At 29.9% G+C, this 207,946-nt stretch overlaps 7 protein-coding genes across 15 annotated transcripts in view; 2 read left to right on the top strand and 5 right to left on the bottom strand.

Moving 5' to 3' along the window:
- LOC142228745 (protein MAK16 homolog) overlaps positions 1-3,975 on the bottom strand; it is an 11,935-nt gene extending 7,960 nt beyond the window's left edge. The window contains exons 1-3 of the mRNA XM_075299251.1: positions 3,852-3,975; positions 3,743-3,789; positions 2,881-3,658 (exon numbers count right to left, since the gene is read on the bottom strand). Of these exons, the coding sequence (XP_075155366.1) occupies positions 2,881-3,658; positions 3,743-3,789; positions 3,852-3,866 (840 nt within the window). The 5' untranslated portion in view covers positions 3,867-3,975. The remainder of the gene's footprint in view (positions 1-2,880; positions 3,659-3,742; positions 3,790-3,851) is intronic.
- A 4,693-nt stretch (positions 3,976-8,668) lies between these two features.
- LOC142228744 (uncharacterized) lies at positions 8,669-22,547 on the top strand. The gene is made up of 4 exons (XM_075299250.1): positions 8,669-8,897; positions 9,075-9,410; positions 20,147-20,792; positions 20,852-22,547. Exons 1-4 carry the CDS (start codon positions 8,794-8,796, stop codon positions 22,163-22,165), a joined length of 2,400 nt encoding a protein of 799 aa, XP_075155365.1. The 5' UTR covers positions 8,669-8,793; the 3' UTR covers positions 22,166-22,547.
- A 2,764-nt stretch (positions 22,548-25,311) lies between these two features.
- Uros1 (Uroporphyrinogen III synthase 1) lies at positions 25,312-26,742 on the bottom strand. The gene is made up of 3 exons (XM_075299249.1): positions 26,592-26,742; positions 26,380-26,511; positions 25,312-26,318 (listed from the first exon to the last, which is right to left on the bottom strand). Exon 3 carries the CDS (start codon positions 26,307-26,309, stop codon positions 25,497-25,499), a length of 813 nt encoding a protein of 270 aa, XP_075155364.1. The 5' UTR covers positions 26,310-26,318; positions 26,380-26,511; positions 26,592-26,742; the 3' UTR covers positions 25,312-25,496.
- An 8,277-nt stretch (positions 26,743-35,019) lies between these two features.
- On the bottom strand, positions 35,020-160,425 carry Moe (moesin). Of its 3 annotated transcripts, XM_075299244.1 has the most exons (9): positions 160,290-160,425; positions 85,464-85,618; positions 53,017-53,196; positions 46,855-46,980; positions 46,507-46,533; positions 42,194-42,960; positions 41,746-42,133; positions 38,253-38,471; positions 35,020-36,088 (listed from the first exon to the last, which is right to left on the bottom strand). In XM_075299244.1, the coding sequence occupies exons 2-9, from the start codon at positions 85,476-85,478 to the stop codon at positions 35,924-35,926; spliced, it is 1,887 nt and encodes a 628-aa protein (XP_075155359.1). In that variant the 5' UTR covers positions 85,479-85,618; positions 160,290-160,425; the 3' UTR covers positions 35,020-35,923. The 3 variants fall into 3 exon arrangements, with proteins under 3 accessions (XP_075155359.1, XP_075155358.1, XP_075155361.1); XM_075299243.1 differs by lacking the exons at positions 85,464-85,618; positions 160,290-160,425 and adding an exon at positions 65,570-65,840; XM_075299246.1 differs by lacking the exons at positions 46,507-46,533; positions 46,855-46,980; positions 85,464-85,618; positions 160,290-160,425 and adding an exon at positions 65,570-65,837.
- Positions 132,422-188,111, bottom strand: vtd (RAD21 cohesin complex component verthandi). Of its 7 annotated transcripts, none has more exons than XM_075299238.1 (3): positions 187,798-188,111; positions 187,055-187,245; positions 132,422-135,074 (listed from the first exon to the last, which is right to left on the bottom strand). In XM_075299238.1, exon 3 carries the CDS (start codon positions 134,937-134,939, stop codon positions 132,657-132,659), a length of 2,283 nt encoding a protein of 760 aa, XP_075155353.1. In that variant the 5' UTR covers positions 134,940-135,074; positions 187,055-187,245; positions 187,798-188,111; the 3' UTR covers positions 132,422-132,656. The 7 variants fall into 7 exon arrangements, 6 of the variants coding, with proteins under 6 accessions (XP_075155353.1, XP_075155352.1, XP_075155355.1 ...); XM_075299237.1 differs by having other exon boundaries at positions 187,831-188,111; XM_075299240.1 differs by having other exon boundaries at positions 187,962-188,109.
- A 3,576-nt stretch (positions 188,112-191,687) lies between these two features.
- On the top strand, positions 191,688-192,450 carry fh (frataxin). The gene is made up of 2 exons (XM_075299248.1): positions 191,688-192,051; positions 192,109-192,450. Exons 1-2 carry the CDS (start codon positions 191,743-191,745, stop codon positions 192,367-192,369), a joined length of 570 nt encoding a protein of 189 aa, XP_075155363.1. The 5' UTR covers positions 191,688-191,742; the 3' UTR covers positions 192,370-192,450.
- Positions 192,413-193,772, bottom strand: LOC142228741 (uncharacterized). The gene is made up of 2 exons (XM_075299247.1): positions 193,590-193,772; positions 192,413-193,530 (listed from the first exon to the last, which is right to left on the bottom strand). Exons 1-2 carry the CDS (start codon positions 193,624-193,626, stop codon positions 192,422-192,424), a joined length of 1,146 nt encoding a protein of 381 aa, XP_075155362.1. The 5' UTR covers positions 193,627-193,772; the 3' UTR covers positions 192,413-192,421.
- Between the last annotated feature and the right edge of the window lie 14,174 nt (positions 193,773-207,946).

The raw sequence follows: 207,946 nt of genomic DNA, 5'->3' as shown, positions 1-207,946 counted from the left end.
TTAAAACTTTGAACAAATTTCCTACAGAAATTTTTTATAGAAATAAAATTTTGAGAAAATTTTCTATAGAAATAAAAATTTTAAAAAATTTTCTATAGAAATAAAATTTTTAGAAAATATTCTATAGAAATAAAATTTTTAGAAAATATTCTATAGAAATAAAATTTTGAGAAAATTTCCATAGAAATAAAAATTTGACAACATTTTCAACAGAAATAAAATTTTGACAAAATTTTCTATAGAAATAAAAATTTGACAAAATTTTCTAGAGAATTAAAATTTTGACAAAATTTTCTATACAAATACAATTTTGGCAAAATTTATTAGAGAATTAAAATTTTGACAAAATTTTCTATAGTAATTTTTTATAGAAATAAAATTTTTATAAAATTTTCTATGTAAATACAAAATTTGACAAAACTTTGTATAGAAATAAAATTTTGACAAAATTTTCTATAGAATTAAAAGTTTGAAAAAAATTTCTATAGAAATAAATAGAAATAAAATTTTGATAAAATTTCTATAGAATAATGAATAAATAAAAATGAATGAATAAATAAAAAAATTAACAAAATACAATTTTGGGAAAATTTTCGATAGAAATAAAATTTTGACAAGATTGTCTAAGAAATAAAGTTTTTAAAAAAATATCTATAGAAAAAATTTTGACAAAATTGTCTATAGAAATAAAATTTTCACAAAATTATCTATAGAAATAAAATTTTGAGAAAATTTTCTATAGAAACAAAATTTTTAGAAAATATTCTATAGAAATAAAATTTTGGCAAAATTTTCTATAGAAATAACATTTTGACAAAATTTTCTACAGAATTACAATTTTGACAAAATTTTCTAGAGAATTACAATTTTGACAAAATTTTCTATAGAAATACAATTTTGACAAAATGTTTTAGCGAATTAAAATTTTGAAAAAATTTCCTATAGAAATAAAATTTTGATAAAATATTCTATGTAAATAAAAATTTGACTAAATTTTCTATAGAAGTAAAATTTAGAGAAAATTTTCTATAGAAACAAAATTTGGACAATATTTTCTATGGAAAAAATTTTTACAAAATAAAGTTTTTTTGTTTTGTATTTTTTTTTATATTAGTAGATCATTTTAGAGTCGATAGGCAACCGTGATACCCACACGGATGTCTTAATGATAGTGAACAAGAGACAGGGATAGTGGACATGAGACAGGAAAAACTAAAACTGAAATTTGTTTTTAACTAACCTAACTTGGACTCTGCAAGGAGTTCAACCATCTTTATGGGGAAAGATTATATTACAAATCCAAAAATTAAAAATTGGCTTTTATTTGTAAAAAAAAAAAATAAAAAAAATCGATTTGTAAAAAAAAAAAAAAAAAAATCGATATCAGCTTTTTGTAATGTTCAAAATCGACTTCTGACGTTTTTAAATTTTTTATGTTGACCAAACTCGATAACACGACTTAAGGGATTTTCATAGTTTAGTTCCATAGGATGAATAATTTAATATGGATCCTGTTAATATCCACTCCGCGTGTGTTTACACGTCACCTGTATCTCTCAATTTGGATTTTAGTTTTTGTTTTTAATCCTATTACTGTTCCGGTTCAAACATGCATTGCTTTCGTGAGGTCACACTTAAGAGGTGTTCCGGACTACACTTCACCCCGTCACAGACTTTAAAAATGTACACCAACATTTTTCCTGTGTTAAGTAGTTTCCAAAGTTAAGCAAAGATTTTTAACACAAATAAATAACAGATTCTGAAATTATAATGGTTTTTTTGCTCATTTTATTGAGCTATATCACTTGCACATACCACGAAATACGATTTTAAAAAAATATATAAAATTTGAACAAAAATTTCTTCTGACTGGTTTATATGTTAAGGGCTTGTTCTTACGATTTATTCCATTCTACTGTAATTGTACCGACAAAATAGGTATTTTATAGTTTTTGTCTTGAAATTAAATGGATTGCAGAAAAAATCGATCAGAAGTGTTCTCACGTGTGACTCAGACCAACTAACTTTTTGAGAATGTGTATGGTGTGGTATACAGTGCGGTGAGACCCAGAACACGTGATAGTTATCAGGATTTAAAAGTGAACTTTTAGATTTTTTTCTTTTTTTTAACAACTTTTATACAATTTAAAGTCACTTAGCAACCATGAAGTTATTTTTTTTTAACTTTTTAAAAATTTGAAAAAACCGACTTTCGAGTTTTTCAAACGTTGGCTTTTTAACCTTTAGACTTTTTCACAAGAAATCGGCTTTTTGACTTATGTGATGATTTTGAATGCGATTGTTGGAAAGATGACTTTTTATATTTTGAATTTTTATTGATTTCTCTTATCTACTGATCAATGGGTGTAACTTGTCTTTCTTAAGGCCGGTTTCTCAATATCTTCGTATTATTTATCGTGTCTGTAAAACAGCTTATCACATAAAAAAATATTACCAAATCGGTGATTTATCCTCCGTTCAGGTATTAATCGGAGGACGAGAAACGGGCCATTGCACAATGTGTAATACACATGGGAACAACATAACAATACTGACCGGATAAGATCTTACTTAAAAAAAAAATAAAATTCGAAATCTTTTAGTTTTCCAAATCTACGAATATGCGATGGCCAAATCGATTTTTGTTATTGGCCAAATTCAATGAATTAAATTCCTTTTTGGTCAAAATCGACAAATTGACATCAATTTAAAGGCAAACAAAAAAATAAAATTTTTTGAGCAAGTCTACCATTTTTGCCATAGCATTGAGCTAGATGTCCCAATTGGAAATCAACATTTTTATACCGAACCGATTAGTTTTGCATTGAAGATTTTTGTCATTTTAATCACTTTTGACAATTATCTTAGAGCAATACTTACCTCAATGTCGGAGCCAACATCATCATCGTCGGAATCCTCAAAATCACTATCAACCTCCACTTCTTCCTTCTCACCAGATTCACTAATGGCATCCTCGTCATCACTATATTCATCGTCATCATCATCGTCGTCAATTTCTTCTTCCGAATCAGCCTCAACAAACTCTTCATCGAGTAGATTTTTCCTGACCTCACTATCCATTTCATGTTCCAGTTCTTGTTCTTCTTCCATATCCTCCTCAACTTCTTCGTCATCTTCAACTTCTTCGGCTGCCAAAGCCTTATTAAAAGCAGCCTGAGAGAAGTTGTAGATATCTTGGTATGTGCCACGTTTTAAACGTTCCATCAATTCCTTTTCTATGTGATTTTCTATTTTAGCTGCAATCAAAGCCTTTTGTTCACGGCGAGTCTCACGCCTCTCGATCTTTGTTGACAATGGTACTATAAGTTTTTGCCTTCTCAGTTTCAGTTTACGCATTCGTATTAAATATTGTGTAATTTTTAAAAATCTTTGCTTATTTTTGGCAATCATATACTTGGGCCAAAATACTAAATTTTCATTGATTTGTTGGATAGCCTTTTCAAAGTTTCGCGAAAGTTTTACACGTTCCCACAACTTGCTAGGCATGTGGGCTCTTTCCGCTGTCTTCATATACAGGTATATGATACCTTTTTCCTCACGCACAGTGGCATATTGTGAATTGGCCAAGGGACACGTTCGTCGGGTACACAAACCTGTAAGATTATATTCATGGCGGCAGAATGTACGGGTGTCTGTTCTATTGGTTTACGATTGAAGGAAAGGTTTTCAGAACATGAGTACAGGTCAATAACAACAAACATGTATGAATCGTAAAACTTACTTGACTTTGTGCGAGCAGAACGATTTGTTAATGATGCTCCATACCACCTGCCAATGTAAAACCAAAAAGTTATTTGTTTGTTGTAGTTTTTAAACTTATTTCTACTCACATCATCGTGTTGCATCTTTAATTTATATTTATTGAAAAACTATTCTCGAAACGTAGAAGAAAACAATTGAATCGGCAACAACCCAACACGTGCAGGTTCTCCGCTCTTTTGAATGGTTTCTCTCTTCAAATATGACAGCTGGGTAGGAAACCGTAGTTGTATTTTTTAGTAGGAAATATTGCACAGTGGGAACGATTCACTTAAAATGCTTTTCTATAAATGTAGGTTCCTGTTCCACAATGAAACTCGTTCACGATACCCTTTTTAATTCACTCTCTAATTCCGGTATTAAGTTCGTGTTTCACAAGTGAAAAATCCACGGTTGCTTTTCTTTACGAGCTTATTTTAGGGATGGGAATATTTTTAAATTGATAATTTTGGGCCATTCCCTCTTACACTTTAAAATAAAGCAAATTCTTTATCTGCTATATATTGAAACGTTTTAATAAAGTAAGCGCGAACAGCGAACATAGTACTGAACTTATGAAATATAAAAAAAAAATCGAAAGTATTTTGCCATCACTACCCTGCCAAAATTTCAAAGTTCCATTTCATCCTCATCGCTACCACAGACTCGTAAATGTCACCACAACCATCGCGAACTGTGATGGGGGAAGCATATCAAAAAGTACAAAATGTACATGAAAGTATTTTGCCATCACTACTGTTAGAAGAGCCATTTTATTTTTTGTGAAACGCCAAGCGCAACCAGCTTGTTATATTTTATTTAAATAAAAACGAAAATAAAGTTCTGAAAACATAGATATTACGCTTAAAATTGTGAAAGGTATATGGTGAACAATTTTCGACTTTCCAAATAGAATAAAGTGATCGTTTTTCAAATATTTTTTCCAGGCACGCTGTCTCCATCGAAAATAAGCAAACTGGCTGATAGACGCTGCAATATGTAACTTGCTACTTAAAACTCAACATCATTCTTTTATTAATGCAAAAAATTATGTTAAATGTGATGAGATAAACCGAAAAATGTTATATTTATAAGAAATTATAAATGTTTAATCAAATCAATAAACATCTACACAATCGTGTTTTACTTGACCACAATGATTCTTCTACAATTACCTTAAAATGCACTTTTTCTGATAGTTTGCAGGGGTTCTTATTGGCGTCCTTGAAATTGATCTAAATAGGCACCTAATAATTGCACTGATGAGAAACTTTTTCGTAGTAACTTGGCGTGGTACAACTTCTCAATAGTGACGGCGCTTTTTCGACGAGTTTTTGATGTCGTATACGATTGTTTTCGACGTGATGGGGATTCTCAGTAGTGCCGTCAAATTCAAAAAATGTTGGCATCCAATACGATATCCAAAACTCCTCGGAAAAGCGCCGTCACTATTGAGAAGTTGTGCCACGCCAAGTTACTACAAAAAAGTATCGCATGAGTGCAATTATTAGGTGTCCTTCTGGATACATTTAGAAAGACGCCAATAAGAACCCCTTCAATCAATCAGAGATAGTTGTAAAAGAATCATTGTGGTCAAATAAAACACGATTGTTTAGATGATTATTAATTTTATTAAATATTTATAAATTCTCATAAATATAACATTTATACGACTATCACATCACACTTAACATATTTTTATGCATTAATAAAAGATTGAAGTTGAGTTTCAAGTTGCAAGTTACATGTTGTAGCGTCTATCAGCCAGTGCTTTTATTCCCAATGGAGGCAGCCTGTCTGGAAATATATTTGAAAAACTATCACTTTATTCCATTTGGAAAGTCAAAAATTGTTCACCAATATACATTTCACAATTTTAAGTGAAATAACTATGTTTTCAGCACTTCACTATCGTTTTTATTTAAATAAATTATAAGAAGCTAGTTGTGCTTGGTGTTTCACAAAATATAAAATGGCTCTTGTAACAATAGCGATGGCAAAATACGTTCATGCGAATAGTGATGGCAAAACACTATCACAGTTGGCGATTGTTGCAGTGTCACATACGAGTCTGTGGTAGCGATGAGGATGAAATGGAACTTTGAAATGCTGGCAGGGTACACTTAAAGACCGGTACTATGTTCGGTTTTCACGTTGAAATTTTTGCGGTCACTTTCTTCAAACAATTCGATTCAAAGCAACCCAACAAACACAAGGATGAGCATTTTTCATAGGTAACGCCATATCAATTTGATAGCGAATCCCATCTTCAACATTAATTCAAAAAGCCTAGCAAATTGCTTGCTTTCAACAAATTTTCCAATAGGTTTGAAGTATTAAAATGAAATTTAGTTTGAAAAGTTGTTGCTAATATGTTGAGAAATTGTTGCTATCGTGTTGTATTCTACTGTTGAGGGTAATGTCTGTTTTTTGTTGAGAACGCGATTTTCTCAACAATTTCTCAAATTGAATTCTAATCTAATTCTTTGAAAAAATGTTTGAAAGCGTATTGAATATAAACATTTCTCCAATGCTTGTGTTTATTGGGAAATAATTTAACTCACTCATATATCGATTTTCATATCATTATTTTTGAAAAAGTAATCGCGAAAATAATGTGATTTTCAACTTGAAAACCGAACATAGTATCGGCCCCAAAATTCTAAAAGGTATATTGCTGAAGTTGCCGATATTTCAAATAGAGTAAAGTGATATTATTCCAGAATTTTCCCAAACATTCGATCAAGGATAGAAACAATGGTTGATATATGCTACTTCATCAGAAGAATATAGCTGAATTGCAACTTGTTACTCAACATCATTACTTTATTATTGTAAAACATTATGTTCAATGTAATATTATTCATATAAATGTTATACATGGAAGAATTTATATATTTTTATTCAATCTTATAAACTTCTAAACAATCGTGCTTTACTTGACCACAATGATTCTTTTATAATTCACAAAATCCACTTTGTCTCACGACTGCTTTCGACGTGGTGAACATTCTCAGAAGTTCCGTTAAATTAAACAAATTGCCGGTAGGAAATTTTCATTACCAGGAGCAGTGTGGCCATTTTTGGGATTTTTCAGCTAGATTTAGCATTTATTTTTTGTATTTAGTAAGAATTTAGCATTTTTTAGTTTTTTCTCATTTATTAACTTAGCATTTTTAGCATTATTTGAAGCACAAAATTTCAAATAAGTAATACTTGTTAGAGTAATAAGTTTTGCATTTGCAACACAGAAGTGAATTTAGACATACCGATGTCCGTCAGTATGTCTGCCCAAGTGTTCTTGAAAGTATAGGTCGTAATATAAGTCCAATCATCCTCTCCAAGTTTCGTACTTGAATCTGGCTAACACTTTGTGTATTTATTAACCGCTCTTCCTCCAATTTTGCAAATTATATTTTATGAATTTATTGCATGGAAATAGTTAGTCAAATCAGAACAATTTAGATAAATAACTCCCATATATATGTACTGATCTTTGGCGCAAACCTACTGCAACTTCAAAAAGTCAGCAAGATTTTTTCGGATGTTGCTCTCATATATATGTGTCCCGATCCTTCCATAAAATGGCGATATTGTCATTTATTTTTACATTTTAGTGAATGATTATCCACTGTGAAGGTTTTTAACCCTGTGAAAAACCAACCTAATCGATTCAGTTTTATTATATAGCTTATATACATAAATCTCGCCAGATTTTTTTTCTAAACATCCTGAAAAGTGTTAGCGTTTGGAATTAAAAAGAAGATGCCTTTGCAGTGTGGTATAATATAGTAGCCTCAGACTTTCTTTACTTATTTATTCAATAAATAGTCTTTCCATGCCTCCTTCAATTTTGCAAATGATATTTTATGAATTTATTTCTTGGAAATAATTAGTCAAATCAGAACAATTTAGATAAATAACTCCCATATATATATGTACTGATCTTTGGCGCAAACCTACTGCAACTTCAAAAAGTCAGCAAGATTTTTTCGGATATTGCTCTCATATATATGTGTCCCGATCCTTCCATAAAATGGCGATATTGTCATTTATTTTTACATTTTAGTGAATGATTATCCACTGTGAAGGTTTTTAACCCTGTGAAATGCCAACCTAATCGATTCAGTTTTATTACATAGCTTATTTTTATTTTTTTTTATTTTGTTTTATATATAGTAGCCTCAGACTTTCTTTACTTATTTATTCAATAAATAGTTTTTTTCGTTTGCCATGCCTCAACAATACATGGTCGAATTTTATATGACATTCTTTAATTATAATGAAATATATTTCTAAGGCAAAATAGTGATTATTTCACCACTAAAAAACTTTTTTTTAATTTAGCATTATTTTTTGGTATTTTAATATTGTTTTTAGCAATATTTTAATGCTGATTTAGTTCAACATTTTTTTTAGACCTGGTCACACTGACCAGGAGGTTTTACTTATAATAAAGGCCGGTACTAGCTCGTGTTTCACATTTACATATGTATATAAACATTGAATTGAAGTTACAAAATAAGAATAGAGATACGGCTATTCTCAGCAAATCCTAACATAGCTTGGAGGGAATGACCAAACTTAGCAATTCCAAAAGTTCTTTACTTAATAATATTGAAACCAAATAATATTTCAAACGGTATTTTTTAAATATTTCCGTGAATTGATTTGTTTTAAAATTTTTTGTTAATCTATGTCAAACAAAGGAAAACATAATTCACTAAAAAATTTCTTTAGTGAAAAAAGTTCTGTTTTACCTGACCTCGTATCTGATTTAAAATTTACCTAATAAATACAACTCTGTACAGCACGTTATTTTACTTCATGCTACATAAACACTAGCAGAGCTGCGTTAACTGTCAATTCGTAATTGTCATTCAGCGTGCTTCTGTGTTTGATGGGAGCAGCGCTGTCAAGGCGGCATTTAGTTTTCTTTTCGGATAAATAAAAAGTTAATATTTATATTAAAAGTGTAATATAAGTGTGAAGTGTAAATTAGATTGAAAAAGACAATTCGGTCACGAAATTATAATGTATAACAATGTGTTACTCTCATTGGCCATGAGCTCATTACCAGTGCTGGCCATTGGTTTTGTTGTATTTTTAGTGATCTATAAAATTTACATAAAAATCCGGTAAGTACTTCGAATAATTAAATGGATAACTGTCGTTTCTGATATGTTGGTTATGTTGGCGGCAGTCAACGTTTCATTGGAATAATTTCAATTATATACGCGCCTTTTTGCAAGCGACATCATTCTTGACATTTTTTTAAATGTTCGATCTCTGTTGTTTGTCTGGTCTATTTTTAGTTCACGATTTAACACAACCGTCAACTGTTGGTTTTGCAATCAAAATACAAAGGTGCCATATTTGGAGGCTAATAGTTGGGTATGCCCATCCTGTGAACAGTATAATGGATTTGATAAAAATGGAGACTATAATCGTGAGATCTATGAACAGCTGGATTGCAGTGGAATATCAGAGAAGCGTTTCAATGTTAGCCAACAATCAATGCTTCCACCAAGCCAGATGACAAATGGATTCTGTGACATTTGCAATGAGGCCCAAAGATTAAAAGTTGAGAAATTGGCACAGTTCGAACCAAAAAATGAATCCCGATTTGATGAGGAATTAAAAGTATATCAGTAAGTATATATATTTACATTTGGCAAAAATATGTACATATAATTTTTTCCAAAATAGAGATTAAATACTTTGAGGGATTTTGCTAGTATCTTATTCTCATGTAGAACATCTGTTTGGTTTGTTTTTGTCTTCCTTTTTTACCTGTGAGTCCTCTACCTGCATTAAAATGTATTGTCACATGTTTACATCTGTCCACAACAAAACAAAGGTTTGAAGAATTTTCCTAAGAGGACAACAATAGAATGATGTAAAAGTCTTAAGCATGAGTGAACACACATTTACCAATAAGCAAAGTAAGATAAGCATTTATGCGGCAACAGGTAATAGGAAATACGATATCTTCGTATAGACATGAAAAATGTAGTTATGATTATGGCATAATATGAATTTTTTACAACCTCCGAGAATGTTTCTATCTCAGTAAGAAGGATATATAGGCTCAAAAGCACCTAAGGGTAATGTCACACTGGGCAAAGGTTTAACCAAAATGATTATCAAACTTCTTTTCTGGGAGCATTTTCGATGTTGATGAATTCTTTTTCGATTTCTGTTATATTGACTACAGTTGGGGCTAATATGTGAAATATTTTTTCCACTTTATTCAAATTAAATATAGGAATTTATTATTTATTTATTTATTCAAAAATTCTGTTAAACAAAAAATGTTTCTTTTTGAAATTTATTCAAATCGATTCATTCCAGGGATGTTAAAGTTGTTACAATTCTGCTAAATTTGATACAGCCCACGTCTAAAAGTACAATTGTACTACAATAACCTATTTGGTACAATTTTAAATATTCATGCTCTGATCCAGTGTTTCGAACGAAACCTCATTCGGAAGGAGGGTTGCCATTTTGGTCCGATCGGACCAAAATTGGTCCAAAAAATTATTAATGTATAAATTTGGTCCAAGGGTCGGACCAAATGGGATTTGGTTGATTTTGGTCCATTTTCGTGAAATCGGTAATTTTTTCAAAATTCTCTATAGAAATAAATAGAAATAAAATTTTGACAAAATATTGTACAGAAATTAACTTTAAAAGAATTTTGTATAGATACAAAATTATGCGAAAATTTTGTAAAAATTTTATATAGAAATAAAATTTTGCGTTATCTTTGTATAGAACTAACAATTTGAGAAATTTTCTATAGAAATAAAATTATGACAAAATACTCTATAGAAATAAAATTTTCGCAAAATTTTCTATAGAAATAAAATTTTAACACAATTTTCTATAGAAATAAAATTTTGACAAAATTTTCTATAGAAATAAAGTTTGACAAAATTTTCTATAGAAATAAAATTTTGACAATTTTTGACAAAATTTTCTTAGAAATAATATTTTGACCAAATTTTCTATAGAAATAACATTTTGACAACATTTTCTATAGAACTAAAATTTTCTATAGGAATAAAATTTTGACAAAATTTTCTATAGAAATAAAATTTCGACAAAATTTTCTATCGACGTAGAATTTTGGAAATTTGGAAAATGGTATACCACCATTTTTAAAATAAAATAAATAAAATAATAAATAAAGTTTTGCAAAAATTTCTATGGAAATAAAATATTGACTAAATTTTCTATAGAAATAAATTTGTGACAAAATATTCTATAGAAATAAAATTTTCGCAAAATTTTCTATAGACATAAAATTTTAACACAATTTTCTATAGAAATAAAATGTTGACAAATTTGTCTATAGAAATAAAGTTTTGACAAAATTTTCTATAGAAATAAAATTTTGACAAAAATTTCTATAGAAATAAAGATTTGTAAAAATGTATTTATTTATTTATTCATTATAATACAAAAGCCTATTGGTCAATAACGTATTACAAAGCAACTATATACCTAAGTAATATAAAATAACAATTCCTTGTATAACAAAAAAAAAATATATATAAATATATCAATTTACATATAAATAAATCAATAAGTGATGAATTCAGTTTTGGTTCCCCAACCAACAACAAACAAGTAACAGCACCTAAAATTTCTAGATATAAATCTACAAGAACTAATAATAAAAAATAATAAAAATTTCTATAGAAATAAAATATTCGCTAAATTTTCTATAGAAATAAAATTTTGACAAAATTTTCTATAGAAATAAAATTTTGACAAAATTTTCTATAGAAATAAAAATTTGACAAAATTTTCTATCGACGTAGAATTTTGGAAATTTGGAAAATGGTCCGCCGGTACACATTTTTAAAATAAAATAAATAAAATAATAAGAAAAAATTGCAAAAATTTCTATAGAAATAAAATTCTGACAATTTTTAACAAAATTTCTTAGAAATGAAATGTTGACAAAATTTTCTATAGAAATAAATAGAAATAAAATTTTCGCAAAATTTTCTACAGACATAAAATTTAACACAATTTTCTATAGAAATAAAATGTTGACAAAATTTTCTATAGAAAAAATTAACAAAATTTTCTATAGGGTATGTGCAGCAAATGTGGTATAGGCTGGTAATGTGGTATAGTAGCTTCTTTCTCTATCTAACAACATACGAAGAACTAAACCAAGCTGAATAGATTGTGGCTGTCAGAAAATGAAGCTATCAAAGATCAATTTGATTTTTGCAACTCTTTCTTTGTGCCAGTTGAAAGAATTCACATTTACCCGTGCTCGAAGGTTTTTTTTTTTGGTTCTTAATCATTTCGTTTTGTGTGAAGATATATTTTAAATTTATTAATTTTCGGATGTAAATAACTGACGAGTACTAAATAAGCAAAAAATGTATGCAATTGCGATACACATATTGCATTTATTTTTTTTACAAAAAAAATCTACATTATGGTGTACCACATTACCTGCACATTATATGAATCCGTGCTTAATGTGTTTTTTAATAAATTCGCAGATATATCCGAAATTATGGGTTTCTAATTTTTCGCTCATAGTTGCGTGGATGGCTAACACTAGTAAAATGAATGTGGTAAAATTTTAGCATCGTCGAAGAAAAACAAAAAATTTGGCTTTCGCAAAACAAATGGGTATACCACATTTGCTGCTCTTACCCTAGAGATAAATTTTTGACAAAATTTTCTATCGACGTAGAATTTTGGAAAAATGGCCCGCTGGTACGAATTTTGGTCCAATCTTGGAAAAATGTTGGTCCAAAATAAAAATGCATTGTGGCAACGCTGTTCGGAAGAAAACCAGTCGCTGCAATTTAAAACTACTTGGATTTTTCTATTTTCGAAGGTTCGATTATGAAAAATGAGTATTTTCATAATTTCGGACTTCATCAAAATTTGAGCAATGATTTAAATTATTTCTTGACATATATATGTTCGTTTCTCACTTGATGATGGTTAGTTAGGTGCCTTTCGAAATAGAAAAAAAAAATTATTAAAAAATTATTATTAAGAATTATTTTTCTTTGATTTGGAATACGGAAAAAACTTTCGTTCGATATACAGGAAAAGGGCATCAGTTCGTCTTCCAAATGTTCTTGAAGAATGGGGTACATTTTTCCATTTAAAACCTGGAGTTGGGTGTGTTGGCCACCCATCGACAAAATTGTCTAATATCCGCAATCTGACAATAAAATACAACATTTCGGAAGATTAAATGCATATTAAAAAATTTTAAGACATCAAATATGGAACCCACATAGACCATATTTGCTATATCCTAAAATGGATTAAGCGAAAAAAAAATGCGCCAAAATTGCAATTATTATGATATAATAGTTCGTGTTCAAATAAAAGGATCATGCCAAATTATAAAACGATATTAGCAAATAACTACTAGATGCCAAATATCAGGCAAATGAAAATTGACACTAGTATGAGCTTAAAAATTAATATTGAAAAATCGATCCATATGGGAATTACTTCTACAAAATTTGGACTGATATGAACTAAAAATGACACATATCTTTATAAAGACAAAATAACAAAATGTTCCCAACTTCAAGTCGAATGCAAATTTAGGTCCACATGTTCCCAAAAACGAATATCGGTAGAACGGTATGTATTGGAAATCGGTGATTTTGTTATAATCTAATTGAAAATACTTCTTCCAGGCATCCAAGAAACCTAATAACACAGTAACAAATATCTCCAATTAAAAATATGATTGATACTATTATTGAAGGCATTGCAATTAAAAAAAATAATTTCGTGATTAAATCAGAAAAAACAAGTATATACAGCAGTAAGTTCGGCCGGGCCGAATCTTAAATACCCACCACCATGAACCAAATATTAGGATTTCCTTTGAAATTTCAGGAGGGCTTGAGGACTTGAGGACACTTCCCGAAGATACATTTAAAGATTTCACCTATGAGGACTATATCAGATTCTGGATTTATAAGAACCATTTTTGTTTGAGTTTTAGAGGAATCATTAACATCTCTTGTAAGTGTGCAAGATTTGGATTTTGGCAACTCTGATGGCTTGCGAGTAAATTAAAGCCAGCTCTCGGGAAAATTGTAAAAATAATTATTTAACTGGATTATAGTAGTTGAAACCAATATTTATCGTCGCTATATTGCTTATTGAGTGATGTAGAATTGGAGTTTTGCGGCATTTACATCAAAATTCGTTATTTGGATGATTGAAGTATATAAAAATATTGGGCATTTTTGTTGGTGTGTGCACAAATACATTATTGAGTTGTTACTGTTGTTGCTTTGTTTTGGAGTTTGTTTGTCGCCTTGTTATTGTTGACAACCACGATTGAGGTTAATGCAAAGTACTGCTGAATTGTTGCTGTTTTTGATTTGGAGTTTGTTTTGCCCGCCTTGTAAATTGTTGACAAACACCTATAATTGATATGGCTCCTAAGAAGAATGTGTATAAATGTCCAACATGTACTTTAAAGGTAACTGGATGTAGCATTGGATGCAGAAATTGTGGAGAATTCTTTCACATTGCATGTTTGAATGTTACTAAGGAGCAACATTCTTTCCTGTACAAAAATAAGAATTTCTCCTATCAATGTACTAATTGTTCAAATTGTGAAGCTGTTGCAGACCCTGTTGGGTATGATGATGCCTCATTCTCGAATCCCATGGATAAAAGCAGTAATGGGGGGTTACCTGACTTGAATTCTGGTTTCCAAAAATGCTGTGCTGAGTTCAGTAAAAGCTTAGAGCAGCAGCATTTGAGATATAAACTTGAGCTTCATGAGCAAGTGAAAACATTTCAAGACAACATGGCTGAAGTTCTGGATGAATACAGGAAAGAATTTAATAGGAGATTGGATTCTTTGGAAAAAGAAGTAAAAAATATAAATGATTTGGTTATGAAATTAGACAGTGAAAATAAAAAAGAATTTCGTGATATTCGAACGCACTCTGATATAGTACAGCGGAGAATGAATAGAACAAATATTATAATAAATGGATTGCCTAAAGGGATAAAAGAATTGAGACAACCTGTTATGAAGATTGCAGATATGTGCAGCGTTAAACTAAGTCCAAATGACATTCAGCACTGTTGCTACATATTTAAGGGCAAGTCGGTGCTAGTAAAATTCAATTCTGTCTATATTCGTGACCTTATTATGCGAAATTACTACAAACGCAGTCAAATCCTTCTAAATGATGTTACCGGTGCTGATTCAAGAAATCAAATATTCCTAAATGATCACTTACATGCGACTGCTTCACGGCTGATATTTACCTGCAAAAAGCTTAAAACAGTAAAATAAAAAGTTTTAAGTTGGTTAATGGTGATAAACCGAAAGTAGATGTTGTAATGCTGGATGACCAGTACAGATGTATGGATAGTGTGGATTGTGAGCGTCTTTTGGAAGGAATCAGTGATGAGGTAGTCACGTAAATTGTTTATATTATAGTAGGATAATAATTATATATGTATATGTACCTTGTTAATATTATTATTATTACAATTTTTACTCTCGATAGCTCTTATGATTATATTATGGAAAATTTTGCTGCGAATAGTGCTAGTGATAACACCTTTTTGTTTTCAAAATTGGCTGATAGTAAAAACAGTCTGAACATTGGTCATTTTAATTGTCAAAGTTTTGCTTTAAATCGAGGTTCAGCAAAGCTAAGTGAAATTAGAAATATTTTAGAAGGGAACATGTTAGACGTTGTTGGTGTAAGTGAGACATGGCTCAAGCCCTATATATCGCGAGATGTAATTGATGTTGTAGGATACAATTTTTATAGAAATGATCGGCCTAATAGTAGAGGTGGAGGGGTTGGGATCTATGTGTCCAAGGGAATTAAAAGCAAGGTTGTTTGTGTTAGTGACATGTATGGTGAGGTAGAATTTATATTTTTAGAGCTGTTCGTCAATCAAAGTAGAATTTTAGTTGGTACTGTATATTTACCGCATGGTGATGTTTGTAGACTTGAGGAGCAGGTGTCTGATTTAGTTATGAGATACGAGAAAGTTGTGATAATGGGCGATTTCAATAATAACTTGTTCGACTTACGTAAATCGGCGCTTATCAGGGGGGTTTGCAATAATTTAAATTTAGCAATTGTTCATAATGGTATCCCTACTCATTTTGATGCGCACCATAATTCCACGTCATTAATTGACTATTTTTTAGTTTCTTTGCCAGAAAAAGTGCATTTATCTAACCAATTCCAAATACCGGGTATATCTCACCATTCATTTATTTTTTTATCATTGGACATACCACTACGGTCGTTTTTTGAATATTATGACTATGTTGATTATAACATTGATTTGGAGCGTGTACGACAGGCTTTTGATGAGTGCGAATTTTCTAGGATGTACGATACGAATAATGTGGATGAGCAGTTGACTATATTGCAGAACAATATAATTGCGGTTCATGGCATTTTTCCTGTTAAGAGGCGCAGATGCTCCAATAGGAGGAAGGACGCATGGTTCAGGGATCCTGCGATAACATATCATGTTTCCTTACGTGATCTGGCTTGGGGTGCCTTTGTGCGTGATCCATCCACTGAAAACAGGAAGGCGTATTGCAGATGTAGGAATAAGGCTAAACGTGTTATACGTAGGACAAGGTCCAAGGTACATGCCAGTCTTTTCGAGGGCAAGTCTAGTAGGGATATTTGGGTAACTTTAAACGGTTATGGGGTTGGTAAGTCCAAGGATGTATTGGACGTTGATGTAAATGTCTTGAACAGCATATTTTCGTCCTCCCAAGATAATGGTGATGATGTGAGTTTTGGTCTCGTACATGGGGATGATGGTTTTTCATTTCATGCTATTGACCGTGGTGAGTTACTTGAGGCTTTCTCTCGCATTAAATCTAAGGCTGTAGGTTCCGATGGTTTGACGCTTAAGTATGTTTCGATGATAATGGCTTGTATTAGTGATAAGATCCTGCATCTTGTTAACACAATTTTAATGACATCGTCTTTTCCATCCGAGTGGAAAATTGGCAAAATTATACCCATTAGGAAATCTGATGCGGTAGATAGCTATAGACCCATCTCGATAATGCCTATATTATCTAAAGTTGTTGAACACATAATTAAGACTCAGATTATGGATCATGTGCATGCCTCTTCGATGTTACATGATGCTCAATCAGGATTCAGACAGAATAGAAGCACAGCTTCATTACTACTGGGCCTTACGGATACCATTAGACAGTCTGTGAGCAACCATTGTTACTGCATTTTGCTATCGCTGGATTTAGAAAAGGCCTTCGATAAGTTGAATCATGTTATGCTTATTGAAAAGTTGCATCGGAATTGGGTTTTCGCGTTCGGCATGTGCTCTGTTAAGGTCATATCTAACTGGCCGATATCAATATGTCTTTAGTGGTGGTATTAGTTCGGATCTTTTGCCTGTGACCAGTGGCGTCCCGCAGGGATCTGTGCTGGGTCCCCTACTTTTTATCATGTATATGAATGATTTCTTTGGTGAGATTTCGAGCTCAAACTGTTTGCCATTTGCATTTGCGGATGACATACAGATTTTGTTCAGATGTGATATGCAATTTTCAGATGTCTTGCAGAGTATCATTGATTACAGCTGTATGTACTTGGATGACTGGATGCATGTGAATAAGCTTGTAATTAACACTAGGAAGACAAAGGCTATGTGTTTTGGTAATGCCCCTATTGGTATTTCTGTCAGAGTAGGTAATGATGATATTGAGTTTGTGAATCACATTAAATGTCTTGGGGTGTCATTTGATTATGAATTGAATTTTGAATTACATATAAATTCTATTAATACCAAGGTAAATTTTATTTTAAGGAAATTGTATAATTTAGAGTTATGTATTCCATTGGAAATGAGAAAAAGAATAGTTCATGCGCTAATTATGCCAATTTTCTTATATTGTTTGGAGGTGTACTCTGGAGTTCCTATGGTTCTGGTACAGAAATTAAGAACAATTTTCAACAGAGTAATTCGTTTTGTCTACTCACTTAATGTACGACAACATGTAACCCCATATGTAATGGACTTTTTGGGGTGTACCTTTTTTGATTTTATAAAGATTCGCGTCCTTATGCATTTCTATACCGCATATAGAGCTAGAACTCCTACATTTTTGATTGATTTATTTAAGTTTACAAGATCTACTAGGAATCCTCAGATGTTTATCCCAAAGTTAACTTCTATATTAGAGCGATCATTCCACGTTAGGACTGCCCGACTATACAATGTCTTGCCTCTTCCTTTAAGAAGTTTTGAATGTACTAAACGTTCTTTTCGTCAGAAATTGATGGCTCACTATAATATAAGTAATGATTAATGATTCCCTGGTGTTTTAACAAATTCCTACATAAAAAACATATATAGAATAATTAAAAAAAAAAAAAAAAAAAAAATATAAATAATTATATTAATAAATGAACCAAAATATGAACTGGTTCTCATGCCTATTTTTACTAATAGACAATGATGAACGCTAATATGAAGTAGATATAATTCTATAATTCTTTAGTTCTTTTCTGTATTATACATTTTTGTAAGTAATTTCTCAGTATTAGTTTTCCTATTATTTATTTAATGCTCATTTACACAAATTTATAATCATTTAGTCCTATATTCTCATTTCTAGACCATAAGCTAGGTAATGTTGAATGGTTATTAATGTCATTATTATATATTTTTTTTTTTTATATCATTGTAATTCCATTTATATTCTATTATTTTAGTAAAATTGTTGTAATATCAATTAATCGAGACTAGAGTAGCCGGTGATTCTTTTTTATTATATTTTTATTCTAATTAATGTTATAAATTAAGTCAATTATTCAAAGAATTGTGTAGTTTTTGGGTCATATATGGTCTAGCGACTTGACTCTTTATGAAATAAATAAATAAATAAATAAATAAATAAATAAAATTATAAAATAACGTCTTGATTTGAAATCTTAAATCTGTAGATTTTCACCCGAGAAATAAAATCTGGAAATTTTACATTGAGTTTCAAGCAATTGTCATGATCAGTGCGCCTTCTATACTCTCAAGAAGTGAAATCGGTCTATATGGAGGCATTACCAAATGGACCGATAAAAACTTAATCCGATACACGTTTTTGTGAGCCTTAAATACGAGAATATTTACAATTTCAGGCAAATCGGATAAAAACTACGGTTTCTAGAAACCTAAGGAGTTAAATCGGGAAATCGTTCTTATGGGGGCTATACTAAAATACCGACCGATACTAACCGTTTTCGGCACACCTCTTTATGGCCCAAAAATACCTCTAGATTTCCAATTTCAGGCAAATTGGATAAAAACTACGGTTTCTATAAGCCCAAGAAGTAAAATCGGGAGGTCGGTTTATATGGGGGCTATACCAAAACATGGACCGACACTCACCATTTTTGGCACACCTCTTCAAGGTCCCAAAATATCTCTAGATTTTCAATTTCGCCCAAATTGGATGAAAACTGCGGTTTCTATAAGCGAAAGACCCCAAATCGGGAGGTCGGTTTATATGGGGGCTATACCAAACCATGGACCGACACTCACCATTTTTGGCACACCTCTTCAAGGTCCCAAAATACCTCTAGATTTTCAATTTCGCGCAAATTGGATGAAAACTACGGTTTCTATAAGCGAAAGACCCCAAATCGGGAGGTCGGTTTATATGGGGGCTATACCAAAACATGGACCGACACTCACCATTTTTGGCACACCTCTTCAAGGTCCCAAAATATCTCTAGATTTTCAATTTCGCGCAAATTGGATGAAAACTACGGTTTCTATAAGCGAAAGACCCCAAATCAGGAGGTCGGTTTATATGGGGGCTATACCAAAACATGGCCCGATATAGCCCATCTTCGAACTTGACCTGCGCGCAGACAAAAGACGATTCTGTGCCAAATTTCAGGACGATAGCTCCATTATTGAATGCTGTAGCGTGATTACAACAGACAGACAGACAGACGGACAGACGGACATGCTTATATCGTCTTAAAATTTCTCCCTGATCAAGAATATATATACTTTATATAGTCGGAAATCGATATTTCGATGCGTTACAAACGGAATGACAAACTTATTATACCCCGTCACCATTCTATGGTGGTGGGTATAAAAACTGTGAGGGATATGGGTTACATGGGGGGTTATATCACATAATAGTCAGATGTTGGAACTTAATTAACCGGAGACAAAAAAATCTGTTTGTCAGATTATTATTGAATGCTGTGTTTAACAAAGTTTCAACGTTTACCCGTTTTGTGGAATCAGTTCAGTGACTAATTATTCTCCTTATGCTATCTTCTTTTGGTTAACAAATTATTATTCTTTTGTTTTTTTTTAGAGCAAAACTGGAGGTGCAATATCGTCTATGTTCAACATGTGATCGTCATTTAAACAAAGTTCTACGTGAGAAAAAGAAAATGGTTTTGGGATCGAAATTCTTGGATTTCATCATTAAAGGAGCTGACACATTTAAACAACCACAGTTAAAACACATCGACCATGTTATGCAACAGAAGAGAAAACAGAAGATACGCCACTGCATTCTTGTACTGACTTCCATAAATATGTTTTGTCTGCTAAATACTATGCCAATTACATTGAAGAAAGAACATATAATAGATGTGTTGGGCGATAGACTTGGCGGACCCATATTTCTATTATTTTCACATATTTTGGCATTGGCAAAAGTTTTTGGTTCTTATTTCCAGATGATAGGTCAGCATGAATTTTTGATGAAAGTTACACTATTTTCCAGAACCATTTTTATGATGCTAATGTATTCGTTGGGCTTAAAAGTGAATCATCTTAATTTTACATCGTTGTTTGTGAATGCATATCCTTTCATTGTCTTGACACTCGCGTTTATACATAACATAACGGACAACTTTCATTTGAGTAGGCACACAAGTTTACTGATTATATGGAGCATATTTGCAGGTGGTTTTGCTGATCGTGTCTTAGTGGCATCACCTGAAATTTTAATGGTATGTTTGTACTAAATTTCATTTAAAAAAATGTTTTTCTAATGTATGATCTTTTTCAGTTCCTCGCTTCCTTGACAACATTTATTATGACTATCACCTCCAAACCTGATCCATCGCCCAAACTTCATGACAACACTGCCAACAGTTTCCATAAAATTTATTCCGAAGAATATTTGAGTGATGATGAAACAATAAGTATGTTAAGCCAACAACTCAATGGTAGTTGCGTATCGATGCGTAGTGTGAAATCAAACAAATCATTTCGGGCTCCCTCACCACCTATGAGTCAACAGTTTTCGAGCAATACATCACCACGTTTGACCAAGTCGCCTTTGACGTCATCGGCATTCTCTTTGAATCAATTGCCCAGAAAACAAATTTCACCCAATTCGAGTTTTAGAAGTTATGCCGGAGAAGAGAATCAAACTCTAAGGCCCGTATTTGCAACACCTATGCCTATGCCACATTCTCGCCAAGGATTATTTGCATCTGATTTGCAATTGAATAGTAGACCGCTTCGTACAGGTTCGACATTTGGTTTGAATACATCCATGCATAATGGAAGTGTTCTCAATAGCTCGTTTGTAGAACCTCGACAGCAATCCAGGTTTGCTAACCAAACTCGAGATCATGAAGCCTCCTTCTTTACTGCTGCAAATGCAACATCATCGTTTACTGGGGATCAAACATTTGTTCAACCAACATCACATACTAGTTCTGGTATATTTTCTCCCTTTTCAGCTTCGACAAGCGCTGTCTATCATCAAACCACAAACACAACGGGTCGGCCTGCTCGTTTACTCTCACCTACTAGATTTAGTACCACAAATTTAGCTAGTAATTCTTCCAATGCTTCATGGCTTTCCGGAGGCTATTTCAATCAAAGACAATCAATGACGGAAATTCCTAGGAATACAGGACTACTAATACAAACTACTACTGACCCCTTGACACCTATGGACGAAGGACTCTCCCGAGCCTCTTCCCATTCATCGGGGTTTGAATCCCAAAACGGGGGACGCCATATATCACGAGAGAATTCTCTGTGTCCCGATCAGCTTAGTGACTATAGTAATCAACGGACCCTAACTATGGACAATATCAATGGTTTTCAACCAATAGACTCTCCAAATATCGGGGCTTTATCGCCTCGCCCTTCTGTTTTCTCAAACCCTTCCCTAGAGATAGGTTCACAAATGAACAATGGTAGCATTTGGCAACATTCGGCTTTCTCACGTCGGCCAATTAACAGTGCCAATTCCATGTTTGCATCACGTGATTCTTTTAACTTGCGTAAAATTAATGAAGAATTGCCATCCATAAAAAGAGGAGACTTATTCCAACAATGGAAAGAAGGTCAAACAATATCTTGATAATGGCCGATGTAAGATAAACATCAGCTGCCATTCTATCCCTTTTAGAATATACTCTCTAACTAAAGTCTCGCATAGTGCATAGGAAATTTAGTTTTAATTTTTAGCCATTATTTTTTTAAGTTTAAAACATAAAAAAGATGGTAGTTGAGTTTTGTACAGCAGACTTTTTTTACATTTTTTGGACTTTTACTTTAACCCAAATATTTTACTTAGTCATTAGGTTATGAATGTATTATTTTTAAATTATATAAAATTTTTACTATTCTGAACTCTTTTTTTAGTTGAATTATTGTTAAAGTTATTGTAAAAAGCAAGACAATTATTATTTTTTGTTTTTATATATTGAAGCATGAAGAATAAATAATTGATAAAGAAACAACATGCGATTAAAAAGTCATTTATATAGAAAAAGAACACTGCCGTGGTTTGCAAAAGACTAATATTTTTGTAGGAAAAAATAAAAGAATATAAAAAAATATTTTTAAGAAATTTTTAATTCTAGTAATATATTTTGCCATTAATAAATTTTGTTTTCAACAAATATTAAAAAACAATATAATCGTATGTGGGTGTGTTTCATTTGTTTGTTTTTTTTTTTATGGGAGGAATGAGTCTTACTTTCTGTGGTGGTAGAAGAATTATTTTTCATTTCAAATGAAACCGTTTTAAACCCAAATGAAGTACTTTTCAAATTAAATGAAACCTTTTTTTCGTTGAAAAGGGTTTTCGTTGATTTGAGATTTGAAAATAGTTTCATTTAATTTGAAAAAGGTTTCATCTGTAGAGAAAATACGATATAGGTCGTGGGACCTCTTAACCATAATTTCAAGTATTCTATCTCTATCTTAGCTCTAATTGGCCAAAAAATGTCTTCTGCATTAATCAGAGGTTTTATCCAAGCTAAAAACTTGGCAATGTGCCAAACCAAATGAGGATCAAAAAGTAGATTTTTTTCAAAAATTGAAAAAGTCGACTTTGCAAATTTTCGAAATATGGAAAAGACTATACCCTCCACCATAGGATGAGGCATATAACTTTGTCATTCCGTTTGTAACACATCGAAGGAAGGGAGCCACCGCGGTGCAATGGTTAGCATGCCCGCCTTGCATACACAAGGTCACGGTTTCGATTCCTGCTTCGACCGAACACCAAAAAGTTTTTCAGCGGTGGATTATCCCACCTCAGTAATGCTGGTGGAATTTCTGAGGGTTTCAAAGCTTCTCTAAGTGGTTTCACTGCAATGTGGAACGCCGTTCGGACTCGGCTATAAAAACGAGGTCCCTTGTCATTGAGCTTAACATGGAATCGGGCAGCACACAGTGATAAGAGAGAAGTTCACCAATGTGGTATCACAATGGACTGAATAGTCTAAGTGAGCCTGATACATCGGGCTGCCACCTAACCTAACCTAACACATCGAAATATTGATCTCAGATCCCATAACGTATACATATTCTGTGTAGTGGTGAAATTCTCAGACGATCTACCGATGTCCGTCTGTCTGTTGCTTAGGTTAGGATGGTATTGTATATGGGCCATATTGGACTAATTGTATAGCCTCCATATAAACCGACCCCCAGATTTGTCTTGAAAGAGCAAATTTCATCCGATGCGCTTGAAATAGGCTGCGTGATGTTAGTTTATGCCCTCTAACACCCATACAAAAATTGGTCTATATAGGTCCATAATTATACCAGGAATACCGGTATGAAGTGAGCGTCAAAATACAAATGTCTCGATAGGAAACATTTGTTGTGAACGAGCCCTTCTTTTTTTGTTTGTTTGCTATAACATCTGTGAAAAATATTTAGTCCAATTTTGTACCAAAAAATGATTTGAGGGAAGTATTATTTTTTTGTTTTCATTTGAAGAAAAGTGCTACTGAGTCGCATCGATTGCTTGTCGAAACATATTGTGATCATGCTCCATCAGAAGAAACATTCAAAAGCTGGTTTCAACGGTTCAGAAATAATGATTTTGATGTGACAAATGAATAACGTGGAAAACTACCAAAACGATTGAAGACACCGAATTGCAAACGATTTTGGATGGAGATGACACTTTGAGTCAAAGGTAAATGTTAGCAACGATAAATGTTGCTCAACAAACAATTTCTGACCAGTTAAAAGCTATGGGATCCAAAATTGTGGTAAATGGGTGCCACATGAAAAAAAAACTATACCGGTATATATACCTGGTATATAGCCTCCCATATAAACCGATCCCCAGATTTGCCTTACGGAGCCCCTTGGAAGAGCAAATCTCATCCGACCTAGTTGAAATTTCTTTAAAAACCGTGCAAAATTTTTCCATATCGGTCCATAATTGAAGGAAATTTTTCATCTGATTCATTTGAAATTTGTTCATCTATTAGCATGCGAACATTGGTTCATACCGGTTCATAATTATTTATAGACTCATCTACACAAAACGATCAAGAACTAAAGAAGTGTATCAAGATATTTTTCTGCCTCCATATAGAGTAACATACAATTTAGAAGACAATGTTTAGAATGTTTTATATACGATGCCACCGGTAACTGCTGCAACAACCCAAGTAATTCGATTGTGGATGTCCGTCTTTAGTAGCAATTTGTACGCAATCTATGGTGGAGTGTACATAAGATAAGCCTGGTCGAGCTTTCGTCCGTATTTAGGTTAGGTGGCAAACCGATGTATCAGGCTCACTTAGACTAGTCAGTCCATTGTGATACCACAGTGGTGAACTTCTCTCTTATCACTGAGTGCTGCCCGATTCCATGTTAAGCTCAATGACAAGCGACGTACCACATTGCAGTGAAACCATTTAGAGAAGCTTTGAAACACTCAGAAATGTCATCGGCCGTATTTACTTGTTAAAAATTTAAAAGTCAACTTTTGATGAATTTTCAGCATAAAAGGAGCTTAACCCCGTTCTTCTTTCAATTCAAATTAGACTTTTTCCTTAAAGTTAGATTAGTCGATTATCGTCATTATGAAAAGGCGATCGGACCAATTTTTACACATATCAAAAGTCGATTTGACACAATTTTCAATAGATTCAAAAGTGGATTTTGGACCTTCGCACAGATTTACTGGTTTTCTTTTAGGGAAATATTCAAAGGTTACTAGGATATGTGGGGACTTCTTAGATAAATAAAAAATTTTTGTTTTATTTAAAATTATTATTTTTTATTTAAAATTTGTATAAATAATTTAGTGTGTATTTTTATATTCTATACACAAAATTTTGTCGTATCACTAGAAAATATATTATATATGTCTTTTGTTTCAAAAGTTTTGTTTTTTTTTATAAACCCAATTCTAATATATTATTACTGCTGTCTTCTTAGTCGTGTAGTGAATGTTGTGTCTCCTTTAGAAGATTTTCTCTACTCTCTTGTGGATTAATAAGAACTTTTATCAAATGCTCAACTGTAGGTCTCTCAGCAGTACAATAGACTTTCAGTCCTTTATTCTCAAGGGCACGACGTGTGCTTGGTCCTATGGCCACTAAACGATATTTGTCCATTTGAATCATTTTCGTTTTGAAATATTCATAGGCACAATTCACACCAGACGGTGAAAAGAAAGCCAAAAATTCAATATTATCAGCCTTCAAGGCAGCTTCCATTTTTTCCGATAGATCTGGACTGCATTTTGTTTCGTATACTTCACAGGGATCTATGCGAAAGCCCTGCTCCTTAAGCATAACACCCAAGGTATCTTGGGCCAAATTACTGCATGGTATCAACAAGGCCTTTTCTTTGTCTCCTTCAAATGTATCAATGATGAATTCCGCTAGGGCCCGGGCATTACCTGTCTGCTTGCCATGGGTGAACAATTGTTGCAAATGATCATGAACCATATTGTGTGTCACTTCACCAACAGCATAATTACGCAACATTTTCCAACCTCCTGGCATCTCCTGTTTGTCCAATGCCTTGCACACAGCCTCCACACAGCGGGGGCTGGTGAATATTATACCCTCATAATCATCGGGATGTTGGAGTTTGGCCCTTAGCTTATCAAGATTCTTAAAGCCAAAACTCAACGTAGGCACAAATATTGGATGAAAGAAATGATGCTGTAGTTCTGCAGCATAGACATCGGTACTTTCCGATTCTGATTTGAAAATAATGACAGTACGTTGGCGACTCATCCTATAATACTACACAACACAACGAGGAAGAATCCAATAACAAGAGAGATTCAACGTTTATGTTACTTACAATTTGTTGTGGGATGATTGACGACAGTATAGGTACTTACACACACCCCCTCACCCTTCTTCTTTCTCTTGGACCTTGTAAAAGCAATCGATCATCAAATTAGCTCGTACATAGATTTAGTTAGGTGATCATCTATTACTTGGCCGTCGTTTGGATTGTCGAAATGCGGACAGTGAATAATATAGAAAAAAGAGGTGCAATAAAATTCATACAAACAGATGTTTTCCGAATTATTGTAAACGGTAGTTGGACGATGGATGGTTGGTTTATTTGGCTTTGACCGTGTGTTCTACGGTTCTATTTACATATTTCCTTTGGTCTGTCCGATTTGTTTGTAATGTTTATTTTTGGGACACAGTATTTGTTAGTGGTGCTAATGGTGATGTCGAAAAGAAACAGCCAATTTAATCGAATAGGAACGAAAAACAGCTGATTTATAATGGGCAGAATTAGCTGCTTTATGCAAAAAAGCAATATTTGTTTTTGTACAAAAAAAGCAATATTTGTTTCCCGGAAAAGGTAACCACCTTGGCTCAATGACTATAAAAAAGAGGTCCCTTCTCATGGAGCCAAACATAACATAGAATTGTGCATAGATATGAGAGAAGTCTAAGTGAGTCAGAAATAAAGGTCTACCACTAAACTTAACCAAACCTCTCCCGGAAGATAAGCAATTTATATAGTAAACTGCACAATAGGTTGTGGGTTATACATTAGATAGCGGATATAATAGATTAAGAAAAACCAAAAATGTTTTTTATACCCTCCACTATAGAATGGGAGTATACTAACTTTGTCATTCCGTTTGTAACACATCAAAATATTGGTCTTAGACCGCATAATGTATACATATATACTCTGGGTCGCGTTGAAAGTCTAAGTCGATCTAGCGAAGTACGTCAGTACGGCTGTCCTTCTGTTGAAATCACACTAACTTTCAATCGAGTAACATAACATAGTCTCCATATGGACTAACATACAATTTTAAATGCTACCAGTAATCCATGTAATTCGATTGTGGATGACAGTTTTTAAAAGAGCTTTGAACGCAATGCATGCTGGGGAGGGTACATAAAATTCGGTCTGGCCCAACTTTCGGCCGTATTTATTTTTATACCCCGCACCACACCGTAGAACAGAGTATTATAAGTTAGTGCATATGTTTTGGGAGCCACCGTGGTGCAATGGTTAGCATGCCTGCCAAGGTCGTGGGTTCGATTCCTGCTTCGACCGAACACCAAAAAGTTTTTCAGCGGTGGATTATCCCACCTCAGTAATGCCGGTGACATTTCTGAGGGTTTCAAAGCTTCTCTAAGTGGTTTCACTGCAATGAGAAACGCCGTTCGGACTCGGCTATAAAAAGGAGGTCCCTTGTCATTCAGCTTAACATGGAATCGGGCAGCACTCAGTGATAAGAGAGAAGTTCACCACAGAAGTTCATCACAATGGACTGAATAGTCTAAGTAGGCCTGATACATTGGGCTGCCACCTAACCTAACCTAGTGCATATGTTTGCAACAGCCAGAAGGAGACGAGATAGACATATAGTGTCTTTGGCAATATAGGTCAGAGCCGGCTCCTGAGCCGATCTAGCCGTGTCCGTCCGTTTGTCTGGTCGCAATTTTAGTCCAATCGACTCAATCAAATTTGGCACAAGTATGTGTTATGGGTCAGAATAGAACCCTATTGATTTTGGAAGAAATCGGTTTAGATTTTGATGTAGCTCCCATATACAGAGAAACATCTCAAACTCGGACACTCTGAAAATCGGACACTCCCCCAAACATGGACAGTTGTCTGGGGATTTTGCTATATTAACACAATAAAATTAACCTCTCATACCTGGGCACCTCTAAAATGTGGACAAAATTGAGCCGACTGTGGGTGTCCATCTTTCAGAGGTTTCACTGTATATCTTTCGCCCGATATACACTCATATGACCCCAGTGGTTAACTTTGTATTCCGATGTAAGTGAGCTTTTGTACAGGGAGTAGAATAAACGTTATAGCTATACATGCCATATTTGGTTGAAATCGGTGCAGATTTAGATATAACTCCCATATATATCTTCACCCGATATACACTTATATGGCCCCAGAAGCCATAGTTTTACCCTGATATGCTTTAAATTTTGTACAGAGAGTAGAATTAGAGTTTTCCATATACATGACAATTTTGGTTGAAATCGGTTCAGATTTAGATATTGCTCCCATATATATCTTTCGTCCGATTTACACTCATATGACCCCAGAGGTCAAATTTGTAATCCAATTTAGGTGAAATTTTGCAAAGAGAGTAGAATTAACATAGTAACTATTAATGTCAAATTTGTTTGAAATCGGTTCCGATTTAGATATAGCTCTCATATATATGTTTTTCTGATTCCGGCAAAACTGGCCAAAATTCTGTGTCGTTCTGATAATGTCCGTCCATCCGTCTGTTGAAATCACGCTAACTTCCGAACGAAACAAACTATCAACTTGAAACTTGGCACAAGTATTTGTTATTGATGTAGGTCGGATGGTATTGCAAATGGGCCATATCGGTCCACTTTTACGTATAGCCCCCATATAAACGGATCCCCCGATTTGGCTTGCGGAGCCTCTAAGAGAAGCAAATTTCATCCGATCCGGCTGAAATTTGGTACATGGTGTAAGAATATGGTCTCTAACAATTATGCAAAAATCGGTCTACATCGCTCAATAATTATATATAGCCCCCATATAAACCGATCCCCCGAATTAGCTTGCGTAGCCTCTAACAGAAGCAAATTTGATCCGATCCGGCTGAAATTTGGTACATGGTGTTAGTATATGGTCTCTAATGACCATGCAAAAAATGTTCCACATAGGTCCTTAATTATATATAGCCCCCATATAAACCGATCACCAGATTTGAATTCCGGAGCCTCTTGGAAGACCAACATTCATCTGATTCAGTTGAAATTTAGTACGTGGTGTTAATACATGGCCTCAAACACCCATGCAAAAATTGGTCGAAATGGGTCCATAATTATATATAGCCCCCATATAAACCGATCCCCAGATTTGACCTCCGGAGCCCCTTGGAAGAGCAAAATTCATCCGAATCGGTTGAAATTTGGTACGTGATGTTAGTATATGGTATCCAACAACCATGCAGGAATTGGTTCATATCAGTCCACAATTATATATAGCCCCCATAAAAACCGATCCCCAGATTTGACCTCCGGTACCTTTTGGAGAAGCAAAATTCATCCGATCTGGTTGAAATTTGGTACGTGGTGGTAGTGTATGATATTTAAAAGCCATGCCAAAAGTGGTCTTTCGTAGAAGTTTATACGCAATCCATGGTGGAGGGTACATAAGATTCGGCCTGGCCGAACTTACGGCCGTATATATATGGTGTAAGTATATGGTCTCTAACAACTATGCAAAAATTGGACTGAATAGTCTAAGCGAACTTACGGCCGTATATACTTGTTTTTATCACAATGGACTGAATAGTCTAAGTGAGCCTAAATCTTAATCGGGCTGCCACTTTAACCTATATACTTGTTTTACTAACATTTTGTTCGGCATTAGCCGACTTCAATTTTAAGTCTAACAAATTTTGTCCAAATTTTGGTAGAGTCAGATTTAAGTGTTGTATATGGTAACAAAGACCTTTATATATAGCACCCAACACATTTGACGGATTTGATATGGTATTTAAAATGTGGATTCAGATAGTGGTACAGGGTATAATATAGTCGGCTCCATCCGAATTAAGACTTTCCTTACTTGTTTTATTACAAAATAGGGCAAATAATTTCATGTACACCCATGTTCAGATATCCACTTCAATTCCACCTCCAACGTGGCAATATGGTGTTCTTAATACCACGTTCTTTTTTCAACTTTTCTGTGGCCAGCTGGGTTGCACAAATCACCCAAAAATGCACTAATAAAAATAAGTGGAATCAATAGACTTATTTTAATTTATTATTTTTTTAATTAAAAACGATACAGTTTTAATAAAACTCATGTATTGAATATAAATTATACACGAGTACTTTTTTTAACCGGAAATACATCAATCTTGGACATAATTCAATTTTCACCAAGACTTTAGCAAGTGAATTGATTTCACTAAAATTATGGTGAAAGTGGATTGTAGGACACCAAAATCGTGGAATACATTCACATTCACCTGAAAGTGGATTTGCGAACATGGGCAATAGTCCACAAATCAACCGACGTCTAGTGTTTACTTCTTCGTTATCTATCTGTATTTGTACATTTAAATCCAAACCAAATGCACAATGGTTAGCATGTCCGCTTTGCATACAAATGGTCGTGGGTTCGATTTCTGTTTCGAGCGAACACCAAAAAGGTTTTCAGCGGTAGATTATCCCACCCTCAGTAATGCTGGTGACATTTCTGTGTGTATCAAAGCTTCTCTAAGCGGTTTCACAGCCATGTGTAAAGCCGTTCGGACTCGCCTATAAAAAGTAGGTCCCTTGTCATTAAGCTAAATATGGAATCGGGCAGCACTCGATGATAAGAGAGAAGTTCACCACTGTGGTATCACAATGGACTGAACAGTCTAAGTGAGCCTGAAATATCGGGCTGCGACCTAATCTAACCTAAGAGCACATATAAACCCAAAAGACTAAATTTAGCAATCTTTTCGATACATTTCCATATTAGTTCTTCGTAATATTGAGTAGAAAAGGGCGACGATATAAAAAAAGACTTTCAAAAATGATTTGACAGTCCGCCTATATGAGGTTCAGATTTTTGTGTAGCCGACGTATACAAAGACGTTAGGACCCAGCTACTCCCGGAAGAAAGTTAAAGCTGGAATACAAATAAATTCAAAATCACTTACCAATTATTTAAATATTTGTATTGTATTATTTGCAATTTGTGTACTACACTTATAATTTTTCTATTTGTTTTGTTGTAGAGTTGTGTAGTTCGCGAACAAATAAGTTCAATTGAACAGATCACTGAAATTAACTAGCTCGTATTAATTGTTCTTTTCATGTCAGTTTAACTCACTAAGCATATTGTTTTTTACAGTTATTTTCGTTTATTATTCATCTTTCCGTTCATATCTTTCTTTTGTACACTTTAGTTATTTGCGATTCGTTTCCTTATGCACCAAAGCTAATACTTATCATATGCGAAACAACAAACGATGTTGAAGTTAACAGGTTAATGACCGACAGTTAACTGACCGAACTAGTTCACTGATTGAAAAATAACTAAAGTGAGCGATCATTTCACTGAACTACAATGTCCAACACTATTTTTTTTATTAAACCACTTTGACATCACTGTTGTTTATTGTGAATGACAGTGTTATAAAGCGTTTGCATGTGAAAAATAAGTTGCGCTCACACTAGACGTTACAAAATAGGAGTATTCAGACACAAAGAATTTTCGTACAATAAACCCGTTCTTATCGTAATGAAAATTTACTGCAAATACTCCTGTACTATGCTCAGAGAATGAAGCCGCCGAGTCGCGCCGCCGATTTTAGCCGCCGCCGACCAGTTTCTTCCAGCCGAAGCCGCCGCCGAATATATCGACTCATCTCGACTCATAATTAGCCGCCAAGTAATCAAAAATATTGATTTAAATCAGAAAATTTTATTAATAATTGTTGTATTTTTTGTTAAAATGTTTAACTTTCAACCCAAAATCCATCAGTATCATGTTTCTATAATAGCTTTGCAACCATTTAGCTCAGAAAATTTAAATGAAATGAAAATTTGATTGTAAGTTTGGTTGTACAACTAATCTCATTACCGTTCGGATTACTTCAAATCGATTTTATAATGGATAATTGTCCGCCGCCGAATAGACGAATTTATATCGGCTTAGCCATCAAGCCGCCGCCGCCGGAGGCAAAAAATTAGTGTCAGCCGCCGCCGGCAAAAATGGGTCGGCTTCATTCTCTGACTATGTTCCCAATGAATCGTTTTCTTTATTCGTTTTTCCAAAATATTTCACCGTTCACCCCGAGTTGAGATGTTTTAATTTGGCAGTTGCCATGGACACTACAAATTCCCATTTACTCTAAATTCAAATACATGCAATGTTTGTTCAAATAAATACCACGACCGCAAAGGAAAAAATGCGGGATGCGCATGTTCTCCAAAGCCTTTGTTTATTCGTTTTTTTCTATGAAATTTATTTCAATAATTGGACATATATTTTGTAAAGAGTATGTTTAGTCAGAGCATATTCAAAATTAGGGGTTTTCACATTCTAATATTGACGTGTTTTTGAGAAAAACTTGTGTTTTGAATTTGATTTTTGGTATAAATCAAATAACTAAAAAAATGCTAACTAAAGTATTCGTAGCTGCAGTAATTACATTCTATGAGACAGTATTTTGTTCCACTTAGTATTTGTTATGGTACCCTTTGTTAGCGCAAATGATTTTCAGTCGTCTTGGCATCGACTCTGTTCGACGCTGTTCTTGAGAGATTTTGCCCCATTCTTCCTGTAACCTGTTCTGAAAAAAGTGCTTTGCCTTCATTTTGTCTGTACAGAATGCGCATTTTTTAAATGTTGCCAGCAACCCAAAAAAATGCTGTCGTTTCAGCGGACAGAAAAGAATTCAAAGAAGGAAACAGGGCAATCGCAGCACTCTCGGTTGTCGGCGGTGCTGAAAATGCCCGCAATTTGTCTCTATGCGTGGCGCTATTTTAACAAAAGAATTCGAAGCCTTTTCGCACTTTTGCTTGTTTTTTTTTTAGAAAAGATCCTAAAAAGTACATGCGCAAAAAAAGTGCGCATTTTATACAAGAAAAGAAAACGCCATTAGATGAAATTTTGTTGTTGTCTGATCGTCGATAGGTTTTGTGTGTGCATCTGGGCTTTGCGTTTTGAGTTCTTTGGTGTTGTGAAAGATCCACATTTTCACATCCCAAGTCGTGTGGTCGTTTTCTTGTTGGAGCAAGAAGGTGTACCGTAAATGCGAGCTATATAAAGGTTTAAATTCCCATATGCATGAATTTGAACCTGAACCGATATAGACAAAATTATATACACTTGAATAAAATCTATGTACTTAAAATTTAAATCTAACGTTATGGTACGAAACACCAGGGTTGGTCTGTCGCAAACTGTGACTTTTGCGACATACGTTTACGACGGTATAATACGTATGTCGCAAAAGTCGTAAACCTAGTGTAGAAAACCTAATTTTGAATTAAAGAAATTGTGAATATGTTTTAATTTAATTTAGTTAAGCGGTGTGTTTCGCAGAGATACAGACCATCTCTGCGAAACACAATTTTAGTAAAAAACAAATAAGAAAGCCTGAAGTTGGACGGCCGACTATATACTCTGCACAACTTAGTATTTAGATCTACATTTCGATAAAATCTCAAATACTTCAAATTTTGAGAAAATTTGATATAGAAATAAAACTTAGAGAAAATTTTTTGTAGAAAAAAAAAAATTTTGACCAAAATATCTATAGAAATACAATTTTGACAAATTTTTTATAGAAATAAAATTTTAACAAAATTTTCCATCGACATAAAATTTTAACAAAATTTTCTATAGAAATAATATTTTGCTATATTCTTTATAGAAATAAAATTTTGACAAATTTTTTTATAGAAATAAAACTTTGACAAAATTTTCTATAGAAATCAAACTTTGCAAACTTTTCTATAGAAATAAAATTTTGACAAAATTTTCTACAGAAATTACTTTTTTTAAAAAATTATCAATAGAAATAAAATTTTGCAAAATTTTCTATAGAAATAAAATTTTGCAATATTCTATATAGAAATAAAATTTTGTAAAATTTTCTATAGAAATAAAATTTTGCAATATTCTATATAGAAATAAAATTTTGCAAAATTTTCTATAGAAATAAAATGTTGACAAATTTTCTATAGAAAAAAAATTTTGAAAAAAAACTTTCTATAGAAATAAAATTTTGAAAAAAGTTTCTATAGAAATAACATTTTGACAAAATTTTCTATAAAAAAAAATTTGACAAAATTTTCTATAGAAATAAAATTTTGATAAAATTTTCTTTAGAAATAAAATTTTGAAAAAAATTTCCACAGAAATAAAATTTTGACAAAATTTTCTATAGAAATAAAATTTTGATAAAATTTTCTTTAGAAATAAAATTTTGAAAAATTTTTCTACAGAAATAAAATTTTGACAAAATTTTCTATAGAAATAAAATTTTGAAACAATTTTCTTTCAATATTCGACATATGTATATAGGTATATGATCTTAAAATAAAATTAAAAAAATAAAATCGATTGAAATATTTCAAATAAATTGTTATGGTGGTGGGCATTAAAATGGATCGATTCAGCCCATCCGCTATTGTAACATTCTAGGAAGCATAATTTGTACGACTCCGACTCCAGAAAAATCTTCAGACTCCGACTCCACAGCCCTGGTCACGATATGCAGATTTGAATTTTTGAGCATTTAGAATCGATCTCATATTGTCACGATATGCAGATTACACATCAATAATATCTAGACCTCTCAATATGTTTCATTATATCGTATATATTTCAAAATTTAAACAATTCGGAGAATCTATTTTTTTGATTCCAATTACAATCCCTGGTTTTATACTTACATGTGAAAGACCGCTAATAGAAAAAAAAACACAAAACGTCTTTATTGTTTAAAAAACTTTAATATTTTCTCTTTAAAATAATGAATAAAGTTGTTTTGCTTCTTTAGGTTTTTATATATATACTACATATAAAAAACTTAAAAAACAAATGGAAATGCAAAACAAACAAAAAATTAATATTTACTTTAAAAACAAAAAAATGTTCAATATTTTTCTCTTTCTCTCATAAGCGTTTAGTTTTGTTTGCGACATTTTATTTTTGAAGACATACTTTTCCTTTGTTACTTTAAATATAATTTATGTATATATTTTAAAAATTTAAGTTTTTCATTACTAAATTTTGTGTGTGTATTTTTGTTTTTAATTTTTGTTTTAAGTATAGTTTATTATATTTTTAATTTTAAATTGTTGGAAAAATGAATGGTCTTTTTGATTGATGTTTGTAGTTATTGTTGGAGTTTTCTTTTGTTTTTTCGTTTAAATTTAAATGTAAATTTTGTTGCTTTTCATATACGAGTGTTATTCATGTAGATAATTTATGAATAAGATTAGAATTCATATTCACATATACATAAGGAGGGGTATGATCAACGCAGAAAAAAATTATTATAAAGGAATTAATTATTATCTAAAGAAATAATAATAATATAATATAATAAAACATGGTAGTGTTTGTTGGGTAATGTTTTCTGTTCTGTTTTCCTTCTTTTTTTTAGAGATAGCTTGTTTTAGCTCGATACTTTAAAGGGTTTTCTAAGATGTTATAGAAATACAAAGTTTACTTTGTTTTAGTTTATCCCGTGGAAAAACAAGCTGTGAAATTTTAATGCATGGTTAATAGTTTTGAATGTTTTTGGGTAGTTGTTTTTTGTTGTAATTAACAAAAATGTAAACGAAAAAGAAAAACAAGTTAGGAGGAGGTGGAGGGGAAAAAAGTATACTTTTTACATATTTTCAAATTGGTCAACACGACGTTTTGTATTGCCTTTACGGATTTCACGTAATGTCTTGTATTTGTCACGTCCTTGGCGAACATTTTCACGATGAATCTTATCGTTCGGGGTTTCTTTTGTATCATCCCGTGATTGGGCCAAGTCTTGTTTCAAGGCCTAAAAAAGAAAAGAAAAAAAATATTTAATTAGAATTTAATAAAAAAAAATACTATTTATCTAAAAAAGTTTATTTTACAAAATTTCTAAAATTTCTAATTTCCTAAATTTTGGAGAACATTTTACCAAAACCCAAAATCAAATTTAGCACAATTTTATTTCTATAGAAAATTTTGTCAAAAATTTTTTTCTATGGAAAATTTTGTTAAAATTTTATTTCTAAAAAAATTGTCAAAATTTTATTTCTATAGAAAAATTTGTCAACATGTTATTTCTATAGAAAATTTTATTTACCAAATAAAAACAAAATGAAATTTTGGGCAATTTTGTTTTTATAGAAAATTTTTTATTTATAAAATTTTTTCAAAACTTTATATCTATAGAAAATTTGAATAAAATGTTATTTCTATAGCAAATTTGGACAAAATTTTATTTCTATATTTTTTTTTTACAATTTTATTTCTATCAAAATTTTATTTCTATAGAAAATATTGTCAAAATTTTATTTCTATAGAAAATTTTGTCAACATTTTATTTCTATAGAAAATTTTGGTAAATTATTTCTGTAGAAAATGTGAATGAAATTTTATTTCTATAATTTTTTTTACAATTTTATTTCTATAGAAACCTTTATCAAAATTTTATTTCTATAGAAAATGTTGTCAAACTTTTATTTCTACAGACAATTTTATCAGAATTTTATTTCTATAGAAATTTTTGTCCAAATATTATTTCTATAGAAAATTTTGTCAAAATTTTATTTACCAAACAAAATCAAATTTTGCGCAATTTTATATCTATAGAATTTTTTTCAAAGCATAATTTCTATAGAATATTTTGTCAAAATTGTTTTTCTATAGAAAATTTGGTCAACATTTTATGTCGATAGAAAATATTGTCCAAATTTTATTTCTATAGAAAATTGTGTCAGTTTTATTTCAAAATTTAATTTCTATAGAAAATTTTATCAAAATTGTATGTCAAAATTTTATTTCTATAGAAAATTTAGTCAAAATTTTATTTCAATCGAAAAATTTTGCCAAAATTTTATTTCTATAGAAATTGTTGTCAAAATTTTATTTCTATAAAAATTTTTGTCAACATTTTATTTCAATCGAAAAATTTTGTCAAAATGTTATTTCTATGAAAATTTTGTCAAATTTTATTTTATAGAAAATTTTGTGAAAATTGTATTTTATAGAAAATTTTGTAAAAATTTTATTTTATAGAAAATTTTGTAAAAATTTTATTTCTATAGTAAATTTTGTCAAAATTGTATTTCTATAAAAACGTTGTCAACATTTTATTTCTATAGAAAATTTTGTCAAAATTGTATTTCTATAGAAAATTTTGTCAAAAATTTATTTCAATCGGAAAAATTTGTCAAAATTTTATTTCTATAGAAAATTTTGTCAAAATTTTATTTCTAGAGAAAATTTTGTCAATATTTTACTTCTATAGAAAATTTTGTCAACATTTTATTTCTATAGAAAATTTTATCATTTTATTTCTATCGAAAATTTTGTCAAAATTTTGTTTCGATAGAAAATTTGTTAAAATTTTATTTCTATAGAAAATTTTGTCAAAATTTTATTCCTATAGAAAATTTCTGTAGAAAATTTTGTCAAAATTTTATTTCTGTAGAAAATGTGAATAAAATTTTAATTCTATAATTTTTTTTACAATTTTATTTCTATAGAAAATTTGTCAAATTTTTATTTCTATAGAAAATATTGTCAAAATTTTATTTGTATAAAAAATTGTATCAAAATTTTATTTCTATAGAAATGTTTGTCAAAATTTTATTTCTATAGAAAATTTTGTCAAAATTTTATTTACCAAACAAAATTTGGTCAAAATTTTATTTCTATAGAAAATTTTGAAAAAATTGTATTTCTATAGAAAATTTTGTCAAAATTTTATTTCTATAGAAAATTTTGTCAAAATTTTATTTCTATAGCCAATTTTGTCAAAATTGTCTATGCTCAGTTCTTGCAGCTCAAGCGACTTAACCCCATATGTCTCTCATAGTAGTCTGCACGCGAACTTAATAAAACTCTTTGCATCCTTACAACAATAACTAAGTTGGGTTTTGTTCTTTCTAGTGTCAAATCTTAAGAATTATAGCAAAGCATCATTAAATATATTCCAAAATTTACTATACCTTCAATTGATCATGCAAACGCTCATTACGTTCGGCCAATGTACGTCTATCCTCAATAGGATCTTTGATATGTTCATCTGTATCCAAATCACGAGATACATCACCGCCAGCATCACCATTGGTGAGTTCTTCTTCATTTTCATTTTCGTTTTCATCTTCAGCCACATGATGATGTTGTGGTGTGGTGGAAGCAGCCAATAAAGCAGCAGCAGCTTCAGCCTAAAATTAAAGAAAAGAAAAATTATTGTTTTAAATAAAAACATAAATGTTGTTACGAAATTAAATGTAAAGTAATGGGGAGTTATATAATTCTCAAATAAAAAAAAAGAAACTGAATTATCTTTAAGAAATACCAATGTGTCACAGAAAATAGATTTCAATGAATATTTAGAAAACATTTTCTATGTGGCTCTCTTTTCGATAGAAAGCTAATAGCAAATTTTAGAGTCATTTGAAAATAAACCTTAACTGAATCCAAGTCATTCGAAGAATGAATCAAGTAAGTTTTTGAAAAATATATTTTTAATTTTAGATATTCCACTAACGATATAGTACAGGGTGATGAATGATATGACTCATGTGAAACTAGAATGTATACCATACATTTCGAATATGCTACCAAATGGAAACGATACTTTGGAGAATAAAACATTGTATATTTGAAAGCATTATTATTTGAATCATTGCGATAGGGAGGCCTTCAAATGATTTTTGAAGTTATAACAAAAAGTTTTTTCCAAGTAATTTAATTTGTTTAGAAAGCTCTCCACATAAAAGAAAAACAAACATTGCCTGGAGTAAAATCTTCAAAGGAATGCAAATCCTCACAGTTAAAGAAATTTAATGAAATTTTATTTTCTACTACAATGGTCGCGAATCTGGATTTTCAGTTAAAAATTGAAGAAAGACCGAAGACAAAATGGTCTCGTCAATTTGAAAACAGCAAAACCAAAAAATAAAAATTGATATGGAGATATATCCATATATCAGTTAGACCTCCAATACCATATAGGACGGACAGTGGTCCAAGAAGTATTTATCCACACCGCCTGCTGCAGTTGTATGCACATACTTTCTCGTGAATGACAACTGTGTATATTGCAAGCAGATAGGATTCGCAGAAATAATTCACTGCTGAATATTTTTTCGATATTCGGCCGAATCTAGGATTGTGCATGGCGGGCATCCTAATTATTACATAACGGGTTCCAAGGAGTCTGGAAAATATAGATTGCTCCCAACGAAAGTGCTCCGAATGATAATCTTAATGACCACCGTTGCCTGAGATTTACAAGACAACTTCAGGGCTTTGTTATTCGACGCTGAATTGTAGCAACAGCCATCCTAGACATACAAAGGACTGTGAATTCTCCCAGTTAAAGCAAATTAATGAAATTTTATTTTGTATTACACTGAAAGAGAATCTGGTTTTTCACTTCAAAATTGAAAAAAAACGAAGGCACAACGATCTCGAAACAAAAAAAAAATGACACAGCACCATATAGTGCTATATGACGATGGTCCAAGATAAACTTCTCGTGAACAACAACTGTGGAAATTTCAGCCAGGCAGGACTCGCACAAATAAATCGTCTCTGAAAAATTGTCGATGTTCGTTTGAAACTTATTTTTCACCTATGACTACGGTTGCCACTCGTGCCAAAAATAATCTACCAAAATTTTAAAAAAATTACCAAAAATCTACCAAACAAAAAAATTTCAAATTTCAAAATTTCATTTTTATAAAAAATTTTGTCAAAATTTTATTTCTAGAGAAAATTTAGTCAAAATTTTATTTTTATATACAATTTTATCAAAATTTTATTTCTAGAGAAAATTTTGTCAAAACTTTATTTCTATGAAAAATTTTGTCATCATTTTATTTCTATCGAAAATTTTATCAAAATTTTATTTCTATAGGAAATTTTCTCAAAATTTTATTTCTACAGAGAATTTTGTCAACATTTTATTTCTAGAGAAAATTTTGTCAAAATTTTATTTCTATGGAAAATTTTGTCAACATTTTATTTCTATAGAAAATTTTCTCAAATTTTTTTTTTCTATAGAAAATTTTTTCAAAATTTTATTTCTATAGAGAATTTTGTCAAAATTTTATTTCTATAGAGAATTTTGTCAAAATTTTATTGTATAGAAAATTTTGTCAAAATTTTATTTCTATAGAAAATTATGTCAAAATTTTATTTTTATAGAAAATTTGGTGAAAAATTTATTTCTATAGCAAATTTTGTTTCTATGGAAAATTTTGTCAAAATTTTATTTCTAGGAAAATTTTTCTCACATTTTCTCAAATTTTTATTTCTAAAGAAAATTTTCTCAAAATTTTATTTCTATAGAAAATTTAGTCAAAATTTTATTTCTATAGAAAATTTTGTCAAAATTTTATTTCTATGGAAAATTTCTAAAAATTTTTATTTCTATTGAAAATTTTCTAAAAATTTTAATTTAGTTTACTTTAAAATTTTATTTTTGTAAAAAAATTTCTCAAAATTTTATTTCTATAGAAAATTTTCACGAATTTTTATTTCTATACAAAATTTTATTTCTATAGAACAGTTTATCAATGTTTTATTTCTATAGAAAAAAATTGTAAAAATTTATTTCTATTGAAAATTTTGTCAAAATTTCATTTTTATAGAAAATTGGTCAAAATTGTATTCCTATAGAAAATTGATGGACCTCTTATTTGGGGAGGTAAATTTTGCAAAATCTACCAAAACTCAAGAATTTTACCAATCTACCAAACAGTAAAACCAACTGTGGCAACCGTGCCTATGGCCCTTGTATTGCATGGAGAGCTTGCTAATCATTGCAGCACGGGGAGTCTCTGGAAGCGCTGAGTAATTCAATATTCGGGAAAAAGTAAATAAGTTGGCAACGCTAGGATGCCCGAAATGGTTCTTGGCATTGCGATAGACAGATGTATGATCCGAATTCACAAGACCGTTATCAAAACTGCTAACATCTAAGGTTGCCTGATAGGGAATATGGAGAATTATGTTGTAACTCCCAGAGGCTAATATCACCTGGCATTGCCAAGCGAAGGACATACGGGAGGCTTATAGCAAGATTCCAAGCCAGAGGAGATCTCTCTTTCCTTCCTTGAGAGGTATAATGAAGTTTCGATCATTTACGCAGTTGACCACTTCTTTACGAGGTTAAAAGCTCATTGGATTTTCAGAAAAATGTTTAAAGTCTAAAATATCATTTTCAAATGGTTCCACTCTAAATTAGAGTGATGAAAAAAACTGGGATTTTTGAAGGTAAGGTTTTCTCGTATACTAGTTTTACTAGTCCATCAAAATGAGATTTTCATAAAAATCGAAAATCGGTGTAAGTAACCGATCCAACGGGTTTAATTACCCTACTCTAAATGCTCGCCATTAGAATTGATTTTGACAAAATGTCAATCCCGTTAGACATGGTTCCGATTTTATTCCCTGGTCAAAGAATTAGAAATTTAACGTTATTTTTACCTGCTTGCGTCTGGCTTCTTCGACTTCGTCTTGTAGACGTTTGGTTTCTTCATCCTTTTGATTGACTTCTTCTTGGATGCGTTGAACTTCCATTTGTTTAGCCATAATTTCTTCTTCCAATTTGGCTTTTTCGGCAGCTTCCATATGCTTGGCCTCTTCGAGACGAGTCAACATGGCTTGCAATTCCTTCTGGCGCAATTCCAATTCATCCTTGGAGGCTTGCAATTGTTTCAATTGCTCTTCCAAACGACGAATCATTTCTTGGGCTTCCATTAAGTCCTTTTGTGAACGTTCCATGTCTTCTTGCATTTGCTTGAGACGATCTTCGTATTCTTGTTGTTTCTTTTCGGCACGTTCGCGGGCAGCCAAAGCCAATTGGAGTTTTTCACTAAGGCGAGTGGAAAAGATAATTAGTAATGTAATTTTTAAAGCATTCCACAAAACTTACCGTTCCTGTTGTTTGGCATTCTTCTCCTCTCTGGCTTGGGCCTTCATTTGTTGTACATCAATGGTATCGGGTTTGCGGCGACGCATATACAACTCATGATTACCCATGCACAAGGCCAAAATACGCTTATTGATCCTCACACGGGGAGCAAAGAATACAAAGTCGGGCGCCTTCTTATCGATGGGCTTAATAATGAATTTCTTATCCGAGAAGGAAATATTACGAATTTCCGACCAGGGGAAACCAATTTTCGGTGTCAATTTATCCTCTTGCTCGTAGATGTTCAAACCCAAAGCATCGACACCCAACCATAGATCGGTGCCCTTTTTGTTTTTAATTTCGAAATAGTTCACACCGTACATTTCCAAATCCTGAGCAATTTTCAAATATTCCATCATGGCATCTTCACGCAACATACCACGGTGTTCCTGCCACCAGGTCATTATGGATTGTTCCCATTCCTCCTTGGACATTTTGTGCTGATCGATAACACGTTGAGGCAATAGACGATCATTGGCCAAAAAGCCGGGTGAATGCAGGTTCTTGTTGTGATCACCATGGCGTGCTTGCACAGCATACGAGGCCAAAAGGACCGAAGTTTCCGGGGGACAATAGATTTCATCCGATAATATGGCATTCTTAACTTGTAAATAGAAAAGGCGTAGGGTAATGTCCTGAATCAATTCTTCGGCAACATCTTCAGGATAGAATTTAGCACGGAAGCGGAATTGTAGAGGATTCTCCTTTTTGACATCTTGGTTCATAACCTAATTAAAGGGAAAAAGATGATAGGAATTAGTGGGTAACCTCAATACTAAGTTAGATGGGAAAAATTTTTTAAATTGTAAAACTTAACCCTTTAGAGATTTTTGTTTGATTTATTTTTATGGTGATTTTGCTCAAGTGCAAAAGCTTGCTAAAACTTGAAAGGGTTAAGTGTTGGAAACAAACAAATTAAAATAAAAGAATCTAAAAACTGATAAAATTAAATAATATTTTCTACAATATTTATACGAATAAATCGGACAATAAATATACGCTCACCTAAAAACGAAATAAATTAAAAAAAAAAAAAATAAATAAATAAAAAACTACTACATTTATTTTATAGTATTTATTAAACAAACTTTTATGTTATTTAAGTTAATTTTTTTCGAATTAACTTAAATAATTTAGTTTCGATTTAATTATATTCATTTGTATTTCTTTATTATTTATTTTAATTTTGTATAATATAAGCTTATTTAAAAGTAATAACCGTATTAAAATTTAGATTCATTTCATTTCATTTCATGTTGTTTGATTTGATTTTTTTTTTGCACGGACGGACATGTTTTTCATTCGATTTACGATGGTTGCCTTTTATATTCCGGGATTGGACAGCCCTAGTGTTGCAATCTGCTAACTGACATTTGAAGTAATACCTTTTTGAGGTTATAACATTTTTGAAGTTATACGTTCTAAGAACGTTTTGACATACGAACGCTATCTGTGCTATTTACATATTTTCTTCAAGAAACCATTGATGCTGCGTCAACTGATATTGCAAGATCTTCCTATGACCTATCGTGATACTCAGACAAACTTAGGGACCAGCATACATTCAATGTTGCATAAATATTTGTCAATCGCCCAACAAAGGTCGAAAGAAGGTGATAGGTGAACTCGGTTGCCACTCGACCCAAAAATAATCTACCAAAATTTGGAGAAAATTTTACCAAAAAACTACCAAACAAAAAAATGTTATTATGCAAAATTCTATTTCTATAGAAAACTTTCTCAAAATTCTATTTCTATAGAAAATTTTCTCAAAATTCTATTTCTATAGAAAATTTTCTAAATATTTGATTTCTATAGAAAATTTTTTAAAAATTTTATTTTTATAGAAAATTTTCTCAAAATTTTATTTCTATAGAAAATTTTCTCAAAATTTTATTCCTATGGAAAATTTTGTCAAAATTTTATTTCTATTAAAATTCTCCAAATTTTATTACTATAAAAATTTTTCTCAAAATTTTAATTCTACAGAAATTTTTGTCAAAGATGAGCCAAATCCAACAAAAAATTGCTCGCGCTCGAAGGTCGCTGAAAATGTGCCCAGGAAAATGAGCCCAAAACCAAAATGACACAGGGCCACAAATGTGGGGCAACGTTTCATATTGAATATGAGCCCAAACAAAACGTAATTGAAGCATGAATGCTCCAAAATACGATCGTGGTATTTCGAAACACGTGATGACTCGTAGATTTACGCATTTCAACCCGAAAATAAATAGAAATCAAAATGAGCCAAATCCAAAAAAAGTTGCTCGCCCTCGAAACGCGCTATGGAAATGGGCCCCAGAAAATGAGTCCCAAAATCACGGTTGCCACTTGACCCAAAAATTATCTACGAAAAGTTTATTTTGCAAAATTTTATTTCCTTAGAAAATTTTGTCAAAATTTTATTTCTATCGAATATTTGGTCAATATTTTATTTCTATAGAAAATTTTGTCAAAATTTTATTTCTATAGAAAATTTTGTCCAAATTTTATTTCTACACAAAATTTTGTCAAAATGTTATTTCTATAGTAAATTTTGTCAAAATTTTATTTCTATAGAAAATTTTGTCAAAATTTTATATCTATAGAAAATTTTGTCAAAATTTTATTTCTATAGAAAATTTTGTCAAAATTTTATTTCTATAAAAGATTTTTTAAAAATTTTATTTCTATAGAATATTTGTTCAATATTTTATTTCTATTGACAATTTTGTTAAAATTTTATTTCTATAGAAATTTTTGTCAAAATTTTATTTTTATAGAAAATTTTGTCAAAATTTTATTTCTATAGAAAATTTTGTCGAAATTTTATTTCTACAGAAAATTTTGTTAAAATTTCATTTCTATAGAAAATTTTGTCAAAATTTTATTTCTATAGAAAATTTTGTCAAAATTTTATTTCTATAGAAAATTTTGTCAAAATTTTATTTCTCTAGAAAATTTTGTCAAACTTTTATTTTATAGAAAATTTTGACAAAATTTTATTTCTATAGAAAATGTGGTCAAAATTTTAATTCTATAGAAAATGTGGTCAAAATTTTAATTCTATAGAAAATTTTGTCAAAATTTTATTTCTATAGAATATTTGGTTAATATTTTATTTCTATAGAAAATTTTGTTAAGATTTTATTTCTATAGAAAATTTTGTTAAAATTTTATTTCTATAGAAATTTTTGTCCAATTTTTTTTTCTACAGAAAATTTTGTCAAAATGTTATTTATATAGAATATTTGGTGAACATTTTATTTCTATAGAAAATTTTGTCAAAATGTTATTTCTATAGAACATTTTGTCAAAATTTTATTTCTATAGAAAATTTTGTCAAACTTTTATTTCTATAGAAAATTTTGTCAAAATTTTACTTCTATAAAAAATTTTGTCAAAATTTTATTTCTATATTTTTTTAATTTTTATAATTGTGTCAAAATTTTATTTCTATAAAAAAGTTTGTCAAAATTGTATTTCTATAAAAAAGTCTGTCAAAATTTTATTTCTATAGAAAATTTTGTCAAAATTTTATTTCTATAAAAAGTTTTGTCAAAAATTTTATTTCTATAGAAAATTTTGTCAAAATTTTATTTCTATAGAATATTTGGTCAAAATTTTATTTCTATAGAAAATTTTGTCAAAATTTTATTTCTATAGAAAAGTTTAACATTTTATTTCTATAGAATATTTGGTCAAAATTTTATTTCTATTGAAACTTCTCCCGAAATTTTATATCTATGGAAAATTTTGCCAAAATTGTATTTCTATAGAAAAGTTTGACAACATTTTATTTCTATAGAATATTTGGTCAAAATTTTATTTCTATTGAAACTTCTCCCCAAATTTTATTTCTATAGAAAATTTTGCCAAAATTTTATTTTTATAAAAAAAATTTGTGAAAGCGTTTGTTTCTATATAAAATTTTTTAAAAATTGTAGTTTTATAGACAATTTGTGAAGTACCTCATTCTACTATTTTTGGTAGAATTCTACCAACTTGTCAACTTGTCTTTTAACCCGGTAAAATTCAGGAAATTTAAATTTGTTTAAAAATAACTTCTTGTCCAATGAATATTTACATCCCTAGAATAGCATTTTTGGATTTATATTGAACGTGATGGCTTAGGAATAACTTCCATTTGCTTTTTGTTTTTATTTTTATTTTTAGGTTTTCAAACATAAATACTTAAAAAAATAATTCTAATTCTACTAAAAATTTAAATATAAATGGAAATTAAAAAAAAAAACTATATTAAATATTGAATGATATTTTTTGTATGTTACCCATGTTGAAAAAGGCATTGATCCAGTCTGTGTGCGTGCATATAAATGATTTTTTGATTGTAATAAAATGTGATTATTAAAACAAAGTCTTAAAATATATTATTATAACGTATCTAAAATATGAATCCTACACAAAAAGCTCTCTCTTACATTGGTATGGAGGATAACAAAAATGTATTTATGACAGTTTGGGATTTTTTTCAAGTCTAGCATATAATTGAAGTATGGGAATATGAACACAACTATGAACATTTTCTAAAGGTAAAATTCGGTTGAAATTCTTTTACAGCAAGGGGGGTTTTATAGTGTTTAGCTTAGTTGTTGTTGTTTTATTTTTGGACCACCCACCATATCTTCTCCATCACTATCATCGGTTTCATCATTGGTATTTTGATTACCATCAGCTGTACGTTTGTCCACGTATTTTTTAACTTTTTTTAAATATTTAATTGTTTTTAGGGCCGGTGATTCAGGCTATTATAATAGTGAGTATACACAAAATGTGTTTAACGAAAATAACAAACATTGTGAAACATAGAAATAAATGTGTTTGGTGGTAAATTAAATTTAAAAATAACAAATTCAGAAAGTTTTTGTTTTGTGGTAAATAAAATATCTGTAGATTATGGTGTAAATATACAGAAAATTATTATTATTATTTTTTTTTTTTGATAAATGATAAATAAATATCTACACATAGAGAAAATAATCTTTACTTCGGAACGACATATTAGCAGGGTTAGCCTGTCGCAAACAGTGACTCTTGCGACATACATTTACGACAGTATAATACGTATGTCACAAAAGTCGTAAACCTAATGTAGAAAGCCTAATTTTGAACAAAAGAATTTATAAATATTTTCTAATTTAATTTACTTTGGCTCCTCGATAAAATCGATGCAAAAAATATGTTGCTATTTACATTGGATTTGTTGAAAAGTCAACTAGTTCTACATCTCTCATTCGCAACTGCAAACAATTCTGGGTTTGCATGGTCAATAATGTTCATCCAAGCTTTTGTTGTATCAGCGAATGACTGGCTAGAGTTTTGACAATTTTTAATTAGCATGGAAATTGATTCTGATAAGTCAAAAAGTAAGTTATAAAATTCTTTGTAAACAGCAATTCGCTTATGCTTTATGCTTCGCTGTAAATTTTTACAGAAATTTGTGAAAGGTTAATTATGAGCGTGAACAGATCGTCACCTTTACCGCATCATCGAGTGGGACATAGTAATTTTGGCTTGAAGGTTTCCATTGAAATAAGACTATTCTCTAGTCTACTTTTTAAAAATCGCTTACTAATTTTAAAAACATTCCTGAGAATAGAAACCATTGAAATAAGACTGTTCTCTAGTCTACTTTTCAAAAATCGCTTAATAATTTTATGAACATTCCTGAGAATAGAAACTTTTTCGAACATATCATCATCTTGGATATCATCGAATTCGCTGCCCAGCTGACGCGGCTGAAGTATTTTGAGTTTGCGACGTTTGTTACACTTTTTACATTTACGACGGGTATGTGACGTTTATAACTTTGCGACAGTCGCAAACCTAAAAAAGTTTGATACAGACCATCTCTGCATATTAGACAAACAAAATTCCTGTTTAATGGAAACTATTGTATGTTAAGCAGAATTTTGGCAAACGATGCCACGATTGTCTCTAATATTTTTTTTTTTTTGCTTTTATAGATTTGTTTTTGCTGCAGTTTTTCTGTTTGTCTATAATCTAATCTAATCTAAAAGGTTGGCTGATAAGTCCCCGGTCTGACACATAGATGGCGTGCTAGTATTAAATGCATATTCTTTTTATATAGTACCACCCTTCAAATGATTCGTGTTAAAATTTGACGTCTGTTAGTCAATTAGTTTGTGAGATAGAGCGTCTTTTGTGAAGCAACTTTTGTTATTGTGAAAAAAAAAAAATGGAAAAAAAGGAATTTCGTGTTTTGATAAAATACTGTTTTCTGAAGGGAAAAAATACAGTGGAAGCAAAAACTTGGCTTGATAATGAGTTTCCCGAGTCTGCCCCAGGGAAATCAACAATAATTGATTGGTATGCAAAATTCAAGCGTGATGAAATGAGCACGGAGGACGGTGAACGCAGTGGATGCCCGAAAGAGGTGGTTACCGACGAAAACATCAAAAAAAATTAACAAAATGATTTTGAATGACCATAAAATGACGTTGATCGAGATAGCAGAGACCTTAAAGATATCAAAGGAATGTGTTGGTCATATCATTCATCAATATTTGGATATGCGGAAGCTCTGTGCAAAATGGGTACCGCGCGAGCTCACATTTGACTAAAAACAACTACGTGTTGATGATTCTGAGCGGTGTCTGCAGCTGTTAACTCGTAATACACCCGAGTTTTTCCGTCGATATGTGACAATGGATGGAACATGGCTCCATCACTACACTCCAGAGTCTAATCGACAGTCGGCTGAGTGGACAGCGACCGGTGAACCGTCTCCGAAGTAATGGCCTCTGTTTTTTGGGATGCGCATGGAATAATTTTTATCGATTATCTTGAGAAGGGAAAAACCATCAACAGTGACTATTATATGGCGTTATTGGAGCGTTTGAAGGTCGAAATCGCGGCAAAACGGCCCCATATGATGAAGAAAAAAGTGTTGTTCCACCAAGACAACGCACCGAGCCACAAGTCTTTGAGAACGATGGCGGCAAAAATTCATGAATTGGCCTTCGAATTGCTTCCCCACCCACCGTATACTCCAGATCTGGCCCCCAGCAACTTTTTCTTGTTATCAGACCTCAAAAGGATGCTCGCAGGGAAAAAATTTGGCTGCAATGAAGAGGTGATCGCAGAAACTGAGGCCTATTTTTAGGCAAAACCGAAGGAGTACTACCAAAATGGTATCAAAAAATTGGAAGGTCATTATAATCGATGTATCGCTCTTGAAGGGAACTATGTTGAATAATAAAAACGAATTTTGACAAAAAAATGTGTTTTTCTTTGTTAGACCGGGGACTTATCAGCCAACCTGTTAGGTTATTGATTTTTGTTTTAATTAAAAACTTTTTGAATAAACTAAAGTTTTAATTGGAAAATTTAAAGTTTAATTGAAGAAGTATTGGTTATATATTTTTCTGTGTATAGAGGGAAAAAATGTGTGAATTGTCTTAATTCTATTTTTTTTTTATTATTTTAATATAAAAAAAATCGCAAAACTGAAAAATTGTCAGGCTTAATATAATAAAATATAATATATCGGCCTTGGCTTAGAAAAAGGCCGATAATATAAACACTCTTCAGCACATCTGCAAAATTAGATAAATATTGAGTAGTCAAAAAATTCTTTTCGTATATCTTGTCAAAACTCTTCCTTTTTATATTTATAATGAACTTTATTTTATTCAAAGATACACTTCAAGCAATTTTCCATCAATTTAAACTATTTGGAATGATTCAAAAGCAAGGAAATTGGGTACCGTAAGTGTTGAAGCCGAGAGATTTCGAAAGGCGAACAACTGCACCAAAGGAAAGGTTTTTTGCATCGCATCGTTACTGATAATGAAATGTGGATCCATACTACGACAAATCCAGGCGAAAAAAAATAATATATTTACTCCGGTCATATCACAACACTGACGACAAAGCCGAATATCCATGAAAAGAAGATTATGACGTGTATTTGGTGGGACCAGTTGGTTGAGACGTACTAAAGGGTGATTTGTTAAGAGCTTGATAACTTTTTTTTTAAAAAAAACGCATAAAATTTGCAAAATCTCATCGGTTCTTTATTTGAAACGTTAGATTGGTCCATGACATTTACTTTTTGAAGATAATTTCATTTAAATGTTGACCGCGGCTGCGTCTTAGGTGGTCCATTCGGAAAGTCCAATTTTGGGCAACTTTTTCGAGCATTTCGGCCGGAATAGCCCGAATTTCTTCGGAAATGTTGTCTTCCAAAGCTGGAATAGTTGCTGGCTTATTTCTGTAGACTTTAGACTTGACGTAGCCCCACAAAAAATAGTCTAAAGGCGTCAAATCGCATGATCTTGGTGGCCAACTTACCGGTCCATTTCTTGAGATGAATTGTTCTCCGAAGTTTTCCCTCAAAATGGCCATAGAATCGCGAGCTGTGTGGCATGTAGCGCCATCTTGTTGAAACCACATGTCAACCAAGTTCAGTTCTTCCATTTTTGGCAACAAAAAGTTTGTTAGCATCGAACGATAGCGATCGCCATTCACCGTAACGTTGCGTCCAACAGCATCTTTGAAAAAATACGGTCCAATGATTCCACCAGCGTACAAACCACACCAAACAGTGCATTTTTCGGGATGCATGGGCAGTTCTTGAACGGCTTCTGGTTGCTCTTCACTCCAAATGCGGCAATTTTGCTTATTTACGTAGCCATTCAACCAGAAATGAGCCTCATCGCTGAACAAAATTTGTCGATAAAAAAGCGGATTTTCTGCCAACTTTTCTAGGGCCCATTCACTGAAAATTCGACGTTGTGGCAGATCGTAAGTCTATTCATGATGAAATGTCAAAGCATACTGAGCATCTTTCTCTTTGACACCATGTCTGAAATCCCACGTGATCTGTCAAATACTAATGCATGAAAATCCTAACCTCAAAATATTCACCCTTTATAAGCTGCTGCAACTGAGTGAAACGATCACAGGAGATTTTTTGTCGAGCTCTATTGATGCGTTTGATGCGCATATACGGCCACACTGAAAAAAATATTGTCGTGAGACCAAAGATTTCGTGTCCTTAATGCAAATTTTGCTTAGCGTAGGAGACGCATTTCTCCAATATAAAGTTTTTTTCCTTGTCCGAAAGTCGATAAACTTTTCAATGAAGTCGTGTTGTCCTTATAATTAAGTGATTGGATTTAAAAATGGGTATCATAACATGAAAGAAAATTTTTTTGGGCTAAAGTCAACTTGACTTTAATAATTCAGAAAAATTCTTTAAAATTAATGAAATTGTCTTTAAATTTGTTGTCCCAATAATTTAAGTAAAGACAACAATTTTCGAGCTGAGCTTTTTCCAGTGTAATGTTATTCTGAAGATGCCGGGTCAGGGTTATATGGTGGATGCATCAAATCTTCCCAGTTAAGGTCTCCCAGCTTTTAAAAGTATTCAACTATGTATGTGTTGTGCTGATGGAAGACAAAGCTCCTTCTGCTGATCAGTTTTGTTGTCGATTGTGTGCTTTCTCATCTTATCAGTTGTTGTGTTAACAGCAAAGAGCATAATCAATCGTTCGACTAAGCGGGAGCAGTTCATAGTGGATTATTCCGACCTAATCCCACACAATACTCGGTATAACCTTTCGAGGCGAATAATACCGGCTTAACGTCTGTTTGTTGGATTTCACCATAATCGTTTTCGTCATATTTGTGGAACTTCACCTCTCCTCACGCAGAGAAGGAATATGATCACCTCAAACATGTTTCAAGAGCAAAATTTTATTTTCGTATGGCGACCATGTAACATGTTTGTCACTAAAATGTTATTTTCTCGTCAAATATAACCTGCTTGCCGAAATCAGAAACATGATTTCCGAGAAAATAACATGGTTGCGAAAACCATGTTACATGGTCACCACCCAAAAATAACATTTTGCTCTTAAAACATGTTTTATGTGATCATATTCCTTCTCTGGGTGCTGTTTCCATGCGCTTCAAAATTACTTCTATATCATTTCGCTTCGTAAAAGAATAGCAGATGTTAATTTGGTCAATTAAATTTTTTATGTGATACCCAAATATCGAGCTTCTCTTTGTGCGAAATCGTTTGATTAATATTTAGATCCTGGGCTATATTATGGTTGCTTATGTAATGGTTCTGGTTTCAACGATAGGTCGATTAGAGCGAGGTACACCTTTCACATCGATATTTCCAGAATGGAAGCGAGCGAACCATTGCTGTGGTAAACCAACTGGTACCGTTTCGGTAAACTTTAGAAATTTCATTGGGAAAAAAATCAAAATATACCGGAGTTCTTCATTATTTCGCTGATTAAAAAAAAAAAAAAACTATAAACTTTTTGTAATTTCTCATATTTTTTTTATTAAATGAAGGTTAAAATATCGTCATATGGTATGGCACAATGTGATTGGTAGAACTGGAGATAGATGACTCCAACGACAAAAAAACGAAGAGATTTTTAGACTACTCAATATATAAACCCTATTCTAACTTAACTGCCATCTGAAAAATTTATTTCTGCAAAATTTCAAATTGATATAAAAAATTGTACTTGTATCACAAAGACAGTTAAATTTATTGCAAAGTAGTGTAGGACAAAACCTTTTTTTTCTGGAATATCGTTGAGTTTTTTCTGTGTACATTGTTGTCGTAGGCTATAAAAAATATCTATCTATAATCGTATAATTATCTTGTTATAAATATATAATGCTCTATATCATTTATCTTATAAATCTTTCATAGTGTCTTGAATTTCAAATCCCAGCTTAATGTGTAAAATGTATTCCCTATCATGAAATTGAAAGTGTACACATACCTTTTTGTATAATTTAATCCATGTTGAATCACCCTTGGAGTCGGTATATTGAAGACCAAAGAACCATACTTCACGTAAACCGATTGTTTTGACAACTTGATCGAAGAGCTGTTTGCCGGTTGTCGTTTGCTGGATGGCAAACTCCAACTCGGCATCCATAGTGGTAACACGGACATTTAGCTGTAAGGGAAAAATTAAAATATTTTAATAACAATTCAAAAAAATACTAGAAATTTATATTAAATTAGGTAATTGATATTATGATGAATATTTTAAATCTTCAAAATATGTGACGTAAATATAAGAGCGTCCCAATTAACTTTTTTATTCAAGTTAAAAAATTAAGTCAGTTACGAAAATTATGGCTAATTGTTACATTAGTAATTAAACTATTAATTATCCCATTTAACATTTGAATAGAATAAAATAAAAAATAATTCCAATCAAAAATATAATTTTACTCATTGCCTCATTAAATTTTTACTTAAATGTATGCAATAACTCTAATTATAGTCGAAAAACACACAAAAAATATTTTTTCTGATTCAATCTTCGTGATTTGAATTGTTCCAATTAATTTTTTTAGTTGAAATGTCTTCAATCACAAAAATTAAATTAAAATTTAAAAAATTATTGATACTACAATTTTGTGATTGATTTTTGTTTCAATTAAAAAAAGTCGGAGGTAAAGTATGAAGTCTGACTCTAAAAAATAATTGAGTTTTGCGATCAAAATCGATAAAATTTTTAATTGAGAAATGGTGTTTATTGATGTCGATAAATACGAAATTGAATATTTTCTAGACAGCCTCTAAAGGGACATACACTAAAGAGGAATACTCTCATCTTTACCTAGGAATGCTGCTCTATTATAAATCGTATTTTGCAGTCCTTAAAAGAAGCAGTGGAAATTGAGAAAAAGCCGAATTAGTACGCTTTAAAAGTTAACTAGTCATAATTCATGAAAAACGTGATAGGAAAGTGAAAGTTGCTATGCCACTCGTGCAGAAAGGCAATAACGAAAAAGAGGGAGTTTAAGCCAATAGTTATTCAGGAGTTATACACAGGGTTAGGTTAGGTGGCAGCCCGATGTATCAGGCTCACTTAGACTATTCAGTCCATTGTGTTACCACATTGGTGAACTTCTCTCTTATCACTGAGTGCTTCCTGTAATGAACAAGACGGCCGTCGAGTACGAACTGAACTTTATTGTTATGAAAAGTACAATGATGAGTTATAGAGAGTAATTCATATGTAAAAGAGAGTACAATAATATATAAGTACATATGCTATGCTGTAGCAATAACATTTATATATGTTATAAGTAAAAGAATATACAGGGTGTTGACACAATGCTGACACCCCCAATGTTAACAAAAAAATTAAATCCATGTAATTTTAGTAACAAGTTTATCATTTAAATATTTGAAAGAAAAATTATGGTTTATACCATTCAGGTTGTTTGATAGGTCTGCCATATCTTGACACCTTAATCGGTGGTTGATTGATTTCTATATTGCGTTTGGGCTCCATTATTGAGTTATTAATTTCAGTTGAACAATCAGGGTCTTCTGACGGAAGGTTTGCCACAATGTTTCGGTGTATTGGTATAGTCGATTTAGTAGGTTGTACCTGTATAGAGTTTCTTCTTAACAATTTCCCATCGTCAGTTCTAATATAAACAGAACGGGGAGCGTTTTCAGACTTATTTTCCACTGTTCCGCTCACCCAATTACGATGTCCCTGTTGAACTCTTACGCGATCACCAATTTGAGCAGGCTGCGAGTCTTTGGAGTTTTTATCAAATTGTTGTTTGTAACCTTCTCTGATTTTTGCAATATTAGATTGTACGTTAGTTGTAATTTTAGGTTGTAAAACCTTGTTTGAAGTTGGAACCATGCTTTTTGTTAATCTGCTCATAAGTCGTTGATTTGGAGATTGTAACTCTTCAGATCTCGGCGTATTCCTATAGTTTAGGAGGGCAAGATAAATGTCGCTATTGTCCTTTGAGCACTTTTTCAACATACTTTTGGCGGTTTGCACATATCTTTCGGCTAAGCCATTAGATCTTGGATAATAGGGGCTCGAAGTTTGGTGATTGATTTCCCAAGCTTTTGTGAAATCAAAAAACTCTTTTGAAGTAAATTGTGGTCCATTATCAGACTCAAGTATCAAGGGTATGCCATGAGTGGCGAACCAAATTTTTAAATTTTTTATGACCTCGTTCGATGTAGCATGCTCTAATTGGGTGAAATCCATGAATCCTGAATAGCTGTCAACTATTAATAAATATGTTTTGTTTTGAAAGTGAAATAAGTCGGTTGCAACTATTTCCCATGGCAATGATGGTATGCGCTTTATAATCAAGGGTTCCTTAGGCTTTGCTGGTTGGTATGACTGACAAATAGAACATTTTTCGACGAAATCTTTTATATCACTGTGCATTCCGACCCAAAATACAACTGCTCTTGCTCGATTTAAACATCTTTGAATGCCAAGATGGCCGGTGTGGATTTTTGAAATTATTTCTCTTTGCAGACTGTTCGGTATTAATGTTTTGGTGGATTTATATATAATACCATCTTCGTAGGAGAGCTCATCACGAAAATTCCAATATTTTCTAGTTTCGGAGGGCAGTTCTGTTATGGACGATGGCCACCCATTAAGTATGAATGTTTGTAGAGTTCGAAGATTTGTGTCATTTGCAGTTTCACGTTTGATTCGTTCTTTAGTTGTTGTTGTAAAATTTGAAACAACATGCACTTCAACTAGTTTCTCTTCTGCGTGTGTTTGTTTGTTTAAGCAGTCCCTACTTAGTGTGTCTGCTAGTTTTATTTCAGAGCCTTTTCTGTAAACAACATGGGGAGAGTATGGCATAACATAAAGTAGTATGGATTGTAATCTTTGAGGAGCTGAATAGAGAGGTTTTTTAAATATTGTTTCTAAGGGTTTGTGGTCGGTTTCAATTGTAAGTTTTTTCCCGTAAATATATTCATGAAACTTTTCGCAGGCAAAGCGGATGGCAGTAGCTTCTTTTTCTATTTGTGCGTAGTTCTGTTGTGCTTTTGTTAGAGCTTTTGATGCGTATGCGACTGGTTGATCATTCTGTAGCAATGCTGCGCCTACACTATATTTGCTTGCATCCACTTGAAGCTTAACATCTAAATTAGGGTCGTAATAGCGAAGCAATGGCGTTGAGGAAAAAGCATCTTTTAGTTTTTTGAATGCTGATTCATGTTGTGGCAACCAGCACCATTCTACGTCTTTTTTCAAAAGATGTCTAAGTGGTGCCGTAATTTCAGAAAAATTTGTGATAAATTTGGAAAGGTATGTTGCCATGCCCAATATTCTTTGAAGTTCCACTTTGTTTTCGGGTATTTTAAGTTGATTAATTGCAGATACCTTTTGGGGGTCTGGGGCTATTCCATCCGACGTCAATATATGCCCTAAAAATTTCACTTTGTTTACGTTAAATATACATTTTTCTTTATTTAACTTCAAACCTGATTTAGATAAAATATCCATTACTTCTGCGGTTTGACGTTCAAGCTGTTCTTTGGTAACTGCATGGATCAAAATATCGTCCATCGATACTTCGGTGTTTGGCATGTGTTCCAATAGCTGTGACATCAAGTTTTGATAAACTTCTGGAGCTGAGGCCAATCCAAAAGGCAATCGTCTGAATGAGTAACGACCCCATGGTGTCGCCATTGTTAAATATTTCTGCGTACGCTCACTAACCTCGATCTGCCAAAAGCCTTTTTTACAATCTAACAAAGTGAACCATTTAGAATTTTTAATATTCGCTGTTATTTCATCTATCGTGTTTAGTGGATGGTAACGCCTTTGTATGTTTTTATTTATATCGGTAGGGTCAATGCATAACCGAATCTTACCTTTTTGTTTAACGATGACCATTGGTGATACAGCCGGTGTAATTTCATCTGTTTTTACTAAAACTCCAAGTTTTACCATGTTGTCAATCTCTTTTTTAACAGCCTCTTTTAATGCATGAGGAATTCTTCGTGGAGCATAGTGTTCGAATGATGGGTTTTCTACTAAATCAATGTCGTATATGAAGTTTTTTACTTTTCCCAAACCATCAAAAATTTGCTTGTCGAACATCACTTCGTTAACTCTAAGTATTAATGAAAACCGTTCACAATCATTTTTACCCAGAAGAGGTTCTAGATTAGGAAAATCTTTCACAACAAAAAATGATGCATTATATTTTTTATTGCGAACTATACAAGTCAAAAAGATTTCCCCATGAACATCAATTTTCGCGCCACCAAATGCTATTAATTTGTTATTCACAGATTGAATATATTTTTGTTGACCTTTATCTAAAACACTCAGTGGAATAACGTTGCATTGTGCAGCAGTATCAAGCTTAAATTTAATTTTTTTATTATCGATTGTTATTTCTTCATACCAATTGTCTTTTTCGTCTTTGTTTGTTTCGGATGTTCTGACAGTTAGAACGAGCAAGTCGCTGTCGCTGTCCGATTCGGCGCTCATGTTCTGCTGCAGAGAATTAACCAGCTTCGTACCATTGCGTTTATTCTGAAAACAAAATTTTGCATAATGCCCTCTTCGTTGACAATTTCGGCATTTGCTGTTGAATGCTGGACAGTTACGACTCTCATGCTGTCTTCCACATCGTTTGCAGTCATATGTTATTGCCGTCTGTTCATTGCTGCTTGTTTTCTTAAAACTTTTGGGTTTTGCATATTTCCTTATGGCATCGACTTTCATGTCGTCGTTTTTATGTAGCTCTTTTAACTGTTGCGTAGCCATTTCACTTGCTCTGCATATTTTAATTGCTTTTGCCAGATCGATATCCTCTTCAGATAACAGTTTCTCTCTCACAGAATCATTACCAATACCGACGACTATTTTATCACGGAGCAGGGAATCTTCTATTTGACCAAATTCACATTTTTTCGCTTGATTTTTTATTTTAGTAAAAAATTCTTCGAATGTTTCTCCTTCATTTTGGTAGAGAGTATTAAATTTATACCTCTCAAATGTTACACTAATTCTTGGGGCGAAGTAATCTTCGAACCTTTGTTCTATTATTTTAATATCTTTTTTTCTTCGGGTCCCAATGAAAAGGAATTGAAAACATTAACAGCATCTGCTCCAATCGATGACATAAATGTAGCGACTTGAATTTGGGCTGATTTCGTCTCTAATTCCGCCGCAGTTGCAAACCATCTATACTGCTGAATCCAACTTTTCCAAGAAGTAGACACATTATTACCCGTTATTTGCAGGGGTTTTGGAGGCTTAACGAAAGCCGCTGTAGTTTGCGAAATTAGTGGTTCGTTTGGCATAATTGAACCACTTCTGACACCATGTAATGAACAAGACGGCCGTCGAGTACGAACTGAACTTTATTGTTATGAAAAGTACAATGATGAGTTATAGAGAGTAATTCATATGTAAAAGAGAGTACAATAATATATAAGTACATATGCTATGCTGTAGCAATAACATTTATATATGTTATAAGTAAAAGAATATACAGGGTGTTGACACAATGCTGACACTTCCCGATTCCATGTTAAGCTCAATGACAAGGGATCTCCTTTTTATAGCCAAGTCCGAACGGCGTTCTACATTGCAGTGAAACCACTTAGAGACGCTTTGAAACCCTCAGAAATGTCACCAGAGGTGGGATAATCCACCGCTGAAAAACTTTTTGGTGTTCGGTCGAAGCAGGAATCGAACCCATGACCTTGTGTATGCAAGGCAGGCATGCTAACCATTGCACCACGGTGGCTCCTATACACAGGGTTGGTTGAACATTCGAGCTCGACCGAAGCATCGGCTTCGGTATTCGGCCAAAAATCGATAATCGGCCACGAATCGGCCTTCGACATCAAGAGGCCGATTAACCGAAGCCGAAGCTTTTTGAATAATTTATTTCATATTGAATTGTCCCAGTGTTGAATTTGTCTCAGTCAAAATACCCAGTACAAATAAAACGTAAACAAATTTGTAAAAATCCTTTTTGGCATTATAATATCAAACTATTGAATTTTGAATACTATAAAGTCTGTTAGTTCTAAAAGAATATTATAAGACATGGACAACATTATCTTTTATTGTTGTTTATATGCCTTTGGAAAAATATGCTAATATTGGCACGCCAAATTTCTTTAATTACAAATTTGAGGAAAATAATCGGCTTCGATTGATTATTGCTTTTATGCCGAACATCGGCTTAGGCCAAAAAAAAACCCGCTTCGGTCGAACTCTATTGGACATACAATCATTAGCGTAGCTAGACAATTTTCCTAGGGGGGGGGGGCTATAGCCCCCCTAGCTAAAAATGTATAGACTGAACTTATAGGTTCAATTAATGTTTTATTTCATAAAATTGAATAAAAAATTAGACATCAAAATAACTCGACAATTAATTTATAATAAAGCAACTAAAAGTAGTTCCACACTTTTCCCAGCAAAAAAATTGTGAGTTGTTCTAAAGGCACAACTTTAAAAGTACTTCCAAAAATGTCCTCAATTATTTTAACTACACAGGACGTTTTTTTACTTCATTTTTTTTTTTCATATTTTAATGTGTAATTTTTGTTTTCTTTTTTTTCAAATAGTTTAAAAAAAGAGTACGAATAAATAAATTGGTACAAATTATTCACATTTTGGCACAAAACTGCTAAATCTATTATAGAAAAATCGATAATTTTGGAAATTATTCGAGGAAAAACGTTTTAGACAAGCGTCAGAATGCATTAAAAATCATAAAAACAATATAAAAATTATTTATTTGGGAAAATATCACAAAATTTTTGAATTCACATTCAAAACACTGAATCTCATCTTAAGAAGTGATGCAAATTCATTGCAACGTCTGTTGAAACGGTGGACATTTGTTCTATGACAAGCTCATATTACATTCATTGCTTCTCCGCCAATTTTGCACCATTTTCACTACTTTTTTGGCAACGCTTTTTCGCAGCATTATTAAGATATTAATTTATGAAAGAATAGTTTTAATATCAATTACTATTTTTTTAATTAAATTAAACTAAATCATAAGTTCAACCACAGCTTTATTTCATAAATATCTGACTTCAAACATTGCCATCGGCAACTGCTACCACAACCCAAGTAATTCGATTGTTAATGAAAGTCTTTAGCGGAACTTTGTGCGATTGTATATTCTTGTTTAATTTTTATAAAAATTAAAAAAACTATTGACATTTATTGAAAAATGGAAAATCATAAATATAGTTTCAAATTCTGGGGGGGGCTAAAATTTTTCTGGGGGGGTCTAAGCCCCCTCCCCAGAGGCCTTCCTACGCTTATGCATACAATTCTTTATGGCATTCTGGTCTGGTGTCCTGTATTTTAGCAATGGGGCTTCCAAGGTATTTATATTTCAGAAACAAATTCCCTTAATGTCATATTGCATCAACTACATTTAGATATATTTACCAAATAGTTTGTTGCAAAAACGACATTAATTAATTAAAAACACGGGCCTAGTACGATAGGGATGCCAATCACAATAGACGAAGCACAGATTCTGAGTTGAAAATATAGCCTTGTGTCGTTCCAGAACGAACTAGTTCAAATGAACGGTTCACTAAAAGGAACAAATGCCACTAGTTCCATCTGTTTCGCTCTTAACGTTCCTTTTGTCATTTATTTTTAATTTACGCTCCATCGTTCCGCGGATCGCAGTTTGATTTGTGGACTTTTGTTTGACAGTAGCTATTAACCAATTCAATCATTTAAAGCATTGATTGATACATACAAAAAAATTTCACGAAAATTTTTCCAATTAAAATTTTAATTGAATTTTAAAAAATATTCAATTAAAAATTTAATTGATTCAACAAATTTTTTAATTGAAACAAAAATCAATCACAAAAATAATAGTATCAATTAATTTTTTAATTGGATCAATTAACTTTTTAATTGACCTTCAATTAATTTTTTAATTGATACTATCATTTCTGTGATTGAAGACATTTCAATTAAAAATTAATTGGATCAATTAATTTCATGATTGAATCAGAAAAAAATTTTTTGTGTGTACGCTGCTATTTAATATAATCATTAGTTCCATCTCAGGTTCTTCACAAAACACAAAAATTAGGATACAGTCATTGCAATGAATAATTTTACACGGAGTGTAGCATTATTAAATCCATCAGAATTTAGCTTCTTCCTTAAATTTATTCATTATTGTTTCTTACTATGTTACTATAAACTATTTGAAGTAATTTCACTCAATTTTCTATATTTTTTGTATGAATTGACCACGGACTTCGTTACACAAAGTAAACAAACAATGCCATGTCTGTCTTCAGTAGATGACAGTGATGGTAAATTTAAAAAAGCCGGAACGAAAAGGAACGATTTGAAGAAATAGTTCCTTTGTACAAAAGGAACGATGAGTCCGAATCACTACGGTGAACGAGTTTGCCCAGACTAATTGGAATGTTATCTTCCAAACCAAGTAAATTTACTCAAAAGATCTGGAACTTAACATCTCGAATGTATAGCCTGATCATTGAGTAATTTTCTGACTGAAAAATCGACAGTAGTAGCTGCGACAGATAATAATATTGCATCAAATGTTGGCATATTAGTAAGACATTCATGTTACAAACAAATCGCTTGACTCGACAGCCATATAATGGCATATATCTCTCAGTGACCAAAAATAGAAACTACGTGGCATATTTCAGAATACAGGGACCCATATGAAACTCGAATTGCATGTTGAACTATTATTATTATTTTTTTTTTCGGAAAAAAGTTTTTTGGAGTTTGAACTGTTTCCCTTGGAGTTTTCACATCTCTTTCACAATTACTGTTCCACTTGATTTACTAATTGTAGAGGAAAGTGCAACAATTAATATTAGAAAGTTGTCAATTGTCATGCTTATCTTCACGTTCTGCTGTTGCAGCAATTGCTATGGAAGGTAGTGTCCAAAGTAATTACTGAACCTTGTTGAGCAACTAGAATTGATCAACCCTCGTACTTATGAGTCAATAGGAGTTTGATATTTTCCTTTGTTATTGTTATTGAATAAACAACCATACACCGATAGAAAAAGTTGTGTAATACATATTAACAAAATTAGCCATTATGAATGGGGAAATGAAACAGTTTCGTAAATCTAAGCAAAATTTCCTTTTAAACAACGAAATATTTCGTAAATCTAACGAAAATGTTCATTATTTTACGTCCACTTTTATATATCTACGTTAGGAGAAAGTAAATAAAAAAATTTAGCAGTCATTGAAAAAATTTCCAAATTCAATTAAAAAATTAATTGGATCACAATTACATTAGTGATTAAATCAGAAAGAAAATTATTTTCTGGATATATGGTATCTTAATATACATTTCTCCAAAGAATATGATCACATTTAAAAATCTCCAATTCGACATACGTCGACTTAGTCGCTTGGTTTTATTTTTAGACAATCCATAGACGCATGAGGTCAATGACTTGAAAATAAATTGTGATTTTATGTGCATTGATTTGAAAATTAATAACAAATTTATTATCATTTTAATTTTAGCAATATTCCCAACTTGGCTATAGCTGATTTTATTAATGGCCATAAATGCCAAGAAGAAGAAAAAAATAACTAAAAACATTGTGAAATTGACATATTGCTACTTTCAAGTCACAAAACGTTTATTTAATGCCAACAAAATAGGCATTGATAAGCAACAAACAATCTGCTGTTGTTCGAGCCTCGACTAAATGAAGCGGGAGAGAGAGAGAAAAAAAGAAAGGAAATCCAATTAACATTTTTTAGGTTAAATGCAGAAGAAAACAGTAAACAAAATGACAAACAAGTGTCGTATGCATATCCAAATGAAATAAAATATTGCATGCTATAAATATTTTTGTATACACCACACAGATATATCATGTGTGATACATCATGCGGGTACGGTAAAAAGGTGTGAGAAATAACAAAATTGAATTCTTTCATGGATTAAATGGTAAGAGTGACGTCAAACCGATTCTATCATTCAGAAGTAAATACTAAAACAAAATAAAATAAAATCAATAAATCCCAGTCAAATCGACCTCCACTATTTCTCTTCACGCTTTCCCCCATCCTCATCTACATTATCTCTTCATTACCACTAACAACTAAAAATAACCGGTATTAAAGAGTCTAAGCTATAACAAACACAAATGAAGCCATAGTTAATTTACAACTGTCAAAACAGAAAGTATGGCCTGCAGTTAGAATAGATTAGATGAGAGTGAGAAATACATACACAGAGAGAGAGAAAGTAATAGACGAAAGCATGACATTTTTGATTTAATGAAAGCAAAAATTTTATTGTTTTCTAATGCCCAGTTATAAGATTAAGAATTTTATTGGTGACGAATCTAAATATCGCTATTCCCCAGCCCAACGAGTTTTTTTTTGTTCCAAGTACACCGAAAAAAAAAGTAAACTGTTTTATAGGAAGAATGAACTACCTCGCACGAAAATTGAACTAAATTTTACTCCACATTTTGAGATTTCCACAAAGCGTTTTTAAAACCAGGAAAATTTAATGCCCTTTTGTACTTTTTAACTGCAGTTCACGAAATTACATCATCTCATAGTAGAAAAAATTAACTAAAATTAAAGAAGAAAATCATTGGCGCCAAATCATGACCATTTTAACCATACAATAGTTCATTCTTACTATTTTTGGGAATCGTACGAAAATTTTCATTTGTTTTAGTTCATATTGAACTTATGTGTACGGTCATTGAACTTTATACCCACATTTAGTTCATAAAATTTCTGAGACATACTTAAAAAAAAAAGTAAAATTTCATTAAGTTGTGGAAAATTTCAGAAAAAATAATAAAATTTAACTTCTAGCAAATAATTTTTTTCCAATAAAAATAAGTTAAATTTAGCGTTAGTTTAACTACGGAAATTTTATGTCTCAACATTTTTATGAACTAAATGGCAGTAAAATTTCAATGATCATACAGAAAAGTTCAATGTTAACTAAAGCAGAAGAATTTTTCGTACACTTGAAGAAGAATGAACCACAGGGTGGTTAAAATAGTAAAGATTTGGCGCCTATGATTAGTTTCATTATTTTTAGTTCGTTTTTGCTTTTTTTTTAATTTTAATTTTTAATTCATTTTTGCTTACCGAGAAGTAAATTCGTAAATGGTAGTGAAAAATCCAAAAATTTCAGTAAATGTTCGTTAATTTAATTAATTCCAAAATTTGAAATACAATTTAGTTAAATTTTTAGACGAGGTAGGTCATTTTCCCAATAATAAAGTTTTCTGTGTAGACGCAGTTTTGGTCATTTTTACAAATTTTAGAATATCAACTACATTGTACAAAATTCAAATTTAGCAACAATTTTATAATTATTTTATATGTACACAGAAAAAAGTCTGTTGTAAAACTGATGTTAAAATGATCTAATATTTATTGCAAACATTTTATTTTGTTTTAGTTCACTTTGTACAAAATTCAAATTTAGCAACAATTTTATAATTAATTTATATTTACACAGAAAAAAATCTGTTGTAAAACGGATGATAAAATGAACTAATATTTATAGCAAACATTTTGTTTTGTTTTAGTTCATTTTTAAAATTTTGTAAGAAATTTTCCCCAGTCCAACGATTTTTTCTTTATTCCAAGTATGTCTCAAAAAATTTATGAACTAAATGGCAGTAAAATTTTAATCGCATACAAATTAATTCAATTCTAACTAAAACAGAAGAAGTTTTTCGTACACTTCTCAAAAATAGTAAGAATGAACTACAGAGTGGTTAAAATGGGAATGATCTGGCGCTAAAGATTTTTTCTTTATTTTTAGTTCATTTTTTCTTTTCGAGGAAGATGAATTTCGTAAATGGTAATTAAAAATCCAAAAATATCGGAAAATGTTTGTTAGTTTAATGAATCTCAAAATTTGGAATACAATTTAGTTCAATTTTCGCACGAGATAGTTCATTTTTCCCATAATGTAGTTTACTTATTTTTCTGTGTAATTAATTAAGTTACGTATATGTTGTGATCTCCTTTTTTAGTTCATGTCACATAATGATTTCCATGAACTTAAACTAATTTAAAAGTTCAATAAATTCTTTAATAAAGACGGTGATTGATGTTATAAATCTTTAATTGAAACAAATTCAATTAAAAAATTATTTAGCATTTGTATCCAAATTGTGTTTTTTTGTACTAATAGCAATGTCGGAGGTTTTGATATTTTGACGGAGTCAGGAATGGAAGCTTTTGGACACCTTACCATTACCCAAAGAATATTTCTAAGAATTGGGGTATTTCGTTTATATAATAAAACGTTATCATTAGATTTGTGAATGTATTAGTTTATTGTTTCATTTAATTTATTTTTTATTCGTTAATAGTATGAACAGATTCTTTGAAAAGAATACAAAACAATCAATTTTTTTGTTGGTTTAAATTTGTTAAAATTACAATTTTTTTGTCATCTTAAATATATAGAGAAATTTATGAATTTGCATTTTTTTTTAATTTCACAACTAACCGTTTTTGTTTTTAAACTTGCACTATAACGCCGTAGGCGTATTCGGTTATCGGAGACAACCATTTGGTCAAAATGATTTTTAAACAAATGCAAAATTTTCACAATGTTTTCGTACGATACACGTTTTCACAACTTAGTGTTAATCCACCAAAAATTTCCGTACTAAGCCCAAACGGCAGGGGGATAGGGTTTAAATTATTTTCAATTGATAGCTTTTTTTTTATTTTCCAATCTCTCTATAGCCAAAATGCAATAGCGGTTGGTTATGGTCATACAAAATGGATTTTCCGGTAAAATTCACACTTTATTGTTAAACGAGAGCTGAATGGTAACTAAAACCAAACAAGTCACCGACCGACGACAGTGATTGTTTATTACAAAAAAAGGAAAAAACAATAACAACAACAACAATAAAACTAGTAAAGAAATGAAAAACTGAAATAAAAACAACGAAATAGAATTTTCTCCATTTTCACCATTCCTGTGCGTTTTTCCTCACTTCGGTGTTTAATTTCACCGTGGATGTTTTTTTTTTTGCTTTTGGGACGAATTTCTAAAATGGAAAATAACTGGAATACACTCCAACTACCAGTGTACACCACACCTACAATTATTTGTTCCATTATAGAAAAAAAAAACTGAAGCAAATCAAATATAAAACAAAGTAAAGCAACAACAAAAAATGAAATTGTCTATTATAGGTGGCAGAAGCATTTGTTGATATTACCGCCACCATCACTAACTACTATTGGGATGGTAGACAATGGCGATGGTGGTGGCGGTGGATGATGATGGTGGTCTAGAATAAAACATATATGTATGGTATGTCTAAACTAAAGCAAAAGTGACAAGAGGAAAGTCTAAATCATACTAATGGTTATACGTAAACAGGTAATACAGGTGATTGAGAACGACTTTTAATGTGATCTACTATTCGGTTACATTGCCGCAGGATAAATTGGAAAATTTTTATTGAAAATCTATTCACACACCGTGTGATTAATCCCCATGTATTTATTAATGATGGTAAAAATCAAGTTTAAAATTTTCAATATTTTTTTATCTCAGGGTCTCTTAAGATAGAGTTGAATTTAAAATTACAAACTTCTAAGGTTTCCAGAATTTTTAATAGGGACTTTAATAGAATCATTAAAAAAATGAATGTTGTAATAATCCATGGGAATGTTATATCGTTTAATATACACAGAAAAAAAAATGTTTTTTAATTAAGTTCACAAAAATGAAAAATTAAATCGTACTAACGAGAATTAAAAAAGTTTACTTTTTGGGTTCAAGTTGTAACAAATCTTAAAAATAATGGATTCGAATAAAATAACCGAAGTTTTGTGCTCAAAGGAAACTGACAGAAAACAAAAACCCATCGTAGAATTACCTTTAGTAATACTTACTGCCAGGGTTGCCATTTTGGTCCGATCGGACCAAAATTGACCTAAAAAATTATTAATTTTTAAATTTGGTCCTATGGTCGGACCAAATGGAATTTGGTTGATTTTGGTCCATTTTCGTCAAATCTGTATATTTGTCAAAATTTTCTATAGACATCAAATTTTAACGAAATTTTCTGTAGAAATAAAATTTTGACAAAAATTTCTATAGAAATAAAATTTTGACAAAAATGTCTATAGAAATAAAATTTTAACAAAATTTTCTATAGAAATAAATTTTGAACACAATTATCTATAGAAATAAATTTTGAACACAATTATCTATAGAAATGAACTTTAAAAAAATTTGTATAGATACAAAATTTTTTATAGGAAGAAATATTGTAAAAGTTTTGGATGGGAAGAAAATTTTTGTATAACTTTCTATAGAAATAAAATGTTGACAAAATTTTCTATAGAAATAAAATTTTGACAAAATTTACTATAGAAATAAAATTTTGACGACATTTTCTATAAAAATAAAATTTTGACAAAATTTTCTATAGAAATAAAATTTTGATAAAATTTTCTTTAGAAATAAAATTTTGACGACATTTTCTATAGAAATAATATTTTATAGAAATAAAATGTTGAAAAAAAATTTGTATTGAAAACAAATGTTGAAAAATTTTTATACAGAAATAAAATTTTTACAAAATTTTCTATAGACATAAAATCTTGACAAAATTTTCTATAGAAAAAAATTGACAAATTCATCTATAGAAATAAAATTTTGACGACTTCTATAGAAAGTAAAATTTTGACGACTTTTTCTATAGAAGTAAAGTTGTGACAATAGAAAATAAAAATTTTCTAAAGAAATAAAATTTTGACAAATTTTTCGGTAGAAATAAAAATTTGACGACATTTTCTATAGAAATAAAATTTTGACAAAATTTTCTAAAGAAATAAAATTTTGACAAAATGTTCTATAGAAATAAAATTTAGACAAATTTTTCTGTAGAAATAAAAATTTGACGACATTTTCTATAGAAATAAAATGTTGACAAAATTTTCTATAGAAATAAAATTTTGACAAAATTTTCTACCGAAATAAAGTTTTGACAAAATTTTTTATAGAAATAACATTTTGACGAAATTTTCGATGGAAATAAAATTTTGACAAAATTTTCTATAGAAATAAAATTTTGAAGAAAAACTTCTATAGAAATAAAATTTTGACAAAATTTTCTATAGGAATAATTTTTTATAGAAATAAAATGTTGAAAAAATTTTCTATTGAAAACAAATGTTGAAAAGTTTTTTATATAGAAATAAAATTTTTACAAAATTTTCTATAGACATAAAATCTTGATAAAATGTTCTATAAAAAAATTGACAAAATTATCTATAGAAGTAAAATTTTGACGAAAATTTTTTTTCTATAGAAGTAAAATTTTGACAAAATTATCTATGGAAATAAAATTTTGACAAATTTTTCTGTAGAAGTAAAATTTTGACGACTTTTTCCATAGAAGTAAAGTTGTGACAATAGAAAATAAAAATTTTGACAAAATGTTCTAAAGAAATAAAATTTTGACAAAATGTTCTATAGAAATAAAATTTTTCTGTATAAATAAAGAACCCAAAATTGAGTTATCTCTCCCAGCCAGATCTATACTAAAGGCTGTGGAAAGATTCATTCGCCCGAATCGAAACATGTACAGTCCAGTATAGATTTGTAGCTGGCGTTATCTTTTCAATGACTCTATTAATCATGTTCCTTAATCTAAATCTGTCCATAAAGCTCGATTAATAATTGTAAAATTAAATTTGGAAGACTATGTTAAAGGCACAACTTTAAAAGCACTTCCAAAAAATGCCCTCCCAAAGATGTTCTTTATTTTAACAGCACAGGAACTTCTTTTAATTCCATTTTTTTATAACTTGCTTGTTTTCATATTTTTAATGGTAATTTTTTACTTTTTTTTTTGTTTCAAATAGATTAAAAACAGAGTAAGAATTAATAAAATGGCACAAATTATTCAAATTTTGTCGATAAAAATGCCAAATCCATTCTAGAAAAATTGCGAATTTTTGAAAATATTTGAGGTCAAACGTTTCAAACAAGCGTTAGAGTGCATTGGAAATCATAAAAAATTGTAAAAATTATTTATTCAAGAAAATATCACAAAATTTTTTAATTCACATCCAAAACACTGAATTCAGATCACACCCTAAAAAGTGATTCAAATTCAGTGCAAATGCTGTTGAAATGGTGGACATCCACGCTATGGCAAGACCATGTTAAATTCATCGCTTTTTTATTTTGATTTTTGAATTGATTAAGTTTCAACTACTATCAACTTTTTAATTGGAAATTGTCTGTGTGTTGTAATCACGCTACAGCCTTCTATAATTCGGTTCGGGCTCGGCTATAAAAAAGAGATTCCTTGTCATTGGGCTTAATATAGTATCGGGCAGCACTCAGTGATAAGAGAGAAGTTCACCACTGTAGTATCACAATGGACTGAATAGACTAGTGAGCCTAAAATATCGGGCTGTCACTATACCTAACCTAGATTAATGTGGCAGTCCGATTTGACTTCTACTCTAGAAATTGATATTTTATAGGATTTGGAAATCCAGAGGTTTAGGCTTAGGTGCGTATTGGTCTATATTTTGGTATAACCTTTTATAGAGTGATCTTCATATTTTATATTTTAGGATTTTAGGCACCACAATTTTTACCCAATTTATTTAAAATTGGTAAATATTAGGTCCAGCGCAATGTTTACCCGATTTGTCTGAAATTGGAAAACTAGAGGTATTTTAGGTGTGTATGGGTCCACTTTTGGTATATCAACAATTAATTTCTAAAATTCGACTAAGTCCTATGTAGGGCACACCTAAAGAAAAAGTAAAGTCAAAAAGAAAATATAATGGACGCCTGACGGGCAATTATAAATAAAAGAAAAAAACTATATAGAAGCCAGAATAATAGTCAATAGCATTTAATAGACTTAACTGTGTGCGAGTATTGGAAAAGAAAAAAAAAACTATGGAAAACAATGTTTGTGTAGATTGGCGGAAAAGCGAAAGCAGATAAGAGGGCAAGGACAGCGTCAAAGGAAACCACCGCCCTCTTATAAAATGTTTCGGGGTATGAAACCAAACAATGTTACAAAAATATTACACAATTTAACTAACATTTATACGAATAGTGGACATTACATAAAATTCCCAAAAAGAAAGAAATCTAAACAAATTTCTTGACATTTAAATAGTTGCCGTTTTTTTTTTGTTTCTTTATCTTTAGGTCGGTTAGTAGGTCAAAACCATATTGATTAAGAACCGTTAGATCTTTTTCCCCCTGATTAATAGATGGCTTTGGCAGATTGTTTTTCTTCATTTGAATTTATTTGTTTACATTACGATGTGTACAACGCTACCTAAAACCTCCCACATTTAATTGGAGAAACATGGATGGACCGAGGGACGGACGAATAATAGACTGAGAAGCATTTGAAATATATCCCTCCTTCATGTTTACAATTAACAGTCTACTACTCGGAATAATAAACTATCAGAAAATATTGAATAATGATGACGTTGATGATGTTGATGATGACAATGACTAAGTTAGCTCATTGGGTTTTGTGCACCCATTAACATTTGAATGGGAAACTCGTGGCTTCATCATATCACGTGGGAGACACATCGAGTGCTTCGCAAATAAATACACCGAATAGTTAAACAGAAGGATGTCATGGAGGTTTTTTGCGGTTGTTTACTTAATTAGTCATGGTACGAAATTGAATGAAGACACACAATTTGACAGTGTTGTTTTTAATTTCAAAATGCAAAAAAAAAAAAAAATCTAAAACGAATTAGTTAAAAAAAAACTTTCAGGTTGGAATAGAGAAAATGTTAATTTTTTTCCATCATACTAAGGTTGGCATGACTATTTAGTAATATTTACAGGGTAGCTGACACGATGTGGTAGCAAGCAATATCTCTTATTACTCAGCAAAAACTCCTATCACCAAATTCTTGTGGAGGTAAATTAGTTTAAAATTGGTAAGATATTCTATACGGACAAACAAATAGGTTTTAATATGTTCAGCTATAAAATATATATGGCGCTAACGTTTTTAACACAATATTTTTAAGTGCAAGCATATAATGTTTATAAAATAGTACAGAATGTTTAGGACATATATGAAAATATATATTAGAACATATTATGTTTGGGACATAAAATGTTCATAAATAGAAAATTCGTTGAACATGTATATGCTCTCTGATCAGTGAGAAAAAAGAGAGATCGAGAGAGTACACAGAAAAAAATTCACGAAAATTTTTCCAATTAAAATTTTAATTAGTCATGGTACGGAATTGAATGAAGACACACAATTTGACAGTATTGTTTTTAATTTCAAAATGCAAAAAAAAAAAAAATATCTAAAACGAATTAGTTAAAAAAAGCTTCCAGGTTGGAATAGAGAAAATGTTAATTTTTTTTCCATCATACTAAGGTTGGCATGACTATTTAGTAATATTGTATATGCTCTCTGATCAGTGAGAAAAAAGAGAGATCGAGAGAGTACACAGAAAAAAAAAATTCACGAAAATTTTTCCAATTAAAATTTTAATGGAGTTTTAAAAAATATTCAATTAAAAAATTTTTAATTGAAACAAAAATCAATCACAAACATTAATAGTATCAATTAATTTTTTAATTGGATCAATTAATTTTTTAATTGATACTATCATTTCTGTGATTGAAGATATTTCAATTAAAACATTATTTGGATCAATTAATTTCGTGATTGAATCAGAACACTGAATTCGGATCACACCTTACGAAGTGAAGCAAATTGAGTGCATCGGCTGTGGAAATGGTGGACATCCGTCCTATGACAAGCCCATGTTAAATTCATTGCTTCTGCGCCAATTTTGCACCACTTCCAGGTCCATAAAGCACATTTTCATTACTATTTTGGCGACGCTTTTTTGCTGGGAAGTAAATCTTCAAAATAAAGAAAATTTCCCTCCTCTTTATTCTACGGTATTTGTTTGGGGCCCATATTGATCGATCACCCAACTACATTCTTCTTGACTAATTGGCAAAATTTTGGCTTATAAATACACATATTGACCTAATTCCCACTTTTATTTCTCGAGCTTTTAGACGATTTGCATAAGTTGAAAATTCGATGGCTCTCTATACCTATAATTAATTCTGATGAGGGATTTTACCAGATGATAAATTGAACATCCGCCTCCTGATTTTACGTTTTGAAATTTTCATTTTATTGAAACTGTATTGTAAACAAGCGTAACAAAAATTGCATATTACGGATTTTCTAAAGCAGAGCCTATTATTTTTATTTTTTCAAAAAACTTGCCAACAATGTATTAGGAATTTTTGTGGGAAATTTTAATTTAAATTGAGGATTTTTGGGGCAAAGCCCCCCAAAGCTAAGAAAATACTGGCAACAATGCCAAAGAAAATAACATGACACAGCGAGAGAATCAAATGAGAGCAAATGGTTGTTGCTCTCTCCGAGAGAATTATTTTTTTTGCGTATAACTGTCCTTCTATGAGTGAACATATATTTTGGCTATGCCCTTAATTAGACTCCTTCAAACGGCTGTTATTGCTTTGAGTTGGGGACTTAGGAATTTAATGGTGAATTTCCATAATTTTTAGAAATCTGTTCGGTATAATTAGGTTTACACGAAATTCTGTTTATTTCTAGATTATTAAAAAAAAGCACAACGAATAATCGTCAAAATTTAAAAAAAGTACACCCTGCCCCCCTTTATTATTTTATTACTTGAATATTTAGAAGTAAATTTTCCTTTATAAATACATGGTGATCGAAGTCCCAATTTCATTTTACGAGTATTTGAAAGACGATCTCCGCTTTCCTGGTTTTGTGTTTCAAAAATCTTGATTGCTGCTCGCAAGTTGATATGACAATAATTTTATATATATTTTTTAACTTATTATTGATTTTCTACAGCGCAGCCTATTTCTTTATTATTATTATTATTTTTTTTCATAAAATCGTGTCCAAATTTTTTTTGGGGATTTTTGTGAGGGGATTTTTTGTGATTGAGGATTTTTGGTAACCAAAGCGTTCCAATTTGGAGATAAGAATTAGAAAACTACTGGCGACACTGGTTTTAAGCAGCATTACCAAGTGCAAAATTATAAGCGTGGACGGAATATGAGCACAAAATTTAATTTGTGAGAAATAAACAACAAATTTATGTGCTACATCCCTGCCAGCATTTCAAAGTTCCATTTCATCCTCATCGCTACCACAGACTCGTAAGTGACACTGCAACAATAGCCAACTGTAATGGGGGAAGCGTATGAAAAAGTAGGAAATGTACATGAAAGTATTTATATTTTGTGAAACACCAAGCGCAACTAGCTTACTATAATTTATTTAAATAAAATCGATAATGAAGTGCTGAAAACATAGTTATTTCGCTTAAAATTGTAAAAGGTATATTGGTGAACAATTTTGAAATGGAATAAAGTGATTGTTTTTCAGATATTTTACAGACGCGCTGCCTACATCGCGAATAAAAACACTGGTTGATAGACGCTGCAACATGTAACTTGCCACTTGTAAATCAACATGATTCTATTATTGATGAAAAAATTATGTTAAATGTGTTGTGATAGTGGTATAAATGTTATATTTATAATAATTTATAAATATTTAATCAAATTAATAAACATCTAAACAATCGTGTTTTACTTGACCACAATCATTCTTTTACAACTATCTTAAAATTTACTTTTTCGGAATTTAATTTTATTAAAAAAGGCACCTAATAATTGCACTCATGCGATACTTTTTTGTAGTAACTTGGCGTGGTACAACTTCTCAATAGTGACGGTGCTTTTCCGACGAGTTTTTGATGTCGTATACGATTGTTTTCGACGTGGTGGGGATTGTCAGAAGTGCCGCCAAATTCAAAAAATGTTGGCAGGGATGGTAGTACTCATGAAAATCTGATGTATTGTAACCAGGGATCCGGAGCGGAGCGGAGCAAGCCCTTTTTTTGCCGGAGCGGGAGCGGCATTTCTAAAATCCGGAGCGGAGCGGTTTCCAAATGAAAAACCGCTCCGCTCCGAATAAAATATTACTTGAATGAAATGTGTAACTTTGAAATTACACTGTGTAGGTAATTTCAAATTTAGCTAGTACTTAGCGTAGTGTGAGTAAACGTTTAAAATGTACGATATGTATTTTTGTACGTACGTACATTGGGGAAAACACAACGTGTTTTTTAGTAATTGTTTTCAAAAACGGCAAATGTCAAAATATATATCTAGTATGTGTTGTAAAAGTAACAACAGTACTTTCGATCAATTTCATCCCGTATTACTACAAAGATGTTTGTAATGAACGTCAAATAAATGCAATTAAACGATCTTATTTATATTTAATTTTTTAGTTTTCTACACTGAAAAAAATATTGTAGTGAAGTCAAAGATTCCATGTCCTTAGAATAAGAATGCAAATTTTGCTTAACATGGATGACGCATTTCTCTAAAATAAAGTTTTTTTTTTCTTGTCCAAAAGGCAATAAACTTTTGAATGAAGTTGTAATGTCCTTATAATTAAGTGATTTTACTTAAAAATGTGTATCATAACATGAAAGATAAAATTTTTGAGGTAAGGTCAACGTGACTTTAATAATTAAGAAAAATTCTTTAAAATTAATAAAATTGTCTTTAAATTTGTTTCCTTTTTGTATCTTGCCTACAAAGCAAAAAATCGTTAAAAAATAAGACATGTTTTTCAACACTTTATTTTAAAGACGCTTTTTACTTGAAACATAGCATAATTTCTACTGGAAGTCGAGTCTTAATATGGAAAAAAAATAACTCGTTAACTCGTTTTTAAAGGATTTTGATAACAACTGACGAAAAAAAATCTAAAAAAATTAAAAATTAACATTTGCTTCCTAGAAGCAAGTACATAACCCCCAAATTTAAAAGAGAATTACATCTTTAAAGTATCCTTACTTGTATTCTCCGCTTCTTTGGCTCGGAATTAATACCCAAACTGTTAAAGTAAAGACAAAATCTCTGGAACCGGGCATGCTTTTTTTCATTCACATTTGCTTTACTATTGTACTATATCCTAGCATTCTCTTATTTCTGATATTAGTTCTCGAAAATTTAATTAAAATTATGGATAGTTTCAATTTGGTTGAAAAATGTGCGCATATACATTTACTATACAATAAAGGGGAAAAAAGCGAAATTAGGTAACACTAGATCTGAGTAAGAATATTCGTAGGTATACCACGGACTGATGTCGATGGAGGTTGTTGCAAACATAAACATACACACACACATTACAAATATAACAAAACCTCTTCTCTACGTCTGTTGCAAAAAAAAAAAAACTTTCGGAGAGTAGTTACTTCTACTCTGTGTATAGACTTTCAATTCCAATCAGCGTTGCCGTTTTGGTCCGATCGGACCAAAATTGGTCCAAAAGATTTCTAATTTTTAAATTTGGTCCGATGGTCAGACCAAACAGAATTTGGTCCATTTTCATAAATTTGGTTTCTATCACATATTAAATAGTAGATGGTGCACCGCAAAGAATATTGTCGGGAGGCCAAATATTTCACATGCTTAAAATACGAATACGAATTTTTCTTAGAATAGAAGACGTATTTCTCTGAAAAAAAGTTTTTCCTTGTCTAAAAGTCTCTAAACTTTTCAATGAAGTCTGTTTGTCCTCATAGCTAAGTGATTCGACATAAAAATGTGTATCCTAACATGAATGCAAATTTCGTTTTAATGAAGTCAAAATGGATTTAATATTTCTGAAAAAAATCTTCAAAATTTATAAAATATTTCAACGCATTGTTTTAAAGTCATTATACCCTAAACCACATAGTGGTTAGGGTATAATAAGTTTGATCTGCCAAAAAATGTGCCTACCAGAAATATTGATTTTAGACCCCATAAAATATATACTGATCGACTCAGAATCACCTCCTGAGTCGATCTAGCGCTTGGCGTCCGTCCGTCCATCCGTCCGTCTGTCCATGTATTTGTTGTTCACAGGATTTCGGTCGCAATTATTAACCGATTTTGATGAAATTTGGTACAGGGAGTTTTTTTTTTGGGAACAAGGACGAACGTTATTGAATTTGGAAGAAATCGGATCAAATTTAGATATAGCTCCCATATATATGTATTGCCCGATTTCGACAAATGGGGTCACGTTGCACTTTTTTTACTAACCGATCGTCGTCAAATTTAGCACAAAATAATCTTCTGTATCACCCTTTAAGTCTGAAAATTTCATCGAAATCGGTTCAGATTTAGATATAGGTCCCATATATATGTATCGCCCGATTTTGTCAAATTAGGTCATAAAACCCTTATTTATCAACCGATCTTACTCAAAGTTGGCGAAATGTAATCTTTTATAGCACTAACTATATGTGCAAAAAATCATCGAAATCGGTTCAGATTTAGCTATAGCTCCCATATATGTACCGCCCGATTTTTCTAAATAAAATAAAACTCAATTGAACAAATAATACAATGTTTGTACTATAATTTTCTCGAAGAGGAGCGGAGCGGAGCGATTTTTTTTTTCTCGGAGCGGAGCGGTTTTTTTTTCTCCGGAGCGGGAGCGGAGCGGAGCGAAAAAAAATGGACCGCTCCGGATCCCTGATTGTAACCGAAACTCTCCAGTGATGGAAAGTCATTATTTCCAAGCGAACGGCAATGCTGGGGTTATGGCTTAAATATTCTTGGAAAATTGGAAATTTTGCACTCCTATTACTTATCCAGTTTTTACCGGGTAGTGCACTTGCTATGTGTGTGAGTTTTTTGTCTTAAAATAGCTTTTAAAATATGATATCATCTCATATTTTCATAGCTACATATTTGTACAAGTGAAAATTAATAATTATAAAAATGTATTAAATTGTAAACCATAAATAATATAACTTCAATCAATATTAATGGAAATTACCCATAAATTGTTATGCGTCAGCAGGGAAGGTGTGCGTCATTCAATAGCTTCAATAGCTAAGTTATAAAATCTAATGTAATGAATGATATAGGTTAAAACATAAATAACACTAGGATACAGTAAGGTGGGGCGACATATGATGCCGCTTCAGAACGTAGCAAACACAAGAAAAAGTTTGGAAGTATGAAGGATTGTGTTGTATCTTACGATTAATACAAGACTTCTTTAAATTGAAGATATTTAAAGATGCAAAAAAGATTTATCTACACATATCTTTTTTTATTCAATCACAAAATTAATTGATTCAATTAATAATGATGCGTATAATAATGATGCGTATTATTTATATTAATTAAAATCCCTAAATATTAATTCATATAAAGTATACGTTGGGTGGCCGAAAACGATGAAACTAATTTAAATCAAATGAAAAATGGAGAGAGGTGCGGGCTATTATTGATGACCATATCAATGTTGCCAGAAATAGGGGAAATTCCCTACATCTAGGTTTTTTCTAATATTTTGCGTCTTTTTTTAATAATAATTTTAATAATTTTTATATTTTGGTGGTTCTACAGGAGGAAGTTAGGAGCCGACAAGACCTGATCTTTAACAACGTTTGGTAACGACGGTTACCGCTCGTGGCACAAAAAATTTACCAAAATTTTAAGAAAATCTTATCACAAATCTATCACACAAATATTTCTATAGAAAAGTTTGTCAAAATTTTATTTCTATAGAAAATTTGGTCAAAATTTTATTTCTATAGAAAATTTTGTCAAAATTTTATTTATTTAGAAAATTTTATTAAAATATTATTTCTATAGAAAATTTTATTAAAATATTATTTCTATAGAAAATTTTGTCAAAATTTTATTACTATAGAAAATTTTGTCAAAATTTTATTTCTATAGAAAATTTTGTCAAAATTTTATTTGTATAGAAAATTTTGTAAAAATTTTATTACTATAGAAAATTTGGTCAAAATTTTATTTCTATAGAAAATTTTTTCAAAATTTTATTACTACAGAAAATTTGGTCAAAATTTTATTTCAATAGAAAATTTGGTCAAAATTGTATTTCTATAGAAAATTTGGTCAAAATTTTATTTCTATAAAAACTTTTGTCAAAATTTTATTATTATAGAAAATTTTGTCAAATTTTTATTTCTATAGAAAATTTGGTCAACATTTTATTTCAATAGAAATTTGGTCAAAATTTTATTTCTATAGAAAATTTTGTCAAAATTTTATTTCCGTAGAAAATTTGGTCGACATTTTATTTCAATAGAAAATGTTGTCTAAATTGTATTTCTATAGAAAATTTTGTCAAAATTTTATTTCTATAGAAAATTTTGTCAAAATTTTATTTCTATAGAAAATTTTGTAAAAATTTTATTTCTATAGAAAATTTTATTACTATAGAAAATTTTGTCAAAATTTTATTTCTATACAAAATTTTGGCAAAATTTTATTTCTATAGAAAATTTGTTCAAAATTTTATTTCTATAGAAAATTTTGGCAAAATTTTATTTCTATACAAAATTTTGGCAAAATTTTATTTCTATAGAAAATTTGTTCAAAATTTTATTTCTATAGAAAATTTTGTCACAATTTTATATCTATAGAAAATTTCAAAATTTTATTTCCATAGAAAATTTGGTCAAAATTTTATTTCCATAGAAAATTTGGTCAAAATTTTATTGGTATAGAAAATTTTGTCAAAATTTTATTATTATAGAAAGTTTGGTCAAAATTTTATTATTATAGAAAATTTGGTCAAAACTTTATTTCTATAGAAAATTTTATCAAAATTATATTTCTATAGAAAATTGTATTTCTATTTTATTTCCACAGAAAATTTTGTCAAAATGTTATTTCTATAGAAAATTTTGTCAAAATTTTATTTCTATAGAAAAATTTGTCAAAATTTTATTTCTCTAGCAATTTTCTCAAAGCTTTATTACTATAGAAAATTTTGTTAAAATGTTATTATCATAGAAAATTTGGTCAACATTTTATTTCTATAGAAAATTTTGTCAAAATTTTATTTCCATAGAAAATTTTGTCAAAGGTTTATTTCCGTAGAATATTTGGTAAAAATTTTATTTCTATAGAAAATTTTATTAAAATTTTATTTCTATAGGAAATTTTGTCAAAATTTTATTTCTATAGAAAATTTTGTCAAAATTTTATTTCTATAGAAAAATTTGTCAAAATTTTATTTCTCTAGCAATTTTCTCAAAGCTTTATTACTATAGAAAATTTTGTTAAAATGTTATTATCATAGAAAATTTGGTCAACATTTTATTTCTATAGAAAATTTTGTCAAAATTTTATTTCCATAGAAAATTTTGTCAAAGGTTTATTTCCGTAGAATATTTGGTAAAAATTTTATTTCTATAGAAAATTTTATTAAAATTTTATTTCTACAGGAAATTTTTGCCATAATTTTATTTCTATAGAATATTTTGTCAAAATTTTATTTCTATAGAAAATTTTGTCAAAACTTTATTTCTATAGAAAATGTTGTCCAAATTTTATTGTTATAGAAAATTTTGTCAAAATGTTGTTATTATAGAAAATTTGGTCAAAATGTAATTTCTATAGAAAATTTGGTCAACATTTTATTTCTATAGAAAATTTTGTCAAAATTATATTTCTATAGAAAATTTTGTCAAAATTTTATTTCTATAGAAAATTTTGTCAAAATTGCATTTCCATAAAAAATTTCACATTTTATTTATTTAGAAAATTTTGTCAAAATTTTATTATCATAGAACATGTGGTCAAAATTTTATTTATATAGAAAATTTGGTCAAAATTTAATTTCTATAGTAAATTTGGTCAAAATTTTATTTCTATAGAAAATTTGGTCAAAATTTTATATCTATAGAAAGTTTTGTCAAAATTTTATGTCCATAGAAAATTTTGTCAAAATTTTATTTCTATAGAAAATTTTGTCAAAAATTTTATTTCTATAGACAATTTTTTCAAAATTTTATTTCTATAGAAAATTTTTTCAAAATTTTATTTCTATAGAAAATTTTTTCAAAATTTTATTTCTATAGAAAATTTTGTCAAAATTTTATTTTATGGAGAATTTTGTAAAAATTTTATTTCTATAGAAAACTTTGTTAATTTTTTTTTATAGAGAATTTTGTCAAAATTTTTGTTTAAATTTAACGAACAATTTTGTAGGGGAAATTGTAGGGAACTTTTGTTGGGAATGTAGGGGAAAGTAGGAAACTTTGTTTGTCCTTGTAGGTTCCCTGGACTGGACCATATACCTGAGTCATATCGCGAAAGAAATTGTTTTTATTTTTTTTTTTGAAGCAATAAAATAAGCACACGTTCAAAAATATATCTTACTCTTTATGTGAATTTGAAATAATGTACGTCATAAATTATGCTCTCAATACATCAAAATTTGATATAAAAATATACCATGGAAAAAAGTTTTGTTTTAAATTGACGTCATTTCAACGTCATATCATTTATAACAAATAGAATAGAAGCAATATCGAACACATATATGTACATATATACTAAAAACCACATCATAAACTTTATATACATACGTAATAGTATTATTAATTTTTTATTTTTATAATTTTGTACATATGTATATGTACATATAAAAGTTTTATTGAGTTGAATAATTTATACTAGAATTATGTAATTTATTTGAATGGTCACATTTCATACAAAAAAAAACCGTTTAAAATAAAATACAAACGCGAAATGGCGCGTGACTTCTTTCTTCTATGAACTCGTTGAAAATACAAAAAACTTTTGTGGTGATTACACATAATAAACAACTACTTTTTTTGGCATACTATTGTAAAGTAAAAACTCAAATGGTCAGGTATTCCGTTAATGGTCTCAATTTTGATACTGTGTCACACTTGCCAAATAATACCAGAAATGGAATTTTAATGTTGATATTTTTTTTTTTTTCAAATTACTTTTTGCATCTATATATGCATATACATTACGTCATGGATGTTTTTTTTTTTCAGAACATGTACCACTCACAAAAAATATACCATTTGTTATTATTCTGTATGAATGAAATTAATTTGATGAATATGCCAAAGAAATGTGAAATTTGCAATTATGTTAGGGGGTTTTCTAGATTCGTACATTTTTGTACAAATGGTATAAAAACGTACCAAAGGGTATCTTTCAATACTATCCCACAAATTTGAAATAAAAGTTTGCCATATCAAGTTTGTATATATAGTAACATTTTTGTAAACTAATACGTATAAATACTCGATAAGGAGCAGAGAGACTATTCCCCCATGTTCTGATATTTGGAATAGCAAATCGCAAGAATTTATAAAATTAATATAGGGCAGGGATGGAAAATGCAGTACTATAGTACTATTTTCAATACTTTTTCACCCTGACCAGGGTAGTACTCCCGCGAATGATTTAGTACCTTTTGTGGAGACATTTTTGAGCCGATATCAGGTTTATGGTACAATAGGTTTGACAAAATATTTTAATATTTTGAGAAAGTCTTTAACAAACTTATTTGCTAATAGTCTCTTACAAATTTGACACAACAGACAAATTCATGCGGAAAGAAAATCTCGATTTTAGAAACGCCATAGAACAATATTTCTTAAATTTGAAGAAGGTTTTAGTAGAAAATAGCATGTGATTCTATATTACACTTCCACACGAACACTTTCTAGATAAGACGTTATCGATCGCGTACTAAAATAATGCAAACCATTACAGTCACGGTCGAAACTTGAGCCAAAAATAATCTACCAACACTTGGAGAAAATCTTATCAAAGACTACCAAAAAAGTATTATTTTCCAAAAATATATTTCTTCAGAAAGTTGTATAAAAATTTTATTTCTGTGGAAAATTTTGTCAAACTTTTATTTTTATTGATAATTTTGTCAAAATTTATTTCTGTGGAAAATTTTGTCAAAATTTTATATCTATCGAAAATTTTGTCAAAATTTATTTCTGTGGAAAATTTTGTCAAAATTTAGTCCTATAGAAATTTTTTTTGTCAAAATTTTATTTTTATTGAAAATTTTGTAAAAAAAAAAAATAAAATTATAGAAAATTTTTTCAAAGTTTTATTTTTATTGAAAATTTTGTCAACATTTTATATCTATAAAATTTTTGTAAAAATTTTATATCTATAATTTTTTTTTCAAAATTTTATTTCGGTAGAAAATTTTGTCAAAATTTTATTTCTATAGAAAATTTTGTCAAAATTTTATTTCTATTGAAAATTTTGTCAAAATTTTATTTCTATAGAAATTTTGTCAAAATTTTATTTCTATAGAATTTTTTTTTCAAAATTTTATTTCGGTAGAAAAATTTTGTCAAAATTTTATTTCTATAGAAAGTTTCATCAAAATTTTATTTCGGTAGAAAAATTTTGTCAAAATTTTATTTCTATCGAAAGTTTCATCAAAATTTTATTTCTACAGAACATTTTATCAAAATTTTATTTCTATCGAAAATTTTGTCAAAATTTATTTCTGTGGAAAATTTTGTCAAGATTTTATTTCTATAGAAAATTTTGTCAAAATACACGCAGAGAAGGAATATGATCACCTCAAACATGTTTCAAGAGCAAAATGTTATTTTTGTATGGTGACCATGTAACTTGTTTGTCACTAAAATGTTATTTTCTCGTCAAATATAACCTGCTTGCAGAAATCAGATACATGATTTCCGAGAAAATAACATCGTTGCGAAAACCATGTTACGTGGTCACCAAAAATAACATTTTGCTTTTAAAACATGTTTGAGGTGATCATATTCCTTCTCTGGGTGTATAGTTCTATAGAAAATTTTTTGTTAAAATTTTATTTTTATTGAAAATTTTGTCAAAATTGTACTTCTATAAAAAAATTTCTCAAAAGTTTATTTCTATAGAAATAAAATTTCTACCAATCTACCAAACAGTAGAATTCTACCAACTGTAGTGACCGTGATTACAATGCTACGGTAGTCTTTGTAGGCGGATATAAAACTAAACACAAAAAAATATTTAAAATTAAGGTCAACTCAACAAAATTTTATTTTCTTTAAAATTCAGTCTAATGGAGCTCTTGTCAATAATCTTCCAATGGAATTTTTGTTGATTTAGGTGAAAAGTACTTTTTCGATCTAAAAATACCTTTTTTGTACTTTCTTAAACATCAGGTACCCTATATCCATCCCTGATATAGGGTACCTGATGTTTGCATATGTGTGAAGAGGAGAGCGACCTCTTCCTTGCCCGACGTTTTCAAACTTCGTGAAAAGTTCCTCGATTTTTTTTTTAATTTTTAAGGAGGTTGGGGTGGGTCTCTACAAACAAAAAAATGCCCTACCTTTTTTGGCGATATTTGACCAGGAATCGATATATCGATATTTGATCGGGGAAGGGGGATTATCCTTTTCAAACTTCGTGAAAAGTTCCTCGTTTTTTTTTTAATTTTTAACGAGGTTGGGGTGGGTCTCTACAAACATAAAAAATGCCCTGCCCTTTTTGGCGATATTTGACCAGGAAGGGGATATCGATATTTGATCGGGGAAGGGGGGATTATCCTTTTCTAAAAGAATAGTGAATATTCTAAACTTCTTCGATTTAGTTGGCATTTATAGGAAAAGTAGGAAAAGTTATGAAATGAATATATATAGTATGAGCGTTTTGGATATCTGGTCGTCGAAGAGCACCTCTTCCTTGCGCGATTAAAAAAATAGTCTGAAAGGAAGTACTATTCCATAGACGAAATGAATAAATAAATAAAGTAAATAAAATAGATTTTTTCCGATTTTCTTGAAATTTGTTGAGTGCAAAGTAGAGGTTTAAGCCCCATCGTCCTCAAATTTGCCATAGGGTATTGTTTCCGGACAAAGACAATCGCTATTGATTTTGGAAAAAATCGGTTCTGATTTAGTTATAGCTGTCATATATATTTAACATCGATGTGCTTATAATTGGCGTGTTTATCAACCGATCTTCTTCAAATTCTGTACATCCGAATATTTTATGAGTTTCGAAAAACTTGCAGCCAAATCGTTTCAGATTTAGATATAGCTCTCATATATATCTTTCGCCAAAAATGACTAGGGTATAAACATCTAGTTTTTTCCTTTATGACATCGAGCTGGACTATAACCCTAAAAAATATAACCTAAACCTAAAAAAACCTAAAAAATATGGTAAAACAATAATATAATAAAATTTTGACAACATTTTCTTTAGAAATAAAACTTTGAGAAAATTTTCTATAGAAATAAAATTTTGACAAAATTTTCTATAAAATGAAATTGTAACGAAATTTTCTACAGAAATAAAATTTTGACGAAATTTTGTATTATAATAAAATTCTGTAAAAATTTTTCTATATAATTAAAATTTTAACAAAACTTTCTATAGAAATAAAATTTTGGCAAATTTTTCTATAGAAATAAAATATTGACACAATTGTCTATAAAAATAAAATTTTAGCAAAATTTTCTATGGAAATAAAATTTTGACAAAATTTTCTATAGAAATAAAAATTTCACAAAATTTTTTATAGAAGTAAAATTTTGACAAAAATTTCTATGGATATAAAATTTTGACAAAATTTTCTATAGATATAAAATTTTGACAAAATTTTCTATAGATATAAAATTTTGACAAAATTTTCTATAGAAATAAAATTTTAGCAAAATTTTCTATAGAAATAAAATTTTGACAACATTTTCTATAGAAATAAAATTTTAACAAAATTTTCTAGAGAAATAAAATTTTAACAAAATTTTCTATAGAAATAAAAATTTGACAAAATTTTCAATAGAAATAAAATTTTAGCAAACTTTTCTATAGAAATAAAATTTTAGCAAAATTTTGTATAGAAATAAAATTTTGACATTTTCTATAGAAATAAAATTTTGACAAAATTTTCTATAGAAATAAATTTTTGACAAAAATTTCTATGAATATACAATTTTGACAAAATTTTCTATAGAAATAAAATTTTAGCAAAATTTTCTATAGTAATAAAATTTTAAGAAAATTTTTGATAAAACTAAAATGTTGGCAAAATTTTCTATGGAAATAAAATTGACAAAATTTTTATATAGAAATAAAATTTTAACAAAATTTTCTATAGAAATAAAATTTTGACAAAATTTTCTATAGAAATAAAATTTTTTTAATTGTATCAATTAATCTTTGAATTGGAGTCGGTGATTGATATTATAAAATAAAATATTCAAATAAAAATTTATTGGTTCAATTAATTTTGAGATTCAAACCAAACAAAAAATTTTCTATGTGTGGTTGGCATTAAACAATTTTATTTGACTCTTAACACCTAAAAAGAAATTTGTCTCAATTTCGTTTGAAAGCTATATATTATTTTTACCATGTAGATGGAACAGGTATGTATAGATATTAGTAATAATTAAAATGATAAATCATAAAATTAAAAAATTAATAGGTAACTTACCGCTTTGCGTGACATGTTGCTTTATTTGAAAAATTTCCTTTACTATTTAAAAATTATTTATAAAAAACCAATTAAAATTATGTTTTTTTTTGTATATACACTACTATAGTTGATATTGATTTAATATTTTAGGAAGAATCGGGACGAAATGTGATCTGTAAAGAAAGAATAAAAGAAATTTTATGAATATTGAAAATATACAATAAAATTTAATTCAGTTTAGAAATTGCAAAAAAAAATACAGTAAATCCAAATATTTTGCGCCCTTGTGGATAATTGAAAAATAAATATAAAACTGGTTATTGTTTTCTTTTTGAATGATTCATTATTGACAATTGAATAGGCACTGAAGTAAGAGTAGGTAGATACCAGGTTTCAGACCTCAACAACACATTCATCATGCACAATTCGCAATTTAAGGTTATTTGTGTGTTTTGCACTTGAAAATTAACCCCTTCCGTACCTACCTCCCTCGCCAAACCCATAATATAGTGATGAGAAATCTTATTTGAACTGACAGTTAAACATTTTTGTTTTTTATTGTTGGCAATTCATCTGTTTATTAAATTATAATTACCATGAATAGAAAAAAAAACATCCAGTTTATTATCGTGTGTTAAAAATTTCATTGATGTTTTTTTTTACCAGCCATATATGGGGATGGCTGATATGAAAGCAAAATCTTTTATTTAATAAACTTGAAAAATTAACAAAAACAAATTGAAGCACGTACTTGCATTAGGAGTTATATTCATACATGCATATATGTATACCATATATAAAAAAATTTGTAAAAATTGCTTAGCATATTTGGAATAGAGTTAAATAAAAATACATTCAAATTTATTTTCTTAAATTTAAGTTAATTTCTACGAAATTTGATGACTTCATTTCCATCGCTATCAATTGGCCGCCAAGATCATGTGATTTGACACCGTTGGACTTTTTTCTTTGGGGTTATTTGAAAGAAAAGGTGTACGTCGATAAGCCAGCAACAATTCAAGAGCTAAAGGATGAGATAATTCGGCACATTAACGGCGTAGAACCTCCATTATGCCGTCATCGAAAATTTGGACCATGGGATGAAGGTGTGCCACCGAGGTCGCGGCGCCCATTTGGCCGATATTTTGTTCCATACGTAATTGAGTAATACCAATATATCATAATAAAATAAAATTACAATAATTTCCTAAAAGTTTGTGTTTTATTCAAAATCAACATCGGCCCTTGAAATTTAACCCACCCTTTACTTTGACCGGTAGAACGTATTCTCAATATGTCGACGAATTGGATAACTTATACGACACTATGTACATAAATTGATATTACTTATACGATCTATGGTAATAAATTTGAATAAAAGTGAAAACTTAAGAAAAATAATTTAACAAATTCACTGAGTTTATCAAATATTTCAAATTAACCCTCTAATGCCCCCATTTTTTTGCCAGCTGATTAAATTTTCAATGTTAACGACACAAAAGCAAGAAAACTAACCAAAAAATGTATACGGTAAAATGCAGTATATGCAGCAAAGCCTCTTGAACAGTTTAAACTAAGTTTTCTTTTTATTTTACCCTTAAAGTGCGTTTTACTAAAAGATTCCTTATTAAATGAAGCCCGCCTAAAGGCGGGATTGGGCATTAGAGGGTTAACTTCAAATAATTTTAGCTGCATTAATTATAACTCAATTCATTTTTGTGCCGATTTAAGTTATGTAAGGTTAGGTTGGAAAGAGGATACAGACTTCCTTGCCTCATATTGACTAGTAATCGGTTTTATACCCCTAATTTCTTCTTTGTTTGTACCAATTTATATCCAATGTGCTTCAATCATATTTTCTTGAAAGCATAATAGATAGGTTGGAAAGAGGATACAGACTTCCTTGCCTCATATTGACTAGTAATCGGTTTTATACCCCTAATTTCTTCTTTGTTTGTACCAATTTATATCCAATGTGCTTCAATCATATTTTCTTGAAAGCATAATAGATAGTCTCCACAGCATATATATAACGTCAGCAATTCCTATTCGACACAGATGTGCCATCAACGCTAGAATCCCGGTCACGATTTTCACGGACGCCCAACTCTCTTTCGGTATTTCCCAAGAATTTTCCTTGTTTTTGAGTTGCCGAATAGTGTTCGTAACGACTTTCCCACCGTTGAACTGTTTTACATCGCTCTATACACTGAACAAAATATTGTCGTGAGGCCAACGATTTCATATCCTTAATATACGATTTTTTCTTAGCATAAAAGAAGATTTTCTCTGACATAAAGTTTTTTTCCTTGTCCAAAAGTCATAAACTTTTCAATAAAGTCCGTTTGTCCTTATAGTTAGGTGATTCGACTTAAAAATGTGTATCCTTACATGAAAGAAAATTTTGTTTGACTAAGGTCAACTTGGCTTTAATAATTTCGAAAAATTCGTCAATAAAAAAGCAGAAAACACGAATAAATTAGAATCGGATTTCTAGAATCAAGTACGCAAGACTTAAATTTAATTCTCAACTCTTCAATTCTCCTCTTCTCGGAATCAATACCAAAATCATTAGTGTAAAGACAACATCTTTGGAACCGGACATGCTTTTTTTCAGTGTGCGCGCCCATATTGGGAGCCACCATGGTGCAATGGTTAGCATGCCCGCCTTGCATTCAAAGGGTAATAAATTCAATCTAAGTTTCGACCAAACACTAAAATTTATCAGTGGTGGAATATCCCTTCTCAATAATGCTGGTGGCATTTTTGAATGGCTCAAAACTTCTCCAAGAGGTTTCACCGCAATGTGGAACGCCGTTCGGATATGCTATAAAAAGGAGGGTCCTTGAGCTAAACATAGAATCGGCAACACTTCTATGAGCCCTTCTCTCAGTCCAGTTCTTGTATCGTAGATTTGTATATGCCCAAGGTTAGCAATATGTCCAAGCACTTATATGATGACGATCCTACACTGAAAAATATATTGATCTAATATGTAAGATTATGCAACTAAATTTTAGGATCCGCAATTTACATAATATTTAAGACAAATTTCTTTAAAATAATGAAATTTTAAAGATTATGCTTCAAAGCACATTTTTTTCATAAAATTTGTGCCACTAATCAAAGAAATTTGCTTTCCTTCGTTAAAGTCGTATGTCTTTGAACTAAGAAAAACTTTCTTAAAGAAAAACATTTTTGATTTATAGAAATAAAGTCCTAGATGTAAGCAAGATAGTTTCGTAAAAATGTCTTTATTTTAAAGAAGCCACATCTTTGGTTCGGAATCAATATAAAAAACCATAAGGGAGGTTCAAAATCTTTGGATCCAAGAAAACTTTTTAGTGTACTGTATTCTGAGCAGTCATTTGCATTTGAATACCTTTCGTCTGTCACTGCTTTCGTTGTTTTTCGGAATCCGTTCACGTTCCCTGTCCATTCTGTGAATCCTGTGACATTCAAAAAATTCTCTTATCGACCTCACTTTTGTTTGCAGGATATAGTGCTAAGGTTCGCTAATGGGAATAAGATATCGTTGTATCCTCCACCACCTCTCCTGGTCCACCTCTAATGCGATCAGTCTCGTTCTATTCGAAACATCGGTGTAGCACATATTTTCCTCTGATGCCTGTTCTGGAATCTTAAACTCCAAAAATCGTCTTTTTGATATCAGGATCTCATAATCAGCGTTCATAGCCACCACCTTGGGTTACTGTTGCAATCATTATATTTCGATGATTCGCCCATTCTCCCAACTTCGTTAATCTTATCGCTGACATAACGTTACCGCTCTGTATCTCTACAAGTCTAAGTTCAGTAATAAAAAGTCTTATTTTACTTTTTATCTATAGGTTTTAATTTTTAAATCTAAAAGTTTTCGATAACTTACATTCGATTTCAATCTAAATGGCAATTTCTGAATTGTTGATTTAAGAAAAGGTTTCATTAAAAGGAAGAACGTATACGTTATGTCAAATTAAATATCTTATACGACCCTATGAATACGAATTAATATTACTTATACGAACTACGATATTAATTTCAATAAACGTGAAACCAGGAGAAAATCTCAAAAATCTAAAAAAAAAAATACGGAACGTTAACTTTCATGTTTTACGCAAATTTATTTCTCATAATTAATTTAAGAAATAAATTTGCTGAAAATAAAATTATTAACGTAAAATTTCGAATTAACAAAAACAAAGTTACTGTGTATACCCAGCAAAAAATTTAGAAGTTATTCTAAAGGCATGCCTTTAAAAGCACTTCCAAATATTTCCTCCCAAAAATGTTCTTTATTTAAACTCGTTTTATTCATACTTTTAATAAGTAATTTTAACTTTTTTGTTTCCAATAGATTAAAAGCAGAGTAAGAATTAATAAAATTAAACAAATTATTTAAATTTTGTCGATAAAAATGCTAAATCCATTCTAGACAAATTGCGAATTTTTGAAAATATTTATTTGAGTTCAACCGTTTCATACAAGCGTTAGAATAACATACACTGAAAAAAATATTGTCGTGAGGTCAAAGATTTCATGTCTTTAAAATACGAATGCAAATTTTGCTTAGCATAGAAGACGCATTTCTATAATATAAAGGTTTTTTCTTGTCCAAAAGTCGATAAACTTTTCAATGAAGTCATATTGTCCTTATAATTAAGTGATTTCATTTCAAAAATGGATATCATAACATGAAAGAAAAAATGTTTGGGCTAAGGTCAACTTGACTTTAATAATTCAGAAAAATTCTTTAAAATTAATGAAATTGTCTTTAAATTTGTTGTCTTTTTGCATCTTGACTACAAAGCAACAAATCGTTCAAATATATGACATGTTTTTCAACACTTTATTTTAAAGACGTTTTTTACTTGAAACATAGCATATTTCTACTGGAAGTCGAGTCTTAATTTGAAAAATAAAGTTGTCGTTAACTCGGTTTTAAAGGCTTTTAATAGCGTATGAAGAAAAAAAGATGAAAAAGCGAAAAATTAAAATTTGCTTCCTAGAAGCAAGTACACTAAACCCAGAATTGTGTCTTAAAAGTATCCTTACTTGTATTCTCCGCTTCTTTGGCTCGGAATCAATACCAAAATTTTTAAAGTAAAGACAAAATCTTTGGAACCGGGTATGCTTTTTTTTCAGTGTACATTAAAAATCACAAAAAAATTGTGAAAATTATTTATTTGGCAAAATATCACAAAATGTATTAATTCACATCCAAAACACTGGCTGTTGAAATTATGAACATCCGTCCTATGACAAGCCCATGCTAAATTCATCGCTTCTGCGCCAATTTTGCACCACGTCCGGATCCAAAAAGAAAATTTTCACTACTTTTTTGGCCACGCTTTTTTTGCTGGGTAGTAGATTTTAAAAAGGAAGGAAAAGAAAGCAACAAAAGTTCTATGAATGATGTCCTAATTCCAGGAGAACAAAATTGCCTCTACCATTAGCACACTTCAATATTAATTCCTTTAAAATAAATTTTCTATACGAAAAAGGAAACAAAATCATAGTTAGCATAGAGAAAATATTATAGTATCTTTAAATGCAGCCCAATAATCTTTGTTAAATGAATGTACAGCAATATCGTATTTCATTTGTTCGAAATGCATTCCATTTTTGATGGTCAGTCATTGATGTCAAAACAATTTTAGCATATTAATTTAATTATCAATGTGAAGAAAAAATATCTTCAAATTGCAATCGATTTCTAAATAAACCATATTTAAATTTAACCGCCACGAATTGAGATCAATGATTAAAATAAAATCAAAAATACCTTTCAAACCTCATATTTAACCTAAAGACCTAATCACAAGTATTTATGGATCAAAGAACGACCCACAAAAGTTATAATTTTATGCTCTATTCGCTAAAAAAAAAAAACTGCATCAAACCAAAGATCCACATATTGTATTTGTTTTTAAATCAGTGGTAATTAAAAAAATGCATAAAAGAAGATGAAAAAAAGTACACATTAACATTTATAATAATATATTAAGAAACATCACGTATTCATAAATATCAACGAAATGTAATTTGCCTTGAACTTGATTTTTCTTTGCAAAAAATTTACACAAACACTCACATTTATATATAAATTCGGCACACAAAAATGTAAAAGAAAAAAACAAATATAACTTCATGAGATTATCATTTTGGGCCGGCATCTGTCCGTCCGTCTGTCCATACATCGTCTGGTGGTTGAGCACCCCATCATTAACGTTCGGGGTAGAGGGACGGACGAACGATGTTTTTTTGTGCTTCATAATATTTATGAGCATTTTCTGAAAACACGAATACGAAATATACAAAAAAAAACACCATTGTGTAGATAAAAAGAAAATAAAAGTATTTTTTTTAATAGCAACAAATAGGGTTGCCATCACTAGAGTGAAAGAGATTTTTTGAGGAAATGCCATTTTTCTTGGATTTTATTTTAATTTTTTGTATTTTATATTTGGGAATTGGGCAATCTGCCTATTGTTGCAATCTGCCAACTGACAGCTCTATTCTAAAGCCTAACTTTTTTGAGGTTATACGTACTTATAACGTCATTTCGAGATGATTTTCGGCATGCAAATCATGATAAAAAATTAGGAAACATTGGATCATAGACAATAGACGTGGTGTCATATTAGGTTCATCAGTGTCAAACTATGTTTGACAGTTCCGAAGATTAAGAATAAACGAAGAAAATAAGAACACGCTTATATTCTCTTTCATTTTCGTTTTTGTAGTTTTCCAATTTTGCACAAAATTAGAACATTTTTGATGCACCAGATGATTTTTAAATAAATTAATACGAAAAAATCAAAACGAAATGTCAGAAAATTATCGTTAGGAACTGAAACATTTTTCCCCGGAGCGAAGAGAATCATCTATTTCTATTGTCTCAGCGCTGGATTCATATAAGACTCTCTCCCCATATCTCTCTCCAGTAATAAATCGGCGCTGCTTCGGTCGTTTTGTAAGCAGCTGCCTCTCTCCTTTACAATTCGGCTATAGTAGTGCTCCAATTTTTCGCTGAAATGGCAACCCTAAAAAGCAAAAAAAACACTGCAACACAAACACCGAACAAGCAGCAAATGAGAGAAGGATTTTTTTTTTGACGAACTACAGATGATGATCATCTTCATTATGCATGTAGAAACGAATTATAGCAGCAGCAAAAGCGGCCAATGCCGATCAAAAAGCAATAAAAACTAACAAAAGAAAACAGACAAGTAGAAACAAAAACACTGCAATACAAAAAATAACAAAATTTCCAAAGGAGAGAAGTAGAAGCAAAAGATAAAACAACGATCAATGCGAAAGAAAACAAACAAAAGAATGGGCACTCGGACAGATATTTTGCAAAAAATAAAAAACAACATGTTGAGGTTAATCATATGCAGCAGCTCCAGCAAAAGAACCAGCTTTGTAGTTGTTGGAATGTACGCCGTCATTGCCGACCATCTGAATATTGCAGAATATTTGAAAGCAATCTTGATGGATTGAAGAATTCCATTATACGAATTTGGAGAGGAAAAACATGAAACCAAAGAGAGAGAGAGAGAGAGAGAGAGAGAATAAGCGAACAAATGTCAAGGTGTAGTGGGCTATGAGAAGATATGGCTTTTATTGTCAATTTTTTCCCCAGGAAAAAAAAAACTTAAAAAGTCAATATGGTTAAAAAGTCATACTAAATATTCACTTTGACCAAAAAACTTTCTATTTTAATATTCTATCACTAGAGTCAAGCTCGCTTCAATTGACGCATTGGAAGACAATATTGAATAATTTTTTCTTGAGATAGCGGTCGAAATGTTGCAAAGAGTTTGTCAAAATTGGACTAAGCGGATGGTCCATTTGTGGTGAAGTCGCGGTTAACATTTGCATGAACTAATCCATATAAAGGGTGATTCTTTTGAGGTTAGGATTTTCATGCATTAGTATTTGACAGATCACGTGGGATTTCAGACATGGTGTCAAAGAGAAAGATGCTCAGTATGCTTTGACATTTCATCATGAATAGCCGAACGATCTGCCACAACGTCGAATTTTCAGTGAATGGGCCCTAGAAAAGTTGGCAGAAAATCCGCTTTTTTATCGACAAATTTTGTTCAGCGATGAGGCTCATTTCTGGTTGAATGGCTACGTAAATAAGCAAAATTGCCGCATTTGGAGTGAAGAGCAACCAGAAGCCGTTCAAGAACTGCCCATGCATCCCGAAAAATGCACTGTTTGGTGTGGTTTGTACGCTGGTGGAATCATTGGACCGTATTTTTTCAAAGATGCTGTTGGACGCAACGTTACGGTGAATGGCGATCGCTATCGTTCGATGCTAACAAACTTTTTGTTGCCAAAAATGGAAGAACTGAACTTGGTTGACATGTGGTTTCAACAAGATGGCGCTACATGCCACACAGCTCGCGATTCTATGGCCATTTTGAGGTAAAACTTCGGAGAACAATTCATCTCAAGAAATGGACCGGTAAGTTGGACACCAAGATCATGCGATTTGACGCCTTTAGACTATTTTTTGTGGGGCTACGTCAAGTCTAAAGTCTACAGAAATAAGCCAGCAACTATTCCAGCTTTGGAAGACAACATTTCCGAAGAAATTCGGGCTATTCCGGCCGAAATGCTCGAAAAAGTTGCCCAAAATTGGACTTTCCGAATGGACCACCTAAGACGCAGCCGCGGTCAACATTTAAATGAAATTATCTTCAAAAAGTAAATGTCATGGACCAATCTAACGTTTCAAATAAAGAACCGATGAGATTTTGCAAATTTTGTTTTTTTTTTTTAAAAAAAGTTATCAAGCTCTTAACAAATCACCCTTTATATTTTAATGTATGAAACATTAAATTATATAGACCGTACTATCGGTTCAAATAAAGAATTCATGCATTTTTCGGAATTTTATGTGTTTTAGCTGATAGCCTAAGTAGCTTAAGCTAGATTATTTCTCTATTATTCTTATAATTAAATACTATAAATAAATGTGTGTGTGTTTTTTTTTTAATTTCTCCAAAAATCATTGAATTTTTGTCATTTATTTTTACGAGAATAGCTTTGCTAATACATCGATAAATGAGATCTATATTCTAATTTTAATTTTATTGGTCCTAGAGTTAAAGCCAGATATATATTTTTGGCTTGAAACCAATACCAAAATCCTTAAGTGAAGGTCGTTGCACCCATGTAAACTTTTTTTTAGTTTACTTTTTCTGATTCAATCCCGAAATTAATTGATCCAATTAATTTTTTAATTGAACAAATAAATGTGGCATGAAAATCCTAATTGTATTTGCCTTACTTGAAAGGCATACGACTTTAACGGAGGGAAACAAATTTCATAGTTGAGTGATCTAAACGTAAAGAAGAAGCATATTAAAACTTATATAACTTTGTTTCATTTTAAATTTCTTTAGTTTAGAAAATTGTGTCAAAATTTTATTTATTTAAAAAATTTTGTCAAAATTTTATTTCTATAGAAAATTTTGTCAAAATTTTGTTTCTATAGAAAATTTTGTCAAAATTTTATTTCTATAGAAAATTTTGTCAAAATTTTATTTCTATAGAAAATTTTGTCAAAATTTTTATTTCTATAGAAAATTTTGTCACAATTTTATTTCTATAGAAAATTTTGTCAAAATTTTATTTCTATAGAAAATGTTGGCAAAATTATATTTATATAGAAACATTTTGTCAAAATTTTAATTATTAAAATTTATTTTGTCAAAATTTTATTTCTATAGAAAATTTTGTCAAAATTTTATTTCTATAGAGAATTTTATCAACATTTTATTTCTATAGAAAATTTTGTAAAAATTTTATTTCTATAGAAACATTTTGTCAACATTTTATTTCTATAGAAAATTTTGTCAAAATTTTATTTCTATAGAAAATTTTGTCAAAATTTTATTTCTATAGAAAAATTTTGTCAAAATTTTATTTCTATAGAATCATTTTCTCGAAATTGTATTTCTATAGAAAATTTTGTCCAAATTTTATTTCTATAGAAAATTTTGCCAAAATTATATTTCTATAGAAAATTTTGTCAAAATTTTATTTCTATAGAAAATTTTGTCAAAATTTTATTTCTATAGAAAATTTTGTCAAAATTTTATTTTTATAGAAAATTTTGTCAAAATTTTATTTCTATAGAAAATGTGAAAATTTTATTTCTATAGAAAATGTTGCCAAAATTTTATTTCTATAATAAATTTTGACAAAATTTTATTTCTATAGTACATTTTGTCAAAATTTTATTTTTATAGAAAATTTTGTCAAAATTTTATTTTTATAGAAATGTTTCTCAAAAATTTATTTCCATAAGAAATTTTGTCAAAATTTTATTTCAATTTTTATGATTTTTTATCGAAATAAAAAGGTCAACAATATCAACAACAAACACAAAATTTTATTTCTATAGAAAATTTCCTCAAAAATTTATTTCTATAGAAAAATTTCTCAAAATTTTCTATAGAAAATTTTGTCAAAATTTTATTTCTAAAGAAAATTTTGTTAAAATTTTATTTCCATAGAAAATTTTTTGACAATTTTATTTCTATAGATTAGTTTGTAAAAATTTTATTTCTAAAGAAAATTTTATTTCTATAGAAAATTTTGTGAAAAATTTATTTTTATAGAAATTTTTGTGAAAATTGTATGTCTATACGAAATTTTATGAAAATGTTATTTCTGTAGAAAATTTTGTCAAAATTTTATTTCTAAGAAGGGCCCCCCTAGCCGCTGTTGGTATGGCCATGAGAAATATTTGCTCAAATGTTAATTTGATATTAGTATTAATTATTTTCATTTCATCTGCTAGATATTTCACATTTCAAGTGGTATTAAATGTCATGAAATTTCCAATAAAAAATTACGAATTACAAAAGTAATTTCTTTTCAAGTGGGATTTTTTAAGCAAATAAATCACGTGTTTAACCAGTTTTATTATTAATGAATAATCAATGCGTCAGATAGAATCAGCCATGATAAGATGAATAAATTTATTCATTGAATTATTCCTCAGTCTGAGAGAAAAAAATATGTGGTACACGCAACAAAATGTCCCGAAATTAAAATTATGACAGAGATCCTATTTAGGAACAATTTTTTGGGGGTAAATCCCATGAATTTGTATATTGGCATTTATTATTTTTAAATTTATTTTTAATTTTATTAACACCATATACATACTTTGTCTAAAATATCATTTCCGAAAAAATGATTAATTTTTTGTTTTTGTGGTGTAGTATGCAATTGAAATGTAAATTAAAACGAAAAGAGAAGGTGGAATTTTAATCCGAAATTGCATGATATGTTTGTTTTCTCCATGTTTGCAACAGATTAATTGATGTCAATTTTAAAAATAACGAATAACGTTTGCGAATATCAATGTTGTTTTAGCAGCATTCAACGCCATATAAACACAAAAACATACACCTACGTACATACATACACACACACAGAGAAATTTTTCAAGAAGACGAAATTTTAACAACGCTGAGTAAATGGATGTTTGGGTGCAAAACGGAAATGACGTATTCACTCACTCACTCATTCATTCATTCGTACTGTAAAGTCAATCGTTTGTTCATCATCCCAATCACATTTATTCGGTCTTCAATGAATGTTTTTGTTCATGTTGTTTTTTATTGTTGCTACATACATACATAGTGGCCCGTATCGGGCGGTTATTTTCTTTTCGTTGTTCTTTCTTACAAGTGATCTGCTATTGATGCGTTACATTTTATTTTTTGTTTGTCTAGATTTTGAAAAAGAAAATACGTAGGAAATAGTAGAGTTACACAGACAAAATATTTATGTAATAAGAAAAACATATGTTAAATACATTTTTGATTCTTTAGTATAGAGAAAGGTTAGGGGTGATGTCTAGACAAAGACCCGCTACTTTATTTTTCGATATTTGGTCGCGGAGGTGGATCACCCCTTTATACGATTTTTGTTTAAAATACAGGAAAAAAACAAAAATTCTCTGATTTACTGGAGATTTGCAGAGAACAGGCCGTGAGGTTATGAATTTATTGTGGGGTACCTAATTTTTTGATGTACAGTGAAAAAACTAAAATTTGTCGACTTGCTGAAATTTTACGGAGAATTTGGGGGAGATTATGAAATTTATATGAGGTATATGATTTTTTTAATATTTGCTCGGGGAAAAATAAAAGGGAGATCTCATTTGTCCTCAAGTACATACCGTGAAACAATTAAACTTTCCAATTTACTTGAAATTTACACAGGATCTGGGGTAGGTTATATTATTATAATCGATATCTGATTTTGTTATATTCGGAAGGCAAGAGGGGCCTTCCGTTGCCCTGCTGTTTAAAAATTGGGCTTATAATTTGCTTGAGATTTTCTGGGACGTCTACACAATATACGCTATATCATTTTTCGATATTTGGACGGGGAGGAAGACCTCCTCTAAAAGTGAAAAAAAACTAGAATTCTCAAGTTAACTTGAAATTTACAAAGGCCGTAGGGGAAGGTTATGAAATCAATATGGAGTAGTTGATTTTTGGGTATTTTGACGGGAACCTTCTCCCTTCCACACACTATGAAACTTGAAGGAAAGTTTACAGATTTTCTTGCAATTTGCAGAGAAAAATAGATAAAATCTAACCTTCTCCGATTTTCTTGAAATTGGGAGAATGTGATTAAATTTATACAGGGTACATGATTTTTCGATGTCTGGTTGGGGAAGGGGAATAGTGAAGTTGGGTAGTTTGTGAAATGAATACAGGGTATGTGAATTTACGATATCTCGTCGGGGAGGAGCGAAGGAGGGGGGTTCCCTTTTGTCCTTTTTTAAACTAGAAAGTAGAGGATTGTCGATTCGTTATATGTTTGGGAAAGGCACACGGATGAAAAAGACTGTTTTTCATATGTTTGGCTATAAACATTATATGTTTGGAACACAAATTTTTAAACACAATATTTTTGAGTGCAAGCATATAATGTTCATAAACTAGCATAACATGTTTGGAACATATATGTTAATATGTTAGAACATATTATGTTTGGGACATAAAATGGTTGTAAATATAATATGCTTGGATGCAAACATATATTAATTTAGAAATAGCCTATAAACATATATGTGTTTAGTAGCTTGGAGCGCTATTTAACAGGGAGCGATATTGAATTAAGTTGGTGGTTGTTGCTTGTTATTACAAAATTAACATTTTATTTTTCCTTGGGCAATTGATCAGCTACTTCTTTGATCCTTACAAACTGTGTGGTCCGCTGTTCGAATCCCCGTCCGGCAAAAGGTAAAATTAAAATAAAAAAATCATACAATTGAATAATTTCTTCTACAATATTTGTATTACAGAAAAAGGTGCTAAGAACTAAAAAATCTCGTGGAAGTGAGAAAGATGTGGGGGAATATACAATTGGGCAGAAACAAAATTTTGAGCATTCAGGTCGAAAACCTATGTTGTTAGCACCTATATTACCTGTTTATTTTCATAATTCATTATGATTGTAAATATATAAATAAATAAATAAAATTTTGAGCACAATATTGTTTGGGAGAATTTTTTTTAAGCATATAATATTTTTGGGTGCAAAATGCTTCCAAACATATTATATGTTCACATAATAACATATTGTTTTTTGGAAGACAACATTATTGAATTTGGATGCAAAAATACAAAATGGTTGGAACTTAGACTACCCAAACATATATTGTTTAGACCAATATGCTTTCAAACATATTATATATTGGAAGAGATCAAACATATAAATGTTTGGGCAATACCCAAAAATGTATATGCTTGAAGCAAAATATGTTTGGGAGTATATGTTACAGAAGCGATTTTTTGTGAGCGTGCATGTTCTCCGTGTCCAACACTTTAACAAATTTTAATAGTTATGATCAATTTTGAAGTACTTTTTCCGATTTATTGGACCACGCTTGAAATGGACAGGAAATGTAGAGGATTGTCCAACGATTTGAATACAGAAAACAAAAATTGGTTGAAAGGGACACCCTATTTCTGAATATAAACGAAAAAACTAGTGATCCGATTTTTTGGAAATGTACGGGACACATGTGTGGAAACCATGGAGTGATTAATCAGTACTTCAGTTTTTGTGCCAGACTTCCCCTGACCCTACTCTTTAAAGAGTCAAATCGTTTCGAATTTGTTTTCAGATCGAGTGATATGGTTGACTAAGTTAACGAAAACATGCTTCGGGAGGCGCAGCGAAGAGGGAGGGCTAGGTTACGCTAGTTTTAAAGTAAATACTAGAATGTTATTCGGTGTTGTTGTAGAATGGCTGACCCTGCATACAAAAGTCAAAATTTACCTTCTCAACAATCCGACTTTTTGTATAATCATCCAATAATTTTTAAATTCAAAAGTTTTCTTCGATTTTGAACAAGATCAAAAAGTGGACTTTTGGGAAATTGCCACTTAAAAAAAACAAAAGGAGTTTTATCTGTTGTAAAGGGTGATTCTTTTGAGGTTAGGATTTTCATGCATTAGTATTTGACAGATCACGTGGGATTTCAGACATGGTGTCAAAGAGAAAGATGCTCAGTATGCTTTGACATTTCATCATGAATAGACTTACTAACGAGCCACAACGTCGAATTTTCAGTGAATGGGCCCTAGAAAAGTTGGCAGAAAATCCGCTTTTTTATCGACAAATTTTGTTCAGCGATGAGGCTCATTTCTGGTTGAATGGCTACGTAAATAAGCAAAATTGCCGCATTTGGAGTGAAGAGCAACCAGAAGCCGTTCAAGAACTGCCCATGCATCCCGAAAAATGCACTGTTTGGTGTGGTTTGTACGCTGGTGGAATCATTGGACCGTATTTTTTCAAAGATGCTGTTGGACGCAACGTAACGGTGAATGGCGATCGCTATCGTTCGATGCTAACAAACTTTTTGTTGCCAAAAATGGAAGAACTGAACTTGGTTGACATGTGGTTTCAACAAGATGGCGCTACATGCCACACAGCTCGCGATTCTATGGCCATTTTGAGGGAAAACTTCGGAGAACAATTCATCTCAAGAAATGGACCGGTAAGTTGGCCACCAAGATCATGCGATTTGACGCCTTTAGACTATTTTTTGTGGGGCTACGTCAAGTCTAAAGTCTACAGAAATAAGCCAGCAACTATTCCAGCTTTGGAAGACAACATTTCCGAAGAAATTCGGGCTATTCCGGCCGAAATGCTCGAAAAAGTTGCCCAAAATTGGACTTTCCGAATGGACCACCTAAGACGCAGCCGCGGTCAACATTTAAATGAAATTATCTTCAAAAAGTAAATGTCATGGACCAATCTAACGTTTCAAATAAAGAACCGATGAGATTTTGCAAATTTTATGCGTTTTTTTTGTTTTTAAAAGTTATCAAGCTCTTAACAAATAACCCTTTATTTAGGAAAACAGGTCCAAATGTCCTTAATGTCATATTACATATATTGCCTTTAAGATATTTCGACAAAAACGGTGGCCCATCCAAAAATTACATTTTGCTCTTGAAACATGTTTGAGGTGATCATATTCCTTGAGATGATTTGAGAAGAGCAGTAGCAAGCTAATGTTGGGAATAATATATTCCTAGACCGGCTAGGAATATGTTGTTTTGGAGCCTACAAGATTCCCAGACATTGTCATATCAGTCTCTCCGATTCATTTAGACTACAGAGCTCTATTGATCTCGCTACTGTCTTTGACCCAACTTGGCATAATTTCGAATGTGATGCGATAACAGACATTGTAATCTGTTTGCATCGTCAAAGGGTCTTGAACTTAATTTTGCACTATGAGTAATTGATCACTGTTCTTCAGGATAGTTTGCAGATTGATAGATATATAATTCAACTCGAAATAGGCCCCCAAACTGCGGAAATCTCTTAATTAGATCGAGCAGATCACTGATAGCAAAATTCATTATATTCACTATGCTGTCATTCACTTTTAGCCAACGAAACAAATTCGAATATATAATGATAATTTTCGTTATTATACCGAACTTCAACGAAACGTTTAGTACTTTTAACGAACATTTTCAATGGTGTAGTGACAAGCTTTTGTTATATCAATGAAAAATGTAGTTCTAAATTGTTCTCAATTTTAGGTTAGGACGGCTACAAACTATCTTAAAAGTTAAAAAAAACCTTAAACATTTTTAAACCCATCACGTTAAATGTTTTTAGGTCCGAATAATTTCCGTTCAGTGTAAGATTTTTTTTTATCCCACAAGATTTTATTTACTTTTTGTTGATTGCAAAACAGGATAAATAAATCTTTCACCCAGACGGCGCGACATGACGTTATAAATTGTTCAATCATGTCAAGTTGAAGAGATTTTATGTTGAAGATATTGTCATGGTCAATTGACTAAGTTCGTCATCAGTTTATCAGTCCTTTCAGAAGCTTCTGTGGTTGACATACAAACCAATTCACAAAAATATAATATCGCAGACATGGGATAGACTGCAACAGATATCATGCAATCTCGAAATGCAAGCTGTTTGTTCCATTGCAATGATACAAAAGTGACAAAACCACCTTTGTATCATTGCGATAGAACAGAAGGTGGGCGTTATTGCTTGGATTATCTCTTTATTATTATTATTTTTTATTGAAAATTATACTATTTAACTTTCACATAAAGAGAAATATGTAGGGAAATTCAATTTATGGAAAAATTCGTTAATTTTAGGAAATGTTTCTTTATGGCTAGGAAGCTTTATTGGAATAAAGAACCATTTCATTATATTTAAGAAAATGTTTCATACAATGACAAATTTTATTAAAATTACAAGGACTTTTCTATCAGCACGATAACCGGACCTTATACGCCATTCCCAACTTTATTTCAAGGATTTCGTAATTAGACATCGGCAAAATATGGTATTCGAAATATTAAATTGAAATGAGTTTTGTTTTTGCTTATATGCAAGATAAAATTTTTATCTGTATTAGCTTTTTTATGTGGACACAAAAAATTTAATTTAAATGACACTGATGATGAAACAGACATTCAGGACAGACGACGAATTTAAAAAATTATAAACACTTGAGGGAGTCATCATTAATTTCTTTTATCATACGATATGAATATAGATTATGATTTCATTATTTATTTTTGACATTTTTTTAGCATTACTCTTTTATGGTTTTCGTAGAAGTTGGTGATTGATAAAAACTTTTTTTTGAGGAATTTTTAATTAAAAAACAATTGTTAATTAAGATATCTAACTTGCAAAAAGGCATGTTTTTCGTTTTCAGCAGCATGTATCATAGTAATATTTGCAAGCATTTAATTAGAGCAGATAAATAAAACAGGCATTCATATTTGTAAATAGGAAACTAAATATTTTGTTTCTTCATTATCGTAGAAATAAATAGAGGTATGACGACAAGGAAAATTACAAAGAATTTAAAAGAAACTTATGGATGGCACTTTAGTCATTTCTTTTTTTCTATAGAAAATTTTGTTAAAATTTTATTTCTATAGAAAATTTTGTCAACACTTTATTTCTGTAGAAAATTTTGTTAAAATTTTATTAAAAAAAAAAAAAAAAAATATTAAAATTTTTTTCAAAAAAAAAAAAATTATTAAAATTTTATTTCTAAATAAAATTTTGTCAAAATTTTATTTCTATAGAAAATTCTGTCAATATTTTATATCTATCGAAAATTCTGCCAAAATTTTGATTAGAAAATTTTCTCAAAATTTGTCATAATTTTGTTTTATAGAAAATTTTGTTTTATAAAAAATTTTGTCAAAATTTTATTTTTTTAGAAAATTCTGTCAAAATTTTGTTTCTTTAGAAAATTTTTCTCAAAATTTTGTTTCTATAGAAAATTTTGTAAAAATTTTGTTTCTATAGAAAATTTTATTTCTATAGAAAATTTTAACAACATTTTATTTCTATAGAAAATTTTGTTTCAATAGAGAATTTTGTCAAAATTTTGTTTCTATAGAAAATTTTGTCAAAATTTTGTTCTATAGAAATTTTTGTTTCTTTAGAAAATTTTGTCAAAATTTTGTTTTTATAGAAAAGTTTATAAAAATTTTGTTTCTATAGAAAATTTTGTCAAAATTTTGTTTCTATAGAACATTTTGTCATAATTTTGTTTCTATAGAGCATTTTGTCAACATTTTGTTTCTATAGAAAATTTTGTCAAAATTTTGTTTCTATAGAAATTTTTATCTATAGAAATAATTTTTTAAAATCTTATTTCTATAGAAAATTTTGTCAAAATTTTATTACTATAAAAAATGTTGTCAAAATTTTGTTTCTATAGAAAATGTTGCCAAAATTTTATTTTTTTTAGAAAATTTTGTCATAATTTTTTTTTTATAGAAATTTTTGTCAAAATTTTATTACTACAAAAAATTTTGTCAAAATTTTGTTTCTATAGAAAATGTTGCCAAAATTTTATTTCTGTGGAAAATTTTGTTTCGATAGAAAATTATGTAAAAATTTTGTTTCTAGGAAAAATTTTGTCAAAATTTTGTTTCTATAAACAATTTTCTCAAAAATTTTGTTTCTATAGAAAATTTTGACAAAATTTTATTTCTATAGAAACTTTTGTTTCTACTAAAAATTTTGTCAAAAGTTTGTTTCTATTGAAAATTTTTTTCAAAAGTTTGTTTCTATAGAAAATTTTGTCAAAATTTTGTTTCTATAGAAAATTTTGTCAAAATTTTGTTTCTATTGAAAATTTTGTCAAAATTTTGTTTCTATTGAAAATTTTGTCAAAAATTTGTTTCTATAGAAAATTTTGTTTCTATAGAAAATTTTGTCAAAATATTGTTTCTATAGAAAATTTTGTCAAACGTTTGTTTCTGTAGAAAATTGTGTTTCTTTAAAATTTTTGTTTCTATAGAAAATTTTGTCAAAATTTTGTTTCTATAGAACATTTTTTCATAATTTTGTTTCTATAGAAAATTTTGTCAAAATTTTGTTTCTATTAAAAATTTTGTCAAAAGTTTGTTTCTATAGAAAATTTTGTTTCTATAGAAAATTTTATCAAAAGTTTGTTTCTTTAGAAAATTTTGTTTCTATAAAAATTTTGTTTCTATAGAAAATTTTGTCAAAATTTTGTTTCTATAGAACATTTTGTCATAATTTTGTTTCTACACAAAATTTTGTCAAAATTTTGTTCCTATAGAAAATTTTGTCAAAATTTTTTTTCTATAGAAAATGTTGTCAAAAGTTTGTTTCTTTAGAAAATGTTGTTTCTATAAAAAATTTTGTCAAAATTTTGTTTCTATAGAAAATTTTGTAAAAATTTTGTTTCTATAGAACATTTTGTCATAATTTTGTTTCTATAGAAAATTTGGTCAAAATTTTGTTTCTATAAAAATTTTGTCAAAATTTTGTTTCTATAGAAAATTTTGTCAAAATTTTGTTTTTGTCAATTTTTTATAGGAAATTTTGTCAAAATTTTGTTTCTGTAGAAAATTTTGTCATTTTTTTTCTATAGAAAATGTTGTCAACATTTTGTTTCTATAGAAAATTTTGTCAAAATTTTGTTTCTATAGAAAATTTTGTCAAAATTTTGTTTCTCTAGAACATTTTGTCATAATTTTGTTTCTTTAGAAAATTTTGTTTCTATAAAAATTTTGTTTCTATAGAAAATTTTGTCAAAATTTTGTTTCTATTAAAAATTTTGTCAAAATTTTGTTTTTGTCAATTTTTGATAGGAAATTTTGTAAAAATTTTTTTTCTATAGAAAATTTTGTCATTTTTTTTCTATAGAAAATTTTGTCAAAATTTTGTTTCTATTAAAAATTTTGTCAAAAGTTTGTTTCTATAGAAAATATTGTCAACATTTTGTTTCTATAGAAAATTTTGTCAAAAGTTTGTTTCTTTAGAAAATTTTGTTTCTATAAAAATTTTGTTTCTATAGAAAATTTTGTCAAAATTTTGTTTCTATAGAACATTTTGTCATAATTTTGTTTCTATACAAAATTTTGTCAAAATTTTGTTCCTATAGAAAATTTTGTCAAAATTTTTTTTTATAGAAAATGTTGTCAAAAGTTTGTTTCTTTAGAAAATGTTGTTTCTATAAAAAATTTTGTCAAAATTTTGTTTCTATAGAAAATTTTGTAAAAATTTTGTTTCTATAGAACATTTTGTCATAATTTTGTTTCTATAGAAAATTTGGTCAAAATTTTGTTTCTATAAAAAATTTTGTCAAAATTTTGTTTCTATAGAAAATTTTATCAAAATTTTGTTTCTATAGAAAATTTTGTCAAAATTTTGTTTCTATAGAAAATTTTGTCAAAATTTTGTTTTTGTAGAACATTTTGTTTCTAAAGAATATTTTGTCAATTTTTTATAGGAAATTTTGTCAAAATATTGTTTCTATAGAAAATTTTGTCAATTTTTTTTCCATAGAAAATGTTGTCAACATTTTGTTTCTATAGAAAATTTTGTCAAAATTTTGTTTCAATAGAAAATTTTGTCAAAATTTTGTTTCTTTAGAAAAATTTGTCATAAATTTGTTTCTATAGAAAATTTTGTCATAATTTTGTTTCTAAAGAATATTTTGTCAAAATTTTGTTTCTTTAGAAAAATTTGTCATAAATTTGTTTCTATAGAAAATTTTGTCATAATTTTGTTTCTAAAGAATATTTTGTCAATTTATTTTATAGGAAATTTTGTTTCTATAGAGGTAATGTATGATCATCTTCCTGAAAACAAGTCATGAAGAATTCTTTGAGGATAATTAGACAAGTTAATTTTTGTACCTACCACTATGGGCGAAATCGAGGTTAGTACGGAAAAAAATACTTCCCAACAAGTGACCTTCACAATGTTTGGTGAGTAGACTTGTAGTTGTAAAAGAAAAGTAAGCCTTTTACTTGAATTAGGACATATTCCCAAGCATAAAGTACTGCTGGAGGTACGTTAAGCACTTTTTCACCTCAACTACTTATCCAGTTTTTCCTTGAATCAATAATAAGACAAAGTTAAGTGGAAGTTAAAAAAAAAAACAAACATAAAACCTAAAGTCCATGGTAATTGTTTCTAAAAATAAATCTCCTTGTTGAAGATTAGTGAAAATATTCCCCAGAAGAATGCAAAATTGTATTGAAGGTGTAATTTCAATTTTTTTTTCTTAAACAATGTCTATTTTCAGACATTTGCTAATTGCAAGTGCAAAGAGAAAAATCCAAGATGTTTTTAATTGTCTGTACGAGAAATATTAAAAAACAAGAATTTGTCAAAAACACATACATGCTGGCAAGACACGTACAATTTATTTGCAATCCAATGCAAAAGAAAAAAAAAATTGGCCCATACAACTGTGGCTTTATGCTTTGAATCAGTGTAGGATTATTTTTATAAAACAAAAAATTACGAATTAATAGAGCATTTATTCAATGGTATTTGTTGTTTTTTTTTTCTTGTTTACATGATGCATATTTTATACACCTTCAACCTATGGGAATATTTCTCATTATAGAAATGAACAACCCATTTGGTCACACTAAGAGAAACATTAAATAATTTTGCATATGCAAAACTTTGTAATCTGTGTCATGCCACGAGGGTAATTAGGTAATTATGGACATAAGAATGGCAGTGTGAGAATTTCACAGATGATAAACAATTGTATCTATGATTTTTTTTAGCAAAAAAAAAAAATAAAATAAAATAAAAAACTCTGGTAGTGTTTTGGATTGAGGGAATGCAAACTCTTGAGATCTATCCAAAAATGCCTTAACCGCATTAAATTCAAATGATATGGTATTATTCCAAGAACCTTTTCTTAGTATTGCCAGAAGCGGTTACGTATTGGCAGATCGTCGATTGAAGGTGGTTGAAAGTCTGCATTACAAAAGATGGCGTTTATCTTACACATTAAGAAGGTGTCAACGTGATGGGTGCACGGCTGTCACAGCTTGTTAACATAATTTTCTATCGAAATAAAATTTTGACAAAATTTTCTATAGAAATAAAATTTTGACAAAATTTTCTATAGACATAAAATTTTGGCAAAATTTTCTATAGAAATAAAATTTTGACAAAATTTTCTATAGAAATAAAATTTTGGCAATATTTTTTACAAAATTAAAATTTTGCAAAAATTTTCTATAGAAATAAAATTTTGACAAAATTTTCTCTAACAATCTTGACGCAAATTTCTCTAGACATAAAAGTTTGAAAAAAGTTTCTATAGAAATAAAATTTTGACAAAATTTTCTATCGAAATAAAATTTTACAAAATTTTCTATAGAAATAAAATTTTGACAAAATTTTCTATCGAAATAAAATTTTACAAAATTTTCTATAGAAATAAAATTTTGACAAAATTCTCTATAGAAATAAAATTTCTATAGAAACAAATTTTTGACAAAATTTTCTATAGAAATAAAATTTTGACAAAATTTTCTATAGAAACAAAATTTTGACAAAATTTTCTATAGAAATAAAATTTTGACAAAATTTTCTATAGAAATAAAATTTTGACAAAATTTTCTATAGAAATAAAATTTGACAAAATTTTCTATAGAAATAAAATTTTGACAAAATTTTCTCTAGCAATCTTGACGCAAATTTCTCTAGGCATAAAAGTTTGATAAAATTTTCTATAGAAATAAAATTTTGACAAAATTTTCTATAAAAATAACATTTTGACAAAATTTTCTACAGAAATAAAATTTTGGCAAAATTTTCTATAGAAATACAATTTTTACAAAATTTTCTATAGAAATAACATTTTGACAAAATTTTCTATAGAAATAAAATTTTGACAAAATTTTCTATAGAAATAAAATTTTGACAAAATTTTCTATAGAAATAAAATTTTGACAAAATTTTCTATAAAAATAACATTTTGACAAAATTTTCTATAGAAATACAATTTTGACAAAATTTTCTATAGAAATACAATTTTTACAAAATTTTCTATAGAAATAGAATTTTGACAAAATTTTCGATAGAAATAACATTTTGGCAAAATTTTCTATAGAAATAAAATTTTGACGCAATTTTCTATAGAAATAAAATTTTGGCAAAATTTTCTATAGAAATAAAATTTTGACGCAATTTTCTATAGAAATAAAATTTTGACAAAATTTTCTATAGAAATAAAATTTTGACAAAATTTTCTATAGAAATAAAATTTTGACAAAATTTTCTATAAAAATAAAATTTTGATAAAATTTTCTATAGAAATAAAATTTTGACAAAATTTTCTATAGAAATAAAACTTTTGCAAAATTTTCGATAGAAATAAAATTTTGACAAAATTTTCCATAGAAAAAAAATTTAGACAAAATTTTCCATAGAAATAAAATTTTTACAAAATTTTCTATAAAAACTAAATTTTGACAAAATTTTTTATAGAAATAAAATTTTGGCAAAATTTTCTATAGAAATAAAATTTTGACAAAATTTTCTATAGAAATAAAATTTTGACAAAATTTTCTATAGAAATAAAATTTTGACAAAATTTTCTATAGAAATAAAATTGTGACAAAATTTTCTATAGAAATAAAATTTTGACGCAATTTTCTATAGAAATAAAATTTTCTATAGAAATAAAATTTTGGCAAAATTTTCTATAGAAATAAAATGTTGGCAACATTTTCTACAGAAATAAAATTTTGACAAATTTTTTTAAAGAAATAAAATTTTGACAAAATTTTCTATAGAAATAAAATTTTCACAAAATTTTCTACAGAAATAAAATTTTCTATAGAAATAAAATTTTTACAAAATTTTCTATAGCAATAAAATTTTGACAAAATTTTCTATAGAAATAAAATTTTGACAAAATTTTCTATAGAAATAAAATTTTGACAAAATTTTCTATAGAAATAAAATGTTGACAAAATTTTCTGTAGAAATAAAATTTTGGCAAAATTCTCTATAGAAATAAAATTTTGACAAAATTTTCTGTAGAAATAAAATTTTGGCAAAATTTTCTTTAGAAATAAAATGTTGGTAAAATTTTCTATAGAAGTAAAATTTTTCCTTCTTTATTTTATTTGGTAGTTTTTTGGAAAAATTTTGGTAGATTATTTTTGGATCGAGTGGCAAACGTGGATGGGTGTCAAAATAACCGATTTTTTTTGAAAAGTCGGTTTTCGGTTTATCCAAAAATACCGAGTATTTAAAAACAGGGTTGGGCTCTTTATTTTGCTCAAAACCGAAAAAATGAAAATTTGTAAAAATTATTCTTGTAAATACTCATTTTATTCTAAAAAATAAAGACTTATAAATTCATTCTAATAAAACTTTTTAAAACAAACTAATGATTAATCCATGCTGTACTTCCAGGCTCATGGGAAAATTGATTCTAGTTAAAATGCCCCATTTGCAAAATATGTCGTCGTTTATTGTTTATCAAATGCTGAAAATACTCGTTTAATGATGGAAGATGTCAGATTATATGTCTTCAGTGCATTGAATATGCTGAAAGAAAAATTGTTTCTTTTTTTCTCAGGAGCAAAATTTTAGACAGACGACATTTTCGTTCGACTCACATTTACAAACAAATAACAGATTTGAGCTAATCGTCAAAATGTTTCTAATAAATTGGGATTTATTTTCTCTTTGACAAAAATTTCAACCTGGAGGAAAATATTATTTCTTTAAATGCAAGACCACAATTTATCTCTTAAGATTTATCGGAGAATACAAAAGCGTCATATAGAGAGTAGTGTTGTTCATTTTCATTTTTAGTACCTCTCTACAAAAACTTCCACTTTCCGAAGAAAAATATGACAAAGTAGATAGAAATTCCATTGAAATACAGAAAACCGGTTAACCGAGGGTCAGTAACCGGGTTTCGCGATTAACTGAAAATGCCAAATTTTCACTATCCGGTTTTGGGTTGTGTTATTGAATTCGGTTAACCGGTATCGGTTTTTAACAATCTAGATGGGTGTAGTAACCGCAACCATTTTGGAGAACTGAACTAAGAGGAACAAACTGAAATATGGATCCACTGATATATCAGAGATGTAAATGTTGGTACAATTGTACTAAATTTCGAACAGTCCACATGCAGAAAGTACAACAGTACTACAATGACATATTTGGTAGAATTTTGGGGACAAGAGCCAGAAAAATACTGGTAACACTGCTCTCAGTTGCACGGTACACTACAAGGAGAACTTTAAGGTCCATAATGTCAAAATACAGAAAAAATTGCAAAGTTATCGGGGTAAAATTCTATTCTATTTTATTTTTTCGCCTTTTAAAGTCTACTAATTCTAGTGAAATTATCCCAATACTTTTATAGTGGCCCTCCCATTTTTGTTATCGTAAAACATATTTTTTTACTTTTTTAACTAAGGTCTCTGAAATTAAACGGAAAATGTATTTTTAGTTAACCAGATGTTGTAAACCTATTTTTTGGTTTTATTTCATTCATGGTTCTTGTACTGTGCTAGTGGTCATTGCCATAATTCATTGTTGGGGGATTTTAATTTTTTGCTCATTACCGCTTTGGGACCCCAATCGCAATTATTATGCCCAGCACAGCAACAGCAATAATTTGCTGTGAGAAAATTCATCTAAATAGGTTGTGTTTTTTGTAATGTTAAAAATAAAAGTACATAATTTCCATAGTTCCGGGTAGGTAGCAACCGGTCTCCAAATTTGTCATACATTAAACATTGTTAAATCGTTGTATTAGTTTGTACACTAAAAAAAATCGTGAGCCCTACATGGCACTAAAGCCAATTTATTAGTATTTTAGTTCATGGAAAGTTTCCTTGAGTTTAATAATTTTTTGCGTTCGTAGGGGTACGGGCAAATGAATTCGTCGCCACAATCAAACCAGCAAACATTTTTAGCTCATATTAGATATATTACATTACGATAAGATCAAAACATCTTCCGGAAACGGTATCCAACTGTTTCGAAATCGCTCCTGAAAACAAGTTTGACAGTCATTTTGAGCAAATATTTGCCTAGTGTGATCATACGCTTAGTTAAATTAACAAAAAAAATGGGAAAACATTATACAGATAAAGATTTAATAAATTCGTGTCTCCCACAAGATAGTTCAGAATTTCTTAAAATTTGTAAATTTTTTCAATAATGGGACCATATTGGACTTCGTATGGTACCAAAGACCAGGATTGCCAGTATTGGGGATTTCCCCCCAAATTGGGGATATTTTTCCGTGAATGGGGACGAAATTCCTGAGTTGGGGACTTGGGGATTTGGTGGGAAATTTCCATAAATTTTTTATTTGTATTGGAAATTTTGTAAAAAAATTCTATTTCTATAGAAAGTTTAGTCAAAATTTTATTTCAATACAAAATTTTGTCAAATTATTTTTACTATAGAAAATTTTGTCAAAACTTTATTGCTATATAGAAAATTTTGTCAAAATTTTATTTCTATAGAAAATTTTGCCAAATTTTATTTCTATATAAAAAATTTTGTCAACATTTTATTTCTATAGAACATTTTGTAAAAAAAATAGAAAATTTTGTTAAAATTTTATTTCTATAGAAAATGTTGTTAAAATTTTATTTCTATAGAACATTTTGTCAAAAAAAATTATTTCTACATAGAAAATTTTGTCATAATTTTATTTCTATAGAAAATTTTGTCAAAATGTTATTTCTATATAGAAAATTTTGTCAAAATGTTATTTTTATAGAAAATTTTGGCAAAAATTTATTTCTATAGAAAATTTTGTAAAAATTTTATTTCTATAGAAAATTTTGTCAAAATTTTATTTCTATAGAAAATTTTGTCAAAATTTTATTTCTATAGAAAATTTTGTCAAAATTTTATTTCTATAGAAAATTTTGTCAAAATTTTATTTCTGTAGAAAATTTTTGTCAAAATTTTATTTCTATAGAACATTTTGTCAAAATTTTATTTCTATAGAAAATTTTGTCAAAATTTTATTTCTATAGAAAATTTTGTCAACATTTTATTTCTATAGAAAATTTTGTCAAAATTTTATTTCTACAGAAAATTTTTCAAAATTTTATTTCTATAGGACATTTTGTCAAAATTTTATTTCTATAGAAAATTTTGCTAAAATTTTATTTCTATAGAAAATTTTGTCAAAATTTTATTTCTATATAGAAAATTTTGTCAAAATGTTATTTTTATAGAAAATTTTGGCAAAATTTTATTTCTATAGAAAATGTTGGCAAAATTTTATTTCTATAGAAAATTTATGAGGTACCACTGCAAAATTCACCAAAATATCAAAAATTCTACCAATCTACCAAACAATAAAAAATCTACAATTTCTGGTAGAATTCTACCAACTTTGGCAACGTGTCTACCATCCAATTTTACTACTTACATTTTCGGCCCCATTTTCATATCGCCAGCATTTCAATGACGATCACCAGTCTCTTGGTGTTCTTTTAGGATCTCTAACAATCATGCAAGAATTGGTCCACATCGGTCCATAATTATATATATAGCCCACATATAAACCGATCCCCAGATTTGGCTTGCGGAGCCTCTAAGAGAAGCAAATTTCATCCGATCCGGCTGAAATTTGGTACATGCTATTAGTATATGGTCTTTAACAACCATGCAAAAATTGGTCCACATAGGTCCATAGTTATATATAGCCCCCATATAAACCGGTCCTCATATTTGACCTCCGGAGCCTCGTGGATGTGCAAAATTCATCCGATTCGGTTGAAATTTGGTACATGGTATTAGTATATGGTCTGAAACAATCATACAAAAATTGGTCCACATCGGTCCATAATTATATATAGCCCCCATATAAACCGATCCCCAGATTTAGCTTGAGGAGCCTCTAAAAGAAGCAAATTTCATCCGATTCGGTTGAAATTTGGTACGTGGTGTTAGTATATGGTCTCTAACAACCATGCAAAAATTGGTCCATATCGGTCAATAATTCTATGTAGCCCCCATTTAAACCGATCCCCAGATTTGACCTTCGGAGCTCTTGGAGGAGCAAAATTCATCCGATCCGGTTGAAATTTGGTACGTTGTGAAATTTGGTACATTGCGCTAGTATATGGCCGCTAGCAACCATGCCAAACTTGGTCCATATCGGTCTATAGTTATATATAGCCGATCCCCAAAAAAAATCTACCAAAATTTTATTCCTGTAGAAAATTTTGTCAAAATTTTATTACTATACAAAATTTTGTCAAGGTTTTATTTCTATAGAAAATTTTGTCAAAATTTTATTTCTATAAAAATTTTGTCAAAATTTTTGTTACAATTCAAAATTTTGTCAAGATTTTATTTCTATAAAAATTTTGTCAAAATTTTTGTTATAATACAAAATTTTGTCAAGATTTTATTTCTACAGAAAATTTTGTCAAAATTCTATTTCTATAGAAAATTTTGTCAAAATTTTATTTTCAAGATTTTATTTCTATAGAAAATTTTGTAAAAATTTTATTTCTATAGAAAATTTTGTCAAAATTTTATTTCTATATAAAATTTTGTCAAAAATTTTATTTCTATAGAAAATTTTGTCAAACTGAATTATATACGTATTTAATCGGCCTTTTTATGTAATATATACCCCGTATATACTAACTTATAATTGAGAAGACGGTGTTAAGAAGTTTTAAGATACCTTGCCACAGGCAAGTGTTATCGCAACACAAGTAATTCGATTGTGTATGACAGTCTTTAGTACAAGTTTCTATGCAATCCACGGTTGAGGGTACATAAGATTCGGACTGGCAGAACTTACGGCCGTATATACTTGTTATTTTTTTGGTATTCTCATCATTCGATTTTAAATCAAACTCACCCATATGGAATGGAGTATAACTTACATCTGAAAAAAGTAAAAAAATAAATTTTATTACTATATAGTTTAATACAAAATACTTTTAAATGTAAATATGTATCTAGAATGAAAACAAAAATGCTAGCACACATTTTCTTAATGCCCGCATCAAAAAGCATGACACTATAAAAAAAAGAAACACAAAGGAAGTTTCACCTTTTATTAGTTCCTCCCATTGTTAATAATGACATCATTTTACCCAGATACGTGATTTTTTAGATTTCTCACACATTTTCAATTTCATAGAAATTTTTGACACATTATCCTTCTTAAGAAAATATGAGCAAATAAAATAGAACATTCTTCCGGCATTTGAGCGTCAATACCTTTAATTTTACCTGCTATTATTTTGCAAGCATGACATCATTTCTCCACGGTTAGAAATCAATCTGACAAAAAAAAAAACACAACTCATTGTCCACATTTTCAAAATTTTGCGGTAACTGATATTTTCTTTATCAATTTAGTGAAATCAAAGTTTACAAATCAATTAACAACCAAATGTCAAATACATGTCAACCCGAACAGTCAAAAATTTAATGGAAAGGGAGGTGGACCTTAACTAAAATTCCAATACAAATGCATTGAATATATTTACAATGATTGGCTAACAATTTATCATAAGTTTCTAAATAAAAAGATTTTCATTCGTTCAAACCCACCGAATCCACACTTTAGCTAAAGCCGAAACCGAATATTTGGTTTATTTGGAAACATTAAAATGTGGAGTTCTCTCAACTTAAATTTTACCAAAAATTTACCAAAAAAATCTTATTTTAAGATTTTTAGTCAACATAGTATGAAAACAATGTTTTCTCTTAGAAAGAAATTTCTTATTATTTTATTTAGAAGCGACAATTTTTTGGTGTATAAATATCCTCTGAATATTAAAAGTTTTACACGAAAATAAAAATTTTTGAAGAAAAGGAATTTAATCAATATTTTATTTCTATAGAAAATTTTGTCAAAATTTAATTTCTATTTAAAATATTGTTAAAAATTTTATTTCTATAGAAACTTTTGTCAAAATTTTATTTCTATAAAAATTTTGACAAAATTTTATTTTTATAGAAAATTTTGTCAAAATTTTATTTCTATAGAAAATTTTGTCAAACTTTTATTTCTATAGAAAATTTTGTCAAAATTTTATTTCTATAGAAAATTTTGTCAAAATTTTATGTCTATAGAAAATTTTGTCAAAATTTTATTTCTATAAAAATTTTTTATCAAAATTATATTTCCATAAAAAAAATTATCACAATTATATTTCTATAAAAAATTTTGTCAAAATTTTATTTCTATAGAAAATTTTGTCAACATTTTATTTTTATAGAAAATTTTGTCAAAATTTTATTTCTATAGAAAATTTTTGCAAAATTTTATTTCTATAGAAAATTTTTACGAAATTATATTTCTATAGAAAATTTTGTAAAATTTTTATTTCTATAAAAAATTTTGTCAAAATTTTATTTCTATATAGAAAAATTTGTCAAAATTTTATTTCTATATAGAAAATTTGGTCAAAATTGTATTTCTATAGAAAATTTTATCAAAATTTTACTTCTATAGAAAACTTTGTTAAAATTTTACTTCTATATAAAATTTTGTCAAAATTTTATATATAGAAAATTTTTTCAAAATTTTATTTCTATAGAAAATTTTGTCAAAATTTTACTTCTATATAAAATTTTGTCAAAATTTTATTTCTATAAAAATTTTTTATCAAAATTATATTTCCATAAAAAAATTTATCACAATTATATTTCTATAAAAAATTTTGTCAAAATTTTATTTCTATAGAAAATTTTGTCAACATTTTATTTTTATAGAAAATTTTGTCAAAATTTTATTTCTATAGAAAATTTTTTCAAAATGTTATTTCTATAGAAAATTTTTGCAAAATTTTATTTCTATAGAAAATTTTGTCAAAATTTTATTTCTATAAAAAATTTTGTCAAAATTTTATTTCTATATAGAAAAATTTGTCAAAATTTTATTTCTATATAGAAAATTTGGTCAAAATTGTATTTCTATAGAAAATTTTATCAAAATTTTACTTCTATAGAAAACTTTGTTAAAATTTTACTTCTATATAAAATTTTGTCAAAATTTTATATATAGAAAATTTTGTCAAAATTTTATTTCTATAGAACATTTTGTCAAAATTTTATTTCTATAGAAATTTTTCCAAATTTTATTTCTATAGAAATTTTGTCGAAATTTTATTTCTATAGAAAATTTTTGCAAAATTTTATTTTTATAGAAAATTTTGTCAAAATTTTATTTCTATATAGAAAACTTTGTCAAAATTTTATTTCTATATAGAAAACTTTGTCAAAATTGTACTTCTATATAAAATTGTGTTAAAATTTTATATATAGAAAATTTTGTCAAAATTTTATTTCTATAGAAAATTTTTTCAAAATTTTATTTCTATAGAAAATTTTGTCAAAATTGTATTCTTTTAATTTTATATAATATTAATTCTATAGAAAATTTTTTCAAATTTATGCCAATATTTTTTAGGGTATGTGTTGCTCCAAAGTTCCATTTTTTTTAAATTACAGTAAAATTTTTCAATATAAAGTTTTGCAGTCTAAATTTCCCCCATTACCGAATACAATTGCCTTTTAAAGTCTTCAAAACAAGGCCGAAGTCGATTAATCGGTCAAACTCTACCATTGTTATATCACTGTTATTTTCACAGTAAAATAAAAATCATACATATTCGACATAATATTTGTCCAATAGCCCCAACAATGCGATTGCCTATCTATGGGCAGAGGAAGGTAGCAGTATATTGACCGACGTGCCGACCGATGTGCGTTTTTATTGTCATATTAGAGAGAGAGTGAGTGTTCAACACACATGCCTATACTGCCTATGTCAATTTATTAGAATTCAAATTAAGGTTAAAATAGCAATTATTAATACTAACTAAACAAAATAACAATAAACAGGGGTGATATATTTGACCATGTATGATTTTCAGCAATGACTTCCAATGAATTTGCAAATTATAATATGGAAAGTTTTTTTTGTCAGTATTAAATTGAAGTACAAATGGAAATTTTTGTTAAAAATTAGGAGGTTTCAATTTGGGAGAGCGGGAGATAAATGGGTAAGTACTTGTGTTAATTGAAGAGATTTCAAAAAAATGTAATTTGATTAATGTATGACGATGAAAATAAGGTACTTTTGGAAGTGATGAACAATTTTTATATTTTTGTTAGACATTAATTGCGCTATTCTTCAAAGACTTCCATTATATTTGTATAGTGAGGGTCTCAAGAAAAAATTCTTGGAATATGTCTATTGTCCACAAAAATTAACTTATAATTCCTTTAATAAGATTAGAAGCATCCACAAAACAAACACTGCCAATTACAACGCAAAGTTTCCTTTGGGAAAGGATATGTTTTAAGCTGAAATCAAAACAATAATCATTTTTAACGATTATCAAATTAGAAAAGTAAAAAACAGCAGGTACACAAGTCAAGAAAATTAAAATTCACATATAGATCTCATTTATCGAATTTTCATTATATTTTTGCAAATAAATGCTATTTTAAAGCCAATGATTCAAAATCCTCAAAATAGGTCTTATTCTATATTTACAGATTTTATCATTAATCAGGAAATTATATCCGGCGAAGCGACGTATTTAGATAAATGCCCCAGGCGCAAATGTCTGATAATAATAAAATTTTGAAAAAAAAATGTAGAAATAAAATATTGACAAAATTTCCTAGAGAAATAAAATTTTGAAAAAAATTTTTATGGGAATAAAATTTTGAAAAAAATTTCTATAGAAAATTGACAAAATTTTCAATAGAAATAAAATTTTGACAAAAATTTATATAAAAATAAAATTTTGACCAAATTTTGACAAAATTTTCTATAGAAAAAATTTTATTAAAATTGTCTATTGAAATATAAATTTTGACAAAATTTACTATAGAAATACAATTTTGACAAAATTTTCTATAGAAATGAAATGTTGACGAAATTTTCTATATAAATAAAATTTTGACAAAATTTTCTATATAAATAAAATTTTGAAATATCCTATAGAAATAAAATTTTACAAAATTTTCTATAGAAATAAATTTTTAATAAAATTTTCTATAGAAATAAAAATTTTGACAAAATTTTCTATAGAAAAAATTTTGTTAAAATTGTCTATAGAAATATAAATTTTGATAAAATTGTCTATAGAAATACAATTTTGACAAAATTTTCTGTAGAAATGAAATGTTGGCAAAATTTTCTATATAACTAAAATGTTGACAAAATTTTCTATATAAATAAAATGTTGACTAAATTTCCTATAGAAATAAAATTTTACAAATTTTTCTATAGAAATAAAATTTTGACAAAATTTTCTATAGAAATAAAATTTTGACAAAATTTTCTATAGAAATAAAATTTTGACAAAATTTTCTATAGAAATAAAATTTTGACAAAATTTTGTATATAAATAAAATTTTGACTAGATTTGCTATAAAAATAAAATTTTGACAACATTTTCTACAGAAATAAAATTTTGACAAAATTTTGTATAGAAATAAAATTTTGATATAGAAATACAAATTTTGGCAAAATTTTCTATAGAAAAAATTTTGTTAAAATTGTCTATAGAAATATAAATTTTGACAAAATTGTCTATAGAAATACAATTTTGACAAAATTTTCGATAGAAATAAAATTTTGACAAAATTTTCTATAGAAATAAAATTTTGACAAAATTTTCTATAGAAATGAAATTTTGACAAAATTTTCGACAGAAATAAAATTTTGACAAAATTTTCTATAGAAATAAAATTTTGACAAAATTTTCTATAGAAATAAAATTTTGACAAAATTTTCTATAGAAATAAAATTTTGACAAAATTTTCTATAGAAATAATAAAATTTTGACAAAATTTTCTATAAAAATAAAATTTTGACAAAATTTTCTATAGAAATGAAATTTTGACAAAATTTTCTATAGAAATAAAATTTTGACAAAATTTTCTATAGAAACAATAAAATTTTGACAAAATTTTCTATAAAAATAAAATTTTGACAAAATTTTCTATAGAAATGAAATTTTGACAAAATTTTTTATAGAAATAAAATTTTGACAAACTTTTCTATAGAAATAAAATTTAACAAAATTTTCTATAGAAATAAAATTTTGACAAAATTTTGTATATAAATAAAATTTTGACAAAATTTGCTATAAAAATAAAATTTTGATAACATTTTCTACAGAAATAAAATGTTGACAAAATTTTCTATAGAATAAAAAATTGACAAAATTTTCTATAGAAATAAAAATTTGATTATATTTTGTATAGAAATAAAATTTTGACAATATTTTCTATAGAAACATTTTGATAAAATTTTCGATAGAAATAAATGACAAAGTTTTCTATAGAAATAAAATTTAGAAAAAAAAAACTTCTAAAAAATATAAAATTTTGCAAATTAAGTTTTTTTGTTTGGTAGATTTTTAGTATTTTATTCTGTAGTAGAAATTCAATTTTGACAAAATTTTCTATAGAAATACAATTTTGACAAAAATTCTATAGAAATAAAAATGTTGACAAAGATTTTTATAGAAATAAAAATGTTGACAAAATGTTCAATAGAAATAAAATTTTGACAAAATTTTTTATAAATATAGAATTTTGACAAAATTTTCTATAGAAATAAAATGTTGACAAAATTCTCTAAAGAAATCAAAAATGTGACAAAATTTTCTATAGAAATAAAATCTGCACAAAATTTTCTATAGAAATAAAATTTTGACAAAATTTTCTATAGAAATAAAATGTTGACAAAATTCTCTAAAGAAATAAAAATTTGACAAAATTTTCTATAGAAATAAAATTTTGACAAAATTTTCTATAGAAATAAAATTTGAAAAATTTTTCTATAGAAATAAAATTTTGACAATATTTTCTATAGAAATAAAATTTTGACAAAATTCTCTATAGAAATAAAATGTTGACAATGTTCTCTAAAGAAATCAAAAATTTGACAAAATTTTCTATAGAAATAAAATTTTGACAAAATTTTCTATAGAAATAAAATTTAGAAAAAAAAACTTCTATAAATATAAATTTTTGCAAATTAAGTTTTTTTTGTTTGGTAGATTTTCAGTATTTTATTCTGTAGTAGAATCGCATTCGTGACGTTTGACGACACAAATGTGTTTTATTGGCGCAAACCCCTGATCGATTGTATTGCATCTCTGGTTTAATATTGTAAAATGTAAAACTACTTGTTTATACGACTATGTGATGCCTGAAAAGATGATGAAATAAAAGAGCATTCATTGTTGAGATACAAAGAAGACAACAATTCCAAAATTGGTAGATTATTTTTGGTTTGAGTTCTCATAGTAGAAACCCCAATTCGTTTACTGGCCTTTTAAGTACAATCTTAGCAACCACTTGGCTCTTTCCAGTCTAAGGTTTCATACCCTATACCACACTGTGGAACAGGGAATTATATGTTAGAACATATGTTTGTTACACTCATAAGAAGACGAGGTAGACACATGGTGTATTTGTCTATAATGCTCAGAACTAGCTCCTGAGCCAATATTGCCCCAGAAGCCAGAGTTTTACCCTGATTTGCTTTAAATGTTGCCGAAGGAGTATACTTGACAGTGTCGTAAAGTATGCCAAATATGATTGAAATCGATCAATGAAAAGTGTGACGATGCTGTCCTCGATTTTCTACTAATGCGAGGTAAATTTCGATCAAATCTGACGACATTCACTTTTCGCATCACATCTGTGGTTTTCGTCCATTTTTTGTACGTAACACTGCCAGTATCACGGTAACGAGCAATGGTGCGAGAAACAAAGGATTTATTTACATATAAATGATGCGCTCTAACGATAAGCAAGCAACCACAATTGAATTCTATAACTAATAATTTTATTTCTAAATGAAGTAGATCCAAAATGCTTTTGTAAGGTTATAAACAATAAAATGAACTGTCACTGGAATAAATCTGCCAGATGTCCAACGAGCTGTTTAGATATGATAGCAAGCTAACGTGGCTTGCTTTATATATCCTCAGCAAAACAAGCGTAGCTAAAAAAGTAGTGAAAATGTTCTGTTCGGATTCGGAAGTGGTGCAAAATTGGCACAGAAGCGATGAATTTAACATGGGTTTGTCATAGGATGGATGTCCACCATTTCAACAGCCGTTGCACTCAATTTAATGTGTGATCCGAATTCAGTGTTTTGGATGTGAATTCAAAAATTTTGTGATATTTTGCAAAATAGGTAATTTTTATAATGCTTTTGCATTCTAATGCTTGTCTGAATCGTTTCACCTCAAATAGTTTCAAAACTTCGAAAATTTTCTAGAAATGATTTAGCATTATTTCGACAAAATTAAAATAAGTTGTAGCATTTCATTAATTCTTACTCTGTTTTTAATCTATTTGAAACGAAAAATTTTAAAATTACCCATTAAAAATATGCAAAAAGCGAGTTATAAAAACTGAATTGAAAGAACTTCCTGTATAGTTAAAATAAAGAACATCTTTGAGAGAAAATTTTCTTTTAAAGCTGTTCCTTTAGAACAGCTTCCAAATTTGTTTGCCGGGTATTGGCTAACCCTGTAAACGAAGTTTAACCGAACAAGGTAATCGTCTTTTCTTCTCACTTGATCTCATGATTTTTGCCATCGGCATATTCCATACACATCATGTGGTATTTCATTGTAAATAAATTACCCAAAAAATTCAATTCAAAAAGTTATAGAGAAATACATATAACAACGATCGTTTTAAGTAAATCCAAGCCATTAATCAAAAAACATGTACTTGAAAACAAAAACAAAATATGTCAAGTTCAAATTAAAAACCAAATAAATATCCGAAAACAAAATGCCAAAAAAGTTGAAATCGAAAGCGAATTGACTGAAATATATAAAAAAAATTTGTAAATTATTTCATGTTATGAATAATTCACTTGATGTGAAACGTTTTTGCGACACTCACAAACAATGCAAAATACCGATCGCATGAATGACAACTCTATAGCGAAACACTTACTCTTCTTCTTCCACCTCTATGACGGTCTCAGTGTGCGCCATACACCTACTCTATACATGGAGTTTAGTCATCAGTTATTGCGGCGGCAAATGCCGTTACGTGACGTATCGTGATGAACTATTTAGCAGCAAGCCAGAGAGAATGAAACACCCAAAGAAGTGTAATGATTCAATTTAAAAGAATTCCATGATAATATCGAGAGATCGTTTGTATTTTTATTTTCATGGCAAATAAATTCAAAAGAGAAACAAACTAAAAAAAAACTACAACTAGAACTAATTACGTTATTTTTGGCGGAGCATAGAGAATACAAATAGTCGTACTATGAAAAAAAAAACACAATCATTAGGGAAGTATAACAGTTATACAAACAATATGTTGTGCTATAAAAATACAACATATGTGCTCGCTGCTGGAGAAAGATAAAACTATTCTGCGACACCACCACAAAAATGTATTTTCAGCAATATGACCTCATTATTATTATTCTTTTTTATAATTCGGGCACAGAGAAAATATTAAAGTTTTTAATAATGTTGAAGCAGGAAGTTTATTCGTATAAAAAAAATATTTTTCAAAGATTTATGAAATGAAAAACAAACATTAAACCAATACGAACTTTTTATTTATTGTTTGTTTAATGTTTTATGGCTTAATAAATTGTTGTAGTCGTTGGTCGTTGCAATCTTCAATACAATGTCACAACAGGTACATACTCGTAGTTAAAAACGGTAATATCTTGAACTTTGTATGTAACATAGAGTATAACGAAGTGGAAATAATAGATCGAATAAATAATTAATTTTAGAAAAGTTTTTAATTTTTTCTATGGAAAAAAACTTTGACAAAAGTTTCTATTGACAAAATTTTCTATAGAAAAAAAAAATAAACAAAATTTTCTATAGAAAAAAAATTTACATAATTTTCTATAGAAATAAAATTTTGACAAAATTTTCTATAGAAACAAACATTTTGACAAAATTTCTATAGAAATAAAATTTTGACAAAATTTCCAAAAAAAAAAAAAAATATTGACAAAATTTTCTATAGACATAAAATTTTGACAAAGTTTTGTATAGAAATAAAATTTTGACAAAATTTTCTATAGGACAAAAATTATGACAAAATTTTCTATAGAAATAAAATTTCGACATAATTTTGTATAGAAATAAAATTTTGACATAATTTTGTATAGAAATAAAATTTTGACAAAATTTTCGTTAAAAAAAAGTTGACAAAGTTTTCTATAGAAATAAAATTTTGACAAAATTTTCTATGAAAACAATTTTGACAAAATTTTGTATAGAAATAAAATTTTTAACAAAATTTTCTATAGAAATAAAATGTTGACAAAATGTTCTATAGAAATAAAATTTTGACAAAATTTTCTATAGAACAAAAAAGTGACAAAATGTTCTATAGAAATAAAATTTTAACAAAATTTTCTATAGAAATAAAATTTTGACAAAATTTTCTATAGAACAAAAAAGTGACAAAATGTTCTATAGAAATAAAATTTTGACAACATTTTCTATAGAAATAAAATTTTGACAAAAATTTTCTATAGAAATAAAATTTTGACAAATTTTTCTATAGAAATAAAATTTTGATATAAGAAACAAAATTTTCTATAGAAACAAACATTTTGACAAAATTTCTATAGAAATAAAATTTTGACAAAATTTTCGATAGAAAAAAAAATATTGACAAAATTTTCTATAGACATAAAATTTTGACAAAGTTTTGTATAGAAATAAAATTTTGACAAAATTTTCTATAGGACAAAAATTATGACAAAATTTTCTATAGAAATAAAATTTCGACATAATTTTGTATAGAAATAAAATTTTGACATAATTTTGTATAGAAATAAAATTTTGACAAAATTTTCGTTAAACAAAAAGTTGACAAAGTTTTCTATAGAAATAAAATTTTGACAAAATTTTCTATGAAAACAATTTTGACAAAATTTTGTATAGAAATAAAATTTTTAACAAAATGTTCTATAGAAATAAAATTTTGACAAAATTTTCTATAGAACAAAAAAGTGACAAAATGTTCTATAGAAATAAAATTTTAACACAATTTTCTATAGAAATAAAATTTTAACAAAATTTTCTATAGAAATAAAATGTTGACAAAATGTTCTGTAGAAATAAAATTTTGACAAAATTTTCTATAGAACAAAAAAGTGACAAACTGTTCTATAGAAAAAAAAATTTTGACAACATTTTCTATAGAAATAAAATTTTGACAAAAATTTTCTATAGAAATAAAATTTTGACAAAATTTTCTATAGAAATAAAATTTTGACAAAATTTTCTATAGAAATAAAATTTTGACAAAATTTTCTATAGAAATAAAATTTTGAAAAAATTTTCTATAGAAATAAAATTTTGACAAAATTTTCTATAGAAATAAAATTTTGACAAAATATTCTATAGAAATAAAATTTTGACAAAATTTTCTATAGAAATAAAATTTTGACAACATTTTCTATAAAAACAATTTTGACAAAATGTTGTATAGAAAAAAATGTTGAAAAATAGGAATACAATTTTGACAAAATTTTCTATAGAAATAAAATTTTGACAAAATTTTCTATAGAAATAAAATTTTAACAAAATTTTCTATAGAAATAAAATTTTAACAAAATTTTCTATAGAAATAAAATGTTGACAAAATGTTCTATAGAAATAAAATTTTGACAAAATTTTCTATAGAACAAAAAAGTGACAAAATGTTCTATAGAAATAAAATTTTGACAACATTTTCTATAGAAATAAAATTTTGACAAAAATTTTCTATAGAAATAAAATTTTGACAAAATTTTCTATAGAAATAAAATTTTGACAAAATTTTCTATAGAAATAAAATTTTGACAAAATTTTCTATAGAAATAAAATTTTGATAAAATTTTCTATAGAAATAAAATTTTGAAAAAAATTTGTATAGAAATAAAATTTTGATAAAATTTTCTATAGAAAAAAATTTTGCCAAAAATTTCTATAGAAAAAAAATTGACAAAATTTTCTATAGAAATAAAATTTTGACAAAATTTTCTATAGAACAAAAAAGTGACAAAATGTTGTATAGAAATAAAATTTTAACAAAATTTTCTATAGAAATAAAATTTTAACAAAATTTTCTATAGAAATAAAATGTTGACAAAATGTTCTGTAGAAATAAAATTTTGACAAAATTTTCTATAGAACAAAAAAGTGACAAACTGTTCTATAGAAAAAAAAATTTTGACAACATTTTCTATAGAAATAAAATTTTGACAAAAATTTTCTATAGAAATAAAATTTTGACAAAATTTTCTATAGAAATAAAATTTTGACAAAATTTTCTATGGAAATAAAATTTTGACAAAATTTTCTATAGAAATAAAATTTTGAAAAAATTTTCTATAGAAATAAAATTTTGACAAAATTTTCTATAGAAATAAAATTTTGACAAAATATTCTATAGAAATAAAATTTTGACAAATTTTTCTATAGAAATAAAATTTTGACAACATTTTCTATAAAAACAATTTTGACAAAATGTTGTATAGAAAAAAATGTTGAAAAATAGGAATACAATTTTGACAAAATTTTCTATAGAAATAAAATTTTGACAAAATTTTCTATAGAAATAAAATTTTAACAAAATTTTCTATAGAAATAAAATTTTAACAAAATTTTCTATAGAAATAAAATGTTTACAAAATGTTCTATAGAAATAAAATTTTGACAAAATTTTCTATAGAACAAAAAAGTGACAAAATGTTCTATAGAAATAAAATTTTGACAACATTTTCTATAGAAATAAAATTTTGACAAAAATTTTCTATAGAAATAAAATTTTGACAAAATTTTCTATAGAAATAAAATTTTGACAAAATTTTCTATAAAATAAAATTTTGACAAAATTTTCTATAGAAATAAAATTTTGATAAAATTTTCTATAGAAATAAAATTTTGAAAAAAATTTGTATAGAAATAAAATTTTGATAAAATTTTCTATAGAAAAAAATTTTGCCAAAAATTTCTATAGAAAAAAAATTGACAAAATTTTCTATAGAAATAAAATTTTGACAAAATTTTGTATAAAACAATTTTGACAAAATTTTGTATAGAAAAAAATGTTGACAAATAGAAATAAAATTTTGACAAAATTTTCTATAAAAACAATTTTGACAAAATGTTGTATAGAAAAAAATGTTGAAAAATAGGAATAAAATTTTGAAAAAATTTTCTATAGAAATAAAATTTTGACAACATTTTCTACAGAAATAACATTTTGACAAAATTTTCTATAGAAATAAAATTTTGACAAAATTTTCTAAAATTTTGACAAAACTTTCTATAGAAACAAAAATTTTGACAAAATTTTCTATAGAAACAATAATTTTGACAAAATTTTCTATAGAAATAAAATTTTGACACAATTTTCTATAGAAATAAAGTTTTGACAAAATTTTCTATAGAAATAAAATTTTGACAAAATTTTCTATAGAGATAAAATTTTGACAAAATTTTCTATAGAAATAAAATTTTGACAAACTTTTCTATAGAAGCAAAAATTTTTACAAAATTTTCTATAGAAACAAAAATTTGGACAAAATTTTCTATAGAAACAAAAATTTTGACAAAATTTTCTACAGAAACAAACTTTTTGATTAAATTTCTATAGAAAATTTTGTCAAAATTAATTTTGGCAAAAATATTTATAGAAATAAAATGTTGACAAATAAAATAATAATGTTGAAATAAAATTTTGACACAAATTTCTAGAGGAATAAAATTTTGACAAAATTTTCTATAAAGCTGAGTACTATGTTCAGTTTTCAAGCTGAAAACCAGCTTGTTTTCGTGGTTACTTTTTTTATTTAACTAATTTAGAAATATAAAATTATTTGCAATTAATTCCTTGGATCTTTTCCATCCATTATTTGGCAAAACTCGATCAAAATATAATAGTCTTCATAAATATATTTGTACTTTTAATTTAGTGTTTTGGTGAAAAAGCCGAACATAGTACTCACCTTTACATACAAATAAAATTTTGACAACATTTTCGATAGAAATAAAATGTTGACAAAATTGTCAATAGAAATAAAATTCGGACAAAATTTTGTATAATGAATATAGGGTACGTGAATTTACGATATCTGGTCGGGGAGGAGCGAAGGAGGGGGTAACCTTTTGCCCGCTTTTTTAAATAGAAAGCAGAGTATTGTCGCTATAAATGGGAACTCGTTACATAATTTTATGATTTTTCCACAGGCTTCTGTCAGATTTTTTAAAGTAAAAAACTTAAATTTACATGAAGTTTACAAGCAACGTAGAGGGTGCTACATTTTCCGGTATATGTTTGGGAAAGGCATGTTCTCCGTGTCCAACACTTTAACAAATGTTAATATGGTAAATTTTTAAGTACCTTTACTTTTTCCGATTTATTGGACGGTATGTTGAGGAGAGGTATACCTCCCCTTGACAAACCACGCTTGATATTCACAGGAAATATAGAGGATTGTCCAACGATTTGAATACATAACATTTAAAAAACCAAAAATTGGTTGAAAGGGAACACCCCCTACCCGACGTTTGTTAAGCCGGTCTGTTTTACATCTGCATAACCGCCCTATTTCTGTATATAAACGAAAAAACAATAGTCCGATTTTTTTTTGAAATGTACGGGACACGTGTGTGGAGTGATTAATCAGTACTGCAGTTTTTGTACCAGACTTCCCCTGGCCCTACTTTTCAAAAGAGTTCAAATCCTTTCGAATTTGTTTTCAGATCGAATGATATGGTTGCCTAAGTTAACGAAAATATGCTTCGGGTGGAAGCAGCGCGGCCCGCTTCGTTACTCTAGTTTTTTATAAAAATAAAATATTTAGTAAATTTTTTGTAGAAATAAAATGTTGATAAAATTTTCTATAGAAATAAAATATTGACAAAAATTTTATGCAAATCTTCATATTAAGATTATTTAAATTTGGTAGATTTTTGGTCATTGGATTTTGGATTTTTTTTCAAATTTTGGTAGATCAGTGTTTTTTGTTTTAATTAAGATCTCATATTTCATTCGTACGCTCGAAACATCCCAATATACTCGCTATGTGATGATGTTAACAGGAGACGTAAAAAATATTAAGAAACGAAACATTTGCTAAACAAACTTAATGAAAAAGCGATAATAACTTTGCAGTTGAAGTTTGAACACATGCTGGAAAAGATGACATCATGTGCATGTTGACTAATTTGCACTCGTGAAACATTGTAGGAAACATGGGTTGAGTGCTAATGTTGGCCTTGCCCGAGAGTAATTGCGTTTTCTAATTTTAGGGATTGACAGGAAATTTTAACGGAAATTCTGTAGTGGTAGATAGCATACACCAAGTCTTTTCTTCTGGAAAATAAAATTCTTTAATTTATCTTTTAAAAATAAGAACAAAAATAGTTTATTTTTTTTAATTTTTTAAAGTTTTTTTTTTTAAAGCTATGTAAAATCCTGCACAACCAGTTCTTAACAAAAAATAAATATGTCTAATTAAATTCCTTGAAGATATTTAAAAATATTCACTTATTATTATATCAGCGTTTGTTATAGAGTTTAATTGAAAATTTCAAAATTTACTTAAAATTTTCAAAATTTCCAAAAGTTTAAAAATAAAAGTCTCGAACTAACATTTTTAATGTTGCAACGTTTCAAAATAAAAATCTAATCTGTCAAAAATGTGGCAATAATTGATTTCAGTCAATCTTATGTCACAGACGGTTCAAGGCAATTATGTTCGCACCTTTTTATCAACAATCAGGTCCTCAACCTTGTAAAGTTGAGGGTATTGTTCTAAATTTGCCATCTTATCAATACAATTGAGTGAGCTTTTCTTTATCATAATAACGAAAAAACAAAAAACCGTCAAAATTCTTAAAAGCACTGTAATCTATGCGGCAATGGACAGCAACAAAACTCAACAAAATGAATTTTAGTTTTTGTTTTTCATACGTGCCCGATAATTATAGTTCTACGATAAGATAAAAATAGGAAATTACTATTGTTTTCATGGAGAAGCAGCAGATAAGTAAATCGAAATGGAAACTCGTTGAGAGATCGGCGAAACACAAAAAAATAATAAAAGTAAATTGAAATGATAACATAAAATAATTAGTGACAAAACGCCAGAGTAATATCCCACCAAGTGTAGTCAAACGAAACAATGAAAATGTTCTTTTTGGATCCGGAAGTGGTCCAACATCGCATCAGAAGCTTTGAAATTTAAATGGGCTTGTCAAAGGACGCAAGTCATCTTTTTAAACATCCGCTGGATTGGATTTCACATAAATACTTCAGTTGTGATACAATTTCAGTATTGAGAATTTGAAAAAACTTAAAACATTAAACTGTACACCAAAAAAGAAATGAATATTTTTTTTTTTTTTTTTTTTTTTTTTGGATGTGGAAGTGCAGCAAAATTGGCTCAGAAGCTTAGGGCGGAAGTCATCTGATTAAGTAACCGCTGCATTGATTTCGCATTAGTTTTTCAGATGTGATTCTATTTCAGCATTTTGTTCTTAACTTTTTCGACTTTTATCTCTACATAAAGATTTTTTTGAACGATGTTAGCCAATATAGCATCGCAAATTCTAAGTCCGCCGAGAAATGGGCCGAAACATATTTAAAATATTTTTTTTTTGTGGAAATTTCTATTATTTTATTTGTCCTTGCTGTATATAAATTCAAATGTTCTGAAGTTTACTGTGCATAAAAGTAAACTTCATAAAATTCGAATTTATATCACCTCAAAAGAACTTCTTGGGAAGAGAAAATTATGTTCATCTCTTGAAGACCATTTTGGGATGTACATTAACCCTCTAATGCCCCAATTTTTTTTTTTTTGCCAGCTGATTAAATATTCAATGTTAACGACACAAAAGCAAGAAAGAAAACAAGAAAAATGTATACGGTAAAATTCAGTATATGCTGCAAAGCCTCTTGAACAGTTTTAACTAAGTTTTCTTTTTATTTTACCCATTTTTGTTGTCTTAAGGTGTGTTTTACTAAAAGCTTCCTGATTTAACGAAGCCCGCCTAAAGACGGGATTGGGCATTAGAGGGTTAAAAGGTCACTGAAAGCGGAATTTTCTTTTCTGAGGAACGAAATTTTATACAAACGAAGTTTCTTTTGAAAAACAAATAAAAAAGGTTTGAAACAATCGTTGCATCGCTGGCCATAAATTCGTATTTATTTTTTTTTGTATTTTGTTTTTTTTACTTTTGAAGATCTTCCAAAATGTTTTGCTGGATTATGCATATGTTTTACTATGGGATTTGGATATGTCTTCTGCTGTTCTCTTGGTCCAAGGGCAACTGAGTACATACATAAAATATAAGCGTATTCAAATAACATGGAATTGTTCATTTTCTTCCCAAATTTTATTCTGCAAACAAAATAGATCATAAATTATATTTTTGCATGTATACTATGTAGAGGAAAGCATTTGGCTTAGGGACTTTTTTACTGTATAATAAATATTCAAACCGTAACTCATTGGTGTATTAACTCGATTTGAGAAATTTTGTTGAGAAAACAAATGCCCAAAAATGAGATCTTAGGGCTTGTCCTCGGAGTAAAATATTAACAAAAATTAAGATACCAGCGTTTTACGTAAATCGTATAGAAATTACAAATTTTGACAAAATTTTTTATTCTATAAAAATTTTTGTCAAAATTTTATTTCTATAGAACATTTTGTCAAAATTGTATTTCTATAGAAAATTTTGTCAAAATTGTATTTCTATTGAAAATTTTGTCAAAATTGTATTTCTATAGTAAATTTTGCCAAAAGTTCATTTCTATAGAAAATTTTGTCTAAATTTTATTTATATACAAAATTTTGTCAAAATTTTATTTCTATAGAAAATGTTGTTAAAATTTGATCTTATATGTCAGAAAAGTTAGTCAAAAATTATATTTCTATAGAAAATTTTGTCTAAATTTTATTTATATACAAAATTTTGTCAAAATTTTATTTCTATAGAAAATGTTGTTAAAATTTGATCTTATATGTCAGAAAAGTTAGTCAAAAATTATATTTCTATAGAAAATTTTGTCTAAATTTTATTTATATACAAAATTTTGTCAAAATTTCATTCCAATAGAATATTTTATCAAAATTTTGTCAACATTTTATTTCTATAGAAAATTTTATCGAAATTTTATTTCTATAGAAAATTTTGTCAAAATTGTATTTCTATAGAAAATTTTGTCAAAATTTTATTTCTATAGAAAATTTTGTCAAAATTTTATTTCTATAGAAAATTTTGTAAAATTTTATTTCTATAGAAAATTTTGTCAAAATTTTATTTCTATAGAAAATTTTGTCAAAATTTTATTTCTATAGAAAATTTTGTCAAAATTTTATTTCTATAGAAAATTTTGTCAAAACTTTATTTCTATAGAAAATTTTGTCAAAACTTTATTTCTATAGAAAATTTTGTAAAAATTTTATTTCTATAGAAAATTATGTGAAAATTTTATTTCGGTAGAAAATTTTATTCCTATGGAAAATTTTGTCAAAATTTTATTTCTATAGAAAACTTTGTCAACATTTTATTTCTATAGAAAATTTTGTCACAATTTTATTTCTATAGAAAATTTTGTCAAAATTTTTACTTCTATAGAAAATTTTGTCAAAATGTTATTTCTATAAAAAATTTTGTCAAAATTTTATTTCTATAGAAAATTTTGTCAAAATTTTTACTTCTATAAAAAATGTCAAAATTTTATTTCCATAGAAAATTTTGTCAAAATTTTATTTCTATAGAAAATTTTGTCAAAATTTTATTTCTATAGAAAATTTTGTAAATATTTTATTTCGATTAATTAGAAAACAGCTGTATTCTCCAGTATGGTCGTCTAATCGAAAACAAAACAGTTTTTAATATATATCGAATTTTATATACAAAAACTGAGCATGATGCGGTGAATTTACATGTTCAAAAATATTCCCAATCTCAATCATACACTTTTCATGATTTTTTTTGAATATATTTAATAATTTGTATGTATTTCTAAAATATAATTTTTCTTACCATTGTTTTTGCTATTAAATGCATAATTTCACAATATTGTCTTTTTTTCAAAAAACATTTATTTACTTTAATTTTTTTATCTTATAATTATATAATTAAAACGTTAGTTTCTTTTTGTTTTCTGTGTTTGTTTGTTTGTTTTGTTTGGTTCAATAAAACATGCATGCATCAAAAAATAGAAATCAATATCATATAAAATTAAAAGAAAATGTGTGTGGGAGAGGATTGTAGAATAATTAAAATCGAAAAAAAAAATGTTGTCAACTTTTTTTTACAGCTTAGGGTTATCGAATAGACTGCCCCGTGTTATAACTATGTCCGAGTAGGGAGACTCCTGGACAATATTTAATGCACGGAATTTTTTCAATACCAATAGGGAATAGAATTTTTGTGCTGCCTGTTTGCGTGAATTGTGACCTGTCAACTCTGAAAGGACGAGACATTCCTGTTGGACCATGCGATTTTTGACGGCATAGAACATTTGTGCTGCTCTCTTATTCAGGACACGCTCTTCAAATTGTTCACTGGTTTCATCCTCTTGTTGTTCATCTTGCACATTGGGGGGAATTTCTATGGAGGCTGGGAAGGCAGGATATTCATTCCAATCCGATGCTAGACTGGTTGCTATATTGGGAGTTTGTTCTGTATGCTGTTGCTGCTGTTGTTGTTGTTGCTCTGTTAATGTGGTATCCAGTTGATCGGACGATTCTGTTTGTAATGGCTGTGGTGGCATATTTTCCGCCTCCTGGAGTATTGAGGATATTTGATCAACTGGTAGATTTGGTATCGATTCAATTGCCTCAATTTCTGGATGATGTGGTGTCATTTGGCCATGATGTAAATTGCCCGGTGTCATATGGACATGATCGAAATCATGTTCATGATCCAAATCATGATGTAGATTACCCAAATCGCTGGGCAAGGTACTGTTCAAATTATCCAAATTGTGTATATCGTTCAAAGCAAACATGGGATTAGGGCTACGCGGGCAATTGTCATAGAGTGTGGATTCGGCCTGGGGTACAGAGGTATCATTTGCCCCGCCCACATCAAGACGTAGCGACTCTGTGGTGGCATTAATCATCTCCTGTTGTTCTCGCACTTGATCCGGCATGGACATATTCTGTGTGGTATCTGTGACTGCTGGTGGTATTGCCTCAATATTTGCCTCATTCAATTTACGTTTGCGACCCTTTTTGGTTATGATAGCCATGGATTCGTTTTCATTCTCATTATTGGTGATATGGTCAAGGGCCAACATATCGGCTGGTCCCAAAGAACTGAAATCTTCCAATGGAGTGAAACGGGAAATCAAATGACGATTGTAGTTAAACATCAATACCCGGGCGGGAATCATGCGCGAGGGCAAAGAGAAAAGTTTCTCAACACCTCCGGTCTCTTTCCAATACATCAAACGTTTCGTGGGTGGAGCCAGATCTAGGATGGTCACAATATCCGAGGTATTGGCCAATTGGGCTTTCATTTCCTCACCCGAGATATTTTTAACCTCATCGACAATGAGTTTCCTCTTGCGTTTGGCATTCTTTGTGATGCCCTTATAGGCTGAAGCCTCAATGGGGGCCAAGGCAAAACTTTCCTCTTCATTTTGCAAGAGGGTGGACTGTTCCAAATTCTCATCGGTAGGTTCGGCTTGTGATGGTTTACCAGGAGCATCTAAATTGGCATGATCATCTTCATGTTGATGAGCTGGCAAAGGCGATCCCGGGGTGGTGGAGGCTGGTGAGGGGGCCCTTACATCGAAATGATCATCGTCGGAATCTTCTATGATGGGCAAATTTTCCAATCTCTGTTGGACTTCTTCATCCAGACGTGGCGGATCGCCAAAAAGCTCATCGCCAAATAATTCTGGCTGGCCAAATTCATCACCAAATCCATCAGCATCCATATCCAAACGTGTATTTGACATACTCGGTTCCTGAAGGCTTATGCTGGCCTCATTACCATCCCTCATATGGGGCATAACTTCATCTTCGAATAATTGATCGTTCATTTGTGAATCCAAATGGTCACGTACCATATCGGGAGTATCGCTGCCAAAGCCAATATCTCCAAAACCGTCATCGTGCAGGGAATGTGATAAACTGCCATAATCTTCACGCATGGTAATCTCATCGGCTCTCGATTGATTCATGGCAAACTGGGCCTCGATATCGATGTCATTTAGCTCGGGCAAGGCCGTATCGAAATCGTGAAAAACTTCCGGTAATGTAATGGCATTAACATTGGCCTCCCTGTGCCCCTCAGGTAAATCGACCATGCCCGGTCGAAAGGCCATTTTGATTTTCACAAATGCCTCATTACAATCGGCCAGTAGATATTTGGCTTTACGCGAATATATTCGCACAACGCCCAACAACAAATGTCCGGATGTACGTAGGGCCAGTTTAACTTTGGGCTGCATAATGCCCTCCACAGATTTCTCAATGTTCGTCTCAAAGACATGAGCCTTTGTGATCTTTTTGTCCCAATGTGCCGCCAGCCATACTCTTGCCAAAGGGCCTTTTTTGGCCAATATAATGTGTGCATAAAACATATTCAACTGACTCTGACTCTGTCCGACTCTGTATGATCTTTCTTAGATTCTGAATTATACTCTCTTTCTAAAGAATAGCGAGAGAGTGAGAGAGCGTGTGTTTCTCTTTTTAGATTGTCATGTGAAATTTCGATTCTGTAATTGTAAATATAAGCATGAAAGGAGACTGTAAGATATTTGTGGTAATTGTTGTTGTTTTGTTTTTTTTTTCAAAGAACAATAGGAAAATCAAAAAAAAATTCTAACTATAAAATCAAATTAAAAAAAAAACAAAAAAAAAGTAAATATAAAAAATTATAGGTCGAAGGACCAAAAGTTAGTTACAGGTCAGATCTACAGTTGCTTTTATGTTTTGCGGTACAAGAAAATTTTCGAAATTGGAAATTCGTATCCCCCAGAGTAAAAGGAGTTATTTTTTTTTACATAGACACAGACAAATTTTGATTTTGGGGATCGGGAAACATATATATTTTTTTACAACTAGGAACATTTTATATTAAGGAAATATGTAATGAAATGGCTCAAGGGCTAAATCAAAAGGATACAAATCAAAAAAAGGTGCTTTGGCATGAGACGGCTGCTGCATGATGATGTGGACATATTGAAATTGATTTATTTTTTCTTTTCACATTACGATTAAGGAATTTCTTCCATATGTGTACGTGTAAGTGTGTGGTAATTATATAGTATTGTATGATAATGATGAGAATGTTAAATGTTTTGAAACTAAAACATCTACAAACAAAAAATCGAGAAAAAAAGACGACACAATTGCAATACGAATCTCTCATAAAACATTAACTTCAATTAAATTGAGTTTTAGTTTAATTAAAAAATTGATTAAGTAAATTAATTTATTACAGCAATCAACATTTTAATTATATCAAATTAAATACAATTAAAATTCAATTAAATAAAAATTGTAATTGAGATAGAAGTTGCTAAAAAGTAAGTATACCCAATCGTTTGAAACTTCTTTGAATTCCATCTATTTTTAAATTGAAGCTGAGTCGAATTCAAAGATTTCCCAATGATTTGTTTCCTTAACGAAATCTCTTCTTATTTAAAAAAATGTTGATAGATTTAATAGGGAGATAATTATTTGATATAATATAAACATTTTTGTTACTACTTTAGTTTATATGGTAAAATATTTAACAGTATATTGAAATATTCCTATGGGAACCATGTCCCTTGATGTATTTGCCTAAATTTTTGAAGCGTTATTGGCAAGGTTAAGCATTGTCATTTTTTCAGAGATATATCCAGATTTATTTTTAGGGGGAAACACTTTCAAATATTTTTTTTTCGTTTTCAATAAATTTAATTGTGGTAGAAAGCTGCTAGAAAGTACGGCAAGACATTTGCAAACTCTCAGAATTTAATATATTTCCAAAGGTCGTGAGACGAATTCTAAGATTTACCAATGATTCGTTCCCTTAACAAAGTTTCTTCCTAATTAAGGTAATTTTGTAAGGCTCTGTTATATAAGCAATATAATTATTTGATATTATATAAGCATGTTCGATACTCATTTAATTTATATGGTGTCATATTTAACAGCATCTTATTACATGTTTATAAATTAGACAAAAAATATTGGAATATTCCTTTGGGAAACATGTACCTTGATGTAATCGCCAAAGCGTTTAAAACATTATGGCCAAAGTTAAAAAATTTTATTCTTTCACAAATGGTGGCAGATGTTTTTTTTCGAGGAGAAGCACCTCAATTATTTTCCGAGAAATTTATTTTATTTTTAAATTAAATAAATTTGTCATCATTTCATTTATTCCTATAAAAATTTTTTTAGAAATACAATTTTTATAAAATTTCTTAAACAGAAAAAAAATTTCACGGAAATTTTTTCAATTAAAATTTTAATTGAGTTTTAAAAAATATTCATTTAAAAATTTAATTGATTCAACAAATTTCTTAATAGTATGAATTAATTTTTTAATTGGATCAATTAATTTTTTAATTGATCTGTGATTGAAGATTTTCAATTAAAAAATTAATTCAATTAAAAAATTAATTTCGTGATTGAATCAGAATTTTTTTTTGTGTGATATAGAAATAAAATGTTGAAAGAAATTTCTATAGAAATAAAATATTGAAAACAATTTCTATAGAATATTGACAAAAATTTCTATAGAAATAAAATATTGAAAGAAATTTCTATAGAAATAAAATTTTTGACAAAATTTTCTATAGAAATAAAATTTTAGCAAAATTTTCTATAGAAATAAAATTTTGAGAAATTTTTCTATAGAAATAAAATTTTGACAAAATTGTCTATAGAAATAAAATTTTCTATAGAAATAAAATTTTGACAAAATTTTCTATAGAAATAAAATTTTGACAAAATTTTCTATAGAAATAAAATTTTAGCAAAATTTTCTATGGAGATAAAATTTAGACAAAATTTTCTATAGAAATAAAATTTTTAACAAAATTTCCTATAGAAATAAAATTTTGACAAAATTTTCTATAGAAATAAAATCTTGACAAAATTTTCTTTAGAAAAAAAAAATTTAACAAAATATTCTATAGAAGTAAAATTTTAACAAAATTTTCTATAGAAATAAAATTTTAACAAAATTTTCTATAGAAATAAAATTTTGACAAAATTTTCTATAGAAAAAAAATTTTAACAAAATTTTCTATGGAGATAAAATTTTGACAAAATTTTCTATAGAAATAAAATTTTGACAAAATTTTCTATAGAAATAAAATTTTGACAAAATTTTCTATAGAAATAAAATTTTTAACAAAATGTTGACAAAATCTTCTATAGAAATAAAATTTTGACAAAATTTTCTATAGAAATAAAATTTTAACAAAATCTTCTATAGAAATAAAATTTTGACCAAATTTTCTATAGAAATAAAATTTTGACAAAATTTTCTATAGAAATAAAATTTTGATAAAATTTTGTATAGAAACAAAATTTTGACAAAATTTTCTATAGAAATAAAATTTTTAACAAAATTTTCTATAGAAAAAAAATTTTAAAAAAATTTCTTAAAAGTAAAATTTTGACAAAATTTTTTGTAGAAATAAAATTTTGACAAAATTTTCTATAGAAATAAAATTTTGACAAAATTTTCTATAGAAATAAATTTTTTTTTGTTTTGTTATTGTTGGTTTTGTTCTTTAAGCATTGTTGTTGTTGTTTTTTTTTTTTTATTTCAGCTTAAAACCATACATTGACTAAACTACAAGAGTAGCTTAACCAACAGAGGAAAAGAATGTTTGTCAAATTTATTTGGGCAAAGCCCTATAGACTGCAAGATGGTTGGATGGACGCACGTTTCGGAATTACCACATTCCACATCAGCATCCTCTACTTGCAGCAAAACTATCAACCAATTATCAGAATAAATTCAGGCAGTTTATTAAACCCAACAAAAACCACACTTGAACCCTCCGAAAAAATTTCGAATTTATTTCGGCATAAGCCGGCTATCAATGTAAAACCTTTTTTCGGAGGGTTCAAGTGTGGTTTTTGTTGGGTTTAATAAACTGCCTGAATTTATTCTGATAATTGGTTGATAGTTTTGCTGCAAGTAGAGGATGCTGATGAGGAATGTGGTAATTCCGAAACGTGCGTCCATCCAACCATCTTGCAGTCTATAGGGCTTTGCCCAAATAAATTTGACAAACATTCTTTTCCTCTGTTGGTTAAGCTACTCTTGTAGTTTAGTCAATGTATGGTTTTAAGCTGAAATAAAAAAAAAAAAAAAAAAAACAACAACAACAATGCTTAAAGAACAAAACCAACAATAACAAAACAAAAAGAATGGAAAAAGAAGAGGAGGCACGCTCAAAATAAACCCAGTCATGTGAATTCAAATCGATGATTTGACAGTGGCATAGGAAAAGAGATATGTTTGTTTCGAATTTATTTCGGCATAAGCCGGCTATCAATGTAAAACCTTTTTTCGGAGGGTTCAAGTGTGTTTTTTTTTGGGTTTAATAAACTGCCTGAATTTATTCTGATAATTGGTTGATAGTTTTGCTGCAAGTAGAGGATGCTGATGAGGAATGTGGTAATTCCGAAACGTGCGTCCATCCAACCATCTTGCAGTCTATAGGGCTTTGCCCAAATAAATTTGACAAACATTCTTTTCCTCTGTTGGTTAAGCTACTCTTGTAGTTTAGTCAATGTATGGTTTTAAGCTGAAACAAATAAAATTTTGACAAAATTTTCAATAGAAATGAATTTTTAACAAAATTTTCTATAGAAATCAAATTTTAAAAAAAATTCTTAAAAGTAAAATTTTGACAAAATTTTCTATAGAAACAAAATCTTGACAAACTTTTCTTTAGAAAAAAAATTTGACAAAATTTTCTTTAGAAAAAAAATTTGACAAAATATTCTATAGAAATAAAATGTTGACAAAATTTTCTATAGAAATAAAATTTTGACAAAATTTTCTATAGAAATAAAATTTTGACAAAATTATCTAAGAAATAAAATTTTGACAAAATTTTCTATAGAAATAAAATTTTGACAAAATTTTCTATATAAATAAAATTTTGACAAAATTTTCTATAGAAATAAAATTTTGACAAAATTTTCTATAGAAATAAAATTTTGACAAAATTATCTAAGAAATAAAATTTTGACAAAATTTTCTATAGAAATAAAATTTTGACAAAATTTTCTATAGAAATAAAACTTTGACAAAATTTTCTATAGAAATAAAATTTTGACAAAATTTTCTTTAGAAATAAAATTTTAACAAAATTTTCTTTAGAAATAAATATTTGACAACATTTTCTATAGAAATAAAAATTCTTTAGTTATTGAGATGAGGTTTCTAAACCCCAACATATCGAAAAGAGGGAATAATGTGGAATATTTTTTTCCCCGAATATAATTCATATTATTCAAAAATTAAATCTATTTCGATGGATCACAAGATTGCTGCATTTTGTGCAGTTTCTTGTTTGTTGTTTTCTTTTTTTTTAATTTTTTTCTATTATACCTTAATAATTTTCCTTTCATTCTAAATTTTGTTGATAAGAAACAAATGGAAAAAATGTTAACAGTTAAAAATAGAAATTAATAATCATTAGGCTTATACCTCCATCGCTATTGCCGGCACCGCATGGTGTATGTTATTTACTCATTTAATAAATAAAAGCGACTTGGAAGCTTGTCAGTGGTATAGTCATTAAACCTATATAGAATTGCATGGGATAGAGGACGCAAGAGGTATGGTATAATGTTACCCAACGAATTGTAATCAGCAAAGTATATACCGGCTTTTTTTAATTTAAATAACATTTTATTGAAATGTGTTCGTCTGTTTTTTCCCCTTTAACAAAGCTCCAACACATTGCATTTAATTAACAAAATGTCAATGTTTGTATTTTATAGTCTAAGTTGTCTTTCTAGCCTCTGACACAATCCCTTTTCTGTCATTTGGTCTGTTTTGAGAATCCAATACGATTTTATATTGCCGCGTTGTTAATGATTATTTCCAATGAATCATTTCAACCCAAAATAGTTTTGAGGTATTCCAAACAAATCAGCGAATGTAGTAGTAGTAGCGAAATATATGTCTTTTTCAATGGAAATCTAAATCCCCGCTTTGAAATTGACACGTTTCTTAGAATTTATTTTTTGCGTATGAGGGCGAAATACATTTGAAACACGTAGAGGAAATGTTATTTTCGTTTTTTATTCTATTGTGTTGTGTTGATTTTTTAAATATTACTAATAAGGCTTTAAAAAGATTTAAGTTAAATCCATTTAATATGATTTAAAAATGATGATGATATTCCCGCTGCTAACAAGGTTTTCTATTGGAAAATTAAATTCACAGAGTAGCTTAATTAGGTGTTCAGCCTGTCTGAATTAGGTTTTCTATAGGAAAACTTCAATTCAGCCTGGCTGAATTAGGTTTTCTATAGGAAAACTTCAATTCAGCCTGGCTGAATTAGGTTTTCTATAGGAAAACTTCAATTCAGCCTGGCTGAATTAGGTTTTATATAGGAAAACTTCAATTCAGCCTGGTTGAATTAGGTTTTCTATAGGAAAACTTCAATTCAGCCTGGTTGAATTAGGTTTTCTATAGGAAAACTTCAATTCAGCCTGGCTGAATTAGATTTTCTATAGGAAAACTTCAATTCAGTCTGGCTGAATTGGGTTTTCTATAGGAAAACTACAATTCAGTCTGGCTGAATTGGGTTTTCTATAGGAAAACTTCTATTCAGCTTGGCTGAATTGGGTTTTCTATAGGAAAACTTCAATTTAGCCTGGCTGAATTGGGTTTTCTATTCAGCCTGGCTGAATTGGGGTTTCTATGGGAAAAACTTCAATTCAGCCAGGCTCAATTAGGTTTTCTATAGGAAAACTTCAATTCAGCGTGGCTGAATTAGGTTTTCTATAGGAAAACTTCAATTCAGCCCGGCTGAATTAGGGTTTCTCTGGAAAACTTCAATTCAGCCCGGCTGAATTAGGGTTTCTCTGGAAAACTTCAATTCAGTCTGGCTGAATTGGGTTTTCTATGGGAAAACTTCAATTCAGCCAAGCTGAATTTGGGTTTCTATACGAAAAACTTCAATTCAGCATGGCTGAATTAGGTTTTCTATAGGAAAACTTCATTATAGTAATTTTGTGTAATGTAACTGGAATAACTATGGATAGATTATAGATCAATTTTTTCCATTTCACTGAAATGAAACTGTCATGATAATATAATTTTTAACACGCAAAGATGTCAACATTGAGCTGTGAAAACAATAGAACTAGAAATTAAGTGGAAATAGTAGAGAAATTAATATTTTTTTGTATATATATACACATGAATGATCAACATACAGTACACATGATTTGTACTTAAAAGTCCAATGACAACTGGTTGGGGTATAAAAGTAAACTTACATTTTTTTTAACTTTAATCTTTTCCTATATCTATCTATCTTAATGGAGAATAATGAGTTATTTTATAAATTGTATAGGAAGAAACTAAAATATCATGTCTATTTTATGAATGTTTTGTTGGCGCGAACTTTGTACACTATTATTATTACTTCCATTATGAACTTTAGATCGAGGAAATTAATAAAAAAAACACAGAAATAATGACGACAGTGAAATGGAAGCAATTATCTAATACGAATAGGTCAAGTATGTAATGTAATTCAATAATTAGGTTTTAAATAAAATATTAAATTCTATTAGAAGAGTAAGAATTACTCAGTAGGGAGAATTAGTTTCATTATTCTCCCTACTAATTAATTCTTACTCTTCTAATAGAATTTAATATTTATTGTTATTAAAGTTTATTACTTATTAATTTAGCAAAAAATTAAGAAATAAATTCCTGTTCCCCTCTTCAATTATTGGATATAGGTATATTTAGATTAAGTCAAATATCAAAAATTGGGTTTTCTATAGAAAAACATCAATTCAGCCTGGCTGAATTAGGTTTTCTATAGGAAAACTTCAATTCAGCCTGGCTGAATTAGGTTTTCTATAGGAAAACTTCAATTCAGCCTGGCTGAATTAGGTTTTCTATAGGAAAACTTCAATTCAGCCTGGCTGAATTAGGTTTTCTATAAGAAAACTTCAATTCAGCCTGGCTGAATTAGGTTTTCTATAGGAAAACTTCAATTCAGCCTGGCTGAATTAGGTTTTCTATAGGAAAACTTCAATTCAGCCTGGCTGAATTAGGTTTTCTATAGGAAAACTTCAATTCAGCCTGGCTGAATTAGGTTTTCTATAGGAAAACTTCAATTCAGCCTGGCTGAATTAGGCTTTCTATAGGAAAACTTCAATTCAGTCAAATATCAAAAATCGATGTCTCCCAGCAAAAACATTTGGAAGTTGTTCTAAAGGCACTTCCAAATATGTTCTCCCAAATTCTTTATTTTAACTACTCGTACACAGGATTTTTTTTATAACACGCATTTTTTATATTTTTAATGGGTAATAGGTTCAAAACAGAGTAAGAATTATTAAAATTATACTTTTAATTAAATATTTGACGTTTCATACAAGCATGGGAATGTTTTAAAAGTCATAAAAAATTATAAAACTTATTTATTTGGCAAAATATCACAAAAATGTTTAATTCACTGAATTCGCAACACATCTTAAGAAGTGATGCAAATTCAGTGCAACGGCTGTTGAAATGGTGGACATCCGTCCTATGAAAAGATGTGTTAAATTCATCACTTCTTCGCCAATTTTGCATCACTTCTGGATCCAAAAAGAACATTTTCACTACTTTTTTTGGCGACGCTTTTTTCCCTGGACTGTTTTTTAATGATATAAAAATTAATTTTAAACTATTCCAGTCGATTTTTAAATCTATCAAAAGTCGATCAATTAAATTTTTAGTTTACAAAACAGTCGACTTTGATCTTTTGACCAATTTTCCACTTTCATATTTGATCAGTCGAATTTCCAGATTATGGAATTAGATATTGAAGTTTGTGAAAAGTCCAAATGCAAGTAATCGATTTTGTTCAATTTAGATAAGTCTACATTGATCGACATCAAAAGTCTATTTATCGATTTTATCAAAAGTCAATCAGTTCCCTTTGTTTTGACTAAGCTAATGACAAGTCTATTAAGCGTTAAAGATTGTGAGAAGTCCAACATGCATGTAATGGATTTTGTTCAATATCGATAAGTTAAAAATCGATTTATCGGTCTTAAACAACATCTAAAATCGAATAGTCCTTTTTGAGTTGATTTTGAATAACATCAAAAATCGATTAATTGAATTCGCAGCTAACAAAATGTCGATTTTGATTTTCGAAAAAAAATTGAGCAGTGGAAATTTATGATTAGTCAATTTGAGCAAAATCAATTTATTGATATTCAAAAGCATGGGAAGACTAGTCAATCACAAACATCATCAACAGAGAATGAAGCCGCCGAGTCACGCCGCCGATTTCAGTCGACGCCGCCGTCGAATATGTCGACTCACCGTGACTCAAATTTATCCGCCAATTAATCAAACATATCGATTTAAATCAGAAAAATGTATTACTAAATTGTCGTATTTTATCCAAAATTTTGAACCTTCCACCCACAATCAATCAATTTCACGCTGCTATAATAAATTTGCAAAAAATTAGCTCAGAAAATTTAAATGTATTGTAAATTTGATTGTAAGATTGGTTGTACAACTAATCTCAAACCCATTCGAATAACTTCAAATTGATTTTATAATGTATAATTGTCCGCCGCAGAATGGACAAATTTATATCGGCCTAGCCGTCAAGCTGCCGCCGCCGGAGGCAAAAATCTAGTGTCAGCCGCCGCCGACAAAAATGTGTCGGCTTCATTCTCTGATCACCAATCTATTTGGCCTTTTCGAATTTTTAGTTGGAGAAAAAGTCGAGTATTGACTTTTCCCCCATTCATACACTGAGAGAAGACTTTTCTTTTCGAGAAAAATCAAGCAATCGACTTTTCCCCACTCATACACTAAGACAAAGAGTTTTCTTTATACAAACGAAGTTTTCTTTTGACGCTAAAAAATTGCAAAAGTAAATTAACAATTTTGGAGACAATCGTTGAATCGTTTATCGTAAATTCGGGTTAATTTGCTCTCTAGAATACTGTACTGGTGGAATTTCGTTTGTGTAAAATTTCGTTCCGGAGGAAAGTATTTTTTCTTTGGGTGTAATAATTATGATAGCTAAATATTTTTTTAAGTGAATGTATCCCTCTCTATGTAGACTCCTAAGGCTAGGGTCACACGGGGCAAATATTTGACCAAAATGAGTGTCAAACATTTTTCCAGAACCATTCTCGAAATATCTGGATACAGTTTTTGTAAAATAACCCTATCATGATTTTATATATCCAATATGAGCTCAAAATGTTTGCTGGTTTGGCTGTGGCTGAAGGGATTCTTTTTCGATTTCTGTCAAATATTTGCCCAGTGTGACCATAGCATAACTGGGTATATAGGTTAATATTCTCATGATAAATGACCATGAGGGAAAGTGTGTCACCACTATGGAGAAAAATCTCTTCGTACACCCGGTTTTGAATAAGCATTGAAGAATGATCATTAAAACTATGCCCAATTATTGCAAATAGAAAAACACATTGCGACGATGTATTAGAGTTAACCCACAGACACGAGAGATGACACAATTCCTGTTGCCAAGTAGACATTTCCTGTGAAAAACACAAAACCAAAACAGGAATATCCTCTTCTTCTGTGAAAAACAGTCTTAAACAATGAATCCAACAAACATATGATCCAAATACTATAAGAGAAGTAACCAGAATTAAAACTTAACCAGAAAAATCGTCATTAAAAAAAAAAAAACAAAACAACACAACACTGTATTGGAACCATTGGGCATTATACGCCGTAACAAAAGGGGGGAGAACTTGAAGGCAGAGTATAGACTTTAAACTGGTTACAAGACAAACACTTGTTTTTTAAGCTGCCACCTTCTTCTGTTTCTGTTGTCCCAAACAGAGACTGGACCGGTTCGCTTTGAGTTTGTTTTCATTAATGACAATAGATAGTTGCCGCAGACAGCCAGCCAATGGATCATATTGTCATCATCGTCTTCATGCTACTCTACCGCATATGTACCCCTAGACGGAATGTACATACACTTATATATTTAGGAGTACATAAAAAAAAGAGAAGAAAAAAAAACTATATGACATGTGATCTTCGGAATAAAGTCATTGTACACCAACCACTCCACCCTGTCTCAAGAAATGGGATACAGTGATGTCTCTGTTTTCAAAACATTAGCAGAAAATAGAAACTTAAGTAAATAAAAAAAAAAAAAACTAAATAAAAACAACATCAACGCTAATATTCATGGTTCATCATTGTGCGATGACCACACCAACTATTTTTTTTACTTTAAGTGAACTTTTATTTATATTGTCAATAAAAATGCGTTTATTTGTTGTACATAGAAAAATAGAAGTAGAGGAAAAATGTATCCCAAAAGAAAAAAAAGTAAATATACGGCAAATAAATAAATAACATACATATATGCATTGAATCATAAAATATAAAATATGGATAGAGAAATTTTATATAATTCAAAGCTTAGTGAAACAATATTTTAAAAATATCTATACATAAAAACCAAAACAATTTAGATCATATTACAAGCTGATAAAAAGAAACAAGTCTATAAGGTATAAAAAATTAAGTTAAGAGAATGGAAAGAGACTACAAAGTAAAAATAATACAACAAAAAATAATAATAAACATAAAAATTAAAATGTACTAATTTTCCACATTTAAACAATAAACAAATAAAAAAATATATATTAGAAATCAATGAAGGAAAAGTTTTTAATCTAATAGTTTCCCGATTCAATCACGAAATTAATTGATCCAATTCTTTTTTTTTACTTGAAACGTCGTCAATCACGAAAATGATAGTATCTGGACATACAAAAAAACATGATTAAATAATTAATTGATTTCATTAGCAAATATCAATTAATTTCTTTACTGATTCAATTAACAATTTAATTGATTAATTAAAAACGTAACTTTTTTAACTGACTTACGCCCATGAAGCTCCGTTAACTAACGAATTTTTAAACCGTATTATGGACATAGCAGCGTATATACTCCATATGCCAGTTAGAATCTTAACTGTCAAAAAATTTTCGCTTAAAGTTAACCGGAGAGAAGATATTTGGAATTTACTTTCTATTAACTGGCAGTTAAAGCCTAACGGAGCTACATGAAAATGGCCGTTAATCAATTATTATTTATTTTTTTTTTTTGTTTATTTTAATCATACAGTAAATGTATGATAAAAAAGAAAAGGGAAAAGTAGGTTAGGTTAGGTTAGGTTATGTGGCAGCCCGATGTATCAAGCTCACTTAGACTATTCAGTCCATTGTGATACCACAGTGGTGAACTTCTCTCTTATCACTGAGTGCTGCCCGATTCCATGTTAAGCTCAATGACAAGGGACCTCCTTTTTATAGCCGAGTCCGAACGGCGTTCCACATTCCAGTGAAACCACTTAGAGAAGCTTTGAAACCCTCAGAAATGTCACCAGCATTACTGAGGTGGGATAATCCACCGCTGAAAAACTTTTTGGTGTTCGGTCGTAGCAGGAATCGAACCCACGACCTTGTGTATGCAAGGCGGGCATGCTAACCATTGCACCACGGTGGAAAAGTAGCATTGGTTGCTAAGGCCATCAGCTACAATCAATTAATTTTCTAATCAAATTATATAATTTTTTTATTTGATGTTAGTAATTCATACTTATTTTTTGTTTAAATATCTTTTCCATGATGGAAGCAATTTCTATTAATTGGATAAATTATACTAGTTTACACTGAAAATGTACATTTGATGAGAGGTGACTTTTCTAATGTATTTTGATCTACTGAATTAAAAAAAAAATGCTAAAAATTTTTTATGCAACAGTTTTTGAGATATCCCGTTATTTTTAGTTTTTCGCTCTTTTTTCACTAAACACATTATATCTCGAGTTGGAAATGTCCGATTATATCGGAAATGAAAGGTAGTGAAATGACGAATAATCGTGTATAATTGGATCTGCGAGAAGTTAAGTGGTTCAAAAAAAAAATCGAAGCACAAAGGGCAAATTTTCGAAAAAATCATCTTTTACATTGACCCTTTTCCGCCGGAAAAGTACAAACCATTGAAAAAAATTGTTTCCGATTATAGCGTTGTTGGCACTTAAACGAAAGGTATTGAGATGACAAATCGGAAATTTATAATTAATTTTGTGTGATTAGGGATCGGCTACATATAACTATAGACCGATTGGACCAATTTTTGCATGGATTTTAGAGACCATATACTAACACCACGTTCCACATTTGAACCGGATCGGATGAATTTTGCTCCTCCAATAGGATCCGGAGGTCAAATCTGGAGAACGGTTTATATGGGGGCTATATATAATTATGGACCGATATGGACCAATTCTGGCACGGTTGTTAGAGACTATATACTAACACCATGTTCCAAACTTCAACCGGATAGGATGAAATTTGGTTCTCTTAGAGGTTCCGCAAGCCAAATCGGGGGATCGGTTTATATGGGGGCTATATATAGTTATGAACCGATGTGGACCAATTTTTGCATGGTTGTTAGGGACCATATACCAACATCATGCACCAAATTTCTGCCGGATCGGATTAAATTTGCTTCTCTTTGAGGCTCCACAAGCCAAATCTGGGGATCGGTTTATATGGGGGCTATATATAATTATGAACTGATGTGGACCAATGTTTGCATGGTTGTTAGAGACCATACACCAAAACCATGTACCAAATTTCAGCCGGATCGGATGAAATTTGCTTCTCTTTGAGGCTCCGCAAGCCTAATCCGGGGATCGGTTTATATGGGGGCTATATATAATTATGGACCGATGTGGACCAATTTGTGCACGATTGTTAGAGACCATAACAGGTTGGCTGATAAGTCCCCGTTCTGACACATAGATGGCGTCGCTAGTATTAAATGCGTATTATTTTTATATAGTACCAACCTTCAAATGATTCGTGTCAAAATTTGACGTCTGTAAGTCAATTAGTTTGTGAGATAGAGCGTCTTTTTGTGAAGCAACTTTTGTTATTGTGAAAAAAAAGGAATTTCGTGTTTTGATAAAATACTGTTTACTGAAGGGAAAAAATACGGTGGAAGCAAAAACTGGGCTTGGTAATGAGTTTCCGGACTCTGCCCCAGGGAAATCAACAATAATTGATTGATATGCAAAATTCAAGCGTGGTGAAATGAGCATGGTTGACGCCCGAAAGAGGTGGTTACCGACGAAAACATCAAAAAAAATCCACAAAATGATTTTGAATGACCGTAAAATGAAGTTGATCGAGATAGCAAAGGCCTTAAAGATATCAAAGGAACGTGTTGGTCATATCACAGAAAAAATTTTACGAAAATTTTTCCAATTAAAATCTTAATTGAGTTTTAAAAAATATTCAATTAAAAATTTAATTGAATCAACAAATTTTTTAATTGAAATAAAAATCAATCACACAAATTAATAGTATCAATTAATTTTTTAATTGGATCAATTAATTTTTTAATTGGATCAATTAATTTTTTAATTGACTGACAATTAATTTTTCAATTGATACTATCATTTCTGTGATTGAAGACATTTCAATTAAAAAATTAATTGGATCAATTAATTTCGTGATTGAATCAGAAAAATATTTTTTTGTGTGATCATTCATCAATATTTGGATATGCGGAAACTCTGTGCGAAATGGGTGCCGCGCGAGCTCACATTTGAACAAAAACAAAAACGTGTTGATGATTCTGAGCAGTGTTTGCAGTTGTTAACTCGTTTTTCCGTCGATATGTGACAATGGATGAAACATGGCTCCATCACTACACTCCTGAGTCCAATCGACAGTCGGCTGAGTGGACAGCGACCGGTGAACCGTCTCCGAAACGTGGAAAGACGCAAAAGTCCGCTGGAAAAGTAATAGCCTCTGTTTTTTGGGATGCGCATGGAATAATTTTTATCGATTATCTTGAGAAGGGAAAAACCATCAACCGTGACTATTATACACACAAAAATATCAATTAATTTGATTGTCAATACAATTAAAATTATGTTTAAATTTGAGCTAACAACGTAATTTGTAAATACAATAACGATTTTAGTCACTTTAGCAACCAATTTTGTTATATCAACAAAAATTTTGTTATATCAACAAAAATTTTGTTGAACTTAAAAATTTTCTGTAACAACAATTGTTGTTAGCTCAAAAATTATAATATTATTTTCTGTGTATGGCGTTATTGGAGCGTTTGAAGGTCGAAATCGCGGCAAAGCGGCCCCATATGAAGAAGAAATAAGTGTTGTTCCACCAAGACAACGCACCGTGCCACAAGTCATTGAGAACGATGGCAAAAATTCATGAATTGGGCTTCGAATTGCTTCCCCACCCAACGTATTCTCCAGATCTGGCCCCTAGCGACTTTTTCTTGTTTTCAGACCTCAAAAAGATGCTCGAAGGGAAAAATTTGGCTGCAATGAAGAGGTGATCGCCGAAATTGAGGCCTATTTTGAGGCAAAACCGAAGGGGTACTACCAAAATGGTATCAAAAAATTGGAAGGTCGTTATAATCGTTGTATCGCTCTTGAAGGGAACTATGTTGAATAATAAAAACGAATTTTGACAAAAAATGTGTTTTTCTTTGTTAGACCCAGCCAACCTGTTAATCCCAAGTTTCAATATCTCAGTTAATTTTAAAATATTTTAAAAATTATTCAAATATTTAAAGTACAATTTTCCCTTATGCTAAGACTTCTGACTTTTTCAAAGATCTGAGTCCTAAGGAACCAACTTTATTTTAAGTAAAATTTTGTTATTTTATTTATTCTTAATTCTTTTAGTTTTGTCATTAAGGTTAAATTTTGGTTGCAGCATAATCTTTCATATCAGGTGAATATTTTTTTCAGTGTATTAAATTTATTTAATTATTATAAAGTAATTTCAGTAAAAGTAAAGTAATTTACTTTGAAAATGTAATTTCATTATTAAATCCACGAATAAAACGGATTCATTCTGGCTATGCTTATTAAAGTATTCAATTTCACGGAATTGTTTCTCTTTTTAGATCGATATACATACACACAATTTTTTTTCTGATTCAATCACGAAATTAGTTGATCCAATTTTTTAATTGAAATGTCTTCAATCATAGAAATGATAGTATCAATTAAAAAATTAATTGATACTATTAATTTTGATGATTGATTTTTGTTTCAATAAAAAAATTTGTTAAATCAATTAAATTTTTAATTAAATATTTTTTAAAACTCAATTAAGACTTTAATTGGAAACATTTTCGTGAAATTTTTTTCTGTGTATATAAAAAATATTCTACATATTATTGCAATATCTATTAGAACTTATTCGAAAAGATAAATGGAATTGATACTATTAGGAAAATGCCAGGGGTACCCATCTACATTTACTAAATTTTATCTTTACAATTCACTATGGGGAAAATGAACGGTTTCAGAGGAAAAAATTACAAAAATGCTCTTATAGGTTTCAAATTTGGAACACATACTGTATATAACGTCAGAAGAGCTCATACATCATTTTCAGATCGATCCGCCTACTGTAACCGTTAATATTTATAATCTGAACCAATCTGCCTGTGAGCACATTTTTGTAATCAATGTCTAGGTTAGGTTAAAGTGGCAGCCCGATTAAATTTTAGGCTCACTTAGACTATTCAGTCCATTGTGATACCACATTTAACTAAAAGTACCTATTACATATGGGCACTTCTAGTCTTAACCACTTAACCTTTTCTATTATTTACTTTTGTGGAACCAACCAGATTGCTCCAAAAACATTAACAAACTGCTTAAGTTAACGTTTTCCAGGTCCGCCAGTAATCTAAAGCTATATGCTCCTAAAATTCGCTTACGCCTTACACAAAAAGCAGGACACTCACACAAGAGGTGTTTAATTGATTCCTTTTCCTCCACGTCATGACAGCTTATACAATAGTCATTATACTTCGCACCTATAGTATTTGCAAATTCGCCTATCAGGCAGCGACCCGTTATAGCAGATATCAGGAGTGCTATCTGACGCCTTGAGAACACTAGCATATCTAGTGTGCGCTTTAAGTTTAAATGGGGCCATATTTGCTTGGTGTCGTTACAACCCTTGCAATTCTCCCATCGAATATTGGCCATCATAACAGCCTTCTCACGCAGTAAGAGCTTGCAGGTGGCCAGAGGCATACCAACAGATTCTAGTTCCCCTGGAATATGTAAGGTAGTTCCTAGCCTTGCTAACACATCTGCTTCGCAGTTCCCCGGTAATCAATGTCTAGGTTGCAATTTTAGACCAATCGACTTCAAATTTTGTACATGTATGTATATTGGGTCATAATATAACCCTGTTGATTTTGGAATAAATCAGTTCAGATTTAGGTATAGCTCCCATATATATCTTTCGCCCGATATGCACTTATAAGGCCCCAGAAACCGGAGATTCACCTTGATTTGAATCAAATTTTGCACAAAGAGTACAATTGATAATATTTTCAAGTGTGTTAAATTTGGTTGAAATCGGTTCAGATTTAGATATAGCTCCTATATACTGTGAAACCTCTGAAAGGTGGACACCCACGGTCGCCTAAATTTTGTCCACCTTTGAGAGGTGTCCAGGTATGGGAGGTTAATTTTATTGTGTTAATATAACAAACGTCCCCCGACAACGGTCCATGTTTGTGATGTGTCCGGTTTTCAGAGTGTCCAAGTTTGAGAGGTTTCACTGTATATCCTTCGCCCGATGTAGACACATGTGACCACATGGGCCAAAATTTTACTCCGATTTACGTAAATTTTGCACAGTAAGTGGAATTAACATTCCAACTATACATGCCAAATTTGGTGGAAATCGGTTCAGATGTAGATATAACTACTATATATATCTTTCATCCGATATGCAACTAATTGGCTCGTTATCACTTTAACACAACACAATGCTTTTTACAAAAACACATCAGAATTTTGAATATATTTAATGTTATTCTACGTATCTTTAGTGATATTTTCCATTTTACACAATGTGAATTTGCTTATTAGTTTCTTTTGTACGTCCAATTTTCTATAATGTGTTTTTTAACGTATCAAACGTATCAAAATTTAAACAAACTAAAAAGTGCCAACTTTACCAGATTGTTTTAGGAACAATGAGTTGCCACATGTTTGTCATATTCTTTTATTTTGAGCTACTGGGGTGTCTGTAACAGATTTACATTATCAGTTTTTCTAATTTTCACTATCAAAAAACTGAGTTTTTGCCGCAGAATCTGGTAATTTGCCCCATAGTGCAATGGTACGAAATATTTTCCATGTTTCTGACTTCAAAATACAAATTTTTGGGTGCTCATGTCCAGCACCTCGACACAATAAAAAACTTGTTGCTTGATAGGAGAGGACGAAAAACATGTTCTAATGTCACAACAGTAAGAGACAATAAGAAAACAAAAAAAAAAAAAATAACAACGAAACCAGAAAATTATGTATGTGAACATTCTTGCATATATTTATTGGCATACTAAATTCTCCATCAAATAGTCAAACATCCATAGATAGAAAACTATTCTCATACATACGCAGAGAATACTGAGAAAGTATGTCATGTTAGAAAAATACAAAAAACAACGGAATAACAATACAACAAATACTCAATACCGTCAAGCCATTCTTCAGCCAAGAGAAACAAGTATGAATATTTCTATGGTATTGCAAAATGCAAGAAAATCATTATACCTGATTCACTACTTGGTGACCATAAAATACAAAAGTGCACTTGTACAAGTACAAGTAAGTGGACAAAAATTGCCAACTATTACTGATTTATTACAAATGATAACCCTTGGAGGCATGATTAAGAGGGCTATAATGAGTTTGCATTTTTTGATTTTTCAAAAAGGTTATGATCGGGAGCTGACTATGCACAAAACAACTGCCTTAGAGGCTTCAATAGCAAAAAATAAAAAGTGAATTGTTAAGAAGGGTTATATAGGAAAAGGGCTTGGCAATCTCCTTGGAATGGTATAACAAAATGTTACAAAGTATATTCGAATAGAATTTAACATATGGCATATGATCGGGCGCCAATTTGAGCAATGAAATGTATTTCCAAGCAATTTCTATACCATGTTGGATTTTTACAAGCAACATTTTTATAGCTTCAACCTTAGCGATATGCTATAATTATTTCCTATGATTGTTTTTATTCACAATTTTTATTGCATGTGACACAATATACCCGGAACATATATAATAAAAAAAAAATTGCATGTCACATATTATAAAAACCAGTCGCCAAGAAAGTTAATTATTATAGTTGTCAATAAAATAATTTTGTTCAATCATTTCATACAAATTTTTATTATCATACAAAATCTGAACTTGAGTTATAGTTTTGCCCTCGCAATTATCAAAGGTTTGACAAAAATTTGTAAATATATCTTAGTCAGAAATTTTAAAGCAATATAATTGATATATTATCATGTTACGATATTTCTTTCTAAAGCTTTGGATGCCATGTTTTGGAATGGTATAACAAAATGTTACAAAATATATTCGAATAGAATTAAACATATGGCATATGATCGGGCGCCAATTTGAGCAATGAAATGTATTTCCAAGCAATTTCTATACCATGTTGGATTTTTACAAGTAACATTTTTATAGCTTCAACCTTAGCGATATGCTATAATTATTTCCTATGATTGTTTTTATTCACAATTTTTATTGCATGTGACACAATATACCCGGAACATATATAACAAAAAAAATTGCATGTCACATATTATAAAAACCAGTCGCCAAGAAAGTTAATTATTATAGTTGTCAATAAAATAATTTTGTTCAATCATTTCATACAAAATTTTATTATCATACAAAATCTGAACTTGAGTTATAGTTTTGCCCTCGCAATTATCAAAGGTTTGACAAAAATTTGTAAATATATCTTAGTCAGAAATTTTAAAGCAATATAATTGATATATTATCATGTTACGATATTTCTTTCTAAAGCTTTGGATGCCATGTTTTGGAATGGTATAACAAAATGTTACAAAGTATATTCGAATAGAATTAAACATATGGCATATGATCGGGCGCCAATTTGAGCAATGAAATGTATTTCCAAGCAATTTCTATACCATGTTGGATTTTTACAAGCAACATTTTTATAGCTTCAACCTTAGTGATATGCTATAATTATTTCCTATGATTGTTTTTATTCACAATTTTTATTGCATGTGACACAATATACCCGGAACATATATAATAAAAAAAAAATTGCTGTCACATATTATAAAAACCTGTCGTCAAGAAAGTTAATTATTATAGTTGTCAATAAAATAATTTTGTTCAATCATTTCATACAAATTTTTATTATCATACAAAATCTGAACTTGAGTTATAGTTTTGCCCTCGCAATTATCAACGGTTTGACTAAAAAATTGTAAATATATCTTAGTCAGGAATTTTAAAGCAATATAATTGATATATTATCATCTTACGATATTTCTTTCTAAAGCTTTGGATGTCATGTTTTTCTTGACAGCTATATTTTAATAGTTTTTAAATGGAATGAATATTATAGTAAATTTTATGTATGTAGGTATATTTAATCATATTTTCACATTCATTTATTTGAATATAATGACGTCATTATTAAATAATTAATAATTTATTATTAGTATATATAAAGGTGACGATATCTTATCTTAGTCCCAAAAAAATGTGGCGAGAGAGATATGGAAATCAAGTTGATCACGTAATATTTAAATTTACGTCAGCACCTTAAGATTTCTTTAGGTGAAAATAATCTTTTTGAAGTTATTTCTTCTACTTTTATTAAATAAATACATATATCAAACTAATACAATATAGTTGTAGATAATATTGTGTTCACTTCAAAAGGGGGTTATCTAAAAAGCCATTCCAACATACTTAAAATTGTTTTTAATTTTTCAAAAATTTTCATTTGATTTTCAAGAATGACATTTTAAATAGGAAATGCTTGATAAGTCAACCCTTAATTCATAGATATCAAATAAATCAAATATTTCATGTAGCATACGATCCTACACCAAGAGATAAACAAGATGCATGTTTGGGTCGGTACACACAAAAAAATTTCACGAAAATTTTTCCAATTAAAATTTTAATTGAGTTTTAAAAAATATTCAATTAAAAATTTAATTGATTCAACAAATTTTTTTAATTGAAACAAAAATCAATCACAAAAATAATAGTATCAATTAATTTTTTAATTGGATCAATTAACTTTTTAATTGACCTTCAATTAATTTTTTAATTGATACTATCATTTCTGTGATTGAAGACATTTCAATTAAAAATTAATTGGATCAATTAATTTCGTGATTGAATCAGAAAAAAAATTTTTTGTGTGTACCCATCGGTATCAATAGTTACACAAATGATACCATTTGGTATCACAGTTTATTAAATTTTTCAATTAAATGTAATTATTGTCATATTCAAAATAAAATCTAAAATATTGTCCATTCCTGTTTAGTTTTTTTAGAGCCGTATAAATTGTAGTTTGCTTGGATATCTCTCAAATTAGATAGCGAAATTCGACTGGTTCTCATCAGTTCAAGATCACAGTACACTGAAAAAAAGCATGCGCGGTTCCAAAGATTTTGTCTTTACTTTAACAATTTTGGTATTGATTCCGAGCCAAAGAAGCGGAGAATACAAGTAAGGATACTTTTAAGACACAATTCTCTTTTAAATTTGGGTTTTGTGTACTAGCTTCCAGGAAGCAAATCTTGATTTTTCGATTTTTCAGATTTTTTTCTTCATATGCTATCAAAGTCCTTTAAAAACGAGTTAACGACAACTTTATTTTCCAAATTCAGTCTCGACTTCCAGTAGAAATTATGCTATGTTTCAAGTAAAAAACATCTTTAAAATAAAGTGTTGAAAAACATGTCCTATTTTTTAACGATTTTTTGCTTTGTAGTCAAGTTGCAAAAAGACAACAAATTTAAAGACAATTTCATTAATTTTAAAGAATTTTTCTGAATTATTAAAGTCAAGTTGACCTTACCCTAAACAATTTTTCTTTCGTGTTATGATACCCATTTTTAAGTAAAATCACTTAATTATAAGGACAATACGACTTCATTGAAAAGTTTATCGACTTTTGGACAAGGAAAAAAACTTTATATTAGAGAAATGCGTCTTCTATGCTAAGCAAAATTTGTATTCGTATTTTAAGGACATGAAATCTTTGGCCTCATGAAAATATTTTTTTTCAGTGTATCCTACAAAAAATATATTTCTATATCAATATTGCATTCATCTGTATAGATATTTAAATATCCCATTTTCTCGGGAGTCTTTTTGTATATTGACAATTATCAATGATTCTTATTTTATGACAAAATGGAAGTTGTTTTTTTTTTTTTAGGAAACGTGAGTATTTTCTTACTAAAGTGGGTTTACGCTATAATACAATGGCTCAGATCTGGCATACTTGTGCCCGCATTTTTTTAGCGTAACCTTACTTCTATTGTTAGGGTAGACTTTTCACCCTTTTCACAGTATTAATTGATTAAAAAATCAAAAAATTATGCACCGAAATATGATTGATTCACACAACAGCAAAGACAAAGACAATTGATCCACACAATAGCAAAGACATTGCACCACGGGAGCCAACGTGGTGCAATGGTTAGCATGCCCGCCTTGCATACACAAGGTTGTGGGTTCGATTCCTGCTTCGGACCGAACACCAAAAAGTTTTTCAGCGGTGGATTATCCCACCACAGCAATGCTGGTGACATTTCTGAGGGTTTCAAAGCTTCTCGAAGTGGTTTCACTGTAATGTGGAACGCCGTTCGGACTCGGCTATAAAAAGGAGGTCCCTTGTCGTTGAGCTTAACATGGAATCGGGCAGCACTCAGTGATAAGAGAGAAGTTCACCAATGTGGTATCACAATGGACTGAATAGTCTAAGTGAGTCTGATACATCGGGCTGCCACCTCACCTAACCTAACCTAACCATTATAATATTTTATGTAAAAAAAGCTTACAGACCTTTTTTGGGGAGCCACCGTGGTACAATGGTTAGCATCAGTGTTGCCAGTATTTTTCTTGTATTTTTTTATAATATTTTAAATATTCAAGTAATAAAATTGTGTGGTAGAATTCTACCAGAATTTTTAATTTTTGTTTTATTGTTTTGTAGATTGGTAGAAGTTTTGATGTTTTGGTAGTTTTTGCAAAGAGGTACTTCATTTTCTATAGACATAAACTTCTGACAAATTTTTCTATATCGAAATAAAATGAGAAAATATTCTATACATGTTTAGGAACGAAAATTTACTTTTAAATGTTCATGTAGTAAAATTGGATGGTAGACACGATGCCAAAGTTGGTAGAATTCTACCAGAAATTGTAGATTTTTCATTTGAGAAATAAAATTTTAACAACATTTTCTATAGAAATAAAAATGTGACAAAATTTCCTATAGAAATAAAATTTTGACAAAATTTTTAATAGAAATAAAATTTTGACAAATTTTTCTATAGAAATAAAATTTTGACAAAATTTTCTATAGAAATTATGTTTTGAAAAAATTTTCTATAAATATTAAATTGCTCAAAATTTGATTTTGTTTAGTAAATAAAATTTTGACAAACATTTCTATACAATTTTTTTTTTTATAAAATTTTCTATAGAAATAAAATTTTGACAAAATTTTTTATAGAAATAAATTTTTGAAAAAAATTTCTATAGAAATAAAATTTTGACAAAATTTTCTATAGAAATAAAATTTGGACAAAATTATCTATAGAAATAAAGTTTTGACAACATTTTCGATAGAAATAAATTTTTGACAAAATTTTCTATAGATATATAATTCTGACAAAATTTTCTATTGATATATAATTTTGACAAAATTTTGTATAGAAATAAAATTTTGTCAAAATTTTGTATAGAAATAAAATTTTGTCAAAATTTTCTATAGAAATAAAATTTTGACAAAATTTTCTATAGAAATACAATTTTGACAAAATTTTCTATAGAAATACAATTTTGACAAAATTTTCGATAGAAATAAAATTTTGACAAAATTTTCTATAGAAATAAAATTTAGACAAAATTTTCTATAGAAATAAAATTTTGACAAAATTTTCTATAGAAATAAAATTTTGACAAAATTTTCTATAGAAATAAAATTTAGACAAAATTTTCTATAGAAATAAAATTTTGACAAAATTTTCTATAGAAATAAAATTTTGGCAAAATTGTCTATAGAAATAAAATTTTGGCAAAATTGTCTATAGAAATAGAATTTTGACCAAATTTCCTATAGAAATAAAATTTTGTTAAAAAAAGATTAAAACTATTTCTCGAAAAAAAATCCCCACATAAATCCACTAATTAATGGAAATTCCCCACGAAATCCCCATGTCCCCAACTCAAAAATTTCGTCCCCATTCACGAAAAAATATCCCCAATACTGACAACACTGGTTAGCATACAAAGAGTCATAGGTTCAATCCCAGTTTGAATCAAACACCAAAAAATTCATCAGCGGTGGAGTATCTCATCTTAGTAATGCCGGTGACTGAGATTTTCAAAGCTTTTTTTTTACCGGTTTATCAAATTGATTTGTATGACCTTTCTAGGTTCTTTTGTAAAAAATCAGCCGTTTGAAGAGGATTCGGATTCTGTTGTGAAAATTATGCCACACACAGTGGTAAATTAAGGCAGTTTCAACATTGCCGACAAACGAGAGAGCTGCGATTGCCCTAAAAAAGGTGAGTTGCATATGCTGTTGATGGTGACTTGAATTAATGAAAATTTATTCCTATTTTATACCAAACAAAATATATTGCACAGAAATAAGGAACACAAAAAAATTTACTTGGATCCAAAGATTTTAACCTTTCTTTAAGGATACAACGATACATAACCGTATCCAGATATTTGGAAAATGGTTCTGGAAAAATGTTTGACACTCATTTTGGCCTAGTGTGACCACAGCTTCTGTTATTAACTGCCTGTTCATGGAACTTTCGTTCGGCTGGAGACGAACGAATCGTCAAAAAGCAGTCATTAATATCTCTAGAATTAGAAACTGTCGAAATTGTTTCGATGTTTAAAAGTTAATCACATAGGATGAGTTCATGATAAAGTTCGAGGTTTTGCAGCAAATACATCTAAAGATATTTTAGTTCCAATCTAGACGAAAGATTCGTCTCCGGTCGATGTTTGGTTTCATGAACAGGCAAGGATAACAAGGAAACTTTTTTTTAATAATTTTATATGTGATTGCCGGCATTAAAAATTTAGTATTTTTTTTTTATTTATGTGAATTTTTATCTTTATATAACTATTTCCAATTGGGAATGGACATTTTTTTATGTAGTACATTTTGCAATAAAAATTAGTAAATGTAGACAATTTTTTGCATATAAACTGGAATCAGCTGATCTATTTACACTCAACAACTAGACGAGTTTTAACATAACTGGATAGAGCTTCGACTTTCTGTTGAACTGTCATTTCTGAAAGCGGTTTTTGTAAAGTCAAAAAGACGGAGAAAACATTTAATTAATTAATATTTTGTATTATCATTATTAATATTTTTAGAACTTTTTTATACACCAAATGTTCGTAATAAAATTACTCCCATAGTCTCATTTTTTTCATCTATTGAAAAACGTTTTTTATAACATTAAAATTTTTCTACAAAATTATTATTTCTACAAACCATAAAGTTGTCCGTCACAATATTGAATTAAAAAATATAAGTAATCACACACCTTTTTGGAATTTTTTTAGAACACAAAATAGCACAAAAAGCTCTTTTCTTTCGGCTTTCTTTTTTTTTTAGAAAATTTTAAATAGTAAAGTTAGCGATTTTTCAATTTAATTTTCCTTTTCTTTTCATTCACCATGAAAATTTTTTAAGGGAAAAACCGTTAAATGCAGCTACCAACACACATAATCACTTGAAGCAACAAAAAAAAATTAATTTAATTGAAACACCGTACGCCCGTCTTCGGTATATTCTCTCTTTTTGTTTTTTTTCCTTTTGTCAGTTGTGTGATCTACGTGTTTGCCGTTGTCGACGATCGTACGCGAAAGCGAGTTCTCTGCCAACTAAATGGCAATAATTTTTTTTGAACTAAAATTCAAAGTTACTGCTCGTCAGTATTTGAGTTTGTATGTGACTTTATTGCCTCTGTCGGCGGAGACCTAACTTTACTGGCTCTGCCTGGCTAACTCTGTCAATACAACTCTGAAGGTAGAAGTTGTTGTTGTCGTTATTCTTATTTCTAAAAAGTTGTTAGATTATTTTTGTTGTTCCTGTTGCGGCGAAGTCAGCGTAGATGTAGTTACTGTTGATCGGTAACATTTGTTGGGGTTTGGGTCCAATCGCTGGTTTTGAGTTGACGCAGGCCTTATGCCATTGAGCTTTACACCAGCAAATCCAAGAAAGTCAAAAGAGATAAAAAGAGAGAGAGAGAGCTGAAAAACGATGTCACCGCAAACGGAGAGTTGCTGGCACCATAGAAAAAAAAGGGGGTGAATTTTTTGGTAGAGAAGGCCTTCGTAGGAAAGGGTAGAGTAGAGAACCCATACATTCCTAAATATCGCACAAACTACAACAATTTGACATATTAATAAAAAAAAACGAAATGCCATGATAAAACTACGTCACTTTGACGTATCTCGTTTAAGCATAGCATCAAACACACTAGGCATGTAAAATCGGTCTTAACACAATATTGATTACGCTTAGTGTAGACTTTCATTGTGGAAACTCAATCCACTCGATTTCGCAAAACAAAAACTGAGTGTGTTAAAAAAAAAGTCGGCATTTTTTTCGATTATATTTAACAACGTCAATGAGATATAAATGCATATCAGTGGTTTAACACATGTATATCGAGACATATTCATAAATACATGTATGTAAATAGATATACACATACATAAATACACAAAAAATTAACCTCATGTGCTCTCAATTCTCGATCTGACTATATTTTATTCTCTATCCCCATTTGAGGCTCCACCAAAAACTTCAATGCCAGTGAAAACAACAGATAAGAGAATGAGAGAGTAATATCATAAAGTATATGCATGTATATGGCTTTCAGAAGACCTTCTGTATGGGTATTTGTTTTTTTCCGTTTTTATCAAATGAATGTGCGTAAAATGAATGAAGCTTATACTTATAATGCCTGAACCAGAACGAGAAACGTGGAACACGACAGACCAAGAACGCGAAAAGTACTTTAAAACGTAACCGACAAATATAGGTTATAATCAGCTTTGGGAGCTGTTAATGGGTTGGGGGGATCAAGAGTCATTGGGAATGGGAAAACAAGAAGACATGTTAACTTTAAAACGTGTTTTTTCAATTAAACCCAGAAGGAACTGTAGCAATTGAAAAGTGTGCTAATTATTTAGATAAACAGACTGTTTTCTAGTATCGATTTGAAATAATCGAACCATACACCCGTATGCCAAATTTGTGTAAAATGATCCATTCGAAATTAATGATTCCATTTCATTCTCCGAAACTGTGTTTTACTCTTCTTATATTTATTGGGCATGGAATTATGTTTTTCTATATTGAAGGCATTGAATTGTTTTATTTTGTATTGGGGTTTTTGACTGGGACAAATTCAATACTGGGAGACTTCAATATGAAATAAATTATTAAAAAGGCTTCGGTTTCGGTTTGTCAACTACTTGGCGCCGAAGGCCGATTCGTGGTCGATTATCGATTTTTGGGCGAATGCCGAAAAACCGATTCTTCGGCCGAGCTCTAGCTTGACTGTAATAATGGACATTGTCATGTTAAGTCTGATCTATACACATCCTTGTATACACAGGGTCGTGGGTGCAAACCCAGTTTCGACCAAACACCAAAAAGTGTTACAAAGCTTCTCTCTGCTGGTTTCACTGCAATCTGGAACTCCGCTCGGACTTGGCTATAAAAAGGAGGTCCTTTGTCATTGAGCTTAACATAGAATCGAGAAGCACACAGTAATAAGAGAGAAGTTCATCACAGTGGTATCACAATGGACTGAATCGTCTAAGTGAGCCTGAAACACCTGGCTACCACTATACCTAACCTAACCTAAGTCTGATCCACCACATCGCAGCCTTAGCTTGCTGGTTTTACCAGTCTATATTCTTGATTAAATCAAAATTCAAACTTTTTTCATCAAAACGATGTTTATTAAGCTTTTGTAAATGAATATTTAGTACCATTCAAATAAAATTGGAGATTTATTTACCCAACTCAATTCGCATTCGCTTCTATTGTTAAAGTACTTCAAAAAGACGTAGCTTGATTATTCCGTCAATGGCATCATCGTCGACTTTATCGAAACGAAATATATGTTTTATTGATGCATTTAAATTTCAAAATCAATTTGTGGTTAAAATCATTAACAATTCAATTTGTTGGTTTGTCACACAAAAAATTCTAAAATGTTAAGTTTTTCTTATTTGCCTTTTCATCAGCATTGCAAATAAATTAGTAACTACAGTGAACCCTCTCAAAATTAGACACTCTGAAAACCGGACACCTCTCAAAAGTGGACACTTTTCGTGCAACGTTTGCTATATTATCACATTAAAAATAACCTCTCATAAGTGGACACCTCCGAAATGTGGACAACATTTTGGTGACCGTGAGTGTCCACTGTAATTTCTAATATCCTTCCGAAACTAATTAGTTCTTCTGAACCAAATTAAATATATTTCAAAATGTACTCTTATCACTGTATAAATTATTGGAGATTTTGACATTTTGAATTTAATTATTTTTTTTTAAATAAAATTTTAGCCCAGCCGTTTGTGATGACATATTAGTCTATCTTATCTTTTTAAAACAACAACAGTAATAAAATGAGAATATTTATACATTCTTTTGACTTCATTAAAGAACAAATACCAGCACACGCTGTTCTTTTTTTTTTTTTTTTTGATATCTCCAGTTGTGTTGATTTTAAAATGTCGTTAAATTTAAATAATTTAGTCTCGAATACCTGGAGACAGCAGCCAAACACAAAGCAAACCTTTATCATTGGGCCAAAAGGCAAAAAGATCTCATCCATATAGGTATAGAGCAGATGACTATATTCCTCATCTTTCCAATTTACACCTCAGTGAAGTTTCTTTAGGTGCTTGAGCTGCGACAATTCATATCTTCATATAGAGGTGTATGTTTCTAGGTTGTATTATCATCAATATCTGTTACCACAACAAACATTAATTATTTCTTCATGTTTCTCACATTGCTGAGGTCTTTTAATTGTTTCATATTCTTTTATCGTTTGGAATTCCGGTTTCATTTGATTTATCAAATTTTGCATTCCATTCATTCTGTTTGATTTTTTCGCCTCTTGCCTTTGTCGTTTATAGGCAAACTTGCGGCATTACACAGTATAAGGCATTTTTAATTACCAGTTGATTATTCCCATGATAACAGTTAATATTTTTTGGAGTGGTTATAAATTCATATCTCACCACAAACTATTATAGTTAACAAGGAATTCAATGCTAACAAAATATTTTGCTAAAACACGGTGACATTTTCGAGAGAGCAAAATAAAGAAATCTGTCCCGATGAAGATATTAAAGAGTCATCCTTAACCACGTCCTGAACGTCCGACTATTGAACGTCCGCATAGCTTATCAAGAGGATATCTGTGGTGGGAAGGGAACCGTAACCTTTAAATAAGGTAGATGGTGATATTTTTTCTACATAGAAAATATATCACCAACAACTATTGAATTTATAAAAAATTTTGTCAAAATTTTATTTCTATAGAAAATTTTGTCAAAATTATATTTCTATAGAAAATTTTGTCAAAATTCTATTTCTACATAAAATTTTGTCAATATTTTATATCTATATAAAATTTTGTCAAAATTTTATTTCTATAGAAAATTTTGTCAAAATTTTATTTCTGTAGATAATTTTATAATTATAATTTTCTATAGAAAATTTTGTCAAAATTTCATTTCTATAGAAAATTTTGTCAATATTTTATTTCTATAGAAAATTTTGTCAAAATTTTATTTCTATAGAAAATTTTGTCAAAATTTTATTTCTATGGAAAATTTTGTCAAAATTTTATTTCTATAGAAAATTTTGTCAAAATTTTATTTCTATAGAAAATTTTGTCAACATTTTATTTCTATAGAAAATTTTGTCAAAATTTTATTTCTATAGAAAATTTTTACCAAATTTTATTTCTATAGAAAATTTTTGCCAAATTTTATTTCTATAGAAAATTATGTCAAAATTTTATTTCTATAGAAAATTTTTGCAGGACTTATAATTTCTATAGAAAATTTTTGCAAAATTTAATTTCTATAGAAAATTTTTGCAAAATTTTATTTCTACATAAAATTTTGTCAGAATTTTATTTCTATAGAAAATTTTGTCAAAATTTTATTTCTGTAGAAAATTTTGTCAAAATTTTAATTCTATAGAAAATTTTGTCAAAATTTTATTTCTGTAGATAATTTTGTTAAAATTTTTATTTCTATAGAAAATTTTGTCAAAATTTCATTTCTATAGAAAATTTTGTCAATATTTTATTTCTATAGAAAATTTTGTCAAAATTTTATTTCTATATAAAATTTTGTCAAAATTTTATTTCTATAGAAAATTTTTGCAAAATTTTATTTCTATAGAAAATTTTGTCAAAATTTTATTTCTATGGAAAATTTTGTCAACATTTTATTTTTATAGAACATTTTGTCAAAACTTTATTTCTATAGAAAATTTTGTCAAAATTTTATTTCTATAGAAAATTTTGTCAAAATTTTATTTCTATAGAAAATTTTGTCACAATTTTATTTCTATAGAAAATTTTGTCAACATTTTATTTTTATAGAAAATTTTGTCAACATTTTATTTCTATAGAAAATTTTTGCAAAATCTTATTTCTATAGAAAATTTTGTCAAAATTTTATTTCTATAGAAATTTTTGTCAACATTTTATTTTTATAGAACATTTTGTCAAAATTTTATTTCTATAGAAAATTTTGTCACAATTTTATTTCTATAGAAAATTTTGTCAAAATTTTATTTTTATAGAAAATTTTGTCAACATTTTATTTTTATAGAAAATTTTTGCAAAATTTTATTTCTATAGAAAATTTTGTCAACATTTTATTTTTATAGAACATTTTGTCAAAACTTTATTTCTATAGAAAATTTTGTCAAAATTTTATTTCTATAGAAAATTTTGTCACAATTTTATTTCTATAGAAAATTTTGTCAAAATTTTATTTTTATAGAAAATTTTGTCAACATTTTATTTCTATAGAAAAAAAAAAATTTTTTCAAAATTTTATTTCTATAGAAAATTTTGTCACAATTTTATTTCTATAGAAAATTTTGTCAAAATTTTATTTTTATAGAAAATTTTGTCAACATTTTATTTCTATAGAAAATTTTTGCAAAATTTTATTTCTATAGAAATTTTTGTCAAAATTTTATTTCTATAGAAAATTTTTGCAAAATTTTATTTCTATAGAAAATTTTGTCAAAATTTTATTTCTATAGAAAATTTTGTCAAAATTGTATTTCTATAGAAAATGTCAACATTTTATTTCTATAGAAAATTATGTCAAAATTTCATTTCTATAGACAATTATGTGAAAATTTCATTTCTATAGAAAATGTTGTAAGAATTGTATTTTTATAGAAAATTTTGTCAATATTTTATTTGTTTTGCTGTTTCTTAAAATTCAGACTCTAAGCTATTTGTCTGCATAGTCACACATTCGGCATTCGAAGAAGCTATATCCCAGTTCGCGGAAAGCATTCAGGTCGCTACTCATTGCTGCGATAATAACCTCTTTTCTGCTAGGGCAGTCAAATCAACACCCAGAGAAGGAATATGACCACCTCAAACATGTTTCAAGAGCAAAATGTTATTTTTGGACGGGGAACATGTAACATGTTTGTTGTCTCGGAAATTATGTATCTGATTTCGGCAATATATATTTTTGTCAAGCAAATAACATTTTTGCGACAAAAATGTTCCATGTTCTCCGTCTAAAAATAATATTTTGCTCTTGAAATATGTTTGAGGTATTCATATTCCTTCTCTGGGTGAAGACAGATGTAAGATTATTCTCAGTCTCTCCTACCATTAAAGTTATCCAACCCAGGTGGATCGGTTATGGGCATGAACATGGGTTTGTATTTCACAGAATCATGGACAATGAAGATTATTCACGTTTCATATTGTTTCGGTTCTTCGGTACCCTTTTACATTGTGTACTACATCGGAATTTCTGCTCTTATAACATAAATCGCAAAATAATGGTATATACAATCAAATAAACTTACGTTTTGCCAAACGGTCTTGGAAGATATTTCCTCTATTTCGTTATTTTATATGGAGATAATGTGATTTTTATGGGTATGGGTATTGCAAATTTATATCACAGAAAATGCACTTTCAAACAATGATAAACTAAAAAAATTAAATGATTTTCATTATTTTTATTTATCACTTTAATTTGTTAAACATTTCCTAAACCCGTAAAGTATATTGATATTTAAACTTTTCAGATATGTATAAATAAATTTTATATCACTTTATAAAAATTCTCACCGGAAATTGCTAACAAATGAAAAACGAATTTACGTTACAACTAATGGAAAATTACAGTAGTTATAAGCGCACACACACACACAAATATATGTTGCTGTTGCCACGAAATGCGGTCAAAACGAGATAGTTCTCAATTTTCTCTATAACTTTAATATTTTTTTAGAAAGAACTCACTTTTTTTAAAAGAAATCAAAATAAAGGGTGATTCTTTTGAGGTTAGGATTTTCATGCATTAGTATTTGACAGATCACGTGGGATTTCAGACATGGTGTCAAAGAGAAAGATGCTCAGTATGCTTTGACATTTCATCATGAATAGACTTACTAACGAGCAACGCTTGCAAATCATTGAATTTTATTACCAAAATCAGTGTTCGGTTCGAAATGTGTTTCGCGCTTTATGTCCGATTTATGGTCTACATAACCGACCAAGTGAGCAAACAATTAATGCGATTGTGACCAAGTTTCGCACTCAGTTTACTTTATTGGACATTAAACCAACCACACGAATGCGTACAGTGCGTACAGAAGAGAATATTGCGTCTGTTTCTGAGAGTGTTGCTGATGACCGTGAAATGTCGATTCGTCGCCGTTCGCAGCAATTGGGTTTGTGTTATTCGACCACATGGAAGATTTTACGCAAAGATCTTGGTGTAAAACCGTATAAAATACAGCTCGTGCAAGAACTGAAGCCGAACGATCTGCCACAACGTCGAATTTTCAGTGAATGGGCCCTAGAAAAGTTGGCAGAAAATCCGCTTTTTTATCGACAAATTTTGTTCAGCGATGAGGCTCATTTCTGGTTGAATGGCTACGTAAATAAGCAAAATTGCCGCATTTGGAGTGAAGAGCAACCAGAAGCCGTTCAAGAACTGCCCATGCATCCCGAAAAATGCACTGTTTGGTGTGGTTTGTACGCTGGTGGAATCATTGGACCGTATTTTTTCAAAGATGCTGTTGGACGCAACGTTACGGTGAATGGCGATCGCTATCGTTCGATGCTAACAAACTTTTTGTTGCCAAAAATGGAAGAACTGAACTTGGTTGACATGTGGTTTCAACAAGATGGCGCTACATGCCACACAGCTCGCGATTCTATGGCCATTTTGAGGGAAAACTTCGGAGAACAATTCATCTCAAGAAATGGACCGGTAAGTTGGCCACCAAGATCATGCGATTTGACGCCTTTAGACTATTTTTTGTGGGGCTACGTCAAGTCTAAAGTCTACAGAAATAAGCCAGCAACTATTCCAGCTTTGGGAGACAACATTTCCGAAGAAATTCGGGCTATTCCGGCCGAAATGCTCGAAAAAATTGCCCAAAATTGGACTTTCCGAATGGACCACCTAAGACGCAGCCGCGGTCAACATTTAAATGAAATTATCTTCAAAAAGTAAATGTCATGGACCAATCTAACGTTTCAAATAAAGAACCGATGAGATTTTGCAAATTTTATGCGTTTTTTTTAAAAAAAAAGTTATCAAGCTCTTAACAAATCACCCTTTATATAGAAATACTGATGACAATTGCGGCGCTTCACTATTGTATAAACAAAAGCCAAATTACTGGAGATTAGTTGTTTTCAAGTTTTACACTATCGTGGTTACGGCAAAAAAATGCAGCCACCAAGTAAGCAAGTTGTTCGTTACATTCAAAAAATAATAAAACCGTTTTCACACACAACGCCGTTGAAAGGCGAGACCAGACGTCGTTGTAGAATGAGAATGCAAAGGAGAACAAATAACAAAATTTTATGGAACTATAGCACACGGACCATGTGAAGAAGAGGAACACACAACAAACACTAAAAACCAAGTACCAAGCAATAAAGACTAGCCAGTCAGCCAAATGAATTGTCGTCGTCGTCGTTGTCGATTGTTGTCTACACGAAACGAAAGTTAAATACAAAGTGAATTGTATGCAACAGACTGGGGGACACAGTCAAGCCGCCAACACACCAACAGCAACAACAAACTTACACGCAACTTGTTTTATTTCATTTTTTGTGATTTGTCTTTGCTGCTATTTATTCGTACTCACAGAACAGAGTAAATACTCTCATCATTACGATGTCTACAACAATGCTGCTACTAATACAATCCCATCAACATCATTGGCCCCACTAATACAGCAGGCATCATCATTCAACCAACAACAAAGTCTCGTCATTGCCATCATTATCATCGACATCATCATGTAGAAGCAATTCGCATCATAATAATGGAAATACAAAAATAATGATAATGATATTTTTCCAGTGCGAAGATGACACACTCTCACAAACACAACTAAATGTTTTGCGATTTTGAGGGAGTATGACTAAAAGGAGGGGGACATTGTTGAAGAGCTAAACGCCTCAGTAGTGTAATACAAGTTTATACACCATGCCGCCAATGCATTTCTTTGCATATGACTGTGCAAATATTACTGCTATAGTATGTGTGAGCAAAAGTTAGAATTCTCTGAGCGATCACTTTTATTGAATTGAGGAAAATTAAACATTTGTTTACTTTTCCTTCTTATGTACTATATATGAAACACTGGGTTCGAAAATTTATAGTTGCAAATTTATAAATATAAATTTATACACGGCCCCCTATTGCTTTGGGATTTGGAGGTATTGAGAAACGCGTTCTAGTAAAATCTTGTACATGTAGCAACAAGTAGTAAGTAAATGAACGCAACTATTATTTTCGAAAAGCAATGTCCCAAATGTTTCAAATCAAGTTAAATGTTCAATCAAAAAATCAAAGTTAAATGAAAGAACCCCCAATGAAATGTATATTAATAAACGTATATTGTTGTTTACATCACAATTCTCATGATTTGGAGTAAAGTTCAAAATATTTCAGTAATAAGGTCAGTATTAAGATCGCATTATCGCTCTAAAATTGCTATTTTCACGGTTACTTTTCTTTATAATTCATTTTAAAGGAAATAAACTTTTTCAATTTTTGCTTTGGCTCTTTCCCCCATCAAGTTAAAACAAAAATTTGAAAAAAACTATAGTTTTATTCTGTTTTTAAATTTTTTTATTTTCGATTTTAACGGCAAAACTCGAACTTTACATTACATTTTCTATGCTACAAACCCCCTGTGTAGAAATAGAGCACTTGTTGCATGATAAAAAAACTCAAAGAACCTGAATAGTGAGTATTAGAGAAATGAGAGAATTTTCAAAATAGAAAAGCGTCTTGTATATTAGAGAGAAAGAGCTAATATTTAGTTGCCTATAGATATGAGAGTCAAGTCAAACTTAACAGGTGGGTTTAATTAATACACACTCTCGCATACATACATAATGAAACGAGCATGAATGTCCCACAAACAAATAATGAAAAAAGTGAAAAAATAATAAATAAAAAAATTAAATGTATAATGTACGTATAAACTTTTAGATCAATTAAAGAGACAATATGACAAATTACTATACATATAATAATGTGTGATTAATAGATATACCATATGTATAAGGTTATATAAGTTCAAGAAGCTTTAGAAGACAACTAGAATATAAACACCAGCACTTCTCTCCTAATACTGAGTTGCTCAGATGGTGCGTTTAACACTTGCTTTATTCTAAAGATAAATTCTAAGAATTTAAAAAATTCCAACAAATCGTGACTGTGGAATCTTAGAATGAGGTTAAATTCATGAGGGGGTTATAGACCGTCACTCAGGTGTTATGAGTCTCCATATTACAAAAAGTAAAAGCTCTTTTAGTCATCCATACATTAGTCAGAATCTACCGCGGAGATTTATAAGAAATATTTTTGGGTGTGTGTTTTCTTTTTTATTACTTGTATTTGTTGGTTGTTTTTTGCTAGACAGTGATGCTGTATAAATGCTCTCTTACCTTGGCCTGGGATATTTCAAAGTGAAAACTGGTTTTCAGAGGGCCCAACAACAGAATTAATGGAACCTTGATCAATCCACGAGAGGAAAACATAATCTCAAAACAATACACATGGAATGGAAAAAGTGAAATATAAAATTGGCGGTGTCTTGTGCAGGAACGAAAAATGAAGTGAAAACTTTTAAAGATTGAAGAAAAAGAGGAACATCGAGAATATGATCGATTTTATATACGGATCAAACACTAAACTTTAATCAAGAGGACTATATAAAAAGGGGCCAAAATTCTACCAAATCCCGTGATTGGCCTGATTATCCTGATTGGTAATTTTAGACAGATTTGATTGGAAGTTTTGTTTTTGCCGCGTATTGAAGCTAGAGTGTCAGTGGATTCTAGATAAATGCACAATATCACTTGCAGCTGTTTCAAATTGTTTTTGGATGCTGCGAACGATTGCTTCTCTAGTTCAAATCAAACTTACAAATGCCTTGAAAACGGCTACCAAGCATGATCCCACAATCTCGCGTCGGTAGGCCCCCTTTTGAAGGTGCGCGAGATAGCTAATACGTATGCATTTTTAAAGCATCGCGTGTAAAACTCGCCCGAAGCAGGTTGTTTTTGGTGAAGCCGATGTTCGGCAAAAAAAAAACAATCAGCCGAAGCCGATGTTCAACAAAAAAAAGAAAAACAATAATCAGCCGAAGCCGATGTTCGGCAAAAAACAACAATAATTGGCCGAAACCTATAAGTTTAGAGTGTTTTACTTCTATATTAATGTATTTTATTGAACAAAGTCATTAAAAGACAATAAAAATCAAATCAGTCCAGGCATAATAATAATCGTTTAGAACTTACAGACTTTATAGTATTCAAAATTCAGTAGTTTTTATATTAAATATTTTATTGCCGCTGCTCTTAAATATTGAAAAGGAGAACTCTTCCTAGGTAGCATAGTAGGCTCCACGGTTAGGGTAGGTGGCAGCCCGTTGTATCAGGCTCACTTAGACTATTCAGTCCATTGTGATATCACAGTGCTGCACTTCTCTCACTGAGTGCTGCCCGATTCCATGTTAAGCTCGATGACAAGGGACCTCCTCTTTAAAGCCGAGTCCGAACGGCGTTCCACATTGCAGTGAAACCACCTAGAGAAGCTTTGAAACACTCAGAAATGTTACCAGCATTACTGAGGTGAGATAATACACCGCTGAAAATTTTTTTGGTGCTCGGTCGAAGCAGGAATCGAACCCACGACCTTGTGTATGCAAGCCGGGCATGCTAACAATTGCACCACGGTGGCTTCATAGTATATGAATTCATTCATGTCATTCAAATGACATAGAAGATTTGGCGTCATAGCGTGAACGTAGTATAATAATGTCACTCTTTTAGTAATACTGCTGAATAGGAATATTTTTAAACTAAAAAACAGTTGAATTTATTTTTAAATAAACGAAAAGCTTTTGAAATAAGTTATATGTTAAAAGCTGTGGCTGCAGTTAATCGGCCTCTTGACGCCGAAGACCAAAATTTTGCCTGGGTTTTTCTGCGTTTTTCCATCACTTTCGACGAAGAATAGATCTGGTAAGAACCAAACCAATGGACTGCACTCGACGAATATACTGCGCACCCGGCAAAGACTGTCTCGAAAAGTCGATGCAGAAGGGTAAAACCATCACAAGTTCTACCGTGACGAATTATGAGGCCATGATAACGAAACGTCTTCCACAACCCATCAAATTGAAATTCGAACTGCTGCCGTACGTATCGTATTCTCATGTTTTTTTTTACCGCGCAGCTTCTTTTTGGCCCCAGTATTTCGGCGTAAAATGAAACTATATTCAAAAATTTGCTTTTTTCTACGAAAGTTTTTATAGAGAAAATACAAACCATTCTTTTAAAAGTCTTCAGATCACTCTAGGTATTGTATTGATTAGAGGTCTGCATCGAATAACTTTTCACTACATGTATGCAATTCGCTGTCGAATATAGTACATACACTGTCTTTCTCTCAGAGCGCAAGTAGTGAAGTGAAGAGAACACTTGCTTGTCAAATACCACCAAGTACTTATCCGAAACAATATGTGTTCCGAAAAAAAGGAACAATAAAAATTTAAGTACTTGAGAAAAAGTACAACATGGATTCTCTTTACTTCACGTGGTACCACAAGTATTTCTCAGTTATGTGCGAAGCAAAACTTTCCATTATTATTAATCATAGATATGTATGTATATCACATATTTCATATATTTATGTATGTCACACACTTACCTTAACGTTTGCCGTTCTTTATAATAAACCAAAACATATATTATGGAGATTAACTGTTTTTTTGTATTTCTGAAACTGCACTTGGTACATGGAGTACTCTATGAAGTTTTGTTCTCGCAACATACTCGACGTGATCACTCTGAGTACACTTCAATAAGAGAGAAAGAGGAATATGTGTTTGTTGGTAGTGAAGACATCAGAGTAGCAACAAGAAGTTACTCGTGGCTTTTGGTGTTCATCAAAATGTGTACCAATAGTTTTGCGACTCTTTCAAATAGATGTACTCATGTAGCAAGTACACGTGTACTCTGCATTTACAACTGGAATTGTGCAGACCTCTAGTATTGATAATTAAAAAGTCGACTTTTTCTAAATTTGATTTACGGTTTGTTTTCATGATTTGAAAGTTTACTTTCGTATTTACGATTTTTACAAATGTGGGTTTACGATAATTAAAAAATCGGCTTTCAGCGTTGCAACTTTACAAAAGTGGGTTTACGATAATTAAAAAATCGACTTTCAGCGTTGCAACTTTAGAATTTTTGATGTGTTATGGGCATAAAGAATCTACATCACATTCTCCATTCGAACACAAAGTTCCTTACAGACTATGCAATTATTTTCAAGACATATTATTTATATATAAAATAATACTTCATGGTTGGCTATATCATTGTACTATTTTTTTAAATATATAATCTCCAACATAGTTACAAAATCATCCAAGAATCCAAACAAATCTATAATTGAATTAAAAATTGTATTAAATTCTATTAAAGCCCTTGTTGTTAGATTTTCCGAATTATTCCGTTCAACTTCGAGTCATTAGTATAAGATTTTATTAGATTTTTCAAACGTCGAATTTGTCTACGGTTAAAAAAACTTGACTTAAAAAAATTTATTACTCTAAAAATTGGATGTTGCTTTTGAATCCCCTAGACAAATCCCCATTTCTGAAACCCGCAAAGAGTAACAAAATTTCCTATTTTTGTTAATTAATATAAATAAATAGTTATAATTCAGTATATCCTCAAAACTACTCATCGCAAAGCGAAAGAAGTGAAATCCATGTAGACATCTTTATAAATTACATCACACACCCTTTCTTCATTCATAGGAATTTCATTTTAACGCTCAAGATCTTGTTTGATATCTACCATATCTTTATCTCTCTGCTACAGCTAGTAGTAATAAATTTCCAAACGATATATCTTATTCTCTCTCTCACCCTCTTCCCATAATTAATATTTGTTTTCATGTATTGTAGCTTAATGTAATGTCAACATAATCATTAAGAGAACGACAACGACAACATTGTCATTATTAACACCTGAAAATTTAGGCGGTGGCCATCGACATAAAACTATGGATGATAAATTATTTTCTAAAGTGGAATCGGCTGTTATATCTATATGTGTGTTTATACATATGTATGTATGTGCTTGTCGTCTCTGTGTATGTATGTGATGATGAGATTAGATGGTACAGGTGATCTATTGTTTAAACAACTTGTATTCAACTATGAATTGCGTTAGGAAAAAGCAAAACTATGGGCTTTCTGGCAATGATTTTTAGTTCTGATATATAATACGGCTTTTAAAATTCCAATCATCCATCATCTGGTGAACAAGTCTTTTACTGTAATAAGTGACCATGTTTAATTTTTTTTGTAATATTTTAAATTTTTATCAAACTCTATGTGTTTCTAAATGCTTTAATGTTGTGTTTCATTTGATTTGAAATGGGGAAAAGCACAGATTCGTATTAATACAGATGCTTTGATGTCATTATGGAAATAATCATCCAGGTCTACTACCGTTGACAATTAGCCAAAGGCTAGGTTAGGTTAGGCATAGTGGCAGCGGGATATTTCAGACTTACCACAAGTGATGAACTTCTCTCTTATCAATGAGTGCTGCGCGACTCTATGTTAAGCTCACTGACAAGGGACCTCCTCGTTATAAGCAAGTCCGAACGGCGTTTCACATAACGTGAAACCACATTTAGAGAAGTTTGATACACTCACAAATGCCACCAGCAATACTGAGAGGGTATAACATAAACAAATTTTTGGTGCCTGATCGAAACTGGGATCGAACCCACGACTCTTTGTATGCAAGGTTGGCAAGCTAATCATTGCACCATGGTGGCTTTGACGGGAGGCTAACTAAAATTCCCTTAAGGGCAACGGATATATTGAGGAATGATAAATTTTACGAGCGCTATAAGAGGACATTTGACATGTGGTCAGATAATGTGATTAAAAATGGCATGGGAAGTTACAATACAACTAAAAAAGAATATCCACTGCCAAACGATTGCTGGTCGCCCAGATCGGTAGTTAGACCTTCAGAAACTACATTAACAATATATTTAGTTGAAAGCAGCGGCGTACGATACAACCAATACTGTGGATAAAACACTTCTTATTACTACCGAAGCTCGTCTAAAAACATTTTTTAATCCTTCATCACCAGTAACAACCATCTAGGCCGCGCTTGATATGTGACCTCTCCCGAAATTCATAATGGTGGGAATGTTGCACGTGTCATAATCTGAGTGCTTAACCCCAAAGTTCTGCATCTGGTATTACGGTATTTCTTAGAAGCCTTGGACGAAAATCATTGGTGACAAACAAAACATTGGTATTGTAACAAGAATTAAGAAGTCGACTTCAGATTTGACCAAATTAAAAAAAATCGATTCCTCTACTTTTTTCAAAATTTTGAGAAGTCGTCTTTCGACAATTCGTTTTTTTCAAATTTAAAAATGTTGGTTTTTTTGAGCCCATTGAGAATTTTTCGTCGCGACTTTCGACTCTTTTACGATTTTTTAGCATAAAAGGAATTTGAATAGAATAGAAGATGGTGACATTTATGTGTTTCAAAGCTTCTCGATGTGGTTGTACCGTTATGTGAAACGTCTCGGCTAGAAAAAAAGAGATCCATTGCCGTTAGGCTAACCATAAAATTGGCAGCACTCATTGAAGTTCACAACATGTGTGTTGTGGTATAAACCTGCAATCGGTATACTTGCTATTTATGATTCAATATAGGAGCCTTTGAAATAATAACTTTGATGTAAACCTAAATAGGCTTTGAATTTTTCTTTACGTGTATACTAGTCTTTTTAAAACCTTCACAAATATAACTTGAAATATTTTATACAAATTAAATCGTCTGTCGTGTGGCTATTTTAAATACAAGAATGTGGGATCACAAGGATCTGAATAGTCTAAGACCGTATAAAACTAGTGTTACGCTACTTTTCCCCCCATTGCAAATTCATAATATTTTTTGAAAAAAACCTTGACAAAGTCATTCATATTTTGCAAACAATTTGTAAAATTGTGCACTTTTTATTGCAATCGAAATCTATTAGTCGATTCTGATCACTATGAAATCATTAAAATTCGATTAGTCGATTCTAATCACTATGAAAAGTTGTTTTTGACTCGATATTCAAAAAACATGAAATTCGATTATTCGATTTTGAAAGTTACCATAAATTGACTTGTTTCACAAAAATTCGTTTAGTCGAAAAGACAATTTTCCCTAGCAAAGCATAGTTCTTTATGAAGGCCTCATAGTTGCTAATGGGATCCCTTGTCTATGCCCAAATCCTATCAGTCAAAGCTGTCAGGATATTTTCTTCTCACAAAATGCAAGGCAACAAGTTCCGCACGTTTAGTAATGAGGTACAGGCTATCAAACGGTAGAGAGAAGATGGTTCACTTCTTTAATACAAGACACGAATAGGATTGCTGGCGATTTGATCCTCGCCTCAAATATTCCGAAGTTCCATCTTGTAATAATAAATATAACTTTGCTTTTAGGTATGCCTTCTTTGTTCCACCTTGATGGAAACTTTTCCGATATCTGATATCGGTGTGATATATGGTGTCTCTACCACATTTCATGCTAAAAATATTTAACACTTTAATTTCGAAGCCCGCCTTGGATGGTCTTCATTAAAATGGGTCTTCATAAAATGGAAAGTACAACTCTCCTGAAGACAACAAATTTGTTAGGTTAGGTGGCAGCCCGATGTATCAGGCTCACTTAGACTATTCAGTCCATTGTGATACCATATTGGTGAACTTCTCTCTTACCACTAGGTTAGGTTAAAGTGGCAGCCCGATTAAGATTCAGGCTCACTTAGACTATTCAGTTCATTGTGATAATGGACCACTTACCACTAAGTGCTGCCCGATTCCATGTTAAGCTCAATGACAAGGGACCTCCTTTTTATAGCCGAGTCCGAACGGCGTTCCAAATTGCACTGAAACCACTTAGAGAAGCTTTGAAACCCTCAGAAATGTCACCAGCATTACTGAGGTGGGATAATCCACCGCTGAAAAAATTTTTGGTGTTCGGTCGAAGCAGGAATCGAACCCACGACCTTGTATATGCAAGGCGGGCATGCTAACCATTGCACCACGGTGGCTCCCCAAACAAATTTGGTTAGAAGAAAACAAAAAAAAAATTTAGAGACGCTTTACAGCAAGTACTGGGTTTTGACATATACTTTGCGTGATGAACACTGAATAATTCATCAGTTTCCAAAAAACTGGCCATATTTGCGAATAATAAAATATTAATATTGTTCGAAGTAACTATCTTTTCATGATAAAGTTCTATTGTAGATTAGTGTATATCAAGATTGAACTCCTTTTGTTTTTCTATAAGAAATCAATAATTAATGATACGCGATATGACAGGCCATTGGAAATACTCAACAACTAAAGAGATGATAAGCCAAGGCGAAGTAGCAAACCATATGTAAACCTCAATCTAAAGAAGTCCAATTAAAGAGAAACGGGAAGAAAATTCCACCCCGAGATAAAACTCACAAAAAAATCCAAGCAGTCTTTTTCTTTTTTTAAATTGTAACTATGAATGATCAACTGTTAAATTTGATATCCCATATCGGCATAACCACATTATAAAATATAATCATAAGCTTCCACCACAAGATGATGAAGATTTTATTAACTATCGTGTTGCTTCATCACCCATACTATCGCCACTATACAAATTACCAAAAAGAATTGCAAAAGAAAGTACATCAACACAAACGCCATTAGCTATGAAGAAACTACAAAGGAGACACAACAAAATGAAAACCAGACAAGACAACAAAGGAAAATTCCTTATTGGAAAAAAGGAAAATACAAACATATGCAATACAGGAAGCAAAGGCAGGAAGCAGCTGAAACAAAAACACGCTAAAAAATAACATGTGGTATCCGATTAAGAGAGAGAGAGAGGGGGTGAGGGGTTACAATGGATATTGAGAGTTCATTGGGATTTTGTTTTTCTTATTATTATTGATTCATGATAGCACATGAAATTCCAAAGATTAAAAAATCTACGAGGAATCGTTTTGCTAAATCTTTGATATGTGGTCGGTGGAATTTGAAAATGTTCATATTTTGCGTAAATGTTGATATTAAAATCGAAAATAAATCAGTGAAGATATTATAGAACATCTATGATGCAAGTTTTATTAAAACTTGATGGGGGAATACCCCAAAGAAATTTTTCACAAAGTTTATATTCTTTATAATAGATTATTAGAGAGAAGTAATCGTAAAAAATGGCGATTTTAGCGGCTAAACTCGAACTTAATACCCATCTTACAGTCCAAACAAGAAAGACTTCACGCAAATCAACGAGTTCATCCCCATTCGATATTCTGGTTAAAAAGAAGAGGATTATTTAACACAAAAATTTTAAATTTAAGGCACCGCAGAGTTCAAAAGCCTACCTGAAAGAGCGGCACAACTCTTGAACTGTTTTTAGCAGGAAAGGAATGACGCGAGCTCTATCCTATGAAAGATATTACCATTCGCTGAATCATAAATTTGAAAAATTCTATAACCAACGTCAAGTTTGGATTCATTGAAAATACTGATGAATACCCATATTCTTGGGAATTACAACATATAAGGATTTAATACAATAATGCAAGGGTTTAAGGGGCAGCTATAGTAAGGAATATTGGCGCATTAATAAGTAGGGGAATCCTTTATACCTCTCAGAAATACTTTATACCAACAAAAATTGAAGAACATGGAAAATTCTTTGAAATGGCTCCAAAAAAATTCCATTCAATAAGCTCCCTTCTAAAATTTCTGAAAACGTGCTGCGTTTGTCGTCCATTTAGTTCATTAATTTCTATCCAGATAGAGACACTCTGCGTCTAAGATGCGATGTGTTTAGAAAGATCTGGTAGTAGAGTAAGTTTTGCGGGCAAGCAAACAAGTGATGCAAGCCATGTGGCCCTTTTGTTACATATGGGCTAACGCTGTCCTACGGACGAGAAGTTGAGATGACTAAACACGGAATATCTGCCTTGGGAGGTAGGAATTGTAATAAGAATCAAAAATCGAATTTTGGACCTTTATAAAATTTCGAAAAATTGGAAGGTATCTTTCCTTCGGATTAAACGTGTAACTTCCAACCGCCTCAGCTACAGTGCTCTCATGAAATCTGTTGAGGCTTGTAGGGTATACCAGGGATGGAAAATGCAGTACTTTAGTACTTTTTTCAATATTTTTTTTCACCCAGGTTAGTACCGTGATACCCCCGCGAATGATTTTTTACCTTTTGTGTAGACATTTTTGAGCCGATATCAGATTTATGGTACAATAGTTTTGGACAAAATATTTTAATATTTTTAGAAAGTCGTTAACAAACTTCTAATAGTCTTTTACAAATTTGGCAAAACAGATAAATTCATGCGGAAAGAAAATCTCGATTTTGTTAACGCCATAGTCAAAAACACGATTTTATTGAGAATGTTTAAGTCGAAAAAAAAAACATGCGATTCTATATTACGCTTCCACACGAACACTTTCTAGATAAGAAGTTATCGATCGAGTACTAAAATAATGCGAACCATTGCAGTCACGATCGAAACTTGAGACAAATTTATCACAATTTGATTTTTATAGAATTTTATAGAATTTTGTCAAAATTTTAGTTCCTCGTGTAAAAATTGGAGGATCCAATCCTATCTAATAATATCAAATTTTATCTAATTGGATCTGTTCAGATATTGGTTCAGATATAATTAGATCTGCACAGATATGCTATATATGGCGCTAGATCTGGTTAAATATAATCGCAGATCTCATCATATATAGTGTAATATCTAATTATATCTCCCATATCTAATAATATATGCTTGGATAGACCCATGTATAGCACTATATCTAATAAGATATGGTATATATAACATCATATCTGACTATATATGGGGTTAAATACGGTCCAAAAGGTAAAAATTTTTTTGATGGAGTTCGTTGTTTTTTATTCGCATTGATGTGAATTGCATCCTTTCAAATGTTCGAATTTATTGGACACTTCTATCAAAAGTTATTGTTAATATTAACGCAGTCTGTGACTAAAGTTTTACAAATTTCCAATCCAAAAAGAGCAAACAAATTTGTTCGGTCTAAAGTGGTCTAAGTTCCAAAAAAAAAACTTTTAACTTCTTTTCCTGTAAAATTCACTTTTTAGACTTTTTAGCGTACTTTGGAATAGAGACATCGATATTTTCTAATAAATGGGTTTTATACATTCATGTTTCCATTAAATTCGACAAACCAATTCGGCCTTTAGTGTGAACGACCCATCAGTCTCAACAAACCACACTTGAACCCTCCGAAAAAAGGTTTTACATTGATAGCCGGCTTATGCCGAAATAAATATGTTTGTTTCGAATTTATTTCGGCATAAGCCGGCTATCAATGTAAAACCTTTTTTCGGAGGGTTCAAGTGTGGTTTTTGTTGGGTTTAATAAACTGCCTGAATTTATTCTGATAATTGGTTGATAGTTTTGCTGCAAGTAGAGGATGCTGATGAGGAATGTGGTAATTCCGAAACGTGCGTCCATCCATGGTCGGTTATTTTCCTCTGTTGGTTAAGCTACACTTGTAGTTTAGTCAATGTATGGTTTTAAGCTGCAATAAAAACAACATCAAAATTTTATTTCTATAGAAAATTTTGTCAAAATTTTATTTCTATAGAAAATTTTGTCAAAATTTTATTTCTATAGAAAATTTTGTTAAATTTGTATTTCTATAGAACATTTTGTAAAAATTTTATTTCTATAGAAAATTTTGTAAAATTTTTTTTTCTATAGACAATTTTGTCAAAGTTTTATTTCTATAGAAAATTTTGTCAAAATTTTATTTCTATAGAAAATTTTGTAAAAATTTCTATAGAAAATTTTGTCGAAATTTTATTTCTATAGAAAATTTTGTCAAAATTTTATTTCTATAGAAAAATTTGTCAAAATGTTATTTCTATAGAAAAATTTGTCAAAATGTTATTTCTATAGAAAATTTTGGCAAAATTATATTTCTATAGAAAATTTTGGCAAAAATATATTTCTGTTGCAAATTTTGCCAAAATTATATATCTGTAGAAAATTTTGTCAACATTTTGTTTCTATAGAAAATTTTCCCAAAATTTTATTTCTATAGAAAATTTTCTCAAAATTTTATTTCTATCGAAAATGTTGGCAAAATTAAATTTATGTAGCAAATTTTTATTTCTATAGAAAAATTTGTCAAAATGTTATTTCTATAGAAAATTTTGTAAAAAATTTATTTCTATAGAAAATTTTGTAAAAAAATTGTGTTTATTTATCTACAGGAAATTTATGAAGTATCATGAATTCTACCAAACAGTAGAATTCTACCAACTGTGGCAACCGTGATTACAATATTACGGTAGTCTTTGTAAGCAGATATACAACTAAAAAAATTAAAATTGAAGATTTTACAAACAAAATTTTGCTTTCTGAAAAATGCAGTCTAATGGAGCTCTTGACAATAATCTTCGAATGCAATTTTTGTTGAAATTTAGTTCAAAGTACTTTTTCGTTAAAAAAATACCTTTTTTGCACTTTCATCCCTGGGGTATACTGCCTAATAAAGAGGATCTTTTTTTAACGCTGGATTACGTTCTAGAAAACGAAGGCAACGGGTGACAGCCCCATTGGTCCGAGTTTCAGAACGAAATATGAGTTAAATTGGCCTTTAAAAACAAATATTCAGGTATGGAGCTCTGAGTCCTATCAACACTACATACTTTCTTTAGTAAAATGCAAAGGAAATGCACTGCCGAAGAGCAAGGTTATCTAATGTATCAAATGCAAAAAGAACAAATTAATAAATAACCAATATTTGGAGTGCATTACTTTACAAACACGTTTTGTGTAAACTCCGTGGGCTTGTATGTGTGCTTATTAGTGAATAAAAATAAATAAAATAATAAACCTTAATAATAACAAAAAGTAGCGTGCAACAAATGCTACTTCCTACGATATCGTTTATATCAAGCGTTTAAATGAAAAGTAATCTAGTTCATATATTCCGCAAAGATATTTTGAGCATACCATGTGTCTATCCCATTCATGAACCTATCACACGTTTTCCTATATTGATTCAAAGACTCAGAATATGATGATGAATTTCAATGAATGTATGTTCATATCATGTATTTCACAACTGGATATCTCTATGATGGTCATAACACAATAGTCAATGATTCAGAGGGATCACGTGAAAAAGGAAATGTGCAATGTCAGAAAAATGTAGCCAAAACCAACAACACAACAAGATATAATTCGAACTAAAACACAGCTGTTGCCAAAAGGTGGTGGATTATGGAGGTATTGGTAGAAGTCACGTTCCAATTTGAATAGAGAACTTCATCAACTCGGAAGGAGTTTTTAGACAAAAATTACTCATAGATATAACATTTTTCCTTTGCATTGCCAATTAAATTAAAGGTTATTACTATTTAACTTTTATTGGTATTGAAAAAAAAAATCCTGCGAGAAAATGTCATTGACTCTTACAAAAGGGGTTAATTATTCATGAGCATGCATTTATCTTTTTTTTCTACCAATGTGGCATCACTCTTTACCGCCATAAATTTCAATTATTTTTCTTGTCGTCTCACCAACTCTCTCTTTGTTATGTAGTGTTGCCAACACTAGTATTTTTCACGAATTTGGGTATTGAGTTCACAAATATAAATGTTAATTATAATTTAAAGAAAATAATGCAAAGTATGAAATTCTGTTTAGAATTTAAACCAATACTCTGTCCCTGTAAATCGTATGAAACCCCAATCGAAAGGAAAACTGTCAATCGAGTTCGAAATCTTCTCGATGAGATAGGGGAGCCGGGCAAAAAATAAAATTATTTGAACTATTATAATTAATGTATGTGAAATTCTGTAAATTTTGTATTGCATAGTAAACTCAAATGCTTAAAATTAAATGATTCAACCCAAATTTGGCCACCAGTGAAGAAAAAGATTTTGGTGGTATATGGAAATCTTCTCCTTTTTTTGTGGTGCAGGATCGTCGGTTTGTTTTACTGTAAAGTTTTGATGAACATTGTATATGTGAATGACTTGGACACTACTCATACAAAGGAATTCGATCTAAGCATGTCCGTCCGTCTGTGAAAATCACGCTAACTTCCGAACGAAACAAGCTATCGACTTGAAACTTGGCACAAGTAATTGTTATTGATGTAGGTCGGATGGTATTGCAATATAAACGGACCTCCAGATTTGGCTTGCGGAGCCTCTAAGAGAAGCAAATTTCATTCGAGCCGGTTGAAAGTTGGTACATGGTGTTGGTATATGGTCTCTAACAACCATGCAAAAATTGGTCCACATCGGTTCATAATTATATATGGCCCCCATATAAATCGATCCCCAGATTTGGCTTGCAGAGCTTCAAAGAGAAGCAAATTTCATCCGATCTGGCTGAAATTTTGGTACATGGTGTTGGTATATGGTCTCTAACAACCATGCAAAAATTGATCCACATCGGTCCATAATTATATATAGCCCCCATATAAACCGATCCCAATATTTGTTTTGCGGAGCCTCAAAGAGAGGCAAATTTCATTCGATCCGGTTGAAATTTGGTACATGATGTTGGTATATGGTATCTAATAGAGGTCTGCACAATTCCATTTGTAAATGCAGAGTACACGTGTACTTGCTACATGAGTACATCTATTTGAGAGATTCGCAAAACAATTGGTACACATTTTGATGAACACCAAAAGCCACGAGTAACTTCTTGTTGCTACTCTGATGACTTCACTACCAACAAACACATATTCCTCTTTCTCTCTTATTGAAGTGTACTCAGAGTGATCACGTCGAGTATGTTGCGAGAACAAAACTTCATAGAGTACTACATGTACCACATGCAGTTTCAGAAATACAAAAAAACAGTTAGTCTCCATAATATATGTTTTGGTTTGTTATAAAGAGGGGCAAACGTTAAGGTAAGTGTGTGACATACATAAATATATGAAATATGTGATATACATACATATCTATGATTAAGAATAATGGAAAGTTTTGCTTCGCACATACTGAGAAATACTTGTGGTACCACGTGAAGTGAAGAGAATCCATGTTGTACTTTTTCTCAAGTACTTACATTTTTATTGTTCCTTTTTTTCGGAACACATATTGTTTCGGATAAGTACTTGGTGGTATTTGACAAGCAAGTGTTCTCTTCACTTCACTACTTGCGCTCTGAGAGAAAGACAGAGTATGTACTATATTCGACAGCGAATTGCATACATGCAGTGAAAAGTTATTCGATGCAGACCTCTAGTATCTAACAACCATACAAAAATTGGTCCATATCGATTCATAATTATATATAGCCCCATATAAACCGATACCCAGATTTGACCTCCAGAGACTCTTGAAGGAGCAAAATTCATCCGATCCGGTTGAAATTTGGTACATTTCGCTTGTGTACGACCGATAACAACCATGCCAAAATTGGACTAACTTACAGTTTAGAAGATGATGTTTAGATGTTTTAAGATACCTTGCCATCGGTCGCAAGTAATTTAATTGTGGATGACCGTCCTTAGTAGAAGTTTCTACGCAATCCATGGTGGAGTGTACATAAGATTCGGCCTGGCCGAATGCTTGTTTAATTTTGGATTGCTAATAAACATTTCATATAGCGTTAGCCCATTTTGAATCCGGCCTTAGAAGTCATTTTTGTGACCCAAAAGGCGGTGAACATCTCTCATATCAATGTGTACTGCCCGATTCTATGTTTAGCTCAATGACAAGGGACATTTTTTAAAGTTTATCTATGAACCGACTATAAAGAAAATATTGGATAACGCAATACGATGTATCAGTACAGGAATGCCCAAGACGTCTCGCATCAACGAAAAATAATTAAATGGAAATGATGTAGGATAAATTCTGCAGTTAAGTTTTGCAATAAGGTCAAAAATACCTAAAGTTAAATGCACCTAACACATAAAGTTGTGCATAAGGTTATATATGTTATAGCTCGCTATGCTCTACGTATCCTATTTGACCTATAGAGTATAACAACCGATTGATTTTTGAAAAAGTCTAACAATTGTGTCAGGTATATTCAACAAAACATTCGCAGATTATTTTACCTCAAATTTCCAACATCCGAAGCGAATGCTGTAGATTGACTGCACACAAAAAATATCACCAAAATGTTTCCAATTAAAATTTTAATTGAATTCTAAAAAATTTGCGATAAAAAATTTAATTGTTCAAAAAATTTGTATTTGAAAAAAAAATCGAACTTAGAAATTAATAGTATCAGTTACATTTTTAATCATTAATTAGTTTTAATTTAATTGATTTTAATCATTTACTTTTTAATTGACGTTGGTTATTGATACAATCATTTCTGTGATTGAAGAAATTTCAATTAAAAATTGGATAAATTATTCTGACGATTGAAGACAAAAAATGTTTTTTTTCTGTGTAGGATTTCCAAAATAGCATAATTTATAGGGACAAATCAGCTGTTTTTGGGGGACTATTCAGTCCAATGTGGTATCACAATGGACTGAATAGTCTAAGTGAGCCTGCCTATATTCATAATAATTTGCTGTAGGTTTACCGAAGAAATTTGAATGGAAATAGTAGTTTTAAAGTTTACGTTAACTTTTATGAATATGGTCTTTATTCTATTACTAGTGACATTAAATATCATTAAAAAAATACAGATATCCCAATGGGACTATTTTTATTATTTTGCTAGTATTTCGCTCTAAATAGGCAAATTTGTAAACAGTTTCGGGTTATTTAACGGACAATGAGATTTTGCCCAAATTATTTGCCCCAGTTGTATTTTTGGGCGATTACTATACTGCGAATTACGATTTTTTGGCGGAAGAAAAGAATTAAAGAAGCATTGGCAACAATGTCGCCGTAAACTTTCGACGTACTCTCATAAAACAATGTCAAAATTGTCAAACTTACAAATCAACATACACACACGTACACCCAAAACACACACATGCATCCATAATTACTCTATACGAGAGGGCGAAAAACGCATCGTAAAAATAGAGACCGGTGGTGGTGGTAGTATGGGAGAAAAAATTGTAAAACAAAAATTGAAATTTAATACTGTACAAGAAAATATATATGCATGTAAAATCAACCGGCATTGAGATACACTGATTATGCCTACAAACATGACTCACTCCAAAGTACATAATAATAGCAATAGTAGTAGTAGTAAGTAGTACAGTGTAGAAATGACAAAATACAAGCAAAATAAGCTCCATAAAAGAGAATTGGGGATAAAAGATTGTACACGCAAAAAAGCAACGTAATTTATGGAGAAGTAGTGTACTAAACTACTCTCACTCGTATGTATTCCCCATTAAAAATTTAGAATTGATTTCAAGTAACGAAGTTTGTTTTAAGAAGTTTACCTACCTTTCAATGACTTTTATAAAATCCTTTTGGTGGTTATTCCAGTTTTTATTCATAGGCGTTTGCAATGGTCACGGCTGCTTCAGCAAGCAATTTAATCCAAACTTGCGTGGTTTTAGCTTCTTCGTTTCACATAAATGCCACACACGTTTATTTATTGTATTTTTCTTGTTTTCTTCGACTTTTAAATGAAGCTGAACGAAAAAAGTAGAGAAATAATTTTGGAATTAAATTTTATGTACTTTTATTTCGTGGAAAATAAAAAAACAAACGTTGAATGACAACGAGCAGAAAGGCGCGTTTCTTTTCTACCACTTGCTTTTGTGGTGGAACTTCGTCTTTTTGTCTGTTGCGTTTTCGAAACTGAACACAACCGAAACGTTTATCGCAAAGCAAATAGATTTTTTTTTAATACAGCTCTTCTGGTATAAACAACTGCTTCACAATAGAAATTGGATTAAGTTTGCGACCACTTCTTTTAATAAATGCAAACACCCATTATAGAATCGTTCATATCTTTATTGAACATCACCATCCCAAATGGAATGATATTTGTATTATCGCTAGTTCAAAGAGTTGATTTTAAATATTTTCACTGTGTCATCGATAATGGAAGATTACACAAAATATCGCGATAAAATGTAATAAAACTATCACAATTTCTTTACTTTGAGTTTAAAAAAATTCGCTAAGCGAAAACGCCAATGGTTGTGTTAAATTTCTGTTGATATTTTTTTTGCACGCACACACATAAGTATAATCACTATTCAATTACACACCAACTTATATGGATGCCTCTTCTTCTTTTTCTTTGTGGTGTACAAAGTTTTTTCTTGTTTGTTTTTCTTTGCAAGTTCTTCAGCAGTTTAGTTTCGTTTTGTTGTTGAATATAATAAACTTTTTATATTACGGTATATTTATCTTGCACAATGTATAAATAAATGACAGAAACTAAGCAAACTCAAATAAAATTAAAAAGAAAACAAATCCGATGTGGACGCAGTGGAAATGACACGACTTTTCACAATTGAGAGAGAGCGTGATATGGGGAAAACGGAATTATGAACGAGTGTTGCCAGTCTACAATATTAGTATTATTAGTCGACCATAAACAATTGTTGCTTCTGGCAATACCAGAAGAGAAAGTTTTGTTTTAACTTGAGAAGCATTGTATGCGTATAGATGTCGTTGTAAGTAATTTGCATTTTTCTGCGTTTGAAAAAGCGATATGAGAATAAATAAATTATCAACTTGAAACATCAACTATTACCATAGACCAAGGAAGGTATAGACATCTCAAGTGAATTCACAGCGCTGTAGTTTGTCTGCACACCGTAGAGGGCTCTTTTACGTCTGTACACCAAATATTGAACCACCAAATATTGAAAAAACATGTAAAATTCCATACACCCATACCTCATTTGTAATGCAAATTGACTGATTTGTACGGTAATTCTCGTTTTCCAAAAAGAAATTGAGTCTCTTGATTGCGCAATTGCAAATAAACAAAACCATGGTGAATTGTCAAGGTATATCTCTATTTTAATTGGTCGATGCTATTACAACTAAAATAAAAGACTGTACAAGGTTCGTTTTTGGAAGAGGTAACCAAAATAATAATAAAGAACGGTCAAAATTATCCTTTACCACATCGCTTCTTAGAATCCCCACCACGTCGAAGACAGTGGTATACGTTATCCAAATCTTATTGGAAAAAACGCCGTCATTATCAAGAAGTTGTACCACGCCAAATAAAATGGTTGTTAGGGTACATTTACCATGCGTCTATTTTAAATCAATAAGGCGTACCCAATGACACTTCCAGCGATGCCAGTGTTTTTATACTTGGACGACAATGTATTTTTGAAAAATATCACATTGTATCATTTTCAGTTTCGGGAATATTTCACCAATAGACTAAACGTACCAATTTTTATGCAGATCGGGTGAAAAATATGCCTTTAGGACGCTCAAAAATTGAAATAAGAGGATCGGCCTAAATGGTGACTATATTTAAATTTGGACTGATATGGTCCAATTCTCGTATGGTTATTTGTGGGTGAATGCCAGCACGGTGCACCAAATTTTATACTGATCGTATATTTTATGCAGAATGACAAATTTTGGTTAGATTTGGTACAGTTATTTCAGGCTCACTTGGAATATTCAGTCCATTGTGAGACTAAAATGGTCAACTGCTGTTTAACTCAATTACAAGGGACCTCCATTTTATAGCCGAGTACGAACTAGGGCTGTCATTCGGGTTTAATTTTTATAAATTCCGGGATTCGGGATTTCAATATATCATGGGATTTTTTCGAGATCCCGAAATTTTCGAGATTTTTAAAATATTTTAAGTGATTACAATCTACAGTGCAAAAAAATGTAAATTAAACCAATTTGGTTTAATTTACATTTTTAAATGTGGCACGAATTGCATTTCACATGCACTCATTGTTAAGAGGAGGAACTTATCGTTTATTTCGATTTTTGATGAAATTGTGTTTTTTCATAGTATACCTCATGTATAAGAAATTCTTACTCAAGGTGTACCATAAATGTTTATTAACTCAATTTGTCGAGTATGAAATCTAAGGACCGTTTGCACTGAATGAAGACTCAAATTTATTAACAATTAAAGCTGAGCACTATGTTCAGTTTTCAAGCTGAAAACCAACTTGTTTTCACGGTTACTTTTTTAAATTAATTAAATTATAAATATAAAATTGTTCACAATCAATTCCTTAGATCTTTTCCTTTCATTATTTCACAAGACTTTATAAAAATATAATCATCTTAATAAAGATTTTTGTACTTTTAATTTAGTGTTTTGGTGAAAAATACGAACATAGTACTCACCTAAAAGGTGGTTATTAAGTTCGAGTTTAGCCGCTAAAGGCCGGTACTCTGTTCGGTTTTCGCGTTGAAACTCCATACAAAACCAAAAAATGCGAAAAATTTGCGAAATTTTTTCCATTTGTGATACTTTGTTTTTTCGTGTTGAAAAACTGACGTTTATAGCACGGCGCCATTTGCAATGTGAATTAAGAAATAATTTATTTATTAAAAACTATTTGTGCGGGTTTATAAATCAAACACGGACCATATTTTTGTTCCGAAACTATACAAAGGATCAAAGGAATAGCAGATCAATTGCCCAAGGAAAAATAAAATGTTATTTTGTAAAAACAAGCAACACCACCAACTTAATCCAATATCGCTCCCTGTAAAATAGCGCTCCAAGCTACCTAAAAAAACGCCGCTTTCTATGTGCGAAATAATGGTTTCCATAAAAATTTTTCGCAAGAATGAACATAGTACCGGCCTTAAAATCGTAATTTTTTCACGATTACTTTAATAATCCATTTTAAGGAATACAAACACTGTGGAAATATGCTTTGGGATATTCCCCATCCAATTATAATAAAATTTGCAACAAATATGTATAATTTTATGCCTTTTGTTACTGATTTAGTTTTTACTTTAGCGGCTAAACTCGAACTTAGTACTCACCTTAATGCTAAAAAGGCACAAATTTACCAATTGGAATTAGTTTTTCGGGATCTCGAAAAAATCCCGGGATTCAAAATAAAAAATCCCGAGATTTTCGGGACGGTATTAATCCCGGGCAACAGCCCTAGTAAGAACGGCTCTTCACCTTAATACCAGTATTAATTTCGCATTATCGCGTTTAAGTTGCCATTTTTCACGCTTATTATTCTTCAACGATTCATTTTAAAGAACTTCAACTTTCTCAGTGAAGCCATAGACCAATTAAAATAGAGACATACCTTGATAATTCACCATGGTGTTGTTTATTTGCAGTGCGCAGTCATTCCACTCAATTGCGCAGTCAAGTGACTCAATTTATTTTTGGAAAACGAGAATAACCGTATAAATTAGTCAATTTGCATTATAAAAAAGGTGTGGATGAATAGTATTTTATAAACTTTCACAATATTTAGTGTTTCAACGAGAGAACAAAGGAAAGAAAACAAATTAAAGCCAAATTAAAAAATCACTCAATTGCAGACGAAAAAGAGCCATCTACGGTGTGCAGACAAACTACAGCGCTGTGAATTCACTTGAGATGTCTATACCTTCCTTGGTCTATGGTGAAGCTTTAAAACATTCGAAAATGCCACCAGCGTTACTGAGGTACCTTTTGTAGGCAAGGCGGGCATTCTAACCATTGCACCACGGTGGCTGACAAAGATAGTTGCTTCAGTATTCCCTGAAATGTTTATATTTTTTAAAATAAATTATGAAAGAAAAGTAACCGTGAAGAAATGACAATTTTAGCGGCTAAACTCGAACTTAACACCCACCTTAAACCGCGAATATACAAAATTTTATGTTGAGCATTTTTTCGAACAAAACAAAAGGATATGTATGAAAATTAATATTTGTAAATGGCTTGTTAGGAATGGATTAAAACAAAATGCTATAAAAAACAATTGTTATAAAAATAACGGATATAATAGTTTTGTTGAGAGAAACGAGTCATCTATGTAAACTTTAATCTCTATGATTTACTGTACGTATACTGGCAACAATGAAAAGTTGTAATGGAATAACTGTGTAACGACACCCCATGCTAGATATAAAACGGAAAACTTAAAACTGGCAATACTGCCTCGTTACCATCAGCGACAAAATGTAGAACAGCTGTTATTCGAAATACAACAAAAATGTTCGGCCGGGTATTGGGAAATTTCGCGATTAGAAATTGTGCAAGAAATCAAAGAAGCTTGCGATACTTAACTACAATACAAAGCTATAAATTTCCACAATATATTTGCACAAAAAATACACCTTGTCAACAACAACGTCTATTCTCTTCAAATACAAAACAACCAACTGAACATGTCGTTGATTCAATCTTAGATCATGCAACATACGAAAGGGTATGTTCGGAAACATTGGATGGTTTAAATGACTATTTCGAGCAATTGATGGAGAGCATAGATAACATACCTGGCAGCGATTTGGCATATAGTGTGAGTTGGAATGATACATTTGTTTTGAGAACATAAAGTAACCTTGTTTTCTTAAAGGATGGAGTCTTGACCGTTAATTTAGGTCAACATGGAACCTATGTCATTAATCGTCAAACACCAAATCGCCAAATATGGTTAAGCTCTCCTATCAGTGGTCCCAAACGTTACGATTTTATGGGAGAATCATCCGGGGCCACAGGCAAATGGATATATCGACATAACAACCAATCTTTGCATGAGCTCTTACAGGAAGAATTGCAAAAAGTGTTTGAAACACAAAAATTAGAATTTGAAGATTTACCCTATGGAGGCAGATGAAATTTAAAGATTTAATATTTTAGAAAATTATAAAAGCACCTAATAAATATCACTATAATGCTGGTGGCATTCGTTTAATAAGTTCTTGTAGTTGTACATTTAAAAGCTCCAAAGTCATTTGATGTTGTTTGAATTGCTTATCAAGTAGGGCCATTTGCTCACGATGTCGTTTCTCTTGTTCTATATTAAATTGCCTTAAGGTCATTACTTCTTCTTCGAGTGAGACATCCAAATTGGGCGATTGTTGTTGATTATGGACTGGGGATCGGGGAGAAATTGGTGGAATAACAGGATTATCTTCTACAGGTAGCGATTTTTGTTTTGGTGGTGGTCCATCATCCGATTTTCGGCCACTCTTTGCTAAATTTCTTTTTTGCAAAGAACTTTGTTTTTCGTTGGCGTTGGGACATTCAATGTTTTTTGAGGCGTCTAAGTTTATTTGCTCGTCTTTTTTCTCAGATGGGTCTTTCATTGCTACAACCATATCAATGAATTCATGTTCCTTGTTAACTATATCCTTGCTTTGGAAGTCGGAGTACTCTTCTTGAACAACTTCTTCTGTTTCATAGAAAACAACTTTGACAAGGTCATCATCTTTATATAAAGCATCGGTATTTGCATTAGCCTCTCCTCCAGTTGCAAGTATCGCTTTGGATGGATCATTGTAGATGTTATGAAGTTCGTGAAAATAATCAAAATTATCCATATCTTCTTGGGAGGTTATTGAAAAATATTGTTGCCTCAATGAAACATATTTCTGTTGTATTTGTCCTGCTTCAAACTCAAAGTAACTCTCTTTCATTACCCTAGCGATGTCCAACCATATTTGTATTAGGGTCTTTTTGGAAACTACCGCGTCTGGTAGCTTGTCATATTTAATCTTATACAAATCCAGTAGACAATGTATGGCATTGGGGTAGAAAGTGTCTTCCACTTCCTCTGTTGGAGGGCCAATGGCAATAAATGATTCATTTTGGCCTGTATCATCGAGATATTCAATAGTTTCTATTTCCAATTCCTCTTCCGGCATACGTTTTGAGTGTACATGGATTTTGTTTGCGTCTTTTATTCCGGCCGGCATTCGATTTTGTGGCTGAATGTATTGAACAGTAACTCGGGCATTGTTGTGTGAAGTAGTGGTCACCGCTGGAGAATGAATCGCTGAAAAAAGAGGCTATGTTATAATTTCCAATAAATTTATTTGGCGTTTAGATTTTTACCTTTTATTTGCTTTATTCGTTGTCTTTTTCGTAACATTTTTTTGTAGCTGTTGTTTTGTAAACAATCAAACAGTGTTGCCAATTTCACATTTAAAGTCGATTTGTGGAATTTTGTCGTCCATGTACAATAACCAAATGTAATACAACATTCACAATAGGTGCAGGCTTATTACCACGGTGACTTTTTGAAAAATCAATTAATTTCCTAGAATAAAATGTAACGTAATAAATGATGTAAAACTTTTTGATCCATGATTTGAAAAGATTTTGTAAAAATTTAATCGTCTTCATGTATATTTTGCACTTTTATTTTATGGCGTTTTCCTTCAAATGTGTGCATTTTATTGACATTTTGTCCTTTTTTACGTTTCATTGTAAAACGAATGCAATAATTTGTGAGGACATCGCATTCGTTTGTGAAAATTGTTCTATGCTATATAGGCATGTTAAGGGCATGTTTAGCATCGAAAATAATCGAACATATAAAATGAAAATGGAATGAAATGAAAACATATTGTTACGTTTTTATATTGAAGCATGTTTAGCCGTTAAAATTAAAAATAAATCAGTAAAAACAGTATAAAATTATAACTCTGGTAGATTTTGAAAAAAATATTTCTCTCCAACTTCTTAGTTACTCCACAAATTTCCTATAGAAATAAATGTTTTAGAAATTTTTCTATAAAAATAAAATTTTTACCAAATATTCTATAAAAATAAAATTTTTGCAAAATTTTCTACAGAACTAAAATTTTGGCAAAATTTTCTACAGGAATAAAATTTTGGCAAAATTTTCTATAAAAATAAAATTTTTGCAAAATTTTCTATAGAACTAAAATTTTGGCAAAATTTTCTATAGGAATAAAATTTTGGCAAAATTTTCTATAGAAATAACATTTTGTCAAAATTCTCTATTGAAATAAAATTTTGGCAAAATCTTCTAGATATATAAAATTGTGGTAAATTTTTTTGGAGATCTCAAATTTTGGTAAAATTTTCTATAGAAATAAAATTTTGCCAAAGTTTCCAGAACAATAAAATTATGATAAAAATATTTTTTTTTTAAATTTGGTAGATTTTTGGTAGAATTTTCTTCAAATGTTGGTAGATTATTTTTGGCACGAGTGGCAACTGTGGTTATATAATGTGATATTGTAATCGTTAAAAAATGAAGATTTTAGCGAATTTAATACCCACCTTTATCCGCTAAAATCAAAAATAAATGAGTAAAAAAGTATAAAATTATGCCTATTTGATGAAAATTGTAATATAACTTGATGGGGAATAGGCTAAAGCAACGTTTTATAAAAATAGCAATTTTAGCGGCTGATTATTGAAAAAAATGGAGATGTCGCAGTTGTACCACTAGAAAAACGCAAAACAATCACTTCTGAGTGGTAAACAACCATTTGTTTGTCAGTTGCCTTCTATGAAATCAGGAAAACTAATTGCCGAAGGCAATGGAGGCATCGTAGCAAAGCGAAACCTTGAAGGGCCTTGTTGACGGTCATAACTAAGGGAAATGCGATGTTTGGTTCCGATCGACCACTCCTTCTTGAACCTCCCATACAAAGGGATCAAAAATATGTGAATGCATTGAAGGGTGAGATAACACAAATAGCAAAATGTCCACCATTGGGAATGGTTATCGATCACTCTTTGAAATTTTGCATGGTTAGAGCCGAGATATTGACCGAGTACTGAACCAAATTTTGAGACCCAAGGTGGACCGGAACTCTACTTACACATCTCTACAATTTTTCCCCTCGGCCATGCGAAAAGTTGATCTACTTTTCACTTTTTAGAATTTTGACTGCTTTTGTTAAATAAATTTGATTTAAATAAATTTTGTTTTACATTTATTGTTAGCTTTCAATTAAAAAAATAAAATTTTGCCAATTTTGAAAAAAGTAACGTTATATGCAAAAGTTTGTAAAACAGGTGAAAAGTTAAGCCCTTTTCTTATTTAGTCATCTTGGTGGCTTTTTGAGGACTCGTAACAAACCAAAAAAAAAAAATTGAGGCAAAATTTTATTTCTATAGAAAATTTTGCCAAAATTTTATTTCTATAGAAAATTTTGGCAATTTTTTTTTCTATAGGAAATTTTAGCAAAATTATATTTGTATAGAAAATGTTGCCAAAATCTTATTTCTAAGGAAAATTTTTCCAAAATTTTATTTCTATAGAAAAATTTGTCAAAATTTTATTTCTATAGAAAATTTTGTCAAAATTTTATTTCTATAGAAAATTTTGTCAAAATTTTATTTCTGTAAAAAAATTTGTCGAAATTTTATTTCTTTAGAAAATTTTGTCGAAATTTTCTATGGAAATACTGGAAGTTCTCTACAATTGTTCCCCTCGGCCATGGGAAAAGTTGAACATATGTTCATTTTTTAGAATTTTGACTACTTTTGTTAAATAAATTTGATTTAAATAAATTTTGTTTCAATAAATTTGTTTATATAAATTGTGCTAATTTTAAAAAAATAACGTTATATTTGCAAAAGTTTGTAAAACAGGTGAAAATTGAAACCTTTTTCCTATTTAGTTATCTTGGTGGCTTTTTGAGGACTCGTAACAAAAGAAAAATTAAGGCAAAATTATATTTCTGTACAAAAATTTTGCAAAATTTTATTTCTTTAGAAAATTTTCCCAAAATTTTATTTCTATAGAAAATTTTGCAAAAATTTTATTTCTATAGAAAAATTTGTCAAAATTTTATTTCTATAGAAAATTTTGTCAACATTTTATTTCTATAGAAAATTTTGTCAAAATTGTATTTCTATAGAAAATTTTGTCACAATTTTATTTCTATAGAAAATTTTATTTCTTTAGAAAATTTTATCGAAATTTTATTTCTATAGAAAATTTTGTCGCAATTTTATTTCTATAGAAAATTTTAGCACAAGTTTATTTCTATAGAAAATTTTGCCAAAATTTTATATCTATAGAAAATGTTGTCAAAATTTTATTTGTTTAGAAAATTGTGCCAAAATTTTATTTCTATAGCAAAATTTCCCAAAATTTTATTTCTATAGAAAATTTTCCCAAAATTTTATTTCTATAGAAAATGTTCCCAAAACTTTATTTCTATAGAAAATTTTGACAAAATTATATTTCTGTAGCAAATTTTGCCAAAATTATATATCTGTAGAAAATTTTGTCAAAATTTTATTTCTATAGAAAATGTTGTCGAAACTTTATTTCTACAGAAAATTTTGTCGAAATTTTAAACTATCAACCAATTATCAGAATAAATTCAGGCAGTTTATTAAACCCAACAAAAACCACACTTGAACCCTCCGAAAAAAGGTTTTACATTGATAGCCGGCTTATGCCGAAATAAACTCGAAACAAACATATCTCTTTTCCTATGCCACTGTCAAATCATCGATTTGAATTCACATGGCTGGGTTTATTTTGAGCGTGCCTCCTCTTCTTTTTCCATTTGTTTTGTTTTGTTATTGTTGGTTTTGTTCTTTAAGCATTGTTGTCGTTTTTTTATTTCAGCTTAAAACCATACATTGACTAAACTAAAGGGTGATTCTTTTGAGGTTAGGATTTTCATGCATTAGTATTTGACAGATCACGTGGGATTTCAGACATGGTGTCAAAGAGAAAGATGCTCAGTATGCTTTGACATTTCATCATGAATAGACTTACTAACGAGCAACGCTTGCAAATCATTGAATTTTATTACCAAAATCAGTTGGCAGAAAATCCGCTTTTTTATCGACAAATTTTGTTCAGCGATGAGGCTCATTTCTGGTTGAATGGCTACGTAAATAAGCAAAATTGCCGCATTTGGAGTGAAGAGCAACCAGAAGCCGTTCAAGAACTGCCCATGCATCCCGAAAAATGCACTGTTTGGTGTGGTTTGTACGCTGGTGGAATCATTGGACCGTATTTTTTCAAAGATGCTGTTGGACGCAACGTTACGGTGAATGGCGATCGCTATCGTTCGATGCTAACAAACTTTTTGTTGCCAAAAATGGAAGAACTGAACTTGGTTGACATGTGGTTTCAACAAGATGGCGCTACATGCCACACAGCTCGCGATTCTATGGCCATTTTGAGGGAAAACTTCGGAGAACAATTCATCTCAAGAAATGGACCGGTAAGTTGGCCACCAAGATCATGCGATTTGACGCCTTTAGACTATTTTTTGTGGGGCTACGTCAAGTCTAAAGTCTACAGAAATAAGCCAGCAACTATTCCAGCTTTGGAAGACAACATTTCCGAAGAAATTCGGGCTATTCCGGCCGAAATGCTCGAAAAAGTTGCCCAAAATTGGACTTTCCGAATGGACCACCTAAGACGCAGCCGCGGTCAACATTTAAATGAAATTATCTTCAAAAAGTAAATGTCATGGACCAATCTAACGTTTCAAATAAAGAACCGATGAGATTTTGCAAATTTTATGCGTTTTTTTTTAAAAAAAAGTTATCAAGCTCTTAACAAATCACCCTTTACAAGAGTAGCTTAACCAACAGAGGAAAAGAATGTTTGTCAAATTTATTTGGGCAAAGCCCTATAGACTGCAAGATGGTTGGATGGACGCACGTTTCGGAATTACCACATTCCTCATCAGCATCCTCTACTTGCAGCAAAACTATCAACCAATTATCAGAATAAATTCAGGCAGTTTATTAAACCCAACAAAAACCACACTTGAACCCTCCGAAAAAAGGTTTTACATTGATAGCCGGAAAAGAGATATGTTTGTTTCGAATTTATTTCGGCATAAGCCGGCTATCAATGTAAAACCTTTTTTCGGAGGGTTCAAGTGTGGTTTTTGTTGGGTTTAATAAACTGCCTGAATTTATTCTGATAATTGGTTGATAGTTTTGCTGCAAGTAGAGGATGCTGATGAGGAATGTGGTAATTCCGAAACGTGCGTCCATCCAACCATCTTGCAGTCTATAGGGCTTTGCCCAAATAAATTTGACAAACATTCTTTTCCTCTGTTGGTTAAGCTACTCTTGTAGTTTAGTCAATGTATGGTTTTAAGCTGAAATAAAAAACAACAACAATGCTTAAAAAACAAAACCAACAATAACAAAACAAAAAAAATTTTATTTCTATAGAAAAATTTGCCAAAATTGTATTTCTATAGAAAATTTTGCCAAAATTTTATTTCTATAGAAAATTTAATCAAAATATTATTTCTTTAAAAATTTTTGTCGAAATTTTATTTCTTTAGAAAATTTTGTCGAAATTTGATTTCTATAGAAAATTTTGTCAGAATTGTATTTCTATAGAAAATTTTGTCGAGATTTTATTTTTTTTTTGTTTTGTTATTGTTGGTTTTGTTCTTTAAGCATTGTTGTTGTTTTTTTATTTCAGCTTAAAACCATACATTGACTAAACTACAAGAGTAGCTTAACCAACAGAGGAAAAGAATGTTTGTCAAATTTATTTGGGCAAAGCCCTATAGACTGCAAGATGGTTGGATGGACGCACGTTTCGGAATTACCACATTCCTCATCAGCATCCTCTACTTGCAGCAAAACTATCAACCAATTGTCAGAATAAATTCAGGCAGTTTATTAAACCCAACAAAAACCACACTTGAACCCTCCGAAAAATTTTATTTCTATAGAAAATTTTGTAAACATTTTATTGCTATATTTAGTTCTATAGAAAATTTTTCCAAAATTTTATTTCTAAAAAAAATTTTTCCAAAATTTTATTTCTATAGAAAAATTTTCAAAAATTTTATTTCTAACGAAAATTTGTCCAAAATTTTATTTCTATAGAAAATGTTGTCAAAATTTTATTTGTATAGAAAATTTTGTCAAAATTTTATTTCTATAGAAAATTTTTTCAAAATTTTATTTCTATAGAAAATTTTGTCAAAATTTTAATTCTATAGAAAATTTTGTCAAAATTTTATTTTTATAGAAAATTTTGTCAAAATTTTATTTCTTTAGAAAATTTTGTCAAAATTTTATTTCTTTAGAAAATTTTGTCGAAATTTTTTTTTATTGAAAATTTTGTCAAAATTTTATTTCTATAGAATATTTTTTCAAAATTTTATTTCTATAGAAAATTTTGTCAACATTTTATTTCTATAGAAAATGTTGTCAAAATTTTATTTCTTTAGAATATTTTGTCAAAATTTTATTTCTATAGAAAATCTTTCCAAAATTGCATTTCTATAGAAAAATTTGCCAAAATTGTATTTCTATAAAAAATTTTGCCAAAATTGTATTTCTATAGAAAATTTTGCCAAAATTGTATTTCTATAGAAAATTTTGTCAAAATATTATTTCTTTAAAAAATTTTGTCGATATTGCATTTCTTTAGAAAATTTTGTCGAAATTGTATTTCTATAGAAAAATTTGCCAACATTTTATTTCTATAGAAAAATTTGCCAACATTTTATTTACATAGCAAAATTTTGTCAAAATTTTATTTCTGTAGAAAATTTTTGCCAAAATTCTATTTCTAGGAAAATTGTGCCAAAATATTTTTTCTAGGAAAATTTTGCCAAAATTTTGTAAAAATATTATTTCTTTAAAAAAATTTGTCGAAATTTTATTTTTTAGACAATTTTGTCGAAATTTTATTTCTATAGAAAATTTTGTCGAGATTTTATTTCTATAGAAAAATTTATCAAAGTTTTATTCCTATAGAAAATTTTGCCAACATTTTATTTCTATAGAAAAATTTACCAAAATTTTATTTCTATAGAAAATTTTTCCAAAATTTTATTTCTATAGAAAATTTTTCCAAAATTTTATTTCTATCGAAAAATTTTCCAAAATTTTATTTCTATAGAAAAATTTGCAAAAGTTTTATTTCTATAGAAAATTTTGTCAAAATTTTATTTCTATAGAAAATTTTGTCAAAATTTTGTCGAAATATGATTTCAGTAGAAAATTTTGCCAAAATTCTATTTCTAGGAAAATTGTGCCAAAATTTTATTTCTAGAAAAATTTTTCCAAAATTTTATTTCTATAGAAAATTTTGTCAAAATATTATTTCTTTAAAAAATTTTGTCGAAATTTTATTTTTTAGACAATTTTGTCGAAATTTTATTTTTATAGAAAATTTGTAGAGATTTTATTTCTATAGAAAAAATTATCAAAGTTTTATTCCTATAGATAATTTTGCCAACAATTTATTTCTATAGAAAAATTTACCAAAGTTTTATTTCTATAGAAAATTTTTCCAAAATTTTATTTCTAACGAAAATTTTTCCAAAATTTTATTTCTATAGAAAATTGTGTCAAAATTTTATTTATATAGAAAATTTTGTCGAAATATTATTTCTATAGAAAATTTTGTCGAAATTTTATTTCTATAGAAAATTTTGTCATAATTGTATTTCTATAGAAAATTTTGCCAAAATTTTATTTCTATAGAAAATTTTGTCAAAATTTTATTTCTATAGAAAATTTTGTCGAAATTTTATTTCTATAGAAAATTTTGCCAACATTTTATTTCTATAGAAAATTTTGCCAACATTTTATTTCAAAATTTTTTCAAAATTTTATTTCTTTAGAAAATTTTGCAAATTTTTTTTTCTATAGAAATTTTTGCCAAAATTTTATTTCTATGGAAAATTTTGTCAAAATTTTATTTCTATAGAAAATTTTTAAAATTTTTGCAAAATCTATCAAAACATCAAGAATTCTACCTATCTAACAAACTGTAAAAAATCTACCATTTTTTGTAGAATTCTAGCAACTGTGGTAATCGTGATCCCATGCCGGAGCCTTTAAAAAATGTATCAGACTAAGTCAACCTGACTCTAACGTGCAATATTAAAATGCATCTCATAAATTTAAAACTCCTGTTTTTGCATTGGAGCCAAATGGATGTCTACTAGTAGGAACTCTTAAAAATTTTGTAAACATATGATTTTTAATGGAATTCAGTGCAAAGGTTATTTTGTTATTATTTTTTTGAGAATAGCATGGTACTGCATTCTGTCGTTTGTGGTAGTGAAACTGGTGTATGAGGGTGCATTTGCATGTACCAAAGGTGATTAGCTTTATAATGTGAAAATACATGTCATCTGTGGTCAATGGTTGGTTTCCTGCCATTTGCTATATGGCCAGTCCTAGCGAAAAATATGAAATAATCGTCATGGCTATAGTGGCATAGAGTAAATGGTTTTGGCTTTACTTGCTATACTCGTACTGTACTACTCCAGGCAACAGTCAAGTCCATTCATACACAATGTATGGATGTTGATCCTTTTGGGTGTGTATAATGTGTGTACAGGGTAAAAATTTGTATACGTTGTCGTTTGAATATGCGAAAAATAGGTCGTCCGGAAAATAAAGTGGGCTGGTATGAAAAAATTGGAAAACAAAACCTAGAGCTATGGTTTGGAATGAGAACTCAACAAGTATATACGGCCATAAGTTCGACCAGGCCGAATCTTATGTACCCTCCACCATGGATTGCGTAGAAACTTCAACGAATGACTTACATCCACAATCGAATTACTTGGGTTGTGGTATCTTAAAACTTCTTACCATCGTTTTCTAAAATGTGAGTTAGTCCATCCGACATGGACTTTTGCACGGTACGTAGAGAGACAGAATTGAAATATGGGGATCGCTTATATGAGGGCTATATAGAATTATGGACTTGGTATGGACCAATTTTTGTGTGATTGGGGATCGATTTATCTGAGGGATATATATAACCTAGTTAGGCATGGTTGTTAACAGCCATATACTACCACAATGTACCAATTTGCTCCTCCAAGAGGCTCCAAAACCAAATTTTGGGATCGGTTTATATGGGGGCTATATATGATTATGGACTGATATGGACCACTTTTGGTATGATTGTTAAATATCATATACTACCACGACGTACCAAATTTCAACCAGATCGGATGAATTTTGCTTCTCCAAAAGGCACCAGAGGTCAAGTCTGGGGATGTTTGAGGCCATATATTAATACCACGTACCAAATTTCAACTGAATCAGATGAATTTTGGTCTCCCAAGAGGCTCCGGAGGTCAAATTTGGTGATCGGTTTATATGAGGGTATATATAACTATGGACCGATGTGGACCAATTTTTGCATGGTTGTTAGAGACCATATACTAACACCATGTACCAAATTTAAACCGGATCGGATGAAATTTGCTTCCCTTAGAGGCTCCGCAAGCCAAATCGGGCGCTCATGTGGTGAAAATAGGGTACCTCGTTTTTTTACACCTGGTCGCGGAGGGGGGCCTTTCCTTTGTCCGACTTTTTGAAAATTGGACCAAAGTTGACCGATTTGCTTGAAATTTTCACTGAAGGTTGGGGTTGGCATCTAGACAAAGATCCACTACTTTATTTTTCGATATTTGTTCGCGGAGCGGGACCTCTCCTTTGTCCGACTTTTTTTTAAAGTAAAGTGAAAAAACTAAAATTCTCTAAATTAGCTGAGATTTACAGAGAACATGCGGTGAGATTATGAAATTAATATGAGGTACCTGGTGTGTTCATATGTGGATGGAGAGGGGGACATCCCACTTACCGGACTTTTTGAAACTTTTTGAACAAAATTATCCGATTTGCTTGAAATTTTCAGGGAAGATTTAAGGAGGCGTCTAGACAAAGAACAGATACTTTATTTTTCGATATTTGATCGGGGAGGGGGACCTCGCCTTTGCCCGATGTTTTAAAGTACAGTGAAAACAAAACTAAAGTCCTCTGACTGAAATTGTATGTAATGAAATTTATATCAGGTTCCTGATTTTTTAATATTTGGTCGGGGAAAAATAAGAGGGCTTATGGAGACATCCACTTCTCCTTAAGTACATACAGAGAATAAATTAAACCTTTCCAATATATGAAATTAATATTGGATATTTGATTTTGTGATATTTGGAGAGGAAGAGGGGCCGCCCCTTGCCCTGCTTTTTGAAAATTGGGCTTATAATTTGCTTGACATTTTCTGGGACGTCTACACAAGATACGTTACATCACTTTTCGATATTTGGTTGGGGAGGGGGGACCTCCTCTAAAACTGAAAAAAAAACTAAAATTCTCAAGTTTTCTTGAAATTTACAAAGGCCGTGGGGGAAAGTTATGAAATTAATATCGTGTACCTGTTGTTTGCCTATTTGGACGGGGAGGGAACCTTGCCCCACACTTGAAGGAAAGTTTCTAGATTTTCTTGGGAGCTTAAGGGTGCTATTCACTTTAGTGTTTGTCGATATTTTAGCGGGGAATGTAACATCCCTTTAAAACAGTAGAGCAAAATTTAATCTTCCCCGATCTACTTGAAATTTACAGGGAACGTGGGAGAAGGTGATTAAATTAGTACATGATTTTTCGATGTCTGTTTGGAGAAGGGGAATAGTGAAATAAATTTTTGCATAGGCTTCTGCCAAACTTTTTTAAGTAAAAAACCTAAATTTATATGAAATTGGCAGACAACGTTGAGGGTGTATAATTTTTCGGTGTATGTTCGGGAAAGGCGTGTTCTCCGTGTCAAAAATTTTAACAAATGTTAATGTGGTAAATTTTTTAAGTATTTATGCTCTTTCCGATTTATTGGACGAGAAACAGTAATTCTTTGTATGTTGTGGAAATAGAATGCTTAATTTTCCGATATCTTGAGGAGAAGGATACCTTTCCTTGACAAACCACACTTAAAATTCACAGGAATTTTAAAAGATTGTCCAACTACTTGAATTCAGAACATAATTTAAAAAATCGGTGGAAAGGGAACACTCTCTCCCCGACATTTGTTAAGGCAGACCATTTTACATTTGCATATCCGCCGTATTTCTATCTATAAACGAAAAAACAAGTTGTCCGGTTTATTTAACAGAATTCAAATTTTTTTGAATTTGTTTTCAGCACGAGGGATATGGTTGACTAAGTTAACGCAAAATGTTCCTACAAACACGCTTCGGAAGGCGCAGCGAAGAGGGCCGGGCTACGCTAGTTTTTCTATAAAAGTGAAATTTTGACAAAATTTGACAACATTTTTTGCTATAGAAAATTTTGTCAAAATTTTATTTCTATAGAAAATATTGTAAATATTTTTCTTTTATAGAAAATTTTGTCAAAAATTTATTTTTATAGAAAATTTGTCACAATTTGATTCCTGCAGAAAGTTTTGTCAAAATTTTATTTCTGTAGACAATTCTGTCAAAGTTTTATTTCTAAAGAGAATTTTGTCAACATTTTATTTCTATAGAAAATTTTGTCAAAAATTTATTTTTATAGAAAATTTTATCAAAATTTTATTTCTATAGAAAGCTTTGTCAAAATTTTATTTCTGTAGACAATTCTGTCAAAATTTTATTTCTAAAGAAAATTTTGTCAAAATTTTATTTCTATAGAAAATTTTTGCCAAATTTTATTTTTATAGGAAATTTTGCCAAAATTTTATTTCTATAGAAAATTTTGTCAAAATTTTATTTCTATAGAAAATTTTTGCCAAATTTTATTTTTATAGGAAATATTTGTAAATTTTTTTTCTCTAGACAATTTTGCCAAAATTTTATTTCTATAGAAAATTTGTCAAAATTGCAGTTCTATAGAAAATGTTGTCAAAATTTTATTTCTATAGAAAATTTTGTCAAAATTTTATTTTAATAGAAAATTGTGTCAAAATGTTATTTCTATAGAAAATGTTGTCAAAATTTTATTTCTATAGAAAATTTGTCAAAATTGCAGTTCTATAGAAAATATTGTCAAAATTTTATTTCTATAGAAAATTGTGTCAAAATTTTATTTCTATAGAAAATTGTGTCAAAATTTTCTTTTTATAGAAACTTTGTCAAAATTGCAGTTCTATAGAAAATTTGTCAAAATTGCAGTTCTATAGAAAATATTGTCAACATTTTATTTCTATAGAAAATTGTGTCAAAATTTTATTTCTATAGAAAATTGTGTCAAAATTTTATTTCTGTAGAAAATTTTGTCAAAATTTTATTTCTGTAGAAAATTTTGTCAAAATTTTATTTCTATAGAAGATTTTGTCAAAATTTTATTTCTATAGAAGATTTTGTCAAAATTTCATTTCTATAGAAAATATTGTAAAAATTTTATTTCTATAGAAAATTGTGTCAAAATTTTACTTCTATAGAAAATTTTGTGAACATTTGATTTCTATAGAAAATTTTCGCAAAATTTTATTTCTATAGAAAATTTTGTCAAAATTTTATTTCTATAGAAAATTTTGTCAAAATTTTATTTCTATAGAAAATTTTGGAGAGAAATATTTTGCAAAATATACCAGAACATCAAGAATTCTACCAAACAGTAAAAAATCTACCATTTTTGGTAGAATTGTAGCAACTGTGGTCAATTGAAGGGAAGTAAATGTCCAAGATTGAATTCCATATTTTGGACTAGATGATCACTCCTAGAAAAAAAAAATTATTTTTGGACGGAGAACATGTTTGTATCCAATTTCGGCAACCGTATTATGTTTGTCGAGAACATAACATTTTTGTGGCAAAAAAAAATAAAGGTTTGTTCTAGGAGGTGATCATATTCGTTTCTGTGTGTGTTTACTGATACAATCACCAGTTATATTCATACCACCCTCCTACCAAACTTCTATTCTTCCCTGGACGTTTTGCTGCTTCAGTTAATGTTGCCGGCCTGTTTAGGTTTTTGATCGTTGTTGCAATTTGCTACGTTACTTGTGTTACTGCTACCGTTGATTATAGATGAGGGCACTTGGCTAAAAGGTGTGAAAAATTGAAGCTTATTCCATAGAAAATAGGTAGAGTGGAGAATGTTAGCTAAGTAGCTGTGCATGAGTAATTTAATGGATGGCAATTTTAAATCATGGATGTTTCAGATGATGATTTTTATTTTGGTACAAATTCACCTGGTGAACACCATAGTTTCCTGTGTGACCTATAGTCGTAGCTAAAATATATTGGACAAACGAGGACTATAGTGCTAGTTATTGACTAATGCATCCAATACGTGAGCTGAGTTTATGGAATATATTTATCATTCATTTTGGATTTATGGGATGGGAGATCTAAATGCAAGTTAGTGTTAATTGACATATAAAATAGAGAAACGGGATAGAATTTGTTCTACAAATAACGCTAGTTTTTTCTGTTGAACAGATGGACGAAGGGATGTTGTGTTCTTGTAATTTTTAAACCCTGCGGCATACTGTTGAACTGAGTATTTAAAGTTAGTGCATACACTGAAAAAAAAGCATACCCGGTTCCAAAGATTTTGTCTTTACTTTAAAAATTTTGGTATTGATTCCGAGCCAAAGAAGCGGAGAATACAAGTAAGGATACTTTTAAGACACAATTCTCTTTTAAATTCGGGTTTTGTGTACTTGCTTCTAGGAAGCAAATTTTAATTTTTCGCTTTTTCAGCTTTTTTTCTTCATATGCTATCAAAGTCCTTTTAAAACGAAATAACGACAACTTTATTTTCCAAATTAAGACTCGACTTCCAGTAGAAATTATGCTGTGTTTCAAGTAAAAATCGTCTTTAAAATAAAGTGTTGAAAAACATGTCCTATATTTGAACGATTTTTTGCTTTGTAGTCAAGATGCAAAAAGACAACAAATTTAAAGACAATTTCATTAAATTTAAAGATTTTTTCTGAAGTTGACCTTAGCCCAAACATTTTTTCTTTCATGTTATGATATCCATTTTTAAATCAAATCACTTAATTATAAAGACAATACGACTTCATTGAAAAGTTTATCGACTTTTGGTCAAGGAAAAAAACTTTATACTAAAGAAATGCGTATTTTATGCTAAGCAAAATTTGCATTCGAATTTTAAAGACATGAAATCTTTGACCTCACGACAATATTTTTTTCAGTGTATGTTTGCCCGAGAAGGGCATGAGATAGACACATGATGTCTTTGGTAATAATGCTCAGGGCTGGCCCCTGAGTCGATCTATCCATGTCCGCCTGTCTGTGACCATATTTTTGTGATCAAAGTTTAGGTTGCAGTTTTAGTCCAATCGCACTGAAAAAATATTGTCATGAAGTCAAAGATTTCTTGTTCTTAAAATACCGATCCGAATTTTGTTAGAAGGCGCATTTCTACTTGAAAGTCGAGTCTGAATTTGAAAATTTAAGTTGTCGTTAACATGTGGACTGTGATAGCATATGAAGAAAAAAAGCTAAAAAGACGAATGAATTAAAATTTGGTTCTTAAAATCAAGTTCGCAAAACCTAAACTTAAACTTGTGTCTTAAATTTATCCTTATTTCAATTCTCCTCTTCTTTGGCTTTGTAACGACAAAATCTTTGGAACAGGACATGTTTTTTCAGTATACCTCTGTTCACGACGTGGTTATGGGTGAATTAGCACTATTTAAATTTTATTTCTATAGAGAATTTTTTCAAAATTTTATTTCTAAAGAAAATTTTGTCACAATT

This window comes from Haematobia irritans, chromosome 3, assembly GCF_050003625.1.
Source record: "Haematobia irritans isolate KBUSLIRL chromosome 3, ASM5000362v1, whole genome shotgun sequence".
Classification (NCBI taxonomy): domain Eukaryota; kingdom Metazoa; phylum Arthropoda; class Insecta; order Diptera; family Muscidae; genus Haematobia; species Haematobia irritans.
The sequence above is the reverse complement of the archived record's forward strand: the minus strand, read 5'-3'. Positions and strand labels throughout refer to the sequence as shown.

What these genes read in the sequence shown, in the direction of transcription:
- LOC142228744 (XM_075299250.1), top strand. Translation starts at nt 8,794, where the DNA reads ATGTATAACAATGTGTTACTCTCATTGGCCATGAGCTCATTACCAGTG. An exon ending in AAAATTTACATAAAAATCCG is followed by an intron (nt 8,898 to 9,074) that starts GTAAGTACTTCG and finishes GTCTATTTTTAG; the next exon opens with TTCACGATTTAACACAACCG. An exon ending in CATCACCTGAAATTTTAATG is followed by an intron (nt 20,793 to 20,851) that starts GTATGTTTGTAC and finishes GATCTTTTTCAG; the next exon opens with TTCCTCGCTTCCTTGACAAC.
- Uros1 (XM_075299249.1), bottom strand. Translation starts at nt 26,309, where the DNA reads ATGAGTCGCCAACGTACTGTCATTATTTTCAAATCAGAATCGGAAAGT.
- Moe (XM_075299243.1), bottom strand. Translation starts at nt 65,632, where the DNA reads ATGGTTGTCTCCGATAACCGAATACGCCTACGGCGTTATAGTGCAAGT. An exon ending in GGATTAAATTATACAAAAAG is followed by an intron (nt 46,981 to 53,016) that starts GTATGTGTACAC and finishes CTATTATAATAG; the next exon opens with CCTGAATCACCGGCCCTAAA. An exon ending in AAGAAGCCAGACGCAAGCAG is followed by an intron (nt 38,472 to 41,745) that starts GTAAAAATAACG and finishes CTTTAATTTTAG; the next exon opens with GCTGAAGCTGCTGCTGCTTT.
- vtd (XM_075299238.1), bottom strand. Translation starts at nt 134,939, where the DNA reads ATGTTTTATGCACACATTATATTGGCCAAAAAAGGCCCTTTGGCAAGA.
- fh (XM_075299248.1), top strand. Translation starts at nt 191,743, where the DNA reads ATGTTCGGCCGGGTATTGGGAAATTTCGCGATTAGAAATTGTGCAAGA. An exon ending in GCAGCGATTTGGCATATAGT is followed by an intron (nt 192,052 to 192,108) that starts GTGAGTTGGAAT and finishes GTTTTCTTAAAG; the next exon opens with GATGGAGTCTTGACCGTTAA.
- LOC142228741 (XM_075299247.1), bottom strand. Translation starts at nt 193,626, where the DNA reads ATGTTACGAAAAAGACAACGAATAAAGCAAATAAAAG. An exon ending in ACGAATAAAGCAAATAAAAG is followed by an intron (nt 193,531 to 193,589) that starts GTAAAAATCTAA and finishes CTCTTTTTTCAG; the next exon opens with CGATTCATTCTCCAGCGGTG.